General features: G+C 44.1%; 1 protein-coding gene across 4 annotated transcripts; it reads left to right on the forward strand.

Annotated features, from left to right (window-relative positions):
• Window positions 1-109,654: 109,654 nt before the first annotated feature.
• On the forward strand, window positions 109,655-234,699 carry OSGIN2 (oxidative stress induced growth inhibitor family member 2). Of its 4 annotated transcripts, XM_029591628.1 has the most exons (7): window positions 109,655-109,696; window positions 114,901-115,071; window positions 178,686-178,840; window positions 184,591-184,727; window positions 209,771-209,962; window positions 215,291-215,382; window positions 224,928-234,699. In XM_029591628.1, exons 3-7 carry the CDS (start codon window positions 178,774-178,776, stop codon window positions 225,967-225,969), a joined length of 1,530 nt encoding a protein of 509 aa, XP_029447488.1. In that variant the 5' UTR covers window positions 109,655-109,696; window positions 114,901-115,071; window positions 178,686-178,773; the 3' UTR covers window positions 225,970-234,699. The 4 variants fall into 4 exon arrangements, with proteins under 4 accessions (XP_029447488.1, XP_029447487.1, XP_029447484.1 ...); XM_029591627.1 differs by lacking the exons at window positions 109,655-109,696; window positions 114,901-115,071 and adding an exon at window positions 168,445-168,568; XM_029591624.1 differs by lacking the exons at window positions 109,655-109,696; window positions 114,901-115,071 and adding an exon at window positions 168,656-168,784.
• Window positions 234,700-243,793: the final 9,094 nt, after the last annotated feature.

Here is a 243,793-nt window from a genome sequence, read left to right on the forward strand (position 1 = left end):
GTTTACTGTTTTCATCTTTACCACCTCTTCAGACGAGGAATTCCAGGCATCCATCACCCTCTCCATGAAGAAATATGTCCTGATGTTAGTTCTGAGTTGTCCCTGCTGGGGTTTCATATCGTGACCCCCCCCCCCACCCTCCCCCCACCCCACCCTTGTTCTACTGTTTGCTTTCCAATGGAAAAGGTTTGAGGATCTTGCATTATTTAAACATTTCAGGAATCTGAAGGTCTATATCATGTCTTCCCTGCACCTCCTCTCTTCCAGGGTAATCATATTCATATCCTTCACCCTCTTCTCATAAGTCTTCGAATACAGACACCCCCCACAGACACCATTTTAGTTGCCCTCCTCTGAACTGCCTCTGTCCTTTCACTATCCTTTTTGAGATTTGGTCTGCAGAACTGAACACAGCACTCCAGGTGAAGCCTCACCAAGGATCTGTACAAAAGCCATTATCACCTCCTTATACTTTCTGGATATTCCTCTCTCCATGCAGCTCAGCATTCTTCTGGCTTAAGCTATCGCCTTTTCACATTGCTTTGCTACCTTCAGATCACATTATAACCACCCCATCACATACAGTTCTTTTGGAGTATCGCACCTTAGATGCATGACTCTGCACTTCTTGTCAATTCTTTGACCACTCTTCAATCTTTCTTAAGTCACTTTTCTTTCTCTCTCCTCTTTCAGGTATGTCCACTCTGTTGCAAATCTTAGTATCATGTGCAAATAGACAAACTATACCTTCTATCCCTTCTGCAATGTTGCTCACAAAGATAATGACAGAAGTGTTCCAAAACAGATCCCTGTGGCACACCACTTAACACCATTCTCTCTTCAGAATAGGTTCCATTTACCATTGCACACTGTCTCCTATCAGTCAACCAGTTTGTAGTCCACTCCACAGTCTTTGCGCCAAGTCCCAAGCTTCTCATTTTATATATGAGCCTCCTATGCAGGACCATATCAAAAGCTTTGCTGAAATCCAAGTAAATCTTATTGAACGCTCTTCCTTGATCCAAATCTCTAGTCACCCCATTAAAAAAGTCAATTAGATTTGTCTGATAGGACCTTCTCCTGGTGAATCCATGCTGCTTCAGGTCCAGCAACTAACCAGTTTGTAAATAGGTCACTATCCTTTCCTTCAGTAGCATCTCCATTAATTTTCCCACCACCAAGGTGAGGCTAACTGACCTGTAGTTTCCAGCCTCTTCTGTGCTGCCATTCTTGTGAAGCAGGACCAGCACAGCTCTTCTCTAGTCACATGTCACCCCTCCCTTTTCCAGGGATCTATCGAACAGGTCTTTCAGTGGACCCACCAGCACATCTCTGAACTCCCTCAGTATCCTGGGATGTACCTCATCTAGCCCCATGGCTTTGTCCACTTTCAGTTTTCCAAGCTTTTCTTATACATTCTTTCTAGAAATGGAGTTTTGTCTTCCACACACACCCTGTTCTGGGTTTAGACCATGCATACTGACATTCTGCCCAGGGGCTCTGACCTGGAGGGCTAATCTCACTGAAGGTCTACACTGGAGGCTACCTGAGGGGCTTATCGACTGCATGCACACAGGACTACCTCAGGAGCTTACCCAATATAATTACTGGGATTATACTTGGGGGCTTGAACCCAGGAGCTTATTCCCTACACAAATAGCCACACACAAACTTTGATTCAGTATATCATGGTTCCAGGTACATAGGAAAATAAGTTTATTTGAGCAGTAGGAGAATAGAACAAATAAAATCAGATCATATAGAAGAAGAAATCTGAATCTGCCATTAGATATCCAGTTTCCTAGTCTCACAAGTTTCTTTTGCATTTCCTCACAATCCACTGCTCTTTTGTAATCTGTAAATTTTGTCACCTCACTCACTGTTCTCTTTTTCAGATCATTATGAATATGCTAAATAGCGCAGATATCAGTCAGACACTTGGGGCACTTCTCTTATGAACTTTCTCCATTTGGAAAATTGACCATTTAGTCCTATCCTCTATTTCCTGTTTCTTTCCCATTATCAAATATCAATAGAGGTGAGAAGGGAAAAAAAATTAGTATTCATTTTTCGATTGGTTTTTGGTAGGTTTTTTCCCCATGAATATCGGTTCATGGAATGTTGGACTCATTTTATTTGTGTAAAAAATAAAAATCAAACATTTAAAAAATCTGCCCCCTAAAAATGGCCAGAAACTAAAAAATGGAACCTCCCAAAACCTCTCACTCACCTAGAAAAATGCTGGTCCAAGATCCCCCCCAGCCCCCATTTACCTGTTCCAGTCGGGATCTGCCAGTGAGGCCTAGGCTCAGGCTGAAACCTCAGCCTTGCATAGGCCAAGGCCGTGGTAGGTCACTGCAGTTTTGGCCTTAGCCTATGCAAAGCCTTAGCCTTAGCCAGAGCACAAGTCCAGGCCAGACACTGCGGCACGGCCTGGAGGCCAGATCCTGACACTGGGGTCTCGATCCAGACCCAGGCCCAGTACCAAGGCTTGGCCCAAAGGCCAGATCCCAATGCCAGGACTTGGCCCAAAGACCAGGTCCTGACACATGGATCTTGGTCTAGGCTAGGGCCCTGGCCCGGGCCCAGATCCTACACTGCAGCCCGGCACAGAGGATGGGTCCCAACACTAGTGCCTCATCCTGGACCAAGACCCGACACCAGGACCTGGCCCAGAATCTGGGACCCAACGCCTGGACCTCAACCTAGGCCAGAGCCTGGGCCCAGGTCCGATGCTACAGCCTGGCCCAGAGACTGGGTCTGATGCTGGAGCCTCAGCCTAGATCCATGCCCAATGCCAGGGCCTGACATAGAGGCCAAGTCCCAATACCTGGACCTCAGTCTAGGGTCAGGCCCAGACCCGGATCCCAGACCTCAGAGCAGCTTCGATGCATCCAGCATCCTCTTCTTTTCTTCTTCATCTGATACTGCGCCAGAGGGTTGGACTAGGTCAAGGCACTGGTGTTGCACTCAGGCATAGGCTGCATCCCCTGCTTTGGATCTCACCCAATGCATTCTTTTAAAATGAATGCAATAAATATGGTTCATTTCATTTGGGGGGCCCCGAATGAAACGAATCAGCCTTATTTGTCACATTTTGCACATTCATTTTAAATTAATGGACATCACTAATTATCAATCCATAACAGGACACTGCCTCCTCTCCCATCACTTCACAATTTCCTGAGGAGTCTCTCATGAGGGGCTTTGTCAAATGCCTTCTGAAAACCCAAATACACTAGATCAATCAGATCACGTTTATACACACATTCATTTACACTTTAAAAAAATCTAGTAAATTAAGAACTGGAGAAAATAAGACATGGCATGCCATTGTGTTAGTGTAGATGAAAAGCAGTTAGGAAGAATATTCAGGGGCCAGTTGATGCAAGCATTTGTAAACAAATGTGTGCAAGCAGTTTTTCTAGGATAATTTTCAAAGTAAAAGTATAAAATTGGTGTAAAGTCTGCATGTAATTGACATTTATTCTATATGGGCAGTTACAAAATTACTTCTATGCAAGACTCCAGCACCCTTTCTATAAATCTATATTGGAAAGCATTCCCAAAGTCCTGCCTCTGCATGCTTTAACTTGTTAGTAAATATGTGAATAATAAACATTCCCACATGAAATGTTAGATATCCTTTAAAAATAAATCCTGCTGTTGAGTACTACATTAGAGGCAGAAGGTATCTAAATACTCTTCAGGCCTATATGTCTGTATTTTATTGCATTGCTCTGATGTTACAATAAGGGGTAGGACAGTCTACAAATATTTTAATAATCAAATAAATTAAATATATTCTACAAATACAATACAATAAACCACTGATACTGTTGAATAGTGATTTACATTGAACAAAATATTTTTATCATCCAGAAGATGGTGTACATGAGTCAATGCTCAGTAGACTTAGAAACATGCTAAGAAAACAGAAGAGCTAAGTTTAAATCATCAACAGTATCAGAATTCAAGAAAACGTGGAAGAAGCACAGAGGATCTCTGAGGGAGAGGAAGGGACTGTAAAGCTTATTAGGAAATGTGGATACATAGTCTGGATGGACTGTATGGCCTTTTTCTGTCTTCATGTTTTATGTTTTTCTGTCTTCATGTTTTATGTTTCTGTGTTTGAACACCAGCTTGGGAATGCAGCAATGATAATTCATACAGACTGGGTAAATGTATCATCGCTACATGCTAGAGATATAAAGTTCCTGGATGGAATAAATTACACTTTTATGGAGCAATTGGTTCAGGAACTGACAACACAGGGAGCAATTTTAGATCTAATTCTCAGTGGAGCACAGGATTTGGTGAGAGAGGTAATGGTGGTGGGGCCGCTTGGCAATAGTGATCATAATATGATCAAATTTGAATTAATGACTGGAAGGGGGACAGTAAGCAAATCCATGGCTCTTGTGCTAAACTTTCAAAAGGGAAACTTTGATAAAATGAGAAAAATTGTTAGAAAAAAACTGAAAGGAGCTGTTGCGATCCCCCCTGCTGCTGCGCTGCAGGAGGTCTCTTACCTTCCTCCAGAGGCTGCTCTGAAGCCAGGGCCTCGCCTGCGCATCATCCAGGACTTGCTCCAGGGCCTGAGAGGCCTAGCTGCTCCTGAGGCATGCCGGTGGCTTGCAGCCTCAGTGTTTGGACTTCCTGTTGGGCGACGCCCTTCCCTAGGGGCTGGCCCGCAGCTCTCTACCCTAGTTATAGGACCAGCGGTGGGCGGTCCTGGCAAGCTCCTCCCAGGGAGTTGCCTTCTTCCTCCAGTATTTAAGGACTTTCTGTTCACTGTGTCTTTGCCTTCGGATCAGGTCCTACAGTCGTCTGTATACTTGCTGATCCAGGTCTTCCGTGATCACTTATGCTTTGATGGATCCCTGTCCAGTGTCTCTGCCTAGATGTTTGTTCCTGTGCCTGCCAGCCGAAAGGGCTTCGGATGTGAGTATCCCAGCATCGGAGTTCCTGTTCGCCTGGGTCTTCCCCGCGCCCTCCTTCTCAGCGTGGTCCGCGACCAGCCTTCCTAGGCTGTGTAGGGCGCGTCTGGGACAGGGTGGTCCGCGACTCAGTCCCACAGGCGGGCTGAGTAGGGCGCCCTGATGGACAGTGCAATGTTCCCGTCCAGCCTTGTCTTCAGTGTCTGCTTCAGCCCTTGTCCGGTTGTCTACCTGTCTCTGCCTTGACCTGGTTCCTGAGCCTTCTGTCCTGTTGGGCCCTGGAGTGGCCAACAGGAGGGATTCGTCCCACGGGCTCTTGAGCTTCTGCCAGCCGAGGGGGCTTCGGATGTGAGTATCCCAGCATCGGAGTTCCTGCTCGCCTGGGCCTTTCCTGTGTCTCGCTTCAGCCCTTGACCTGATGTCTCCGTCTTGCTTCAGCCTGCTTCTGCCCCGTTTGATGTCTTCTGTTTAAGGACTCTGTCTGCCCTCGCCTCTGTCCGGCCTGCTGCCCATTGCCGTTCCCTGCGGCAGGTCCGAAAGGGCCGGGAACAGTCGGAGGACCGTTCATTAGTCAACTTCCCCGTGTTGGCTACCATGGGCATGCAGGTCCGGCTGAGGGTCGGACTTCCTGCTTCTGTTCCTGCCTGCCTGGCTCACCATGCCTGCTCAGCTCACCTCCCACGGTGTGGCCTTGGGCTCCTCCTGGGGTCCTGCCGTGGCCCAAGGGCTCACCTCCCGCCCGAGACGACCGCGCCCGCACGCGCTCGCATCAAGGAGCAGCTACAAAGGTAAAAAGTGTGCAAGAGGCATGGTCATTGTTAAAAAATACCATCCTAGAAGCACAGTCCAGATGTATTCCACACATTAAAAAAGGTGGAAAGAAGGCAAAATGATTACAGGCATGGTTAAAAGGGAAGGTGAAAGAAGCTATTTTAGCCAAAAGATCTTCATTCAAAAATTGGAAGAAGGATCCAACAGAAGAAAATAGGATAATGCATAAGCATTGGCAAGTTAAATATAAGACATTGATAAGACAGGCTAAGAGAGAATTTGAAAAGAAGTTGGCTGTAGAGGCAAAAACTCACAGGTCAAAACATTTTTAAATATATCCGAAGCAGAAAGCCTGTGAGGGAGTCAGTTGGACCATTAGATGATCGAGGGGTTAAAGGGGCACTTAGGGAAAATAAGGTCATCACGGAAAGATTAAATTATTTCTTTGCTTCGGTGTTTACTGAAGAGGATGTTGGGGAGGTACTCGTACCGGAGAAGGTTTTCTTGAGTAATGATTCAGATGGACTGAACCAGATCACGGTGAACCTAGAAGATGTGGTAGGCTTGATTGAAAAACTGAAGAGTAGTAAATTACCTGGACCAGATGGTATACACCCCAGGGTTCTGAAGGAACTAAAAAATGAAATTTCAGACCTATTAGTAAAAATTTGTAACCTATCATTAAAATCATCAATTGTACCTGAAGACTGGAGGATAGCTAATGTAACCCCAATATTTAAAAAGGGCTCCAGGGGCGATCTGGGAAACTACAGACCGGTTAGCCTGACTTCAGTGCCAGGAAAAATAGTGGAAAGTGTTCTAAACATCAAAATTATAGAACATATAGAAAGACATGGTTTAATGGAACAAAGTCAGCATGGCTTTACCCAAGCCAAGTCTTGCCTCACAAATCTGCTTCACTTTTTTGAAGGAATTAATAAACATGTGGATAAAGGTGAACTGGTAGATGTACTGTACTTGGATTTTCAGAAGGCATTTGACAAAGTTCCTCATGAGAGGCTTCTAGGAAAAGTAAAAAGTCAAGGGATAGGTGGTGATGCCCTTTCATGGATTGCAAACTGGCTAAAAGACAGGAAACAGAGAGTAGGATTAAATGGACAATTTTCTCAGTGGAAGGGAGTGGGCAGTGGAGTGCCTCAGGGATCTGTATTGGGCCCCTTACTTTTCAATATATTTATAAATGATCTGGAAAGAAATACGACGAGTGAGGTAATCAAATTTGCAGATGATACAAAATTATTCAGAGTAGTTAAATCACAAGCAGATTGTGATAAATTGCAGGAAGACCTTGTGAGACTGGAAAATTGGGCATCAAAATGGCAGATGAAATTTAATGTGGATAAGTGCAAGGTGATGCATATAGGGAAAAATAGCCCATTCTATATTTACACAATGTTAGGTTCCATATTAGGTGCTACAACCCAAGAAAGAGATCTAGAAGTAATAGTGGATAACACATTGAAATCATCGGTTCAGTGTGATGCGGCAGTCAAAAAAGCAAACAGAATGTTGGGAACTATTAGAAAGGGAATGGTGAATAAAACAGAAAATGTCATAATGCCTCTATAGCTCCATGGTGAGACCGCACCTTGAACACTGTGTAAATTCTGGTCGCCACATCTCAAAAAAGATATAATTGCAATGGAGAAGGTACAGAGAAGGGTGACCAAAATGATAAGGGGAATGGAACAGTTCCCTATGAGGAAAGACTAAAGAGGTTAGGACTTTTCAGCTTGGAGAAGAGATGGCTGAGGGGGGATATGATAGAGGTGTTTAAAATCATGAGAGGTCTAGAATGGATAGATGTGAATCGGTTATTTACTGTTGTGTCTGTCGCTTCTCAATGCCCTCTCTCCGCCCTCCTTACCTCTTTGGTGATTCCCTCTTCGCCCGTGGGAAGTTTGGCTGCCGCAGTGTCCTCCTGCTGAAGTCCTCCGGTGTCCCCAGACCGGCTAGACGCTGCAACCCGCCATATTTCCTGGAGGCCTAGGGGCGTGCACGTGGCGTGGCCTCGACTGAAGTACTGGCATTGGTGTGAACCTCAGGGGTGTTCCCCTGAGATGACGTCATCTGCTACGGATATATAAGGTCTTAGAATTTGCTAACAGATCGAATTAGCAAGGGTTCGGGTTACTCTACCTAAGCTACTCTGCCTCCTTGGACTTACCAGAGGTACCCGCTCCTCGGGGGCATCGCTCTCTCTCTTTATTTTCAGTTTGCAGTTTGGAAACGGTATTCGCTCCTCGAGGGCCCACGTTCGCAAACTTGTTCCTGTATTGCTTCTGTCTGGAAGTCATCACTGCCTGCTACATCTGTGAATTACCATCGCTCTCTCAGAGCTTTCCCTGGAACCAGGTACTCACTCCTCGAGGGCCTATTCATTCCAACTCCTGGGCTCCTATGAGACCACTGTGTGAGTGTTCTATCAAGGTTCCTTATCTGAAATCTGCATACCCTGCCTACTCACTATATTCAGTTTCTCAACAGCTCAGCCATCCATGGATCACTGTTCCAGTACCTGAGGGACTACAGCCCTGCCGGGTACACCAGCTCACTACTGCCACCTCTGGTGGTTCAACATATTGTTTAATAAAAGAACTAGTGTGTGTCTGTCTCTATACTCAAGCCTGACCAGTGGTCCCTCTTGGGATCTTCCCCCGAGGGCGTGGTCATCTGCCACCGGTCCAAGGATCCACCCACTCTCTAGCATATCTGATGGCTAACTTCCTAACAAATTGCTTCTCCAGTAGCTCCGTTAATAACATATTGCTACTCCCAGCTTTATCAACAGAGCTCTAATAACATTTACTCTTTCAGATAATAGAAAGACTAGGGAGCACTCCATGAAATTAGCATGTGGCACATTTAAAATTAATCGGAGAAAGTTCTTTTTCACTCAACGCACAATTAAACTCTGGAATTTGTTGCCAGAGGATGTGGTTAGTGCCGTTAGTATAGCTATGTTTCAAAAAGGATTGGATAAGTTCTTGGAGGAGAAGTCCATTACCTGCTATTAATTAAGTTGACTTAGAAAATAGCCACTGTTATTACTAGCAGTAGTAACATGGAATAGACTTAGTTTTTGGGTACTTGCCAGGTTCTTATGGCCTGGATTGGCCACTGTTGGAAACAGGATACTGGGCTTGATGACCATTGGTCTGACCCAGTATGGCATGTTCTTTAGATAATAAATGTATACAATATCATGGAGCTTCCTAAAGTTATATGAGCTTTTGTGGGATACTGTAAATATTTTACAGATACTATAGTGTGTATCCATTGATTTGGAATAGGAAGGAATAGAAGTGAGATTTTGCACCTCTTTCATGGTTCCCAAATCTTCCCTCTCCCCACTAACTTGAACATTTTCACCAACAGACATAACATAGTTTATAGTTTATTACTTTTTATATACTGACATATCAGAAAATCCATCACATCGGTTTACAATGAGTAAACATAAAACAGTGAATATAAGACACTCAATAAATATTATTAAACAGTTAAGAGAACAATTCATAATTCTAAAATGGTACTAAAATTATCAAAGTAATATAAAATAAATGCTAATGTCAATACAATACATTATTTTAAGCAAAGAACAATAAAATAGTAGACATAATCGGTTATCTTAAAAATTATATTAAAAAATATATTTTTATATTTTAAATATATTTTAAAAATATATTAAAAATTAACATAAAACATAAAATGTGCCATACTGGGTCAGACCAAGGGTCCATCAAGCCCAGTATCCTGTTTCCAAAAGTAGCCAATCTGTCACAAGTACCTGGCAAGTACCCAAACATTAAATAAATTCCATTCTACTAATGCTAGCAACAAGCAGTGGCTATTCCATATTGATTAATAGTTTATGGACTCCTTCTCCAAGAACTTTTCCAAATCTTTTTTAAACCCAGCTACATTAGCTCCCTTAACCACATCCTCTGGTCTAGCATTTAATTGTGCATTGAGTGAAAAATAATTTTCTCCTATTTGTTTTAAATGTGTTACTTGCCAAATTCATGGCATGAACTTAGTCATTCTATTATCTGAAAGAGCAAATAACTGATTCACATTTACCCATTCTAGTCCTCTCATGATTTTATAGATCTCTTATCATAGCCCCCCTCAGTCATCTCTTCTCCAAACTGAATATCTTTAACCTCTTTAACCTTTCCTCATAGTCTTAGTTTCTTTCTTCTATCATCCTCTTCTATCACCCTCTTCATCCCTATTCAACATATACCTCCTCCCACTTTGCCAACTCCTTTCAAACCTTGGCCTCTCCCACTACATCTATGCCGACGATGTGCAAATCCTTATCCCCATCAAAGAATCCATCTCCATATCCCTCAAGACCTGGGAAATCTGCCTCAATGAAATAAACCACCTCCTCACCAACTTACACCTTGCCCTTAACACATTGAAGACTGAGCCCCTCCTCATCTCCACACACAACAACACAACTCACACGCATGTTATCAATCCCCTTCCCACCCTAACCCCCTTCAAGCCCAACGCATGCAACCTCGGTGTAACCATCGACAACCATATGTTTAAAAACATAAATCAACTCCACATTAAAAGACTGCTTCTTCAAGCTACATGTCCTTAAAAAACTTAAACCCCTACTCCACCTTCACGACTCCCACACAGTGCTTCAAGTCACAATCTGCTCAAAAATCGACTACTGCAACTCCTTGCTTCTAGGCCTCCCCGCATCAACCCTTAAACCACTACAAATACTCCAAAACTCCACCGCAAGAATACTAACCAACACCCAAAAATCAAAACATATTACCCCAGTTCTTAAGGAACTCCACTGGCTGCCAATACCCTTCCAAATCTCCTACAAGCTCCTGTCCATTATACATAAAACCTTACACATTCATAACACACAATGGCCTGAGAAAAATATTCGCTTTTCCACTACCATGCGTCCAACCAGAATGCATACCTAGGTACTTTACACACTCCCTCACCTAAAACATTTCACCTTAACTCCACAAAAGAGTGAGCCCTGTCAATTGCAGGACCTACCCTCTGGAATACCATGCCCACAGACCTTCATCTAGAGCCATCCACACAAAAATTTAAAAAAAAAGCTAAAGACATGGTTCTTTAAACAAGCATTCCCAGAATAACCGCTCTACATACTAGACTTACCGTAGTAACTTCATTCCTCCCCTCAGACATTCCAGCTTCCCCCTCCCTTACTCAATTCTTTACCTCCATCCCTGCTCTTCACATCTCCCTCCCCACCCAACAATTCCTACCGCTTCAATACTATATATTTGCTCAAAGAATGCTATATCATTCTGCTCCAATAAAGTAACATATATGCTCAACTATGTTATGTAATTGCTCCACTCCCTCCCCACACCCTGTCTCAATAATGTTATGTATTAGCCCAAATATCAATTTTTTGTATTTTCAATATATATTTCCAATTATATTGCTCCATTTTCTCCCTCCCCCCTTCCCCCATCATTTTATCCCAAATTATTCTCTTTATTTGTACCCCTTTTATCTACCCCCAGCACCCCATGATAAAGAATACCTCCTACCCCTGTATATAGCCTAAATCAAGTTAAATGTTTTTATGTTATGCTACCCCCTCCAAGTTTTGCTCCCCGTTCTTAGTACAACGTTCAAGTTATATGTAAACCAATATGATGTACTCACGAATACCTGTATAAAAAGCCTTTAAATAAATAATTTCCCCTTCTTTCCCTACCTTGACTCTCATTTTTCTTCTTTCCACCCCTTTTTTCTCCCTTTACTTCCTCACTTTCCCCAATCTTCTCTTGCCCTCATTTTTCTCTGTCTTCCTCTCACTTCATTCGCTTTGATATCCTTCCCATTATTCTTCCCTCCTTCTTCCTATCCCACTCCATTCCCATCCCAGCCCAATTCAGAAAAAAAACACAACACAACTAAACAAAAGAAACCTGGTATAGCAAAGAGCTAAGATTTATCACTTTTTATTCCCTAATATTACTAGTAAAAATGTCTTAAAAATTGCAAATTTACGGGGTATGAGAACAGTTTCTAACCTGGGGATCTATCATCTAGAAGATGAGTTATGCCCTAGAAACATCTTAGCTCAGGAATGGCATGCTGTGTTCCCTACAAACTCTCATTATATAAATGCTACTCATGTTTAGGTTGGAGGGTCTCAGGGTTGGGAGAGGGTCCATGTTCAAGCACTGGCGGTTTTGCTAGTTAGATGGTTACACGTAACTGGCTAACTAGGAGCTTATATTCAGCAGCACAGTCATGTCACTGAATATACCCTGCTATCTCTCATGGTCAGGCAAGCTGGATTCAGGTATTCCCCCAGCAGGAATGGTACAGGGCTTCAAGACAGAGCAGAACAAGGTCATTTACCTAGCCAGCCCCTCTCTCCCTTGGGTTGAAGCCACAGGTTCTGGGGGCTGGCAGGACTTTCCTGGCATGGTACATGAAAATGGATGAGCAGAACAGGAACTGGCGACAAGGCTGGCATTTAAAGGGAGGGCTGAAACCGGAGATTGAAAGGAACTGATAAAAGACAGGAGCTAGGGACAAGGGCTGGAACTGGAAGCATGGACTGGCACTGGAGTCAGGCAGGAGCAGGAGACAAGCAGGGGCTGGAAGCAAGGGCTGGAACAGGAGGCAAAGCCATAGTGGGAAACAAGGGCTGGAACTGAAGGCCCACAAGGAGCAGTAGGCCACAGGGAGAAGTGGGCCAGACAAACAAGGACAGGACAGAACAAGAAAAGGACTGGACAAGACAAAACTAAGACGAAATAGGATGAGACTAGGATTGAACAGGACCACAAAATCAGGGCATTAATATTCAACCACAGGAAGATCCAAACTAATACAAAGCAAGGTACATATCAGATAAGACAAGGAAGCAACAGACAAGGAGGCCTAAGCAGGCCACAAGGCAAGGCAATGCAAGACTAGAAGGCACAAAGGCTACAAGGGAGGCAGCAAAATGAGGCAAGGAGGCTGCAGGGCAAGGCAAGAGGGTCAAAAAGGTCACAGGATAAGGCAAGAGGTCTAAAGAGGCCATGGGGGGTAAATTTCTTATTACATTTTTTCCAAAAATAGATGTGGTACAATGCCACATACGAAACGCAAGGCGAAAATTAAAGATTTTACCTCTACACCGAATCAAACAACGCGTCAGCCACGGATAGAGGAACTTTTCGCTGGCCTGTTGCAGCAAACGCCGGAGGGAGGGGCCACTGGAGGAGACGACGGAGAGCAGCCGTTGAGCCTTCTGGCCACAGAAACATCGCTGAGCCCCGGCGCGCCTAAAACCCCTGAGGCACTGCTTAAGAATCTGGAGCCGGATACTAACATCTCTGCACTGCTGGAGAATAAAACAGCTCTTCAGGTGGAGGAAGCCCAGAAAGGAGGGGAAGGATTCCCTAACTCCTCGGTGAGTTTAGATTCGTCTAACTCCAGGGCCCCACAGGCTGAAAGGCCTCAGGAAATCAATGAAGGTAACCATTTTCTAAAGCCTGTAATGAGAAAAGAAAGAGAAATACGTGTATTGTGTGAATCCTCACACTCCATAACTCCCATTGTGACTTTAGAACATATATTAAAAGCTATATCTGCAATGGAAAAATCCATAGCTTCCTTAACTACTACGGTTAAGGAAAGTATTGAACTGAATCATGGTTTAGAAAAAATGCTGGAGAAAATTGAATCAACATCTCTTCTGGAAAACAAGGTAACAGAAATAGAAAAGATCCAGATGAATTTGATCAAATCCGAGAACATTCAAATGACTAAAATGGAAAATTTGGAAAATCTTATTAAAAGGAATAATATAAGAATCTTGAATTTTCCTAAGATGAGATTATTGGCACATCGAGAGCTGCTTAGATGTTATTTTATTAATATCCTAAAATTTGCTGAACAAGATATTCCAAAAATAAAAAGAATATATTATATACCCCAGCCAGCAGAAAAGAAGTCTCAACTAGATCAAAGGGAGAATATGGAGGATTCTTATGATCTAACTAATATCCTGGAAAAATCCTTTGAAATGGAAGTGAAGGAGAGAGCCACTCTTTTTGTCCAACTTGATTCATCCGTACAAAGAGACTTAATTCTGAAATTGTTCTTTCGAAACCAAGATCAAAAATTTTATTTTTTTCCGGTAAAGGTCTTCCCTGACCTCACTAAAATAACTCAGTTAAGAAGAAGAAGATTCCTGGAAATGTGGGGGGAGGTTTTGGCTAGAGGAGGGAAATTTTTGTTACGGTTCCCCTGTCAATGTTTAATTATCTATAAAGATTCCAGGTATAAATTCAAAGAACCTGAACAATTACGTATGTATCTTGATTCTCATTCCAGTTAGCCTTATGGGAAATAGGTATTTGGATATTATGCACAGGTTACACTCGGAAGCATTATGTTAAATAACGTTTTGATAAGAACATAAGAAAATGCCATACTGGGTCAAACCAAGGGTCCATCAAGCCCAGCATCCTGTTTCCAACAGTGGCCAATCCAGGCCATAAGAACCTGGCAAGTACCCAAAAACTAAGTCTATTCCATGTAACCATTGCTAATGGCAGTGGCTATTCTCTAAGTGAACTTAATAGCAGGTAATGGACTTCTCCTCCAAGAACTTATCCAATCCTTTTTTAAACACAGCTATACTAACTGCACGAACCACATTCTCTGGCAACAAATTCCAGAGTTTAATTGTGCGTTGAGTAAAAAAGAACTTTCTCCGATTAGTTTTAAATGTGCCCCATGCTAACTTCATGGAGTGTCCCCTAGTCTTTCTACTATCCGAAAGAGTAAATAACCGATTCACATCTACCCGTTCTAGACCTCTCATGATTTTAAACACCTCTATCATATCCCCCCTCAGTCGTCTCTTCTCCAAGCTAAAAAGTCCTAACCTCTTCAGTCTTTCCTCATAGGGGAGTTGTTCCATTCCCCTTATCATTTTGGTAGCCCTTCTCTGTACCTTCTACATCGCAATTATATCTTTTTTGAGATGCGGCGACCAGAATTGTACACAGTATTCAAGGTGCGGTCTCACCATGGAGCGATACAGAGGCATTATGACATTTTCAGTTTTATTCATCATTCCTTTTCTAATAATTCCCAACATTCTGTTTGCTTTTTTGACTGCCGCAGCACACTGAACCGACGATTTCAATGTGTTATCCACTATGACTCCTAGATCTCTTTCTTGGGTTGTAGCACCTAATATGGAACCCAACATCGTGTAATTATAGCATGGGTTATTTTTCCCTATATGCATCACCTTGCACTTATCCACATTAAATTTCATCTGCCATTTGGATGCCCAATTTTCCAGTCTCACAAGGTCTTCCTGCAATTTATCACAATCTGCTTGTGATTTAACTACTCTGAACAATTTTGTGTCATCTGCAAATTTGATTATCTCACTCGTCGTGTTTCTTTCCAGATCATTTATAAATATATTGAACAGTAAGGGTCCCAATACAGATCCCTGAGGCACTCTACTGTTCACTCCCTTCCACTGAGAAAATTGCCCATTTAATCCTACTCTCTGTTTCCTGTCTTTTAGCCAGTTTGCAATCCACGAAAGGACATCGCCACCTATCCCATGACTTTTTACTTTTCCTAGAAGCCTCTCATGAGGAACTTTGTCAAACGCCTTCTGAAAATCCAAGTATACTATATCTACCGGTTCACCTTTATCCACATGTTTATTAACTCCTTCAAAAAAGTGAAGCAGATTTGTGAGGCAAGACTTGCCCTGGGTAAAGCCATGCTGACTTTGTTCCATTAAACCATGTCTTTCTATATGTTCTGTGATTTTGATATTTAGAACACTTTCTACTATTTTTCCTGGCACTGAAAGGCTAACCGGTCTGTAGTTTCCCGGATCGCCCCTGGAGCCCTTTTTAAATATTGGGGTTACATTTGCTATCCTCCAGTCTTCAGGTACAATGGATGATTTTAATGATAAGTTACAAATTTTTACTAATAGGTCTGAAATTTCATTTTTTAGTTCCTTCAGAACTCTGGGGTGTATACCATCCGGTCCAGGTGATTTACTACTCTTCAGTTTGTCAATCAGGCCTACCACATCTTCTAGGTTCACCGTGATTTGATTCAGTCCATCTGAATCATTACCCATGAAAACCTTCTCCATTACGGGTACCTCCCCAACATCCTCTTCAGTAAACACCGAAGCAAAGAAATCATTTAATCTTTCCGCGATGGCCTTATCTTCTCTAAGTGCCCCTTTAACCCCTCGATCATCTAACGGTCCAACTGACTCCCTCACAGGCTTTCTGCTTCGGATATATTTAAAAAAGTTTTTACTGTGAGTTTTTGCCTCTACAGCCAACTTCTTTTCAAATTCTCTCTTAGCCTGTCTTATCAATGTCTTACATTTAACTTGCCAATGTTTATGCTTTATCCTATTTTCTTCTGTTGGATCCTTCTTCCAATTTTTGAATGAAGATCTTTTGGCTAAAATAGCTTCTTTCACCTCCCCTTTTAACCATGCCGGTAATCGTTTTGCCTTCTTTCCACCTTTCTTAATTTGTGGAATACATCTGGACTATGCTTCTAGAATGGTATTTTTTAACAATGACCACGCCTCTTGGACATTTTTTACTTTTGTAGCTGCTCCTTTCAGTTTTTTTCTAACAATTTTTCTCATTTTATCAAAGTTTCCCTTTTGAAAGTTTAGCACGAGAGCCTTGGATTTGCACACTGTTCCTTTTCCAGTCATTAAATCAAATTTGATCATATTATGATCACTATTGCCAAGCGGCCCCACCACCGTTACCTCTCTCACCAAGTCCTGTGCTCCACTGAGAATTAGATCTAAAATTGCTCCCTCTCTCGTCGGTTCCTGAACCAATTGCTCCATAAAGCTATCATTTATTCCATCCATACATATCTCTCTAGCCTGACCCGATGATACATTTACCCAGTCTATATTGGGGTAATTGAAGTCTCCCATTATTACTGCACTACCAATTTGGTTAGCTTCCCTAATTTCTCTTAGCATTTCACTGTCCATCTCACCATCTTGACCAGGTGGACGGTAGTATACCCCTATCACTGTAGTCTTCCCTGATACACAAGGGATTTCTACCCATAAAGATTCAATTTTGTATTTAGTCTCATGCAGGATGTTTATCCTGTTGGACTCTATGCCATCCCGGACATAAAGCGCCACACCTCCTCCCGACTGCTCCTCTCTGTCATTGTGATATAATTTGTACCCCGGTATAGCACTGTCCCATTGGTTATCCTCTTTCCACCATGTCTCTGAGATGCCAATTAAGTCTATGTCATCATTTACTGCTATACATTCTAATTCTCCCATCTTACTTCTTAGACTTCTGGCATTAGCATACAAACATTTCAAAGTTTGTTTTTTGTTTGTATTTTTATTCTGCTTTTTAATTGATAGGGATAAGTTAGAATTTTTTAGCTCAGGTGAGTTTTTAGTTACAGGCACTTGGACTACTTTTCTAATTATTGGAACCTCACTGTCGGGTAAGCTGAGTTTGAGGTAGCGAAGATCTTGAAAATTAGAGGCCGCGGGTATTTCGCTCTCGCAAGGTCTAGCTGGTATGCGGTGTGCTCTCTCGATTTCCAAGGGTTTATCAAATTGTATCTTAAGATAGATGGGATAAGGTGCAGAGAAATGCTATAGCATCAGATCCTTCAGCTCCTTCTGGGATGCCAAGCACACGAAGATTGTTTCCGCCTATTTCTGTTAGATAAATCTTCAATTTCAGACTGCATTTTGCAATCTCCTGGCGGATAGTTGGAATAGATGACGCAGTCAGTAATAAAGAAGAGGTCTGGGCCTCGACGTCATCCAAACGGGTTTGAAAGTGCGCCATTTGTTGAGCTACAGATTGCAGCTCATTTCTAATCGCTGTCGTTGCATCGGTATTTAACCTGAAGCATGTCCTTCAATGTTTAAGCTCGATTAAAACAAGATCCGCAGATGCCATGGTTTTACCGGCGGGTGATTGCCCTAATTCTAATGCATCATTAGTATCCTTTAAAGATACATCTCTCCGAACCATGCGCTGCTGAGTGACTGTCGGCTTTCCCCTTTGTTGATTACCTTTAATTCTGCTCTATATCTTAAATTGTCTCCCTCTATTTTCTTATAATTTTGGGCTAAATGCAAGGGAAGATTTTGTTTAATATATCTTATCTATGTAAAAATTATTGCCTTTCCCTTACTATTGTGTAATGCTAACATTCATCTGTAAAATTTGTGAAAATTCAATAAATAGATAATTAAAAAATAAATACATAAATAAAGAGGCCATGGGGCAAGGCAAGAGGGCCAAGAAGGCTACAGCACAAAGCAAGGCAAGAAGGGTACAAGGGCCATGCACAAACAAGGCAGGAAGACCAAAGCAAAGAGCCAAGTTGACTCAATGATGAGGCACTGAGGCATCTGTGAGGGAGATTCTTATAGGCTGGGCTAGATGAGTCATGCGGGCATCGAGGCACTAACTAGAGCAGATGTGAGCATAGTTCAGCGAGGACCTCTGCTGGTGGAAGGGCTGCCTAGCAGCCAGAATCATTACGCTATCTTAAAGTTAGCCGGTTATATATAACTGACTAACTTTAGAACTGCCATACAGCCCGACCAGAGTTAACCTGAATATCAGTTTGCCGGTTAACTTATCCAGCTAACTCCACTCCTCCACTTAACAACTTCTGCCCACCCCCAGAATGCCCCTGACTTATCTGGCTAAGTTCTAGCCAGGCTGAATATAGTCGAGTAAGATATTTAGGTGGATAACTATTACATTATCCGTCTAAATGACATTTCTCTGCTCTGGACATATTTTTAATAAAGGTGACTCCAATATTCACAATTAGTGATTGCAATTAGAAATCCTACTTGCAAACATGTGTATACCTATGGATGAGGCTTACTGGATTGCAATGATATAAATGCAGGAAATCAAGGTACAAATGACAAAGTTCCAAAAATAATAAGAAGTTGTGTTATTTATGAAGAGAATATTTTTTGAATCACACATGCCAACATTTTGATTAGCAGCATGTTTAATAATAAACATTTCTCAAGAATAATGTATGCATTTTACATTAAGTATTTTGTGTTTCTAAATCATACAATATTTTCCTGCTAGAGCAGAAGAAAAATAGACAGTGGGTGGCTATAGTTCAGTTGTGAAAATATGTGATTTTGTTGCCAGAAAAAAAATGGTCTTGCTCTACAGAGTCTGCCCAGCACTGACACTTGTTTAATAATAAAAGTTTGTAAATCCAGAAATTGAACTGTTTAGTTTATTCAAAAACTAAATATAGCACAGGCAACTGTGGTGAGAGTTTTCCCATGCTTTATAGCCAAAAAACCCCAAGCAATTCTGCATTTAGATCATCTTTTATAGCAGGGATAGGTTATGCTGCTCCTCTAGTGCCTCTAATAGGTCACATTTTCAGGATATCCATAGTGAATATGCATGAGATTATATTTGCATGAACTACCTCCATTGTATGCAACTATGTCTCATGCATATTCATGAAAGACATCCTGAAAATCTAATCTATTCATGGCATTCTAGAACCAGAGTTGCTGCTCCTATTTTTAGAGACTAGAGGCATCTTGATTCTCTTATCCTCTTAATCTTTGTCAGCTCTTCACAACATGCAGTACTAAACTAAATTATATACAAAATGATGAATCAGTCTGTAGCATTTAAAAAGTACATATGTCATGCCTACTTTGTCACAGTTTATGATTTTACTTTTGCATGGTCAGTTTACTGAATGCATACGCCACTCGCCTCTTTTATGCTTTTCTCCAAGCTCGTCACTATTTGCGATACTTTGCTTGGACACCTGCTGAGTTGGAGGCTGAGATTAAATTTGCAAATGCCATCTTTGATACTGCCTGCTTGGCAAACACCACTGATGGGTGGAAGAAGATGAGACAAAGGCTTTATACAGCTGGTCATTGGTTACTTTAGCTACACGATGGTCCAAGACCCTGGACTTCCCTGTAACTGTGTCACAGCTGACAGCTTCATTCACTGCTTTATATAGATTGATACCTGACCTTGGTCTCCGGGAAATACAGTTTAAAATCCTACACTGCGCATACTATGATGATGTTCGAAGACTCCAGATGCGGCTGACTTCGTCCCCTAGCTGCATCAAGTGCGGTGCAGAGGACGGCACCTTGCTCCACAGGCTATTCGCTTGTCAATCACTCCAACCTTTCTGGACAGCTGTTCTGGCAGTAATCAGTACCTGCACTGGAGTCCCCCTTCGTGCCACAGGCCGTGTGCTCCTGGAGAGTTCAACGCCTCACCTCCCTCCGGGTGGGTCGCTCGAAGGCCAAATTTGAGCGGGTGGCTATTCTGATGGCCTGCCATACTATCCTGGCAGAGTGAACTGAACCGACGGCCGTGCCTTCAATTGCTGCCTGGTTCGACAGAATGGCTTCATTGGGGCAGCTGGAACGCTTGGACTTTTTGGTTGATAACCGGAAGCCAGATAAACTTTATTGTACATTCTGGACTACATGTTTTGATGCCTTCCCTAAGGCTTTACAAGACGGACTTCGACTTAATGGTTACACGCCAACCTGGTCAGAATGTGGGGGGGGGGGAAGAGGGTGGGATGGGGGGGGGTTAAGGTGTGCATGGTGAATGTCTGCAGAATGTTTGGATTGCTCTGGCTGGTGGGAAAGGGGGTTGTCTCCCTGTTAATTAATAAAAAAATATTTTGACAAAAAAGAAAATAAAGAAAAGTCTTCCTGCAAGTCTCCTTAATCTCTGTTAGGTAGCCATGTTAAAAAGAGACGAGAAAAACAGATTATCTTGTACTCACTGGATCCAATTTAGAGCAATTGGTAGGAGAAAATACGGGTGCAGTGAACCGGAGGGAGGGGTAAAGTTGGAAAGAACAAAGGGACACTAAAGCTGGAGAGAAACAAAGGCGCAACAGGGTAGAAAAGAGAGGGAGAGAAAGATATGAAGGAGGAAAGAGAAAACTGAAAGAGCAAGGAACAGGGAAGAGGAATAAAGAACCAGGGGACCAGCAAATTGAGGGTGGAGATAGAGAATACCAGGAAGGGGGATGAGAAATTGTGAGCAGGAGGCACTGTTAAGAAAAGAGAAACGGGAGAAGCAAAAAAATGGTAGAAAGCCTGGATATATGCAAAGAAAAAAGTGCTAAAGCACTGGGATTCACTAAAGTACCCTGGTCTCCAATTCTGAAAATGTGGTAACCCTTCACAAAGAAAACTATTATGCGGGAGTCAAAACAAAATGAATACACTGCAATATCTCAAGGACATCTGCACAAAACAATATCTTCTGAAAATGTAATCTTACAACATTTGTCTGAAGAGGCTTGTTCAGAAAAAAAGACTGACAAATAAATGCCTTTTTATCAGACTAAATACATTTCTAACTAGCTTTCCAGAGCTACACTACTTTCATCAGGTCAAGGCAAAATAAGCACATTAATGCAAAGGATGATGTTGCCCACATATACAAGCAAGCTCAAGGTGAATGTTTTCAAAGCTCTACAGGCTTATTAAGAGTGGAGGAGGGTAGAAAAAGGGATGATTTGTTAGCAGAGTAGTGAGAAGACTTGCAGAGACAGCAGGAGTATATCTAGAAATGGGTGATCTTTTAATTTTGCATGTTGACATTATCAGTCTCCTGCTGATAGCAACATATCAGTTTTCAGGAGCTCTCTTTGACTAACTCTGTTTATGTATTATTTAATGTGATATAACACCAATCCTTCACCTGCAAATCAGAACGCAGGTGAAACAAGTGCAGAATTGGCCTCTCTTCTCACGTTCTTTTCCTTTTGCGCTTGTATTTCCTTGCTTCAGATGGCCAAATGACAAAGTTGCCTCCATTTGAATCTCAAAGTTCATGTCCATCCAGCTGTTGAGGTGCACCTCATAGATTTTAAGATTGTGCATAAGGATGTTCTTGAAACTAATGCATGATGTTCCCTGTGATCTGGGCCCACTTTTTATTTGGCCACAAAATGCAGCTCTAGGAATTCTGGTTTTCTCCATTTTTTAAGACATAGCCTACTCACCAAAGCTGAGCCTTTACCAACATTCCTTCCATCCTAGAGATTTGGCACCTTTCAAAAACTTTTCTGTTGGAGTTCCTGTCTTTCCACAATTATACTGCAGTTGGCTCTCAGGCAGCACTGATGGTATTGCTTGAGTTGTATGAGGTGTTTAGAGTAGAGCATCCAGGATTACTATCTTTATAGCAGTGTAGACAATATCATTGCTTGGCACACTTTAATTTTAGTGAGAATTTTTACCCCGGAGGCTGCCAAAAGAAAAACTATTCTTGGTAATGCATTGTAAACTCTCAGATGTTTGAAGAGCTACAGTGACCTATGGTGATGTCATTAGGCCAGTGATGGCCCTTTAACAGTTCGACAATATTTGGCAGTGCGTCAGTACTGGCAGATCTGAGCCCAAGGAATGGGACAAAATAGGTGCCCTATTGGGGGTCATGAGGATCTTTAAGAAATTATTCCAGACTTTTAAGGTGTTTTCAGTCTTAGTATGGTTTTGAATATTGTTTATTTTTGTCATGTTTATTGATTTCTTATATGTTTCTGTTTGCTAGTTTACATTTTTCTGTTATGCTGAATTTATGATTTTCTGTTATTTGGGATTTAATATTTTGGATGTTTAAATTTTTATGAATTGTTTTACTAATAGTATATATTCTGTAGTGCTATTAGTTTTTAAATTCCAATTTTCTAGGAAACGTGTGACCTTGGGCAAGTCACTTTACCCTCCATTGTCTCAGGTACCAACTTACAGGGTCATTTATCGAATTGCATTATGGTGTTTTTGCATGTGTTAAGGCATTTTTGCATGCAAAAAACATGCCTTAACGCATGCAATAAGCACCATATTGCATGGTGCAATACAAATGTTTTAAAGGGGAGGAATTGGGGAGGAGTCGGGGGTGGGATTTCAGAAAAAATGGGCTGGCTTCACAAAGCCATAAAGCACAATATAACACAGTTTTTAGTGATGAAAATGACTAGACCTTTTTCAATTCCATTAAGCTGTGCAATATTATGCATTGTGCCCATAATGCAATTTGTGATTTTTTCACAAATTCCATTTTGGGCAATTTTAGGCTGAGGAAGGGAAAGAAAGAGAGACAGAGAGAGAGAGTGCTTCTGGGGGTGGTACCATAGTAAGCAGCTATTTATGCTACTATAGGAGGCCCACCTAGTAACTCAAGGTGAGGTTTAGGTAATAATAGTGTAAGGGTTAGGAGCCACATTTACATGCAGAGTGAGACATACGAACAGAACAGTACACTCTTGTGAAGATCTGATGTCCTTCAGAGTGAGGAAACTCACGCACCAATGAGATTTGTACAATGTTCTCTCAACCTAGCTTGATATTACAATGTTCTCTCAACCTAGTTTGATATTGAGAGAACATTGTACAAATCTCATTGTTGTGTGAGTTTCCTCACTCCAAAGGACATCAAATCTTCACAAGAGTGTACTGTTCTGTTCGTACGTCTCACTCTGCATGTAAAAGTGGCCCCTAACCCCTACACTACTACCTAAACCTTACCTCGAGTTACTAGGTGAGCCTCCTATAGAGATATAAATAGCTAACTACTAAAAAGGCTTTGTAGATAATATCTCTCTCTCTCACTCTCTCTCCAGTAGCAAAATGAGCATTTTAGAGGTAGGAAAATGCAATTATGTAGGTATTATTGTAAAGTGCAAAACGTTAATGCACTTTGCAGTAATACCTATGCAAAGTATTATCATAGTATGTTAGTGGGCTCGGTCTCACTCACTACATTTATGCTGATGACGTGCAAATTTTAATTCCCATTAAGAATTCAATAAACGAAACACTTAAGCTGACAACAATGTATCTAGCATTAATTAAACAACTATTTACTAATATGAAATTGAGTCTAAATGTTGAAAAAATTGGTCATATTTTTAAATCGGAGAACTACCACTATTAAACCATCAACTTTGACCCTAGAAGATAACAAAACGAGTCTTGAAATCAGAAATAATGCGCAAAACCTAGGCATGATTATTGATTCTGAACTCAATTTAAATAAACATATTAATATGAAACTCAAAGAAGGTTACAATAACTACAAACACTCTAAAACCTTTACTTGATCACAATAATTTCAGAACAGTTCTTCAAGTCTTACTGTTTTCAAGCATGGACTATTGTAATGCACTATTCTTAGGACTTCCACAATCAACAATTTGACTGTTACAAGTACTTCAAAACACTGCAGCACGTATATTAACCAACACAAAAAAAATATGATCACATCACACCGGTTCTGATTTCACTATATTGGCTCCCGATACAATATTGCATTAAATATAAAGCCCTCTATATCCTACATAGAACAATCTTTAGGGAAGGAACAGAATGGCTAAATGCTTCTATAAGATTACATACCCCACAAATAAATCTCAGATCATGCAATAAGGCTCTCCTATCTATTCCGACAGTAAAATCATCACATTTAACACAGGTCAGAAACAGAGCAATCTCTCTCGCAGGACCAAAGATATGGAACCTTAGAATGCAGAAAAATGAAAAAATATTTTAAAAAGCCTGAAAATGTGGCTTTTTTGCAAAACCTACAATGAGCAGAACCAGATGGCATAGCCAGTTGATTATTTTCCTTTTTTTATTTTATTTTTTATTTGAATTTTATTTTTTATTCTTGATGCACTGTAATTTGCTGATATAGTTATTAGCCTGTTTTAATGTTTTTACCATTGATTTTATGTAGAATACAGTAGTTCATATTTGTCTTTTAAAGATTTTATTTTGTATTACTGAACTATAATTATTATCATGGATATTTGTAAACTGTTGTGATGGAACCCTTCTAAACGACGGTATATAAAATTTTATAAATAAATAAACAAATAAAAATAAATAGTACACATTGCAATAATGAGGCTATTACCATAAAACATCCCTTTTACTATCACATGCGATATTTACAGCAGATTGATAAATCTAGGCCTTAGATTGTAAACCCTCTGGGGATAGGGAAATACTGTAATGCAATCTGCTTTGAAGTGTTGAAAAAAGTGCAAAAAGCGCAATATAAAAATCTAAATAAATAAATATTAAGGAAATAAATAAAAATAGTATATGTGAAGGTCAGCAGATAGTATTTCAGGGAGGGGAGGGCAGGGTTTAGACATGGATAGAAATGATAATTGTGAAAAGATTACTGGTGTTGTTATAGGAAGAGGCACTTGGAAGTCACCCAAAAATTGAGTTGTCTCTCTTCCTTTGAGAGAAGCAAGTTATTTTAACTATCACAATAGTCTTTATTCTGATACATTAAATGATCTGAAAATATATGTTCTTAATGTTAGATCTGTAAATAAGACACATCTTATCTCTCATCAGATTATTCCCGATGCCATTGATAGTTACTGTTTTACCAAACTTTGGGGGAGTTTGATGTTACTGTCTCCCATAAATGTTCACCCAGCTAAACGAAGACAATCTGCAGCAGGGGTTTTCTCTTGCACATTGCCATTAGTTTGCCTCCTGCTTTGACAGTTATCTGGCTCTGAGCTACATTTTCTCAAGTCTGGGAATTGCTGATTAGGCACAGAGCAGGGGTTTTAAAAGTCTCCTGCCTGAGGAGCTGGTCAACCTTTTAGCTGGGAGATTTTAATATGCGTGTTGACATGCCATGGGGTAGCCCTGCAGAACATTTTTTCTCAGGTAGTGGCAGAGGCCACCTATAGTGAAAAGCATTGCTTAGATCTTGTTTTTCCTCCCAATAAAGAAAACCCTACTGAGATACTAAAATCCATGTCAGTAAAGCTGATTCCATAGATACATAATTATTTAATTGAATTAGCTTTTTTTTTTTTTTTTTAAACTCCTTGTCCATACAGCAGAAGTTAAGATGGAGGTAAAATAGACCAAATGAAATTTATGACGACTGTGCAGACCCTTACAGGTGATTTGGGGTCAGCATCTGTAGAAGCTTTACTTAATTCCTGGAATAATTGTCAGAGAAATTGCCTGGATTTAATTGCCCCTTTAAAGGGCTGGCTAATTAATAAGCAGATGTTGGCTCCATGGTTTTCTAATTAAATTCATTCTCTGAGACAGGATGGAAAATGCTTAAAATGTCACTGGTGTAAAACTAAAGCTATAGGTGATAAATTTTCTTATTTTGAGCATATGAATGGGTATAAGAAAATGATTGAACAAGCTAAGTTTTCAATCTAAGATTGTGTCAACACAACTTATTGTGTCTATTCATGAAAATGTATTAAATGACAAATGTTAATATTTCAAAATGTGAATTATTAGTGATAGGCCTAATTGAATATAATGAGGCCTGTGGTAAATAGCACATGCTTGGACATATTAATAGCAATAATCCAAGGCGAGTGTAGATTATTAAGAGAGTGGATAGTTTGTATTGTATCCAATAGGTTATTGGAAGCCAATAAAGTGATTGTAAGTCAGGAGTAATGTGTTCATGACTTAGAGTACCAGTTAATAGACATGCAGCAGAATTTTGGATGATTTGAAGAGGACATGTGGCTTATTTTGGGAGACCTGCATTTAGGAATTGCAGTAATCAATACCAGAGAAAAGGAGCACTTGCAGAACTGTGCAGAAATCATTGGCATCAAGGAATGGTTTAAGATGCTGTAGTAATCTAAATTTGTCATAGGATGTTTGTATTAGAGCTTTGATATGGTCACTCATTGTTAATGCTGGGTCAATTAATATACCCAGATTCCAAACAGATTCAGAAATTGGAATACATTGATTTCTAAAGTAGATGTTCTTTGGGGCATTGGGAACTAAAAATCTTGAGAGGAGCATGATTTCTCTTTTACTTATATTTAATGCAAGTTTATTTTGATTTAGCTAGTTTTCAGTAGTGGAAAGGCATTGTATAAGAAATTGTTCAGTTTGTACCCAAGTTGTTTTGGGGGGAAGAAAAATTGTATATTGTCAGCATAAATTTTGCAGTGTACCCCAAAGTCCGCTAGTACGCAACAAAGGGGATCATGTAAATGCTGAATAATGCTGCAGATAAGGTGGATCCCTGTGGTATACCAGAACTAACTGGATGCCAAGTTGATGTAGAGGAATCAACTTTGATTTTCAGGTATCTGTGGGAAAGGTAGGAAGTAAAACAGGATAATATGTGGCCAGATAGCCAGAGGCGAGTCAAGAGTATTTTATGATCAATCGTATTGAATGCTGCAGATATATTGAGAAGAATGAAAATATAAGTTGTTCCACATTCAAAACCTCATCTAATGGTGTCAAAGCTAGATAATAGAAAAAGTCTGGTATAGTGATATTTTCGGAAGTCGAATTGATACTGATCTAAGACATTATTAGGCTCAAGAAGTTTTGCAAGGTAGGACAAAGAGGAAATTGGATGATAATGCAGTTGGATCAGCAGTAGGACGAATATGCTACTTTAGAGATTCTGTAATAAAAGCTTTTTAACTGATGCATTAATAAACTGTGTGATAAATCTAGCAGTTTCCATTTTTTGAACATGATGATGATGAGTTCATGTTGCTAATTATATTAATTAAGAACATAAGAACATAAGAAATTGCCATGCTGGGTCAGACCAAGGGTCCATCAAGCCCAGCATCCTGTTTCCAACAGAGGCCAAAACCAGGCCACAAGAATCTGGCAATAACCCAAACACTAAGAAGAACCCATGCTACTGATGCAATTAATAGCTGTGGCTATTCCCTAAGTATAATTGATTAATAGCCATTAATGGACTTCTCCTCCAAGAACTTATCCAAACCTTTTTTGAACCCAGCTACACTAACTGCACTAACCACATCCTCTGGCAACAAATTCCAGAGCTTTATTGTGCATTGAGTGAAAAAGAATTTTCTCCGATTAGTCTTAAATGTGTTACTTGCTAACTTCATGGAATGCCTCCTAGTCCTTCTATTATTCAAAAGTGTAAATAACCGAGTCACATCTACTCGTTCAAGACCTCTCATGATCTTAAAGACCTCTATCATATCCACCCTCAGCCGTCTCTTCTCCAAGCTGAACAGCCCTAACCAGCCTTTCCTCGTAGGGGAGCTGTTCCATCCCTTTTATCATTTTGGTTGCCCTTCTCTGTACCTTCTCCATCGCAACTATATATTTTTTGAGATGCGGCGACCAGAATTGTACACAGTATTCAAGGTGCAGTCTCACCATGGAGCGATACAAAGGCATTATGACATTTTCCGTTCTATTAACCATTCCCTTCCTAATAATTCCTAACATTCTATTTGCTTTTTTGACTGCTGCAGCACACTGAGCCGACGATTTTAAAGTATTATCCACTATGATGCCTAGATCTTTTTCCTGGGTGGTATTTCAGGTTCTGTTATCATGTTGAATTTATCCCAGGTAACATTGTCTAGGGAGAATTCATCATTTATGTGGATAGCAGGCATCTGAATTGAGTTTCTAACATTGTTTATGTTTTCAATGAAAAAGGTTGCAAAAGTTTCAGCAATATTCATTCCTTAAAAATGGAATGGCATAGTCGGAGAACTGAAGATAGGTTTGATGATCTCATTGACGGAATGATAACATTCTCTAGGTTTATTGAACGAAGCAGCTCATTTAGAGTATATGTAAGCCTTCTTAGTTTTAATAATACCATCTTGGTATACTTTTAGGTATTGTTGATATTGTGATGTGCTGAGTTTATTTGACTGACGATGTCATTTATGTTCTAATTTTCTTAAGTTGCATTTTTGTTTCTGAAGAGTTAGTAAACCAGGGGGCATTCTGCTGTTGCTTCTTTCTAAATTTTTTCATTGGTGTTAGTTTATTCCGTGTGGATAGTAATACGTTGTCCTATGAGTAGGAGGTCATTTGGGGAATCCTGTATATCATTCTTTAAGAGGGGTAATCAGTTCAGTGGCAAAATCTTGCATGTTGATAAATCTTCTTTAGGAAGATAAGAAACAAAAATGGAGATAAGGGAGTGGTCACTCTATGGAATCTTTTTTGTTGAAACAATAGATTCAGTCTCTATGAAGTTAGATTTTTTTTCTTTTTTTCTATATTAATCATTTATACATAACAAAGCATATAATCGTTACTTTGTGAACACAATTATGAAGGTTAGGATCAAAAAAGGAAACAATGTAAGGACAAAATATAACATAATAGCATCACTTTGATACAAAACCATTCTAATAAAGAAACAAGATTTGAGGGAAAAAACATAAGAGAAGCATTAGCAAAATAAGAAAAAATAATATGAAGAAAGGACTATAACATGAATACACTCCCAAATACTAAACAAATCAAAACTATTGGTCTACATTAGGATTTGGAGAGGAAATTAAATTCTTCCTAGCATCAATAAACAATCTGAACTGCTCAGGAGAAATAAAATATATAATTATTAGAACAATATATAATATGGCATTTGCAAGGATAGCATAACATAAAGGAGACCCCTAATGCTAACACCTTCTGTCTTAATGCCAAAAAAGCTATTCTATGCTCCTGGGTCAATTGTGACAAATCTGGAAACATGCAAATTTTCTGAGAAATTCAGAATTAAAATTACGGAAATATGAGGACATAACTTTACTTAAATCACTATCACTATCCTCCGTGGAGGAAACGCTGCTGAACGCCGCGAGGGAGGATCAGGGATGGCTCCTCCTGCGGCGATCAGCATGGGGACCCTTGCCGGAGCAATGGGCCTAGCGTCGGGGGCTTACCCCGGAATTCCCGCAGCGGGTCGCCGTCGCGGGGGAGGTAGGGGATCGCAGCTGTGGCCTCCCACGGCTGCGGAACATAACAGTACCCCCCTCTTTAGGGTGCCTCCCCGGAGGCCTGGGTTTAGTCGGATGGTCTCTGTGGAACTGCTCCAGCAGATTCCGGTCCAGGATGTTAGCCAATGGTTCCCAGGAGTTTTCGTCGGGGCCGAAGCCCTCCCATGCTAACAGATATTCCCACTTCTTGCGATGTTTTCTCATATCTAGGACCTCCCGGACCTGATAGGTGAGGTCATCTTCAGCGGCAACATGTTGGGAAGTTGGAGGCATGCTGGAGGGCCCCGAAAATACCAGAGGCTTCAGGAGGGAGATGTGGAATGTGTTGTATATTTTAAGAGATGAAGGAAGGCGAAGTTGATATGAGACTGCACCCACCTGCCGGATGATGGGGAATGGCTCGATGAATCGTGGAGCCAGTTGCGATGATGGCAGCTTCAAGCGGATAAATTGCGTGCTTAACCAAACCTTTTGGCCAGGTCTAAGAGGCGGGTATGGTCTTCTGCGCTGGTCAGCATACCTTTTAGCTGCCTGGCTAGCCTTGATCAGGGCGCGCTGCGTGGATATCCATAGGCGGTGCAGCTCTTCAGCAGAGAGCTGAGCTACTGGAGATGCTACTGTGGTGGGGACAGGCAGTGGCGGTTGTGGCTGTCTGCCATAAACTATCTGAAACGGGGAAGATCCCGTAGCTGCGGAGGTATGGGAATTTAGCACGAATTCAGCCCAGGGTAGCAGGCTAGCCCAGTCATCTTGTTTTTCGTTGATGTACAGGCGGGGGAATTGTTTAAATGCCTGGTTTGTTCTTTCTGCGCGGCCATTGGTCTGAGGATGGTAACCAGATGTATAGTCTAAAGTGACGTCGAATTTTAGGCAAAGGGCCCTCCAGAACTTGGCAGTGAATTGCGGCCCTCAATCCGAGAGGATGCTTTTCGGGAGACCATGTAGCCTGAAGACGTGTTGAACAAACAGCGAGCCAACTGTGGAGCGGATGGCAACCCCGGCAATGGCACGAAGTGTGCCATTTTACTAAAGCAGTCAACAACTACCCAAATTACCGTGTTGCCGCTGGATAGTGGCAGGTCTACCATGAAGTCGGTTGCCACATGAGTCCATGGTTCAGAAGGTGCAGGTAGTGGCTGAAGTAGGCCTGGGTTCGGCCCGAAGATCCTCTTGTGGCGGGCGCAGGACTGACAGGATTCTAAGTACGCTCTGACATCCTTGTTGACCTTTGGCCACCAGAAATAGTGGCGCAGGGTCTGTAGTGTCCAGGATTGCCCTGGGTGACCGGAACAGTGGGAGTCATGGGCCCATGCCAAGACTTGTTTCCGCAAGCCCGGGGGAACCAAAGTTTTCCCTGGAGGGATTGTCGTGGTAGCAGACAAGAGGATACGGGACGGCTCGATGATGTATCGCAGTTCCTCAGAGCCTTCTGTTGATTCAAATACCCGTGATAGGGCATCGGTCTTGGCATTCTTCTCGGCCAGTCTGTAGCGGAGCACAAAATTAAACCAGGTAAAAAACAGAGCCCAACGTGCTTGCCATGGGTTGAGCCGTTGTGCTCGGTGCAAGTATTCGAGATTATTGTGGTCAGTGTAGATCGTGAACGGGTGCTGTGCTCCCTCCAGCCAAGGGCGCAATTCTTCGAGGGCGACTTTGATCACTAACAGCTCCTTATCTCCTATGGCGTAATTTCTCTCCATCGGGGAGAACTGGCGCGAGAGGAAAGCACACTGACGAAGTTTGTGATTATCAGACGTCTGACTCAAGACGGCGCCTATGCCTTCCGATGAGGCATCTACTTCAATGATGAACGGCTGCTGTGGGTCTGGATGCCGAAGACATGGTTGCTGCAGGAACGCCTCCTTGAGGCGATGATAAGCGGTTTCCGCTCCCGTAGGCCACTACTTGGGATCCGCGCCTTTCTGGGTCAGAGCCATCATCGGGGTGACTATGGACGCATAGTGTGGAATGAATGACCGATAATAATTCTCGAATCCCAGGAATCATTGGAGTGCCTTCAATCTGGATGGCTGGGGCCATTCCCGAATGGCTTTCAGCTTTTGAGGATCCATATGGAACCCTTCACTGGAGATGATATATCCCAGGAAGGGAAGGGACTCCTTCTCAAAGAGGCACTTTTCCAATTTTGCGTACAACTGATGTTCTCGGAGCCATTGCAATACCTGGATGACGTGCTGAAGGTACACGGTCAGGGAATCCGAGAATACTAAAATGTCATCCAGGTACACCACCATGCACTTGTACAGGAGATCACGGAATATCTCATTCATGGTGTTCTGGAACACCGCAGGAGCGTTACAGAGCCCGAACGGCATCACTAGATACTCATAGTGGCCATCTCGGGTATTGAAGGCCGTCTTCCACTCATCACCTTCCTTGATTCGGATGAGGTTGTAGGCCCCTCGGAGGTCCAATTTGGAAAAGATCCTCGTCCCTTGGAGCCGGTCAAAGAGCTCAGAGATGAACGGCAAGGGGTAACGATCCTTGACCGTCATAGCATTTAAGCCCTGGTAGTCAATACAGGGGCGAAGACTCCCGTCCTTCTTCACGACAAAGAAGAAACCAGCCCTGGCAGGGGATTTAGACTTCCGAATGAAGCCCCTCTCCAGGTTCTCTTTGATGTACTCGCTCATAGCCTGCGTCTCTGCAGGCAAGAGGGCGTAGGTGTGACCCCGAGGAGGTTCAGCGCCAGGAAGGAGATGGGTGGCACAATCAAACGATCGATGAGGTGGAAGTATTTCAGCCTTCTGCTTAGAAAACACATCTGTGTACGAGGCATATGGAGCTGGCAGGCCTGGAAGGCTGATGGAGGCGATAGGGCAGGATACTGGAACCACAGCTTGGAGGCAATTGCTGTGGCAATTCGGCCCCCAACGAGCCAGCTGCAAGGTCTTCCAATCGAACTGGGGCTCGTGCTCCTGGAGCCAGGGGAGTCCTAGGACAATTGGATGGATGGAGTACTCCAGGACATAGAACGACATCTGTTCTTGATGCAGGACCCCAGCCCTCAGCTGGACAGGAATAGTGGTATCTGTCACCCGTTCCGGAAGAGGCTTCCCTTGGATTGAGGAGATGACCAAGGGACGAGACAGCGGAACTTGAGAAATCTTTAAATGTTCTACCAGGCCTTTCATGATAAAATTCCTGCCGGCTCCGGAATTCACCAAGGCCAGTGTGTGGAACTCTCCATCCGCTGCGGTTAATGCCACTGGCAGGATTAGTGGAGGTGCAGGAGTGGTACGGCCCAGGAAGAGACCTCCTTCAAGTCCTAGGCCCGAGAGTTTCCCGCCCGCGTCAGGCAAGCAGCAATCCGATGGCCCTCTGCACTGCAGTAAAAACAGAGCCCCTCCCTCATTCGCCGTCGACACTCCTGTGGAGAGACGCTCCCGTGACCCAACTCCATAGGTTCCTCGGCGGGGGCTCGGAGGATGGTTGAAGTGCTCCTAGGGGAGAGTGAGGGCCTTCTCGCTGCCTTTACCTCTGGAAGGCGAAACCGCATACGACGGTCCACTCAGTTGGCTAATTCTATCATGCCATTGAGGTCGTCCGGTAGTTCCTTCGCAGCTAGTTTGTTTTGAAGGCGTGAGGATAGCCCTTCCAAGAAGATCCCATGGAGGCAATCTTCTCTCCAATTTAGTTCAGCAGCTAGCGTGCGGAATTCTGTTGCATATTCGGCCACAGTCCGAGTTCCCTGTTGCAAGTGAAGCAATTCCGAAATGGCAGTGGGTTTACGGATCGGCTCATCAAATATCTGTCGGAAAGCGGATAGGAACTGACTCAAGTTTTCGAAGACAGGGTCTCTTCTCTCCCACAGATGAGAGGCCCAGATCAGGGGCTTTCCGTTGAGTAGGGACATAATGTAGCTGGTTTTGACCAGGTCGCTGGGAAACTGTGCAAGCAGCAAGGAAAAACAGACCTGGCACTGGCTGAGGAATCCTCGACACAACTTCGCATCTCCGGCGTATCAAGAGAGTGCCGGGAGCTGAGTGGGAATTCCTTGCCCCAGGTCGCCCCCAGAGGCCTGGACGGCATGCAGCTGAGTAGAGCGGCCTCCTTGAGCCCCAGGCGAAGACTGCAGTGTAGGGTTCATGGGCCCTAATGCCTCGAGACGTTGGGTCAAGCCCTGCACTGCAGAGACCAAGGCATCGAGGGTCCGTTGCTGATCCTTTAGGCGCTGGGCCATTCCCGGAATGGCCTGGTGGGCGGATGCCTCTGCCGGGTCCATGGACTTGGCAATCTGTTAAGCTCGGGTTATGAACCCTTGGGTCGACGGGAGGATGGAATTCCTTAGGAGGGAGGTCCGAAGGTTCTCCCGTCGGGTGGCAAGGCTGAGCAGAAGATGTGACCAGCTGACCCTTGGCACTGGAGACTGTTGCGACGGTGGAAGCGGAGGAAGCGGAGGAAGAGTCGAGAAGAGGAGCTGTGTCTTCACCCCTGGAAGTCCACGGTTCCCCCAGGAGGAGCCTGTAGGAACCCAGACCGCTGGGACTTAGGCGAACCTTGGAGAGGTCGGTGCAAGGGCTAACTGGAGCTTCACCCTGGAAGCCCGCGGTCCCCCCGGGAGGAGCCCGTAGGGACCCGGGCTGCTGGGACTTAGGTGGCCCTTGGAGATGATGGTCAAGAGGAGGTCCAAGGTCGAGTGCCAGAGGGTCATCGCTTACCAGTCCGAAGTCAAATACTGAGGATCACCACTTGCCAGGCCAAAGTCACACACCAGAGAATCACCGCTTGCCAATCCGAAGTCAGGAACCAGAGAATCACCGTAAGCCAATCCGAAGTCAGGAACCAGGAACACCGAGACGAAACAGGAACCAGAATCCAAGCTCAAGGAACTCACCGAAGCAAGCAGACTAGACAGGGTTGGGACGTTGCCAAGTCAAGGAATGAGCAGAGGAAGCGTCCTTTTATACTTCCCCTGCTCAGGCTGATCAGGAACAGGTGAGGCTGGTTAAAGGGATCAGGGCCCTTTAAATCTAAGAAGGAGGCGCGGCCTCGAGCCCAAATATGGTGGCAGCCATCTTGAATTTCCTCCGTGGAGGAAACGCTGCTGAACGCCGTGAGGGAGGAGCAGGGACGGCTCCTCCTGCGGCGATCAGTGTGGGGACCCGTGCCGGAGCAATGGGCCTAGCGTCGGGGGCTTCCCCCGGAATTCCCGCGGCGGGTAGCCATCGTGGGCAAGGTAGGGGATCGCAGCCGTGGCCTCCCACGGCTGTGGAACATAACACCTTGGGAAGCTTGCTGGGCAGACTAGATGAACCATTTTTGGTCTTTTTCTGCCGTCATTACTATGTTACTGTGTAATACAAAATATAATTTATTACCATTACAACAGTTGCTATTCAGAATATTTCCAGAGAACAAATTTATTTTGGGTAAATCATGGCCTCACTGTGTAAGGTCCTACTTATTCCACTGAATCAAGTAACAGTGTTGTACATTGGGTTTTCTGCTAGGATTCTCTGATTTCTGAAATTTTAAATGTAATTTCCAATCAGCTTATTATCCTAAACTAATTGCACCTGTCTCTTTTCAGGAAATGTAAAGTCATTTTGAGAGCCTGAGCTCATGGTGTTAATTCATGCTTTGGTGTATGCACCTTTTAAAATATGTGTACCTATCAAGGAAAGTCTACTTCAGCACTATGACCCTTTCGCTCTCCTGCAGGTGAGATGTGTAAGCTAGTTGAGAGATGGAGTCTGAGACTACATGAAGCCCACAGCTTCATGTAGTCTCAGACTCCATGAAGAGTCCTTTCTACATGCTGTGGTTTGCCACTGCTTGTGCTTATTACATTTCATGTAGGGATGTGAATCGTTTTAGGACGATTAAATTATCGTCCGATAATTTTAATATCGTCTTAAACCGTTATGGAACACAATACAATACAGATTCTAACGATTTATCGTTATAAATCATTAGAATCGTGAGCCGGCACACTAAAACCCCCTAAAACCCACCCCCGACCCTTTAAATTAAATCCCCCACCCTCCCGAACCCCCCCCCCAATAACTTAAATAACCTGCGGGTCCAGCGGCGGTCTGGAACGGCAGCGGTCCGGAACGGGCTCCTGCTCCTGAATCTTGTCGTCTTCAGCCGGCGCCATTTTCCAAAATGGCGCCGAAAAATGGCGGCGGCCATAGACGAAAAAGATTGGACGGCAGGAGGTCCTTCCGGACCCCCGCTGGACTTTTGGCAAGTCTCGTGGGGGTCAGGAGGCCCCCCACAAGCTGGCCAAAAGTTCCTGGAGGTCCAGCGGGGGTCAAAGAGCGATTTCCCGCCGCGAATCATTTTCGTACGGAAAATGGCGCCGGCAGGAGATCGACTGCAGGAGGTCGTTCAGCGAGGGTTCCGGCGCCTCGCTGAACGACCTCCTGCAGTCGATCTCCTGCCGGCACCATTTTCTGTACGAAAACGATTCGCGGCGGGAAATCGCTCCCTGACCCCCGCTGGACCTCCAGGAACTTTTGGCCAGTTTGTGGGGGGCCTCCTGACCCCCACGAGACTTGCCAAAAGTCCAGCGGGGGTCCGGAAGGACCTCCTGCCGTCCAATCTTTTTCGTCTATGGCCGCCGCCATTTTTCGGCGCCATTTTGGAAAATGGCGCCGGCTGAAGACGACAAGATTCAGGAGCAGGAGCCTGTTCCGGACCGCTGCCGTTCCGGACCGCCGCTGGACCCCGCAGGTTATTTAAGTTATTTGGGGGGGGGGGTTCGGGAGGGTGGGGGATTTAATTTAAAGGGTCGGGGGTGGGTTTTAGGGGTTTTAATGTGCCGGTTTTTCGATTTTTCGATTTTTTAACGATTTTTAACGATTTTTCACGATATTTTACCCCCCCAAACGGCAACAATACGATTCCCTCCCCCTCCCAGCCGAAATCGATCGTTAAGACAATCGAGGACACGATTCACATCCCTAATTTCATGTAAGCTGGATATATTATTCTTTAGTTTTTGGAATCATCTGTACATGATGAATATGATAGTCATGGACATAAAGAGATATGTTAAAACAAAAATGTCTGAAACAAGGAAGGAATTTTTTTCTGTACTTGTATCACAAATGATTTTCTGCAGATCCAGGTCTAAGTGTGCAAGGTGGAGATAGGATTGACAACCGGCTCTAGATTTTCAGCACAGGGTCAGCCAGTCCTGATTTTACCCCCACTACCTGCATGGACTTATTCTGGGATCCCTATTGATCTCCCTAAGCAAGACTACAAAGCCATGCAGGCAGCAGGGCTAAAACTACAACTGGATCAGCCTGCCCTGAAAATCTGGAACCAGTTGGCTTCTGTAGGTAGAGATCAATCTTTCAATCCTTCACACCAGTATCTGGCTTTTATTCTATTGAACTCATATCTGAAATAGTCCCTCTATCTGTAAAGGGATGTAGCAAAACAGAAAACTACATTAAACAATCTTTTTACAGTATAGCAACAATAGGCTGACTGTGGGAATACACACTGGTCAAGAATATTTGAATTGGAGCCATGTCACCAGTCTTTAATACTTCTGAATAGCTTGCATATTCAGTTGTATTATATTATTCTATAGTATTATTTTTAACAAACTATGAACAAAAAGGTTTTTTCTCAGGCCAGATATTTTAGCTACTTTGAAGCCAGTAACTAATCCCCTGTTCTCTCAGTAATGTCAACAATCTGCTGAGCAAGATAATTCTCAAATAAATCCTTTTAAAGCAAGCTGTTGTATAAATTACATGTTATAGTAAGTAAGCATTTCTTTTCATTTTGGGTAATGCAGCTCTCAGCTGAAAAGACAGCCATTCACATTGTATAGTCTCTAGTCTAGATTCTTAAAAAGGCTGATTAACCACAGTGTAATTTCCACTGTCAGCTGAATGTGATTATAAGACTAAGGAGCCTGAAGCCTGGATAGTTCACAGGGACCTTTGGAGTCCTGTCCCAAGGGCCTTCTCGGTAAGGTTTGCAAATGAACCTTCCCATGCTCTTCTGTTGCAAGGGATATGGGGCCTCTGGAAGCCAGAGCTGTGGAGCCTGAAACCTGGCTTGCTCACAGTGACCACTAAAGGCCTCTCCAGGGGGCTGCTGGGTAAGATATGCAGATGAGCCTTCCGGTTCTCTTCTACTGCAAGGGGTGCCAGGCCTCGAGAAGCTAGAGCTATGGAGCCTGAAGCCTAGATTGCTCATGGTAACCTCTGAAGTCCTCTCCCGGGAGCTGCTGGGTAAGGTATGCAGATGAGCCTTCCGGTTCTCTTCTACTGCAAGCGGTGCCAGGCCTCTAGAAGCTAGAGCTATGGAGCCTGAAGCCTAGATTGCTCATGGTAACCTCTGATGTCCTCTCCCGGGAGCTGCTGGATAAGGTATGCAGATGAGCCTTTTGGTTCTCTTCTACTGCGGAAAGACCCTCATACATAGAGACTTAGCCCAGAGAGGTCAGATTAATTACAAGTGGAAGGTTTACTTGTCTGTGTACATGGTGACCAGCACGAGTACCCATCTAGTTGGTTTCTGCTGACAACCCTGGTGGGGAAAATCATTATTGCCGTGAGAATACTTCCCGAGCTCCCATATCCAATGGTTTTAGGGCATGATTGTCCTCAGTTTAAAACCTGGGGTATCAGTTTATGGACAACCAAACCAGGTCAGGTGGTTTGTCACCAAGGACTCAATGGCACTATTGCCAAAGGGAACTAGCATATCCCAGAAACCTGGTAAACAACGTAAAGGAACTTACTGTAGCAAACAAGGAACAGTGGATTTCCCACAAACCCTTGAGCAGTTTCCCAAATGAGATGGAGAGAGGAAACTTAGACTGGTTAAACAGCTAGGAATGAAGAGAGAAACAGGGGTTTTCTTAGAAGTATATTCCTAGTAAAGGCTAGTGCTCACTCAGCCTAAGACGTTTGAGCTGAGGGGGAGGATATGTGAAGGATAAAACCCTAAAACACCTTAAAGGACCAGATCCAGAGATCTAGCCCGGTCCACTTTAAGACTAAGACAGCAGAGAATTCTGATCCGGGCAGAAGTCTCTGGGAAGGTAACCAAATAGGCAGGCTCAGGAGAAAACAGGAGGCCCAGGGAGAGAAGGAAGCCTGGAGAGGAAATGCTACTGAACTGTAAATTGTATTACTATCTTTGTGCTGTTGAACTGTGAAGAACAACAGAGCTGTTTTTGTTTGGTTTTCTTGTCAATAATAAAGAAGTTTGTGCAAGATTTCTGCCAGAGCCTAAATCTATCCTCTGGTTACTTTAAGACTGCTCGTGGTGGCTGTTTGAGAGGGAGAAAGGATGAATAAAGTCATACCTGTAAGTTATCTGTACTTTGAAGTCAAGCATGGTCTATTGTATCACGTAATACGAGATATGGAGAGGGATTTGGTGAGCACAAGACTGCCCATTTTGAGAGGAAGTAATAAATAGCCTTGGCCCATACTCACCCGCTGGTGGAACATATTGGGTCCACTGGCACACATCCAACAATAATTCTTCTGGCCAGGCATAAACCAACAAGTGAGATTTTTTTTGTAAAGCTTGTCTGGTTTATCCTGGTGATGATAGATTATGCCACAAGGTTCCCTTGGGGAATACGCCTCTGAAGCATTTCCAGCAATCATGTGGGAAGTCATAAAGATTTTCTGCCAGGTGGGAATTTCCCAGGTGATACTCACAAACCAAAATACAAACTTTAAGTCATGCCTACTAAGACAAATATAGAACATGTTGCATATCAGGACCCTCTTTATGGCTGCTTATCACCCGCAAATGAATGGCCTGGTAGAGCATCTGAATCAGAACTTAAAGGCCATGATGCATAAGTTTATTACAACTGATCTGAATGACTGGGACCGATTGCTTCCCTTTATTTATTTATTTTATTTATTTAGGCGTTTTATATACTGTCTTTCCAAAAGAAGATCACAAAGGTTTACAATATCCACATTCATATTCATGGTCAATGATCACATACTGTGTGTCAACATTCATCTTCTAGTTCAACACCACATCGTATACATATTCTAGTTCATAATCATAAATGTTCTAGGATATCACACTATCTACTATATGATCTAGTTCATATTCATACATTCTTTTGGTCAACCTAGCAGTAAATACAAGTTCCAATTCTACTAACAATATACTTCATAGCATTCATTCCTTATTGCTCACTCCACTAATATTATCTCTGGTACTGATGTACCAGTTATTCACATATTGGTATTTTATGTTAAGTCATAAGCATTTCTAAAGAGCCATGTTTTCAGTTCATGCTTGAAACTCTTTCTTTCTGTTATCTGACGTATTGACTCTGGAAGTGAGTTCCACAACTTGGAACCTGCTATGGAAAACATTCAGTCACTTATATGCATTAGGTGTGTGCGCCGAGTGGAAGGTACAATTAGAAATCCTTTGTTTTGTGATCTTAGGTCTCTCTATGGTGTGAAGTGTTGAATTGTCATTCCTAATCAACATGGGTTAATATTGTTCATGATACTGAAAATTAGAGATAATACTTTATAATGAATTCTGGATTGTACAGGAAGCCAGTGCAGAGCAATCAGCGAAAGGGTGATGTGTTCGAATTTCCTTGTCCTTAGTAAGAGTCTTGCAGAGGCATTTTGAAGAAATTGTAGTGGTTTTAATAGACTTGAGGGAGGGCCTAGTAGAAGGGAGTTGCAGTAGTCTGAGTTTGAAAATATAAATGTTTGTAAGACAGTGCAAAAGTCCTGTATTGTTAATAAAGCTTTCAGTCGATGTAATATTCTCAGTTTGGAATACCCTGTTTTTATTAATTTGCTTATATGCTTTTTCATAATGAAGTTCTCGTTGATCTGAACTCCAAGGTCTCGTACTTGATCTGAGGGAGTGATATTAGTGATTCCTAGGTCTAGGCTTGGTGATTTGATTATCATGTTATCTCTCCTTAACCACACAATTTCCATTTATTTTTGGGTTTAGAGTTAGTTTCAGTTGAGAAAGTTTTTGTTGTATGGCCTTCATGTATGTTGACAGAGACTATGCAGTTTTTTCAAATGTTTTGTCGAATGGGATATAGAATTGTATATCATCTGCATTTAGGAAAAACTTGATTCCCTTTCTCCTGTTTGCTTTACAGGAGGTCCCCAGACCTCCAAAGGGTTCTTCGTATTTGAATTAGTAGATGAACACCAACCACAGGGTGTACTGGTGACAATTTGAGAGGCCAATGAGGGAATAGAGGCTAGGTCACATAGTGTCTTGGACTATGTCACACAGCTGCATAGGAGATTGAACTTTATGGCCAAATTTTCAGTGATTTCTCTTGGATGATACACATGTATACATGTGTATCATCCAAGAGAAAAGATGTTGGCCTTACTACCCACTTTTCCTAATAAGCTCTTAGCCAGAGGGACACATTTAAAATGATCAGATTAAGCAAAGTCAGAGAAAGATCGATATCCATAGCCGGTCCCAAGCTATGGAATAGTATGCCAGTAAATTTAAGATTAGAATCTGATACCAAGTATTTTAAAAAAGACCTAAAAACTTGCTTATTTGGACTTGCATTTCAGCCCCAACAGACAGGATAATAGTTAAAAATTGATGGAACCCAGCTCTTGAACTTTTTTGATTAATTTAATATGTTTTTGTTGTAGATTCGTACATTGTTTTAATTATGATTTAACCATATTATGTAATTCTTCTTTTAACTTCATTGTAAACTGCCAAGTTTGTACACCAGATTAACAGTATATAAATAAATATATTATTATTATTATCAGACAAGTGGGTCTTGTAGATAATGAAATATCCTAGGCCATGGGTAGACCAAAACCTTCCACATCAACTTGCTGAAACTGTGTGCGACGTGAGACACTTTGCTAATTGCTGCTGGGAGGATGAATTGGGGCCCCAAGTAGAAGAGATTCATCAAGACAAGGAAGATGTTGAGATAGACCCCCAGTTGTCAGAAGAACAGGCATCCCAGGTATTGGACCTGCTAAATTAGTTCCAAGCCTGGACAGACAATTTTAATAGAGCATGAAATTTGAACACTCCCTGAACAGGTGGTACAACAGAGGCCATACTGACTCCCTGGAAAATAAAAGCAAGAGGTATGCCAACAGGTTCAGAAGATGATGAATCTAGGAATCATCGAAAAGTCTAAAAGTGCTTGGTCAAGCCAAGCAGTGTTGGTGTCTAAGAAGGATTAGACTAACCAGTTCTGCATAGACTTTCAGCAGGTCAATAAATATAATAATTCAATGTCTATCCTATGCCCTGAGTTGACGACCTCCAGACCAGTTGGGAAAGGTAGAATAGATCAACGTGCTTGACTTGATGAAAGCATATTAACAGATTTCACTCTCACCTACCTCTGGGGAGAAAAAAGAATTTTGCATACCTCAAGACCTATACTAAGTCAAGATCATGCCCTTTGCCTATATGCTGTTGGCATGATGTTTCAGCACCTCATCGTCATGTTATGTTTACACCATGACTATGCTGAAGCATAGGAACATAAGAAATTGCCTTACTGGATCAGAGCAAGGGTCCATCAAGCCCAGCATCCTGTCTCCAACAGTGGCCAATCCATGCTACAAGTACCTGGCAAGTAATCAAACACTAAGTAGGTCTCATTCTACTGATGCAAGTAATAGTAGTGGCTATTCTCTAGGTCAGCTTGATTAATAGCAGTTAAACCTAGCCACACTAACTGAACTAACCATATCCTCTGGCAACAAATTCCAGAGCTTAATTATGCGTTGAGTGAAAAAGAACTTTCTCCAATTAGTTTTAAATGTGCTACATGATAACTTCAAAGAGTGCCCTGTAGCCCTTCTATTATCCGAAAGAGTAAATAACCAATTCACATATACTCGTTCTAGATCTCTCATGATTTTAAAGACCTCTATCATATCCCACCTCAGCCTTCTTCTCCAAGCTTAACAGCCCTAACCTCTTTAGCCTTTCCTCATAGGGGAGCTGTTCCATCCCCTTTATCATTTTGGTTGCACTTCCCTGTACCTTCTCCATTGCAACTATTTCTTTTTTGAGATACAGCAACCAGAAATGTACACAGTACTCAAGGTGTGGTCTCACCAAGGAGCGATACAGAGGCAGTATGACATTTTCTGTTTTATTCACCAATCCCTTCTTAATAATTCCCAACATTCTGTTAGCTTTTTTGACTGTCACAGCACACTGAGCCAACAATTTCAATGTATTATCCATTATGATGCCTAGATCTTTTTCCTGGGTGGTAGCTCCTAATATGGAAACTGACATTGTGTAACTACAGCATGAATTATTTTTCCCTATATGCATCACCTTGCACTTGTCCACATTAAATTTCATCTGCAATCTGGTTGCCTAATCTTCCAGTCTTGTGAGGTCCTCCTGCAATTTATCACAATCTGCTTGTGATTTAACTACTCTGAATAATTTTGTATCATCTACAAATTTGATTACCTCACACATCGTATTCCTTTCCAGATCATTTATAAATATATTGAAAAGCACCGGTCCAAGTATAGATCCCTGAGGCACTCCACTTTGTTGTTATTATGTGTGTTTGTGGATCCTTGGGTGCTGTGGAGGTGACCACACCCACAGGGAGGAGCCCCGTGAGGAGCCATAGCACTGGGCTAGAGTTGTACTACACAAACACAAGAGTTCTTTTATTAAACAGCTTGGGTAGGACCACCAGAGGTGGCAGTAGTGAGGCAGTCTAGTAGTTGCAGTCTCATGGACCTCGGCAGAGGGAGCCCTTCTCTCCTAGATGACGTCAGGAGGTTCCGCAGCAGGTCTTTCAGTGAGGAGATACTGTGGATGATAGACTGAGGGTTAGAGTACTCACTAAGGTGTTTGCTGTTGATATGTGATTCCACCAGATCGTTGTAGAGGTACAGGCACCAAAGCAGGGACACCAGGCCCTCGAGGACCGAGTACCCAGGTTAGCATATACCCCGAAGGGCAGAGAGAAAGAGCTTCCTGCGGCAGCAAGGAAGCGGCAGAGTAGCGTAGACAAGAATGAATTTGAGTCCTTGCTAACTCGGGGAGCTAGCAAATGAGTAAAGATAATATAGGGAATGCCCTCGAGGTTCACGCCAAGGGTGGTACAAAGACTTGGGTTGCGAGTGCGCACACACCCTAGTAGGTACCTGGGAGGAGCAATGGCAGAGGGCTGCACTATAGCCGTTCCGGGGACCCCAGAGAGGTCGGTTTATAGACGCGGCAATAGCCATCTTGCCCAGGTAAGCGGGAGGAGTCGTGAATAAGGTGAGGCAAACGGGGCAAAGCCATCGAGGACCGATGGACACAACACACTGTTTACCCTATTCCACTGAGAAAATTGACCATTTAATCCTGTCTTTTAATTAGTTTGTAATCCACAAAAGGATACCACCCCCTATCCCATGACCTTTTAGTTTTCCTAGAAGCCTCTCATGAGGGACTTTGTCAAACCCCTTCTGAAAATCCAAATACACTACATCTACTGGTTCACCTTTATCCACGTTTATCAACCCCTTAAAAAAAATGAAGCAGATTTGTGGGGCAAGACTTGCTTTGGGTAAATCCATGCTGATTGTGTTCCATTAAACCATGTCTTTCTATATGCTCTATGTTTTTGATCTTCAAAATAGTTTCTACTATTTTTTCCAGCATTGAAGTAAGATTTACTGGTCTATCATTTCCCAGATTGCGTCTGGAACCCTTTTTAAATAAAGGGGGTTACATTGGCCACCCTTGTCTTCAGGAACAATGGATGATTTTAATGATAGGTTACAAATTTTAACTAACAGATCTGAAATTTCATTGTTTAGTTCCTTCAGAACTCTGGGATGCATACCATCTGGTCCAGGTGATTTGCTACTCTTTAGTTTGTCAATCTGGCCTACTACATCTTCCAGGTTCACAGTGATTTGGTTCAGTTCATCTGACTCATCACCCTTGAAAACTATCTCCAGAACTGGTATCTCGCCAACATCATCATTAGTAAACACAGAAGCAAAGAATTCATTTAGTCTTTCTGCAATGGTCTTATCTTCCCTAAGAACCCCTTAACCCCTCGATCAACTAACGGTCCCTCACAGGTTTCTTGCTTCGGACATATTTTTTAAAGTTTTTATAATGAGTTTTTGCCTGTACGGCCAACTTAATTTCAAATTCTCTCTTAGCCTGCTTTATTAATGTTTTACACTTAACTTGACAATGTTTATTCTTTTTCCTATTTTCTTCAGATGGATCCTTCTTCCAGGTTTTGAAGGATGAATTTTTGGCTAAAATAGCCTCTTTCACCTCACCTTTCAACCATGCCGGTAATCATTTTGCCTTCTTCCCACCTTTCTTAATATGTGGAATACATCTGGACTGCGCTTCTAAGATTGTATTTTTAAACAATGTCCACACCTATTGTACACTTTTAACCTTTGCAGCTGCACCTTTCATTTTTTTTCTATTTTCCTCATTTTATCAAGTTTCCCTTTTGAAAATGTAGTGTTAGAGCTGTAGATTTACATATTGCCCCCTTCCAGTCATTAGTTCAAATTTGAACATGGTATGATCACTATTACCAAGTGGCCCCACCACTGTTACTTCTCTCACCAAATCATGTGTTCCACTAAGAATTAAATCTAAAATAGCTCCCTCTCTCATTGGTTCCTAAACCAAGTGCTCCATGAAGCAGTCATTTATTCCATCCAGGAATTTTATGTCTCTAGCATGTCTTGATATTACATTTACCAAGTCAATACTGGTGTAATTGAAATCTCCCATTATTACTGCACTGCCAAATTGGTTAGCTTCCCTGACTTTTCTTAGCATTTCATCATCTATCTGATCATTTTGGCCAGGTGGATGGGAGTATACTCCTATCACTACGATTTTGGGCCAAGGAGGCCTCAGGTCAGGACCTCCTACCTTCCAACGCTGGGCCTCGAGCTTGGTCCTTCCTGCTCTCGCGGCGGTGGGCAACCCTCTTTGCAACTGTGCTGCTGCCACGTGTCCCAGTCCCTTTGGCATGGCGAGGGTTCCCCTCCTTCGGCCCGCATCTTCTCTCCTCCAGCGGAGCCTGCTGCCACATGGCCCACACCGCCACTGCCTTCCTCGGCATCCTGCTCCTAGGCGCAAGTGGGTGCCATGTCTTAAAGAGGCTATGGCGGGAAAAGCATTCGTGGCCCTCTCTGATGAAATTAGCAGCTCAGAGTTTTTAAGGCAAGCTCTTCTAGTCAGAGCTTGCTTTGGCAACAGGTCGCCTCACTTGTCCTGAGCATAGTTCCTGAGTGATATAGCACTGAGTTGCAGTGTTCTTGATCCTGAGTTCCAGTCTTCGTTCCTGATCCTGAGTTCTAGTCTTCGTTCCTGCTTGTTCCTGATCCTGAGTTCCAGTCTTTGTTTCTCGCTTGTTCCTGATGTTGAATTTCATTCTCTGTTTCCTGCCCTGCCTTTGTTCCTTTGCCTTGCTCTTTGGACTGACTTTGGCTTGACCCCTTGGATCGGACATGACCACGAGTTTGCCCCCTGTCTCTGAGCCCTGGACCAGACCTAACTTCTCTTGTTGCCTGCTGTGGCCCCTATACTGGATCCTCACTGTTCCTTGTCTCGCTCCATGTCTGGCCATCCCTGGGATCATCCATGCAGAGGCCCACCTAAGACCAGCTGGCCTTGGCACCCAAGGGCTCAACCTGTGGGGAACGAGGGCTGGAATTGGTGCAGTTCCTGTTTGCCTCTGCTTCCCGTCCGGCCTCGCCTTCCGACGGCGGAGACCTGTGGGGGCCTTCCTTCACAGGTAGCGCTAACTCCACCTCAGGACAAGGGTCTACCTCTGCAACAATACTCTTTCCCAACACACATGGGGTTTCTACCCATATAGATTCTACTGAGAATTTAGCTTTTTGTATGATCTTTATCCTGTTGGACTCTATACCCTCCCAGACATAAATTGCTACACCCCCACCAAGTTGATCCTCCCTGTTATTGTGATATAATTTGTACCCTGATATAGCACTGTCCCATTGGTTATCCTCCTTCTACCAGGTCTCTGAGATGTCAAGTATATCTATCTCATCATTTACTGCTATACATTCTAACTCACCCATCTTACTTCTTAGACTTCTGGCAAACATTGATGATGTTGTTATATTATCCCCTGATTGAAAGATGCATTTTCCGCCAAGTCAATGCAGAAAGTGGGACTTACTGCCAATCCTAGTAAGTATGCCATAGGGTGGAAAGAGACTCTGTACCTCAGGTATATGGTGGGAAATGGAGTCATACAGCCAGTATGATCAAAAGTAGAGGCAATTGAAAAGTGTGGAAACCCCAAACAAAATACAAGTGTTGGCTTTCCTAGATTTGGCTGGGTATTACTGGAAATTTATCCCCAGCTTTGCAGACCAGGCTGTGCTGCTCACTGAGCTGCATAAGAAGATCAAACCAAATAGGGTGACGTAGACAGTGGCTTGCCAGGATAGTTTGTGTCAAAACCTAGTGTTGTGCAGTACAGATTACTACAGGAAGTTCATTGTGCAGACTGCAGGATCAGCAACAAGTTTGGGTGCTATACTGTCACAAATAGGGGATAATCAGGACGAACATCCATTATTATATTTAAGATGGAAGCTCCTGCCCAATGAAAAGAACTATGCCATAACTGGCAATTAAAAGAGTTGTTGAGGCCTTATGGTATTATTTAACAGACCAGCTGTTCACCCATGTAACTGACCATGTCCCACTCAATGATTATTTGTCATGAAAGAAACAAATGCATGCTTAACCCAATGGTATTTCGTCTTGCAAGCATTCAAATTAAAAATGGTTCATAGAACAGAGAGAGAACATTGAAATGCTGACTTCCCATCCAGGAAATGGCAGATAGGAGAGGAACAGTGTATGTTCCTTCTGAAAAAAAAAAAAAGGGAGAGGTATGTGATGGAGTCTACATCCTATTTTCCCCTGTTAAAAGAGAGAAATAGAGAACAGGCACACATATACAGGGAGTGGGGAGAAAGGGGATTTTGCATTTGGGAATCCATTGTTTACCTCTAGGGTAGAAAAAGGGAAGTGTTTTCAACTTGTGCTATCTGTATTCCCCTGTGCAGCAGAGAGTGGCTGCAAATAAAAAAAGAGTTTTGTGTTGGGAATCTTGTGTTATTTCTGAGAAGGGGAAGGAAGAAGAAGACTCCAACCCTCTCATCTGTTGCTCCGTGGAACACGGCAGGGGCAAGCAGAGACCGCTTGACATAGTGCACAGGTCCCAGCAGTCATCACCTGGATTGCCATGTGAGCTAGGGCAGGGATCACAGTAGCACTGCCACATGCACTCTTTTCAGTTACTAAACATATTCTGGATTAGAAGAGTTGCTTACAATTGTGCCCATCAGTCTACCAGGACGAACTTAGCCAGATATAATTTATCCGGCTAAGTAGTGCCAAACATGGAGACATTCAGCAGCATAGCTCTGCTTATCTGGCTAACTTGCAACGGATTGCTTTCAATACTGAGGCCAGAATGTTTTAATTTTATTTTTGGTCCAGAGTTTCGAGAACGTTGGTTTCTGAAGAAGGAAGTTTTTCTTTCCACCCTTCCTTTCTCTTATTTGTTTCCCCATTTCATTAAGAGTTTTTGTCTGTGTCTTTATTGATTGAGAACCCTAGGGCTCAGGGACTCATATTTTTTTTTCTTTACGCTGAAGGAGAGGTGGCTTTCACCTGTAAAGGACCAGAGGAGAACCTGGATCATCACTGAGGAATGGATTCACATCCATTGCCAGAGAGAAGGCGTTATTAAGGAATCACTTCTACCGACATTCATCTCAATTGAGATATCACACCAGTTTACATTCAGGTACTGTAGGTATGTTTCTATCCCCAGAGGGCTTACAATCTAAGTTTTTGTACCTGAGGCAATGACTTGCCTAAGGTCACAAGGAGTGACAGCGGGACTTGAACCTTGGTCTCCTTGTTCATAGTCCACTGCTCTAACCACTAGGCTATTCCTCCTCCCTACGCTCTGGACTGATTACTGGCCTTGACCTTTGCTCCGCTGTACCTTGCCTAGCTCTGTTGCCTGTCCAGACTCCACCCTGTCCCTGACCTCGCCTCAGTTATCCCTCTGGACTTGGCCTTGTCAGGCTTCGGCCTTCTGCTGCCCGGGCATCACCTATTCTTGTTTCTGGCCCGTCCTTGCCACCCGGGCCTCTGGATCCCTGCCTCATCCGGACCTGCCTCAGTCCTTCCGATACCTCTGCTGGTCCCTGGCTACCTGCTACAACATCCACTGGGAGTATTCTGACGGAGGCCCGCCTAAGACCAGCCGGCCCCGGCACCCAAGGGCTCAACCTGCGGGGAACAAGGGCTGGTATTTGTGAAGCTCTAATCGGCCTCCGTCTCCTGGTCTGCTCCACCTCCCAACGATGGGGACCCGTGGGGCTTGCCCTGTGGGTAGCGTCAACCCCACCTCGGGCCAAGGGTCCACCACCAACATAACAAGGGGTTACATATCAAAACAAAGTTTACCATATATTTCATGATTCCAGCTGGGCACAGGTCTAAACAGCATATTTGGAGGTTTTACACAACTTCACTGAGAAACCCAGGTTTTGAGTTACATTTTTGTAACATAGGATGAGATTATTTTTATTTGCCAAAATTGTTGACTAACTATAGCTGAGTAAAATTTTGTAAATCCTGGATGTACTGATTCTAGACCTTTATGCATATCTTCAGAAATTATTTTGTGAGTGCAATATATTAGAGCACACTGTTACAAGAGACACCATATTTTATGAGTAGTTACCAGGAGTCTATTTATGGAAGGGCAGAGACTATGTTTTCATATTTCCCACTGGATCTTATGTAATTTATTTTGACATGGGCACAGCTGGTGCTCTGAGATCTAGCAGGTAAACCAGGTGTTATAGGAACATTAGTACTGTTTCAAAATGTATATCAACTCACTAGCACAGTAACATACATTTCTGTTTAATCACTGTATTACCTAGAAAAATACGGGTTTATTCAAATTGCTATTAGTGATGAGCACTTTGTTTAAAAAATATCCAAACCCCTTTAATTGATGGGGTTTAGATTTTTGCAATCTAGAAAGAACTTGGACATTCCTGCCAGTGGCATAGCCAGAAATCATATTTTAGCATAGCCTGAAGTATTATATATTTGTCCACAAACTAAATCCCGCCGACCCCCAACAGACAGTTTGTCTCTTACTCTCTCTCATTGCCCCTCCTCCCTATGATGTGAGAGACTGGTGGAGGAGGGGGCACTGAGAGACAGCAAGACTGCTGGGGACAGGATGGATAAGGGGGAATGGGTCTCTCTCTCAAGTCTACCTCCACACCTCTCCTGATAGTAATAGAAAAAGTCCTGGGAAGGCACATGATATCTAGCACATACATCAGAGAAGGACATCACAGATCCAGTAGTATCAAACAGCTGGGACAAATATACCAAGCCCATCAGTTCCTATTTCTGAAAATGTGATAGCCCCATACCTGGAAGAAAATTCTCATTACCCTGTATAGGCAAAAAAGGAGAAAGGCGAGTAGTTAAGGAGACTTTTGAGGTCAGCCAAATCCGGCAAAGAAGAGAAAGGAATAACATAGAGCGTATATGGCAAGGTACGTCAGAATACAGGGCCTGAAGTACAAACCTCAAGGAGAAAGGGAAGACTAACTGTAACTCTAAGTTAGTGTCAGAGTAAACTGCGGTGTTCAGGAGCCAATCTCTAATATGTCTTAAATTTATGACATGATTATAGATCCTTAAGTCAGGTACCCCCAATCCCCCCTTAGAAATAGGTTTCATTAACACCTGGAGAGCCATCCGAGGCGTCTTGCCCCTCCATAGAAAGTGAGTAAGTACCCCGTGAAATCTTTTGAGAGTGGAATCGTGGAGACATAAAGGGAGAACTCCCTTTATGTCTCCACTACCAAACCACTGCAGATGTTACAAAATGCGGCTGCGAGATTGCTGACCAGTACCAGCCGCAGCGAACACATCTCTCCCATCCTCAGGAACCTACACTGGTTACCAGTTAATTTCAGAATTCTATACAAATCAATCACCGTAATTCATAAAACTATCCATCATCATCTTCAACTCGACCTGGAAATCCCATTCAAACTCCACTCCTCTAACAGACCAACTAGAGATACTCAAAGGCACCCTGAAATTTCCCCCTACTAAAGCTTCACGCCTCTCGATGACCAAAGACAGAGCTTTTTCGATAGCTGGCCCATCTATCTGGAATAGCATCCCTTCAAGTCTCAGAGTGGAGCCTTGCCTGTTAACTTTTAGAAAAAGACTTAAAACCTGGCTCTTTCACCAAGCCTTCACCGACCCACCAGACAATCACTAGTTGTCCTTCACGCTTACCCGTTATGATGATTATACTCACGAATGGACTCTCCCAGGTTAAAGCACCATTAAGCTTTAACCCGTACGCCCTATGGCATCACTTCATATTTATTTCCTGCCTTATCTTTTTTCCAGCTTGTTGCAAGCTTCCAAGTTCTCTTCCCTGTTGATTGTAACTTTGACTCATTCCTACTTACTGTTTATCTTTCGTTTACTTGAATAGTTACCCCAGTTTTTTATTCTTGTTAATTGTAAACCGATCCGATATGGTTATTTACTATGAAGGTCGGTATATAAAACTGTTAAATAAATAAAATAAATAAATAAATTATATATAGCAGTATAGTCATTTTTTACTAGATGTACTCGCCCCGTCTCCAACATTATAGTTGCACTCGGCAGGAGTGAATTTGCATGAAAAGAAGGAGCAGGGGTGAAGGGTCCCAGTATCAGAATGTTGACTCAGGACAGCCCCAACACCAGAATCAGAGGTATCAAGTTCAAGGATAAAGGGACAAGATGGATCGGGGTGATGCAAACAAGATTTCTGAAGGAAGGCATCCTTCAGGTCGAGAAAAGCCTTAACTACTTCTGGCAGCCAGGCCTTTGTGTTGGCTCCCTTCCTGGTAAGAGCCATGAGAGGAGCTGCAATCCTGGAGAAGTGTGGTATAAAATGTCTGCCTGCCTGTTCGCCTTGACCCGACGCTGCCTCCTCGCAGGTACCAGGCCCACCTCCGGCCGCTGAAAGCGATGCCCCTGGCAACAACAGACTCCTCCCTGGAGCGACCAGGCCCATTAAAAAGGTCAGTCGCAGGTGCCCCGCACCTGGTGTCACTCGCCGAAGGAGTGCGACAAAGTGGCCTGCTCCTTTGTGCGCCCCTTCGTGCCGACCCTTCTGCTACCCCATTCCACTCACTACCCCTATCATCACTAACCCCCCCCTCTCAACAGACAATCTCTCTACACAATCACCATCTACCACCCACCATCTCAGCTATACACATACAGTAATATCTACCTTATCCTTCAACTCCAACTCACATACTACCATGACAGTATACCCTATCCCGATTATTAAACGTAGAATGCCCAAAAACACTCCATTTCTCATCAACACCACCTTGGCACATCGGAAATCCCTCATCCCCATCACAACCTCCCCTCTCACACAGTTCCTAAGCCTCACGACCCTCTCCATTATCCTTTGCAACACTCAATCTCTAGGCAAAAAAGCCCCCATTCTTAATGACTGTAAACCAGACCTGTGTGCCATCACGGAAACCTGGTTAAAACACTCAGACACAGTCAAACTCAACCAGCTTCCTACTCACTCCTATGACATCTACTCAATTCCAAGGCCAAAAGAGAAAGGTGGGGGTCTACTCCTTCCTGCAAAAAAACACCTTAACCTAAAACTCATACATATTGATCCCCCGCACAGGCTAGAAATCGGCCTTTTCAAAACCAGAGAATTTCAAATCTGCCTAGTATACGCCCCACCGAACATACTCGAGCAAAATCCCTCACCTCTCATCGAATACATCATGGCCAACCTGAACTTAGATTCCCCCACCATCATCCTAGGTGACTTTAACTTACATATCGACGACCCCAACTCCTCCTCATCCTGTGAAACACTACTTAACTCTTTGAATGCAATAGGATTCCAGCAGCCCATTAACACCCCTACACATAAAGCAGGTCATTCCCTCGACCTGTTATTTATTAACTCCCCCTTCCATGCATCCCAATCCCCCTCATGTACACCAGTCCCCTGGTCTGATCACTCCCTCATAAAAACCCACCTACACATAAACATGCCCACCACAACCCCCCCCCCCCCCCCCCCCACACACACACACACACACCAAAAGCTTCCAATTTGGAAAACCCTGCAACAAAGAGGACTTCGCAGCAGCCCTCATCGATTCCCTCCACAACATAGATCTCTCCAACCCTGACCTAGCCCTTGCATCCTGGACCAACCTTACAACAAACATTGCTAATAATCTTTGCCCACTTACTTCCAAGGAAATTAACCATACACATCATGCAAAAAACCCCTGGTAAAAAGCCTTAAACGTGAGCTTAGACTACTTGAAAGAAAATAGTGCAAGAACCCCTCCCCCACCTTACTTGCCCGATACAGATCCGCCGTACAAACCTACAGTACAACTATCCTCAAAACAAAACGTGACCACTATGCAGCAAAAATGCACGACTACTAATACAACCAAAAGGCTCTATTCACCCTTGTAACCAAACTCACCAAAACCATACCCTCCCCCATCCCGGACATTGATGCCAAAGACAAATGCGAAGAACTCACACAATTCTTTCACAATAAGGTAAAGAATCTCCTGCTATGATTCCCCACCCCCTCCCCTGCAGCATTCCCTATACGTAGTAACAACTACCCTCCCTTGGACATTCTAGACACAACCTCGGCGCTAGAAATTGAAACTGTATTAAAAAAGCTCAAACCCTCCTCACACCCCTATGACACATTACCCTCCAAAGCCTTATTAGACATCCCAAACATAATCGCCAAGCCCTTAGCACAAATAATCAATTGTTCGCTCACCTCCGGAACAGTTCCCAACTCACTAAAACTTGATGTGGTAAAGCCCATCATAAAAAACCCAACCTCGACACCTCAGACCTTGCCAACTACCATCCCATCTCCAACCTCCCTTTCCTGGCAAAAGTCATGGAAAAAATCATCAATGCCCAACTCTCAGCCTACCTTGAAACACACGATACACTTGCTAACAGCCAATTCGGATTCCGGAAATTCCTTAACACTGAAACCCTTCAGCTCTCCCTTACAGACACCATACTAAAAGGAATTGACCAAGGTCACTCCTATGTCCTGGCATTACTTGACATCTCAGCAGCCTTTGACACAGTCAACCATGACATCCTAATCAGTCTCCTCTTCAAAATCGGTGTCACTGGTGCAGCCCTCCTCTGGTTAACCTCTTACCTTAAGAATAGGTGCTATGTGGTCAAAATCGGAAACTCTGAATCATCACCCACCCAACTCACACAAGGGGTTCCCCAAGGCTCTTCCCTCTCATCCACATTGTTTAACATCTACCTCCTCCCTCTCTGCCAACTTTTTAGAGACCTAGGCCTTCCTCTTTTCTTATATGCGGACGATGTCCAAATTCTCATCCCCATCCAAGAATCGTTAGCCAAAGCCATCAAAACATGGGAGAACTGCTCAATAAACCACCTATTTACCAACCTTCACCTCGTTCTGAACACAATGAAAACAGAACTCATCCTCATCTCACAACAAAACTCCCCCAAGCACATGACAGACAATAACCAACACACAACCACCATCCCCTTCCAACCACATGCACGTAGCCTGGGAATCACCATCAATAGCCAACTCAACTTTAAAAAATTCATTAACACCATGATAAAGGAATCGTTCTTCAAGCTTCACATCCTTAAGAAAATTAAACCCCTCCTACACTTCAACAACTTCTGCACCATCCTACAGGCTACCATCCTGACAAAAATTGACTATTGCAATTCTATCCTCCTAGACCTCCCCACCTCCTACATCAAACCCCTGCAAATCTTCAAAACGCTACAGCCAGAATATTAACCAACACACGTAAAAACAAACACATCACACCAATCCTTAAGGAGTTACACTGGCTCCCAGTTGCATCCCGCATCCTCTACAAAAACCTATCCATTATACATAAATCCATTCACAAGTAACATTAAGTGGACCAACAACAAAATTTGCCTACATGCCTCTAAGCGCCCTACCAGATCAGTATACAAAGGCACTCTTCACATCCCCCCACTCAAGACCTATCGATTAACATCCACTAAAGTGCGTGCATTCTCTATAGCAGGTCCCACTCACTGGAACGCCATGCCACCAGACATTCGACTAGAAATAAGCACTCAACAATTCAAAAAACAACTGAAAACTTGGCTTTTCAAACAAATCACCCAGGAAAATGGTCTAGGCATCGTAGTGGATAATACTTTGAAATCGTTGGCTCAGTGTGCTGCAGCAGTCAAAAAAAGCAAACAATTGGGCCAATACTGTTGTAAGCAATGGACTAGTGGCCCCTTGGGCCAGCCTACAGGAGACTTGGGAAGGACTTCACTGGTCTCGACTGAACAGGCCGGGAGGCAGACCTATGGCGGACAGGCAGGAGCCCGGCTTGGGCTGTAGACCGGCAGGAACCCGGCTTGGGCTGTAGACAGGCAGGAACCCGTACCAGAGAGCAAGACGAGTACCAGCACGACAGGCAGGCAGGCAGGCAGGAATGGAGTGGCTAGAATGCTAGGGGACTCCGGGGCTCGAGGCAATGGGGGACTGAGGGAACCCTGTTGCAAGGCGCTGATCAGGTGTTCGCGGTGACCCTAAATAGGCCGTGGCGTCTGACGTCAGACCAGGAGCGGAGCCACCCTCGGGCGGGAAACTGCCTAGAAAAGTGCGGGGCAGCTGCGCGCGCGCACCTAGAGGCAGGCCAGCAATGGCGTCTCCCCCGCGGGGACGCCCAGGACCCACTCCACTTCGTTCCCAGCTGGAAAAGACCCTCGAGGTAAGGGCTGGGACGCGAGCTTTGCGAACCGGACCACAACAGTACTCCCTCCCTTTATGCCCCCTCTTAGCAGGTCCGGGTTTACCTGGGTGGTCCTGGTGAAAGGTTTTAATCAGATCCTTGTCCAAGATGTTGCGGGCAGGTTCCCAGGTATTCTCCTCGGGGCCGCAGTTCTCCCAGGAGATCAAATATTCCCATCGACGCTGATTAAACCAGACGTCAAGGATCTCTCGGACTTGGTAGATCATATCTCCTGGCACTGAGGGATCTGATGTATCAGGTGCTTTCGGGTGGTATCTAGAGAGGACAAGAGGCTTTAAGAGGGAAACGTGAAAAACATTATGGATATGCATAGAAGAGGACAGGCGCAGCCTGTAGGAGTCGGCTCCGATGCGCTCGGCCACTCAGAAGGGTCCACAGAACCGCGGGGCAAGTCTGCGAGACGAGGCCCGGAGCTGCAGGTTTTTGGTACTCAACCATACCCGGTCCCCAGGTAAGAAGACAGGAGCTGGCTGGCGGTGTTTATTGACCCAAACTTGGGCAGCATGGGCGGCTTTCTTCAATTTCTTCTGGGTCAAAATCCATAAAGAACGTAGCTGGCGAGCAGAGAGTTGTATGGCGGGCAAGGAGCTAGGGTCCGGCGAGGGCAGAGGAGGCCGGAGTTGCTTCCCATAAACTAACAGGAAAGGGGAACTTCTTGTGTCAGAGTGAATATGGTTGTTGTAGGAGAATTCTGCCCATGGGAGCAGTTCAGCCCAGTTATCTTGTCTCTCATTCACGAATGAGCATAAGAAGGTCTTGAGGGTACGATTCGTGCGCTCTGTTTGCCCGTTGCTCTGTGGGTGAAATATGGTGGACTAGCTAAGCTGAACGTGGAAGTGTTTACATAGGGCTCTCCAGTAGCGGGCAGTAAATTGCGGGCCTCAATCAGCTACAATATCTTGAGGGAGGCCATGAAGCCTGAATATGTGTTGGAAGAAAAGCTTAACAAGTTCCAGAGCAGCTGGCAGAGGAACAAAATGAGCCATTTTAGAAAAACGGTCGACAGTGACCCATACGACCGAGTTCCCCATAGACGTAGGAAGATCTGTGATGAAATCAGTGGAAATGTGCATCCACGGCTCCACCGGGATGGGCAATGGCTGGAGGAGCCCTCGGGGTTTACCCGTTGGTGGTTTCTGCAGCGAGCAAACAGGGCAAGAGTCCACAAAAAGGCGCATGTCCCGTCTGACTGTAGGCCACCAATAGAATCTATTGACAAGGTCCAGGGTGGCTGCTCGACCAGCGTGACCCCTGGTGAGGGACTCGTGAGCCCAAAACAAGACTGCCCGGTGGAAATGCAGAGGGACCACTATCTTCTGTTCAGGGTGTGGCATCGTGGAAGCTAGGCCGACCTTCCAGGGATCCAAGATAGATCGGAGGGCTCCCAAAGATTCTTCAGGCTCTGAAGGTCGGGACAGGACATCGACGTGAGCGTTCTGGGCTGGGTTCTCGACTATGCACTCCGACGTAGTGCTGATTCCAGGCAAAGACAAGGGGTACACACGACCCCGAGAGGGGGTAGTGTCTGGCCGAAGGTTACTAGGACGATACTGCAGTGGCCTCTCTGCTTCTGTCTTGAAGAAGGCATCTGTGACCTCCTCACAAGCAACGGGTGGAGCAGGCGTAGCATGCGACAGCCGACGGGCGGGCAGCCTAGGGAGTTTCATGCAGTGTTTAATACAGAAGGGACTCCAGTCAGTGATCTGCATAGAAGACCACTGGATGGTAGGCGAGTGTCGCCGAAGCCAGGGTAGTCCAAGCACCAGGGGGTGGATAGCCTTCTCCAGCACTAAGAAGGCTATCTCCTCCACATGGATCGCCCCTGTGCGGACTGTCAGCGGGACCGTGGAGGTCAGAATTCGCCCAGGTAGACATGTACCTTGAATGGAAGTGATCCGTAAGGGAACCTCTCGTTCCACGGTAGGAATCCCCAGCTGAGTAATTAGTTGTTCCTGAATAATGTTGCCCTCCGCGCCAGAGTCCAGGAAGGCCGAAGTCTCCAAAGTCCCCCCTGGGTATTCTAGGACAAGCGGCAAGGTGCAATGGGGAGCAGTAGTACAGCCTAGGAGGAGCTCCCCCCGACCTCCTAGGCCTTGGTGTATTCCGCCCGTTCTTGGCAACGTGCCAAAAAGTGACCCTTTTGACCACAGTACAGGCATAAGCCTAGCGAGCGTCGACGCTGTCTCTCCTCCTAGGAGAGCGGAGCACGGCCCAATTGCATGGGCTCGGAAGCAGGAACCTCAGGACGAGGAACCCTCTGTGGCAGAGACAGTTGTGATGAAGTGCATGGCGGGCTGGGTCTCCTCTGGCGGTTCTCCTGTGCCTTTTGTTGTAAACGACGGTTGATCCGGGCGGCCATCTCTATCAGGGCACTGAGATCTTTGGGGAGCTCTCGGGCTGCGATCTCGTCCTTAATCCGTCCAGAGAGACCTTCCAGGAAGATTGCCCGGAGGCTACCGTCCTGCCACCCCACCTCTTGGGCGAGGGTTCTAAATTCCATAACATATTCAGCCAGGGGATGAGTCCCTTGATGCAGCTGCAGGAGGTCAGAGGTGGCAGTAGCCCGGCGGGCAGGTTCATTGAAGGCCTGCTTAAAGACGAGGATGAACCGCTGTAGGTCATTCAGTGCGGGGTCATGATTCTCCCAAAGGGGAGAGGCCCAAACCAGGGCCCTCCCATCAAGTAGAGATATATGCAACCTTGACTGAATCATCAGGGAACTGTCGAGGCAATAGAGAGAAGCGGATGAAACATTGGTTTAAAAATCCTCGACAGGTCCTGTTATCTCCGGCATAGTGTGAGGGTGTCGGCAGTTGGGTCATCAAGGTGGCGGCCAAGGAAGGGCCCAAGTCCACCACCGGCCGGGATGGGGCATCCAAAGCATCCATTCTGGCAACCAGTTGCCCCAGGGAGCCAGCAAGTACGTCCAGGTACTGCTGTTATTGGCATAGCCCAGGACGATCCTGCGACTCTAGGGCATCTGCCAAGTCCATGGCCTTGCAATCTGTTGTGAGCAATGGACTAGTGGACTCTTGGGCCAGCCTACAGGAGACTTGGGAAGGACTTCACTGGTCTCGACTGAACAGGCCAGGAGGCAGACCTCTGGCGGACAGGTGGAGATGGTTTCACCCTGGAAGCTGGTACTCCCCCGGGAGGAGCCCTTGGGAGTCCAGCCGCTGGGACTTAGGAGATTCACCCTAGAAGTCGGAGCCCCCTCCGGGAGGATCCCGTAGGGGCCTGACCGCTGGGACTTAGGTGAGGCTCGGAGCTGGACCTAGGATAGGTACGACAGCCAATGGAGTAGAAGCAGGCGAGTACCAGGCTTGGACGAGGCAGGCAGGAACCCGGCTTGGGCTTTAGACAGGTAGGAACCCGGCTTGAGCTGTTGACAGGCAGGAACCCGGCTTGAGCTGTAGGCAGGCAGAAGCCCGGCCTGGGCTGTAGGCAGGCAGGAGCCCGGCTTGGGCTGTAGACCGGCAGGAACCCGTACCAGAGAGCAAGACGAGTACCAGCACGACAGGCAGGCAGGTAGGCAGGCAGGAACGGAGTGGCTAGAACGCTAACGGACTCCGGGGCTCAAGGCAACGGGGGGACCGTTTCCCTCAGGCGGGAAACTGCCTAGAAAAGCGCGGGGCAGCCACGCACGCGCGCCTAGAGGCAGGCCAGCAATGGCGTCACCCCGCGGGGAAGCCCTGGACCCAACTCTGCTTCGTTCCCAGCTGGAAAAGACCCTCGAGGTAAGGGCCGGGACGCGAGCTTTGCGGACCGGACCGCAACAGATACAGTAAAAGTCGCAGGAGAGCGGGCGAGGGCCCACTCTCCCAGCATGCACACAGATCACTCTCCTGTGTGCGTGATTCAGGAGGGAAGAATATGCTAATGAGGGCCCGCGGTAAAAAGAGGCATTAGTGACACTAGCGCGTCCCTAGCACCTCTTTTTTGACAGGAGTGGCGCTGTCAGCGAGTTTGACAGCTGACGCTCAATTTTGCCGGCGTCGGTTCTCAAACCCGCTGACAGCCACGGGTTTGAAAAACGGACGCCGGCATAATTGAGCGTCCATCTTCCGACCCGCGGGCCACAGGCTGATTTTACATTTTTTTTTGGGGTGGGGGCTTCAGACTTAATATCGCTATGATTTTAAGTCGGAGGGTGTACAGAAAAGCAGCTTTGCTGCACATTTTGCTTTCTGGATCGCGCGGGAATAACTAATAGGGCCATCAACATGCATTTGCATGTTGCGGGCGCCAGTAGTTTTGAGGGGGTTGGACGCACGTTTTCGACGTGCTATTACCCCTTACTGAACAAGGGGTAAAGCTAGCGCGTCGAAAACGCACGTCCAAACGTGGGGTGGAGCGCACTGTACTTTATCGGCCCGAATGTTAGGAATTATTAGGAAAGGAATGGTTAATAAAATGGAAAATGTCATAATGCCTCTATATTGCTCCATGGTGAGACCGCACCTTGAATACTGTGTACAATTCTGGTCGCCGCATCTCAAAAAAGATATAGTTGCAATGGAGAAAGTACAGAGAAGGGCTACCAAAATGATAAATGGAATGGAACAGCTCCTCTATGAAGAAAGGCTGAAGAAGTTGGGGCTGTTCAGCTTAAAGAAGAGACGGCTGAGTGGGGATATGATAGAGGTCTTTAAGATCATGAGAGGTCTTGAACGAGTAGATGTGAATCAGTTATTTACACTTTCAGAAAATAGAAGGGCCAGGGGGCATTCCATGAAATTAGCAAGTAGCACATTTAAGACTAATCAGAGAAAATTCTTTTTCACTCAATACACAATTAAGCTCTGGAATTTGTTGCCAGAGGACATGGTTAGTGCAGTTAGTGTAGCTTGGTTCAAAAAAGATTTGGATAAGTTCTTGGAGAAGTCCATTAACTGCTATTAATCAAGTGTACTTAGCCAGTAGCCACTGCTATTAATTGCATCAGTTGCATGGGATCTTCTTGGTGTTTGGGTACTTGCCAGGTTCTTGTGACCTGGTTTGGCCTCTGGTTTGGCCTCTGTTGGAAACAGGATGCTAGGCTTGATGGACCCTTGGTCTGACCCAGCATTGTAATTTCTTATGTTCTTTCTCAGCGCTTCCCGCTCCTCGGGGCCAGGCTCATTGCCATTCTACTTGTGAGTTCCAACCACAGTTTCCACTGCTCTTGGGAATCCCCACAGTCCTTGAGGAATTTTGCTACAGTGCCTTCTCTCTTCGGGAGTTGTCTCAGCGCAATACATCTCCAGATTGGGCCTCGGTGCCCCACTCCTCGGGGCATCCCTTGGTGCTGCCACTACAGAGGGCCCCGTCATCGGCTTGCCATGTCCCGGGCAGTACTCCTGTGCTGCTACCCTCCAGGCACCTGCTTCAGCGGGTTCCCCACTCTAGCCTTGATCCAGCGGACTACAGTTTGTGTCTCTTCATCTGCATCTCCTCACCTCGAGGCCACTCCCATGTGGTCCTGCTCTACACTCCCTTCAGAGCTGCAGGGGTCTTGAACTCCTTGAGACTCTTTCTGCTCCCGCCTCCTGGAGTGCTCCTGTCTTGCTGTGCCTAATCTCTTTGACTCTCTCTGCACGCACTCACCTACCCTCTGGGACCAGCCACACAGGGGCGCTCCTAAGTCCTGTCGGCCTGGCACCCAAGGGCTCAACCTGTGGGAACGAGGGTCGCCACAGGTGAAGTTCCAGCTTGCCTCTGTTCCAGGCCAGTCTCGCTTCCTGACAGTTGGGACCTGTGGGGCCCAACCACTCAGGTAGCAACAACCCCACCTCGGGCCAAGGGTTCACAATTCCTAACAATCTGTTGCACTTGTAAACTCTTGTGCCGAGGTGAGGTTGTTACTACCCGCAAGGAAAGCCCTTGCTGGTCCTTACCGTCGGCTGCCAGTGCTGGACGCAGGGAAGGCCTTCCAGGATCCTTAAGACCAGGTTTCGCAGAAGCAGGCAGGAGGCAGTCCACAGTCGGAGTAGGTGGTCAGCAATGAAAACCAGTAAGGGGTACAAGATCAGGGCAGGCAACAACCACAAGTCCAAAGCACAATCAGAGGTCAGGGCAGGCAGCAAGCAGCAAGTCCAGAGAGTAGTCCAACATCAGGAAAGGCAGCAAGCAGCAAGGCCAGTAGGCTATCTGAGATCCTGGCAGGCAGCAGACAACAAGTCCAGAAGGCAATACGAGGCTATCTGAGGTCAGGGCAGGCAGTAAGCAGCGAGTCCAGTAGAAAATCCGAGGTCTGGGCAGGCAGCTAGCAGCGAGTCCAGTAGACAAACAAGGAGGACCTATTGCTGAGGCATCAAGGTGAAGAAGACATGGGCCTAATATAGGGCCTGCCTCCTGATGTCACTAGGAGATGTCTGGGCCATTTTCCCACCGCGGGCCCTTTAAGGAGCGCCGAGCCGCATGCATGCGTGCCTAAGCTCGCCTGCTTGCACAGCAACTTGGCACAACACGGGAAGGCTTCACAGTGGTCGGCCACTTCTCCGGGGAAGGTGAGGGCAGTCAGCTGCGGGATGGGGATGCAGCTGGCGGGACGCAACACTTCAACAGCCGGCAGCGGGGAGAGGGGGGGGTGGGAAGAGAGGGTGGCACATACATGTGTTCCCAGGATTCTTCCCGCTACTGCCACCCCATGTAAATATACACCACCAATCAGACACCGCAGTTGGGTGGTCCTGGCTTCAAAATGGGTGGTCCTTAGGCAATTATCCATGCCATATTATCTTTTATTTTCAACAATTTGTTACCTCCAATTTTTTACAAATACTTTACTACATACATGGACCAACGAGTGTTGCGTCATCGGTCTCAGATGGCTTCGACCTGTGCCTCACCTTTCATTCTGCTCTCCCCGCTAGCCTTGAGAAGATGGGCACCGCCGTGTCTGCATGACGCTCTCTCCAGCGTCCCTGGAACGGCAATGGCAAGGCAATCCGCCATGTTTCTCCTAAGGGCCTCCTAGAGTGAGCGCACTCACGCCACCCATGTCTTTATCCACGTCATGGCGGGAACCTCGGGGGCAGCCCCCTTGAGTGACATCCCGCCATCTGGGTATTTAGCCTGCCCTTCATTTGCTAACAAATTGAGTTAGCAAGGATTGGACTTGTCCGGCCTAAGCTACTCTGCCGCTTCCCTGCTGCCGCTGGACGCTCTCTCTGCCCTTCAGAGTAATTCTCTAACCTGGGTACCCGCTCCTCGGGGGCCCTTTGCTTTCTTTCAGGTGCCTATCAGGGATCAGGTACTCGCTCCTCGAGGGCCTGCTCTCCCTGCCTCGGTGCCTGTATTCAACTACTTCTGCCTGCTGGGATCTCCATCTATACATCTACCAACTTAGTGAGTAATCTAACATTGTCAGTCTGTCTCATCTACAGATCAGCACTGGGAACCTGCATCCTGCACTCCCTATACTATCATTGCGAGACGGGTCTCCTCTGCCAAGGGCCCCTGGACTGCTACCTCTGGACCACCTCACTACTGCCACCTCTGGCGGTATCAGTCTGCTGTATAATAAAAGACAAATCTCTGTGTTTGTGTGTCTAGAGCCTAGCCTAGTACTGTGGATCCTCACGGGGCTCCTCCCCGTGGGAGTGGTCATCACCACAGTACCCATGAATCCACTCCAACACCTCAAAACCATAACAGATTGCTAACTCCTTGGATTTGGCTCAGCTCATCGCATTGCAGGCCATTCCAGGCCTGGCCCAGCGAATCTCCGAACAACAGAACTCGCTGGATGACTTGACTGCTGACTTTAACCAGTTGCATGCACAGATGAATACACCGACCACCACAGGTAAAGAAGTTACACCGCCAGAAGTGATGGTCAAAACAACTGTACGCCTATCTGCTCCAACACACTTCTCAGGGGAAGTTTGGAAATGTAGAGGATTTATCAATCAATGTTGCATGCACTTTTCTCTGCAACCTAATCATTTCCCTACAGCTTATGACAAGACCACCTATATCTTGTCTTATCTGGACGGAAGAGCATTGGCTTGGGCATCTCCGCTGTAGGAGCACGATGACCCTATCCTGCATGATCTTGCCGGGTTCCTTGAACTGTTCAGATCAGTATTTGATGACCTTGCCCGGTACACAACAGCAGGATCTACGTTGGTTCTTCTGAAACAAGGTAATAAACCTTTGCCAGATTTCGCCATAGAATTCAAGACTTTGGCATCAGAATTACATTGGGACCCTAAATGCCTGCAGACCCTCTTCTTTGAAGGACTGAACTCCCAGTTGAAAGATGAGCTGGCGGCTTCAGAGATGCCTGAGACCTTAGCAGAACTAATGAAGTTGGCAACAAGAATTGATCGCCGACTTCGTGACAAGGTTCAAGAGGCCAAGAGTCCCAGAAGACCACTTCAGGAAGAGACTCAAGTTAAGTCTATGCCCAGGCCTATTCCCTCAGTTCCAGTTGCTGGCGAAGAAGAACCAATGCAATTAGGCCGCAGTTACTTGACTTCAAAAGAGAGAAGAACACGAAAGAGGTTGGGACTATGCATATATTGTGGACAAGCTGGTCATGCTGTACAATCATGCCCTATATGTCCGGGAAGCTGGCAGACCTAAGTCCTGTGGGAGGACTCTTCTTAGGTCTAACTGCACCCTCTCCTCCACTCTCTCTTCCTGTATCCTTAATCTGCGGACCTCTAGAATACCAGACCCTTGCCTTAGTGGACTCAAGGGCAGGAGGTAATTTCATATTGAGACGTCTAGTGGAACATTTGTGGATCCCCACCACTACCATGACGACTCCACTACTCCTATCTTCTATCCATGGGGAGCCCTTAACGGGTGAAGTAACCCTGCTCACCGAACCAGTGACCTTATGTACCAGAGCTCTTCATACAGAGACTATTTCCTTCTTTGTGCTAGAGAAGGCCATGCACCCTTTAGTACTGGGGCTACCGTGGCTGCAGCAACATATGCCTCAATTCAACTGGGCCACTTTAGAGCTTTCATGTTGGGATCCAGATTGCCATGGCAAGTGCCTGATGGAAGTTTCTCCAATACCCTGCATGCCAACTACCTCATTGTTGCCAGGGTTGCCACCTCAATATGCATCCTTTCAAGATGTATTTTCCAAAGAAGCTGCAGACGGGCTGCCTCCACACAGATCCTATGACTGTGCCATCAATTTGAAGCCTAACACAGAACCACCCAAAGGAAGGGTTTACCCTGTCTCCGTAGTAGAAAATAAAGCTATGTCTGAGTACATACAGGAGAACCTTCAGAAAGGCTTCATAAGGGAGGAAGTGACGTCAGCGAGCTATATGGCTGCCTGAAAAGGGAGCTCCTCGGCAAGCCGCTCTTATTTGCGAATTTTTGGGCATCCCCGCGAGCTGAAACACAGATTTTTCGCTGCAAGAGGACGCTAAACAGGTCAGGATGACCTCTAAAAAGAAAGGGATTGATCTACAGTCTTTCTCTTACCGCAAAGGCGAAGTGTCCGGTACGGCCCACGAGGCGGGGGAACAAAATGGCGCTGACGCGGTAGAGCTGGCCGGCACGCTAGATGAAGATTCAGCTCCCCTGAGCGCTGATGAAGTCCCGACTAGGAGGGAATTTCGGGAGTGGTTTGGGGAGATTAGAACGGACTTGAAATCATATAAAAAGGAAATTGCGACGATCATTAACGATTTTCAAGAAGAGCTCTCTTCCGTGGGTCGACGGGTCGATGATATTGACACACGTCTTGATTACCAGGAAGAATCCTCTAAAAATCACACCGAGCAGTTAGCGGAACTGCAAGAGGAAAATGTGGCCATGAAATCTAAGTTAGCTGATCTCGAAAATCGGGCTCGCAGGGGAAACCTTAGGTTCAGGGGATTTCTGGAAACCCCTGAAAATGCTGACTGTACTGCCCTCATTCAGCGCTTCAGCTTATATCTGCTGCACTCCACGGTGGAATTTAAGGATGCTGGCCTGGACAGCATTAAATTAGATCGTGCTCATAGAGTGCTTCGAGCACCGGGCACCAATCAGACACGAGATGTCATTGTTTGCTACCACGACTTCGCCATGAAAGAAAAGATAGCTAATATAGCCAGGAAACAAACCCGATGGGCCTGGGAGGAACAAGAAATATCGGTCTACGCAGACTTGTCACAAGCCACGCTATCGAATCGGCAGGAGTTGAGAGAAGCCACAGCCTTCCTCAGAAAGGAAAATGTAAAATACAGGTGGCTGCACCCGTTTGGCCTTCAGTATACTTGGGAGGGTAAATCCTCTCGTATTCTTACAGCAGGGGAGGCAGCTTCCCAACTGAAAGGTCGAGGCTTCTCCCCAACTGGATCACAAGTAGCGGGGCCTGGCAGGATGTCATCTAAACAGCAACCCCCCCGATGGCAACGGGTGGGGGCCAGAAACAGCCGTCTGAAAAGAAACTCAGATCATCGGAGGTCCCCGGAGTTGACTACTTGACATTAAGCCCACGACAAATGGGTTTGATATCTGTTTGAAGGCCTTAAACTGGTGACCCGGTTTACCTGAGCAAGTTCTCTTGTTAATGTTTTCTTCAGTCGTTTTGTTATTATGCTGGCAACCTTTATTGCTTTTGCAGCACACTAGCCCACCCAGATTCTCTATTTGGCTGGTGGCCTGAGGGAGCATGCAGCTCCTGATTGATATATTCCTCCTAAAAAAGGGTTTCAGATGAGCCTGCGTGGAGATATTAGCAGGCTAAGAAGGGGGGGTAGGGAGGGGCGGGGAGGGATGTTCGGGACTTTCTGTTCTATTATTAGCTTGTTTGAGGGGGAGCATCAACTCCTGTCTCATGAAATGCAACCCATGTCTATCCTTGTTGAGAATTCTGACTACACTACGATGCTGGCGAGCTGTATGTACTGCTTACTTGCGCTGCATAGTTTGCTGGGGGAGGAGGTGAGAATGGGACTTACTGTATCTTGTATGCTATGTGGGATGCATGGTGGAGGACTTTGGCTTATCTTAATCTTTGACTCCAGGTCATGGCCTCATTCCGTGTAGTATCCCTTAATGTTAAGGGATTGAATACCCCATATAAACGCCATAGCCTGTTTAAAGAATTAAATATGCTGAAAGCAGATGTGGTATTTATACAAGAATCTCATCTAAAACGCAAGTATGAGGGTCTGCTTAAACATCCGCAGTTCCCTTATCAGTTTTTCACTCCATGCAAAACCTCCACCAAATATGCAGGGGTCTGTATTTTGATTGCGCAACACCTGGTGTTTGAGGAAAGAACCTGTATAATTGATCCGAAGGGACGTTACTTATTATTGAGGATTGTGATAGATGGTCAAGATTATACTCTGGTAAACTTATATGCCCCTAATCAGGACCAGGGGTCCTTTTTCAAAGAAATCAACAATTTGCTTCTGCTTCAGGGAAGGGGGCATCTAATCCTGGGGGGAGATCTCAATGTGGCTAGGCAGCCAGGGCTAGATACCTCAAGGGGGAGTGCGTCCTTGGCACCTATCCACAGGCAACAGCTACAGAAGCTGATGGATGATTGTCAATTAGTGGATGTGTGGAGAATGCATTTTCCAAAATCCCGTTCCTATACATACTACTCAGCCACTCATACCACATACTCCAGAATTGATTATTTACTGGTAGACAAGGCCATACTGTCCTGCATCTCCAAACCTGATATCCATCCAGTTGCTTGGACAGACCATGCCGCGGTTCTGATGGATATCAGTATACCACATTACACCAAGGGGGCGAGATTCTGGCGCTTAAATGACTCCCTATTGTCAGATGAGGCTTTTACTAAATCCCTTATTCAACAGATTCAGGAATTTTTCAAAATCAATGACACTGGGGAGGTGAACTCATCAGTAGTTTGGGATTCGTTTAAGGCCTACATTAGGGGTTTATTAATCTCCAGGGCGTCTTTTCTCAAGAAAAGGGACACCCAGACAGTATGCGAGTTGCGCCAAAGCTTAGACCAACTTACCCAAGCCCATCAACGCACAGGGGCCAAGAGACTCTGGCGGCAAATATTAAAGGTTAGAGAGGAACTATCAAGGTTGGGGGCAGAGTCTTTGGCGCACTCTTTGAACGTAGTCAAGCAGGCCTATTTTGAAGGGGGAAATAAGGCAGGTCGGACCTTGGCCCGTAAGCTTAAACAAGTCACGTATCAGAATACTATTTCCAAGATAAAAAATGGACGGGGGGAGTTACTTACCACCAATACTGATATTCGTGCCCGATTCCTGGAATTTTATGGTCAATTATATGCTTCGGAGGGTAATATTAGTAACTCTGATATAGACTCATACTTGGATGGGGTACATCTACCCACTTTAACACCCGAAGCACAGGCGCGGTTAGATGCTGAGATATCACCCGCTGAAATTTTACATGCGATTAAGACATTAAAGAATGGAAAATCACCGGGCCCCGACGGGCTTACGGCTAAGTTTTACAAATCATTTGCCCCTTATATAGTTGCTCACCTCCAAAAAGTATATAACTATCTGAGAGAGGGAGGGTCCCTGGCTCACAATTCTAATCTTGCTGGGATTACCATTTTACTGAAACCGGGCAGGGATCCCACCGTATGCGGTTCGTATAGACCCATATCATTAATAAATCTTGATTTGAAGATCTTAGCGAAAATAATTGCAGCTCGCATGAACTGCTTTATCACATTATTAGTACATCAAGACCAGGCGGGCTTCATGCCAGGTCGTTTGGCGGGGGATAATCTACGTAAATTGATTGACTTAATGTGGTGGGCTCATCACCACCGCCAGGAGTCCATATTTCTCTCTATAGACGCGGAGAAAGCGTTTGATATGGTCCATTGGCCTTATCTCTTCAGGGTCCTGCAAAAGATGGGGTTTGGCCCACATTTTCATGCCTGGATAACCAGTCTCTATAGTAATCCTAGGGCATGCCTAAAAATTAATGGGGGCTATTCTGATACTTTCCAAGTAGCCAGAGGGACGAGACAGGGATGCCCCTTATCGCCCCTATTGTTTGCCCTATTTCTCGAACCTCTGGCCATTACCATCAGAGATAATGCCAAGATAACAGGATTTACATTTGACCAACAAGCCTTCAAAATAACGTTGTTTGCTGATGATATTATGTTTACCCTGACCAATCCCCATGACTCCCTTACGGCTATAGAGGACGATCTTCGATGTTTCAGTCATGTTTCCGGTTTCAAAGTAAACTGGGACAAATCTGAAATTCTCAATGTCACCTGTAGCCCTAGCACTGTTCAAGCGACTCAACCATGCCACCCATTTCGATGGGCAAAACAAACCATAAAATACTTGGGGGTTCAGCTTGCGTCCCACCCCAGGGATTTATATAGCCTCAACTATGTGCCCCTACTTCAGAAATTGATGTTGGATATGGACAAATGGGGTAGTCTCCCAATATCATGGTTGGGACGAGTGGCCATATCAAAGATGAATATTCTCCCGCGGTTACTATATCTATTCCAATCCCTGCCAGTCCCGATTCCGCCTGAGCTCTTAAAGCAATGGCAGCGTAAATTAATGAGGTTTGTGTGGAAAAGGAAGCCTCCTCGGGTAGCCCGCAGGGTGCTGTACCAAACTAAGATGGAAGGAGGTCTTGGTGTACCGAATCTCAGTTGGTACTATGTAGCAGCACAACTGCGTCCTCTGATCCTCTGGCACCAGTCCCGTGATCCTAAACATTGGGCGATAATAGAACAATCACAAACTCCCTTGATGCCTTTAGCCGCCTTGGCGTGGCAGGACCCCAAGTCCTGGCGGCCTACGGGACACATGCTACCTACCACCAGACACACGTTAAACATCTGGAAAAGATGGAAAAGTAAACTTGTGGGTGACAAATCATGTTACCATCTTACCCACTTGTTTTGTACCACTAAGTTCCAGCCAGGAATACCACAATCAGCTTTCACCCTGTGGAAAGCTCATAATCTCCATAGGTTCGAGGATGTCTGGGGTGGGGTAGACATTCTTTCCTTTGCATCTTTTCAAGAAAAGTACAATATGCCTCCTATTGAGTTCCTGGCATATTCCCAACTCCGTCACTTTTGTCAGGGGGAGCGGGTTAAGGTGTGCTTAGCGAAGGGAAAATCGCTGTTTGAAGGTTATTGTTCTGTTCCCAGTCAATATAAAGGTCTTATTGCCAAGGTGTATAAACTATTGAATGCAAAAATATTGGACGATACCTCACATATCCGGGCATGGAAGAAAGACTTAACCAGAGAATATTTGGACTCGGATTGGGAAGCCCTTTTTGACTCTCTGCGTAAAGCCTCTGTATCATCGGCATTGGTCGAAAACGGATATAAACAATTGTACCGCTGGTACCTCACGCCTGAGCGCCTGGCCAAAATCTCCCCGAATAACTCTCCTTTGTGTTGGCGAGGGTGTGCATCCGTCGGAACCTATATTCATATGTGGTGGTCGGGGGCTTGCATAAGGCCGTTGTGGAAGCAGGTTGAAGACCATTTAACTAGGATATTGCATACACCGCTCCGAATACAGCTAGACACAGCACTTCTGAATGCGCCAGATAGTGGCCACCAACCTGCTCATCGTGCATTGGTGGTACAGACCTGTATTGCAGTAAGGCTGGAAATAGCAAAGGACTGGAAGGCACAACGAGGCCCAACCTTGGCGGCGGTGCTGGCACGACTTGATCATGTATGTACCCTGAGTAGATTAACAGCAGCAAAGCACCATACCATTCAACGTTTTCAGAAAACTTGGCAACCTCATCTGACTTGGCTCACTCACCTGAAGGCGTGAGCATCCACTTTTCAGTATATAATACTCCAACCCACAGCTCTGTTGGCATGCACGCATTGATTTCGACTCACAAGGACACGCCTATGAATCATCACCGTCCTGAATCTATTTTTTGGGCTCAAGTAGCCAAGAAGGGACATTTACGGTTTTTAGTTAATAATCAGTCATATCTGATGGGGGCGAGAATGACTCATGCTCTCTAGCTGAACATCCAGTTTGGGGGAGGGGGGGGGAGGGGGAAACAGGGGGGAAAATGTCAAGAGTATCAAAATTGTTTACACAGTTTGTCTTTGTATCTAACTTCTTGTTAATAAAACTTTAAATGGGAAAAAAAAGAAAGGCTTCATAAGACCCTCCAAGTCTCCTGCCGGCGCAGGCTTCTTCTTTGTGGGGAAGAAGGATGGAGCTTCTTCTTTGTGGGGAAGAAGGATGGAGCATTGACTACAGAGGTCTAAACGAGATCACTATAAAAGACCGCTATCCCTTACCACTCATCTCGGAGCTATTCGATAGGCTACAGGGTGCAAAGATATTCTCCAAGCTTGATGTCAAAGGAGCCTATAACTTCGTTTGCATCCGCTCTGGCGATGAATGGAAGACAGCTTTTAATACCCGGGATGTGCACTTTGAATACCTGGTGATGCCCTTCGGCCTGTGCAACGCCCCGGCTGTCTTCCAAAACATGATGAACGACATTCTGTGTGTTCTACTCTACCAATGTGTTGTTGTGTACTTGGACATCTTGAATTTCTTTCTTTCTTATGTCTTGTATTCAGGTATCTCACTGTATACTCAGCTGCCTTCTCACATTATGTCTCTCACTGTGTGAAAACACCACTTCAACACCACTTGTATCTGTTACGCTTGGGCTCCGGTCAGGAGGCGTGAACACCACCCAGCAGGGTGGCTCCAGGTGGAGAGAGACAGGAAGCTAGAAGCAGTGTCTGGTTCCAGGCTGGGTCAAGGCAGGCAGCAATAAGCAGTGTCTAGTTCAGGCTGGGTCAGAGCAGGCGGCAAGGAGCAGAGTCTAAGTTCAGGCTGGGTCAGGGCAGGCGGCAATGAGCAGAGTCTAAGTTCAGGCTGGGTCAGGGCAGGCGGCAATGAGCAGAGTCTAAGTTCAGGCTGGGTCAGGGCAGGCGGCAATGAGCAGAGTCTAAGTTCAGGCTGGGTCAGGGCAGGCGGCAATGAGCAGAGTCTAAGTTCAGGCTGGGTCAGGGCACAGTAAGCAGGGCAAGGCAGGTCAGAAGGCCCGTAGGCCACACACACACAGAAGGCCCGTAGGCCACACACCATAAGCGGGGCAAGGCAGGTCAGAAGGCCCGTAGGCCACACACACACAGAAGGCCCGTAGGCCACACACCATAAGCAGGGCAAGGCAGGTCAGAAGGCCCGTAGGCTCCACACACAGAGACAGAAGGCCCGTAGGCCACACACCATAAGCAGAGCAGGGCAGGTCAGAAGGCCCGTAGGCCACACACACACACAGAAGGCCCGTAGGCCACACACCATAAGCAGAGCAAGGCAGGTCAGAAGGCCCGTAGGCCACACACACACACAGAAGGCCCGTAGGCCACACACCATAAGCAGAGCAGGGCAGGTCAGAAGGCCCGTAGGCCACACACACACACACAGAAGGCCCGTAGGCCACACACCATAAGCAGAGCAGGGCAGGTCAGAAGGCCCGTAGGCCACACACACACACAGAAGGCCCGTAGGCCACACACCATAAGCAGAGCAGGGCAGGTCAGAAGGCCCGTAGGCCACACACACACAGAAGGCCCGTAGGCCACACACCGTAAGCAGAGCAAGCAGGTCAGAAGGCCCTTAGGCCAGGTGAGAACAACGAGGAAGGAGGCCCGAAGGCCGCGCAAGGCAAGGCAAGGAAAGGCCCGAAGGCCGCGCAGGGCAAGGCAAGGAAAGGCCCGAAGGCCGCGCAAGGCTAGAGCAGGGAGCCCAGGTGAGCTCGATGCCGAAGCGCGGCCTTCGGGCCTTTCCTTGCCTTGCCCTGCGCGGCCTTCGGGCCTTTCCTTGCCTTGCCTTGCCTTGCGCGGCCTTCGGGCCTCCTTCCTCGTTGTTCTCACCTGGCCTACGGGCCTTCTGACCTGCTTGCTCTGCTTACGGTGTGTGGCCTACGGGCCTTCTGTGTGTGTGTGGCCTACGGGCCTTCTGTCCTGCCCTGCTCTGCTTATGGTGTGTGGCCTACGGGCCTTCTGTGTGTGTGTGAGGCCTACGGGCCTTCTGACCTGCCCTGCTCTGCTTATGGTGTGTGGCCTACGGGCCTTCTGTGTGTGTGTGTGGCCTACGGGCCTTCTGACCTGCCCTGCTCTGCTTATGGTGTGTGGCCTACGGGCCTTCTGTCTCTGTGTGTGGAGCCTACGGGCCTTCTGACCTGCCTTGCCCCGCTTATGGTGTGTGGCCTACGGGCCTTCTGTGTGTGTGTGGCCTACGGGCCTTCTGACCTGCCTTGCCCCGCTTATGGTGTGTGGCCTACGGGCCTTCTGTGTGTGTGTGGCCTACGGGCCTTCTGACCTGCCTTGCCCTGCTTACTGTGCCCTGACCCAGCCTGAACTTAGACTCTGCTCATTGCCGCCTGCCCTGACCCAGCCTGAACTTAGACTCTGCTCATTGCCGCCTGCCCTGACCCAGCCTGAACTTAGACTCTGCTCATTGCCGCCTGCCCTGACCCAGCCTGAACTTAGACTCTGCTCATTGCCGCCTGCCCTGACCCAGCCTGAACTTAGACTCTGCTCCTTGCCGCCTGCTCTGACCCAGCCTGAACTAGACACTGCTTATTGCTGCCTGCCTTGACCCAGCCTGGAACCAGACACTGCTTCTAGCTTCCTGTCTCTCTCCACCTGGAGCCACCCTGCTGGGTGGTGTTCACGCCTCCTGACCGGAGCCCAAGCGTAACAGTATGCCGAAGCCATCAAATTTCCAGGGGAAGAGATGGTCTGTGTCCTGCCGGTGAGTCAACACTAGAGGGACCCCTGGTGGTGAGGCGGTTGCACTGCAGCCAAAACTCCACGATTTTTTTGGCAAATTTTTCTTTTTGATTTTCAACGGTCTTTTCTGGCATCTTCTTAGCTGGGCCATAGCCCCTCATTGGTGAGAAGGCAGATGAGTATACAGTGAAATACCTGAATACAAGACACAAGAAAGAAATATGATTAACTGGAAGCATTAAACATATAAGACATCAGAGGAATGCAGTTAAGCCGATAATGAAATGAGACAACGTCATGCAGTGGACCAATTGTGTATGAACACATGTGCTAGATTCTATAAGTGAAGCAATAAAACAGGAAGTTTAAAAGAAAGATGTCCCTGAAGAAGCCCTAAGTGTTAGGGTGAAACGAGGCTCTCGTTGGTTCATGTATGTAGTAAAGTATTTGTAAAAATTGGAGGTAACAAATTGTTGAAAATAAAAGATAATATGGCATGGATAAATGCCTAAGGACCTCTGATTTTGGGTATAGTGTTTACTGAGTTTTCAGAGGACATGCAGCTTTGTGTTTACCATTCAAAATGGGTGGGCCGTGACCTACCCAGGCCCACCCATGACTACACCTCTGCTTCCTGCTCATACAGAATAGGAGCCACAAATCACTTTGGTGGATTTGTTCACATTCCTGGGACTTGAAAAAATCCATTCCTTCTCTGATTAGGAGCGACACCTTTCTAAACTGATCTATATTCCAATGCTCATGAGTCCTCCTTTCTCCCAGAGGGAGGGAAGGAAGCAGGGGCAGATTGGCCTATCGGGGGATCGGGCTTCCCCCGGTGGGCCAGTCGCTCCCATCACGTGATTTTTTTTTTTAAACTACCCGGCCAAAGACAAGAAGAGGGTCTGCTGGCGCTGTGGCCCGAAGAGAAACCTGCGGGAATGGCCGGTGGAAGCACTAGGCCTGGGCCTGGGGCACCGCGAGCAGTGGTATCCCGAGGGGAGCCAATGCCCCTGGGCACAGGGAGGCTCATGCGGCGCAGCGACAGGCAGATCGACAGGGCCGTGGTGAGGCTCACGTCACCACGGCCCGACGAAAAAGATCGCGTTTAAACACGCTGATGCTCCTCCTCCTTCCTGCCTGTGCGCCCCAGAAGTAAACGTTGCCGGAGCCGCGTGGGCAGGAAGGAGGAGGAGCATCAGCGCGTGCAGAAGAGGAGCAGCGCTTACGGGCCGCTGCGAATCCCAAGTTGCAGCGGCCCGAGAAGAGGAAGAGGCCCGGTAGCAGGGCCACCGCAGCCCGAGAAGATCAGGGTCGCTGCAGAGCCCATCCTGCGGCGACCCGCGAAGAGGAGGCCCAGAGGTGAGAGAGAGGCTGAGGGTCTGTAGAGTGTGTTAGTGTGCGTGTATGAGATGAGTTGAGAGACTGTGTGAGGGAGTGAGGACCTGAATTTTTGCAGAGACAGCATGTGGGAGTGAGAGAGAGCCTGTGTGTGTGAGAGTCAGACAGCATGTGCCAGTGAGAGACTGTGTGTATGAATGATTGTGTGAGAGAGAGCATGTGACAGTGAGAGCTTGTGTTTGAGCAAGACAGCATGTGGGAGTGAGAGAGAGCCTGTGTATGTGAGAGTCAGACAGCATGTGCCAGTGAGAGACTGTGTGTATGAATGATTGTGTGAGAGAGAGCATGTGACAGTGAAAGCCTGTGTGTGTGAGAGAGAGAAATGCATGTGAGAATGAGAACCTGACTATGTGTTTGAGGGAAGAAGATGGAGAGAAAAGAAACAGCAAAAAAGACAATATAAAAGGAATTGGCAAAAAAATAAGAAAGGGAAGGTGGAAAAAAAAAAGCCTGTGACCAACCAATTAGAAAACTAAGATGAGACAGCAAAGGTAAAAAAAAAAAATTACTTTTTAGTGATTGGCACATGTAATCTTTGGGAATGTGCAAGAATAGTACTTTCTCTATGCGGATCTCACAATGTACGAGATCACATGGAGGAAGTGGAAGCCCACAGGGCCTGCACAGAGGAGGCAGCAGAATGGCCTTCAGTGTCAGTAGCAGCCATCGGCACCTCTCCAATAGCCATGTGGCAGCAGTCACAGTGGCAGCAGAGGAATGAGAGAGGTTCCGAGGTTGCTGGCAAAAGAGAGGGGAGTCTGCCTTTAGTGTGTGCATGTGTATGAATGGGACTCTGCCTGGGGGTGTATGTGTGTGAATGCATGGGTGCCTGCCTGGGGGTCTGTGTGTATGAGAATGAATGTGTGCAAATGAATGGGAGCCTGCCTGGCGGTCAGTGTGTGTGTGTGAGAATGACTGGGAGCTTGCCTGGGTGTGTGTGTTTGTGTGTATGTGAGAGAGCCAGTGAGTGTGAGAGCATGAGTGTGTATGAGAAAATCCAAGGAGTAAGAGTTTGTGTGTGGGAGTGTGGAGGGGGAGAGAGTGTCTTAGAGCCTGAGAGTGTGTCAGTGTCAGTGAGAGCGAGAGGTTATGGTGGATATAAGAGCATGAATGTGTATGTATGAGACAGTGTATGTGTGAGAGAGAATGGACATGTGAGTATGTGTGAGAGAGAGAGGATAACCTCCTAATCCTCGACAATATCAGGGTGACTGGAAATCAAGAGCTCCCACAGAAGGGGACAGCAGGGGCTTTTTAAAATCCTTATTAGTTTTAATTATTGAATATTATTTGAATTCTGCTCTTTTTGAAATATTTTATTGGTGTTATATACAAATTTTTGAAAATTTCCCTGAGTTAAATTACTGGAGGTTCTATTCATCAGCAGTTTTGAAATATATATTTTTAGTATGATTTTCCTATTGTGATGTTTTATAGTTCTTGATTTTATTGTTTGATGTTTTATGAGGAATGATGGAATTTTCTGTTTTTTTATTGCTGTATTACATACAGTCTAACTTGTTGTGATTTCCAGTTCAGTGCATTTCTGCATTTCTGTGTATATTTTATGGTCCCTTTATTCTGATTTGGTGACTCACCAAATTGTAAGTGTAATTGGGTACCCATGGGCCAGTTTGGAGAAAAATCCCCAGGGCCACTATCTTCCCACAATCCGCCCCTGGAAGGAAGGGTTTTCTCTGAGACTGCACAATCTTGAAAGGAGATGCAAGGAAGTCTATTAGATAAATTCTATGATCTGCAGATTGTAATCACTGTTAATTTTTAGTGTTAACCCACTTTAGAAAACAATCCCTGATCCTCTTTCCAAGTGGATTGTGTTTCACAATCCATGGATCATCAAATCTGGATCAGCACATCACTAACTGCATTGTGAATCCACAGAGGCTGATAAGAGACATATCCAATCCATATATAGGAAATTTAGAATAGAAAAATAAACAAGCAACCTGAACTCAGGAATGAAAAATGGAACAAAGAGGGAAATAGGTAAAAACTCTAATGCTAACTCACAAATGCAAAGAACTCAGCATTTCAGAATGAACCAAAACATTTGTCAAGCCACTCAAATACACATAAAGGATCATGTCAAGTTATTTTTTTCTCTTGTTCAATAGGTATGTGATTTGACCTTTGAGTATTACCCCAGAACAAGGGTGTATATGAATACCCTTTACATATTTAAGTGTCTAAATTAAGTAGAGACCTGTTTCATTCTATTCTGATTTGCTAAGTGCTTTGTACTTTTTTGAATTAGCATTAGAATTTAACCTGCTTTCTTATTCATTGCTCCTTCACAGGAAATTCACATAAATGCTGCCCTCTCCTCCCTATTACTGTTAGGAGGCTTGTCTAAATATTGTGGAGTGGGTTATGCTCATTAAAATAACAGCATTAGATCTTTTTCCACATCAAGGGAAGCAGATCACTGTTTCAGTAAAGTCTGACACTGTAATTATGGATTACAGTGTGCTATGTTATTCTTGCCCAGTGAGCTGCTGTTTTAGCAGTCCTGTAGTGGGGCTTCCAGGCTGGGGAAATGTGATATCTCTCAAAAATCTAGCAGTTCCTAAGCATGGACAGAGGCAGCACGCTTACGCCTTGCAGTGAAAATTATGCTTCTCAGAGTGACTTAGCATTTTGTGCTTGTGTCGACAGCTCTGCTTCTCAGAGTGATTCAACATTCTGTCATCGTGTTCAGACTTATGCCAGTCAGAGTGACTCAGCAGTCTGTTATGGTTTAGAACCCATAATAAAACAGTATTGTAAATGTATTAATGTTAGAGCAAACCCTGGCCTGTGACACCAGGGATATTTCTGGACTACAGGAGACACATTTTGAAAATCACTGAACTGAACTCAGTATAAATTGCAGCACCCCCAGTAGGAAAGAAAAAAAAATTCATAGTGGGTTTTGGGTGTGACTGACCAGCCTGTATTTAAATGTGCAGAGAGAGGCAGGTAAGATGGACATGGAAAAGACTCAGGTGGTCAAAACAAAAGCTAGGGAAGCTTTTGCCCCCTCCATGCTCTCTCAAGCTCCACCCCCCACCCCCCTTTTCCCTCACATTGTTCTAATCTTTCCATCCTCTTCTCCCCATCTTCTCCTCTTTTCCCACTCCCCTCCTTACTCCCTCTACACATTTTAAATTCTCCTTCTCCTATATGGGCATACTCTGATTTATATTTTGGGTCAGAGGGTTTAACCCCTTTGCTTACTTCATTCTCTACTCCCCCTTGGCTTGCTCTACTCCCCATTTCTCATCGATCCATTCTTCTCTGTTCCGCTCCCAATTCCTTTTCCCATCCCTCCGCTCCCAACAGGTTTCTTCTCATCCTGCCTTAGCCAGATACCTTGCTCTGCAGGCTTAGTTCACTCGTTCCTTCACTACTTCCCACCTCTCACCCTTCCTGAGCATGTTAGACTTCCCTTGATAGGTTGAGGTTCAGTTCATCTCTCAATTTGTGATGTCCCCTCCTCCATAGGCTTGGATCAGTTTCTTGCTCTGCCCTCCGAGTCCAGGTACAGCTCTTTTTTAATGGAACTGCTTCTGCTTCCCCATCCTTTGCAGCACTTTTCCTGGTACACACAGACTCCAGGCCAGAGCCAGTCCCATGCCTGCAGAGTCCACATAAGGAGCTCCAGCACCTGAATATCCTCAGCCCTGGCAGGTCAGTAGTCAGCATCTCCCCAAATCTAGGGCTATACCTGCATGGAAATCCCATACATAACTGCTATACCTCCTTTGGAAACCCCAGAGATAACTGCTATATCCTGTGGGATATGACAAGGGAATTTATTTATTTTATTTTTGTCAAACCATGAGCAAAGCCTCTCTCAGTTTGGAGCTGCCAAGGGGAAGCAATTTTTAATAGAGTTTTTCAGGGCCTGGCATTGCATGTCACCACAATCTCCTCCCCCTTTCCCATCCTTCCAGTAAAATATAGTATTTATCCCAGTGACTCCAGCACGGGAAGAAATGGGCAAATACCACTGTCCCACATCCTGGACCCATCCCAGCTAGCACAGTAATATTCACCAAACTTAAAATAATTTTCTAACCTTTGTGTCTGAAGTTTAAATTTGGCAACTGTCTCTGCTTGCTCTTACCTTTCTCTTGGTTTCCTCTCTACCTCCTCAATTCTTTTCTGGTTGTTACATGTTTCTGCTCATGGGATGGCCCTGTGAGCGGCTGCACTTGCCATCAGGCCAGTGGGCCTTGCCACAGTGGAACACGCGGCAGGACGCCACCAGTATCTCTGACTCCAAACCTTCCTCTAGGTGTGTGCATGCCTGAAGTCAACTTCTTTAAAGAGCCCATGGTGGGAAAAGTCCGTGGAATCATTGGATGGTGATATGACTCTTCTCCTTATAAAAGGGCTCTCACGACATTTTTTCCTTGTCTTCAGCCTCAGCTACAGCTTTCTGTCTGTCTTTGTCTTCAGCCTCAGCTTCAGCCACAGCCTTCAGTATGTCTCTGCTTCAGCCTCAGCCACAGTCCTCACCTGCCTTTATCCAAGCCTGTCTTCAGCCTTGTTTCATCTTCACCTTAGCCTGCCCTTCAGCTCTGATCTGAGTTATAGATTTCAGAACTTTCTTTTAGTCTGATCCATGCAAATACTCATTCGCCCGCTGGCAGCGCAGACCTTAAGGCCCTGCCCTCAAGATTGCTTCAATTGCATCATGGAAAGAGGGACTCACACTTATGTTGCTCACAACAGGTTGCGGAGGTCATGAGCTCGGTGAATGTGTCTCTGTGACAGGCCATCACTTCCTTGGCCACCCAGATGCAGGAGTACAAAAACGAATTGAATGGTCTCCTGAACAGGTTCATGCAACAGGCCCAGAAGCAACTTGATCAAGTAAATGGCTTACTAAAGACCTGGTCTCAGCACTTAGATGTGATACAAACCCAACGACCGGGCCCTGTCCTAGTACCAGCTTTGGTGAACCCTGTGCTTGCACCCATCAAGACCACGGAATCCAAGATTCAGCTCCCACCACCTCCTAGGTATAGTGCTAACTCTAAGGGATGCAGAGGGCTCCTCAATGTTTGTAAGATGCATTTCGAGTTACAGACAACTCCTTTTTTTCTGATCATGTCAAGATTACGTCTACCTTTCCTTGTTGGATGGTCCCACTCTTGCATGAGCCTCCCCCTTGTGGGAACAAAATGACCTATGTCTCAGGAATTTGGATAATTTCACACAACAGTTTCTCCTTATCTTTGACCAATCCAAGTGCGTCTCATCCGCTGCCACAGAACTTCTTCATATTCATCTAGGCACCCACTCAGTTGGCAAGTATGCAGTGGAATTTCATACCTTGGCTTCTGAACTTAGTTGGGGAAAACCACCATTTTTTGGCAAGTATTATCTAATAGAATAAAAGATGAACTACTAGCTCAGAACCTTCCCCTGTCCCTAGAAGCATTTATCGTCTCATTTATTCGAGCAGATCTGAGATTTCAGGACTGGCTTGAGAGAGGAAAGCCTCCCATCAGACCATTCCTATGGTTCCTAAGCCTCTGAACCCCCTTGGAGTCTGCTCCAGAGCCAGCAAAGGTAATTGCCATCGAAGACCCCATGAAATTGGGTAGTACACGATTCTCAGTAAATGAAAAACAGAGGCGAAGACTGCATAATCTCTGCCTCTACTGTGCAGCACAGAAACACTTTGTTAGCCATTGTCCCAAGAGACCAGAAACCTCTATAAGGATAAGTCTCGTTGGGAGGGCAGTTTTCTACTATCCTATGTCCTCCCCACAATTAATGATACTGGGGTCCCTCACCTTCAGAAAACATTCAGTTCAAACAAAACCCTTAGTAGATTCCAGAGCCAGGGGCAACTTTATTCAGGAATCGCTGTAACATCAGTATGGGTGCCCTACTACCAGTTTGATCACTCCTTGTGTCATTTCTTCTGTCTATGAAGAACCTTTACCCAGTCGCGTGACTAAGACCACTTTACCTATCACTATGCAGATTGGGTCCCATCAAGAAACCCTCCAGTTCTATGTGCTACCTAAGGCATCCAGCCCTCTTGTACTTGGATTACCCTGGCTCAGACTACACCAACCATCCACCTAACAGATCACCCAGTGGGGTCCATCCTGCAGCCTCATTCTTATCTACAGGTGCTCCGCTCTGGACCACCTCGCCTGAAGTACCAGATATACAGCTCTAGTATATATCCTGTTCCAGCTTATGTTCTGAGTCACACCCATAGACCATAGCATTTTGCAATTGTGCTGACCGCTCAAAACCTATGAAGTCCATCGTCGTGGAGGTAGGTGGCACTGCTAAGACTTCAGGGGCAATCCTCATTCAACACGATGATCTTGAAACCCTCAAGTCACATTTTTGTCCCTTCAAAGGATCCTTTTCTGTAGAACAGGATCAATCAGCGGATGCTTCTTCAGATTAATCCAGAGACCAAAGAATTCCTAGATGTTATGCTAAACCCCCAAGTTCCCAGATGGTAAAGATGTACCTTCGATGTCTCCCCAGAAGCTGAAGATAAGAGGATTGGTGAGGGAGCTTAGATGAGGGGAGGTACTGTTATGTGTTGCCGCTCGTGGGATGGACCCACTAGCAGCTGCACTTATCCTTAGGCCGGACGGCCTTGCCACAGTGTGATGCTGCTGAACTGTACACGTGGCAAGATGCTGCCAGAATCGCCTCCCCCCGACATGCCCGGTCAACTTCTTTAAAGGGCCCATGGCGGGAAAAGCCTGTGATGCCCTTGGATGACATTATGACTCTTTGCCCTATAAAAGGGTTCTCCCAGTATTCCTTGTTGCCTCAGCAAAGGTCATCTGTCTTGCCTTCAGCTTCAGCCACAGCCTTCAGTCTGACTCTGACTTCAGCTTCAGCCACAGTCTCCAATCTGTCTTTGTCTTCAGTCTTAGTCACAATCCTCAGCCTGCCTTCGTCCAAGCCTGTCTTAAGCCTTGTTTCATCTTCAGCCTAGCCTGCCCTTCAGCTCTTTCTGTAGTTACAGATTTCTGGACCTTCTCTTAGTCTGGCCCAGACAAATATTCATTTGCCTGCTGTCGACATAGACCTAAGGTCCCTGCCCCCAAGGTTGTATCAATTATGCCATGGCAAGCGGGGCTCTTGCTTACATCGCTCGCAATACTAGTCTTCCTCTCATTTCCGTATCATTTTTGTTATTTTTCTTCCATGTATATATCATTTTCTATCTGCCAGCTGTCTCTCCACAGCTCATTTTTGTATCTCTCCTCCTCGTAGTCTCACCCCTTCTGCCACTCTTATCCCTTTTCTCATCTCTTGATGCCTCTTCCCTCCATCATGGTTCCCTCTCTTCTCATAACCCCTTTCTTAGTTTATCTCCCCTAACAGACCCTCTCCTCTCTGTGCCACACAGCAACTTTCCCAGTCTTCTGCACCTTTCTCACCCTCTAAAGATCTCTTCGCTTAACCTCTCATTCCAACTCTTCTAATCACAACTGATATCCTCTCCCCCAGCTTCCATCCCCTTCTCCCTTCTCTCAGCTCATAGCCCATGTCCCCTCTCTCATCCTCTCTTTTAGCCCTCTCAGCTCCTCTCCCAGCCCCTGTCTACTATTCTGTCTCTCCCACAGCTCTAGTGTCAGCCCCTCTTCCCCTCACTGTTCCTCTTCTACCCAACAGTTCTGTCAGTCCCTCTCTCCTCCCCATCATAGTTTCTCTGTCCCTCTTTCTCTTTCCCAGATCCTCTTTCAGCAACCCTTTCCATCTCTACTGCACCTCCGAAAACCAAACTATCCTACACTGATGTTTCTCTCTAGTCTTCTGTAGCTTATTGATCATACATTTCACAGCCAGCCAATAGGTTACAGGGGGAGGCAGGAGCAGAAGCAGGGAGAGAGAAGCACTTCCTTCCTGTTTCTCCTGCAGCTCTGCAGCATGGATCTTTCAGTTTCCGATTCACAAGAGTACTGGAGATAATATTTAGCGTGCTCAAGCACAGAGCTAATGCTAGAATCAGTATTTGGGTGGGGCGGCAGAAGGGAGCAAGCAAAAGTAGTATTTCCACACATAATGTCCATCCACACAGTATGGCTCCCTGCCTTTAAATTTAAATTGACTATAAAAGACACAATAAGAAAAAGTCATAAGGTCCTTCTAATCAAAATCCTGCCTACATAAGAACAAAAGATATGCCATACTGGGTCAAACCAAGGGTTCATCAAGCCCAGAATCCTGTGTCCAACAGTGGCCAACCAAGTCACAAGTACCTGGCAAGTATCCAAACATTAAAGGGCAGATTTTTAAAGCCCTGCACGCGTAAATCCCGGCCTTTATGCCCGTGGCCAGGCCTTACACACCCCAGGCGAATCTTCCAAGAGGCGCGGCCATGCACGTAAAGGCCAGGACGCAGTCAAGTGCCAGCCTCTTGGAAGTGGCAGGCCAGAGGGAGTGTTTTGGGTGGGGAGGGGCGGGGTGGAGGGCGGGCCGGGACAGCGCCATTGTTCGCTGTCCCGGAGCTTCGCGCATTGCACAGCTGCCGGCACGTGCAAGTTACTTCAGGTCGGGCCCTGAAGTAACTTGTTAAAAAAAAAAGGTAAAAAGATTTAAAATGGATTTTTAGAGGATGGGGAGGAGAGGGGAAGGGGAAGGAAGCTTAGAGTAGGGGGTAGGAAAATTCCTTCCCAGTCCGCACCTAAATTGGAGCGGACTGAGAGAAAACTGGGGAAGGACCCGATGCATCGTCAAAGGGAAAATAGCAAAAATGTACCCCCCCTTGAACCCGCCGCCCCCAATTTTGTAACATGCGAGCACCAACGCGCGCATGTTATAACATTGCGCATCCATGTGTGTGCACTGGGTAGGCTGCGCATATGGACGCACTCGCATATTTTTTAAAAATCTACCCCTAAATGAATAGATCCCAAGCTACTAATGCTTATTGATTAATAGCAGTTTATGGACTTCTGCTCTAGGAACATATCCAAACCTTTTTTTAACACAGCTATACTAACTGCCGTAACCACATCCACTGGCAATGTATTCCAGAACTTAATTATGTGTTGAGTGAAAAAGAGTTTTCTCCGATTTGTTTTAAATGAGCTACTTGCTAACTTCATGGAGTGCCCCCCTAGTCCTTGTATTATCCGAAATAGTAAATAACCGATTCACATTTCCCCATTCAAATCTATTCATGATTTTGTAGATCTCTATCATATCCCTCCTCAGCCGTCTCTTCTCCAAGTTGAACAGCCCTAACCTCTTTAGCCTTTCCTCATAGGGGAGCCGTTTCATCCCCTTTATCATTTAGTTGCCCTTCTCTGTACTTTCTCCAGTGAAACTATATCTTTTCTGAGAAGCGGCGACCAGAATTGTACACAGTATTCAAGGTGCAGTCTCACCATGGAGCGATACAGAGGCATTATGACATCCACCATTTTATTTGCCATTCCTTTCCTAATAGTTCATAACATTCTCTTTGTTTTTTTGACTGCCATAGCACACTGAGCCAACAATTTCAATATATTATCCATAATGACACCTAGATCTCTTTCCTGAGTGGTAACTCCTAAAGTGGAACCTACATCGTGTAACCATAGCAAGGGTTATTTTTCACTATATGGATCACCTTGCACTTGTCCACATTAAATTTCATCTGCATTTGGACACCCAATCTTCCGGTCTCACAAAGTCCTTCTCCAATTTATCACAATATGTTTCAACCTTCCAGTAAAATCATTAAAATTATTTGACAGCCTCATTCAAACAATTCTTATATATGGACATGAGAGTGAATTCTGGATTCTATATAGGAAGGGACAGAATCTCAATCTAGATCCTGCACCTCTATTTCAGTAACACACACCGCATCCCCAGAAATTCCATAAACATACCTAGGATATTCACCCTTACAACTCGCTATACAAAAAAAAAATATATTCAAATTCTGTTGTTACCTTGGTCATGAATACGAAAGATTATGTGGCAGAGATGTATAGACAATTGTAGGGGGTAAAATATTATGCCAAATTGTTGGAAGATCAGATACCTAACTTACACAAAGAGATTTCATCTGTCCTTCAAGGAGCTAAAGAGCTGGGTTTCCTTACCTCTAAAGAACTGTCTTTCCTTCAAGTAGAATTTTCATGCATATCGGTTATTTACGGGGTTCCTGAAGTTACGCAAGGCAATAATCAACCTACCATGCCAAACTATCATTTCGGCCAATGGATCTGGTTAAGAGCTATTAGCACAATTTCTTGATCTGTTCTTACAGCCACATGTTCAACAATCAACTTCCTATATACAAGTCTCTGAGTATATATTGTGCAGGATAGCATAGGTGTCAGACCTATCCTTGGAAGCATTTCTGATATGTATGGCATTATATATAATATTACATAAATATCCTCTTGCAATCCGTGTTACAAGTGGTCAAAATTATTCTAGACCAGCATGAGTGTCCATAGAGAATTCCTTCTACATTTTTGATTAGTCTAGCTGAATTGATTCTTTGTAACAACTTCTTTAAATTCCAATCTGATTTTTTTAAAGTACACAATAGCCCCAGATGTGGCCAATATTTACATGACAGAATTCAAAGAGAAGTATATGTATTTGGCCCTCAGTTCCAGAAGGTTCATCTATAAAGTAGATACATCGACAATGTATTCTTTATTTGGACAGATACTGAAGCAATTTGGACAGATGCTAAAGACAATTTCCATCAATGGTTAAATCAATTGAATAGAAAATTGCGCTTCACCCTCACCTATCATCGTGAACAGATGGCATTTCTTGACATAACCATTCAGTGTTACAGCTCAAGAATAGCTACTAGATTGCACCATAAGCAAGTGGAATGTAACAACTTGCTTTGCTTCAAAAGTTCAAATGTGGCCTTCCAGTAGATCAATTTTTTAGGTTATGTCACCTCTTTTCTACCATGTCAGAATTTGATCACCAATCTATAGAACTAACTCAGAGATTTGTAACAAGAGGATACCCCAAGCATTCCATTAGACATGCCCACTTTTGTGCCCATTACTCAGATAGAGATCAAGTGCTTCAATACAGAACCAAATTACATGGTGATGAAACAACGTGATACTTCCATTTAACACACAAGATCACTGCAGCAATCAAACAATATTGGCTTATATTGAGTTACCATCAAATGTTTCAGAATTCCCCCTTCATATGTTATTAGTGCAGTTAATGTAGCTGGGTTCAAAAAAGGTTTGGATACATTCTTGAAGGAGAAGTCCATTAACGGCTATTAATCAAGTTTACTTAAGGAATAGCCACTGCTATTAATTGCATCAGTAGCATGGGATCTTCTTAGTGTTTGGGTAATTGCCAGGTTCGGCCTCTGTTGGAAACAGGATGCTGGACTTGATGGACCCTTGGTCTGACCCAGCATGGCAATTTCTTATCTTCTTATCATAAACCTGGGGTAAAAATATTAAAGATCATGTGATACAGACTACACTACAACAAACAGCAGATTTATTTTATTTATTTATTTAAAGACTTTTCTATACCGATATTAGTGGGGTACATCATATCAGTTTACAGCAAAACTACAGGATGGAAATTACAATGAACAGGTATCGGGGAGAGGATCACATAAGAACAAATAAGTAGCAAAGAAATAAAGGACTAAAGGAATACAAGGAAATAAAAAACAAACGCATGTGGCTGCTCAGAGTACCATTGAGAGCCAAGAAACAGTAACATAGTAATGTAACAATTGTGTCTAAAAAACTTTGTACAAGCGTTCTCAGCAGATCTGCAGTCATACAAGCGTGCAGTCGTACAAGCGTTCTCAACAGATCTGCAGTCGCCCTGGGTTGGCAATTATCCATGTGCCAGTGTGGATCATGTGTGGGTACATTTCAGGGAACTGAGTGGGTACATCACCCAACAGGATGCAAGGTATGCCAGAGGACTTTGTAATTCATATAATGTTATCTCCTGCAGTGTCCTTGCCAAAAGATCTATGTAGGTCATACGACATGGAAGTTCAACATTGAAGCTGATTGAACACCCAAGATTACCATGATCCCATTGTCTTTCACTGTTTAACGATGGGCATAGTTTTACTGACTTACACTGGACAGTTTTGGAGCAAGTGATCCAACCCTCACATGCTGGTGGTACCACCGTCATGTTAAACAAACGAGAACATTACTGGATATTTGCCTTGCAGTCTGTGGCTCCTCATGGCCTCAAAGATAGGATAGACTGATATACAATGTACCTTAGTGGCAACAAATCTAAGCTTTATCTTAGATGGTCTTTTACCCCAGGGTGGATCTTTGTAAGTGTGTGACTGAGAGCTCACAATATAACATATACACGACAATTATGTACTTTCTATTCAAGGCCTGTTACACAATGTTAAGTTGCCGCACTGCTCATGTTCTTTGGCAAATTTCATTGTGATTTATTATTTTTTGTAATTTGGTGCTTTGATTTACACTTCAAGTTCCTTTGCTCAGTCCTTTTAAAAATGGCCACATTCTTACAGCAGCATTCACTCTGTCACTGTGAATCTGGAGAGCTGCCAGCCCCAATGAGTCAGCATTGAGACTTAACACTTTGTAAGCATATTTCTCAGCAAGTTGGTGAACAACTAAACATCAAAAGCAATTATTGTTGTTTGAGGATATACCGTTATTATATATAATGATGCTGTTCAGGTTTCCAAAGTGAACAGGTCATGGCACGCAAATAACTTTCTTATCTCTCACTATCAGGTCCACTTCAGGAACCACAGTACACAAACAAACATTCCTGAAGAAGGATGTAGTTTGAAATACTGCAGCATCGGATTCTCAGTAGAATATCAGTACATTGGAGCACAAGAATATCAAAAAGGCACTAGATATTTGGACTCCCAAACGGTGTGAAGAAGACGCATGAGATAAGTGCAATTAATATATATTTTACCTGAAACAGAAAAATTCTCCAAAAATACTGGCAACAAAAAATCAGTGAAAAAAAAAGTTTTTTGTAACCCTAATGACGGACGTTTCTGTGTAAGGCTACGCCACACAACTGATGATTAAAAATCACATGCACTAAGAAATGGACTATCAGGCATGACAGTTGCTATGAAGTCTCAGTGCCAGGATACGATGGTCATTGAACATTAACTGATGCAGTTCTAATTGTTATGTTTGAATTGAAAACGCCAATACTTGTTATACAAGTGAGATGTTGTTGATATGTTACCTTGGTAACAGCAACAGAAATAACTTCCACTGCCAGACACGTTGTGAAGTAATAGAAAACTCTGCAAAAAAAGACAGGCAGGACCAGGGATGGTGCTAGCTTTTCTGCTGCCCTGTGCAAACAATTATTGTGCACACACACACACACACACACACCCCTCCCTTTCCTTCAGTCTTTGTCTTGGGACTGCCAAAAAGAACCCAGCTCCTTCCAGCAACTTAAACTTTAAAAATGTCACCCGCCGGGCCTGCAGCCTCTCCCCTGGAACCCATGGCTAGTGCAAGAGTATTAGGTGCCCTAGGCAAATCTTATACCCTTGCACTTCCTCCTACCCTCTCCATGCACACAGGTAAGAATAATGGGGTAGATTTTTAAACGTGCACGTGCTACCCGGCGTGTGCACATGAATGCGCAATTTTATAACATGCGCGTGCCGGCACACACATGAAATAAAACCTGGGGCAGCGCGCAGGCAGGGGTTGAATAATGCAATTTTCACGCGGCAACACATCATGGCCTTCTCCAGTTCCCTCCCAGTCTACTTCAATTAAGAAGTAGACTGGGAGGGAACTTCCCTATCCTCCTGCCCATACTCCCTCCCTCTTCCCGTGTTCTTCCTGACCCCTTAAAAGGCCCTACCTTTTTTTTTTCTTTGTTTTAGAACTTACACCAGCTCCTGAGCTGTACTGGCCACCTCCAGCTCTGCCCCGACCCCTGGACACCTCTCCCCACCCCCGGACCGTCCCTTTTCTTCAGCCTGGCTCTTGTGCACGTAACAAGGGTTACGCATGCGGCTGGCCCCTTCTAAAATGCTCGCAGCATGCGCAAGGCCCAGCCACACGCGTAACTCCTGTATTTTACGTGTTCAGGGTATTTAAAATTCACCCGTATGCATTTATAATAACAGATTTTACATGAAAAAGAATATTCAAAGTTCAGTCTTCTGAGGTAAAAAATATCATAAAATGAATATTATATTTACATGCATTGCTTTGGTGCCAACCAGAAAACCCTGCAAAAAAAGATACTTGGAACCCATGTAACATTAGAGATACAGTAATGCATGTTGGGTGTGGGTTTAAAATATAATAAACTTTCCACACCAAAACAGCATTAATTGTGAGCACTTAAAAAGTGACAACCATACCTATGAAAAGTCAACACTGCAAATATTACACCAGGCCCTAAAACACCAATACACCTCATATTAGGAAAACAGAACAAGCCAAGCTGCTATAGATCCCTACATGCTAGCAGAATACCTCTCCTCAGTCACAGATACAGAACACAGGCAGACCCTCATAAATACAGAAAGAAAGGACCATAAAGTATAAATAGAAACATGTATGCAAAAACTGAACTAGAAACTGCCACAGGTTAGACTCTGAATGCAGTGCAACAATGGAAAAAGAGGAACATCACCAATACTCGGATATTAAACAATAATAATAATAATAATAATAATATAAACAAACCAAGAAAAAGAATGTTTCAGGAGTCACTTGATGTGGTGATCCCGGTGGCTCTGGGTGCTGTCCCCGTCCATCTACACAAATCGGAGACAATGAGAATTAAAAAACATCTCAATTTAACAACTGAACAAAGCCTTATGTCCATTGATCAATATATCAGCAATCACCAGGTGGAATGCCAGGGAAAACTGGCAAGAAAGAAAAAGAAAAACCAAGTCTGATTGGAGACAAAATGGCCACTGGAATAGAAAAGCTCCTGACGAGCTCGCCAGAGGACTCGGCAATACAAGAAATCACGATGGTGCTGTCCATTGCAATAACTGGTAAACTTTACATGATATAAAATCAAATTAATGAGTTGAAAGACTCGTTATCGGAATATGGGTCCCACATAGAAGCAGTGGAAGACCGTGTGTCATTAATCGAAGATGACGTCTTAGTGGTGCCGGGAAAAATGCAAAAGTTAGAAAAACGGGTGACGGAGCAAGAGAATAAAACAGATGAATCTGAAAATTATTCCAGCTGTAATAATTTGCACTTTGTGGGGGTTCGATGAAGATATTGATGGCTTCTAAACTTGCAGGCCTGCTAACCACATGGCTTCCTGAGGTGTTGAGCCTCACTGAGCAACTAAGCCTCCTGGTAATTGAACAAGTACACCGCATTGGAGCTAAGAAGGTAGGTGATAGGAGACCTAGGATAGTGGCAGCGATGCTATTAAATTATGCTTAAACATTAAACAATTGATTTTGCAAACATACAGGAAAAAATTGCAGATTTAATATCATCAGAACAACATCAAAATATTTCAGGATTACTCTTTTAAAGTGTCATGTCAGCGGAAGCTGTTTGTTCCTATTTGCTCAGAGCTAGTAGGAAAGCAGATTCGATTCGCACTGATGTTTCTTTCTGGTCTGAAAGTATGGCATGAAGGAAAAATACAGATCTATGACTCCATGTCGTCTGCAAAAGCATATGTCGACTCGCTCACCAAATAAATGTGGACATCATTGATATATCATTTTAATTAATGGCTGGAGAAGATCAAATGAGATGTTGGCTATAGAGAGCGTGAACTTTATGGTGCAATACATAAATTACTTCCTTTACAAGCTTAAGTGAAAGTGCTTCAGCGGATCGACCAGCATCATGATAGGAAGGAAAGGAAGTGATATCGCTGAAGTAAATGATTTGCGATCTTCCAAAATAAAGACAGAATGTCTCAATTAAGCCGTGATGTGCTGAAAAGTTAGAGACTATATGCCTTAAAACTATAACAGCAACAAGTTAAACGGTGCAAATGTAATAAGGGCTTAATCCAAATTGTATTTATATCTTATGATAATAGGCTTGATGTTTGTATTATGTTTTTTGCCACTTGAATATAGCTGTTCTGAGTGGTGGGCAGAGATTGGGGATGGGTGCGGGATGACACCGAAATGCACACATATGTGATTCCTGCTCGCTCATGGAAAGAGATTGGCTTTTGTAAGCAGATAATTGGGTGCTAAATGAAAAGGTTTTAATGGAGAAATGGGAGGGGGAGGGAGTAAGAGGTGGGATAGGGTTGGGGGAAGGGAGGTAAGCAATAAATGATATGCAAATAATGAGAAAGACATATTATAATTGTGGGGTAATTGATCCTATTGAAAGTCTACATAAATTTGTGGCAAGAATTGGACAACACATTTCCTATGAGGCAGTAGATGAAGGTGCTGAACAGTAGCTTGGTCTAGAAACAGAAAATACTTAGGTGACAAATGGGGATGCAAGTAAAATGCATAACATGGAATCAAACGTGAGAAAGGGCTCTCTTATTTAAATAAATTGAGAGGCAATATTGTATTCATCCAGGAGACTCACATGACCACGTCTGAACACTTGAAGTCAAAGAAGAAGTGGAGTAGGTAAAGTGTTTACAGCTCAGGGCAATACAAAAAGCCAGGGGGGTAGCAATTTTTATACTTAGATCTGTCCCAATCCAAGAGAAAAAATCCATTTGTGATCCTGCTGGTCACTATATAATAATCTCAGGGGTACAATATGGTAAAAAAATTTTCACAGCTTTGGGTGCAGCACCACTCATGAATTATGTAAGTAACCCTCAGCTAGATAAGCAACCTCTAAGTAAAGTAATAACTCGGGGGATAAATAAAGGAATACAATTCTTACTTAGTGCCCTTTGAACATTAGATATATGGAGAATTGTAAATCCTACCACCAAAGATTATATGTCACGCATTCATTATCTCCTTATTTTGAAATCTCTATTTCCCATTTGTCAGTCTTCTCATATTGAGTCACTACTAATATCCGATCATTGCCCAGTTACTTGTATACTAGATGAACTGAGATCACATCCTACTTTTAATAATTGGAAAATGCCAGCTTGGTTGGTACAGGATAAAGAATTTGGGCCATACTTGAAGTATAAACAATCAACACAAAACAAATCCGATACTAAGATCATAAGAAATTGTCATACTGGGTCAGATCAAGGGTCCATCAAGCCCAGCATCTTGTTTCCAACAGTGTCCAATCCAGACTAAAAGTACCTGGCAAGCACCCAAAAACTAAGTATATCCCATGCTACTGGTGCTAGTAATAGCAGTGGCTATTTTCTAAGTCAACTTGATTAATAGCATGTAATATAGACTTCTCCTCCAATAACTTATCCAAACCTTTTTTAAACCCAGCTACACTAACTGCACTAACCACATCCCCTGGCAACAAATTCCAGGGTTTAATTATGCGTTGAGTAAAAAATAATTTTCTCCAATTAGTTTTAAATGTGCTATACGCTAACTTCATGGAGTCCCCCCTAGTCCTTCTATTATCTGAAAGAGTAAATAACTGATTCACATCTACTCGTTCAAGACCTCTCATGATCTTAAAGACCTCTATCATACCCCCCCTCAGCCGTCTCTTCTCCAAGCTGAACATCCCTAACCTCTTTACTTTCCTCATAGGGGAGCTGTTCCATCCCTTTTATCATTTTGGTCGCCCTTCTCTGTACCTTCTCCATCACAACTATATCTTTTTTGAGGAGCGGTGACCAGAATTGTACACAGTATTCAAGGTGCGGTCTCACCATGGAGCGATACAGAGGCATTATGACATCCTCTGTCTTATTCACCATTCTCTTCCTAATAATTCCCAAAATTCTGTTTGCTTTTTTGACTGCCGCAGCACACTGAACCGACGATTTCAATGTGTTATCCACTATGACGCCTATATCTCTTTCCTGGGCAGTAGCCAACGTGAGAAACAGCTAAAGCTGTGTTAAGAGGAGAAATAAACAGTTTTATATTACGAAAGCAGAAAAGTTTAAACAAATAAAATATGGATTTAACTCAGAATCTAGAACAAGCAAAAAGCAATAGAATTTGATAAATTCAGAGGAAGCCAAACAATTCTTGCAGACTTACTAAAGGGGAAATAGGCAACATTTTTAGAACTTACTATAACTCTTTTTACCCTGCTGATTTAGAAGATGGTAAAAAGAGAGAGAGAAATTTCTGGTAGGGATGACATTACTATTGTTGACAAATCAACAACTGGACAAATTAAATAGACCTATAGCTACTATGGAAATTGCAGGAGGGATAGCTAAATTAAAGCATTTCGAAGCACCAGGACAGGATGGACTGACTGCATGTTTTCTTTTATAAAATATTAAGCACATCAATATTGGGACACTTTAAGGAAGCTCTTCTTACAAATGGCATCCAGGAGTATAATGCCTGACTCTATGAAACTGGCAAATATTATAGTTCCCCCAAAAGTGGGTAGAGATCCTTATTTAACTACATATTCAGGCTGATGCAATATCGGTGCTCATTAAGCGGATCCTTGTGGTTGAGCGCCCGCTCTCTAAATGCGCGCTGATCCACCTTTCCCGGTTGCCCGGGAGAGGTGGATCAGCGCCACAAAACACAAAAAAGCACTCCAGCTTTTAATCTGTTAAAATCTCTCTCTTTTGGAGTTAGCTGGCACAAATAATCTGTTCAAATCTTTATACTGGGGCATAAAGTCTGTTTTAAAGCAATTGATCAAAAAGGAAAGACAAACTTCCAGAAGTGACCTGATCTAACTGGATTGGGTGTGTCTCAGACCTTGGGGGAGGTAAAGTTAGTAAGAAGGAGAGCCATTGTGGTCAGTGCACAGGCTGGAGTATATTTTTGGTCTGGTTCTTTGCTAATTCGTTTGCTTTAAGATTCAGTATACCTGCATTTCTCTTATTGTAGAGCTATCTTTATAATCTGTTTAACATTGGCACATAAGTACTGAGAGATCATTTAATAGATAGAGGACTATTAATGTTCCAGGAAGTGCCCTGCTTTACCCAGCTTGTCCCAGGTTAAACTGTTTGACTCCCTCCCACGCTACCCCTCTACCCACCCACCCCTGGGGCTTGTTTTCTAATAAAGACTGCCTAACTTAACATTAGCAGCAAGATAAATTAGTACATTGATAACAGTCAAGAAAATACAAATCAAATATTACCAAATATTACCAAAATGAGGACTATCCAATGTAACTGCTGTGGAGCCTTTATTCTGAGGGATAGCATCTGGAAACTTAGAGCTTGCCCAATTTGTGCACAACTCTCTTCCTTGAAAAAGGAGCTGACTGAGGTTAAAGCTCAATTAGCTTCAATTACAAGTATTACACCCACATTGCATTACTCAGAAAATAATTCCCCAATATCACAGAAAAACCAGGAGTCAAGAAAAGGAGATTCATTAGGCTCAGGTAGGACCCACAGTCACCCATTCTTGACAGATGGGCAGCCAACAGGTACACCCCCCCACTCAAACAGGTCATTAAGAAATTCTTTAAAATTCAGGATTACAGTGGGCTCTGGTAGAATTAGACCTGTGATGAGGAGACACACAATGTACCAAATGCAAAAAGAACAAAAAGCCTTCTCTATATTAAAAACTGAAGAAGTTCTTGAGAAAAACATTGAAGTGTTACCAGAAAAGAGAAAAAAAACACAATGCATGCAGAATTTCAAGATCCATAACCAAAAGAAAAATCTAATTGAGATGGATAACTCTGTCAACAGTGGCACAACTGCAAAAGGAAAGAGTGAAGTGAATAACAAATCTCAACTAAAGTCTCATAAGGAGTCCAGGAAAAGCAATAACCTTAAAGAGAGTACCTGGAAGGCTATGACCACAAATGCTCATAGTTTGGGAAATAAAATCCCAGATCTGCAGGCCCTAATGACTGAGGCAGAATTGGACATTGTTGCTATCACAGAAACATGGTTCACAGAATCTCATGAATGGGATACAACAATACCAGGCTATAACTTGTTAAGGAAGGACAGAGAGGATAGAAAAGGGGGAGGTGTGGCTCTTTATGTCAGAAACAAATCCAAGCATCTGAGCTGCAAGGAAGTTGGGGTAAGGAAGAAGCTCTATGGGTCGACCTAAAAAAAGATGACGGAGCGTCCATTTATATTGGAGTGGTTTACAGGCCTCCAAACCAAAAGGAAGAGCTGGACAGAGATCTGGTTGAAGACATCCATAAGATAGGTAAGAAGGGAGAAGTGGTGATCGTTGGTGACTTTAATATGCCAGATGTAGACTGGAAAATCCCATCTGCAGAAACTAAAAATAGTAGAGCGATAGTGGATGCCATGCAAGTATCTTTGTTCAAACAAATGGTATTGGAACCCACGAGAGAAGGAACTATACTCGACTTAGTGCTCACTAATGCAGATAATGTCTCTGATGTCCAGGTGGGTGCCCACCTCAGCACCAGTGATCATCAAACGGTATGGTTTAATATCACTAAAAGAATATGGAAAAGAACCACAAAGACCCGAGTTTTACAGTTCAAAAACACAGACTTTGAGGAAATGGGGAAGGACCTGGAGGAAGAACTAAAAGGATGGGAGAATGAGAGAGATGTGGATCAGCAGTGGACCAATCTAAAAGGAGCAATCACCAAGGCAACTGCTCTATATGTTAGAAATGTAAAGAAAAGCAAAACAAAATTGAAACCAATCTGGTTCTCAAAGGAGGTGGCTGACAAAATTAAAGCTAAAAGAACAGCATTCAAGAAATATAAAAGATCCCAAAGGGAGGAGCACAAAGAAAAATATTTGTTTCAACTGAGGGAGACAAAGAAATTAATCAAGTTGGCTAAAAGTCAGGCGGAAGAGAGGATTGCCAAGGAGATAAAAAATGGTGACAAAACATTTTTCAGATACATCAGCGAAAAGAGAAAGGTCCAAAGTGATATAGTGAAATTGAAAGGTGGTAATGATCAATGTGTGGAAAGAGACGAAGAAATGGCAGAAATATTAAACGAATACTTCAGCTCTGTGTTCACTAAAGAAGACCCTGGAGAAGGACCATCTCTACACAACAAGAAACTGGAGGGAAGTGGAATAGATGAAAATCCTTTTACAGTAGAAAATGTATGGGAAGAGCTAAAGAATCTGAAAGTGGACAAAGCCATGGGGCCTGATGGGATTCATCCAAGGATACTGAGGGAGCTCAGAGATGTTCTGGCGGGTCCGCTGTGTGACCTGTTCAATAGATCCCTAGAAACAGGAGTGGTACCAAGAGATTGGAGAAGAGCGGTGGTGGTCCTGCTTCACAAGAGTGGGAACAGGGAGGAGGCTGGCAACTACAGACCAGTTAGCCTCACTTCGGTGGTGGGAAAAGTAATGGAGTCACTGCTGAAAGAGAGAATAGTGAACTATCTACAGTCAGGAGAATTGATGGACCAGAGGCAACATGGATTCACCAGGGGAAGATCCTGTCAGACAAATCTGATTGACTTTTTTGACTGGGTAACCAAGGAATTGGATCAAGGAAGAGCACTCGATGTCATCTACTTGGATTTCAGCAAAGCTTTTGATACGGTTCCGCACAGGAGACTGGTGAATAAAACGAGAAGCTTAGGAGTGAGTGCCGAGGTGGTGACCTGGATTGCAAATTGGTTGACGGACAGAAGACAATGTGTGATGGTAAACGGAACTTTCTCTGAAGAGAGAGCGGTTTTAAGTGGTGTACCGCAAGGATCGGTTTTGGGACCGGACCTGTTCAATATCTTTTTGAGCGACATTGCGGATGGGATAGAAGGTAAGGTTTGTCTTTTTGCGGATGACACTAAGATCTGCAACAGAGTGGACACGCCGGAAGGAGTGGAGAGAATGAGACGGGATTTAAGGAAACTGGAAGAGTGGTCGAAGATATGGCAGCTGAGATTCAATGCCAAGAAGTGCAAAGTCATGCATATGGGGAGTGGAAATCCGAATGAACTGTATTCGATGGGGGGGGGGGGGGGAAGGCTGATGTGCACGGAGCAGGAGAGGGACCTTGGGGTGATAGTGTCTAATGATATGAAGTCTGCGAAACAATGCGACAAGGCGATAGCAAAAGCCAGAAGAATGCTGGGCTGCATAGAGAGATGAATATCGAGTAAGAAAAGGGAAGTGATTATTCCCTTGTACAGGTCCTTGGTGAGGCCTCACCTGGAGTACTGTGTTCAGTTCTGGAGACCGTATCTACAAAGAGACAAGGACAAGATGGAAGCGGTTCAGAGAAGGGCGACCAGGAAGGTGGAGGGTCTTCACAGGATGACATACGAGGAGAGATTGAAGAATCTAAATATGTACTCCCTGGAGGAAAGGAGGAGCAGGGGTGATATGATTCAGACTTTCAGATACTTGAAAAACTTTAATGATCCAAAGACAACGACAAACCTTTTCCGTCGGAAAAAAATCAGCAGAACCAGAGGTCACGAGCTGAGGCTCCAGGGAGGAAGACTAAGAACCAATGTCAGGAAGTATTTCTTCATGGAAAGGGTGGTGGATGCCTGGAATGCCCTTCCGGAGGAAGTGGTGAAGTCTAAAACTGTGGAAGACTTCAAAGGGGCATGGGATAAACACTGTGGATCCATCAAGTCTAGTGGGCGTAAATATAGAGGAGGCGGTAAAACATTGCACGGAGCGGCAGTAGCCACAGAGGCATTCACGGAGCGGGATGCCAGTGGCCAGTAGTTGGTGTTCCACCTTCAGGCAGCAAAACACTGCACGGAGCGGCAGTAGCCACAGAGGCATTCACGGAGCGGGATGCCAGTGGCCAGTGGTTTGTGTTCCACCTTCACGGAGCGGAAGGATGGAGGGCTGCCATCTCAAAAAAAAAAAAAAAACAACAACAAAAAACAAAAAACAAACATAACAGAGGTGGGTAAGAGTATGGGGCAGGGGTGTGGCCGCTTGTTGCAGCGGTTGCTACCCCTGATTGAGCTGGATGTTCACTGGGATGGGGATATGGCGCTGCTCTCTGCATTGGTGGAGGGGTGGAAGGGAATTGGGGCCAGAGGGTGCTGGAAGCCAATAGTGATGGGTGGGAGGGAGAAAAAGGGGGAGGGGGGAAGATTTAAAAAAAAAAAAAAAAAAAGGATAAACTGCGTAGCTTGCTGGGCAGACTGGATGGGCCGTTTGGTCTTCTTCTGCCGTCATTTCTATGTTTCTATGTTTCTATGTATGTTGCCCGATTTGATATTTAAATGGGCTGCTGCAGTAAAAAGGAGGCGCTAAGGAAAATTGTGCGTCCCCAGCCCTTCCTTGGCATCGGGCATCCAGGAGAGGTGGCTCTCAGCGGGTTAGGAAAACGGACGCTCAATTTTAATAGCGTCCGTTTTCCTAATCTGTGCACAGCCACGGGTTAGAAAAATGGACGCTAATTAATTGAGCGTCTGTTTTCCTAACCTGACTGCTGGCGACATTTTATTTCATTTTATTTTATTTTTGCCAGTCCTCCTTTTTTTCGGTTCCTCCGACTTATTATTGCCACGATATTAAGTCAGAGGAAGTACAGAAAAGCAGTATTTTCTGCACGCAATTAGCTATGCACTGGTTTGGTCAGGCGTTTTGGATGTGCTAATCCCCTTATTGCATCAGGGGTTTTGGGCGTGAGTCCACAACGCGTGTCCAAACATGTGCATAGCTGTGTGCTCAGCTGAGTGCACTATGTTGCATCAACCTGCTTAACCTGGACATAAAATGTTATGCAAAAACTTTAACTAACATTCTGAAACAAATTTTACCATCACTAATTTCAAAAGGGCAGGCAGGGTTTGTTACAGGATGGAAATCAAGAATAAATGTACGTAGAATTGCAGTTGGACATATGTGGACATATGTGACAAGCTTCATATTAAACATCCTATGCTGATAGGGTTTGAAGCAGAAAATTCATTTGTTAGAATGTCTTGGTCATTTCTGCAAAAAAACAAAACAAAACTAGAAATATTTGGGTTTTCTAGTTTTATAAAAGGATGCTATACAAATGTTATTCACATAAATCCCATGGCAAGTATTATACTTACTGAACGGAGGTTCTTCTACACCATTTTCTCTTGCTAGGGGGACTAGATAAGGCTGCCAGCTCTGTCCTTCGCTATGAATTCTCACTTTAGAACCCCTGATAGCACCCCTGGAAAAATGCATACAACAGAAAGAGTGCATTCAAAAAACCACTTGCCTACAACATTTTTATTTGCAGATGATATCTTACTGTTTGTTCCTGAGGCAAGAGAGCATACTAGGAAGATTCTGGATATTTTTGTGGATTATGGTAGCTTCTCAGTATTTAAATTAAATATAGATAAATCAGAAGCCTTGGGCATATTAGGTTCAACTGAAGGACATTGACCTGATTTTCCTCTGCATATTCATAAGAACATAAGAAAATGCCATACTGGGTCAGACCAAGGGTCCATCAAGCCCAGCATCATGTTTCCAACAGTGGCCAATCCAGGCCAAAAGAACCTGGCAAGTACCCAAAAACTAAGTCTATTCCATGTTACCATTGCTAATGGCAGTGGCTATTCTCTAAGGGGTGGATTTTAAAAGCCCTGCTCGCGTAAATCCGCCCGGATTTACGCGAGCAAGGCCTTACGCGCCGGCGCGCCTATTTTCCATAGGCCTGCCAGCGCGCGCAGAGCCCCGGGACTCGCGTAAGTCCCGGGGTTTTTTGTCGGGGGCGTGTCGGGGGCGGGGCCGATCGACGCAGCGTTTTGGGGGCGGGATGCGGCGTTTCAGGGGCGGGCCCTGGGGCATGGTTTCGGCCCGGGGTGGTCCGGAGGCGTGCCCGCGCCCTCCAGAACCGCCCCCGGGTCGCGTCTCGGCGCACCAGTGGCCCGCTGGCGCGCGTGGATTTACGTCTCCCTCCGGGAGGCGTAAATCCCTGGACAAAGGTAGGGGGGGGGTTTAGATAGGACCGTGGGGGTGGGTTAGGTAGAGGAAGGGAGGGGAAGGTGAGGGGAGGGCGAAAGAGAGTTCCCTCCGAGGCCGCTCCGATTTCGGAGCGGCCTCAGAGGGAATGGAGGCAGGCTGTGCGGCTCGGCGCGCGCCAGCTGCCCAAAATCGGCAGCCTTGCGCGCGCCGATCCTGGATTTTAGCAGATACACGCGGCTACGCACGTATCTACTAAAATCCAGCGTACTTTTGTTTGCGACTGGTGCGCCAACAAAAGTACGCGAACGGGCATTTTTTAAAAATCTACCCCTAAGTGAACTTAATAGCAGGTAATGGACTTCTCCTCCAAGAACTTATCCAGTCCTTTTTTAAACACAGCTATACTAACTGCACTAACCACATCCTCTGGCAACAAATTCCAGAGTTTAATTGTGCGTTGAGTAAAAAAGAACTTTCTCCGATTAGTTTTAAATGTGCCACATGCTAACTTCATGGAGTGCCCCCTAGTCTTTCTACTATCCGAGAAAGTAAATAACCGATTCACATCTACCCGTTCTAGACCTCTCATGATTTTAAACACCTCTATCATATCCCCCCTCAGTCATCTCTTCTCCAACCTGAAAAGTCCTAACCTCTTTAGTCTTTCCTCATAGGGGAGTTGTTCCATTCCCCTTATCATTTTGGTAGCCCTTCTCTGTACCTTCTCCATCGCAATTATATCTTTTTTGAGATGCGGCGACCAGAATTGTACACAGTATTCAAGGTGCGGTCTCACCATGGAGCGATACAGAGGCATTATGACATTTTCCGTTTTATTCACCATTCCCTTTCTAATAATTCCCAACATTCTGTTTGCTTTTTTGACTGCCGCAGCACACTGAACCAACGATTTCAATGTGTTATCCACTATGACACCTAGATCTCTTTCTTGGGTTGTAGCACCTAATATTGAACCCAACATTGTGTAATTATAGCATGGGTTATTTTTCCCTACATGCATCACCTTGCACTTATCCACATTAAATTTCATCTGCCATTTGGATGCCCAATTTTCCAGTCTCACAAGGTCTTCCTGCAATTTATCACAATCTGCTTGTGATTTAACTACTCTGAACAATTTTGTGTCATCTGCAAATTTGATTATCTCACTTGTCGTATTTCTTTCCAGATCATTTATAAATATATTGAAAAGTAAGGGTCCCAATACAGATCCCTGAGTCACTCCACTGCCCACTCCCTTCCACTGAGAAAATTGTCCATTTAATCCAACTCTCTGTTTCCTGTCTTTTAGCCAGTTTGCAATCCACGAAAGGACATCGCCACCTATCCCATGACTTTTTACTTTTCCTAGAAGCCTCTCATGAGGAACTTTGTCAAACGCCTTTTGAAAATCCAAGTATACTATATCTACCGGTTCACCTTTATCCACATGTTTATTAACTCCTTCAAAAAAGTGAAGCAGATTTGTGAGGCAAGACTTGCCCTGGGTAAAGCCATGCAGACTTTGTTCCATTAAACCATGTCTTTCTATATGTTCTTTGATTTTGATGTTTAGAACACTTTCCACTATTTTTCTTGGCACTGAAGTCAGGCTAACTGGTCTGTAGTTTCCCGGATCGCCACTGGAGCCCTTTTTAAATATTGGGGTTACATTTGCTATCCTCCAGTCTTCAGGTACAATGGATGATTTTAATGATAAGTTACAAATTTTTACTAATAGGTCTGAAATTTCATTTTTTAGTTCCTTCAGAACTCTGGGGTGTATACCATCCGGTCCAGGTGATTTACTACTCTTCATTTTGTCAATCAGGCCTACCACATCTTCTAGGTTCACCGTGATTTGATTCAGTCCATCTGAATCATTACCCATGAAACCTTCTCCATTACGGGTACCTCCCCAACATCCTCTTCAGTAAACACTGAAGCAAAGAAATCATTTAATCTTTCCACGATGGCCTTATCTTCTCTAAGTGCCCCTTTAACCCCTCGATCATCTAACGGTCCAATTGACTCCCTCACAGGCTTTCTGCTTCGGATATATTTAAAAATGTTTTACTGTGAGTTTTTGCCTCTACAGCCAACTTCTTTTCAAATTCTCTCTTAGCCTGTCTTATCAATGTCTTACATTTAACTTGCCAATGTTTATGCTTTATCCTATTTTCTTCTGTTGGATCCTTCGTCCAATTTTTGAATGAAGATCTTTTGGCTAAAATAGCTTCTTTCACCTCCCCTTTTAACCATGCTGGTAATTGTTTTGCCTTTTTTCCACCTTTCTTAATGTGTGGAATACATCTGGACTGTGCTTCTAAAATGGTATTTTTGAACAATGACGACGCCTCTTGGACATTTTTTACTTTTGTAGCTGCTCCTTTCAGTTTTTTTCTAACAATTTTTCTCATTTTATCAAAGTTTCCCTTTTGAAAGTTTAGCACGAGAGCCTTGGATTTGCACATTTCCTCTTCCAGTCATTAAATCAAATTTGATCATATAATGATCACTTTTGCCAAGCGGCCCCACCACCGTTACCTCTCTCACCAAGTCCTGTGCTCCACTGAGAATTAGATTTAAAATTGCTCCCTCTCTGGTCAGTTCCTGAACCAATTGCTTCATAAAGCTATCATTTATTCCATCCAGGAACGTTATCTCTCTAGCGTGACCCGATGATACATTTACCCAGTCAATATTGGGGTAATTGAAGTCTCCCATTATTACCGCACTACCAGTTTTGGTTAGCTTCCCTAATTTCTCTTAGCATTTCACTGTCCGTCTCACCATCTTGCCAGGTGGACGGTAGTATACCCCTATCACTATAGTTTTCCCTGACACACAAGGGATTTCTACCCATAAAGATTCAATTTTGTATTTGGTCTCATGCTGTTGCGGTCCCGGTCGCTAAGCTAGCGACCGGGTCCTTACCTTGCCTGCTGCCCTCCGTGCCACGCCAGGAACCGCAAGACTCTGGGCCTGCCTGGCCGCGTGGCAGCGGTGTCTCTATGAGGGAGACGCCGCCGAGGCCTGATTCCAGCTCCTCCCCCGTTTGGCAACGCTTGCGCGCGAAGCCCGGGGTTTTAAAGGTCCAGCACCCAGAAGTGCTGGACCGCCCCTCAGATGACGTCAGAGGCCGGCAGGATACTTAAGCCAGTGTCTGCCCACCGTTCAGTGCCTTGCAACGAGGTCTCTCCCTTGCGGAAGTTCTAGTTGCTGTTCCTGCTTCGGTGACTCCTGTTCCGGTTCCTGCTGTCTGCGTGGTTCCAGTCCTGTTCCAGTTCCTGCTGTCTTCGTGGTTCCAGTCCTGTTCCAGTTCCTGCTGTCTTCATGTTTCCAGTCCTGGTCTTGTTCCTGCTGTCTCTGAGGTCCCTGTCCAGTCCAGTTCCTGTTGTTCCTGGTCCTGCTCCCTCGGCTGTCTTACTGGCTCCTGACCTTGGCTCGCTCCGACTCTTCTTGCTTGCTGCCAGCCTCGACCACTGGACCATCCAGACGTCTCGTCTCCACCACGTACTCTAGTCCCGGGGTTCGGATCCCTACGGGCTCCTCCTGGGGGGATTCCGTTTCCTCCAGGTGAAACTCGCTACGTTTCAGCAGCTGTGTGCTGTCTCCCGACGTCCAGTTCATCTCGGAGCGGCTGCTCCGCCTGGCCGGCCCAAGGGTCCACTTTCTAGTCCTGAGCCGTAACACATGCAGGATGTTTATCCTGTTGGACTCTATGCCATCCCGGACATAAAGCGCCACACCTCCTCCCGAGTGCTCCTCTCTGTCATTGTGATATAATTTGTACCCCGGTATAGCACTGTCCCATTGGTTATCCTCCTTCCACCATGTCTCTGAGATGCCAATTAAGTCTATGTCATCATTCACTGTTGATCCACCCTCCTGGGTGGATCAACATCGTCAGATAAGTCGGGACTTTGAAATTACATTGAAGGAGGCATTAGAATCTTATAAATAATATTTAAGAAAAATTGGTTTTAAGGGATAAAAAAATTGTGTTGCAGTTTTCACTAGGGTTTGCACAGAATTTTAAAAAAACCCATAGGTGGAGGAGGCTTGGTTGATGATTATACTTGAAAATCTAACAGACCTTATGCTGGGCTGAGAAACCTATATATGAAACCCTTCCTCTACCTTTTCAAAAATTTTGTTGTTGAAGTATTGGGTAATGTGCAAGGGTCTCACGACACTTTGCAGTTTACCTTTTAAAATAACACGTAAATCAAGACTTGATCGTGAGCAAAGAATTATTTTTGATATTTGGTAAAAAATTAAAATACACTGGGGGTTGGTTTATATATTAGATTATCATTCACTGCTATACATTCTAATTCTCCCATCTTACTTCTTAGACTTCTGGCATTAGCATACAAACATTTCAAAGTTTGTTTTTTGTTTGTATTTTCATTCTGCTTTTTAATTGATAGTAATAAGTTAGAATTTTTTAGCTCAGGTGAGTTTTTAGTTACAGTCACTTGGACTACTTTTCTAATTTTTTTTTTTTTTTTGAATTCTCTGTTTATTGTTTTCATAAAGTTTTTTGAAAACATATTAACATACAACTGAAAATAAAGTCTTAAGAGTCAGATATAATACAATAATTTGCACAGGTAAAAAATGTTTTGTTATTCAACACAAAAGGAAAACTATTTACCCGACATTCATAAGACTAATATTAAAGGTAATAGAAGTGTCTTTCTTTTCAATCGAACGGTCTTAAGGAAACAAACAAAAACAAAATGAAATTTATGCATTCAAACCCCTCACATTTCTCTATACCGGACTTTACATTGCAAGAAGATCCCTTAAGCCCTCTGGATCTGTAAAAGAATAGTTATTACCGTTCAGTTTTACGATACATCTGCATGGATATTTCAAATTGAAATAACCGCCTTTCTCCAAAACTTTCCCCCTATATTGTAAAAAGTTTTTCCTCCGTATCTGAGTGATCTTTATTAAATCTGGAAATATCCAAATTTTTTCACCATAAAAGGTACCTAACCTGTTTTGGAAAAATGATCTCATTACGAGGTCTTTATCTGAGGAAAAAGCCAGCTGTACTAATAGTATCCCCCTAGATTTTACTACTATCTCATCCTGGGATTTTTGTAAAAGATCTGTCAAATCTATAGAATTATTAACAACTTCTCGTTCATTATCTACTTCTAATTTCTGATTTTGATCTGCTTTATTCATTTTTTTCATTTTCCCACCTAGATAATATGCCTTTATGATGACAGGAAGGCATTTCTCTGGGATTTTTAGAACCTGTATCAAGTAAGCCCTAAATAGTTCAACTGGATTCATTTTTCTTATTATAGGGAAGTTAAAATGTCACTGATTAACCCTATACTCTCTTTTGCTCTGCAGATGCAAGCAGGGGAGAGATCTGCTCTGCTGGGACAGTCCGCTTGGGGGGACTTTACTTTGGGAGGGGTTGCTCAGAGGGGGTTTTGCTTGAGGGTTGTTATTTCAGGCTGTGGGCAGCCATTTTAGGAGAATGGGAAGGCAATGGCAAGCATGTGAGCTTCCTAGTGCTCTTGGTCAAAATTAATTATAACCTCTGGATAACTCTTACAGGCTTAACACAAATCAAGTGGTTTAATGCAATTTGCATTAATCCATTTTGATATTAATTTGCTGACTTGCAGGCATTTGACTATGATGCAGTTCATTGATATTTTATTTGCGTTAATAGGATTTTACTTTGTAATTTGGTAGCACTTAAGCAGGTATTGCCAATAATAATGTGTTCATGTGGTTTTAACACTCGTTAAGTGCCCAGTTTGGCTACATTTTGCTGGTCAGTGGGGTCAAATTTTCACCCCATACACAGGATGTAACTTGCTAGCTCTTTAGTTAGCAGACTGGATTCCACAGACTGGATTCCACTGAAAACTAGCCCCTAAGCAACAACAAAGGATAGAAATGAAGGCAATTTCTTTGTTACAAATAAATTGTACTAGAGCTGATCTCCAAAACTCTGCAGATGCTTTGTATCAATGAGAACCATATTTTAAAGTTGTTGAAGTCTATGAACCACACATTACACAATCTTGGTTCAGAGGTCAATTATTTCAACATATAATAATACATTGGGAAACAATTGAAAATATGTCGACAAAGTAATTATATTGGAACAACTTGCATCCAAAATAAAGCTAATAAAACACATCTGCAGCTTCATGAGCTTGGCACACAAACTATTTCATCCAGTTTTTCTAAAGGAATTAGCAAGTGAGCAGCACTTAGTATATGTTTCAGTTTAATGAAAGTTCAAAATCACACAGGTTACCTGTGGTCAGGTAGCTTTACCATAACATTGGACAGAGAGAAATCATCTGATGACTTCTAAAGCATTAAAAGTGAATTTCCAGAGCTCTGTTCTGTTCATAAGCACTACTTGAACAAGGAAGGAAGTGAAAATCATGCTTAGACATAAATTTTTTAGTGCTTTTCAACTTTGACCATACTGAAAATTACCTCACTCTTATCAGATCAAGGTCATATTCAACAGGATAGTGCCAGGCCTGTGCTCATTCTTATCTACAAGTTTAGACCTGATCAGTGGTATTTTACAGAAGTCACTGTGGTTCCAGACAGGCAAATATATTGAATCACTACTATAGCAATTTCAACCCTGGTTGAAAAGCACTAAAAAGTGCATGCACTGTTATAATGTCCCTAGTAAATGAATATGAATTTTTATTGGAATATTGAAACTTAGGAAAAATTGCTCAAGTGTATATTTTTTTGATTTAATTAAACTTGAGTTCCATGTCATAGAAAAACAGATCAAATCTTGATTTAAAGTTTTGTTTCAGATTTTACTTTCTTTGCACTTATAACTTATGCCCCATTGCATTCTGGTAGTTATAACCCTGAATCCTTGGGCTACTATATGCAAAGATTTTAGCATTAACTGAAAAGAACCAGATTGGTGGGGCCAGCCCAGCGACTTAGTGGCTGTGTTGCACACTGCCATGCAGAAGGACATGGGTTTGATTCCTGGATAAGATGTTCTGCTCACCATGCCAACCATTGCTAGGAATGCAGACAGCGTTCACAGACTTTGGGGTAAGAGAGTCCCAGTTATCATGCAATGGTGACACCTAATGGCCAGACTTAAGGCCCTTGATTCCAGGGTTATGGAGGGAATCCTGATGCCTGGCTCCTGAGTAATGTCACTGCAATGACTGCACTAAATGAGTTAGGAGAGTATACAAAATAGGTGAAAATTCCCAGGTAGTTGTGAATGAAGGCTCATTCTGCTAGATCACAATCAGCTTGCCCCTGCATGATCTGATGCCGCCTGGTATCCTACCATAAGCTTGTTTTGTTTTATTTGGTACAGGGTGCAGCAATCTCTTCCGTTTCCTGTCATAAATCATGACCATTCAGATTAGTGAACTAAATTGAACAATATTAGAGTAACAATTGCTGGATTGTACTCTGAAACCCAGCTTCTAGGTCATGGAAGTACACTGTGCAATCCCATTGTTTTCAATGAAAATGCTGTGTCTAAGTGGCCATGCCTGAGAGCTTGCCAGATCTGACCCAGAGTTTCTGGACTTGGAGACCAGAGCACAGTTTCAGCAGACTCTCAATCAGAGTGTAGGTCCAAAAAATACCAGAGTCCTCAACCTGGGAGAATGTTGAAAGACCACCTAGATGTGAGACCAGGGAATAGAGGGAAGCAGCACAAGAAATACGACTCTCCCCGTTAGGACATTTGTGGACAGCTGTAGGATTTCCATCAGAGACTGCAACAGGAACAACCCAAAAAGGGCAGGTCTTGAGGTTTGACTGTTCAGCCATCGAGAAGGGGTGTTGGAAGACCGATAACAAAACATCATCCTCCAGAGCAGAAAGCAAAGGGTTAACATTCTTCTAGCTGGTATTATCGAACCCTGGAGGAGAAGGATGGGTCTGCATGGGCTTCTAGATAAGATGTAAGCTATATTAGTGAGTTAAGTTTCCATCTTCCTCCCTGCCTATTATGCAGCACAATCACCTGTACAGAACAATGTAACTGTATATGGAATGCTTATTAATTTTTTTATTCCAGTTTCCAAGTAAATCCTTGTATGCTGCCACAGAAGAGTTCTGAGTCATTTCTGCTTCACAGTGAGCATTTCTCTAGGAGACGTGAGGGTCCCTGCTTCACACACACCCATTCTGACCCTGAACAGGCAGATTGGGCAGAACCATTACTGGAGAAAGGAGAAAACTTTTACAATAAAACTACAGTTTTCACAATGAGACAAAATGGAATGCCCCTACAGACCCTCTGATAATAGGAGACTTATAAAAGAGATGTAACATTTCTTTATAGAAAGGATGGTGAATGTATGGAACTGCATCTGGAGTGAAGAGGTATAAACCAGTACCAGAAGTCAAGAATCCATGGAGTATTTGTGGAGAAGCAAAAATAAAGTAAAAAATCAAGTAGGGCCTGTAGCATTGCAGTAGATAAGGGAAATGGGTAGACTGGATGGCTTTTCCTATTTTTTTCTGAGCCAGACCAAATAACATATTGACAAGCTATTCAAAAACATGCTAAATAGAAACTGCAAATGTTTTCAGTCTGCTATTGGAGCTTTCTCCTCGCTTTACCTCTCCTGAGGTGAACATCTTGGGTAGTCAGTCTAGGATGCCTTCTGCAGGAGGGGGAGGAGTGTAGTTATGGTTTTTTGCATTAATGTGTTTGTGTTCTCTTTTGTACTCTATAACATTTTTCTCTGTTACTAGGTACTGATGTTTTGCATCTCAATACCTATTATAGGTTTTCGTATTAAAACTCTTGCAAGCTCAATAATGCACATTAATGAGCTAATTTTCAATTGTGTGCATCCCTTAGTGCATACACGCAAAAGACGGTGTGCTTAAAGATATGCTTGTAGTTTCAATACTGTGCAGCAGGAGGCATACTGTTTATAAAATACCACGCATCATCACCCCAAAAACATGTGTGTATGTATCAGTAGTGGACAAGTTTGTAATGCAGTAGTGCGCATAATTTCTGCAAATATTTTATGAAGTCTGCACATAAAATGTACATGACAAATGACTGTATCATGTGCGCATAATAACCATCAGTTTATATTGGAAGGTAGGTATTTTATGAAGCTGATTGATCATGCTTATAAAATACTTAATTGTGTGCATACTTCAAAGCACCAGTTTGCCAACACCTACACCAGTTGACCCAGACCTTCACTAATTCAGCTGCACCCTCCACCACTTGCTCCAGGCCCTCTACCCAAAAACGTCAGACAAAAGAAACGTCAGATTTAATTTCTTGGACTTGATTAGGAGATGTAAAAGCATGCATGCATGTTTGATGATATATATATATATACATGTACTGCGATTATAAAGTATGAAAATATGCACATACTTCCAAGCCCCTTCCTAGAATGCTCTCAAGATGCCCTCTTTGTACATGCATACTTTTCCACATGGCAGCACCTTCTCTCGTCCTTCTGAAAATTTGCTTATTGCCCGCAGGGGTAACCTACGGGTGCATATGCTGATTTTACATGTGCAACCCCTGCCTTTATCTTTGAATATTCACCATAAAAGCACTGTTAATGCATGTAAACTAAATTGTGTGTGCTAACGGCGCTTTATTATAATTAACACCTGCAAAAGCATTAGTGCAGTTTCATACACTGGCCTCTTTATCTGCTATACTGCAGAAACTCTCTGACTCTGTATTCGTACGTTTTGTCTTTTCGCATTCATTTGCAAATAACACAACAATACTGCAAACAGATACAAGTATTTAAGACAGCATAAAGCCAGTGTTCCATATTGTGAAATTCTTATATTTTTGAAACAATCATAACAGGAGTACAGTCTGGTCATAACCAATCATGCTATATAAAAAGGTTCATTCACATCCAAATCTATCTATATATAAAAAGGCAGAGGGCTTTGTGTGGCTGACACTTGAGGTGCTGGCTGGGTGCCTATATGGGATCCTGGTTGGAGGCTTTGTGATGTCATAAAGTCTCACTGATCAATCAGCACAAGCACTGGATGGCCACTCATGTTGACTGATCAGTGAAACACCAGTGGGGCAGGTAAGGTTGCTAACTTTTAACAATGGCTAGGATGAGCACATATTCCACATGGATCTTTTCTCTCCTTTTCCCAGCTTCTGGCACACACATACATGTACACAAACACACACACATACAAATCCTCAAATACAAGCACAGACACACATACAAAGACAAAAACAGTCACCAGCTAATAAAGAATACATATACACACACACACACACACACAAAACAAAAGACATACAAATACACAAACAGAAACACAAATATAAACCATATCCACATACATACAAAATCAATATACACACAAATATTCAACACAATGCCTTCATGAACAATGTGCAATTTTTCATTAGTCCAAATGTTCTGTACATGATTTTATCAAGTGGAATAATGGCTAATATTGCATATCAATAATTCTGCTCGTCTCTTTGATAGCATTTCAACCAGTATCAATGATTCATGAAAACTTTTTCATATATAAATTGTGATACCAACATTCTGAACATCTTATCAATGATATGGTTACTCTAACTGTAATTTTGTAATATTGTACATCCTGCAAAGATGTTATGTTTGAGTGTTATCTCTGTATTTAAATGAAGTCAAGTTCTGAGTCCCTGTTCTTTAAGTCTTTTAATGAATTTATTTCTCAAAATATCCTTAGAGTTCAGTCACGCTTGTCCAAACCTTAACGTTACCATGGAAATTTAGAGACGAACATACAGTATAATTAGCTGAAATGCAACACGCTACCCAGAATTCTTGCTGTCATGCCTTCATTGTTCATTTAGTTTAAACTGTTGAAGCATGAGATATTCATGAGATAAGAATTTCCACAGTAGAACATTGCCCTTAGGGAAATTCTCCAATTGAACTATTTCTGTCTGGTATGGCACTTCTTTCATTATTAGACTTTGTCTGTGACCCAGTGGCATCCACTGATATTGTTTTAATGCTTTGTACAGAGGGAGGCAATTTCAAAAGCCATTTCTGAAAGTAAAACATGTCCTACCTACAGAAATGGGCTATTTGAAATTTGTGCATCCACGATATAGGTAAAATTAGGCATGTTCTTCAACGAAGCATGTAATTGTGCATCCACATTGTTTGGAGGCTTTCTGGAGGGTGGGTTTAGGTCATTGCACATAGTTTGTGATTTTTCAAAATTACATGCATTGTTTTGGCTGGGAAATGTACCTGCAGAAAAAGCAGATGCTAATCTCTACTGATACTTTTTCCAGAGGCAATAATGAAATCAAATTATCCGCACAGTTCTGTTTTGTTATTGGTGCAAACCCCACAGATAAAAAGTGCCCATAAGGTTTGCACCAATGCGGACCATTTAATCATTGTGCCCATTAGGCCTACTCCCTACTTTGTCATTACTAGTCAATAATAAAGAACTGAATTCACCCATATTCATTATCTATGTTCAATTCACTTCACCCATTTCATATTTATGATTGTATTTTATGTTTTAAGATTGTTTAATGTTACAAACTGTTCTCCATTTTGAGCTAATCTTGGTAAAATGGAATATAAAAGTGAATATATGAATAAATAATAAATAAATGTTAAGGACAGAGAAAAACTGGGGACAAAAATGTATGTGTTGGTTTGAACAAACAAAAGTAATCATGTGTTGTGGTCTCCACCGCTTCCCCTTCTCTGAGCAGGGCTCACCTCCACTACTGGAAACGCCGCGTTCCGTATGCCCGGGACCCCTGCGGCTCTACTGGTTCCTCATGGCGTCCGCCATTGCTTGCCCGTCTCCCCGCTGCCTCGCGCGCGCGGGAGGACGCACACTATGTGCGCACAGCTCCCGGAAGTCGGACCCCGCCTGTGCTAACGACGCCACGCCCAGAATCTGATTTAACCGGCGTCCGGACGCCTTCTCCTTGCCTTGCAACGAGGTTCACTACTGCCTAGTAGTTCTGAGTTGCGCTTTCGTCTGTTCCTCGCTCCTGACTTGACCTTTGGATTGCCTGACTACGCTTCAGCTTGCCGCCTGCCTCCGACCTTGGTCCGTTCCTGACTTCGCTTCAGCTTGCCGCCTGTCTCCGACCTTGGTCCGCTCCTGACTTTGCTTCAGCTTGCCGCCTGCCTCCGACCTTGGTCCGATCCTGGCTCCGCTTCAGCCTGCACCGGTTCACAGCCAGCTACAGCCTCCGTTCCAGTCTACAGCCTGCTCTGGCTCACAGCCAGCTACAGCCTCCGTTCCAGTCTACAGCCTGCTCTGGTTCACAGCCAGCTACAGACTCCGGTCCAGGTTGCAGCCTGCTCCGGTCCACAGCCTGACTTCAACTCCTGCCTCACGGTCCAGCTTGCCACAGGTGTTGTTACTGCCTGCTGTCCTACCTTCAGCTGGTCCTCAACCTGCATTGCTGGCTTATAGACTCTTGTGTTCTCTTTGGACTTTCCATTGCTACACCCTCTGCCCAGGCTTCCTCTGTCTATAGACTCTGAGCGTTCTCCTAAGTCCCAAGGTTCCAGGACCCTACGGGCTCCTCCTGGGGGGTTTCTGGTTCCCGGGTGAACACCGCTAGCCTGTGGCTCCGCCTCCCGGCCTACCCTGCCTCCCTGGGTAGTCCGGCCCAAGAGTCCACTAACCTGACTGCAGCACCCAACTGCAACATCATGTTCCTATTCTGAAAAATACTGGCAAGAGATTGCCATGCAATCCAGAAACCCAGATAAAGCTCCCCTTACATGTAAATTTAGGCCTGTCCCATTCTTTGGCACATACTACATTATTGACTTCATTATAATATGCATGAGACTCATCCCTAACTGGACATGCAATGTTGCTGTCCTGATTCCATCAACATCTGGAACTAGGTAGAGGAATTGCATTCAGCATACTCACTGTGTAATGTTAATATGATCTAAGCACAAGAAGTAAAAATGCTTGCCACACTTCTGTCAGCTCCTGGCATCATTTAAATATGCCCTCAAACAAATATGTAACCTGTCTACAACCCTGTCTACAACAAATATGTAACCTGGCTACAACCCAAGAAAGAGATCTAGGTGTCATAGTGGATAACACATTGAAATCGTCGGTTCAGTGTGCTGCGGCAGTCAAAAAAGCAAACAGAATGTTGGGAATTATTAGAAAAGGAATGATGAATAAAACGGAAAATGTCATAATGCCTCTGTATCGCTCCATGGTGAGACCGCACCTTGAATACTGTGTACAATTCTGGTCGCCGCATCTCAAAAAAGATATAATTGCGATGGAGAAGGTACAGAGAAGGGCTACCAAAATGATAAGGGGAATGGAACAACTCCCCTATGAGGAAAGACTAAAGAGGTTAGGACTTTTCAGCTTGGAGAAGAGACGACTGAGGGGGGATATGATAGAGGTGTTTAAAATCATGAGAGGTCTAGAATGGATAGATGTGAATCGGTTATTTACTCTTTCGGATAGTAGAAAGACTAGGGGACACTCCATGAAGTTAGCATGGGGCACATTTAAAACTAATCGGAGAAAGTTCTTTTTTACTCAATGCACAATTAAACTCTGGAATTTGTTGCCAGAGAATGTGGTTCGTGCAGTTAGTATAGCTGTGTTTAAAAAAGGATTGGATAAGTTCTTGGAGGAGAAGTCCATTACCTGCTATTAAGTTCACTTAGAGAATAGCCACTGCCATTAGCAATGGTTACATGGAATAGACTTAGTTTTTGGGTACTTGCCAGGTTCTTATGGCCTGGATTGGCCACTGTTGGAAACAGGATGCTGGGCTTGATGGACCCTTGGTCTGACCCAGTATGGCATTTTCTTATGTTCTTATGTTCTTATGTCTTCATAGGAAACAAAACCTTATTTTAAAAAATTAAAAAGGCAATATATTAGAAAGATACAACGCATCAACAACTGCCAGCCTCTATCCCATGGCAATTCTTGTATTGAATTGCATTATTTTGAATGATTGTTACTAGCTTTGAGCTATCATTTGACTGGAATGGCAGGGTATAAAACCAAATAGAAAAAGAACGCCACCTCTCTTCCCCTTCCTCCCTGCTCACACATACATAAACTTTGCCCGTATGTGCATTCTTCATTATCCTTAATTGATTATCTACTCTTGTGACTGTAAAGGTGGAGGCTCAGAGGATAAAGCACACCTTTCTTTTACTCAGAACATACCGGTCAACTCTTGTAATGGTTTCAAGATCTCACAGTTCATAACAGTATTCAGTGCATCAAAGGTAGGGGCTGTGGTAAATCGAGCCTCATCTGCCCCTTATAAGGCTCCATCTCTGCAACACCTACCATGCAGAATTCCACAAAGTGCATGCCTGACACATCTACGTTCATACAGGGGATTCTCAGGATCCACTCATGGCAGGCACCTACATTGGGAAAATATAGTATATGACAGAAAGCCCTTCAGCTTTCTACAGGGATACTGCATGTCATCAGATATGTATGTACTGACCCTTGCCAAGCACAAAGCACTTGACACATTTTAAGCCAGAAGAATGACTACTGCCAATCTCTATTCCTGGCTCTATTGTAAAGGCAACAGTTCATTGTGAGAAAACAGCACACCATGTCTTTCAACTGTGCAAAATTAGCACAATCAAATGCTGCATTACCCTTGCAGTAGCACTGCACAGAATAAAGCAGCAGGAATCACATGCTGCTACTCATTTCCTGACTGTAAGCTATGGGTTTGATTCAGCATTTTCCCATAGACATAGAATGGGAGAAAAGCCTTAGTGAATCAGGCCCTAAGGTTGCCTATTAGCTCCATGTCATAAGGAATATGATAATATAGTCCTGGTTTTACCCTATTGCGTGCATGGACTTGTAGTTCTGATTTTATTAATTTTTCATAAGAAAAACATAACTACAGGTCCATGCATGCATTGGGTTAAAGTCAGGACTTGATTAGCCCAAATCAGATGGTAACCCTAATGCATGCAAAGATGGCTTCTGCTACTACAGCATATACCAGCAGAATGCCTTCCATCCTTCAGTCTATCCTCTTGGACCAATCCATTTGAGATCCAAAAAGTAGCCTAAATAGATACTCCTGCCAGCTTCTCTAAGTGTGCATGGTACTTTGAAATATTGTTTTACATGTGTTCTCACACATTGTTGATGGGCTTGCATGCTGCAATTGTGAGATTGAGTAGCAACAATGGATGTGTAGTTTATTATGGCTTTGCCTAGCCCATGAACTAAATAATATTTTCTCTTTGGTATTTTTCAGACTGCTCCAGACCTGACTACCAGCTTCCTAATGGTCTGGAGGTTAGAATGACAGTCCCTCATTCTAAAATACCAGGAGGGGAAGTTTGTGGACTCCCAGATGGCTAACTGTTTCCGGAAGAGCCCAGAAAGGTCAGGTGATCAATTGTACCGGGTCCTCAATTCCCACCTTGTGAGTATTCTCTGTATTTTCCTTTATATATCTATTGCTATCCATATTGGTGGTTTGCACCTGGGTTTTCAAGTCTACTTCTGCATGGTCTATCTGGCCTGCTGGTGTGGCGGGTTCTGTGTAACTTTTTATTTATTTATTTTTTTTGCAAGTACATTACAAGGACAATTTTCCAAGGTGTTTACACCATGGTAAATGAATATCCTGGCTGAAAACTGTCCATCACAGCAGCTAAAATAATCTGCACACTTTCACACCATGTGTACTTTCGACTGAATTAAAGAGGCATTCCCAGAGATGTCTTTAGATAAGGGAAGTTTGCCTTTGAAAATGTGCTAAAGCTGCACAAATATAATAGTGTGTACATATCTTACAACAATGCCAGCTATTGAAAATTGCTATCTGTATCTCTATCCTTTGTGCCATTCTGTGCTACAGACATGGGTCAAAGTTGCTTGTGTAGGAAAAGCCTGTGATGCTTGTACGTAGCGTTAAGGGTTGATATACTGCTATAGCTACAACCTGTCTTCTCTGATTTTTACCTTTCAATTTTCAGTCTATGGAATATGTGTAACTGTTTCAACCTTTTTTTTTTTGTTCATTCTAATTTTCCTCTTGATTTGTAATGTCTTTGTGCAATGTAAAGAAACTATTAAGCTGGTACTGTAAATGGCTAGAGACCTTCAGTCCAGGGACTCCACCAGTAGCTGCATTCAAGCATGCACTTGGATTTGCCTGGGGCAAAAAAATCAAGGTGTTTCTGGACATGGAACTATATGTGCTGCATAACGTTTTGCTTTGCATTTCCTGGGTGCTCTATTTTGCTTCTACCATAGATCACTGATTCTCCAAATGTCAGTCTACTGAACAGCAGCAGTAGTGGTGACTGCTCAGACCAGAGGAGCCAGCAAGCAAAGAGAAAAAAAAATAAATATGGTTGATGGGGAGCACAGACATTACCAGCCAAAAACAGGAAAAAAGTATTGTACAAATGCCCCTTCAGTTGCTGCTCTCTGCCCTAACAACTATCCTCTGCCTAAGCACTGTCTGCAGTGCTGGTAGAAGTGCAGAGGTAAGCAGGATGGGAGAGAGGAGAGAGTATGTTATAGCAAGAGTGTGAGGCATCATTTTAAATCCAAACTAATCAATTTAAGTTCCAGGTGCACATTGAATGATCAAAGATTTCAATTTCTTCCTTTTATTGAAATTTCAACATATGAATTTCCAATGATTTTATCACTGTATCATGTCCAAACTTCAAACGCTGTGGTCCCTCCAGAAGACGCCGACAGACGAAACATGGCCATGTCAGGGGACCACAGTGTTTGCATTTTTGACGTGATACAGTGATAATATCATTGGAAATTCATATGTTGAAATTTCAGTAAAAAGAAGTAATCGAAATCTTTGATCATTACAAGTGCACCTGGAACTTAAATTGGTTAGTTCGGATTTAAAACGATGTTTCACCCTCTTGCTATGACAGTTTGGATATCCATGTGAGGTTCTGATATCCACCTGGTGATTCTACTACATAGAGACGAGAGTATGCCAGGGAGGGTGAGAGAGGAGGGAGAAAGTGCCAAGGAGGGGGGAGGAGAAATAGTGCCCAGATGGGCAGAAGAGAGAGAACGGTGGAGAAGTGTGGAGAGAGAAATGTGTGGGGCATGCATACCCTACGCCACTAATATGCTGAATTGGGAGGGGAGAGAACCAAGGATTTATTTTAAAAGAAAAGAAATTGTGGCTGGCTAAGCCCATCGGGTTACTGGCTTTGCAGCCACCAAGACTGCTGAAGGTTCTGGGCTCCAGGCTCCTTTAAGTGGCAGCATTTACCTCCACTGCTACCAATGTAAGCAGTTTTAGCCTCTAGCCACACCATCCTTCCCAGGGGATGAAACTGGGAAGCCTCCAGAAACACACAGATGAACTCCCTCCCAGCTCTTCAGGTATCTCCCTCAGCTGTACCAGCCAGACGGTCCACATCAGTTTAGGAGGGCCCTTGGCACCAAAAAGATTGAGAATTATTTCTCTAGAGCATCCTTTCTCATTTGCATTTTTTATCTTTCAACCTCACTCCATGTTGGTTTTCTGGCAGGAAAACACACTGGAGGAGGAGGAAGAGACCTTTGGGGTGAGGAAGACGGTCCCTCACCTGCCCAGAAAAGACAGAGAGGGATCAAATGAGTTTTACAGCCTTGGAGAGGGCAGCTGAAAGTAGAACATTTAGTTTTTGATTTTTAAAAATGTATTTTCAATAAAGACTTTAAATTTGCCAGTATTGTGTGTACTGTCATTTCCTGAAGATATGAATGATGGATATAAGTACAAGAGTATGTATGAATGTCCAGTATGAATAGGCTGTCAATGTATATATTTGAGAGTGTGTAGTAGTAACATGCATAAAAAGTCAACAAATACACACTTAAATTATGCCAATTTTCAAAGTGAAATTATGAGATAAATCCTCTTTGAAATTTATCCTGCCATATCGGCTATTTCTGGTTCATTTGCCTTTGTACACCGCTCTGATCAGATCTGGTATCTGCATGTGTGGTATATATATATATATCTATATATATAGATATATATATAAATCTGAAAATAAATAAATAGATTGTAACCATTTATTTCTTCTCAGCATCAAGCTGATGTTGTTTCTTTTCTTCCATAGTAGAGGTCTTTGTTGCTGGGTTCTGTACTTGATCTGGATAGGAAGCTGGTTGTTTTTCCCATTGCTTTCTCTAAAGAGGGGCTAGAAGCTGCCTTTAAGGTAGGTAAGTATCCTCAACACCTAGCCAAGACTCATTATCTCACCTTTTTTGATATTAATTATTTTCGAGCTGTCGATGGAATTATGGAGGCTCTGGTTCTTTAGGCTTAGGCTAGGTGGGTAAATGGTGCAGGGCAAGGCATTATCACTGATCTACCTAAAAGCTACCTCTCTGCAATACTTCTCAAGATACTAAAGAAGCAAGTCCATTTTCAGTTACACTAAGCAATATGGGGCGGATTTTAAGAGCCCTGCTCGCATAAATCCGCCCGGATTTACGCGCGCCGGCGCACCTATTTTCCATAGGCCTGCCAGCACGCGCAGAGACCCAGGACTCACATAAGTCCCAGGGTTTTTCGAGGGGGACGTGTCGGGGGCGTGTCGGGGGCGGGGCCGATCGGCGCGGCGTTTTGGGGGCGGGACGCGGCGGGCCCGGGGGCGTGGTTTAGGCCCGGGGCGGTCCGGGGGCGTGGCCACGCCCTCCGGAACCGCCCCCAGGTCGCATCTCGGCGCGCTAGCGGCCCGCTGGCGCGTGGGGATTTACTTCTCTCTCCGGGAGGCGTAAATCCCCCGACAAAGGTAGGGGGGGTTTAGATAGGGCCGGGGGGGTGGGTTAGATAGAGGAAGGGAGGGGAAGGTGAGGGGAGGGCGAAAGCGAGTTCCCTCCGAGGCCACTCCGAAATCGGAGCGGCCTTGGAGGGAATGGAGGCAGGCTGCGCGGCTCGGCGCACATCGGCTGCACAAAATCGGCAGCCTTGCGCGCGCCGATCCTGGATTTTAGCGGCTACGCGCGTATCTACTAAAATCCAGCGTACTTTTGTTTGCGCCTGGTGCGCCAACAAAAGTACGCAAAGGCGCACTTTTTTAAAATCTACCCCTATGTACAGATGATGTCAGTCACAATTTGTACTTTCAGCGTGGCCACACCCCTGTTGCCCTATGCAGCAAGGCTAGAATTAACTTCCTAAAGACGAACTCAGGTTTCTCAAACACATACATTATAAATTATAAAAGTCAGTTTTACAAAGTATACTTATTGAACCAGCAGAAGGAATGCTAATTCATTACAATGAACTTTACAACATATACTTCTCCTTTATCAATTCACACATGACTTTTTAAATCTTTTCCTGGCTTTCTACTGCATAGCTCCCTTTTTTGTCTCTTATTCATTGCTCTAGTGCAGTGTTTCTCAAGTTGGTCCTGGAATACACCCTACCCAGTCTAGTTTTCAGAATATCCACAATGGATATGCATGAGACAGATTTCCATATCATGGAGGCAGTGTATACAAATCTATCTCATACACAGTCATTGTGAATATCCTAATAACCAGACTGGCTAGGGGCTACCCTGGGATCAGCTTGAGAAACACTGTTTTCTAGTGAACCAACAGCAGGTCTGAAGGGGTCATTTTCATCAGCTAGTAAAAGGCTCTGTGGTACAAATGTTTCTTAGCTATCAAAAATTGATATTCAATCCTCTTCTGCAGGAAGTGACTCTCAAGCTATAAAGAGGACTAGCATAAGGGCCTGTCAAATCTGACAGGTAAAAAAGACATTTACATACATAGAGTCACTCCTTACTTTCCCCCTTCCCCTGGGTATGCTCCTTTTCTCACCTGCAGATTGACAGCAGGTGTCACATTGCATGTTGTACTTTTCCCTACAGAGAAGCCAATGTTTAGAGCACATTTTATGTGTGTAAATGCATGTGCACCTTCAGGAAACACATACAAAATTGCAGACATCATATGCCTTTTGAAATTTTACTAGGGCTGAGTGTTTAAATTTATGATTCTAATTTCATTAGGCTTCTAAATTTAGGAGCTTAAAAAGTGGGTGGTTTCAGGTGGTGGAGTTAGGGCATTGAAACAAAGTTAAGCACTTAGCACAGATTTTCAGAACTAGGCATTTAATTTAGGAGCTTAAATCTAGGTTCCTAAATTTGTCTGAATTTTCGGTTGAAAATTTGGAGGCTGATATTCAAGAAAGGCAAATTTACTAAATTAGGCTCCTAAGTTAGGAGTCTATTTTCAGCCAAAAATTCACTTACAATTTAGGGACCTAAAAGTTAGGCCCTTTATTTAGGTCTTTTATTCATTTGCCTACATTTAGGAACCCAAGTTAGATTCCTAGTTTTGAAAGTCAGTACCAAGTTCCTAATTGTATTTCCCTGCTCTAAATCCATCCCTTTTAGGTACCTTAATTTAAGATCCTAATATAACTAGGAGCAGATATTAAAAAAAAGCTGACCTCCTAAATTTAGGCCTCTAAATTAAGTGCCTAATTTGGGAACTTATTTTCAGCCGAACAGATTCCTTAAGTTTTCAGCTGAAAGTTCACAGAAATTTAGGTACCTAAAAGTTATCCCCTAAATTTAGGACTGCTATTTATTTACCTAGACTTAGGCCCTAAATGAGGTACCTAGTTCTAAAAATCAGTGCTAAGCTCCTAACTTTGTTTCCCTGCCCTAACTCTGCCCTGATGCCACCCACTTTTTAGGCCCCTAAATTTAGGTGCCTAATTAAATTAGGAGCTTATATTTAGGAATTCAGCCCTTGTAAATTTTCAAAATGGCTTATTTAGGAGCCTAAACTCTTTAAAAATTGAACTCTTAGGGCCTCATTTTCTAAAGTATCGCAGGCCTGCGATACTTTAGAAAATTGTGCTACTCTGGGGCAGGGGGTTGGGCGGGGGCGCGGTCCTGCGCTAGCCGGCAGCGATCGCACCGCCGCGGTGCGATTGCTGCCGGCATCGCGCCCAATAACTACACCATAGAAGGTGTAGTTATTGGGCCTTACCTTTCCGCTCGGCGCGCCATCCTCACAGAGTCGGCCCCGGTGACGCCCCTGACTCCTCCTCTTCCGGGGCTATCGCAGGCTTGCGCTAACAGCGCAAGCCTGCGATAGCTTTGGAAAATGAGGACCTTAGTCTCCTAATTTTAGCTGTCATTAGGATCCTAACTTAGGGCCTCATTTACTAAGCATTTTTCCCATAGAAACAGAATGGGAGAAAAGCAGGATAACATGACTAGCCCTGAACTGGACTGTCAAAGGGCCTTGCAGTGCTGTGTCATTTCCATATTTGACAATGGCTTCTTGTGACGTCAGGCTAGGTAAACAGCTCTTAACACAGCTTTGCCTTAGGTTCAATGAGGTGAACCTTTTGTTAGGAAACATGTAGGTGCTATTGTAGTCATCACTAAATATACTCTGACCTATACATTTCAGAAGTGACTTTAAACTACAAGTGAAGGCATGACACCCTCCTATTCCCAATCCAGCCTTCAGTCAGACCAGCATCCTTGTCTAGCCTCCCCCAGCAACTAACATAAACAAAATGACATCCCACGTGCCAAGGCCATCATCATCTGTACATGAGAGTTGACAGTTTGCTTAGCTAGGTGTAGCAAGGTCCAGCTATGTATGGTCACGTACAACTCCAAAGAGAAATGCTAGCTTGCAATGATCTGTGAGATGTTTGGGATTGCCATGATCTTTGACATGCACTTTACTAAAGGCTGTAAGTGAAGGCCTGCTAGGTGAGCACTCTGATGTCAGCACTGCCTCAGAAACAGCTGAGGCAGTGCTGTCACCTGTGTCTTTGCAGGCCCATATGTACATCGGATGCATAGGCCCATGTGACACTGTATATCCGATGTACATATGGATATCTTCAGATGCATGCAGATCTCAGCTGGGGAATCTAGATGTAACATGTTGAGTCTGCGATTGATGCTTTTAACTGTCAACTTGTAGCTTCAGGCTGTGTCTTTAAGCAGCTGAGCAACTTGTGATTTGTATGATTTCTAGTGCAGTTGGGCTCCATGTCCTAGACCCTTTTTGAGTTCCATCATACCTATGCCACTATCTCGCCAACACGTGAGGGCTAGGACAGGCTCCAAGGCGTAACCCGGGAAAGCAAGAAGGTGCAAGCTAGGGCAAGCTATGTACACTGTGTCAGCAGTCCTACATGAACACTATTGTGAAACATGGCTCTTTTAGACTGACAATCACTCAGGATACATTAGGCCAGCCATGTCTTTGGTGTAATTTTTATTTTGTGTCTACTTTATCTACTACAGTCTATTGCTCCATTATCAAGATATAGCCTAACTAGGCCTAAATAGTTTCTGTTTCACTCTTATCCAGACAGAGGACCTGTGAGTGAAAGAAAAATAGAGAGGAGACCAGCTGGAAACACTCTATTGTGCTCTCTTTCACGGAAGGGGAAGGAGTAGTTGAGGATTAACAGGCAAACTAATGCTGCATGACATTTTGCCAAAGCCTGCTGCCAGTCCTTGTAGTGTCCCCAACTTCTGCAGGAGGACATGGGGGATCCACGGGTAGATCTGGAACTATGTCTATTGGGATACCATGGCATAGAGCGAGATTATGGAATACACAGCAAAGCAGCACTATCTCCACAACTCTGGGTGGGGAATACATTTACTCCCCCCCCCCCCATTTTGTCCAAACAGCAAAATTACTTTTGACAAATCTGAAGGTGCGGTCTATGACACACTGGGTAGAACATAAAGTCTCAATGAACCTCATCTCCGCTAGTGTGTTGGGAATAGCAACAAGTGTGAGAAGTCAGGTCCTGCAACCATATCCCGAATTTCCTGTGGCAAAAAGAGACTGGTTGCATCAAACCCCCCCCCCCCCCCCCGTGACTTTGTGATCTTGCTGCCAACCCACAGCGGATTGTGATACATTACAGGAGGACCTTGCAAGACTGGAAGATTGGGCATCCAAATGGCAGATGAAATTTAATGTGGACAAGTGCAAGGTGTTGCATATAACCCTTGCTGTAATTACACAGTTAGGTTCCATATTAGGAGCTACAATCCAGGAAAAAGATCTTGGCATCATAGATCTAGACATCATGGATAATACTTTGAAATTGTCAGCTCAGTGTGCTGCAGCAGTCAAAAAAGCAAACAGAATGTTAGGAATTATTAGGAAGGGAATGGTTAATAAAACGGAAAATGTCATAATGCCTCTGTATCTCTCCATGGTGAGACTGCACCTTGAATACTGTGTACAATTTTGGTCGCTGCATCTGAAAAAAGATATAGTTGTGGAGAAGGTACAGAGAAGGGCAACCAAACTGATAAAGAGGATGGAACAACTCCCCTATGAGGAAAGGCTGAAGAGGTTAGGGTTGTTCAGCTTGGAGAAGAGATGGCTGAGGGGGAATATGATAGAAGTGTTTAAAATCATGAGAGGTCTAGAATGGGTAGATGTGAATCGGTTATTTACACTTTCGGATAATAGAAGGACTAGTGGGCACTCCATGAAGTTAGCAAGTAGCACATTTAAGACTAGTCGGAGAGAATTCTTTTTCATTCAACACACAATTCAGCTCTGGAATTTGTTGCCAGAGGATGTGGTTAGTGCAGTTAGTGTAGCTGGGTTCAAAAAAGGTTTAGATAAGTTTTTGAAGAAGTCCATTAACTGCTATTAATCAAGTTTACTTAGGGAATAGCCACTGCTATTAATTGCATCAGAAGCATGGGATCTTCTTGGTGTTTGGGTACTTGCCAGGTTCTTGTGGCCTAGTTTGGCCTCTGTTGGAAACAGGATGCTGGGCTTGATGGACCCTTGGTCTGACCCAGCATGGCAATTTCTTATGTTCTTATGCTATAAGACAGTAAAAGCTACGCTGTAGCCTAGCATGAGACTTAAAGCTCCTTCCAAACCCCAAATCCATGCCACCTTTGACTGTAACACTATATGTACACTAAAGCACGTGCTTATGCTGTGTCAGATCTTTCTGAATGGAAAATTGCAACTGGGGTTTATTTGCATAAACCTATATTCCGTTACTTCTACAACAAGAGTTCAGTGCGGATCACAATAAAACATTCATAAAACATAAGACAAATCATATAAAACATTACATTCCTACCAGGTGTGTCCTTGTCACTCACAACCAAGCTATCACTACCCATTTCTAGCACTCCTATAACACTGAAGCAGCACATCACAGCTGCCATACGTCATAGCAGAAAAACCATCAACATCGTAAAGTTAGCATGGGGCACATTTAAAACTAATCGGAGAAAGTTCTTTTTTACCCAACGCACAATTAAACTCTGGAATTTGTTGCCAGAGGATGTGGTTAGTGCAGTTAGTATAACTGTGTTTAAAAAAGGATTGGATAAGTCCATTACCTACTATTAAGTTCACTTAGAGAATAGCCACTGCCATTAGCAATGGTAACATGGAATAGACTTAGTTTTTGGGTACTTGCCAGGTTCTTATGGCCTGGATTGGCCACTGTTGAAAACAGGATGCTCGGCTTGATGGACCCTTGGTCTGACCCAGTATGGCATTTTCTTATGTTCTTATGTTCTTATCGTGGCATGATAGTGCATGTCCCTGGCTGTTCTGTAATAGGTCCTCCAGAGATACACATTTGTCTGACCTGACACAGTGATTATATTAGGGCCTAAATGCACAGCCCTCAGCTTCTATTGAACCCATGTGATGGTCAAGACAAACTGTGGCTGACAAACTATGGGCTGGCCACATTAACATTAACAGGCCTCTCCAGCATGGAGAGAGAAAGACAGCACCTGGCTCAAAGGCTGGTAGCTCTAACTGTACAAGCCACTTGTCATGTAACCAATGCTGTCACATCCCCAACAGATCCCCATGTCAGTGCCATTTGCTAGAAACATCTAGCCGGAGAGGGACTAGAGAAAAAAGCATCACTCTTACCTATGAATCAGCCATCACCCTAGAGGTCATCCTCAAATTTTTCAAACAGGGCCCAAGTATAAAAGAATCGTGCACAGCTCCTGTGTACCTGGCGATCATGTCAAACATGAGCATTTGAGCATCACGGACCACTTGCACATTGAGAGAGTGGAAGAGCTTTCTATTATGCTAGATTTCACTCCGTGAGTACAGTCGATAGCTCTCAGAACATTAGGAAAGTTGGCAATGGCATAAAACCCTCTCTACAATTCCATCAAGTCCTACCTTTCACAAGGGAATGCTATATACCGATTAATGTGGACACGAACAGCAGCTATGACCTAGGCTAGGCAGCATGAAAAAAAGGTTTGAGACATTCCTCCAATGATCCTGACTGTCGTTTGGAAGGAGTCAGATGCCATGAAATGCAGGGTGCACAACAGTTTGGTGAGGCCCTGTACAGCGTGGGACCTTTCCGTGACCGAATCCAGATCCCCTCTGAGTTTTTTATATAATTCCATGATAGCCTGAGAACTGAAGCGATACCTGGTAACCATGTGTTTCTCCAGCATGCCTAGCAATGTGGTTCATGGATGAAAGATGCGTTCCCTCTATTGCCGCCTTGCCCTCCTGCATGGCAATCCCTGCTGTGGGTCAGGATGCTCTACCGGCAGGGCTAGTGGCTCTGACTCCAATGCAGGGATTTTCCTAGGAGGGTTTGAACTTCACGTGCCTGTTGTTGTGGTTCTTGTAGTTCTTTTTATTCTTGTTGTTTTCGTCACCGAGCAGCCTGAAAAAGCCAGTATCTCATTACTAGTAAACTTCCCCCTAATACTGTAGCTTAAAGAAAACAGGGCAGATAAGAAAAGGTGTTTTTATTGATCCAGGAGGGCTTTGTAGGTGTGTCTGAGAGAAGGCCTCACTTTATCATTCGTGATAATAACCGCAATCCACGATAGCGGCCACTGTCACACAATAAAAACTTTTTTTCTCCTCTACCGCTAAAAAACGGTGTTGTTATTTAGCATGTTAAAACCTGCATTACTGCATGTTATTTCACTGCAAAATGAGGTAGGAACACTTAATTTGCATAATTTATAGCTTTCACATACTCACTATCATATTTACATGCCAGCACAGGACACGATAAATATTGCGCAGATATCACGTGTTCGATTCCATAAAGTGCACCATAAGGCTCTAATGTGATTTGATGAATGACTCCTAAATTTAGGAGCTTAGCTTTGTTTGAATATCAACCTCAGAGTTACTAATACGCAAATGAATTAAATTATATGGGGTGATAAATCATTTGTTATGGGGATCCTGCCAGGATTCAATTATGATCTTTTATAGGACTTTTTAAAAATAATTCACCTTAAATATATAAACAGGGTTCAGACCCCTTCAAGGAAGTTCCTGCAATATAAACAGGATTAAATCTCCTATTTTAAAAGAACTCCTTTAAATCCTTTTTTAAACATCGAAAAGACCGTATGTCGTATCTACTCTGCCCATCTGCCCAAATAATTTAGCTTTATTATTCCATCAATCCTTCAGAGATCCCCTGAGTTTATCCCATGCTTTCTTGAATTTAGATACCATTTTTGACTGGCATTGGTTCCACATTTTTCACACACACAAACTCTAAGTTTTCTCCTACCTTTTGGCTAGCTTTTTATAACAAATACACAAGCCCTAACCTTTTTCCTACCTTTGGCTAGCTTTTTTATAAGAAATGTATAAGCTCTAAGCTTATTCTTACATTTAGCTAGCTTTTTATAACTAATACACAAGCTCTAAGTGTTGTGGCTCTAAGTGATGTGGCCGTACGGGACCCTCTTTTAGAGGCAGCCGATCGCGCAGGCCGCGGCATGAATTCTCCGGCGCCTCCTCAAGCAGCATTGAGGAGTGTGCGGCAGGCTCCGCCCCTTAAAGGGGCCACAGCGGGAAGACTCGGTCAGCCCTGGAAGATGACGTCATCACCCGGGGAGATTTACACCTCTCCCCGGGAACGAGCAGATGCCTTGCAACAAGGTTTGTTAGTGGCTGCTTGTGCTTGTGTTTTGACCCTGCCTGGACTCCGACTTTGCTTGCCTGCCGTCTGCCTTGATCCTGCCTGGACTCCGACTTTGCTTGCCTGCCACCTGCCTTGACCCTGCCTGGACTCCGACTTTGCTTGCCTGCTGCCTGCCTTGACCCTGCCTGGACTCTGACTTGCTTTGCCTGCCGCCAGCCGTGACCATTGCCTAGACTCGGACTTCACCTAACCACCTGCTTTGGAGCTCTAGTGGTACTTGTTCCTTGGGGACTTTTTGACGCCTAGGTACCACCTCCCGGAGAAGAGTTCATCAGGACTGTTCCTCAGTGAGTACTCTCCGGACCAAGGGTCCACATCAGTACAGATTGCAAGGCCATGGACCCAGTGGACTTGACAGGCCTCCAGGCATTCCAGGCCTGGCTCAACAACTTATGCAACAGCGGCAACAGCAACAACAACAACAACAACAGTGCCTAGAGACTCTGACTGCCACCGTTGAAAGTTTGGCAAACCGGCTTGATTCGGTCCGAGGAGCAGAATCTGCCGTTCCAACTCCTACGAGTCCAAGTTCATGACTGCTGTGACCCACTTGCCTGCTCCACCCCGCTACACCGGAGAAGCTAAACAATGTCGAGGATTCCTGAACCATTGCTTCATTCGGTTCTCCTTGCAGGAACAACAATTTCCCACAGATCGGGTTAAGACTTCTTTCATCATTTCCTTGTTGGACGGGAAGACTCTGGCGTGGGCATCCCCGATATGGGAACGTGGAGACTCCATTTTGGGTGACTTGCTGTGGTTTGTCCGGACCTTCCGCCAAGTATTCGATGAACCAGGACGTCTGTCTACCGCCTCCTCGGAACTTCTCAACCTCCATCAAGGCACTCGTACTTTGGCTGATTTCGCAGTGGAGTTCCGCACCTTGGCATCCGAGCTGGGATGGCAGACTGATTGCTTAAGAGGGATCTCCCTGGAAGGACTGTCCCCTCGTATCAAAGATGAGTTGGCTGCACGGGAGATTCCAGATGATCTTGAGGCATTGATTGACCTCGCGGGCCGCATTGATCGATGACTACAACAACGAGCCAAGGAGTCAAGACCATACTGCCGCACAGTTCCGTTAGCCCCTACCTTCTCCCGCCCCATGGTTCATCCGACCACTTCTGAAGCATCTTCCGAGGGCAGGGAGGAGCCCATGCAGTTGGGAAGGAGCCATCTGACTACCGAAGAGAAGCAGCGTCGAAGAAGGATGGGACTTTGTCTCTATTGTGGTAACAAGGGATATCTTCTGGTTCAGTGCCCCGAACATCCGGGAAACTATCGAACCTAGGTGTCTTAGAGGGGCTGACCCTAGGGAGCAATCTCGCTCCTCACTGTACTGTCCCAGTCACACTACATTACCTCCATGGATCCCTCACTACTTTGGCCCTCATCGATTCAGGATCGGGGGGAAATTTCATCTTAGCGGAATTGGTTCACCAACTACAATTACCAGTACTTCATCACAAGTCACCTCTATATATCTCGTCGATCCAGGGGGAGAATCTTCCGGGTCAAGTCACTGCCTATACCGCCCCGATAACACTCCATACAGGGATCCTCCACAAGGAGGAGATATCCTTCTTCATTTTGGAAAAGGCGGTCCACCTGGTGGTCCTGGGCCTCCCCTGGCTACAGAAACACGCACCCATCATTGACTGGAGGACTCTTCAGATTACGGCTTGGGGATCAGAATGTTTCAATACCTGTTTGAATCAGAGATCGCAACCTAAGATTCAACTAGCTGCTACTAAACTCCAACCACCCCCGCAGTACGCAGATTTTGCTGATGTCTTCTCCAAGGAAAAGGCAGAGATCCTCCCAGCACACCGTACCTTTGACTGTGCCATAGATCTGATTCCCAATACCAGTCCACCTAGAGGGAGGGTGTATCCATTATCTGGACTAGAATCCCTTGCCATGTTCCAATACATTAAAGAGAATCCTGAATGAGGTTTTATCCGACCTTCGTCATCTCCGGCGAGAGCAGGGTTCTTTTATTGTCCCCAAGAAAGACGGGTCGTTGAGACCATGCACTGACTACCGAGGACTTAATGCAATAACTCACAAGGATCGATATCCTCTCCCACTGATTCCGGAATTACTAGACCGCCTTCATGGAGCTAAAGTATTTTCTAAATTGGACTTCTGCGTTGCATACAACCTGGTCCGGATAAAACCGGGAGATGAATGGAAGACCGCGTTTAACACTTGTGACGGTCATTACGAATATCTGGTAATGCCGTTTGGACTTTGTAACACTCCGGCGGTGTTCCAAAATTTAATGAATGAGGTATTTCGGGACATGTTGCATCAAGGAGTTTAAATCTTCCGCTCTCCAGGCGCCGCTCTCTTCTTCCTGCTGCAGCTGCCATTGTTGGGGAGGGCCTGCGCGATCGGCGCCGAGCCCCGTCGGGGGAAGGTCAGTTCTCCCACTCTCCCCACCCGAGCAGGCTCAACGCTGATAGCGGGGCCTAGCTGGATCAAAAAAGAAACCGGAAAATAAAACCAATACCGCGCCAAGACCGGCCGAACCCCGCCCACACACCAGCTCCACCTATCATCTCCTCGCAGGGCTGGGGTTTAAATCTTCCGCTCTCCTAGGCGCCGCGCGGCGAAGGTGCGCGACAAAGGGGCTGGCCCCTTTGTGCGCCCCTTCGTGCAGCCCCGAATGAAGCCCCATTACGGAGCCCTTAAGCTCACAGTCCTTATCCTCATTGCTATAGTCCTCCTCAGCAATATCTCCTTACTTCAACCTCTCACTACTTCGGCCTCTCTAACATCGTGGCCTTCCGTTACATCCTAGTTGACGGAACCCCTTGAAAGATACACAGCCGCGCCGACCAGTTTGTGATCTCTATCACCTCCCGCCATCTTACGGATCACATTCGTCCTTGCGCACAACAAAACCAATTTGAAGCCAGTAGTCTAAAGAATCTAAAGAAGCTCCATATTCAAACCAAAAGAAGCTTCACCACGTATCTACATCAAACAACTAGGTAAGAGCCCGAAATTTTACAAAGCATCTAATATCAAGCATCTAATAGACCCCTTCATTCACGCTCTTTCACGCCTCACCTCGCTCCTCCTATCGCATTTTATTGTTTGCCCTCAACAAATATGAGAATCAATACAATTCCTATTATACATAAAAGCAGGAGATACTTACAAAACAAACAAGCCGTTCCACTGGACCTACAAACTAGACAAAAAAGGCTTTAACCTATCATGATCTCTCTGCTAAACCAACTCCTTGGTCTTACTCTATTTTCAGTTACCCTTTTGAACGCTCAATCCCTTTAAAAAAAAAACTCACCTACTATGCGACTACCTTGAGGAAGAAAAACCAGATCTATGTGCCATCACTGAATCTTGGCTAAAACCTGAGGATACAGCCCTGATCAATCAACTTCCTCTCCAAACATTCGACATTTTTTCCATCCCTAGACCTAAAAAAAGAGGAGGTGGTCTGTTATTAGCTTCAAAAAAAATTCTTGGATTATCCCTTCTTACAACTAACTCCTCTCCAAATCTTGAATTTGCAGTCTTCAAATCACCTCACCTTCAACTAGGCCTCATCTATGCTCCTCCAGGGCGTCTTGACTCTGATCCTTCTCCTTTAATAGAATATATAGCCACTCACATCAACACGGACTCACCAGCCATATTGCTTGGAGATTTCAACCTACACGTAGATGCTAAACCCCGTTCCTCCAACTTTGAAATTTTCATCAACACTCTCAACTCCATGGGCTTTTATCAAATAATAAATGAACCTACCCATAAAGCTGGTCATACCTTAGATCTAATCTTTATTAATCAAGGTTTATCCCTCTCGGCTCCAGCAGTCTGCCTACCAATCCCATGGTCGGATCATAAGTTAATACACACTTCTTTAGCAATTCACCTCCCATGCACTTCCACCTCACTAAAAACATCGGTTCAATTCAGAAAACTTTGCAACCAGGAAACCCTCATTACTCATCTATCGGAGGAACTAAAACATATTAACACATCTGACGCTGACTCAGCCCTCACATCCTGGTCCTCTATAACTAAAAAAGTTGCAGATCAGACTTGCCCTCTTATCTCCAAATCCATCAACGCTAATAAAGATAAGAAAAAAACATGGTTTACCCATGAACTTAGTCATTTAAAACGGGAACTGAGAAAAAAAGAACACAGCTGGAGAAAAAATCCCACTTCAGAAAACAACTCAGCCTTCAAAACCAGCATGCACCAATACCGGATCGCCATCCTACAGAAAAAAAAAGATTTCTACTCTCAAAAAATCCACCACTTCTTCTATGATCCAAAAGCCCTTTTCTCCCTGGTCTCATCCCTCACTAAATCACCCACGACCACCATTCCAGATGAGAAATCCGCAAATAAAGCAGAGGAACTTGCAATCTTCTTCAAGGAGAAAATATCCAACCTTCTGAAACCACTCCTGAACCATAAAAAATCTTCCCCCCAAACACCTCTCGCAACATCAACTCATCCTCAGACCTCAAGCCTGGAATCCTTCGATCCAGCATCCTCTTTTGAGATCGAAAATATTCTAAAAAAACTTAAACCTGCATCCCACCCGCTTGATTCGATTCCTGCTAATCTGCTCATAGCTAGTGCCAAAGCTATTGCAAAGCCTATTGCGCAAATCATCAATGCCTCCCTTACACAGGGTTCAGTTCCATCTCCACTCAAAGTCGCTATACTAAAACCCCTTCTAAAAAAGCCAAATCTCTCTCCGGAAAATCCAGCCAACTTTCGGCCAATAGCCAACCTCTCTTTTATAGCTAAAATCCTAGAAAGATTAGTCAACCATCAACTCTGCAAATTCTTAGACGATAATAACATTCTCGCCACAGCACAATTTGGCTTCCGCAAATCCCGAAGCACTGAATCCCTTCTCATTTCGCTAACCGACAACATTCTTTTCAACCTAGAGAAAAAACAACCTTGCCTTTTGATCCTCCTTGATCTATCAGCGGCATTTGATACTGTAAACCACAAGATCCTCTTAGACCGACTAGCAGAGATTGGAATCAAAAACACCGCATTCAATTGGTTTAAATCCTTTTTACAAGACAGGTCCTACAAAGTTAAGATCAACAACTATGAATCTCAACCAATCATTTCGGACCTTGGCATCCCTCAAGGATCCTCATTGTCTCCGACCTTATTTAACATTTATTTGCTCCCTCTCTGTAACCTACTTTCTAAGCTAAACCTAATCCATTACCTTTACGCCGACGATGTCCAAATTCTCATCCTCATCACCAAATCCTTGCAAGAAACTCTTCACTTTTGGAATTCATGCTTCCTCTCCATTTCAAATATCCTTGCTGATCTCTGCCTAATTCTCAATACCAACAAAACTGAATTCCTCCTAATCACCCAAGAAGGAAACTACCAACTCGCTAACACTCTTCCTTTGGCATCACCTACTCTATCTCCCCAGGTCAGAAACCTAGGAGTCACTATGGATAACCATCTGAATTTCAAAGGCATTATCAGTAATACAGTAAAAGAATGCTTCTTCGGAAACAAGATGGCGGCGAGAGTGGACGTTCAGTAAAACGCTCCTGAAGAGTTGTTCCCTCAGAAAAGATGCCTGCTAAAAGAAAAGGCAAAATGCGGGTTTTTCCTACCGTCCAGCTGCAGCCTGATCCACAGAAGCGAATTACTGAATACACGGCCGCATTGATGGTGAAAACGGGGAACGGGATCCCTGCTGCGGTTGCCAAGGAGGGAGCTTTGGCGCTGCCTGGGGAGGTCAGCTTGAGTCCCCCGGATTACCGACCCCCTCCGGCGCCTGGGCAACAGGCAGCTCTCCGACAACAGGCACCTTGTGATGACATCACCCCCTCATCGGGGGGAGGACGCCGAGAGGGAGTTGAGACGCCTAGCCCGAGGTTCTCCTCGAGTTTGCTGGGAACAGCAACAAAACCGGGGCAAGAAGATCGGGAGATATCGGTATCTCCAGTATACCTGAGCGAGGAGGCAAGGAGTTTGTCGGGGATTGAAACCGGAGGGATTTCCATACAACCGAGGGAACAGGGAAGGGGTGAGTTGATTATCCCTCCCAAACCACCCACGGTAACATTGGACATATTGTGGGAATTAATGGCTGGAATTGGTCAATTTGTTAAGGAAGCTGATTTGAGATACAAGAAAATGGATATTGATATGCAAAACCTGAAGCTTGAAACGGAGGATCAAATAAGAAATATCGGAAATAGGATGAAAGTGGTTGAGGAAAAAACTTTACAAGTTCAAATGGTGGATGTCCAAATGATAAAAGATCTGGCATACCAGTCCAAAAGACTGGAAGCATTGGAAAACCATAATAGACACCTGAACTTAAGATTCTTAAATTTTCTGTCTGCTTTAGGAGAAGAGGTTCAAAGTACTTTGAAAAGATATTTCCTAGAAATATTGAAAATTGAAGAATCTAAAATGCCTATCATAAATAAGGCCTATTTCCTTACTAAAATCGAAAGGAAAAATGAGGGAGATCAATTGGCTATTTTTGCAAATTTAACTGAATATATTGAAAGTTCTGCTTTAGAGATATTGGGGTAGATTTTAAGAGGCGCGCGAACAGCCTACTTTTGCTTGCGCATCAGACTCAAGCAAAAGTACGCTGGATTTTAGTAGATACGCGCGGAGCCGCGCGTATCCACTAAAATCCTGGATCGGCGCGCGCAAGGCTATCGATTTTGTATAGCCTGCGCGCGCCGAGCCGCGCTGCCTCCCCCCGTTCCCTCCAAGGCCGCTCCGAAATCGGAGCGGCCTCGGAGGGAACTTTCCTTTGCCCTCCCCTCACCTTACCCTCCCTTCCCCTACCTAACCCACCCACCCGGCCCTGTCTACACCCCCCCCCTTACCGTTGTCGGGGGATTTACGCCTCCCGGAGGGAGACGTAAATCCCCGCGCACCAGCGGGCCTGCTGCGCGCCGGGCCGCGACCTGGGGGCGGGTACGGAGGGCGTGGCCACGCCCCGTACCCGCCCCCGACCCGCCCCCGACACGCCCCCCTCCGAAAACCCCGGGACGTACGCGAGTCCCGGGGTCTGCGCGCGCCGGTAGGCCTATGTAAAATAGGCTTACCGGCGCGCAGGGCCCTGCTCGCCTAAATCCGCCCGGTTTTGGGCGGATTTAGGCGAGCAGGGCGCTGAAAATCCGCCCCATTAGGCAGAGGTACATTACTTGTATCGTTTGTCGTAGAGAAAGATGTTAGCAACGTTATGAAAGCATACTTTCAAAATTCTTCAGAAATGTTTTTTGGCCAATTGGTCAAGATTTTTCCTGACTTTGCTAGACCCACCCAATTAAGGCGACAGGAATTTCTAAAACTGAGATCTCAGGCAGTAGCCTTGGGCTACACTTTTCTACTTAGATATCCTTGTAGATGTCTAATAAAGGGTAAGGGAGAAAGTTTTGCATTTACGGTTATTGAACAGCTGAAATCTTTTTTGAATGCTAGATTGGTGGCCACAATCCCACAATAAAGTTGGTAATCGATAACTATGAGGTAGCCATCAATCGTTAAAGCCAATTACTTTAAAGTGTTTCTTTAATATCTCCCCTGTGATTTAACAGGTTCCATTCCTAAAAGTTTCCTAAGAGAACATATAATATTTTTGCCTTAAGTGTAATTTTTTTTGATGTTATCTTCATGTTTTGTATGTATCTCTTTTTTTTTCTTCCTGAGAGTATAATTATGTATACTTCTTGAAAATCATAATAAAGTGCAATTTAAAAAAAAAAAAAAGAATGCTTCTTCAAACTCCAGGTTTTAAAAAGAATCAGACCTTTATTACACCCCCAGGATTTCAGATCTGTCTTGCAAGCTATCATATTCTCCAAAATTGATTACTGCAACTCTCTGTTACTTGGGCTCCCAGCTATCTCCCTAAAACCCCTGCAAATGCTCCAAAATGCCACTGCCAGGATCTTAACCAAAGCAAGAAAAAGGGACCACATAACTCCAATCTTGAAGAATCTTCACTGGCTCCCTATAAAATATAGGATCCTCTACAAAACCATCTCATCCATCCATAAATCCATTTACAAAGACTCACACCTCGACCTCAAGATCCCATTCCAGCTACATTCGTCTTCTCGCCCATTGAGATCAGCGCAAAAAGGCTCTCTAAAAACCCCTCCACTCAAAATCTCATCTAACAAAAGAGCCCCATCTACAGCAGGCCCTATCCACTGGAACTCTCTACCATCAGATCTTAGACTTGAACAATGCCCCATCACTTTCAAAAAAAGACTTAAAACTTGGCTTTTCACTCAAGCATACGCCTGAGCTGATCTTCTCAATTCCCCCCTTTTCAGGGTCAATTTCATTTCATACCACATGATTCAATAATACAATAGCCAGCGGCTGTGGTGTTGTTCAATATTCAACAATACTATCTTACTATGCCTGTGGTGTTGTTCAAGATTCAATAATACTATAGCCAATGGCTTATCCATCTAGGCAAGTTACAAATACTAGATACTCGATTGATTCATTCTAATTGCCTGCCTATAAGAAGATTGTTGTTATTTATTTGTTGTTTTATTATGCCTTATTTGTTGTATTATTATGCCTTATTTTTAATTCAATTTTTTCCAAGTTCACGCTCCTGTTCTATGTAAGACTCATATGTTTAGTCATCCTAATGTTATATGTAAACCGAAGTGATTGGTAACATTGTTACCAAAACCTCGGTATATAAAAAATGTTAAAATAAAAAATAAATAAATAAAATGATATACTAATCTATTCCAAGAGTCTGGCTGCTCACCGCACAGATGTCCGAAGAGTTCTTCAACGCCTGAGAGAGAACCGGTTATTTGTAAAACTGGAGAAATTTATTTATTTATTTATTTAAGGGTTTTTTATATACCGAGGCACGTTTGCAAAACATCACCTCGGTTCACAATGTAACATAACCTAGCAACAAGCTTTACAATAATATAAATTTTTAACAAGGAGTCGGTAAACAGGGGGTGGTGGAGATAATACGTGGATTATATACATATGTACATTTTTTTTTTTTTTTTTTTTTTAACAATAGAGTTAATCAAAGCAGTTAGGTAGTTGAAGGGGGGTGGGTGGGGTATTAGGAGTAAGAGGGAGGAGGAGAGGGAGATCCACAAGAAGTGGGGAGGAGGGAGAATAGATATAATTGGGCGTAAATCAGTCGGGTGGTCATATCGTAGCTTTGGCGGGGAGTCCGTTGGTTAGTCGGGGTACGCTAGTTTGAACAGCCAGGTTTTGAGATTGTGTTTGAATTTTTTGTGGCAGGGTTCCTGGCGTAACTGGGGAGGCATTTTATTCCAGTGGGAGGTTCCTGCTATAATGAATGAGCGCTCTCTAAACGTGACATGCTTCATGAGTTTAGGAGAGGGTGTTTGGAGTTTGGCCTGGTGTTGTATTCTTGTTGGTCTAGTCGGAATGTGGAGTGAGAAATATTCTGGGAACCATTGCATGTTTTGGTTGTGAATGGCTTTGTGTATGAGTGTGAGTGATTTATATATTATCCTGGAGGATACGGGGAGCCAGTGTAGTGACTGAAGAACTGGAGTAATATGTTCATGACGGTGAGTATTGGTGAGGATGCGGGCAGCAGCGTTTTGTAGTAACTGTAGCGGTTGTAAGGTACTTTTTGGTAAGCCTAGTAGGATGGCATTGCAGTAGTCAAGTTTGGACAGAATCATGGCTTGCAGCACTGTGCGGAAGTCGGAGGTGTGGAGAAGAGGTTTGATTCTCTTCAGGGTGTGGAGCTTAAAGAATCCGCTTTTTATAGTGGCAGAGATGAATTTTTTGAGGTTGAATTGGTTGTCTATCATTATGCCAAGGTTGCGGACTTGTTGTGTAGGAGGGTGGCCGGGTAGAGAGAGGGTGGGGGGAAGATTGTGCAAGGGGTTGTTAGGGGGAGAAAGAATGAGAAGCTCTGTTTTGTTGGTGTTGAGTGCTAGGAAATTGTTAGTGAGTACTTTGTTTATTTCAGACAGAGCAGAGTTCCAGATCTTCATTGCGTTTGTGATGGAGTCAGATATAGGGATGAGTATCTGTACGTCGTCAGCATATATGAAATGCTGGATACCCAGTTTAGAAAGAAGTTGGCAGAGGGGAAGGAGGTATATATTAAAAAGGGTTGAAGAAAGGGATGAGCCTTGTGGTACTCCTTGTGATAGTTTGACAGGTTTGGATTTGTTACAGCCAATTTTTACACTGTAACTCCTGTCATTAAGGTATGATTGGAACCAAAGTAGGGCGGTGCCAGAGATGCCAATTTCCATGAGTCGTTTGATAAGTGTGAGATGGTTGACCGTGTCGAATGCTGCAGAGATATCCAGCAGTGCAAGTATGTGGGATTGTCCCTTGTCCATAGCTTTAAGTATAGTTTCCGAGAGGGTGATGAGTAGCGTTTCTGTGCTATGGTGTTTACGGAAGCCATATTGGGATGAGGAGAGTATGTTGTTTTCTTCAATGTAATCTGTGAGTTGTCTGTTGATGATCTTTTCAAGTATTTTAGAGAGGAAAGGGAGGTTAGATACGGGGCGGTAGTTGGCTGGTTCATTGGGATCTAAATTCGGTTTTTTGAGGGTAGGTTTAATAATGGCCTGCTTAAGTTGCTTTGGGACCTGGCCTAGTGTTATGGATTTATTTAGGATGTTGGCAATGTATTTGGCTATAGTGGCGGGGCTTGTGAGAAGCATTTTGGTGGGAAGATTGTCTGAGGGGTGGAAGGCAGATTTGATTTTTTTGAGTGTAGATTCTAAAGACAATCGTTACCTTTTTGGGCTTCATCATCTCCACCACTGGCTTTCAAATGGACCCTGATAAGTTGGCTAGCATCCGGGAGTGGCCGCAACCTGTGGGACTTCGTGCCTTGCAACGCTTTCTTGGGTTTACAAATTTTTACAGAACTTTCATCCCTCGATTTTCACACATTGTGGCACCCCTCACGGCTCTGACCAAGAAGGGGGCAGATCCTAGGAATTGGCCTAGCAAGGCTGCACAGGCCTTTGAGAATCTCAAGACCGCATTTCTACAAGAACCTTGTCTCTGTCACCCAGATCCCACGCGACCATTTATTGTGGAGGTGGATGCTTCGGACATTGCCATAGGGTCAGTACTTAGCCAACATTCCAGCCAAGGAACATTACTCCCCTGCTCCTACTTTTCCCGCAAATTTTCCCAGGGTGAGAGAAACTACGGGATTGGAGACAAGGAGTTGTTGGCGATAAAAATGGCCTTCGAGGAATGGAGGCAATGGCTGGAGGGAGCGCAACACACAATTACGGTCTACACAGACCATAAAAACTTGGAATACCTTAGTAAAGCTTGATGGTCACTATTCTTCAGTCGCTTTGATTTTGTATTACGCTATCACCCCACAACCATTCGTGCAGATGCCCTTTCCCGGTTGCACGAAACTGAAGACACACATGACACCCCCAGCTATATTATTGATCCAGCCAAGATGATTTTGGCCACTGCACCACCAGGGAAGACAATGGTTCCTCTCCGCCTTCGTCCCAAGGTACTTTCATGGGCACACGATTCCCTTATGGCTGGCCATCCCGGGAGGGCAGGTACCTTGGAAATATTATCCCACTACTACTGGTGACCCTATTTGCGTCGGGATGGACATGCATACTTTGATTCCTGGCCAAAGTGTGCTCAACAGAAGCCATTACGTGGCCGGCCATGGGGCCTCCTCCAACCCCTACCACCGCCTCAGGAACCCTGGACCCATGTTTCCACTGATTTTGTAGTGGATCTCCCTCTTCTTCCGGCAATCAGGTCATTTGGGTTGTGGTCGACTGATTTTCTAAGCTGGCACACTTTGTTCCTCTACCCAAGTTACCATCCACCCTTGAATTGGCAGGGCTATTCTCCCTCCATGTGTTCCGCCTTCACGGTCTCCCACTCCACATCACATCGGACAGGGGGCCACAAATTACCGCTAAACATTGGGGTGTGTTGTGCAATAAATTTGGTGTACATTTGGATTTTACCACAGCTTTTCACCCCCAAGGGAATGGGCAGGCTGAACGAATCAATAGAGGATTGAAAATGTTTCTCCGCCTTTTTGTAAACGATTGCCAAGACGACTGGTCCACACTTTTACCCTTGGCCGAGTTCTCGCATAATTCCCACACGCACTCTGCCACTGGAAGTTCTCCATTCCAGATTGTCTACGGCAAGCAGCCCCAGCCTCCCCTTCCTCTGCCCCTTTCGGTTGCCTCCCCAGCAGCTCACCATTCCGCTCTACAACTGCATGACCTCTGGAAGGTTACCAATGCCAAGCTTTCACGTGCCGCTGCAACCACCAAGCAGATGGCGGACAAACATTGTCCGCCACTATTTAATACGGGAGACCGAGTTTGGCTCAGTACACGCCACAAACATCTCCGGGTTCCATCCATGAGACTCGCTCCCAAGTACATTGGACCTTTCGTCATCAGTAAATGCCTGGGACCAGTAACTTATTGCTTGCGGCTGCCTACCAGTCTCCATATTCATAATTCTTTCCACGTCTCCTTGCTCAAACCAGTGATCTCTTCGTTCCATGCTGCTTCATTTCGACCAAAGGCTGTTGCATCAGAGGAAGATCCGATCTATCAAGTACGTGAGATTCTTGATGTCCGTCGTAACCACAGACAGTGGGAATATCTGATTGCATGGGAAGGTTTTGGTCTGGAAGAAAACTCGTGGGAACCATCGGTGAACATCTTGGATAAGACCTTACTCCAGCACTTTCATCTTTCACATCCTGGTAAGCCCGGTCCTTCCAGGTGGGGTCGTAAGAGGGGGGGTACTGTTGTGATTCCTGGCCATGGTAGCCCCCGGCCACGACCCCTACTGGTGCGATGTGGCCGTACGGGACCCTCTTTTAGAGGCAGCCAATCGTGCGGGCGGCAGCACAAATTCTCCGGCGCCTCCTCAAGCAGCATCGAGGAGTGTGCGGCAGGCTCCGCCCCTTAAAGGGCCTGCGGCGGGAAGACTCGGTCGGCCCCAGAAGATGATGTCATCACCTGGGGAGATTTAAACCTCTCCCCGGGAACGAGCAGATGCCTTGCAACAAGGTTTGTTAGTGGCTGCTTGTGCTTGTGACCCTGCCTGGACTCCGACTGCTTGCCTGTTGCCTGCCTTGACCCTGCCTGGACTCCCGACTTTGCTTGCCTGCCACCTGCCTTAACCCTGCCTGGACTCCGACTTTGCTTGCCTGCCGCCTGCCTTGACCCTGCCTGGACTCCGACTTTGCTTGCCTGCCGCCTGCCTTGACCCTGCCTGGACTCCGACTTGCTTTGCCTGCCGCCGGCCGTGACTGTTGCCTGGACTCGGACTTCACCTAACCACCTGCTTCGGAGCTCTAGTGGTACTCGTTCCTCGGGGACTTTTCGATGCCTAGGTATCACCTCCTGGAGAAGAGTTCATCATGACTGTTCCTCGGTGAGTACTCTCCGGACCAAGGGTCCACATCAGTACACTAAGATTTTACCTACCTTTTGGCTTTTTTTTTTTAATGAACACACACACACACTATAAAGAATATACCCAATAGTTTACCTCTCGCCAAAATATTTTTAATTCTAAAATTTCCCAAATCAATACTTTCCAATAGGGATGTGAATCGTGTCCTCGATCGTCTTAACGATCGATTTCGGCTGGGAGGGGGAGGGAATCGTATTGTTGCCGTTTGGGGGGGTAAAATATCGTGAAAAATCGTGAAAATCGTTAAAAAATCGAAAAATCGAAAAATCGAAAAACCGGCACATTAAAACCCCCTAAAACCCACCCCCGACCCTTTAAATTAAATCCCCCACCCCCAAATAACTTAAATAACCTGCGGGTCCAGCGGCGGTCCGGAACGGCAGCGGTCCGGAACGGGCTCCTGCTCCTGCATCTTGTCGTCTTCGGCCGGCGCCATTTTCCAAAATGGCGCCGAAAAATGGCGGCGGCCATAGACGAAAAAGATTGGACGGCAGGAGGTCCTTCCGGACCCCCGCTGGACTTTTGGCAAGTCTCGTGGGGGTCAGGAGGCCCCCCACAAGCTGGCCAAAAGTTCCTGGAGGTCCAGCGGGGGTCAGGGAGCGATTTCCCGCCGCGAATCGTTTTCATACGGAAAATGGCGCCGGCAGGACATCGACTGCAGGAGGTCGTTCAGCGAGGGTTCCGGCGCCTCGCTGAACGACCTCCTGCAGTCGATCTCCTGCCGGCGCCATTTTCCGTACGAAAACGATTCGCGGCGGGAAATCGCTCCCTGACCCCCGCTGGACCTCCAGGAACTTTTGGCCAGCTTGTGGGGGGCCTCCTGACCCCCACGAGACTTGCCAAAAGTCCAGCGGGGGTCCGGAAGGACCTCCTGCCGTCCAATCTTTTTCGTCTATGGCCGCCGCCATTTTTCGGCGCCATTTTGGAAAATGGCGCCGGCCGAAGACGACAAGATGCAGGAGCAGGAGCCCGTTCCGGACCGCTGCCGTTCCGGACCGCCGCTGGACCCGCAGGTTATTTAAGTTATTTGGGGGGGGTTCGGGAGGGTGGGGGATTTAATTTAAAGGGTCGGGGGTGGGTTTTAGGGGGTTTTAGTGTGCCGGCTCACGATTCTAACGATTTATAACGATAAATCGTTAGAATCTGTATTGTATTGTGTTCCATAACGGTTTAAGACGATATTAAAATTATCGGACGATAATTTTAATCGTCCTAAAACGATTCACATCCCTACTTTCCAATCCTCTTCAGCCACCAGCAAGATGATGCTCTCCTCTCAATGCTCTCACTGGATTTCCTTCCATATCATCTCACCAGACCAGTCCAGCCTGTCTGGGACATACCCAAGCTATTATTACTCTGGGAGAGTACTGTACAATTCTACCTTCATGACTCCCACCCCATAGGCTGCCCATTCTCTAGCCTCCACATCCAAATGATAATGTTTAGAAAAAGGGCATGGACGCCCACATGGCTGCCCTGCAAGTCTCCTCAGGTGAAACTGATCACTTCTCTGCATATGAAGTTGAAAACCTTTGTGTGGAATGTGCTCAAAGTCTTTCTGAAACCAACCATCCTCATGAAATGTAAGCCAACCGAATCACCTATTTAATCCATCTAGCAATAGTTGCTATGGAAGCCACCTTCCCTCTGTTCCTTTCCGCATACAGAACAAATAAATGATCAGACCTTCTAAAAGAATTGGTCTCCTTCAAATATCTAAAAACTGTTTTACATCCAAGTAAGGCAATTTCTTGTATTTTTTCCCCAAATCACACTTGTTAAATGCTGGGAGATGGACTGATTGATTCAAGTGGAATGAGAAACTTTAAGCAAAATGAAAGGGATCATGCAATGTTTACAGCTGCTTCTGAAATCTGTTGATACAGGTCTCTACATGATAATTCCTGAAGCTCAGACATATGTCTAGCAGAATAGACAGCCACCAGAAACACCGTCTCAGTGTCTTTATTAGAAATCATGTAAAAAGGCAAATATCACAGAAATGGAAGCCTCAAAGGGAGAAATGCCCATCTTATCACACCAAATTTTAAAAATGCTTCAAATCCAACTGTATGCCGAGGACATTGATTTCTTTCTCACCTGCAACAAAGTGGCTACCACCTCTGCTGAATAACTTTTCTTCATCAATTTCCTCCTTTCAATAGCCAAGCCACAAGACAGAAGGAAACTGGAATCTCCAATACCATCAGACTCTGATGAAGCAGATCCAGAAGATGATTCGATTTGAGACAATGCATCTACCCCCGCTGACATCACTTCCCTTCGACTGAAGAAGTGTGCTGCCTTAGAGTTTTTCCTTGTGGCCATGAGATCCCATTCTGGTGTTCTCCAATGGGAAACCAATAACTGAAAGGCCATATCTGCTAGTTCCCATTCCCCTGGATTTAGTGTATGATGACTCAAGTAATCTGCCTGAATATCTTCCACTCCCCAATATGCAAGGCTGAAAATTCTTGAAGATGCAACTCTACTCACTGGAATAGTAGTTAAGCTTCTAACACTACTGGAGGACACTCTGTGCCCCCTGACAATTTACATATACCATTGCTGTTTCATTGATAGAGAATACTCTCACCAATTTTCGCTCTGAGGCCCAAATGTCTGCAGTACTCTCGTTTGGCTTTTTTCTTGAGGCACTTGATAGACCATGATGCCTCTGTCTGAGACCAGAGATGCTGAATCAACTTGCCTTAACAATGAGCACTCCACCCACTTATACTGGCATCCATTGTCATTACTACCCATTCAGGAAACTCCAAATGCATTCCCTTATTCAAATTCTGAACTAACAGCCACCACTGCAGACAGAACCTGATTTTTAGCAGTATTTAAAACCTCCATAATCTGGAGACTGAGTCTCCCACCATGACAGGAGAAAGTTCTGGAGTGGACGCATATGAACTCTTGCCCATGGAAACAAATCCAGAATTTCTGACATGGTGCCGAGTACCTGTTTGTAATCCCAGGCCCTAGGTTATCTCCATTTTAGCAGATTGTGAACCTGGGAAATGATCTTTAAGACTCTGTCCATTGTTAGAAAATCTTTTGCCAAGTGAGTATCGAAGCGAGCCCCAAATACTCTATGACTCTTTGGAAAGTTTATGACCAATCCCAGGTTCTGCAACAATTGCACCACTCTGGCAATTGTCCTTTGGGCTTCTTCTTCCAACTTTGATTGAATCAACCAGACGTCCAAGTAAAAATGCATCTTACTTCTTTGCACAAGGCCGCTGCTACTGATACCATTATCTTGGAAAAAGGTTTTGGAGCTGTAGCCAAACCGAAGGGAAATACCCAAAATTGATAATGCTCACCCACCATGGAAAATCTAAAATACTTTTGGTGTGACAGACATATTGGAATGTGAAGATTTCTCTCTGAGAGATCTAATGAGCAAAGGTTCTGACAATGAATGCATCCCTATAGGTGATATTGGGACTCCAGTATGTGGCATTGCCATATGTGAGAGGGGAGAAGAAAGGCTGGAAAGATCCTTTCTTGGTCAGAGAGGTTAAGAAACTCTGCACCAAGTCTGCAATTTGGTTGAGTGACTGATGTGTCCTCTGACCTGGCACAGGTGGTGGAATATCCTCCTCAGAGACCAGAATAGACTACTGCATGTGGACATGGCCTGTTAGAAATGAGTGGAACAAATGAGTGGAACATTTGAGCCAAGCACAACGTCTCAATGCCCGACAAGCTCGATGGGCCTTGTTTTTCTCCAGATTCAATTTCGAACTCCGCTATCGCCCAGCCAACAAAAATCTCCGGCAGATGCCCTATCACAATCCTTCGAGCCCAAAGACACTCTGGAAGAACCAACTCATATAATCGACCCAGCCTGTATTTGTTTATCTGCCACTCATCCAGTTCCTGCTGGAAAGACGGTCATGCCCCGACAACTCCAAGAAAGAGTTCTCCGCTGGGTGCACGATTCCAAATTCACTGGTCACCAAGGACAAGCACGAACCGTGGCACTGCTCCAGCAGTTCTTCTGGTGGCCTACCATGGTCTCCAACGCGAAAGTGTATGTCGAATCCTGTAACGTATGTGCAAGCAAAAACCCCCGGTCAGGCGACCTAGGGGTCTTTTACAACCACTTCCAGCACCCGAAGAACCGTGGACTCACTTGTCTACGGATTTAATCGTGGATCTGCTGCCTTCAAAGGGCCACACCGTACTATGGGTCACCATAGATCAATTTTCAAAATGGCCCATTTTGTATCTCTATTGGGTCTACCATCTGTTCCAGAGATAGCACGATTATTCTTCCACCATATCTTCAGACTGCATTGCTTACCCATGGACATTGTTTCAGAACGAGGTCCTCAATTTGTTGCCAGGTACTGGTGCTCCCTCTGCTGAAAATTCGGTATTAAAATCAGCCTTATGACCGCCTATCATCCCCAAGACAACGGGCAAGCTGAGCGGATGAATCGCTCCTTAAAGGCCTTCCTGCGCGCTTACATCAATGACCGACAAGATAATTGGACAGACCTCTTATCCTGGACAGAGTTTTCTCACAACTCTCACATCGCCACTGCTACTGGAACATCTCCATTTTCAGTCGTCTATGGGAAGCAATCATGACCACCACTACCCATACCTTTATCAGTGCCATCCCCTGCAGCACAGGCTACTGTGGATGCCCTTAAAACATTATGGGAACAGACAAATCTCCGCTTGCATCAAGCCGCCTCCCAGGCCAAGAAACTGCTGACAGTCTGCGTCGCTTGGCTCCTGAATTTCTCCCTAGCCAGAAAGTCTGGATAAGTACTTGATATATCCGACTTTGAATTCTGACTCAGAGATTCGCTCCTAGATACATTTGTCCCTTCACTGTTACCCGACGCATCGGACCTGTTACATATCAGCTGCCTACACTGGGAATACATAATACATTCCATGTATCGCTCTTAAAACCTGTGATCTTTTCTTGGCCTGCCTGGAAAGCCCCTGAGCCACCTTCTTTGGTGGCAGAAACAAATACAACGTACAAGGTCCACGAAGTCCTAGACGTCTGCCGTAGGGGCCACCGGTGGGAATACCTCCTTTCCTGGGAGGGATATGGACCCGAAGAGAATTCGTGGGAACCAGCTCAAAACATCCTGGAAGACTTTCCTTTTGATTTACCATCAGGGCAAACCCCAACCTCCAAGAGAGGGGCGTAAAGGGGGGGGGGTACTGTTACGCGTGCCGCCCATGGCAGACCCACGGTGTGGCCCTCTCACCTTCTTTCACGGACTCCAGCTCCTGGTTCCTCTTCAGTGGCGGTGGTGGCCTGCCAGCTATGACCTTGGGTCACCTCCAGTACCTCCGGCTCTGCCATGGTCCCCAGTGTTGCCAGCCAAGATGCCCTTGCTCATCGGGCCTCTACGCATGGCCCGCGGAGACGCCGCGCCCCTACCTAAATGCGCACACACATCGCTAATCCTTTTAAAGAGCCCGCGGTGGGAACCTGGCCACGGCCCTGGTGTTGACATCAGACTCTTCAGTGTATATAAGCTCAGGTCTCACTCCATAGCGTTACCTTTGCAACAGGTCTCCTCTTATTCCGAGTACTCGTTGCTGATAGAGAATCCTCTCTACTTCATGTTCCTGACTCCTGTGGTTCCCGGTTCCTGTCTTCCTCGTTCCTGCTCTGTCTAGTTGTTGGATTGACTCTCTGGATTTTGACTCTGCTTTGTTTGACTACTCTTCAGCCTATCTCCAGCCCCGGACCTCGACTATGCCTGACTACTCTTCAGCTTATCTCCAGCCCCGGACGTCTGCTACGCTTGACTACCCCTGCCTTCTCCGAACCCTGACCATTGCCTTGAATGACTATGCCTGCCTTCTCCGTGCCCCAACCATTGCCTTGATTGACTATGCCTGCCTTCTCCGTGCCCCGACCATTGCCTTGATTGACTACGCCTGCCTTCTCCGTGCCCTGGTCATTGTCTTGATTGACTATGCTACAGATTTCTCCGTGTCCAGAATTCTACATTGCTTGCCATGACCTCCACTTGCCGGCGGCCCTGATCCCAGCCTGTCAGTGATGCCTCCTCTAGCCTAATCCCTGGATTTACAAGGCTCCGGCTTTTCTTTGCTTAAGCACCTCCAGTTACTTTCTGTTCCATTGGCACCTGAGTTCCTGTACCGAACCCAGTCCAGGGTAAGACTACGCCACCTATCGACTGCTGTCTCTGGGCTGAACCACCTTTCTTCACAAATCAACTTCGAGGCCCACCTAAGTCCTGCCGGCCCTGGTATCGAAAGGCTCAACCCGCGGGGAACGAGGGCTGGTACAGGTGAAGCTCCAGCTGCCTCTACTTTCAGCCCACTCCACCTGCCAATGGTGGGGACCCTACCTACGGGTTGCATCAACCCCACCTCGGCCCAAGGGTCCACCTCCGACACAACACCGGCTGAAGAGCTTTTGAATCTTCTTTGGGATGGGAAAAGCACTAGGCGGACCCCGGAGACCGTGCAGGACTGGGTTCACTCCCTCGCTGTCGGAATCTTCCAGCGAGGGTCTCACCCCCAATTCCTCAAGTACCTGGGGAATAAGGAGGCGCAATTCCTCCCTCTTAAACAGCCGGAATACACAGGGGTCGTCCCCCTCCGCACTTGGTTCTACTGGATCATGATCATCATTGCCCGTACTATGTCTGGAGGGACCTTACCCTGATCTGCAGTGGTGTCCCTCAGGGGCAGAATGGAGTTGTTCCCCTGCTGGTCGACTGCACCTGCTAGATTCTCCTGAGCCAAAGTTGCCCGGGACGGACGACCGTAAGTTCGCAGATGGGGAACTCCACACGCTCCCATCCTGGGCTCTGCGCTTCGCGAGCTTCCGAGCCAGAAATGCTTCATGCATAAGAGCACAAATTCCAGTGAAAATCCCCCTGGTCCTGTCTCGTCACTGCTAGAATCAGTGCCCGTGTCTCTCGATTCCTCCGGTCTCAGAGTCCGTGCAGTGGGGGACAGCGGAGGAGAGTCATCCTGGGAGACCTTTTCCATAGGGTGCACAGTGGGGGTTGGGTTCCTTCCGTTAGACCAAGCTGCCAAGTCTGACCTGAATGCAGACATTTTAGGTTTGGCCCTCTTGTCTGCGGCCCCTTCCCCACCCAGTGCAGAGTCCGTGCACAGTGACAGGGGGTCTAAATAAGCTGACCATACCCGCAAGCCTTACAGGGTTCCACCAGAGAAGTTTCTGCCATGTTCCTCCTGAAAAAAGGGGCATATAACTCCCCCCCCCCCCGGAAGAAAACAGGTGCTGCCACCCAGCCCTGGTGACTCCCACCAAAAATGCCGCAAAAATCGACCCCAGGAACGCTGGGGAACCATGTGGGAGGTCAAAAAAGAAAAAACAAAATGGCTGCCATGGTAAAAATAGCTCCAGAGCCGGCGGTAAAAATGAGGGAAGGATCCTAAAAACATCCTCAGAGGTTCTTACCAGGGCTGAAACACTGTCCCCTCCACTTCAGGGGTCTGCCTGGCTCTGCACCACTGGACAGACTGACTTACCCTGGGAGCTGTGATGAACAGGGAACTTGGAGCTGGTTTTTTGTTTTTGTTTTTTTACAGAAAAACTTTAACTTCTAGTAACAGAAAAAAATAAAGCCTAAGCTAAGAATAAAAGAAAAAAAAAATCCCCAAAAGGGCTACTTCCCTGTACCGCAGACACTGAGGGGGAGCCTTCGGGTCGCTGAGGGAGCCAGTCCCCTGGCTATCAGGGGACCCTGAACCACACGGGCTAGCACTGCCAGGGGTAACCAACCCCCCGTTCGCCCGGCTCTACCTGAGGGATGGCCCAGACACTGAACCTAGCACCTCAGGGAGCAATCAAAATCCGTCTCACACAGAGCTGCAGGTATACACGACCACCATCTGCTGGAGAAGCAAATTTGCTTATCGTAAATGGTGTTTCCGTAAATAGCAGGATGAATTAGTCATGCTGCATTGGGAACTGTCTATCAAGGCCCAGGAGGCGGAGCTTCCAAAGAGGAAGTCAGAAGTCAGCTCTGTGCGGCTGCGCAAGTGTTCCCACACAGGAAACAGAATCTCCTGTCTGTGATTAAGCAGTATATGAATCTAACACGTTAGGTCAACTATCCAGGGAGGCAGGAGGGTCAGCATGGCTAATTCATCCTGCTATCTACGGAAACACCGTTTACGGTAATCAAACTTGCTTTTTCCCGTTGATAGCAGGGTTGAATTGGCCATGCTGTCATGGGAGTCCTAAGCTCCCAATCCCGCTGTGGTTTGAACAATCATTGCGTGTGATCAAATTGTAGTGGAGAGTTGACTTCCCTGTTAAGTAGTTAATGAGTGAAGAATCTCTCGTCCCATCTTGGCGTCATCAGATGTCTGTTGATCTAAGCAGTAGTGGGACATGAAGGTATGCAAGGAGGATCAGGTGGCCGCCTTACATGTCGCAGTTGTACATGTCGCAGATGAGCTATTGAAGCTGACACTGCTCTCACTTGATGAGCTTTCGGGTGGGAAGATAGGATCAGCTTTTGCTTGTGATAACAAAACTGAATACATTGCGCAATCCAGCTGGATATGGTCCGTTTAGCAACTGGGATTCCCGGTACATTTGGATTGAAGGAGACAAATAACTGCGATGCTCTTGAATCGGTATGTGTTCATTTCTTATAATAGGCTAACACACATTTACAGTCCGAGGTGTGCAGTAATCGCTCCCTGTGATTCTACTGAGTTTTGGGAAGAATGTTGGTAGTTCTATTGATTGATTCAAATGGAATTGCAAAACAATTTTTGGAAGGAATGATGGATATGTTCGGAGAACGGCTTTATGATGATAAAATTGGAGATAGGGACTGTAATGAACCAAAGCTTGTAGTTCGCTAACTCTACGTGCTGATGTTACCACTACAAGAAATACCACTTTCCATGTGAGGTATTTCATGTGGACTGAGTCCATAGGTTCAAAGGGTGATAGCATGAGCTGCTCCAAGACGAGGTTGCAGTTCCACGGTATTGGAGGCTTGGAGATAGGTGGCCTAAGGCGAAATAGGCCTTTTATAAATCGAGATACCAATGGGTGCAATGAGATGGGCTGGCCACAATGTGGTCGATGATAGGCCGCTATGGCACTGAGATGTACTCTGATGGAAGAAATTGCTAGACCTCCCTTGTATAAAGTGATAAGGTAGTCTAGCAGTGATTCAGGTGAACAGTCTAAGGGGTGTAGTCCTTTGGATGCGCACCAGGTCGAGTATCGGTTCAACTTGAACCCGTAGTTTCATCTCGTGGATGGTTTTCTAGATTCCACAATGTTTTCCTGGGCCTCTACGACGATGCCCTGCTCTTTCAGGAGGACCCGCTCAACCTCCATGCTGTTAAGTGAAGGGAGGAATGCATCGGGTGAAGAAGGGTTCCCCTGTCCTGTGTTAAGAGATCCTGTCGATCTGGTAATCTGATCGGATCTTCAATGGAGAGATGTAGCAGATAGGTGTACTACAATTGTTGGGGCCAAGCCGGCACTATTAATATTAATTGTGCTGCATTCTGCATGCATTTTTGCATGGTCTTCGTGATGAGAGGAATTGGAGGAGAAGCATACATTAGATTTTCTGTCCAAGGAAGAAGGAAGGTATCTTGCACCGTCCAACGATGACTGGGCCAAATCGAACAGAAACAAGGGACTTTTGCGTTCTGTTCCATGGCGAAGAGATCTACTGTTGGTACCCCCCACTGAGCAAATATTTGTTGAGTCACCTGTTGGTTGAGCGACCATTCGTGGGGGTACAATATCTGGTTCAGTCTGTCTGTGTTATTGTTTGTAAGGTTTTGGGTGGACCCTTGGACACTGTGGCAGCTGACCACGCCCATGGGGGGGGGGGGGAGGAAGTCCCGTGAGGGGCCACAGGTCAGGCTCAGCTTTGGGGCACACAATACAGTGTTATATCTTTTATTAGACAGAGTTGATAAGCCACCAGAGATGGCAGTAGTAAGTAGAGATGAAGCCCGGATGGGCTAGGGTTCCTCAGGATACTGGAACAGCGATTCCCTCTATGGCTGTGCTGTAGTGGAGAAAACTGAGATAGTGAGTACAGTGGAGCATACACAGAGTTCTGGTATAGAGTCTCGTTGGTAAAGTTACTCACACGCGGTTTCTCCCGGAAGGTGACACAGAGCTGGAATAGAGGCAGGCCCTTGAGGAGCAATTACCTGGTTCCAGGGAACAGCTCTGAGGAAATAAAGTTGGTAACTCACTGATGATGTAGGCAGTGGCTTCTTCCAAGCAGAAGAAACAGGTTCAGGCAGCGAGTCAGGGAACATGATAGTGACCTGCAAGAAATGAGAGAGGCCCCCGAGGAGCAGGTACCCCGTTAGGATAAAGTCCAAAAGTTGGAGAGGCAGAGTAGCTAGGTACGGAGAGCAAATCCCATCCGTAAGGAGATCCCTTGCTAACTCGATTAGGTATCCGGGATGCATGACGTCATCACAGGGGGACGCCCCTGAGGTTCGCGCCAAAGAGAGAATAAGAAGCAGGGCCGCACGGCACCGTATGGTACCTGGACAACATGGCGGGATGCAGTGCCCAAGCTGGACTGGGGATGCTGGAAAGGACGGCAGGCAGATGCCGTGGCAGCCAAACATCCATCAACCGCGGGAGGAGTCGCAAAAAAGGTAGGTGGGCGGAGTGGAGATGTCGGGCAGCAACAGTTGTAACAGTACCCCCCTTCAAAGGGAGGTCTCCTCTGTGGGTACCAGGTTTTGGCTTCAAAGGAAGCACGAGATGAAATTGATGGAGCATTTCTTTATCAAGGATATTAGCCTGAGGCTCCCAAGAGTTTTCTTTGGGGCCGAAACCTTCCCAAGAAAGAAGGTATTCAAATGTTTTGCCTCGTCTTAGGACATCAAGGATAGCTTCTACCTTATATTCTAGGTCATCTTCTGCATTGATGGCAGGTGGTTCCTGAGTCTTGGAAGAGAATTCATTGAGTATGAGAGGTTTCAAGAGTGAAACGTGAAAAGTGTTGTAGATGTTTAGTCCGGGTGGTAGCTTCAGACTGAAAGTGATGTTGCCAAGACGTCGGAGGATTGGAAATAGTCCAATGTAGCGAGGAGCAAATCGAGTGGAGGGTAACTTCAGTCTGAGATGTTAGGTGGATAACCAGACTTTGTCACCAGGTTTGAAAACAGGCACTTGAGAATGGTGAGCATCATAAAACTTCTTAGCTCAGTCACTCGCTTTAATTAGCATGTTTTTCGTCTGAGTCCACAGATTATGGATTTCATCAGCAGTAGATTGAGCTGCTGGGGATGTCACTGAGAGCTTCAGTGGAAATGGCGGTGTTGGTGAATGTCCATATACCAGTTCAAAAGGTGTTGATCCAGTTGATGTTGCAGGTTGAGAATAGATGGCGAATTCAGCCCAAGGTAACAGTTCAGCCCAATTATTCTGACGGCAACTCACACAGGCTCAAATGAACTGTTTTAAGGTTCTATTCATCCGTTCTGTTTGGCCATTTGATTGCGGATGATAGGCTGAAGTGTAGTCTAAAGAGATGTCGAACAGCTTGCACAAGGCCCTCCAGAATCTTGCCGTGAATTGGGATCCTCGGTCTGAGACTATTTGTTTTGGTTGGCCGTGAAGGCGAAAAATGTGCGATATGAAGAGCTTCGCAAGCTCCAAGGCTGAAGGTAAGCCAGGCAGTGCCACAAAATAGGCCATCTTGCTGAAGCGATCGACTGTTACCCAGATGGTATTCATTCCTCCAGAAAGGGGTAAATTGACTACAAAGTCAGTAGCGATGTGTGACCAGGGCTGTTCTGGAGCTGGCAGTGGTTGTAGCAATCCCCACGGTTGGCCAGAAGCGGGTTTGTGTTTGGCACAGTTGGTACAAGATGCCATGTAGGATAGTGTATCTTTTTTGATAGTAGGCCACCAATAGAACTTCTGGATCTTGAGCAGGGTGCGGCGTTGACCAGGATGACCAGCCAGCTTGGAATTGTGCGCCCAAAAGAGCACTTTCATCCTGAGGTGTTTAGGCATGATGGTTTTACCAGCGGGCACAGAATGTGTAGTCGCCAAAGATGACTTTCTTCAGGTCAATTATGTGCTGAGGTTCTTCAGGCACATCATCCAAGAGAAAGGAGCGTGACAAGGCATCGGCTCTGGTATTCCTGTCTCCGGGACGATATTTAAGCACAAAGTCAAAGCGATTGAAGAATAAGGACCATCTAGCTTGTCTGTGGTTAAGACGCTGCGCATGGTGGAGATACTCTAGATTTTTATGGTCCGTGAATACGGTTATTTGATGTTGAGCGCCTTCGAGCCAAGGCCGCCATTCCTCGAATGCTAGCTTAATAGCCAAGAGCTCTTTATCTCCGATCCCATAGTTCTTGTCTGCCGGGGAGAAACGTCGTGAGAAGAAAGCGCAGGGAAGAAAGGATTTGGAGTCTCCAGATTGGCTCAATACAGCCCCCACACCGACATCCGAAGCATCAACTACTACGATGAATGACTTGTTGAGGTCAGGATGACACAAGCATGGTTCCGTGGAAAAGGCAGTCTTTAAATTCTCAAAAGCGAGGGGCCGGTGCGCGTGCCGGGAGAGCAGGCATTCGTCCGCTCTCCCGCGGACTTTACTGAATCGGCCTGTCGATTAGCTAGCAAAAAGTGTAGGCTTTTGTATCCAGGATGCGTGACGTCATCACAGGGGACACCCCTGAAGTTTGTGCCAAAGAGAGAATAAGAAGCAGGGCCGCGCGGCACGCGCACACTATGGTACCTGGACAATATGGCGGGATGCAGCGCCCAAGCCGGACTGGGGACGCCAGAGAGGACGGCAGGCAGATGCCACGGCAGCCAGACGTTCATCAATCGCAGGAGGAGTCACAAAAAAGGTAAGGTGAGCGGAGTGGAGACGTCGGACAGCGACAGTTGTAATAGTTTGCACAAGTATTGATTACTCCCAGCAGGTAGGTCACCTGAAGGTGGATGGAGTGGCAGTGTGCATGTTCAAAAATGAGCAGTGTCTCTTTGCAGAGAGACCCTGAGCCTGACACTCCTTGTTTGTTGATGTAGAACATTGCTACCTGATTGTCGGTGTACACCATTACCCGGCGACCTTGAAGCTGAGCGAGGAAAGCGTGTAAGGCATTTCGGATTGCTCTGAGTTCTAGGAGATTTATCTGTAGATTTTGTTCCTGATGAGACCATTATCCTTGTGTTTGCAGCTCATCTAAATGTGCCCCCCAACTCCTGCGAGAGGCATCAGTTGTGAGGACTGTGTTGTAAGGGGGAGTGCTGAAAGCTGCACCCTTTGATAGCGTAGTCTTGTTTAGCCACCAGTCTATGTCCTTCGACATCTCCTGAGTCAGGACCAGCTTTTGATGTGGTTATGAGTGTTGTTTCCATTGACGTTTTAACCCTCACTATAGGTGACGCATATGCAATCTAGTGTTGGGCACAGTATAGATGGCTGCTGCCATAGTAGACGTTGCATCTCCAACTGTCTGTCTTCTGGCAGGAAGGTTCTGTTCCAAGTTGTATCTAAACGCGCTCCTATAAACTGCAGAATTTGAGTTGGGGTTAACATGGACTTCTGGTAGTTGATGACTAGTCCTAGCTGGTCCAAGAAGTCTATTAATTGATGTACCTGAGTCAATAGCATTGTGGGATCTGATGCTACCAGTAGCCAATCGTCAAGGTATGGGAAAATTTGCATGCCCCGCTGTTGAAGGGACGCCACCACCACTGCCATGCATTTCGTGAACACTCTGGGGGCCGCTGAGAGGCCGAATAGAAGGACTATATACTGGTAGTGACTGTCCCTGAATTGGAAAGATAGGTAATGCCACGAAGATGAGTGGATAGGAATGTGGGTATAAGCATCCTTCAAATCTATTGCACACATCCAATCATTGGGTTGAAGAAGGGGTAGAATGGTTTTTAAGGATACCATCTTGAATTTCTCCTTCACCAGATATTTGTTCAACTCCCGGAGGTCTAGGATCGGGCGAAGGCCACCGGACTTCTTGGGAATTAGGAAGTATGGTGAACAGAACCCCGTGTTGCGGGCATAAAGTGGGATTTTACGAATGGCCCGTTGGTTTTGTAGTGATGCTATTTCTGATGCCAACTGGGGTTGGTGTAATCTGGGCTCCCGTGTCGTTAGATGAGGGAGCGGAGGTGTGGTGAGGATGTGGAGTTGATAGCCCTTATGTACAATTTCTAGTACCCAACAACTGGATGTTATGGCTTCCCATGCTAGAAAACGCACTGTTATTCTTCCCGGTGGCGTGGGTTGTGGCGGTGGCAACTGAAACCTTAAAAAGACTGAGACGGCTTGGCAGGGGCTGATGGCTGTTGGCTATGGGTCCGCTGGGACCTAGGGTGTCCCCTCCTGTTCTGCGCCTGTGATTGCTGTGGCCTTTGCTGTGGCTGGTACGATGGAGGCTGATATGACGAGTAGGGTCGGTAAGGTCAACGTGAAAAAGGTTGTCGGCGATTCGCCATGAAGTAGCGACGTGGCACAGTGAACGTAGACAGTGCAGCCAGGGACTGAATTGCCACTGACTGTTCCCTCAAACTGGCAACTGTCTCTTGAAAATGATCACCAAATAGGTTGTCACCTTTACAAGGCAGATTTGCCAATATTTCATGCACATCTTCCCGGATCGTGCTAGCCCAGAGCCACGCCATCCGGCGAGCCGCAATGGCTGATGCTGATGACCTGGATAATGTCTCAAAGGCTTCATAGATGGTCCTGAGAAGGTGCCTGATCCCTTCCTCAATATCTTGGATTGGTTGAAGTGTGGTCATCGCGGGTAATTCTGCTGTGAACAGCATCCCTTTCATTACCTGCACACATTCATACAAGTATTGTACAATGTAGAACTGGTGTTGGTGTATATGTGCCGACAACATAGCTGCTTGGAATGTTCTTTTCGCAAAGTCATCCTAAAGTGCGCCTCTAGGGCATTTAAAACCCCCTAAAGCACGCCTCTGGACTCTCTTGTGCGGCTCCCTTCGACTGCTGCTGACCCCCGTCCGGACACCCATCCCCTGGACCCGCAGGACAGAGACCCACTGATCCGAGCCCTACAGGCCTTGACCCGACCCTACCTCCACGGTAGGACCAGGAACCACAGGCCGGAAAACCTCGCAGCCCACACCCCGGACAACCCACAAGCTCCGGACGTGGCCTACCTCCATGGCAGGCCGCAGAACGCTGATGCCTGGACCCACCTCCAAGGTGAGCCATTAGCGACCGCAACTCCATGCCCGTGCACCAGATCCAGGCCCCCTCCTGCTCCGACCCCGACTAGACTCCGCCCACCGACGCTCCCTAGGTGGTGACGTGGGACCTGATTGGGGCATTTAAAACCCCCTAAAGTGCGCCTCTGGACCCTCTTGTGTGGCTCCCTTCGACCGGCGCTGACCCCCATCCGGACACCCATCCCCCGGACCCGCAGGACAGAGACCCGCCGACCAGAGCCCTACAGACCTCGACCCAGCCCTACCTCCACAGTAGGACCAGGAACCACAGGCCGGCAAACCTCGCAGCCCACACCCCAGACCGAACCCCGGACAACCCACAAGCTCCGGACGTGGCCTACCTCCACGGCAGGCTGCAGAACCCCGACACCTGGACTCACCTCCAAGGTGAGCCATTAGTGACCGCGACTCCATGCCCATGCACCGGATCCAGGCCCCCTCCTGCTCCGACCTGACTAGACTCCGCCCACCAATGCTCCCTAGGCGGCAACGTGGGACCTGATTGGGGCATTTAAAACCCCCTAAAGTGCGCCTCTGGCGCCGCACGACAAAGGGGCCTGCCCCTTGTCGTGCCCCTTAGCGTGCCCCCTCCACCACATCCCCGACTAAGACCCACGAATCTTGAAAATCCCCGACTTGAACTCACTATCCTCCAACAACCAATCTAACGAACTCTGTCGACCCTCACCATCACCGCCAGACCCAGCGAACATCACAACCCGGAAACCAACCACCTGCCTCAAAATCACAATGCCTCATTCACCAACAGTCTGAGAACACACCATTACACAGAACCTCATGCAAACCAAGATCCACCAAACCAGCAACCCCAATCCAGGCTCAGAACCACCATCCAATCCCCCCTCCCATACCTCCCACTCTCCCCACAAACTTCACCACTGCTGCTAGCTGATAACACCCAAGCTCTAGTATCCACCCCCAATCCGATACCCCCATAACAACAAATATCACCCCCTCACTAATCTCATTCAGTAGCCCAAGATGCATTCCACATCCACAAATACACCAAAAGAAAGGCAACGACATCTAGTAAAGATTCTACTCACTGAGCCTATAAAAAGCTTGTTCTACTTAACCTTCCTTCTCATAAACGCACAAGCTCTCACGAAAAAATTCATACTTATCTCAGACATCCTTCAGGATCAAAACCCAGACTTCATCGCAGTGACCGAAACATGGTTCAAAAATACTGATCACGTAATAACGAACCAAATAACTAACAACACATACGATCTATTCTCAATCCCGAGGAAATCCCGAAAAGGAGGTGGATTATTACTAATCATCAAAAAACACTTCATCATGAAACAAATCCCTCACTCACTCCCCCAGCAATTCGAATTAGCCCTCTTCGACTCAGACAACCTGCAGATATGCCTAGTTTACTGCCCCCCCCCCCCCCCCCCCCCCCCCCAAACTTCTGGACAAAGACATATCACCTCTTATTGAATTCCTCATAAAAAATATCAACAACAAAAAACCTATAATCATCCTAGGAGACTTTAACCTCCACGCCAATGTCACCCCACTTTCCTAACCGTGCCAAACCCTGATGGGTGTCCTAACCACCCTCCAATTCACTCAACTCGTTAACAACCCAACACACAAAGCAGGGCACACCCTGGACCTGATTTTCACAAATGACAACTTCTTTTCAAATTCAACCATATCCTACTCTCAAGTCCCATGGTTGGACTACTTTCTCCTACAGTGCAAGACCCACACCAATGCTATTAACAAGAATGAAGCCAACAAAAATGCTCATTCAAGTACAGACCACCTTTCACATCCGATCTACTCCAACACGAACTGGAAAAACAACTGTCGAACATAGATCTCTCCAATATGAACAATGCCACCCAATCCTGGCACCAAATCACAACTGAAACGGCCAACACCATAAACCCTGAAAGAATGAAACTAATCAAATCAAAAAGACAAAATTGCAACCCTTGGTTCAATTCACAACTAAAGGAGACCAAATCCACCCTAAGATGAAAAGAAAAAGACTGGCGAAAAAACAAATGTCCACTAACACTTGAAAAATATTGTACTCACCTTGCCTACTATAAAAGCTTGATAAACAAATCAAAGAAAGAATACTACAGAAAAAAAATCCTAAATTCCACAAATAACCTGAAATCCCTCTTCAACATAGTAAACAACCTAATTGCAGCGAGCAACAACAACACTCTCCCAAACAAAAACCTGAGCCAAGATCTCACAATCTTCTTCAAAAATAAAATCAGCAAAATATCTGAAAAAATAATTAAGACCACAAGCAACAACTCTCACCTGAATCGCAAAGACATCACACCTTGGGCCAACTTTGAACCTATATCTACTGAAACGGAGAAACTAATCAAATCATTAAACCCAGCCCATCACGAACTTGACACCATACCAACATGTTCACTAAAAGAAATCTCCCAAACCATCACGCCAACCATCACGGCAATTATAAACAAATCGTTAGAAGAAGAACTACCAGACAAACTAAAATCGCCACCATAAAACCCATCTTAAAAAAAAAAAACCTCGACCCTAATGACCTAAGCAACTATATCAAACCTTTCGTTCCTTGCCAAGCTAACCAAAAAGGCCGCTCTTAAACAACTGAACTATCATCTAGATACAAACAACATCTTATACCCCACCCAACACGGCTTCAGAAAAAATCACAGCACCAAAAGGACTCATCAATCTATCAAATACTATCTTAAGAGGATTTGACAACGGTCAATGATACATCCTCATCCTACTCGATCTATCAGCCGCCTTTGACACAGTCGAACACAAAAGCCTAATCTCCAATCTATCTGAAATCGGTCTAACAGGGAAAACTCTAGACTGGTTCACATCTTTCCTCCAAAACAGAATTTACAAGGTAAACTTCAACAACCACACCTCCAAAGCCATCCCACTCAAAACCGGAGTTCCCCAAGGCTCCTCTCTATCGGTAATCCTCTTCAACATTTACCTATTACCACTTTGCCAACTTCTTTCAAGTCTCAGCATCACCTACTTCCTGTACGCCGACGACATACAGCTAATCATCCCGGTAACAAGCACCATAGAGAACGCACTGAAAATTGCAGCCACGACCATCAACAAAATTAAACTCCTATTAAATCAACTGAAACTGCATCAATACAGACAAAACTGAATGTATGCTGATAGAAAGAAACAACTCTGGAGATTACCAGAATCACTCCATTTTCATCGACAACAACCCCATCAAGCTAAAAGAATACATTAAAGATCTGGGAATCTGGATCGACCCACAGCTCAACCTTAAAAAACACATCACCATGAAAATAAAAGAAGGTTTCCACAAGCTAGCAATTCTCAAACACCTCAAACCTTTACTAAACCAAACAGACTTCAGAACCATTCTTCAATCCTTGATTTTCTCAAGCATCGACTTCTGCAACTCACCCATGATAGGACTTCCCAAATCAACCCTACACCCTCTACAAATACTACAAAATGCCACCGCACGAATTCTCACTGGACACAAAAGAACAGACCATATCTCTCCTGTCTTAAAAGATCTACACTGGCTCAACGTAGAAAAAAAGAATAGAGTACAAAACACTATCAATCATCCACAACTCAATTCACCACAATGATTACGACTGCCTCAACACCCTAATCCAAATACACCACAATCAACGCAACACCAGATCAACTAACAAAGCACGTCTAGAGATCCCATCAGTCACCACAGCCAAACTTACCACAACCAGAAAAAGAGCTTTCTCAATAGCTGGACCGCATCTCTGGAATACCCTACCAGTCAGTCTACGACTTCAAAGCAATACCAAAATTTTCAAAAAACTGCTCAAAATATGGCTCTTCAAACAAGCATAAAGGATGGGATAAGCTAAACCAACCAAAGGACAGTACCCACCAGACTCACACTACCCCATCACCTCTCCCTTACCTATCACCATAACCCTCCTCCCTCACTCTTTAAGCTCCCACGACTATATCCATTGATCAACCCTAAACTCTGTATAAGCACTCTCAACTATACCCATCGATTATCCTATAACTCTACTTAATGCCCTCATACTAACAATGTGTTTCAAGCTGCTACCATTGTCATTCTATATTAACTGTTTTTTCTATTGTTATCCCGAAGTTCTAATGTTAATCGCTGTTATAGTTGCTCCTCTGATTTTTAATGTATATCGTTGTTATAAATGTAAACCGGAGTGAAGGCCAACACCAATACTTCGGTATATAAAAACTTACAAATAAATAAATAAATAATTAAGAGGAATGAGATGGGACCCTAACCCAGTCATCCTCTGATGTAGATTGATCTCATTGCCTCAGGTACAAAACTTAGATTGTAAGCCCTCTGGGGACAGAGAAATACCTACAGTACCTGAATGTAAACCGATGTGATATCTCAGAACGATTGTTGATATATAAAATAATAATAATAATAATAATAATCTCCAGGAGTCTGCTGTCCAAAGGACGAGGTAGATGGCCTCGAATGTTGGGGGCTCGACATGGGTGAGTGAACACGTCGACAGCCTTGTCTGGGTTTTTCAGGAAGATCATACCTTGACGATGGCTTGGTTACCACAAGTCCTGAATCGGTTCTCTTACTTTTTTGAGGGAGTCTGTTCCTAGTCTCCTTTGATGTTGCCTCTGTTAAATGGCTGGATGTACAATGAGTCGAATGCTTCGGCTGTTTTAAACTGTGTGCCGTGTGGGATGCTTTTTGCGTCAATGATGCCTTTTTCTGCGTCGATGGCGTCGACTTATGCGTCAGTCCAGTGCCGTGCTTCGACTTTGGTGTTGGTCTGGTGACATGCTTCGATGTCGACGCAGGGGCCGAAGCAGAATACGTTGATGTTGTGTGTGTCGGCATCGATGGATGTGTCGACATCAGCGCCAATGGATGGCACGTCGTCTTTGGCGCTGTGTCGACTTCACCGTTGTCGGTTGACTCTGCCCTTGCGTCAATTGTTTCTCGGCGTGGTGTTTTCCACTGTGCGTCGTCTGCTCCAGGTGCGAGCGACGCATTGATTGCAATTGGTCGCGACAACCCTTCAATTTAGTTTTATGGGGTTCTCGACCCCTATGTACCTTCTTGGTATCCCCTTGACCTCCAGGACTGGAGGTTCATGGGTCCACAGATGAGGCTCTCCTTAACAGTAGGCCCTGTGGTTTTGACGGGCCTGGCAAGGAGTGGGATTCGGATGGAGGGGCATAAGAGCCCCTGGCGCAGATCCTCAAGTCCTTGATTTTCTGCGTCTGACTTCGGGCTCGAGGCAAGATGCAGCCACAATGTTCGCTCTCAGCCTGGATGTGCTCAGCCCCTAAGCAGCGGTAGCAGCGATCATGTCCATCGGTGATGGACATGATCTTACTGCAGTGGCACAGTTTAAAACCCGACGGCCTCGGGTCAGATTTCTGGGACATCACTGTCTTCAAGTTTTTAGAAGCTGAGGAGAGTGAAGCTCCACGTGTGATCCCACGCGCGGAAAGAAACAAACTGAGGAAATTCTGTTTCCTGCACAGGAACACACACACAGCCGCACAGAGCAAAGCTCTGACTTCCTCTGATAGACAGTTCCCATGACAGCATGGCTAATTCAGCCCTGCTATCAACGGGAAATCAGAGAAATACTGATGAGCTGCAGGTGGCACACTTGGGATACCAGTGCCTTGAAGCTTTGCTCTCTGACTCCATCTGCTGGTGGGAGTGCATAACCCACTGGTCTGGACTGATCTGGGTATGTACAGGAAATGAAATTATAGACATACTATTAGTAATTTGTAAACTATCTTTAGAATAATCTACAGAACTTGAAGATAGGGGGCTGTTAACATAATGCCAATTTAAAAAAAAAAGCTAATAATGTCCTGTATGAGTATGAAATAAACTTTTTCTTTGGGTCCTTATCATGTATTGCAAGTAGACAGCGGCTTTGAAGAGCTCTCCTTCCATCAAAGTACCTTTTGAGTTGCAAGTAGAGGAAATGAGAATGTGACGCTAAGTTATAGGTTTGGCGAAGCTCTGTGAAGAATCGATATGTTAAGCCTTCCCATAATTGATTATTAAAGTAAAGGCCTGTGCACCACGAGTGCGCATCTGGAGACAGTGTGGCAGGAGAAAGGTGGGGATTTTCATAATGAAGAAATAGCCAGCAATTGCCCAGGTTCCACCTTTATATCTTGCATAGTATGCCCCATATACAATGTGGGCAAGTATGAGATGTGACCAAAGTACTTTATGTACTCCAGGATTCACATTAGGAGAAACTAATAATGCAGCTAAGCTATAACCATGTGAAACTTATTTTTCCATATGTAAGCATGATAAACAAGCAGAGCCCAGAGACGAGGAACTTTTTGATGAGCTCCTGCTCAGCTCCTTTCCCAGCAAGGCAAAAGAGGCTGCACTGCAAGCCGTGGACCTACTGCAAATCTGCAGACATTTATGCAGTTCCTTGATTTTAAGAGCCAAGGTCCACTGAGAGCATAGGGACATCTGTCCCAAGATTAGGAGTTCTTCTGGTCATGATCTGTACCGGGGCATCAATAATATAATTTGTGGCCATTAATGAGGGACATCATTTTTCCACAGGTTCAGCTCTTAAAACCATACACCGTGGTTGAGTTTTTCTTTTGCTGAGACTTCACTTCGTTGTTATGAAGTTCTTTATTTTCTGGGGCTAACACTGAAAAGTGTTTGGGGCTGTTGCTCATCCTGACTGCGTCTGCAACACCTCGCTCTCCCATCTACTAGCTCCAGGCTCTGTTCCTCCGCAGCCGCAGCCAGTTCGCAGCATCTCTGCCTCCCCCTCTCTCCATCTTCCATGCAGGCCTCACAGTGGAGCTCCCGTCGAGGATCCGCGTCCTCGGCCCTGTCCCTAGGTGTGCGCGCGGCCAGCCTGCACACCTTTAAAGACCCAAGCACGGACAACCCCAGAGAGATGCTTACTGATGACATCACAAGACCTCCATATTTAAGGCAGGGTTCAAACCCCTGATCCCTGCCTTGGCAATCGGGTCGTACACCTCGGAGTCTCTAGTTTGTCTATTCCAGTGTCTCTTTTTCCAGCGTCTCCTGTTCCAGCGTCTCCTGTTCCTGCGTCTGCTGCTCCTTCGTCTCTCCATTCCTGGTAGTACCCTTCGGACTGATCTCACAGTACTGACCTCTGCCTGTTCACTGACCATGTCTGATCACTGCCTGGAACCTGACCTCTGCTTGTACACTGACTTCATCTGACTGCTGCCTGAAACTTGACCTCTGCCTGACCTGACTACTCCCAGATTGACTAAAGGTATTGACCCCTGCTTCGGCTGACCATTCCGGACTGAGACTCTGGCCTTGATCCTCGCTATCCACTCAGACACTCTATTTTGGCCTCCTGTAACCTCTGAACATTCTCACCTTGTCATTGACCGCGCACCCTTGTTCGTGATGGGCATGCCCCTGCGCTTTCTCTCTAGGAGACCCTGCAAGGCCCACCTAAGACCAGGCGGCCCGGGTAACCAAAGGCTCAACCTGAGGGAACCCCGGGTTGCTATTGGCAAAGCTCCAGCTAGCCTCTGTCTCCTCCTGTGCTCTGCCTCCTGGTGGCAGGCGCTCTCCGGGTCCGACCGGAGGGCCGTACCAATCTTGCACCAGGCCAAGGGTCCACCTCCAGCGCAACAGGGGCTGCAGAAGCAGCAAGGTAACTTTAGAAGAAAATGAAGTAAAGATATATTCATAAAGGAGTTTTTAGGATTTCTAGAGAAAAAAATGTAGGTGCGACAGAAGTCACATCCATTAGGAGATTCACGAGGCAACGCCCACACAGGAACTCCTGCACTTGCTCAGTAGAGCTCAGAGCTCTAATAATTGGAGAGAAAAGTCCATTCAGTGCAACCGGATGACATCACCCATATATAATGGCTAATTCAGCCTGCTTATCAACGGAAAAATTAATGAAGACTTTACTGATGGAAAGGATAATGAAGCATCTTGGTTCCAGTAGGCTGAAAGATCTGAGGTAGCATGGTTTTATCAGAGGGAGACTGTATCAAATAAAGCTGATCAAGTCCTTTGATTGGATTGCCATAGAATTAGATTTGGGGGCAGGTGCTGGATTTCAGCAAAACCTTTGATACTGTCCCACAAAGGATACTAAAAAATAATCTGAGTAATCTAGTGGTGGAACCTAAACTGGCAGACTGGATTGGAAACTGGTTGAGAGACAGCGAACAGAAAGGCCGATGCAATAAATGAGCTTGGAAAGCGGGCGCTCAGTGTTGAGCGCCTGCTTTTCTAACACACACCCAGGCATCTCTCCTGGGTGCACGATGCAATATGTAAATGAGGGGTTGTGCTGCCAAGGAGGCGCTAGAGTCAATTGTGCACCCCTAGCGCTTCCTTGGCAGCGGGCGCCCAGGAAAGGTTGGCTGTCTGTGGCTTAGGAAAGTGAATGCTCAATTTTACCAGCGTCCATTTTCCTAACTGGTGCACAGCCACGGGTTAGGAAAATGCACACTCGTTAACTGAGCGTCCATTTCCTTATCCTGACCACCGGCACTTTATTTTCTTTTTCATTTTTTTTAAACCTTTTAAAGCTTTGGTTCCCCTGACTGAATAACGCCACGATATTAAGTCCGAGGATTTACAGAAAAGCAGTATTTTCTGCTTTTCTGTACAACTTTTTGGGGGGCTCAGAAATTAACACCTGCTCTGGGTAGGCGTTAATTTCTGAGCATATACATGTGCAGGTTGGGCACACATTTTTTCTTTTACATTTGGGGTGAATAACTAATAGCCTCATCAACATGCATTTGCACGTTTTGGATGTGCTAATCCTCTTATAGCATAAGGGGCTGTGGACGCCTATCCAAATTGCGTGTCCAACCGCGGGTTAAACAGTGCGCTCAGCTGAGCGCACTGTTTTGCATCGGCCACAGAGTGCAGTGGCAAATGGAATTTGCTCTGAAGAAAGAAAGGTGATGAATAGAGTGTCTCAGGGATTGGTCCTGGGAACAGTTCTGTTCAATATGTTTGTGACAAAAACTGTGGAGGAGTTTAGGAGGAAAAATTTGTCTTATGCAGATGACAATAATATCTGTAATGAAATGGATATGCCTGAGGAATTAAATGATATGAGAAGTGATCTAAGAAGAACTCAAGGAGTGGTTGTTGTGCCGGGAGGTGGACCCTTGGCCTAGTGCAGGATTGGTAGGCTCCCTGGTCGGACCCAGAGAGCGCCTGCCACCAGGAGGCGGAGCACAAGAGGAGACAGAGGCTAGCTAGAGCTTCGCCACTAGCAACCTGGGGTTCCCTCGGGTAGAGCTCTCGGTTACCCGGGCCGCCTGGTCTTAGGTGGGCCTTGCAGGGTCTCCTTGAGAGAAAGTTCAGAGGTGTGCCCACCAGGATCAAGGGTGCGCGGTCAATGTTCAAACTAGAAGTCCGGGGTGCCAGAGAAGGCCAGAAGAGAGTCTCTGTGTAACGAATCAGAAGGTGGACCCCTGTTCCGAGGTAGAGTTGGCGCTACCCAAACGGACAGATAACCCTTTAGGTCTCTACCGTCGGAGGGCAAGGCTTGATGAGGTAAGTGTTGAATGAAGACTTCACCCTGGAAGCTCGTGATCCCCCCCAGGAGGAGCCTGTAGGGATCTGGCCGCTGGGACTTAAGAAACTCCCTGAAGACTAATGAAGGTCTGGATGCAGGCGCCTCCTGCAGGTCGTGGATTCCAGATGGCTGGCGCCTCCAGCTGGTCATAGATAGTCCGGGAGTAGAAGTCGAAGGATAGTCCAAAGCCGGTCCAAGGGTCGAAGTCCAGAGAGAGGTCGAGAGCCGGTCCGGGAATAGACGGGAGAGTGGTCCGAAGCCAGTCCAGGAGCAACACAGGAGAAGGCTCCAAAGCCTTTCTGAAGTCAACGCCAGAGAATCACCACAGCCGGTCCGAAGGTCAGAAGCCAAAGAATCAATCCAACGGAGAGGAGGAGCAGAAGCGGGACGACGAACAGAGCAAATCCAGGAACATGGAGCACAGGTAACCAAGCACAGAGCCTCAATACCAAGGCAAGGTCTGGGGGGCAGACCTTGCCTTAAATACCCGAATTGAGGGAGGAGTTTGCTGGAGGAAGCCACAACTTCCTGTCGTGACTCCTTTAAATCAAACCTTCAGCCGCGCGCGCGGCTCTACAGCATGCAGGAGGGGACGGAGACATTCCAGCACAGCAGGACCAAGCGGCTAGATCTCAGCGGCGGCCAAAGCCGAGAAAAGGATTTCAAGAGGGGCTGCCTGCCCCCACAGGAGCCCCTGGGAGGAGCCGGCGCAGCGGGTGAGCCTTGGGTCCCGGCTGCGGACTGCCGCGACCATGACAGTCGGCCCCGGTCACGGACCGCCGTGACCGGCGGCCATAACACTCTGAATGTATGCGAAGGATCAAGGCCAGAGTCAAGGTAACATGGTCAGCCAAAGCAGAGGTCAAATACCAGTAGTCAGTCCATGGATGGTCAGCCAAAGCAGGGGTCAATACCAGTGATCGGTCTGAGAGTAGTCAGCCAAAGCAGGGATCAGGTTCCAGGCAGCAGTCAGACGTGGTCAGTAATCAGGCAGAGCGACCGTCGGTTCCAGGCAGCGTTCAGACATGGTCAGTAAACAGGCAGAGGTCAAATCCAGGAGGCGATCAACATAGTCAGGAACAGGCAGAGGTCAGTACCGAGAAGACAGTCCGAAAAGTACCACCTGGGGAGACAAAGGAACAGGAAAACACTGGAACAGAAGGACGCTGGAACAAGACTGGAATGAGACTGGAACAGGACTCGAACAACACTGGATCAAAGACTGGAAACGCAACCCGATTGCCAAGGCAAGGAAGTGATGGCAGGGACTTCCTTTAGTACAGCATTCAATCAGGGCACGCCGTGGAGCTGGGACCCGCCCCTGGCCCTTTAAGGGACCGGGCGGTCCGCGTGTGCATGCCTAGAGGTGGGGCCGACTCCACGGAGGACGCCGAGCCCCGCCGTGAGGCCTGGCCAGAGGTGGAAGGCCCGGTGACCACTGCCACTGGATGCTGAGGCCTGGCTGTACTCACTGCAGCAGCTGGAGAGGATGGCCCGGGACCCGTGGAGGAGTTAGTGAGGTGAGAAGGCCTGGGCGCGGGCCGAGCACAGACGGGTCGCGCAACAGTGGTCATCTGCTTCCTAGGTAAGTTTCAATACTAGACAATGCAGTTATGAATTTGGAGTGTAGAAATCTAAGAGAGCAGTACAGATGGAAAATGAGATATTGATGGCCAGAGAGCAATAAACAGACTTCGGGGTGATTATATCTGATGATTTCAAGATGGCAAAACAATGCAATAAGGCGTTGGTGTTGTAAAGTGCATAGGGAGAGGTATAATTAGTAGAAAAAAGGAAGTGATTATGCCATTGTACAGATCCTTGGTGAGGAGGTATTGTGTCCATTTCTGGAGGCCATAGACAGACTGGAGATGTCCAGAGAACTACCAAAATGGTGAGGGATCTGCACCAAAAACCCTGTGAAATGAGACTTAAGGACCTACAAATGTATAGCCTAGAGGAAAGGAGAAACAGGGGAGATAACATAGAAATATTCAAATATCTGATAGGTATTAGTGATGCACAGGGAGTAACCTTTTTCAATGAAAGAGTTATTTTATAATAAAGGGGTAGAATCAGGAAAAATGTCAGAAAATGTGTTTTCATGGAAAGAGTGGTGGATGCATGGAGCACTATCCCAGAGTGGGTGACAGAAATTTAAAAGTGGCATATTTTAAGAAGGCATGGGATAAGCATAGAGTTGGTTTCAAAAATAGAAGAGATAGCAAGCAGAATCACAATCTAGCCATATTCGAACAATTCAACAAGTGTTGGGGCTGTCAGAATGAATGGCCAAGTGAGAAAAATGAAATGTTAGAAGTCCTAATGGAAACACAAGCAACTGCGTGGCTGGATCTGTCTAGTTGGTTGTGATGGCAGAACTAACTAGCACTAGATGTGTGTCAGTAATAACAAAAAATCCTCACAGAAATACAGTTGATCACATAGTTGAGCATGTCTGGAAGGCTATGCAGCAAACATAGAAGACTGCATGTTTGGGCAACTGCCATGATGGTATTAGTTATTTAGGTTAGGCTGCATTGAAAGAATTAAACTAGCGGCTGAATCTGTTCGGCAGGCTACGCAGAGAATGTAGACCGGTTTTAGACACTGAATGGAGGGGTGCTAGGTGTGAACTAATTGAGGGATTCCATATGCTCATTTGTCCAAGACAACAGTACTGTATAAGGAGAGGTACCTGAAAAGCTGTCATGATCATTGAATGATAGCTGGGATATATGCTTGCAGTGTGCACAAGAGAAATAAAAACTGGGCTGAATGGATGAGAAAACTGGGCCTTTTCTTCCACTTCTATTATGCTACGAATTGGGCAGAGATCCAGCATTTCTGCATGGGGATAACTTGCAAGCAGCAGCAGTTACTACCCTTAACAGAACACATGAGGGTAACCTGCACGAGCAGCAGTTACTACTATCCTTAACAGAAGGCATGGGGTAAGCGCATGGAGCGCTATTTACCACCATAAGCAAATTGCTGGGCAGATTAGATGTCTCATTTGGTCTTTGTCGTCATTACTATGTGTGAGAGAGTGTGTGTATTTAGTGAGGGTAAGGAGAGCTACAGTATGGAAATGGCAAGTTTTAGTGGGAAGATGGAAAGTGAAAAAGAAACGACAACCCTACAATGACGTAAGTTCTGTCTAGCTTAGGTGCCTTTAAAAAGTAGTAAATTACAGAAGCACGAAATTTCCTTGTCATTCATCTCGGCAATAAAAGGGTTAACAACAAAAAGACATGATCACTACTGGAGGGGCCGGATTAGCAGTTTCCTTGTGCCCCTGGGGTCATTTACAATGACTGGCTCCAATCCAACCACCAAAGTAGCGTCCCTGCCTCTGCCAGGGAACTCCCGGCTCGCCGCTTTCCCTCTCTTCCTCCCCGCCCTGCGGTGGTCTGCCTCACTCCCTCCTCCTCCGCCTCACGCGGCTCCCGGCCCCGCCCCCTCGCCGGCCTCGAATTTAGATGCCGCTCGTGCTCCCTCCGCTTGCCGTACGCTGCTGGAGACGGACAAGGTTGGTTGCCTCGGTGACGGTGGGAGTGGGCGCATACACGTGTGGCGCGAGGGTGGGAGCGTGTCCCTTCCACTGCCCGGGCCTGCATCGGGGAGTGAGTGACTGAACGAGCGAATGAATGAATGGCAGGCGCAACGAGCGCGGGGTAGCGTTTTGTGTCATGCCCGGGGAAGGTATCTCAGGGCAGGTGTCCGTCCCCCGCTCGCTCGTCTTTCGGTAAGGGTGGGGAGCTGGGGAAAATGTGATGGGAGGGAAGGCAGAGCGCGGTTGACGTTACGGAGGCAGCAAGGCTGATGCAAGCGTGCCCAGCGGCCGCTCTCCGTCGGATGTCTTTCCCGTGACGCGATCCCCTCCCCCCCCCTCCATGGATGGCGCGCGCTGGTGGAAGGCAGTGACGTTGCGGGTGCCGCACATCTGCAGCAGCAGGTGTCATGGGCTGTGTGTGCGTGATGTCCGGGAGGACCTGCTTTCGCTTTCCTGGCCGGAGCGGGGGCGAGCCGCTCTGTCCGCTGTAAGATTGCGCAGCCTGTAGCTGAAGCTTGCATTAGCAACGTCGACTGCTTAGCTTGCATTTTATTTGGTCTGTTGATTTAATTATCTTAGGCCATCCTAAAAATCGATGCTTGGGGGTGCAGAGGATAATATAGATAACATAGCCACCACCTTTTGAGGATCGTTTTTGCTTTAGAATAAGGGTGGTGAAAATCCAGCTTCGCATTTTTGGCTGACAGAATGAAAGGGGATTGTGTGTGTACATGGTTTTGGAAACTTTTTTTTTTCTATAAAGAATGACTTTCTAGCTTGATGCTTTTATTGACTTGAGATTTCCTTACTGAAAAGTTTTTGGGTTTTTTTTTTTTATCATTTAGATGTATTGTTATGTAATAATTCTTTGAAATTAGAAACATGCTTTCTGCTCTTTCTCTATTGTTTAAAAATAGATATGACTTTTTTTTTTTTTAGAAAACCCCATATTCATCTAAAATAACTGACTTGCTTTTTGGTTTTATACATGTATTACATAGGATAAATTATCTTTTTTAGAGTACCTGTGATAATTCTGATAATTATTGAGCATGTTTTAAGTTATTTCAAGGATTAATATGATATGCAGCATGATCTTTAAAATCTAGAATGGTAGAAATTTACAGGAGGATTATATTCTAGTTGTAGGAAAACTAAAAAGAAAATCCAGAGAAAATATGCTTACATAACTGGACCATTACTTGCCTTGTTTTCATGCAAATTGTATGTACTTTGGCATATGAGAAGCTAATGGGAATTTTATATTAAAAAGCAGAAGCAGTATATAGAATATTGAAATTGGAGAATGAAAGCAGATAAATTCTTCAAGGTGTACCCAGTCTGTCTATTCAGAGTAGCATAGTAGATGATGGCAGAAAAAGACCAGTTGGCTCATCCAGCCTACCCAGTTAGAACATAAATTGTCATGCTGGGTCAGACCAAGGGTCCATCAAACCCAGCATCCTGTTTCCAACATAGGCCAACCCAGGCCACAAAAACCTGGCAAGTACCCAAACACCAAGAAGATCCCATGCTACTGATGCTAGTAATAGCAGAGGCCATTCCCTAAGTCAACTTGATTAAAGCAGTTAATGGGCTTCTCCTCCAAGAACTTATCCAAACCTTTTTTAAACCCAGCTACACTAATTGCACTAACCACATCCTCTGGCAACAAATTCCAGAGCTTAATTGTGCATTGAATGAAAAAACATTTTCTCCGATTAGTCTTAAATGTGCTCCTAGTCCTTTTATTATCCGAAAGTGTAAATAACAGATTCACATCTACTCATTCAAGACCTCTGTCATATCCCTCCTCAGCCGTCTCTTCTCCAAGCTGAACAGCCCTAACCTCTTCAGCCTTTCCTCATAGGGGAGCGGTTCCATCCCCTTTATCATTTTGGTTACTCTTCTGTACTTTCTCCATCACAACTATATCTTTTTTGAGATGCGGCGACCAGAATTGTACACAGTTTTCAAGGTGCAGTCTCACCATGGAGCGATAGAGAGGCATTATGACATTTTCCATTTTATTAACCATTCCCTTCCTAATAATTCCCACGATTCTGTTTGCTTCTTTGACTGCTGCAGCACACTGAGCCGACAATTTCAAAGTATTATCCAAAATGATGCCTAAATCTTTTTCTTCTAATATGGAACCTAATTATTATTTTCCGTATATGAAACACCTTGCACTTGTCCACATTAAATTTCATCTGCCATTTGGATGCCCAATCTTCCAGTCTAGCAAGGTGCTCCTGTAATGTATCGCAATCCGCTTGTGATTTAACTACTCCGAATAATTTTGTATCATCCGCAAATTTGATAACCTCACTCGTCGTATTCCTTTCCAGATCATTTATAAATATATTGAAAAGCATCGGTCCAAGTACAGATCCCTGTGGCACACCACGGTTTACCCTTTTCCACTGAGAAAATTGACCATTTAATCCTACTCTGTCTTTTAACCAGTTTGTAATCCATGAAGGGACATCGCCTCCTATCCCATGACTTTTAAGTTTTCTTAGAAGCCTTTCATGAGGGACTTTGTCAAATGCCTTCTGAAAATCTAAATACACTACATCCGTTTCACCTTTATCCACATGGTTATTAACTCCTTCAAAAAAAAAAATGAAGCAGATTTGTTAGGCAAGACTTCACTTGGGAAAATCCATGTTGACTGTGTTCCATTAAACCATTTCTTTCTATATGCTCTATGATTTTGATTAGAATAGTTTCCACTATTTTTTCTGACACTGAAGTCAGACTCGCTGGTCTATAGTTTCCTGATCATCCCTGGAGCCCTTTTTAAATATTGGGGTTACATTGGCCACCTTCCAGTCTTCGGGTACAATGGATGATTTTAATGATAGGTTACAGATTTTAACTAATAGATCAGAAATTTCATCTTTTAGTTCCTTCAGTAGCCTAGGATGCATGCCATCTGGTCTAGGTGATTTGCTACTCTTTAGTTTGTCAATCTGGCCTACTACATCTTCCAGGTTTACAGTGATTTTGTTCAGTTCATCTGACTCATCACTCTTGAAAACCATCTCCGGAACTGGTATCTCCCCAAGATCCTCATTAGTAAACACAGAAGCAAAGAATTAATTAATTTAGTCTTTCTGCAATGACTTTATCTTCCCTAAAAGCCCTTTTAACCCCTTGGTCATTTAACGGTCCAACCGACTCTCTCACAGTTTTCTTGCTTCAGATATATTTTTTAAAGTTTTTTATTATGAATTTTTGCCTCTACGGCCAACTTCATTTCAAATTTTCTCTTCACCTCTCCCGGCGCACGCACAGGCCACTCGCCTGTGCACGCGATTCAGTATTTAAATTAGGTCCGGCGGTAGAAACGGGCAAAAGGAGACGCTAGGGACACTAGCACGTCCCTAGCGCCTCCTTTCCCAGTGCCCGAAGATGTGCGGGTCAGGGTCAGCACGCACAAGGGGGTGCACAATTGTGCACCTTGCGCGCGCCGAGCCGCACTGGCTTCCTCCGTTACATCCCCCGATCTTTATTTTACCTTTTGTGCCTGCCTCCAAGCAGGCGCAAGTTGTGCGCGCCGGCCAATTGCCGGCACACGATCTCTGACACAGCAGCAAATGGCCGCTCTCCCAGCCCCGGGGCTTTACGCGCGCCGCCAGGCCTTTTGAAAATAGGCCCGGCGTGCGTAACCCCCCTACACGCGTAAATCCTCAAATCTGCTCCACTGTGCTTATTTTGAGCCTGCACCAATTCAGTCGAAGTTCAGACACAAATAATTTGCATATATTGTGTTTTGAATTTCAGTTTGTAATGCTCCTAAAAGTACATGTGTATGCTTACATCAGTGGTGTGAAGTACGGTCATCCGGAGGACATATATTTATTTATTTAACATGTTTTGTATACCTTCATTCGGTTTTGCCATCACAACGGTTCACAGTAATCATAATAGGTAGACAAAGTTACATATATTTTTGGAACTTTAGCCTACATGTGTAAGTTTTCCCTGCTACTTAAATGAGTGCATTGTGAAAGTTCATGCATGCTTTTTAAAAAAGCTGAAATGAAAATCCAGCTAGGAAGATGCAACCATTCTACTAGCAGCAGCCCCATCTTTACCCACAGAGTTACTGACTAGGTCTTTCAGAATTGACCCCATTTTTTTTGCATGTTCTAATAATGTTTTTGGACACAGTGGCTTAGTTGATTCCATTGAAGGGTTTTGTTCCTCATTTATTTCATCATTAAAAGTTGCAATTGCCTTTTTCTTTGTTCAGTGTGGAGCACTCAATTATTTAGTTATTTTTATTTATGAACATTTTGATATTCTGCTTTTTATTTATTTATTTAGGGCTTTTTTATACCGACACTCATGATACCAATCATATCGTATTGGTTTACAATAAACAGCGGTGCAATAACATTAACATCGATGTGAACAGTAGGCGAAGAGAGAAAAAGTGAATGAAAGTTACAATAAACAGGGGCACTTGAACTGGGAGGAGGAAAGCCAGAGGTATGGCTAACATAGAGATAAATAATACTTAGTCTCAGAAATAAATAATATCAAGACATCTACTTAGGACTATAATAATCACTTGTACTCAGGATTGAATATTATCAAATATATACATGATATCCTATACCTAGGGCTGTGGAATATCATATGATTCCTGACTAAATAGTATTTGTTCATAAAACTCAGAACTGATTAATATAACATGTTATATTAATCATGTTATATTTAACATGTGTTATATATATATATATATATGAAAATATAACATGTTAATTATAACGTGTGTGTGTATATATATATATATATATATATACACACGTTATAATTAACATGTTATATTTTCCCAAGGTTGGCCTCAAAGTGGATTACAATAAATTTAAATAAGACCATACATAAAGAGGACATATACAATATAATAGACTAACCAACTAAAAGCAAATAAGAACATGCCATACTGGGTCAGACCAAGGATCCATCAAGCCCAGCATCCTGTTTCCAACAGTGGCCAATCAGGCCATAAGAACCTGGCAAGTACCCAAAAACTAAGTCTATTCCATGTTACTGTTAGTATTAGCAGTGGCTATTTTCTAAGTCAACTTAATTAATAGCAGGTAATGGACTTCTCCTCCAAGAACTTATTCAATCCTTTTTTAAACACAGCTACACTAACTGCACTAACCACATCCTCTGGCAACAAATTCCAGAGTTTAATTGTGCGTTGAGTGAAAAAGAACTTTCTCCGATTAGTTTTAAATGTGCCCCATGCTAACTTTATGGAATGCCCCTAGTCTTTCTATTATCCGAAAGAGTAAATAACCGATTCACATTTACCCGTTCAAGACCTCTCATAATCTTAAAGACCTCTATCATATCCCCCCTCAGCCTTCTCTTCTCCAAGCTGAACAACCCTAACCTCTTTACCCTTTCCTCATAGGGGAGCTGTTCCATTCCCTTTATCATTTTGGTCGCCCTTCTCTGTACCTTCTCCATCGCAATTATATCTTTTTTTATATATTCTAAAATCAAGATCCATTTGTGAACCACAGACACTTGGAATAAACTATTTTCAGGAACCAGAAAACAAAATAATCGGCTACAGCATAGTTCAGACAGATGAGAAATGCTTGAAAATCCACTGCTGCATGCTACACTTCTTTTTGTTTTAGATACCTACAGGGATCACTGGATTATCATCATTTTTGTTTCCTTTTTATTTGTTGCTTGACAAATGCAGGAGAGGGGATGTGAAATAAATACTCAAAAGAAATTATTTAAATAATTTACTAGAAATGTACCATATTAAAAGCTGAAACGCATGTACATACCAAATGACAAAAACATTCTCCTTGGTCAAAGTGAATCATAGCACTTCAGAGGGATTTTCAAGCGTGAGCTTATCTGTCTCTGCATTTTAAGATTTTATGATGCTATTGCCATTCCTCTTATCTTTGAAACAGGTTTTTGATCAAAATATCTCAAATTTCTTGATTTTTGGAGCAAATTTGTGCCTATAATTGGATATTAACAGGAACTGGTCTCCTGATTTTTGGATTATACCTAGTTGTGAAATGTGTGTGTAGGTTTTTGTTTTGTTTTGTTCTTGTTTTTTATTATGCTATTAAACTGTCAAACTGTACGTATTAGTCTATTTTAAAAGGCACGCACATCCATGTGCACATGGTGTCCAGCACGTGCACAAGGGTGTACCAAGTTTACAGCATGCACGCATCGGCGTTTGCATGTTTTAAAATGCATTTCCCGCGTACACATGCGCACTGGAGTTTCATGTCGACGCGCACATGTGCGGGTGGGTGGCATGTTCTGTACATGGGGGGGGGGGGGTGGAATTTTTGAATAATACTCGCAGCGATGCGAGTAAGGCTTCCCCAGGTCCTTCCCAGTCTGCTCCCCTAAACTAACCCTGCCTATCACTGTCCTCTGGAGCAGAAGTAAACTCCGTGCTCCTGCCACCTGCCGGCGCGGGCTTCCCCAGGACAGCATCAGTAGGCTCGACACTTGTGCAAGTATTGGGGGTTACGCGTGTGGCTGGGCCCGTTCTGAAATGCATGAGGCACGTGCAAGGCCCAGCCCCGCATGTAACCCCCAATTTTTACGTACGTGGGCCTTTTAAAATTTAGGCAATTGTGTTTCTCAGTGCCGTGACTCAATTTGACCATGGGGACTGTTTGCCTCTTGGAATGTTCCTATAGTCCTGCTGTTATGATGAATTTCTAATAAGCTGATTCAACACTTTTGCACTTAAAAATGGTGTTTTATGCATATATGCAATGTTTTGAAAATCAGTTGGGGCTCAGTATGTGTAAAGGTCCGCACCTAAGTCTGTTTCACAGATACTTTAATGAGCACTGAGGCAAGGTGTTCCAGGGTGGGAAAGGGGTGGTGTCAGCACTTACGTGCATGTTTGACTTAAAAAAAAAAAAAAAGTGCTTTAAGTGCAAGTTACACCCTCCGAAGAGGAGGTGTAATATTATGTGGATGAACTCTATCAATTACCTGAGTATTTTCAAATCCAACTTAGCCGTGTGTGTTTGCTTTGAAATAGCCCCGTAGAATCTGCGTGTACAACGTGCACACAGTCTGTCACTCTGCGGGCAGTTTGAAAATCACCCTCCCCGTGTAATTGTTGCATAACAACAAATCAAAGTACCTTGGAGCAAGCACTATGCAAATAATACAAAAAGCAGACCCTAAATATATTGATTTTTATGGGCAGGGATTGTGGAGGAAGAGTTTGGGATCCTTTGTGAAAATACCACTCAACCTTTTTTCTGGCTGATGGCAGCAAGAATAATGATGGGTTCGCAGCCACTGTGAAATTGAAGTATTTCATCTCTGTTTTGTAGCCAGGAGGGGGAAAATAATGCTAAAGGGTTAAGCTGCTGAAAGGATCCAGAGACAAAATGTTTGTCTGGGCAAATAACTTGCATGCAAAAGCAGAAGGGAGGAGAAAATTGTAATCCTCCTTAGGTGGTTACAAACCAAGCTTGTTCTCCACTCCCCTCCACTTTGCTGGTGCTAACATGACTGGATTGGTTTGAAGTGCGATGAGATTAGTGAGATGAACAGAAATCAATGGGTGATGAGAGATATTCAAGCAGAAAAAAAAACAGCTTGTGCTGGTTATAAATGACAACATCCAGAGAGGTACAAAACTAGTAATAATTGTGGGGAAAAGACTGTTAAAGGTTCAATAAATGCAACCAAGGAAATAAGGAGAAATGCATAAAACATAATTAGGATTACTTGCTGTATTCAGAACTCTCCAAGACAAGGTTCACACGTAAGGAATCACCACTCAGGAAAAGGATCCAGGTACCATCATTGAAAATAGGTTGAAATCAGTAGCCAAGAAAGCAAATAGAATGCTAGGGATTGTTAGGAAAGGAATGGAGATTAGAACAGAGAAGATCATGATGCCTCTTATTGCTCCATCTTGAGTATTGTGTGTAGTTTTGGTCACCACATTTCACAAAAGATACAGCATAATTAGGAGGGGGACAGAGAAGGGCTACCAAGATGATAAAGGGGGTGGAACAATTCCCCTATGAGGAAAGGCTAAAGAGGTTAGGACTTCTCAGCCTGGAGAAGAGACGGCTGAGGAGAGATATGATAGACGTCTATAAAATGAGTGGAATAGAACGAGTCAACAATAAATCTCTTTCAAAAAGTACAAAGACCAGGGACGCACAATGAAGTTACTAGGTAATACATTTAAAACTAAGAAGAGAAAAAATATATTTTTACTCAACGCATAATTAAGCTCTGGAATTCATTGCCAGAGGAAATGGTGAAAGCTATTAGTGTACCTGCATTTAAAAATGGTTTGGACAGGTTCCTGGAGGAAATGTGCATAAATCAATATTAAGGTAGAGTTGCAGATATCCTTTGCTTTTATAGGGATAAGAGGCTTGGAATCTGTCTACCCCCTGAGATCTTGCCAGGTACTCGTGACCTAGCTTAGCCACAGTTGGAAACAGGATACCGAGCTTGGTGGACCCTTGGTCTGACCCAGTATGGCAAGCTTTATGTTTTTATGTACATAGGGAGGTGTTTGCTCCTTCAGTAGACTCATTTTTTTTTCTTCTTACCATACGATGCTGCTTACCAAAATGTTTCCATAGATGGGATGCAGTTCCCTTTATATGACATCAAGATGTCTTGGAATGAAAGCATGTGTAGTTTCTAAAGCTCATGTCTTTGAATAAATCTTATGTTGGTCCAATAAAAAAAAGTATTGCTGCCTGAAGAGAATCCCATCTTCTCTAGGACCGTCTGTGTAGAATACTTTCACTAGTATAGGTGATCAGTGGAGTATGTTTATTCCATGTGACTTTTTTTTTTTTTGTCCATTGTAATAATTATAATATTGGCCCTTCTTGCTTCTCCATTTTGGAAGCTGTCATACAGATCAAGTATCAGGCTAGATTAAGTAGTAAGATTTTTCATCTCGACCTTGTGCACAATTTGAAGTGTGTTGGATTCCTCCTTGGAAACTGATTTCTTTGTGGCTTCTTTTTAATCTCTGAACCCGATTCATCCTGCTCATATAATAGAGTTCTCAATTTGAGGTCTGTATTGGGGAGTACTTCTCTTATTTCTTAGAACTGGGGCTCATACATGTTCCACACCTATGTCGCATATTATAAAACAGACTGATTAGCAGCAACTTATGTAACCAGAGTTTTTTTTTTTTTCTTTGAAACATTTCTAGGCCCCCAAATATCATATCTGATTATTCTCTTAAAAATGTCCCCTCCGCAGTTTAATCCCACCTGTTTACAATCTTCTTTGGCCTTGCTGTTTTACCCAAGGCCTCCTATTTGGTTTTTGTTGTGTGTCCTGTCTGCCTTGACTAGATTGCCAGCTCCATTATGTGTCACTGCGTACATCTGATATGCACTATACAAATCATGATGAAAATGAAAGCTGCTACTATGTATCGGAGGGACTGATATCCTCAAATTGAGACATCTTCCAAGCACAATAGTCATTTAATTTTCCCCTCAGAAAAAATTCTGGGGACTTCAGTTTTAATTCAGTTGCTGATGTGGTTGTATAATCATAAACACTAGGAAATAGAATTCAGATAGTATGAGGCTCTAATCTTGACTACTACCATTGGTGCATGGATCAGGAAATACTCAGGTCCTGTTGTGCGGCACTGGGGAGTGTAAATCTGGATTAGCTCTCTCTGAGTCAGAGAAGGTGGATACTTGAGTGCAATGGCTCCCAAATGTAGCCCACAAGTTATCCATAATGAACTAGATATGCATGTATGCATTTGATGTAATAACTTGTTTACATTGCCTAGCTTAAGTTGTACTAAAAGCTAGGCCCATTGGGAATTTTTGAAGACTGCTTGCAATCGGCCACTCCTTTACTGCCAGCATAGATTAAGGCACATAGGAGACTGTGTAAATAACATCTGTTCTCTTCATTTGTGTATGTGTCAAGAGGGTATGTTTAAAGCAAAATCAGGATAAAATGAATGATACTATCATGTGGAGAATATATTACAGGGCTAAATATAAGCAGAAGCATTCTAACATTATTTTCTTTTTATTAGAAATTCTAGTGGCCCTGAAAGTGAAGGACAGCTTTTGAGTTTATTTGCACAGTATCTTGACAACAGCCTTGGGTGGAAAGCAGAAACAATGCCCTTAGTAGAAGAAACCACCCTACCAGGGGAGCCACCACTGACTGTGCCTGTGGTAATAATAGGTGAGTTATTTCCAGCTTTGATGGCCTTTCCTTTGGGAACTGTAGTAATCTTTTGCAGGACAAGATACGCATACACTTCTTTGCTATGCACTATTTCATTAAATACATGTCCACTTGTTTTTTGTATGATTTTTTTTTTTTTAATTGGGATTCAGTACAGATGTATTTACCAAAATTAAATGTCATATTTCCTAGCATGTAGACAGATGGACTCAGGACCAGTGGGTTTATGCTTCCCTGCCAGCAGATTGAGACAGCGCAAGCTGATGTCACAGTATATATAACCCTGCAGTGACCCCAGTCTGCCAGTATTCTCCATCTCCAGCAGATGATGGACGTGCATCTCCCTATGGGGGATTGCTTTGAGCTTTCTGAAAGGAGAAATGTTAAATTCAGGAAAAAAAAGCCCTGCTCTCCTGCAGTGATACCTAAAGGTTCCTCCCCCCCCCAGTTGAGAATTCCTGAGGAGACTTCCATCGTTCCTCAGAGGTGTGCCTTGGTTTGGTAGCTGGGTTTCCCAGTGTGTATTTAGCTGCTAGTTTAGCTGAAAGGCAGTGGATGCAGGAGGCCGAGTGTGGCGGTGATGGCAGATGCCCTCTGCCCCCGCAGCCGGAGACCGTCTCTGTGCTGCGGGGAGGTTTAAGGTTTAAAAAAAATAGTTTACCTGAATCAGAGAAGTTAGAGGGGTTTCAGGACTTCCTCCAGTCTCCATTCTTGGTGTGTCATGCTGATGTTCGTTCCTGCTCCCGTTGGGGTTGGGGAACTGGGCAGCCTGGCGGGTTGACTGGCCTCTGGTGAGTTAGGTCCTGTACTTAGGCTTTTTTCTTGTATGCCGTGTCGTAGGCTGCGGTGACCATTTTTGCTCGCACTTTTGTGTGTTCTGCTGCCCTGTCGATGTGCGCAGTGTGTCAAGTCTGTGCACGCATTGTGTGCTCTGTTTTTGGGTGCTCTCTTTACATGTACAAACTTTTTTACATGCTTAATTTGGCGCAAAGGTTGTATGTGTGCATGCAGCACTTTCTTCTAGGCGCTTAGTTTTTGGGCGCATTTCATTTTTGAGCACAAGCCGTTCCGATGCATGTTTACCTCACCGATAGGCAAGAAGCCTAAGCATTTTCCTATTTGTGTTGCCTGTCATATTAGGGCTTCTCACGCTGACCTGGCTTCTAACCTGTGTCAGCGGTGCTCATATGCTCAGGAAGAGTTGTTTTCCTCCGATTTTGCTAAGCCTGGCCTTGACTGGGGGGACGCCAAATCCTGGTTTTCCCTTGACTGGCTCCTCCACTGGCGAGGGGCAGTTCTGTCGGACCAGCTCCAGTTCCTTCTGGGCTTGGTCTGGACCCGGCTGCTTTTTCTTTGGTGGAATTTTTTTTTCAAGGCTTACAAGCTTTTCTTCAGGTGCAGTCCTCTGTTTCCCCTATTTTTGTCCAGCCAGACCCACAGCCGGTGGCTCCTCCCTCTTCCAGTCCTATGCTTACGCGCAGGGGCTTGCCTCTGCTTCCTGCGGGTGTTCCTGATAGGAATCTAGATGGCACTGATGAGGTTGATCCTGATTCCCTGGAAGATGGGGAAATTCCTCCAGGGCTGGAACTGTATCGAACCATGTTCTGGTTCTTTAATACGGATGAACTGCTGACCCTGCTTTCCCAGACCTTGAAACAGCTGGGAATTCCTGGTTCAGAAGCTATGTCAGAGCTGAGGAAGAATCCCTTTTTGGTTTCCTTATGTAAAGCCTCTTGTTTTTTCCCGGTGATGGATACCACAGCTTCCAAAGCAAATCTTACCCAGATGCCCTTTAAAGGCTCACTTTTGTTTGGGAGTGAGTTGGAGAAACTAGCCAGTAAGTGGGGCAAGTCTCTGGTGCCGCGGTTGCTAGAGGATAAGAAACGGTTACAGTGCCCCTTTGGTATGAGGGGTCATTTCCGGGGTTCCAGGTGTTTTTGGCCCTACAGAGGGACAATTTTGCCCTGTCGGTAGGTCTCAGTCCTTTCATTCCTCTGCACCACCATGGTCAGGAGCGCTGCTTCTTCATCACCAAGAAATCTGGAGGACTAAGACTCATTCTGTAAATAAGGAGCCTGAACAAGAATATACTTTGGAGGAATCAAATATGAACCCCCCCCCCCAAAGAATTCTTCTCTTCATTCAGAAGGGGGAGAAGATGTGTGCTCTAGATGTAAATGATTCTTATTCTCATCTTTCCATCCAAATTTCTCCCACTAGAATTACCAGCACTTTATGGTAGATTCAACCCATTGGGTTGTAATGATGAATTCCTAGGAAGGTGTGCCAACCTTCCTGAAAGAACTGATACATCTACTGGAGTTGTTACAGTTCCTGGTGAACTTCAAGAAATTGACTCTAATTGCTTCACAGGAAATCATATTCATTAGAGCTTGAATAGATTCTTTTCAAGAGGAAGCTTGCCCTCAGATAGTTCAAGTGAACACTCTCAAATCTTTGATGTACAGACTGTTGGACATAAATCAGTCATTGGTTGACTGCTGGTTGTTCTATACCAGCAGCAATCCACATAGTTTCACTGAACCACCTTAACATACTACTCCTGCACTGAAGCCTTCCTTCCCAATCAGAACACCTCACTCAGCTGTTAACAACCAAAGTTCCAGTTTTTGAAAAAAATAAAACTGGAATTGCACTGGCTCCTAGACCCCTTCATTCTTCAGGAAGGGGCACTACTCTGTCTACTTACCAAGTAACATAGGTAACGAATACCTCAATCAAGGGTTGAGGGGCCCACACAGCCCCTTTCAAACTCAAAGAATAGGATCCTTCATTGAAAAGACAATTTAAAATCAATCTCCTAGAATGAAGAGCAATCAGGTACATTCTAACAACTTTCACTTGCCTCCTCCAGGGAAAGAGCATTCTCATTAACACAAACAACCAGTTAGCCATGTTCTGTGTGAACAAGCAAAAGGGCACAGGGTCACTGACTTTTTGCCAAGAAGTGATTAAAAATATGGTAACAGGTATGCAAACAACCAACCTTTCCTGGATGTTCAACACGTTAGGTCATCTCGGTAGAGTTTTGCAAAACAGGAATGGTCTCTGGAGCAGAGACCATTCCTATGGTTAAAACAGTTTTCTGTTTTGCTCTGACACATATGTTGATTGCTGGAAGTCCCCTAGAAGAGTTTAGGTCCATTCATCCAACTCAGAATGCATTTCTTCTCTGTTGGAATGCAAGTCTTATATATGTTTTTCCACTGACACCATTGATAGAACCATGCAAAAAGTGCTCAAAGTCTGGGCCTGTCTGATCTTAGCTCCAGCACAGCCCAGACAATTTTGGTTCATGTATCTGGTACAGCTGTCCAGCGGTCCTCTGATCCCTCTTGGATCAAACCCATCATTAACTCGAAAAGGGATGCTTGTTTTCATCCAAACCTTCCCTCCTCGATGTAACCGCTTGCGTGTTGAGCACTCAGTAATAGTAGAACTGTCTTTTATCCAACAAGGTTAAGGTTGTGTTAGTGTCTGCTGGAAAACCATCAACTAGAAGAGCCTACAGTTTAAAATTAAAAAGGTTCTTTGCATGATGTTAACACAACACTTTGGATCCATTCGCTTGTGAACTCAAAATATTACTGACCTATTTACTCACTTTTTCTGCTTCCATTCTCATAGAAATTTAGAAATGATGGCAGAAAAGGACCAAATGGTTTATCCAGTCTGCCCAGCAAGCTTCTTAAGGTAGCAACTACCACTCCATGCAGTTATCCTCAAGCCTTATGATAACCCACAAAAATTTTCATCCAGCAATATTTTTATCTGGATGATGAACTTTCTTGAAAATTCAGTCAATGCTGCTTGATGTGCTTTGCTCATGGACTTGGCCTTGAAGCAGTCCTATGCTTTTTCCCTTATGTCTGCGTATCAGTACCTCATCAGTTGGAGTACATCTTCATGGCATACCTGCTTATGCTTGAATCAATAGGAAACTTATCTCAATTCACCAGTTAGCATCCAAATTCCTGAAAGACTTGTGATATGCAAATCCTCTTGTTATGAAAGCAGGTCTTCCGTGGGATTTAAACGTGCTTCTTGCAGAACTGATGGAACCACTGGAGTCCGCTTCTCTCAAGTTTCTAAAATGGAAAGTAATATTCCTTGTAGCAGTAACCTCGGCCAGAAAAGTCAACAAACTTCATGCTTTACTTCATTATCCACCCACTCAAAATTTCTTCTGCCAAGGGTAGATTCAGCTTTTCATTTTAATAAAACCAATGTGTTACCTGCGTTCTACCCAAGGCCACACACACATGACAATAAAAAAGCCTTTCATGCCTTGTACTGTAAATGGGCCTTGGCTGACTATGAGAAATGAACTTTGCTGGCTCATTGTCAAGCTTTACAACTGTTGGTCACTTACTATCCTAACAGACTGGATATAGCAGTGGCCAAACATACAATATCCAACTGGCTAGCAGACTGCATTGTGCACTGCTATTCAGACATACAAATTACAGAAACCATCAAAGCTCATCAAATTAGAAACATGGCTTCATCAGTGACTCATCTACAAGCTGTGCATTTCAAACACATCCACAAAACTGCATCATGGTTGTTGGTACACACCTTTGCATCTTTTCACTTTCTGGGCAATCGCTCAAAAAAATGACAGTACATGTGGACAAGCAGTTTTGCATCGCCTGTTCACCCTGTAGTCTACTCTCCACGATGGGGTCTGGGTTGTTTTATTAGGTAACACTCTGCTGTAACCTTCAGCTTGGGACTCCCCCTGTGGCATGATTAATTCAGCACTGCTCATCAATGGAAAAAGCTAGTTTGCTCACCATAAAAAGTGCTTTCTGTAGTTAAGATGAATTAGCCTTGCGAAATACCCAGCTACCACCCTGCAGAGTTGACTGAAAGGCAGCACCCACATGGAAATTTCTGCACGTGCTCAGTAGAACAAAAAGCTGTACTAGTTAAAAGAAAGGGTCTGTTCAGTACCACTGGATGACGTTACCCACATGTCATGTCTAATTCATCCTGCTATCCCTCCCCTACATAGAAGGTTGCATGTTTACATTCTTGATGCAGAAAACAACGTAGGGTGATGGATGACAAACAGAAGGTAAATGTTTGTTCAATAAAATTATTGCAGCCTGCAAGAATCCAGTTTTATGCAAGACTAATAGTTATTAGAACTCTGCAGGGCCCCAGACACAACAGGAGCCTTCTTTCTGAAATGGTAAATACAGTTTTTCTATATTGAAACTCTCAGCTCTGTTACCCCGTAGTTGCAGTATTGTATTGTCTGTCTCGTAAGATGTGGAGGGCAGGGAAAAAGGCTGGAAGAGTCTGAATGCTTGCTTATTTTATTTAAAAGAAAAAAGATGAAAGCAGGATTACACAAAATTGGCAAATTCGAAAGCTCCTCCTGTTTGGGTACAGCTGTGGTAAAGTTTGAGGCAACCCAAAGCACCAGAATTGGCTCATCTCTTCTGAGCCAGTTCATGCTGAGCCGCAGCCAAGTCCATGCTGATTCTGTTCACGTGTCTTTACTGCTGCACACCATAGTTGTAATGATGTCAGCAATTTTCAGGTTCTTGTTTTGCCAACTATGATATTGGGCTGCCCAGCAACTTAAGAACTTATGTAACTGCTCATATTATCCAGTAATTAATTTAGGCCCGAAGCAGCTTTTCCCTTTAATGACTTGCATTTTAACCTGTACTGTCATGTGCATTTACACAATGTTTTTTTTTTTCTTTGCTTAGGAAATGGGCCATCAGGAATTTGCCTTTCTTACATGTTGTCTGGATATAGGCCCTATTTATCTCCAGAAGCTGTTCATCCAAATCCTATCCTCCACAGCAAATTAGAAGAAGCAAGACATCTTTCTATTCTTGATCAGGTGCGCAACCATTCAACTAGCATTTTTCTTTTCTGATTGCATCAAATTAAGCAAAGCTTTTCAGCATCCTTTGCTAATTGACTTGAAACTACCCTGTTTGACAGCATATCAAGTGGTGCAGTAGTGAAATTGTCAGTCAAGATAGACTGACAATTTCTTAACATCTTTGAGCAGAGCAAGCTGGATCTGTGCGCTGGGTTTCCTCTGTGGTTGCTGATACATCATCTCCAATATCTTTCCTTTGTGCCTCAGTGACACTTTGTAGGCCGACTCACCAGTGGGTTGGGGAGGAGGGAGTGACATTGGTCACACCCAAAGATCCTGACCTTTCGAAAACCTTAACATATATAATATTGAGGAGAGGAGGTGGACTAGTAGTTAAAGGAATGAGTCTAAAACTCAAGTTGTTGTTTTGCCTCCAACACTTCCTGTAGCTCTGAATAAATCGTTCTGGGGCCAGTGTACTAATGCATGGAATTTTCTGTGGGCTAGCAGCCCATTTCCACAAAGGTTTGTCGTAGATACAAATGAGTTCTTAGTAAACTTTTGAAATACATTTTTTGTATTTTCCCAGCCATGGCAGTTGACCCTGGTGACTCATGATTTCAAGGCTGTAGTCATTTTAAAGGGGCTGCAAGTCCTGGTAAAATTTCCTGCCCCCTCGTATACCAAATCCCTGGTGGTCTATTGGGCAAACACTAACCTCCCCCCCTACCCCTACACTCCCTTCTATGGAGCAAAGGAACAGTTGGGATCAGCGGATGCCGTTTTCCAAGATGGCACCAACAGGGCAGGAGCGAGTAGTGATTGTTCCTGTCCCCTGAAGAATCCCAAAACTTATGAGATAAGCTTGAGGATGCAAGCGGTAGGCCCACACAAGGAGTTTGGGGAGTTTCTTTTTCAAAAGAGGGGGAGGGACCTAGATTTGAGGGGCCTTGCAACTGGGCTAACGTTTTTACACATAGATCTCATGGGGAAGTTGGTACTTGCCCTATGGCCCATCAGGGATTTTTCGCACAGAGGTGGGGGAGGGCTTTTCCCAGGCTTTGTACCTCTTTTTAAACAATGTTGGCTACCAGTTAGTAGAAAACTTGTGCGTACTGAGGTGAATGTTGCAAAAACTGGCATGCAAAGATGACTTCTGAATTTAATTTTAATTTTTGATTTATATGTTGCCTTTCACTATTGGTCAGCTACTTAAAAGCAGTTTAAAGTGAGGTACCGCAGATACTGAATGAATGAGCTGCTTTACATGGCCTAGCATCGCATTAGCTTATTACCTCAGAATTTTATTAAACTTTCACGTGTATCAGACTTTGCACAAAACTTGACTACTTGAGAGGGGCAGTTTTGCAAACGTTTTTGCAAAAGAGGAAAGGGCGAAAATGCCAAAATTTTGGTTTTGTTGTATATTTTGGCCCATTTTGCACATTTTTTCACAGATTGGCTCCTTTTGCAAAACAAAAAACAAACCCAAAAACTAATGGGTACCACATAAGTACCTAAATATATAAACCGAACTCTATCACAAAAATGCTTTTAATTTAAAAATAAATGAAATGGAATACTATGAAAAGGGAGGGGAGGCTCATTTAGATTTTTGTTGTACTGCTGCCTTAAATTTTAAAAGCAATTTATTGAAATATCCTTTGTTTACAATTATTTTAAAGAAAAAACTGAATGGAAGAAATTGGATATCCTTGCTTATTAGAAATCCAGTTTAATCAAAGTTTACATTACATGACAGGAGCAATTCAGTTTCTTCAGCAGCTAAGACATACCTTTCATGTGATGAAAACTTTTTTTTTTTTTGTATTTAAAACTTTTATTGGCAAGATAACAAAGTCAACAATGCACAAATACAATAAACGATTGCCAGGTTTTCTTTTTTTTTTTCTCCAGCATACGGGTACATTCAATAATATAAAGCGGCAAGTTTAGATAATAGTCAAACCCACCCATTACTCCCCACCTCCCAGTACCAAGCATTGCAATGAAAACTCATATATTCCCAAACAAAAGGAAAAAGGTGTTGCTTTCCACTTCATGATTCAACCCAAAGAGGATACCTGTGATGCACCATTTCTGGATCAGATGGGAAACATCCACTCGCGTCTATACTGATCTATTTAATGGGGCAAGTGACGCGGAACGGGCAAACCAAATAGAGAGTAATTGCTATTGTTGATTATGAGTTTTGCACCAGGATATCAGTGGTCCCCCATACTTTCTGATAATCAGATAAGTCTGTTATAGTGTAGAGCTATGATGCTCTAATTCTCATATCTTATGAAGACGACACAAGTAATGAAAACTTTTTGATTTTATATATGTACAAAACTAATTTCTCTACCCCGTCTGTGACCTCAGGACTACGCGTTCTCCTTCATGGCTCGCTCTTTGAGGTCTAAAGCACCGTTTTGTATACAGGAGCTTATATTTTCAATTAAGGGGAAGGAACTTAATATAACTGAGAGACATGACTAGTTCTTACATTTGTTTTCTGGATGTAGGATGTTTGAAATCTATTGCTGGGTAAAGAGAATTGTTTGTATCGGTGGTATGCAGTAAGTAAGTTAATCTTAGAAACAAGCCTGTATAAGAACAGAGACCAAACTTTTTTTATCATTGTTATTACTGTGCATGTTTCTTAAATGGAACATTTGTAAGTGGTTTACAGTTTTTAATTATATAAGCTGATTTGGTAATATGTAAATATCCTTAAGATTTTTTTTTTTTTTTTTTAATAAAACCAACAGATTGCTATCTGAGAACAAGGAAATTAAGCAACAAAAATGACCTTGAAATAACAGATGAGATAATGAGCGGATATAAACAGGCGTTGGCTAATTAAAACAAATACACTTTTAAAAATAGTATATTGCCTTGCTGAAACTTAAAGTGACTCCATGATATGGCTTTGTGAAACATATATGTCTAAAGAAATAATACTGTTTGTTTATTTGCAGGGGGAAGGGGTTGCCCCAACACTTTCTACCTGTTCTTTATAGGCTTCCAGATCAGTCTAGACTTTGGTGCGAAGACTTGCTACCTAGGGTTTTTCTTCTTTTTGTAGATTAGTGCACTTTAAAGATCTAGTGTAGATAGATAGATGAAAAGAGCTGTTGCCCCACGACAGATCCTTGGGGAGTCCCTAAAGAGAGTGGGGATCCAGCTAATTTGCGGTTAACCAGCATTCTAAAGAAGTGGTCTGAGAACAGAGGCAAGTCTGTCACGAGTCACTCCACTGACACTATGAGAAGACAGGATATTAGAATTTGAACATGCTTGTCAAAAGGTTCTGGAAGATCTGGTAAAGTAAGAATAATGGATTGATGAGAAATCTTAGGTGTATAAATGGTCACTGTAGGTAAAGAACAACAGTTTGGCAGAGTGGGAAGCTTGGATCTCTGATTAAAAGTGTCATCAGTGAAAAGTAGAAAGTTCAGAGTCTAACGCTACATGTTGCAAAGTTTTTTTTTTTTTAGAGAGAGAAGATTTGCAGTTTTAAATAGTCTGACCTATTCATCTTTACCCTTTTGGAGACATAAAGGTCCATTTTCAGGCAGCTGGCATGCAGGTAGGTCAATCCAGGTAAATGTATCCAGAGAACTTGGATATTCAGTGGAAATCAGTAGGTTATGTGTCCTACTGAATATCCCTGGAAAAAGTCCAAATTATCTGGTTAGCATTACGACTGTTCTCCGGCACGAAAAAACTTACCTGAATAATGATGGATATCTGCATTATCCAGGTAAACTAGCCCTGCCTCAGAATGCATCCAGTTTATCTAGATAAGCTTCTTTTTTTTTTTTTTTTTTTTTTTTAAATCTGGATAAAAACTCTAGAATGAAGGCAATCAGTGTAGTAAGAAATCAAACCCCATGGTTTGTTTGGCTGAGTCCTGACCTTAGCTGGACAAACCAGCAAATAAAATGGTGGATGCTATAATGCCTCTGAATCACTCCATGGTGAGACCGCATCTTGTATACTGTGTGCAATTCTGGTCGCCACATCTCAAAAAAGAGATAGTTGCACTGGAGAACATGCGGAGAAGGGTGACCAAAATAAGGGTCATGAAACGACTGCCCTATGAGGAAAGGCTAAAGAAGTTAGGGCTGTTCAGTTTTGAGAAGAGACAACTGAGGGGGGAATATGATAGAGGTCTACAGACTCAACAAAGGATGAACAGGTTAATGTAAATCGGTTATTTACTCTCTCAGATAATAGGACTAGGGAGCACTCCATGAAGTTAGCAAGTAGTTCATTTAAAACAAATTTAAAAAAATTATTGGAATTCATTGCCAGAGGATGTGGTTACGGTAGTTAGTGTAACTGGTTTATTTTATTTATTTAAAAATTCTTATATACTGCCTATACAATTTTATAGTGGATCTAAGCGGTTTACAAATAAGCATAAGTAATAGTTAAAACATAATTATAAACAATATTGACAATACTTAAAAACAAAACTTGATCAAAAAGGAATAAAACTTTGGTAAACGTTTAAAAAAAAAAAAAAAAAAGTTAGTGTTAAGAAACTTTAGGTATGTTGTATGCAAGCGTGCAAAGGTGAGTCTTAAGAGCTCTTTTGAAATCTTTGGAATTAGGAATAAGGCAGATATGGTCAGGGAAAGAGTTCATAATATCGGACCAACTATTGAGAGAGCACGCTTATGAGTTAGGTCTAATCTGGCTGTTTTAATTGTAGGGACCTCGAGAATACATTTATCCATCGATCTTAGTTGAGGTGGTTGGTAGAGTCTTAGAACAGAGCATAACCAAATGGTTGACGGATTGTAGATTAGGTCGTGGATGATAGAAAGCACCTTGTATTGAAGGTTTGGATAAGTTCCTAGAGGAAAAATCCATAAACTGCTATTCATCAGTAAGGAATAGTAGCTTGAGATCTGTTTAATGTTAGGGAACTTGCCAGGTTCATCCTTATCCGCTACCCTGTTTAACATCTACTTACTCCCCATTTGTCATTTACCTACAGGTCTCGGCTTGATCCACTATCTCTACGCCAACGACATACAGATATTAATTCCAACTGGCCATGTATCTCTCTATAATCAAGCAATTACTAACCCACATGAAACTTATACTAAATATTGACAAAACAAAAATCATACTCCTAGAAAGAAAATCTGGCCCAAAGCCTCTACCTCTTCTAAAACCTGAGAACCAAAAGTCTGCAATCTCCCCCGTCACCCACTCACATGATCTTAGAATCATCATAGTCAATGAATTATGTTTCAAAGCACACATTGTGGCAAAAGTGAAAGATGGATATCATAAATTACTAACATTAAGATGACTAAAGCCATTTCTAATCCCAGATGATTTCCGAACTGTATTACAACTTCTCATTTTTGCTAATCTCGACTATTGTAACTCGCTCTTACTTGGTCTACCGCTTTCCACCATTCGTCCTCTACAAATTCTCCAAAATGCAGCTGCCAGAATTTTAACAGGCACCAAAAAGTACAAACACATTACCCCAATTCTAACATCATTACATTGGCTTCCAATAAGATCCCAAATTGAATACAAGATACTTACCATTTTACATAAAATTATATATTAAGAACAGACAAACTGGTTAAATGCAGCAATTAAACTTCACGTTCCCCAACGAAACTTATGATCAGCCAACAAAGGCCTTTTTAACAACTCCCTCAGTAAGTTCTGCACAACTCGCGCAAGTTCGCGAACGTGCAATATCACTTGCCAGTCCAAACTTATGGAACGCACCTCCCACCGAATTACGACTACAATCGAGTCTAAAAACATTTAAGAAGGAGCTGAAGACCTGGCTTTTCACCAAGACATACCAAGATTCGTAATAATCTTCGCACCCTCCTACCTACCCTTCTCTAACATCCTAAGATGTTATTCTTTTTCTGTGTTCTTAATATTTATTTTTTTCTTTTAGTGTTTAACTGTAACCTATCATGAATGTTATCGTATTTTATTTTTACCATGCAGCTTTTTTTAATTTGTACTAGAAATTGCATGTCTCATGCTTTTTTACCGTTGTGATGGCTACACCGAATGACAGTATACAAAAACCAATAAATAATATAAAAATTGGCCACTGTTTGGAAACAGGATGCTGGGCTTGATGGACCCTTGGTCTGACTCAGTATGGCAACTTATGTTCTTATGTTCTTATATGAATATTGACTTCAACAAGTGAGAAGACAGGGAAGCATAGGCTTAGAGTGGAGAATTTTAAAGAGAGAGTGACATTTAATGACTCCAATAGAAGAAAGGCTGTTGTATGAATTGGTAGAATCCAGGAAGGTGAAGGGGAGATTTTCACAGCATAGTAGTTTTGTGAACATAGGAATAAGAGAAAATGGAATAGATGTAGGCAAAATAGGAAGACAATAGTCTGCTTTGGCCTTGTTTTGCCCAGTGTGCAATTAATTTTATGCTTTTATTATAAGACACTTAAATATTTGTTTTATGTTTGAGGCAATTTGATTGCACATATTTTTCACTGCTTTGCATAGGCATACACCAGGGAAAGCAGTATATAAAATATTTTTTTTATTTATATTTTTATTGGCAAAACAAACAATCATAACATGAAAGTCACATTAACCATATACCAACAATACAAAGCAGTAGAGAAACTGCTAATAAACAATTTATCCCCTTTTTTGTTCCCTCCCCCATCCCCACCCATTCCTCCTCCTGTGATATCACACATCTGGGTTGTCCTCTTCGTGTCATACCATAGGACAGCTAAAAAATAAAAAAGTACATAAAATAAAGATAAAGGAAATTTCCCTTTCCGATTGTCCAGATCATCCGCTGCTGTCAAGTCTCGTCCATCCGTCGCCACAACTGCCAATTTGCAGAGCCTAGGTCGATGGTTTCAAAAGTCTTTATACCAGCATAGGAATGGTTCCCAAAGTCTAATGTGAGATGACATTTTGTCAGTCTGCCCTGTGTGCAAATAATACCAATAGTGCACTGACCATAGTCTTTTTATAACAGTCAGCTGTGGGAGGAAGTTCCAACCGCCAGTGTGAAGCCAACTCCTGACGAGCTGCACAAAGTATATGGTTTATCAGAATCCTAATTCGAGACGGCTACTCTGTAGGGTAGGCTGATAATAGATATATTTCAGGGACAAAAGGTACATCCTCTCCCAGCATCTGTAAAATTATAGTCGCGACCCATTTCCAAAAGGATACCACCTTAGGACATGTCCACCAAATGTGTATAAAGGAACCCTCCAATGTGCAATTCCGCCAGCTTGTAGCTGTTCTGCTCGCATACATTTTGCTTAATTTAAGTGGAGTAAGGTACCAGCGATATGGCAACTTATAGTTCGTTTCCACCGTATTAGCGGATTTAGAGCTTTTGGCAATATTCAAATAACACTGTTTCCATTGTTTAGCAGTCCACAAGTAGCCCCAGTCCCGTTCCCATTGTGTTTTGATAAGGACTAGGAACAGAAGAATGTTGTCCCAGCCATGTGTAGATCTTCGAAATCACCTTTTTAGGTGTCCCTAAATTAAAGCACATATCCTCAAATTCTGTCTTTGGGCGACTGACATGTTCCTTCAGATAAGCATCCTGCGCACAGTGGTGAAGTTGAAGATAATGGAAGTATTCAGTATCAGGAATCGGGAACTGTCGTTGCAGATCAGCAAAGGGAAGCACATTCATGTTATCTATTAATTGACTATAGCACCATACTCACCACTGATTCCATTTACGAAAAGCACGACCCACATTGGAGACTAGGTGGCCCGCATCATAAATACCCAGAGGCAAGAGTGGTGACACCTGTCTGTAGCCAGATAGTACCAACTGCCCTTTATTCCATAACTTGATAGTCATGTTGGTAAAGGGATTAGGAATTCCCCAGGCTAAATTATATAAAGTGTCCCCATTAAGTCCCAACTGTTCGATACTTGTCCACTCCGGTATCACCCGAAGCTGAGCCACATAATAGTATTTAAAAAAATTTGGGACTGCCAGTCCCCCGCATTCTTTAGGACGATGACGAGTTGTCCATGCAATGCTGGGGGGGGCCGTTTTCGCCAGATAAAGTGAAACACCTTGGTGTGTAAGGATTTCAAGAACTTAGTGGGTATTTCTATGGGTAGCGTCTGAAACAGGTATAACCACCTAGGGAGCACAGTCGTTTTGATGACTGCCACCCTCCCCAGCTATGAGAGCCGGTACGAGTCCCAGATCTCTAGGTCTTTTGCAGTTTTAGCCAGCAAGGGTACATAATTATAAGCCAATAATTGCCTCCAGTCTGCTCCCAACTGTATGCCCAGATAATTAATACACGAAGAAATCCATTTAAACGGAAAATGAGCCTGGATATTGGATGCCTGGTCGGTCGTCAGATAAACATTTAATATTTCCGTTTTAGTCATATTGACCTTAAATCCCGATATAGCACTAAATTTATCCAGCTCTTGGACCAGTATGGGTAAGGTGAGCTGTGGATGGGCTATAGAAAAAAGAATATCGTCAGCGAATAATGAAATCTTATATTGGGTAGTACCAACTGTAATCCCTTTAATATCATCATTTTGATGGACCATTGATGCCAAAGGCTCCATTAAAAGGGCAAAATGGAGAGGAGAAAGGGGACAACCCTGCCGCGTTCCCCTTCCCAGGTCAAAGATCGGGGAATAGGATCCATTCACCTTAATATAGGCCTTGGGAGATGAATACATTGCTGATAACCAAGTTCTAAAATTATTCCCAAGGCCTACTTTGAGTACTTGAAAGAAAAAGCCCCAATGAACCCTATCAAAGGCCTTTTCCGTATCCACTGCCATTAACACTGATGGAATCTGGCGACACCGGGCGGTCCACATTAAGTTGGTGATTTGTAAAGCTGTATTCAAAAAGTAGCATAATGAGAAGAAATTAAGACTGTTCTGTGTCAAGTGTGCACATGTAAGCTTCACGCTCTCCCCTGGTATCAGACTGCTGCATCTTCTTCTGGGGCTTTAGTATCAGGGTTCCTTCTAAGTCTTTTACCACCCTTGCCTGCTCTCTGCCACCGTGGTGCAGCTATACGCTCCGGGGGTATAGTTCCTTCTGTACGCGATTTCACCTAGATACCCTTTTGCCTTAAGAATTTTTCAGCCATCTCTGGGTGCCGTGCCGTGCATGAGTGACCACTAATGTTGAAAAGTAACCCGAAGGGGTAGAGCCACTTATATCGGATATTTTACGCTCGCAGGGTATCAGTGACATATTTCATGGCCCTTACGCTTCTGAAGCGTGATAGCCGAGATATCATTATATAATTGCACTGTGGCCCCCTTCCATAATATATTGCCCATTGTTCTGGCTTTATTCATAATCTGGTCTTTAATAGAAAAATGATGGAGACATGCAATTATATCTCTGGGCTGATTGTTGTTAGAGCCACCCAGCGACCGATGAGCTCGGTCTATAGCAATGTCCTTGTCATAAGGGTGAGCGGCATCTGAGCTTAAGATGGCCTTACAGATAGCCTGAACCAGAGCAGTGTGATCGGTCGTCCCTTCAGCTTCAGGGACACCCCTGATCCTAATATTATTGTGTCTATTTCTGTTTTCTAAGTCCTCCATTTTAGTAAGCAGCTCCTCCGTAGATGTTTTAGGAGAGCCATGTCCTTCGCCTGCTGCGTCAGCGTGGTAGTATGTTCATCAGTGGCCTGCTCTACCTCATGGATCTTTGCGGATGTCACCCAAAGTAGTTTGTATTTCCTCCCGGAATGCCTGGATAATTTCACTTTTTACCTCCTGCAGCCAGGTTTTAAGTTCCTGTCTGGATGGGCAGGAGTCAGAGTCGGCTCCCGTTTCAGCCAGCAGGGCGCTCGTTGGCGCTAACTCTGGCGCCATTGCTTCTTCCTCCCCAGCGGGTGTGAGTTTCAGGAGCGCGGAGTTACCTCCGTATGAGAAGTCCGCCAAATCCACTGTCCGCCGCCGGGTCGCCATTATCTGGGCCGAACCAAAACAGCTAAAATCGGGAGGTTAGGGGCCGGTTAATCGCTGCTGACAGTGCTAATAATCCTCAGCTTCTCAGAGCCGAAGACTCAGGTGGCCATTCAGTGGGGCTGACGTCACTTCCTCCACAGTTTATAAAATATTTTAAAGAGAGATGAATTGCTAAGGGTGTTAACCAGAGAACCAAATAAGACATTTGTCGTACTGTAACACTGTAAGTAGATTTGGCATCATTTTGAAATAAGAGACTAGAAAGATAAGTGAGGGTTTTATGATCCTGTAAAGAATTCATTATTTTATGTTTTTTTATTTGTGTATATTAACAGTTGTAAACCGTTTTGACCAACATGTGTTGTAAAGGTGGTGTATAAATACTTTTAAATAAATAAAAATTCAGCATCTTCACTGAGATTTGAGTTTACGAAGTTAGAACTATTCCTTTGAAATTGTTATCTAACAGTTTTTTTTTTAACATGCTGGTACAGATTTGGGAGCTGATTTACAAAAGATTTTTTTTCAAATTTGCGCTTATCCAAAAAACATTTTTATAAATTGTCCATTGAGACTGCACACCTATACATTCATTTTAAAATGCTAGAATCTATTTGTGACATAAGAAATTGCCATACTGGGTCAGACCTGAGGGTCCATCAAGCCCAGCATTCTGTTTCCAACAGTGTCCAATCCAGGTTACAAGTACCTGGCAATTACCCAAACAGTAAATGAATCCCATGCTAATAATAAGTAATGGCTATTCCCTACGTCAGCTTGGTTAATAGCAGTTTATGGACATGTCCAAACCTTTTTTTTAAACCCAGATTTGTTAACTGATCTAACCACATCCTCCAGCAATGAATTCCAGAGCTTAATTATGCGTTGAATGTAAAATAATTTTCTCTGGTTTGTTTTAAATGTGCTATTTGCAGACTTCATGGAGTATTGCTTGTGCTGTGATGTAGCGGTAGCTGATCAATGCTTCTTTTCAATGATATTTTTAGTTCTGCTTGCAGATCTGACATTCTATCCAGTGCTGAATCTCCATAGTGAAAGGTAATAGGAATTGGGTTCATGCCCATGATCTTTCTGACTTGTATTATTAAAACAATTTATGAAGCCAATTCACATGCCTTAGTGTGTAGTCTTAGATTTGGCTGCTTTACAGATATGGTATCCAAATAAAAAATATACTAAGGCATCTTCCAAAGAGAGAGTATTTAGACAAGAAATAGAAAAAGTATTGAATTTTCTAGGTTTTTGTTTTTTTGTTAAGACCCCAAGTATGGGGATTTTAGTTTTTTGTTTGTTCAGGAGTAATTTTTTAAATTTAGTTAAATTATTTTTCTTTGTAAACTTGCTGCAAAAATGCATTATACCAAAACAGTAAGATTAACATATTGGATGTGCAGTATGTTATCAAATATTTTCTCATTTTTCCTGAATTGCACCATTACTAAATCTTGCATAATCTTGTGTTCTTGAAAAATTCAGGAAATGAAGATCAAACCAAAAAATATGTATCTGATAATACATCTATTTTATTTTTTGGCCTAACAATACATTTCTTGACTGGCTTGTGGGAGCTAACAATCTTTTCCTCAGGTCAAAACAAAATAATTTACCTTTCAGTGAATTTACTCACTTTTTTAATGTCATTTATAGATTTATACTGTACACTGCTCATTTTAATCTGTTAATGGAATTTACCCTCTTTTTATAAAAAAAAAAAAAAAAAAGAGCTGTTTCTGGCGTAAGCTGGCTAACATAAGAACAAAACTTAATTTTTCTTTAAATATTTGCATAGCAAAATTATTTATAATCTATACATTAGTAGCAGCAAGAACTTTTATTTGAGGACTATAGAACAAGTTGCAGTGGGATTATATTGGTCTTGAATAATGTAGTATATTGCTCTATGGCAAGGCATGGAGTTGCATTTTCTATTGGTACTGATATTCTTGTTCTGTATTCATCACCCAGAGCAGAGTGTCTGAATTTAATTCGACTTCCATCCTTGAGACCGCAGCACAGTAACTTGGTTTACTTCCACTTAAGGTCTTGCATCTACTAAAATACCAAAATAGTATTGAGAATTAACAATGGATGGGGGAGGAGGGGTAGAACTTTTTTTTATTTTGCAGTGACCTGATGAAGGGGACATGGCTTCAAGAGTTATGTCACAGATGTATTAAGTTATTCCATTAAGAAAAAAAGGTATAGCCTTCAGTTTAACTTTCATTTCTACATACTCACAGGCCGAATCAATAATCTTTGCATTAAGAACCTGTGTGGTGGATTTCAATGCAGAGATTTTTCCTTATTTATTTTTTTTAAACTCCAGTGCAGTAAGCTAATGTTTGCTAATGCATTGGGAGTTTAAAGAAGCGTGTTAACTTAGGAGCAGGAGCTTTTAGTAGGCAGACTTTCTCCCGTGGCTGGGGCTCTGAGCCAGCAGTAGCTGAGCTCCCATGGAATCTCTGCAAATAATTGCTGGCTTATTTGACTATAGCTGTGGCTTTGGGGCTGCTAATGGGAATCACTTTTGGCAGTAATATTTTCTCAAGTCTGGGAAATTAACAAGTTAGCTTCTGTGGTCTCCCTCTTAATGCCAGACACGTGTACTGGAAGCTTTACTCCACTTCTGACCTGGCGTAAATTTTCCAATGTTAAGGAAATTTGAGTTCAGCCAGTGCACGTCTTTGATTTCCATGCAAGTGCGCTAAACAGTACTCACTTTTTTTTTTTAATATACATCTTGTGAGTGTAAAAACTCCTTAGCTGCATGGGCAGTAAGATTTGTGCTCACAAAAAGTGCATTTAAATGAGGGCAAAGCTGTGCATTTGACAGAACACAGATTTCTGCCATCGGCCTGTGGAAGAAAATCTGGCATCCTCATGATTTTGAAAAGGTTCCTACATGAGGGTGCAGCAAGGAAAAGAAAGGGGAATTTGAAAATCCTTACTTCTGTTGAATTTATATACAGCGAGCGGGTAATTTTGAAAGCCACTGGGTTTATGTGCATAAGTGGCTGTTTGTACTTTCCTGTGCATAGTGGATGGGGCTATCTTCATACAAACTTTTACGCACACTTTACGTGTGTAAATGCCTTTTGAAAATTGCTATGATAGATGTAATATACTATGTGTGTGCACCTGCTTCAGGTTTTTGATTTCCCATGCCTGAAAACCTGGCTCAGATCTGGCCAATCTCTTCAGGAAGCTCCAATTATCCATTCTGTTTACAATGAACACGCTTTAGTCCCTAAGATATCTAATGAAATATGAAGCCATCTCATGTAATAGACTTTCTGGAGGAAGCTGGACACTGTTCAGGGGAAAACATTTCTTCCTCAGCAGAATAAGTGTCAAAACTAATCCTAGAGATTAGGGACCAAAGGCCTGTCTCTGCCTCCTTTTTTTATGAAGATGTTGGGTCACTCCTTTCTCCCATCCTCACATGAGACCGTTCAAAGGAATCAACCTCTCCGACTGTTGTCAAAGTGAGACTATCCAGTATTCTTATCAAATCTCTGACATGGCACTTTGTGCACATCTTTTAAAAGGTCGGTTCTTTAGTTAATCCCGGATTCAAGAAATTCTGACCATTAATGTTGGGGAGCTCATCTGAGAAATGTCGTCTTTCAAGGAATGTGGCCATTAGAAGAAAAGTCCATTTATATTAACCACCTAGAATTGGAGAGCAGTCTTCAGTGTTAGGAAAGTGTTTATTCCATGGTTGAAGAAAAGGTGGTGTTTGATCCAGACAGACAACCAGGTGGCAATGTTTTATTTAGATGGGAGAACATCTGCTTACAAAACCTTGCCTGGAAACCTCCAACACTTAGAATTGGCAATTTCCACCAAAAAATATCTCCTAGCTGTCTCTCTTCAGGCAACCAGAATCAGATGGCAGTCAGATTGTCATCAGCTACAACTTCACAAACTGTTATATTTCATCTTCAGGGCATTCCTCAATTAGACTTTGCAGTGTCCCTCAACAAGGTACCCACATAGTGCAGCAGTGGATGCTTCCTCAGTTTGGTGGAACTTCAGGCTTCTCTCGGTTTCCCCCAATACCTCTAATTTCAAGAAGTGTCAAAAAATGCAGAAAAGAGGGAAGCCCCTCTTAGGCCTAATCATCTGTTTCTCTGGCTCCAAGAACTAGCAATGTAATCACTGATTAAGTTAGTGAATATCCTTCCCCCCCATCCTCCATCATGCAGTGCAGTGGGAATCTTCTATATCCCACCCTCCAGACTGCAGCTCTGGCGGGTTGGATGCTGAAAGTAACTAATTTAACCCATGCAGTTTACCTACTAGAGTAAATGAAATTCTCCTTGTTTCAAGGAAGTACTCTTTGAAGAAGGTCTTACAACTTTTAAGTGGAAGAGATTTACTATCTGGTGTTCAGAATTCAAACCAGACACCTTTTGGTGTCCTTTTCCTCTCTTAGATGAACTCCAGTTTGCCAACTTATCTCCAGAGTTCACCTTTTGGTGCACTAACAGCATGACAAGAGAATTTTCCAGAAATCCATAGTTGCCAAATTTTATGAATGGTCTCTCACATCGGAAATTTTCTGTAAACCAAGGGATCTGTGTGTAGTCCTTGCTTAGCACGCAAAACTATTCAAACCTTCAGCAATGGCAGAACTAAAATTGCTTTCTCAGTTTTATTTTTGAAAGTTACTTCTGCTCAAAGAATATGTGAATTACAAGCTCTAGTCTGATATTCCTCCTTATATTCAGTCGTTTCACAACAGATTGGTTTTGAAAACCCTTCCTGTATTTCTCCTAAAGGTTTCATTTGAATCACTTTCCAAGACTGCATACCTATAAGGGTGAGTAGGCTCTTCATACATTGGACTGCAGAACAGATTCACTTTTTTTATTTGTAAAAGATGCAGTCTCACAAAGTCCTCAACAGTTTCTCTTTCTTTTAATCCAATAACATTTTTCAGTTACACAGAGAAGTCTTTCAGCTTTGGATCTCTGACTACATCACTTACTGTTGCAATCAAGTAAGACTGCATATTAGGTAAAGGCCCATTAAGTCAGGGCTTTTGCAACTTCTTAGTGCCTCTGCATTCTGCATCCATGCAAGATATCTGCAAAGCTGCCAAATTGTTTTCTGTTTATACTTTCATTGCTTTTTACCACTGCTTCATATCAAAACCGCAGCTTTGAATAGGCAGATTGCTGAAGCTTTTTTAATTCCTTCAACTGTACACTTCATCCTTGGGCAATGTGGATGGGTGGCAATGAACTGACATGCAAAAGTAACAAGATAATGGTATGCAACTCTCAGTTTGGGAGTCCAGCTTGTGTGGCTGAGTTTATTCTGCTTGTCCATGGAGAAAGCTAAGTTGTTTAACTGTAGTAAGCGGCTGTATGGGAAGGCCTACACATGCTTAGAAAGACTTGAGGTTTCTGAGCTCAAGTTTTTCTCTGTGCTGTCAGATGATATCACCCACTTGGGTGGCTGAGTTTTATCCTGCTGTCTAAGGAGAATACCTGTTACAAGAAACCAGCTTAGCTTTACTAATAATGCTGATTTAAAACTAGAGATGAAGGGGTAGATTTTAAAAAATAGCGCGATCGCGTACTTTTGTTGGCACACCAGGCGCAAACAAAAGTATGCTGGATTTTATAAGATACGCGCGCATCTTATAAAATCCGGGATCGGTGCGCGCAAGGCTGCCGATTTTGGGCAGCCTGCGCGCGCCGAGCCGCATAGCCTGCCTCCGTTCCCTCCGAGGCCGCTCCGAAATCGGAGCGGCCTCGGAGGGAACTTTCTTTCACCCTCCCCTCACCTTCCCCTCCCTTCCCCTACCTAACCGCCCCCCCCCCCCCCCACCTTTATCCATGGATTTACGCCTGCCAGCAGCTGCTGGCGCGCCAAGACCCAACCCGGGGGCTGTTCCGGAGGGCGCGGCCACGCCCCCGGGCCCGCCTCTGAAACGCGGTGTCATTTGGCGACTCCCCCAACACGCCCCCTTAAAGCCCCGGGACTTAAGGCGTGTCCCGGGGCTCTGCGAGCCCGGCGGCCTATGCAAAATAGGTGCGCCGGCACGCGTAAATCCGGCCGGATTTACACGAGCAGGGCATTTAAAATCCGCCCGGAACTGAATAAGGGAATAGATGCCTTGAAACTTCAGGGGATTAGCAGAATAGCAGACTTTTGACCTAGGTTACCATGTCAAATCAATAGCGAATAAATCCTTGCCCTCAGAAAGCTGTTTTAGCCTATGCAGATTGAATAGATTGTTCATTTCCAAGTGGAAATGTGTCCACATTATTGAACACCATCACAGTTTTGCACTGCTCGACAATATTGGCAGATGCCAAAGATCTCAGGGATGGACACTGAATGGTTCCTCCAGATTAAGGTTGGACTATACTGACAGGGCATGCAGCAGTGAAATTGTGTTCCTCCTTTGATGATATGCAGACACATTATATTATTTAACTTAATATACTGTTTGTAATGTGAAGAATCCAAGTAGTTCCTATGCAAAAAATACATAATTGTTGGGCGGGGGAGGGAAGGTAAACATTTGGAAACATTTGTAGGAATGCTGTATTGTTATAGAGGTTTTATGTTTGGATTGTATGCTTTTTTGTTTTTCAATATATCTTTATTGAGGAATACAACAAAAATAAATATGCAGAATGACATTCCAAGATGGCCACCAGATGAAAGGCACGGGATAGAGGAGCTCGTAGTTTCTTCAAAACATTTTCCACTATGCCGTACACCAAGAGGAAGGCAAAGATCAGGGAAACGGGGGCTACTACCCCTATCCCAGACCCATTGCAACAGACTATTCAGGGTTTTCTCTACCCGGCCACTAACGTGAGTACTCTGGAGGCATCCTTGGCAGCAGCCCACAAGGAGCAGATGGACCCAGTCGCTGGACATTCAGACCACGCTTAACCCCAGAGCACCACTGACCCCTCCTTTACCTACAATTCCACTGAATTTGGACTTCTCCTTACCACCATGTGTGGACTGTCAAGTCCTAGATTGGAGGCTCCGGAGGAAAATGCTAACGCAGAGAGAGTGACTGTGTTAATGCCGGCCCCTTCTGCTGGCTTTGAGGCCTCGGCGATTTTGAAGAGCTCTACGCCAGGGACCGGTCCTCCCACCAGTGAAAATTTCAACTTCAAAAGGTAAAAGTAAAGATTCTGGGGAGTCGAAGCTTGGACAAGAAGATTGAGGTATGGAATTTAAATTAATACACCCGGCCTTACCGAAGCCATCAGTTATTACTATGGGCTCTCTGTGGTCTGCCTTAATGGTTTTAGAAAGGTCTCTTTCTTCTCTAGTTGAAGTAACCTCTGCTTTTGCTGGAAGATTTCAAGTTTTGGAACTGGAAACCGATTCTCATAAAAAGAAAATTTCGGCTTTGGAACTTAAAGTTACCTCTTTACCGCAAACTCAAGACCAGTTAATCAAGTCAGATTTTTCACATTTGCAAACATTGGAAAATATTGAAAATTCTATCCGCTATCGAAATCTATCTCCCATGGACTTGATTAAGAAATATCTTACTGAGATACTAGAAATTCTTTAAGAAAATATGCCTACATTTGCTAAAATCTATATCACAAAATCCATAAGATCAGATACATCGAAACAGGTTTTAGACGCAGAACCTGATTTAACACAACTTTTGGAAACTTCAACTGATATTGCAATAACCAGACAAGGGACCCCCCCCCCCCCCTTTATTTTTTCTTTCATGTGTTTTTTTCTCAGGACAGAGATTTGATATTAAGGTCTTTCTTTCGCCATAGGCAATCTTTATTTCTTGGGTATCCTGTCTGGGTTTTTACAGATATTACCCGTTCCACTCAGGAACGTAGGAAAAAGTTACTTCAAATGCATGCAGAAGCTTTGGCAGTGGGGGCTAAATTTAATCTTAGATTCCCTTGCCAATGCATCTTAATTCATCAAAATGTTAAACGAATATATTTCGATCCGGAACATCTACGTATAGATTTAGATTCTTGTACTTTGATTGGCACTGTCTAAAATGAATAAGCTCGACTGCTGTAATTATAGGTAAATGCATAGTGGCAGCCTTTCTGTTTCATATATTTCCACCGTATAATTCTGCTCCTGTTCGTTTTACATTTTGGAACTCCCTTCTATTTCTTTAATCTTACAAGAGAGATATGCTCTGTTTCTGAAATAAGATAATCACCAAGGGGCAGATTTTCAAAGGGTTACGTGCGTAACTTACGCGCATAACCCTGAGAAAGTGCCCCTGCACGCGCCGAGCCTATTCTGCATAGGCTCAGTGAGGCGCGCATGTCCTGGGGGTGTGGACAGGGCGCTGGTCCGGGGGTAGGACCAAGGCCTCCGGCACAGCGGCCATGGCAGAGGATCGCGCACCAGCAGCCGGCCAGTGTGCGCAAGTTACGCCTGCCAGAGGCAGGCGTAACTAAGACGACAAAGGTAGGGGGGGGGATTTAGGTAGGGTTGGGGGGCGGGTTAGATAGGGGAAGGTGGGAGGGAGCGGAAGGAAAGTTTTGGAGCGGCCTCGGAGGGAACAGGGAAAGCCATCTGGGCTCCCCTAGGGCTCGGCACGCGAAAGGTGCACAAGTGTGCACCCCCTTACGTGTGCCAACCCCAGATTTTATAACATGTGCGCGCAGCTGCGCGCACATGTTATAAAATCATGCGTAGATTTGTGTGCGCCGGGTTGCACGCACAAATCTACGCCCGCACGCATGTTATAAAATCTGGCCCCAAGTGTACCTCTTTTCTTGTAAACTCTCTCCTGTGTTTTTTCTATAAGCTGTAATGCTTGTTAATTTGCGAAAATGCAATAAAAAAAATATATGCAGAATGACAAACACTGTATACTTTGAATTGTTGCTGTTAATCCTCACTCAAATACAACTATCCCAAAATGGAGGTTTCTTAACATGAAGAAAAATGGAGTTTCACAAAGATGGACCTTAAAATTGGCACAAGGGGGGGGCGCTCTCGCCGCGGAGCAAGATGGCCACCTAATCTAGAGCTCCCGCGCGTTCCGGGCCGAAATCCGCCGGCACCCCCGTGAAACTTGCAGTAAAAGCTGGTAAACCACCTGATTCCTCAGTCGGAAACAATCGCAATGGCACAGCGCAAAAAAGGTACTGACTTAAAGCAGTTTGCGTTCTCAAAACTTCCCGATTTAGAAGAGGGGCCTGAGAGCACACCGGAAGCCTCGGTCTCGAGTGAAATGGCATCCAAGGGGGAGAGTATGTTGAGTGGCACACAGACGGCAGCTTCGGAGCTCCCCACAAAAGATGATTTTCGCCGCTGGTTTGGGGACCTTCGTAAGGAAATGAAGGACAATAAAAAAGACCTCATGGCAACCATTCAGCAACTAAGGGAGGAAATGACTGAAATAGGCAGGCGAGTGGATGATTGTGATCTGCGTCTGGATGTGCACTCTGAGAAAATGGAGGCACTCACTAAAATGGTGACCAGGGTCACACAAGACTCAGATGCTTTTTCAGCTAAAATGGAAGATTTAGAAAACAGGAGCCGACGAAATAACTTGAGATTCAGGGGCATTCCTGAAACGGATATGTATGTTGACTGTGAAGCCACGATACAAAGGCTATGTACTTATCTCCTGCAACAAGCATCCATGGGCACGGCAGAACAGGACTCAGCTATAAGGGTTGATTTGGAAAGGGCACACAGGACCTTGGGCCCTAGAATTGCTGGAAAACCTCGAGATATAATAGTCTGCTTCACCAGATTCCCTGTGAAGGATAAAATTGTTCAAATCGCAAGGAAAAAGGCAACCTGGGACTGGGAATCCCACAACATACAAATCTTCACAGATCTGTCTCCCCTGACATTGAAGAAACGCATGGAGTTTAAAGAAATCACGACATTGCTACGTAAAGAGAATATCCGATACCGCTGGTTATTCCCCTTTGGTATCGCTATCACCATCGACGGCGCCACGACCACAGCTAAGAATCTGCAGGAAGCGGCCGCCATTTTGAAATCAGCAGGCCATCATGTGAACGCTACTGTCCCAACGGGGAGTTCATCTTCATCTTCTTCTACTGCTCCCCTGGAGACCCCACGATGGCAGAGGGTCCGAAATGGGGGAAAGAGGCTGCGACGTCATTCGGAAGACAGCTCATCGGACCTGGATAAGGGGAAGGGATGACCCTGTCATGCTTAAACTGGTGATGTTATAATCTGTTGGACTCAGGTTCCTGGTCACTGCGATGTTGTTTCATGTTACCTTTACCTGTTTGGTTATGGTTTATATAGTGGCTTACACTGTGGTTTACTTACAAAGTACTAGGGGGAGGCCGGTGGAGGGGGGGCCGGAATTGGGGGAGCGGGCTTCGCTGGTGACTGATACCCCCGTACCTTTACGGAATGTTATTTGTACAGTTCCGTGAGGCTTACTGGTGGAAGGGGGGTGGGGGGGAGGGGGGGGAAGGGTTTGTAAATTCAATGCACAACGGAAATAATGCACAATACCTTCTTACAATGGGGGTCACAAGTTTTGACATGCAGCAGGGATTGTTTACTGGTCTGCGAGGGGGGTTGTATAGAGGGCGAAGGGTGGGGCTGATGCAGTGTCTAGGGTGGAGATTAATGCGAAGGGAGGGTGGAGAGGGGGAGTACCATGATGTCATTTAAAATATGGTCCTTGAATGTGAAGGGCCTCAACAGTCCTCAAAAGAGGCAGCACTTTAGACGAGAAGCCCAGATGTCACAGGCAGATATCTTGCTTTTACAAGAAACACACTTGCAGCAAAAATATGTCCATTTGCTTCAGTGGCATCTCTACCCCCACCAATACCATGCTGCAGCCCCTAAGGAAGGCAAGTACACTGGCGTTAGTATTTTAATTCGGAAGGATTTCCCTGGCACAGTCCTTCAACATATTGCTGACCCAAAAGGTCGGTTTTTACTGCTCCAAGTAGCGGTAGCTAAGGAAATATACACTATTGTCAATGTATATGCTCCAAATACCTCTCACTCGGCATATATAGATCAGATTGATAACATTCTCAAAACAGTAGAGGATAATCATTTACTTCTTGCGGGGGATTTCAATATCACCATACAGCCGAGAGTGGATAATTCTTCTGGGGGTGGATTGGGTTCAGCGGACGGTCGCAAGCGTCTCAAAAAATTTATACAGACCAGGGAAGTGCTAGATATCTGGCGTCATAGGAATACTGCTACCAGAGACTACACATTTTATTCCCACCCCCATCATTCTTATTCCCGCATTGATTATTTCCTACTGGACAAAACACTTAACTTTCGGGTGAAAGATATTGGTATTGGTCCCATAACTTGGTCGGATCATGGTGCGATTTGGTTGTCCTTGAGGACACAGGTCACTCAGACTGGGTTACGTTATTGGAAACTTAATGATTCTTTACTGGAGAATGATGTATTTTGTCAATCCATACGATTAGCGATAAAGGAATATCAACAATTTAATGGCTCCGATGCACACTCTAGGCCTACTCTGTGGGAATGTTTAAAGGTGGTTCTCCGGGGTAAATTTATATCTCAGGCTTCTCACCAAAAGAAGGTCACTCAAGCACAGGAGGCAGAATTACTGTCCACTATCTCAGGCTTGGAAAAACAACATAAGGTATCCTTGTCTACCAAGGTTTATGGCCAACTACAGAGAGCTCGCATGGCTTTGAAAGATCTTCAAGCGAAAGATATTGCCCATAAATTACAACTTATTCGGCAAGAACACTTTGAGTGGGGTAACAAAACTGGTAGGCTTTTAGCCCGCAAATTGAAAAAATTGTTCACCCAAAATCAGATTACCAAGGTTAAAGCAGCGGATGGTACCATATTGGACTCTGCAGAGCAGATCCAGAGTCGATTCCAGCAATTTTATGGGGTCTTATATACGGCAGACTCTGGTATTTCTACCGAGAACATAGATGATTACTTAGCTACTATCAATTTACCCCAATTAACAGATGTTGAGCAGCAGTATTTTGAGAAACTTATTACGCCAGCTGAACTTTCGCTTGCTATTAAGGCCCTCAAACCTCATAAGGCGCCAGGTCTCGATGGCTATACTGGCCTTTTTTACAAAAAATTCACGGACCAGGTGTCTCCTTATCTGCTTGAGACTTTTAATGCTTTGCGAGACGGTGAGTCCCTGCCCGCTGAAGCTAATGTAGCCGGCATTACGATTCTGGCAAAACCAGGACGCGACCCCATGGAGTGTGGGTCTTACCGCCCAATCTCCTTGATCAACATTGACTTAAAATTATTGGCCAAGATTTTGGCTACACGACTGAATAGGGTGATGGCGAAATTGACTCATCCTGATCAAGCCGGATTTATTCCGGGGCGAAAGGCAGCGGACAATGTCAGAAAAATTTTAGATTTACTATGGAATGCCAAAAGGGATCAAACCCCGGCCATATTGTTCGCTATCGACGCTGAAAAAGCGTTCGATATGGTCCACTGGCAATTTCTCTTTCGTACGCTGGAGAAAATGAACTTTGGTCCCAAATTTTTAACCTGGCTCTACAAACTTTATGATAATCCCCGAGCGAGAGTAAAAGTTAATGGGACTTACTCGAATCCTTTTCCAATCACTCGGGGCACAAGACAGGGGTGCCCCTTGTCTCCTCTGTTATTCGCTCTATTTCTAGAGCCCCTCACTACGGTCATACGGGGCGACCAGACAATATCTGGCATAGGGGTGGGGGTGGACGATTATAAAATGTCGCTTTTTGCGGATGACGTGCTGTTCACCCTTACAAACCCCCAACAATCTCTGAAGGGGGTAATAGACCGACTATCTGAGTTTAGCTCGGTGTCGGGCTTTCGCCTTAACCTTGATAAATCAGAGGTTTTGAATATATCTTTGCCCCCTGCGCAAACATTGGGCCTGCAACAACTCTTTCCATTGAAATGGGCTGGGTCAAAACTTAAATATTTGGGGATACAAATTGGCCAGAACTTGGATGATCTGTTTAAATTGAATTACCTACCCCTAGTGTCTAAGATTTTCCAGGATCTGGATACTTGGACTAGTTTGCCTATATCCTGGACTGGGAGGGTAGCTGTAGTCAAAATGTCCATACTTCCCAAATTCAACTACCTATTCCAATCTTTACCGATCTCGATCCCCACGGCTATGTTAAAAAATTGGCAGAAACGTCTGTTCGCTTTTATTTGGAAGCGGAGACCTCCTCGCGTAGCACAAGCTACTCTTTATCGCCATAAGTTACGAGGGGGCTTGGGGGTTCCAAGACTCCAATGGTACTATGCTGTGGCCCAATTAGCTGCCATTCTGACATGGCATAAGTGTGGTGAGCAACCTAGATGGGTAGACATAGAACAGGCCAACTTAGGCTCCATCCCGATGCGCGCCCTTATATGGCAACCTAAGAAATCTTTGAAAATTGAAGGTTGTATTTCTTTACCTTTACGTACTACCCTACAATCCTGGGATCGGTGGAAAGCTCTATTGGTGGGCACGAGAAGATACTTTATGAACACCCATTTATTCCATCATGCATCCTTTCCTCCAGGGTGGGAATCTGCATTATTACATGAGTGGAAGCGCAAGGGAATAACGACTATAGCCAAGCTTAGAGATAGAACTGATTTTATGACATTTCCACAATTGCAGGAAGTGTATAACCTCCCGTCTACTGCCTATTTCTCGTATTATCAACTACAACAATTCCTTAAACAAGAAAACATAAAGGCAGAAATAGCTAAAGGTCGCTCGCAATTTGAAGGCTGGTGTGATTTGGCAGATCGCATAAAGGGCGGTCTATCGAAAATATATACACTATTACAAAACTCGTTGTCATCACGGCCCAAATATGTTTCTAAATGGGAAAGTGATCTGGGAATGATACTATCAGAGGAGGAGTGGGATCAGATCTTTTTCCATACTAAGGGATGTTCAGTCTCCTCCTCCCTCACTGAGAATGGGTATAAAGTCCTGTTCAGATGGCATCTCACGCCGAGTAGATTGTACAAAGCTCAACTGTGTGCATCTGACCAATGTTGGAAGGGGTGTGGCTATAGTGGCACGTTCTTGCATATGTGGTGGGACTGTGTTCAAGTCAAGAGATTATGGTCGGATGTGCAGGATATTATATGTAGTACATTAAAGAAACGTGTTGTCCTATCACCGATGCAAGGTCTGTTAAATGCACCGGTTGACGGCTCCAAATTTGAAAGTACATTGGTTGGTCAGTTCTGTCTAGGGGCACGATGCATTTTAGCGCTTTCCTGGAAACACCTTACTGTACCCACTAAATCTTGCTTAATACAAAAGTTAGACAATATGTGTGTAATGTACAAGATCACAGCCCAAAAGCACAGACAACTCCCCAAATTTGACAGGACGTGGGCACCCTATCTTCAGTGGAGAGGGGAAGAGGGTTCTCTTGATGAGGACGCCACTACCTCCCCTACACAATAGGCATGGATCCCAAGAATTCAATCAGACTCAGATGATTATGGTACTGATCTCCTTTATTCACTTGTTTTGTTATAACACGTCATAGTTTTACCTCACATTTATTGCTGACAGCAGTATCCAATCCCATGAGACGAGCAGATGTTTCCTTAGTGGCCACGGGAAAACTTTTATTCTTCACATTTGTTTATCATATTTGTGCATTCTTATACATATTTTTCTTTTTGAAATGGTTGTACGATAGACCTTTGTATGTCTTTTATCTTTTGATTCTGTGTTTTACTTGGTTCTTGATTGCGTAATTTTGTAAATTTATGCATCTTATTGTACAACGCTTCATAATCAGTGCATTTTTGAATAAACATTATATTGAAAAAAAAAAAAAAAATTGGCACAAAAATAATAGTGCTTATACTATTTTACTGTTAAATATTTGCTTAAGTTGTTGAATTTTTTTCTTGTTAGGGAATTCTGAAATGCACATATTGATATTTGTGTCATTGTCAATTTAGGATTTTTTATATTGATTGGTTGATGTGATGGTACAGGAAATGAGAGAGATGCTTTCATTTAGCAAATCTACTTTCTCACTACCTTAGGATTTAGAATATTTGTCGGAAGGTCTTGAAGGTCGATCATCTAATCCAGTTGCTGTATTGTTTGATACGTTGCTACATCCAGATGTTGACTTTGGATACAAATACCCTTCGGTTCTACAGTGGAAGCTGGAACAGCAGCATTATATTCCTCACGTAGTACTTGGTAAAGGACCACCTGGTGGAGCCTGGCATGTGAGTAGTCTTTATGTACTGTAGATACAAAATACTTAACGTAACTCTTTCCCTTAAAGGGAAAATACACACTAGAAGAAACCAAACTGGTTTTTATGATAAATCTGAATCACACCTCATCTGACTATGAATCAACAAAATATATATCTATATGCATGTATGCATTTTTATATATATATATATATATATATATTTATTTATTTATTTGTTTAAAAAAGAAAAAAATAAGGATATATATATATATAATATATGTGTGTGTGTGTGTGTATTTGCCAGCAAATTTACACAGACGTTTACAAAATTACCCCCAAATATCTAGAAATACCTGAGAAATTTGTTTAAAAAAGAAAAAAATATTTTTTTCTTTTTTAAACAAATTTCTCAGGTATTTCTAGATATTTGGGGGTAATTTTGTAAACGTCTGTGTAAATTTGCTGGCAAATACACACACAAATTTCACCAATTTTCAGAGTGAACTTATGCGTGTTAGATCGCTTTGAAATTAACCTACCAAGTTTACCTGCACACAGTTAGACCTGCTATTGTGTGTGTGTGTGTGTGTGTTCAGAAATTTTTGAAAATACAGAAATGAGTGCAAGTTCAAACCCAGCCCCGGGAATATCTCCACTGAGTTTGTAATATCCATTTAAGTTTACCTGCAAATCAGGTGCGTAAGTTTATAACAGTTCATATCCATGGGTAAAGCACTGAATTACCCGTGGAAATGCCTTTTGAAAATCACAGTCTCTAATTTTGTTTCTGTATTTTGTGTTAATAATGTAAATTAATTCACTAGTTTTTGAATGGCATATGCTAACACTTTTATGATTTGCTGCTTTTATATGCCACATCTGAAGAAGGGACCTAGGTCTTTTGGGCTCAAGTTGGTCTAATGAAAGTTAGCTTAACCTACAAAAATGTCCATTTCTTTAGCACTAGTATGGCTACTAGAAATCTGCTTTATTTCTGGTTATTTTTTTCATTTTTCTTGGGTGGACATATGCATTTGGCATTTTTGAAAACCACTTCTGCTGATATCACATAGAAATGACGGCAGAAAAAGACCAATCGGCCCATCCAGTCTGCCCAGCAAGCTCCCACACTTATTTTCCCATACTTATCTGATCTGTTTCATCTACCACCAAGTTCAGGGCCCTTGTTGGTAACTGTTTGATTTAAATTTCCTGCCATCCCCTGTCATTGATGCAGAGAGTAATGTTGGAGTTGCATCAATGATGAGCATAAGGCTTAATGGTTAAGGGTAGTAACCGTCGCATCAAGCAAGTTACCCCAATGCTTGATTACCCAGACTGCACAGATCAATGCCTTGTTGGAGGTTGTCTGAATGTAAATCCTGTTTTCCACATTTCCCCCTGCTGTAGAAGCAGAGAGCTACACTGTATATGTATTCAATGTGATGTATCAGGCTTGATTGGTTTAGGGTAGTAACCGCTGCAATAAGCAAGCTACCCCCATGCTTCTTTGTTTACCCAGATTGTAAAGTTCAATTATCAGTTATGAATCTTAGGAAACTGTGGTGTGCTGCATGGATCTTTTTTTTTTAATTATACATTTCTTATAATGTTGTTGTAAGCTAATAGTGCCTACAACATCATAAGAAACGTAAAACAATTTTTTAAGTCTGAAAGTGGATTGATAGGTTCAAAACTGATTTGGATCAATAGTGATAAAAAGTCATTACCATCTGAAAGCCATTTAGTAGCTGAATAGAGTGATTAATGTTTCTAGGAAGCTGACAAACCTGCCACACTCCCAGAAATCCTTCAATCTCTCTTCCATCTGTGATCTGGGTAAATGGTGGAGGTATGTGTGTGGCAGACTTTCTCAGGGCAAGGGTATTGGGCACCTAGGAATTTACATAAAAAAAAGGATATTCAAAGTATAGTCTTCTGAGGTAAAAATATCTCTTACAACATGTATATTATATTTAGATGCACTGCTTTGGTGCCAGTCAGAAAACCCTGCAAAAAAGAACTCATATGGTATTGGGCTTACTGCAGCAAGGTGTGTGTGTGCGTGTGTGTGTGTGCTTGACCCTCCAGAAAGCCATGAGTAAACGGAACTATAGTTATAATATAGTAACCCTCCCATACCAAAACAGTACTAACTGCCAGCATTCAAACAGAAATATCTCTTCATATAAAAAGGTAATACTGCGACTTACACCAGGCCCTAAAATGTCAATACCCCTCCTATTGGGAAAACAGGATTAGCCAGGCTGCTGTAAACTCTTACACATTCACATCAGTCACATATGCAGAACATAAACAGACCATAAAGTAGAAATGGAAACAGCAACAGGCCAAACACTGGTATGCAGTGCAGCAATGGAGAAACAGAACAAAATCAGGAAATATAAAACTTTAATCATAAGAGTAAAACCATGCAAAAAAAGATATATTTTAAAATTGGTGATTAATAAATTACCCATTAATTAAATATTTAACATTTCCCAAACAGCAGATAGATCCAATAATTAACTAATGAGGAAAAAAAATTCCTTATTCTCCATACCTGGGAACTTTTGGTTTTTAGTCGCCCCGAGATTGTCGTGGACTTGGGGGGGGGGGGACAAACACATTCATTCATTCTCTCTCTCATACACATGCTCTGTCCCTCACCATGCTCCCTCCCATTCTGTCCTCTCCACTCGGCCCTCATTCCAATTTCCTTCCCTCACTAACTTGTCTCTTTTGGCTGCTGGGTCATCTTTCACTGGCAGGTCGCTGCCTTTCTGATGGGGCCCAGCCTGCCTGGCCATTAGGTCGTCTTTTGCTGGTGGGGCCTGTCCTCCCCAGTTGCACATAGGAATTTGGGAAACTGTATATCTTATATGCCTATAGCAAGAAATTTAGACCTTAAATTTAGGATTCAAAAATCTCTGATTTGGAATAGTTCAATTACCTTATCAATACATAGTTATTGAATCAGCCCTGAAGAAGGCAAAGAAAATGAAAATTTATTCAAATTCTCCCACAAGAAAAGATCAGACTACTGCATACATTTGGGAGAAAGTCTTTCAGAGCACAATGCTAATAGCTTGCATCTCTGTTCATGAATTCTATATGGTATGGTATTTGCATGACATAAGACACGTCATACAGGATCAGATCAAGGGTCCATCAAGCCCAGTATCCTGTCTCCAGCAATGGCCAATCCAAGTCACAAATACCTGATAAATACCCAAACATGCTACTAATGCCGGCAACAAGCAGTGGCTATTCCCTATTGATTAATAGCAGTCTATGGACTTCTCCTCCAGGAACCTATTTACACTAACTGCCTTAACCACATCCTTTGGCAATGAATTCCAGAGCTTAATTATGCATTGAGTAAGAGTTTTTCTCACACACTCTCGCTCTGTGTGTCTATGAGAGAAGATCTGAGAAAGTATGTGTCAATGTGTAAAGCTCAATAAAATTTCTGCAATCAAAAAATCTGTTTGTGTGAGTGAGCGCGCGCGTGGGTGTATGTGATCCTGGCTGGCAGCATGGTTGTCTCATGATGTGTACCTGGTTCAAGAACTGATTGTTTGTTTGACCAGACTAGGGATGAATATCTGTCTATCTATCACATTACCTATAAAAGATATATGCAGACTTGCATGGATGAAACAGTGCTCTGTTTGCTCACCCTTGCTCTAGATTGTACTCTACTTAGTTATTTAGGACAATGTGAAGTTTATTTTAGAGAGATTTTGGGTCAGTTCCAGCGTCATGCTTGTGGGACTTGTTGATGCATATGCTGCAAGGAAAGTGCACAAGGGAGTCAGATATCCTAGGGGCTGGTTTTGAAAAAATTCCCTGGGCTATTTTCCTGCAATCTGCCCCTGTAAGGAAAACACTGTTTACTGTAAGTAAAATTCTATCCCTGCTAATGTCTAACCCAGTGCTTCCCAACCAGTGTGCTTTCAGGCCTGATCAAATGTGCCACGGAAAAATCACCACTGCCTGATGCTCAAATACAGACCAGCACCTGAGCTCTGCTCTCAGCAGTGGCTCTTAAACATATAGAAGTTCCTATCTGAGAATATGTGTAATCATGAATGCTGCTTCTTCCTAGCTTCTGTCATGAGCTCTGGTGTATAATAATTAATGGGCAGCATGCAAGGCTACTTTGGTGCTCACAGTGCGCACAGCATCTCCTCATCACCCCCACCTCCCAAGCCGCCTCCTTTTGAATCTATGCATGAGTGAGACAGGGAGAACATGCACTGAGCACTGACTCATTTGCAGTGTTCAGAGCAGCAGCAGTGGAGGAGCTCTGGGAGGCACATGCAGCAGCCAGGGTAACTAACTGAGCTGGCTGCCCGCACCAAAGCAACGTCTCCCTTCTCCTGCACTTGTATATAGATGGAATTGGCCCACTGTGGCAAGTTTGTGTTTCTCTAGTCCCTCTCGCCCTTTTGTTTCAAAATTTGAAAGAGACTGGTAGGGCATTCAGTGCTTCCCTAGCTCTTCTTTTGACGACGTGAGATCTCTCATGTTTGCCTTGCCTGCTCTGTGAAGGCTGGTGTACCACATAATATCTTTGTTAATGTGCATTGCCTTGGGCTTGAAAAGGTTGAGAAACACTGGTCTAACCTGAATTTTGCTCACTGCAGTTTAATCCTATTAACTATTTTTCCTTGCTTCATTGAAAACGGAGAACAACCAATTGTCCCTTGTTATGTATTGGAAGACTGTTTTTCTGGCTAAAGAAACAGATTCTTTAGCGTATCCTTTTAGGTATGTTATCTAGGCCTTGAGGTATTTTTGTTGCTGTCTTTGGAACTTTCTCCGTTTTTATTGCAGTTTTTTTTGGAATGTGAGGTCCAATTCTGAATATGATACTCTAATGATGACCTCACCAATGTCAGAAGAATGGCTTGGTGTCTGTTTACATTCCAAATAATAGTGTTTTGTTTTTGGTAACAGTATAACACTACTGACTTGCATTGTTTACGGTCTACTAGAACTTCCACATCCTTATATGCGGTACTACTCCCATTTCTACATGTCAGTTTTCTTCCAAAGTGTTGAACCTTGCATTTTTCTGTATTATATTCATTCTGTTCAGGAAAACTCAGATTTTTAGCTCAGAGCAACTTGAGTGAAAATGTGTCTACAAAGAGCCCAAGACTAGTGTGGCATTCTTCCTATTCAACACGAAAATGTCTGTGCAGGAGAATTTTGTCTTCTCTGTGTATATCGATATTTCTCTAAATTGACTTTTTATGTTAACCTTTATTTTGTTACAGAGACGTTTGCTCTTTGAGGTAGCATACAAATCGGTACCAATATTTTTTTTTCTGCCTCCCCTTTGCAGGCTATAGAAGGGTCCATGCTGACAATCAGTTTAGGAGATTGGATGGAGCTACCTGGGTTCAAGTTCAAGGACTGGATAGCCAGTAAACGAAGGTAAGGCTTCCGAAAGCAAAGCTATGTTGAATGTGAAAGATACGTACAATAGAACACCATTGAAAATGGCTGGTTGTAGACAGCAGCAGTACTCATCATGGCTGCCTAGGTCATGTGCCCCAAATCTTATTTGCCACAAACTTCCATACAAAACTCTGTTCTTTCCTTGTTTCCACCACTTCCATGGGGAGGTTGTTCCATGCATACACTAATCTCTCTGTAAAGAAATAGTTTCCTTAAATTACTCCTGAGTCTCTCACCCTGTGATCCCTAATTCTAGAGCCTCTTCTGTTGAAAGAGGTCTGCCTCCTGTGCATGGAGACCTTTGAGGTATTTAAATGTCTCTATCATATTTCCCCTATTCCATCTTTCCTCTACATGTTTAGATCTTTAAGTCTGTCTCCATATGCTTTTGAATGGAGGCCACTGACCATTTTAGTAGCCATCCTCTGGACTGAGTTCATCAGTTGTGTTTTGTTTGTTTTTTGTATTACTTTTTTGAAAATGCAAATGAGGTGTCACAGGGGCAATATCACTTCCCTATTTTCTGCTGACCATTCTTCTCCCTATGCACCCAAGCATCTTTCAGTCTCTTGCTGTTGCCTTATCTAGCTGTTTGGCCACTATAAGATCATCTGAAACGATGTCCCAAATTCCACTTTTCTTTTGTGCTTAGAAGAATTTCTCCCCCTCTACTGGGATTTTGCAGCCAAATGCATGACAGCAAATTTTTTTTTTTTTTTTTTAGCATTAAATTATATCTTAGCTGCCAGACTGTATAGCATTCCTTAAGCTTCACTAGATCTCACTTCATGCTTTCCATATCTTCCTGGCTGTCTACCCTGTTGCAGATTTTTGTATCTGCAAAAAGACAAACCTTTCCCAACAATCCTTCTATGCTGTCACTCACAAAACTGTTGAAAAGAACCAGTCCAAAGACTGATCCTACAGGATAAAGCAAGTAATGCCCCTCTCCTCAGAGTGAACTCCATTTACGACTACCCTTTATTACCTTCCACTCAACCAGTTTCTAACCCAGTCAGTCAGTTTAGGGCACGTAACAAGGGCACTCATTTTATTTATGAGCCACCTATGTAGAACCGTATCGAAGGCCTTAATGAAAACTGAAATCTAAAACACAACTTCTAGCACTGTTGCCTAATCCAACTCCCTGATCACCAGGTCAAAGAAATTGATCAGATTTGTCTGACAAGATCTACTTCTGGTAAAACCATGCTATATCAGATCTTGTAATCCATTGGATTCCAGAAACTGCACTAGCTTTGTTTTAACAGCAATTCCATTAATTTGCTCATTACAGAGGTCAGCATTATCCAGATAACTTTAGGACTGCCTTAGAGCAATCCTAAAGTTATCCAGATATATGTACTCACATAGGGGCAGATTTTCAAAGGGTTACACGTGTAAGATACGCATGTAACCCCCGAAAAGCTGCCCCTGCGTGCGCCGAGCCTATGCCGCTGTGCCGAGCCTATGCTCGGCACAGCGGCAAAATGGCACAGTGGCCATTTTGCCGCTGTGCCCGGGATCACAGGCCGGCTGTCGGCCGGCACGCGTAACTTCTTCAACAAAGGTAAGGAGGGGTTTTAGGTAGGGCTGTGGCGGCGGGTTAGGGAGGGGAAGGTGCGGGGGGGGGGGCTGAAGGAAAGTTCACTCCGAGGCCGCTCCGATTTCGGAGCGGCCTCGGAGGAAACGGAGGCAGGCTGCGTGGCTCGGTGCGCACAAGTTGCACAATTGTGCACCCCTTTGCATGCACCGACCCTGGATTTTATAACATGCACGCATGTTATAAAATTGGGCATAGATTTGTTCACGCCGGGTTGCGCAAACAAATCTGCGCCCGCGCGCAGGTTTTAAAATCTGCCCCATAACTTTTAACCTTAACTGGCTATACTCACATTGCTGGTTAAGTCCTCCCACCCAAAAAAAAAAAATCCTTCTGGACCAGTGGCCTTGATTTTTATCCATCCCAATATATTGAGCAATAACACTTGACAGCATTCCCCTTCTCCCAAAAGAATGAAAATATCAGGGCCAAGGCAGCTGGGAGCATGGTATATTTGAAAGACGGGATGCTGCTGGGAATGTTACAAATGTACTGTGCTCCCAGTGACCTTTGGGAGGGATTTGATGAGGAGGGTGGAGTTATAGGTGGGTGGAGAGGGGGTTAGGAAGGGATCTAGGATTTTATCTGAGGTGGGTCTCCATCTACTATGACCTGCACCTTTTCATTTGTTGGAGCGGTCATCAAGTACAATGCTTTCATAATATTTAACTTATCTTGGGGGTGAAGGATCAAGTTTGTTGGCCTAGGGATTTTTTTGTTAGTACTTAAGTGACTGCATATTAACTATAACAGGTTAGGTTTATAGTTCTCTGGTTATACTTACCTGGTTAATTGTAATAGTATATTCTGTGGGTAGTAAAGCAATGTCTCAAGGTGTTGGCTAAGGCCAGAGGACTGCTGGGCTGCATAGAGGCATAATAGGTAAAAAGAGGTGATAATGCCCGTAGGTCTTGGAGGCCTCACTTGGAGTACTGTTTGGTTCTGAGACTGGATCTCAAAAAGGATAGCAACAGGATGGAAGCAGTCCATAGAAATGCAACCAAAATTATTTGGGGTTCACAACGAAAGGCTTATGAAGAGACTTGAGGACCTAGAAACAGGTGATATATGATATGGAATTTTAAATACATGAAAGATGGTGTTAATGCACAAGAATCAAATCTTTTCTGATGGTAAAGAAGCTGTAAAACTAGGGGTCATGATATGAAACTCCAGGGGGCTAGACACAGGAATATTGGGGAAAAGTATTTACATAGAAAGAGTGTAGAAGCCTAGAATGTCCTCCTGGAAGAGATGGTGAAGACAGGAATGGTAAGGGAATTCAAAAGGGTGTGAGAAACACAGAGAATCCCTAAGTCTAAAGGATGATAATGGAAGAAATAGGGTAACCTGTGGCAGTTACTATCCTTAACAGTAGGCATGAAGGGTAACCTGCACAGAGCGGCAGTTACTACCCTTAACAGAAAGCATGAGGGTAATTTTGCATGGAGTGGCAGTTACTACCAAAAGCAACTTGCTGAGCTGACTAGGTGGCCCATTTGGGTCTTTATCTGCCATCATTTACTATGCTACTATGGGAGATTAGTTCCACTGAATATTCTTCACAAATTATCCAACGGATTTCAGTTGGATAACGCGGTGGTTCTCAACTGTTTTTCTGTTATGGTACACCCGATGAGCACTGCACTACAATCTGCTGCTTTTACTAAAAAAAACCCAATGCTATTGTTAAAAATGACTTAAGAGAAAGGTAAAGTACTTTTAACAGCATTTTTTACAAGCTGTTGAAAATAGTTACTCTTCTTCACAGTTTTAATTTTTGCTTATTTAATTGGCTATAAAAAGCACTATAAGAAAGTCCCAAGGGTCTTCAGTGCAAAGAAACCTCTGGTCAGCTTCAACCACTTGTTAAACTACCATTAACATTATTTGATAGCATCATTTAACCAGTTCTTCTGTATGGGCATGAAGACTAGAGTCTATACAGAGCAGAGCTAGGACATTTCCCCTCACAATTCACCATCAAAAATATATATTAAAATTCTGGTGTCAAGCTCCCTCCATTGCCAGGCACGTTTCGAAATACAAAACACTGGGAAAAATCACTCGGCACATATATGGGTAGATTTTATAAACTTACAAGCGCGCGTATCTTATAAAATCCGGGGTCCTCACGCGCAAGGGGGTGCACATTTGTGCAACTTGCTCGCACCGAGCCCTGCGCACGCTACCCGTTCCCTCTGAGGCCGCTCCAATTTCGGAGCGGCCTCAGAGGGAACTTTCCTTCTACCTTCCCCCTACCTTTGTTAGCAAAGTTATGCCGGCCGGAGGCAGACGTAACTTTGCGCGCGCCAGCGGGTTGCTGGCGCGCCATCACCCGACCCAGGGCTGGTCCAAAGGCCTCGACCATGCCTTCGGGCCGGTGTCACGCCCCGGGACTTACATGCGTCCCGGGGCTTGCGCGCACCGCCGAGCCTATGCAAAATAGGCTCGGCGCGTGCAAGAGGCTTTTTTAAGGGTTACGCGCATAACTTATGCGCGTAACCCTTTTAAAATCCGGCCGATGTAGTAATCCTGCCATACCAAACCAACCCTAACGTCCCAGGACTCACACTTCAACAGCCCCAGCTATGAAAAGGCAGCAGCGCACATATTGCTTTGGGCTTAGAATGCCACTATGCCTCCTGTGAGGAAAACAGAACAAGCTGGACTGCTATAGATCCCTACACAGAAACTACAGGCTAGCAGACTCCCTCTTCTCTGTCACATCCACAGAACAGACAAACTCACTGAATGCAGAATAAGTGACCACAAAATATGAAACGAGAACTCTCAGAAGCTAAACTGTAATGCAGTACAGTGCTGGAGAAACACAAACAAAAATGCATTTCCTCCTGTGCTGGGCAAAGTACAGTTCCTCTTCATCCGGGCAAGCCAGTCTGCACCAGTGGGTTGTGCACGCCAACCAGCAGACTCACTGAGGTCACCCTCGTATAGCTCAGTTCAGCCAGCCAGTATTTCTCAGCCTCCAGCCAGTGGTGGACATGCATCCTTTCTTGTGGATTTTGGCCTGCCAGGGTTAAACAGGCCTACTGTGGTTAAAGCATTAGCTCCCTCCCTCAGTTGAGTGTCTGGTGAATTCAGGACAGGAGTGAGGTGAAGGCTGTTGCCCTAGCCCTCCTCCTGACAGGGGAAGAGCTCTGGTAGGATAAGGAGGCCTTGGGCTCAGCCCTACTGCAGAGTTCTCTTCTCTGTCTGATCCTTCTCTCTTCCCTCTGCTCCCTGCCTTTCTTGCTGCTGTGGGGTTCTCAGTGCGGCTGGCCAGGAGAGTTTAAAAAAAAAAAACAAAAAACATGCGTCAGGCAGTGCTGAGCTCAGGTGCTGACTCGCTGTTTGCAGGGCCAATCATGAGTGAGAGAGGCAGTTGTGATGGAGGCCATGTGGTCAGAAAGTGTTACGGGACGGAGCCGGTCAGGTGATTAGCATGGCAGTGCAGAGGCCACGCGGCAGGTGCCATTTTGAGTGTTTGCAGGGGCTACTAAGGCATGCGATCAGAGACATTTGCTCATCTGTATCTGGGGAGAGAGAGATGGCGTCAGGGGTGCAGCGCGGGAAGAAGCTCCTCATCTGCTCTGTCTGCCATATGAGGGTCCTTAGTCCCAGGAGGTCACTCAATGTTTACCAGACGCGTGTGGAGGCCCATGGAGATGTCTCCTCAGGGGAATTTGTCCCTGCAGGCACCTCACGGGCTCCTACTTCACAGGAGGAAGGTATGGCAGCTGCATCTACCAGGAGAGGGTGAGGAGTCTTCTTCACCGCCTCTCCTACCGATTCCCTCGGGGGTGAGCTCGGAGAGGGTTTTGCCTACCCTGGCGATGGATCTTTCTGCCATTTCGTGGGTGGATTATTTTTTTAAGGGCCTTCGGGCTTTCTGTCAGGGGCACACAGGGCCCCAAGAGGAAGCTAGGTATTGCCTGCTTCAGAGGTCTTCTTCCTCGGATCCTAGAAGCATTGCAGGGAGTCCTTGTCCTCTCAAAAGGGGGAAGAAGAGAAGGGGACAGAGTGAAGGAGGAGAAGGTGAAGACTGGTCTCCTTTAGGAGACTCAGGTGTAGAGTTGGCGTCCTCGGTGGGGGATCCTGACAAGCCATTCTTGGAAGAGAGGGAGATTCCCCCAGATACTGAGTCCCATAGGACAATGCTTCAGCTTTTTCACAGGGGCAAGATGTATTTAATTTTGCAGACTTTGAAGCCCCTTGATTGTGAGGAGGCCTTGCCAGCAGCGGCTAAGGATCCTGGTTTTTCCTCTGCACAAGGCCATCCAGGAGCTGATAGATTTAGAATGGAGCGCACCTGAGGCTAATTTTAAAGGCGGTTGCTCTTTAGCAAATTGTATCCTATGGATCCTAAAGCTAGGGAGCAGCTCTGGTTTCCCAAAGTGGATGCCCTGGTCTGCGCAGTGATGAAGCAGACCACCATTTAGGTAGAAGGAAGTGCAGCTTTAAAGGCTGCCCAAGATCAGGAGACTGAGGCAATTTTGAAGCAGGCCTTTGAAGTGGTGGCCATGAATCTCCAAATCTCCGCTTTCTGTTGTATGATGGCAAGGGTCAGGTTACAGTTGGCCCAGGAAGCTCTGGGAGAGAAGAAGCCAGGAGTTGCATTCCTAGTGGATGCAAGCTATGATTTGGCACGTACAGCAGCTCCTGGGGTGGCTTCGGTGATTGCAGTCCGAAGACTCTCTTGATTGCAGAACTGGTCTGCGGATACTATTTCGAAGTCAAACCTTCAAGAGGCACTTGTTGTTTGGGGAGGAGTTAGAGAAGATGGCGGATCGGTGGGAGCAGTCAATTTTCCTCTGATACCAGAGGGTACTGGTTGGCTGGTATCTGAGCTGAGCTATATGAGGGTAACATAAGGTAGTTCTTATCAGTCTCCATCTGATGGTTGACATGCACAGCCCACTGGTGTGAACTGGCTAGCCCTACTGCAAGTAAAGGAAATCATCAGGTAAGAAGTAATTTCAACATATATAAGATATATTTATTGCCATAGCTGACATGTTCCAATCACTAAAGAGAAAATTTTAAAAGTTTTTTTTTTTTTTTCCTACCTGTTTTATCTAGACATTTTTTTTCAGTCAGGTTGGTCCCAGTCTCATGTTCTTATCTTTCCTCTTGGGTATCTAATGTCTCCTTTCCATTTTCTGTTTCTTCTTTCCTGCTGACTTACTTATCTCCCTCTGACATTGATTTTCTCTCAGCCCAGCATTGCCTCCTCACTTTCCCACCCCACCCCACACCAGACTAGCATCTCCCCACACCCAGTGTCTTCACATCATGGTCCCATCCCAGGTCCTTATCCCTCAATTGACTGGACTAGATTGATGCTGGAGAACCCAGATTCTACAGGGGAAAGAGGTCCATTGTCAAAATGTGCTTGCAGGAAAGCCAAGGTGCCTAAGAAACAAAAAGAAAAAAATATGGAAGTAAACACGTGGCCTATCTGCAGCCAACAGTGCTTTGGCCTTGAAGCAACCCTGCCGCCTCCTGCTGCTGCATGAACTTCTTGTTTAGGAAATCCATGCAAGGGACAGGATTGCTTCAGGGCCTGAGCACTGTCTGCTGCAGATGGGCTCTACACTTTACTTTCTATTTTTTTGTGTGGGTTTTTTTTTTCATGGGCCGCACCACAATTTTTCTGCTAACGCAATTTTGACACCCTCCCCCATCCCATAGTCTTGGCACTGTCACTTGGTACAGGGAAACAAGATGGCAATACCACCGTGAAGAAGGAATTGGCCATGTCCTGCCAGGTCCTGGTAGAGCAGAAGAATGGTGCAGTATCTTGTTGGGCCCAGCAGAGGTTGGCAGCACACTGGTGTCGCTACACACACATTGAGGACCACCAGAATGCATTATCTGCTTACAAGTTTATTGAATATGATCCTATTAGTTTTCAAAATGCAATTCCCTCCCCTTTCCCTTGTGTTCTACCTGATGTCTCAACCATGCCCAAACTCTGATAGTGATGGCCTACATCCAGCATTGCTCTGAATCTTTTGCACATCTGCTATTCAGGGTTGTAACTGCCACTCTTTGCAGACAACGTCCAATGCTATCATACTACTGTGGTTGCTCTTTTCAGCCTTGCAGAACCTTGTGATGATTCTTTGGATTGTTAAACTATTTTTAATAAATAAATTACCACATATATGTACATTGTAAAACCAATAGTAGTAGCTAGAATCTTAATACAGCCTGAGGAGGTCAGATGAAGGGCATGCAATAGTTTGAGACTGCATTTTTAGTTCCTGAATTTGATTGCCTTGAGCGTCTCACAGTCTGAGGCAGACATATCTCAGACCGCAGAAGCCATAACCTGGAATGCCCAAGCTGATCAATGCAGTTACCTGACGTGGAGCTTATGCCACATGATGTACCTAGATAGCCCACTAGTTCTGTCTGGATTAGGTCCACATAATATGACCATGAACCCAATAAGCTATTTTGCATTTATGACTATGCAGTGTATATTTTTTAGCCTAGTAAAATACTCATGTTGGTCCATTTCTATCGTACGTGAGAAGTGTTGATCGCAGACTACTGCTAAGAGAGGTTTTAGATGTACAGAAGATAATTTACCCACGTCTGAAAATTTCCCTCCATTTTAGCCACATTTAGTGGAGGCATTCCTGGCAATGTGTTATGGGCGGGATCAGAAAATAACATGTAAATTAGATTTTCAAGTCTATGGGGTGAATTTTCAAAGAGTTATGCAAAGAAAAATTAGCATGTCCTCGGTACACGTTTTATAAGCTTCAAATATATGCATTTATTTTCACTTTCACATGCACTTCTGCATGCGTTTAAAAAAAAAAAAAAAAGATATTCAGGGGCCAAGATTTACGAGCATTGTTATCTTATAAGCGAGAGGAGTAAGGTGAGAATATGTGGTAACTTATTAGTGCAATTTTACACCTGATAATTATCTTGTGCAATTGATATCAGACAGGTCTGTTGTCCATTATTGTTTGGGTGGCCTGGGGGGGGGGGGACTTGAGGCTGAAGAACTAGGAGGGTCTCCATGACCTGGAGATGTATTGGATGAACTAGTAGAGGAATTGGAAATTTTGTAAGTTAAATTATGCGCGCATGTATTAAAATATACCGGCCATCGCGCATAAATCAGGGCTTTATGCAAAGAAGTTTGTTTTGATTTTTGTGGGTTTTTTTTTAAATGTGTAAAATATGCCTACATATGCTTAGAAAACAGGTAGGAAACATATGCACGTTAATACATTGAAATACGCTCTTTCAGTGCATTTCAGGTATTCACGCGTAAGCTTATGTATGCGCATCTGTTGGGGGATGGACATGCACCTATTTTATAATCTGCACATTATAAAATACTACAGTAGTTCTCCATGCGGCCATAGATGTGCATATATGGGGCCGTGCAGAGTTGTCTGAAAGTTCTTCTGTGTGTATTTATTTCCTTACTTAAAAGCAGGTGCAAAAGTCCACAGGTACAAGTTTCAAAAGAAAAGTACACTCGTACTTAAGTCATTAGTAAAAAGTACCCACAGAATTCACCATAACATGGATGGTCTGAAAATCGTCCCCACAGTATGGGAGTAAGGGATACAACATTTTGGGTTGGAAAATAAGTGTGCACACAACTGTACAATAAAAAGGAAATTGCTAACACAGGGTTGAAAGATTTTATATTTTAGAGGTTCAACATTGATCTGCAGTAATGTTTGCATATTGCAGTTTCTGACTTTTTTTTTTTTTTTTTTTTATTAGGTATGCAGTAATTACAGATATTTTCTGTTTTATAGTAAGGATAAAGGTGGAAGTTAAAATAACTCATCAAATTGAACAGAATGAGTGGTTAGCTTTTCTTCATAAGCTGTTTTATTCATAACAAATGGATAATTTTTGTTTGGTTTTTTTCCAGAAACATAAAATGTGATAGAGCAACCCCAAAGGAAATAGCTTCCTACTATAAACAGTATGTTAAAGTAATGGGTCTCCAGAGGAACTTCATAGAAAACACTTACATTACATCTGTATCAAGACTTTATCGAGACCAGGAGGAAAATGAACACCAGGAAAATGAAGTTGTTTCAGCACAGGAGCTGCAAATCGATAAAGAAAGTGACTGGGCAGCTTTGACCAAGAAAAACTGGGAAGTCCGTGGTTATCGCAAAGCAGCTGATGGCTCTCATTTGCCATTCTGTCTTTTTGCGGAGAATGTAGCTCTTGCAACAGGAACCTTTGATTCCCCTGCACGCCTGGGAGCCGAAGGAGAAGACCTGCCTTTTGTCCATCACTCTGTGCGTGACTTTGAAGCTGCTATTATTAAAGGAAGGTTGAGTGGCAAAGTAGACCCTGTACTGATTGTAGGGGCTGGACTTACTGCAGCCGATGCAGTACTGTGTGCTTACAACAATAATATACCTGTAATTCATGTATTTCGCAGACGGGCCAATGATCCAAACTTAATTTTCAAGCAACTTCCTAAAACACTGTACCCTGAATACCACAAGATCTATCACATGATGTGTACTCAGTCACACGCGGCAATCTCTAACCTACATCCTGCTTACATCAGCTTTCCGGAGCACTGTGTACTGTCTTTTAAACCAGACATGAAGTGTGTTCTGCAGAGTGCCTCTGGACTGAAGATGGTTCTCAAAATCTCCATGGCCTTGGTGTTAATAGGCTCTCACCCTAATCTGTTCTTTTTGAAGGAGCAAGGACAAAATATAGGTCAGGACCCCAATCGGCCAATTACATGTAAGGGTAATCCAGTTGAGATTAATCCTTATACACATGAGGCCACACAAGAACCTAACCTTTTTGCACTTGGTCCTCTAGTGGGAGACAATTTTATACGGTTCCTAAAAGGTGGAGCACTGGCCATCACACGATGTTTGGAGGTGAGACAAAAGACAAAAACCCATCTCATTGTGGAAAGAGGAGGTGGAGATGGCTAGCCTGAGAAGAACAATCAGATAACATCACCTGCTGCAACTGTTCCTTGTAACCACAGCAGGCTCCTCAGACAGCTTGAAGTCCATTTTAGACACCTTTTTATTAGTCAAACACTACCTCCTGGTGGGTAGGAGTTGTTGTTTTTACCTGAGTTGCCTAGGACAGGGGTGCTGTACAAACACAATTGCAGTTCACCGATTCACCTTGGATGGCATGTGGGACTTGGGCTGCTGCTCTGTCTGCGATTGCTGCCAGATTGTGAAGAAGACCAGCTGGTACTGGCCTGCCTTATTTTGTATTGCTCTCCTGCTCCAGTGACACAGCATACAGTCTTTTGACAGTATGACAATAAGTGTGTATGTCTATGTACATTTTACATCTTTACATTTTGTCAGTTCTCAAACAAGTGAAATTTGTTTTCTAAGTGGAAATTTAAGCCAAATTAGATATTCTGAAATGTCTCAGCAGGACAATGCCAGTATTTAAATCACATTCCTTCTAACAGCAACAGTGGTGAGGTGTCATCATTTTAATTTCCTCCTTCATTTTAGATTAAGCTTTTGCCACAGAAATTGGCCTTTTAAACAATGATATATTTATATGCAGCAGCCGCGTATGAGTAACAGTTGTATACAAAGCTATTTGTATAACAGAGGCAAGAAACATTCCTTTCATTTTTAGCTTTCTTGCTGTTCCCTTCTGACAGGCCCCCGAATATCTGTCACATGAACTCTTGCACTTCTGACTACTTTTACATATTGTATAGGGGGTCTATGTTGTCATAAACTTGCTCTTTAATTTTGCCCTACAAAATTTGTTTACAGTCAGATACCAGTCTAATAAAAATGTTTTAAGTGCTCTTACTCAGTTGTAATCCAAAATATTTTAGACAGGCTTAATGAGTTTTGGTAAAAGTAAACAAATAATAAAGTAAAAAGGAGCAAGGGTAAGAAAAGGCAGTGAATGTATTCAGTCCAGCAACTGGGGGCTGTGTATGTTTTGAGTTTGTCTTGTGTTTTGTTTTCTTTTTTTAAAGAGCATTCCTGCCCTTTGAGAACTTGTGCTTTGAAATCTGTTGATTTCATGTAATCTTTGTGTACAAGCTCAAGCATGCATTAAGGGGGAAACCATGTGCATTTGTCTGGTGCCGGGGTGCAGATCGGTGTCTGTGAAACAAGTTTGCCAGCAGCCCAAACATGGCACCCATAGCTGGACTTGTGCACGGAAATCTGCTGGCAGAGTGGAGGAAGCAGAACGGTGGGCTTTTCTATCTGCAAACTATGCATTGGAAATTTCTCAGTACTCCAAAGAGGAGTATCTGTTTCCAAGCCTTTTTTTTTCCCCCCCTTTGCTGCTATTCTGCTGCTTAAATAAGTTCATAACAATTTTATTTCCTTTTTGCCCCAGCAATTGAAGTCAACTTGCTAAGACTTGAACATGTGTCTTGATTCAGTCATGCAATAGGCAGTTCAAATAAATTGACATCAACCAAATTAGTCCAGTTTTAGGGAAGATAAAGGTAATATTATAGCAATATCAATCTGTCCCTGTATTTGTTTATCAAAAGTGTTCACCTTCATGGTGAAAGCTCTTATAGAATGTTGTACAGCATTGTGTAAACTTTTTATGTTATATGAAAAAATTCTGAAAAATATTATTTGAAAGCTTTTGGACCCCTGATTATAATTAGAGACCAGTAACAGCACAGACAGCACAATTATTATTGGTTCCATGTGTGATGGTCCTTTTATTGTACATTTCACTTGTTTGGCAAAAGTTTTCTTGAAGGCGGCGGCGGATATTATTTTGATAAATAAATAAATGGAAAACACCTTATGTCTTACAGATAAACAGCATTTGACCATTGTTCATAACATCATGTCTAGAGAGATTGAATAATCTGAACTCTAACCTGGTGTTTTCACCCTGTTTTGAAATAATTGTCTTTTTTTAAAATGTTTCGTTTGCAACAAAAATCTTATGGATTGTTTTCATGTATATTTGATTAAGATCTTCCTAAATGTGGTGTTTGAAACATTTCCCAAAGAGAGGCCCCCATTATCCATCTACCACGCACTATAAAGTTCCTTGCCGCCTTGAGAATGTAAATGAGTGTCTAGCCCTGTCCAGTGCAGAAGGAAAGTTAGTCCTGGCTTTGACTGCTACTCTGCGAAGTGCTGTTGTCACTTGCCTACCTGTTGGAGTGGAAATGTTACAGAATGCATTAGTCAGGCCTGCCTCACTAATCTGTTGGGCCAGTGTGAACACGCTTCACATAATTGTGTAGACACCCTGCTATTGAAGTATGTGGATTGAAGTGAGTTGTGTGTCTCAACATACTGTCATGTTCACAGATAGAATCCAAATGCATTTTCTTTGACTTCTCGTTACCAGCAAAACAGTGAGTGACCTTCCTTTAAACCATGAGTCCCCAAACCTAGTTCTGTCAGGTTTTCAGCATTGCCACAATGAAAATACATGAGATCTATTTGCATTTACTTCCTCTGTTGTATGCAAAATGCCCCTTATGAATATTTGTGGAAATCCTGAAAACCTGACTGGATTGTGGCTTATGGGGACCTCTGCCTTAAGTTTGACATAGGCTCAGTGTCCGTATAAATGATACTTTGAACAGCTAGGCCAGGAATAGGAAACTCTGGTCCTGGAGTGCTATCAACAGATCTGATTTTTAGGACATTTAAAATGAATATGCATGATAGATATAGATAGATATATACATAAAATGGAGGCAGTGCATGAGGATGTACCTCATGCATATTAATTGGAGTATCTAAAAGCCAGACCTGTTGGTGGCACTCAAGGACTGGAGCTAGGCAGTAACTAAGCAGCTGATGATGGTGAGATTAATCATTAGAGACAAAAACCATTGGTCATTGATACAATTGCCACTCTAAGAAATGTTAATGCCATCATTGATGAGGGCCCAAATAAGCCAGCATACCACACAGTTATGGGCCAGGCTTTTTTTCGGGGGGGGAGGGCAGGCAAGAGTTAATGTCTTTAAAATCTTGGTTAATTGCTCTTGTAGGACATATCACATAGGAGGACCCATTATGTTCAACATGGCTCACTTTTTTGTGCTTGCTTTTATTGCATTTTTTTGTGCTTGCTTGGCTGACAATTGTTCTGATATATATTCAGTCAAGCAAGCACAAGAAAATGCAATAAAAGTAAAAATAAAAATGTTAAGACCAGATTAGATTGCAAGCCCTGATTTCTGCTGCATTTAGTCATGTATAAATGGTGACTAGGTACCACTTGCAATGTAGCATAAAGATTATATGTGCCTGCTTAAAACTAGTGGCATTACTAAGATTGGCAGACAGTGCAGTGTATTTGATGGAATATGTCTAACAGAGGTGGAGGTATTTGCACTGACAAGTATTAAGACAGTATATTGTAGTATATAGTTAACACATGTACAACACTTATATTGTTAGGACATACATGATGGCAGACAGTGCAATGTACTTGGAGGTACAGCTGTAGTGCTGGAGAAGTATTCCTTTCATAAGTCAGTGTAAATAATACACTACTACAAGCTCTGTCATGCCTGCAAGCACGTAAATTTTCAGGGTTGGGGGTACAGAAGTGGAGCCCTCTTACGGTAGTCATTTTGATTGGCGTATAGACACGTATCAGATCAGTTCTTAAATCAGAACCCAACTCATTCCAGCTCACTACCTATTTGCACACCATGCATCACAGCCATTGCTAATCTCTCCATGGGGGCAGTGTCTCCGAATAGGTTTGTTTTATGCATACCTTGACAGAAATTAACCTCATTCTGAATCTTTCAAATGTATTGCTAATGTTCTTAATACTTACAATGTGCCAAAGAGGATCTGCTCCTGGAGTTCATAGAGATGTAATATGTATAGACACATATCAAGGTGCTCTTGGAAATACTTTTTAAATCAGGCCAGTGCACCCAATACAATTGAATTTATTTCTGTATCTTTCTCTCACATTTTCTTAGTCTCTCATTGCATCTTCTTGGATCTTGTCTCACACAATGTATGCAATATTCACTTGCTACTAACACGTCTATCAGTAATGCTGTTCTTGTGTATTTTTGCTTTACCACAATGTCTGCTTTTTTTAGTATCGAGCATTGTACCAGTTGGAATGGAAATGTTCCAGGTAACATAATATAGTAATGATGGCAAAAAAAGACCAAAATGGTCCATCTAGTCTGCCCAGCAAGCTTCCCAAGGTGGTAATTGCCGCTCCGTGCAATTTACCCCCATGTTTCTCTTAAGGGTAGTAATTGCCGCGCCGTGCAGGTTACCCCATGTTTCTCTTAAGGGTAGTAACTGGTGATTACTTCATTTTCTGTAATTGTTAGGATTCCTGTGTGCTTGTGGTACAGCGAGGTTAGTGTTTACAGTAAATGAGCTGTGCCACTTTGTACTTTTCTGTTTACAGGCCTTCTGCCATTATGCCACATTCATGACAATGTATAACTATTTACAGTTCTGTTTTACAGAATCTGAATTTCTGTTACACTTTTTTTTTTTTCCTATACTGGTTACGAATGATTTTGTCCACAATCCTATATTGAAATTATCAAGCTCTCATCGTTTAGATTTAAATTAATCTCTCCATAACTACTGTTGTCAAGTTTGGGGGTTACTGAAGTGATGCTTTTATACTTCCCATTGTAACTGGCTCTCAAGGCCGGGAATTGCCCACCCCTCGTGCAGACCATGTGATATGGCAATACTGCTGATAGAGTGGAACTGTGCCATTGTTAGAAAGAGCTTTACTACAGGCACCCTTTGAAAGATATGGCGCCTGCTTAGTAGGACGCTTCCTCCTGTAGGGGAGAAGGAGAAATGATTCAAAGCAGGAGACCTACAGCCCCTGGCAGATGGCAGTGTCACTCTGCAGTGTTTACCAATGTTAGGCTGGTAATACTGCCATCAGCTGAAAAATTAAATTGAACCCAGTCTCATTATCTCAAGGCAGGAATTAGTGGCATGCTGCTGGCATGAGCCTGTCACCTTCTTTTCTTTCTCCTCATCACTCTCCAACTGCTGCTGGATCACCAGCCATTGATTGGACTAACTACTAGGCCTAGCCTCCTCTTCCTCAAAAATAGCAGAAGCCATGTCAGGCACTGCTAATGGTGGACTGGATGTAGTTTGCCTAGTGGTGGATGTGCCACTGCAATTCATGCAGCATCATACATGCTTCTTCTCCGCATTACTTGCACTCCTCCCTTCCCTAATATTCAAGAACAGAAACAAAAATACAAATTTGAAAAAAAAACCACCCACAACAGATAAAAATTAAAAAGTCTTTATTATCCCATCTGTCTCCTTCCTCATTAGAATCTTCACTAGACCCCACAAACATGTACTAGAGGTAGATCCTTTTATATGTTTTTTATTGTGATTTGGGAACATCATCTGTCAACAATTACTGGATTATAATGGCCAGTCTAGTTAGGTCTGTTTTTCTTTTTCAGGACAGGCTGATCCAGGTTTTACCCTACTGCATCCATTGATTTAGAGTCCTGCAGTTTGTTTTTTTTGGCCTTGAACCTTTCCTGAATTTAAAAATTATATTGAAACTTCAAGTGAATTTTTCATCAGCAATCTTTTTGTTTTTAATTTGCAGAGCTGTAATCATGGCTTTTCATATACTTCCTACAGGGAAACGCTTAAACAAGATGAATAGTCGGTTCACAGTTAATTAAGTTCTAAATTATCTTTTTTATCATAAACTGGATGTATCTTTCTAATAAAGAGCATTAATTCTGTTCCCTTTAGAATCAGTGTTTACAAGTTACCCATATGAATGATCTACCTCAACTTCCCTAAAGTTGCAGGAAATTTTAAACAAAAAAATGATAAACAAAATAAAGCAATTATTTTCTACTACTTTTTTTTTTTTCAGTAGTTCATATGAAAAAAAGGTTACCTTCTTGTAATGATTATAGGGAAGAACATTTTCAAAGTGTTTCATGCAGGTGAACGTGTTTACCCATGCAAAATGAGTGAAATGTTCCCAGCCTCTATATGTAGAAATGAGCGCATACTTTACCCAAAGAGAAAAGGGGCATTCTTGAGTGTGCTAGGGGCTGGAGGGAGTGAAAGAACATGTGAAGGTGAGATTTTAAAGTCTGGATAGGTACTTTCCCTCATGGACCACGCCAGCACAAGTATGCAGGGTGGATTTTGAAAGGGAAAATTTGTAGGGAGTTTCTCTTTAAGCATGCAGGCCCACAGGTATAAAGTATGTACTGGCCTGCAAGCTGCATGGGAAAAGTGAAAATTGCACCCTATATTGGGTAGATTGCGTAGTGGGGGAGGGAGCAGATACAGTAGTACACACCAACATGCATGAATTCATTAATACCCTAACTAGATAGGAAATAGATGTAGAGATGACTTCTGCAACACGGTGGATACTTTTAGGGAGAAAGTGTGTGTGTGTGTCTGCCTATACACATCAATGCAGTAGTGGAACTATAGGACTCTGGTGTCCAAAAATAAAAGTATGCACAAAACTTATCACTACAGGAGTGATATTCACTTCCGGGTCCTTGAGGGCTGCAGAGTGGTTAGGTTTACAGGCTTTTCCTATTGAATATGTATGAGAGATGTTTGCATAGAATTGAGGCAGTGTGCATGCAAACCTTTTCATGCATATTTATTAGGAATAGCCTGAAAACCCAACCAGTCTGTGGCCCTCAAGAACTAGACATGAATAACACTGTACCAGAAGCTACTTTTTGCAATCTAGGTGGTTAGTTTTATGCTTTAAATCCAAAATCTCAAGCTCAGACCTATGAAACCCTTAGGAGACAAAGGATGACATTTCTATCAGCTACCTCTGTGCAATTACTGTACTGCAAATATTTTCCTTTTGACATTTTGAAGATCTTGCATTCTTAACTATACCCTATGGGGCAGATATTCAACCGCCCGCGCGATTAAATTCCGGGCTTCATGCACATGGCCGGGCCTTGCACACGCCGAGCCAATTTTTGAAGGGGCCCAGCCTTGCGCAGAAAGCCCGGTACGCGCACAAGTGCTGGGCTTCCTCGAAGGGGCGGGCCAGGAGGCGTGTTCTCGGGAGCTGAAGTAAGTTGCAAAACGGAGATATCTATAAAAAGGTAGGATTTAGGGGGTGAGGGGAAGAGAGAGGGAGTATGGGGAGGGGGAGGAGAGAACTGGGGAAGGTTGGAATGCATTGCCGGGCGGAAATTGCAAACCCTGCCCCCCCTTGCTGGCGCTGCCACACATACGTGTGCAGAGTATAAAATCTGACACGCATGTGTGTGCGGCCCACAGATTTTCCACTGTGGTAGAAAATCGATGCATCCATGTGTGCATGCCAGGAAGTGAGCTCAGATGGACACGACCTGCACAAGTGGAAAATCTACCCCTTTTGCTTTTACTCTTCAAAATACTGCAATTTTGTATCATTTATACAGTATTTTAATGTACTTGCACCAAAGTTACAAACTTCAGAGTGCTTACTAAAACTGCCCTTTTCCCATAAAAACTGGATTGGGTATTAGTCTTGAAGGTTATTAGCTTAGAGACAGGAAAACAATGGCACTGTCTTTTAACCCACAGCAAGATTTTGGGGCTGGAGGAAATGAATGCTAAAATGTCTTAGAAGGTTAAAAATAAGTTTGGAAACCGAAGCAGAATGCAGTATATTTTGGATTATACAATTTTAAAATTGAGAATGGGAAGGCACAGAATATGATATAATGTTTGAAAGCTGTATTTTTGATTATGCTGTAATTCTAATAAATATATAAATTTAACACTAAAGATTTAGAACTTGAGCTACGGTGGGAAAATACAGGCTTGGAATTTACAATCCAAAGGTTTGCAGTCTTATGTTTTGAATTTTGTACATCGCTTAGGGCAGTCTTTTTGATTGAAGAGGTGAATAAATGTTTTAAATACCATCTTTAGAGTTTTGCTGTATACGTTTTATCAGGTGATATCTAAGAATTCTCTGGACCATTGTTTTTTCATTCACTTGTTTTTGGTCTCTTAGCTTATTGGTCACTTCTGATCATGTGATTTCTTCATTCACAAACATTTTTCAGCATCTTTTTCTGATGCCTTTCAGCTGATTGGTGGTTACTAATCATGTGATTTTTTATTTTTTTCATTCTTAAGTCTTGCTGAATCACCTTGATTGTTTTTTTTAGTGGTGTAATTGCACAGCGGACCAAGGTATTTTATTTTGACTGGGTGTTTTTTTTAGAATTGTTAGGTTTTGATCCTGTATTCTCACTCTCCTGCTTCCTTATGCCTTCCAATTGGTGGCTTCTCATGATGTTGCTTTTCACTATTTTCATTGGATGTTCCAAAGCCTTTTATCTGATTGGTTCTTATGTGGCTGTGGGGTTTGGCAGCAGGAGATTGGTTACAGCATGTTTTAACATGCTTTTGAATGTTTGAATATGTAAATGATGATAGCCTCGGTGTTCCTGTGAGAATCATGTATAAATGTGTGACCTGATTGAATCTGAAATTGTCGTTCTGATCTGTTTTCTAGATTTGTTGTCTATGTCCTCCTATTAATTGTATCTATTTCTTTGATTTACAGAAGGTTTTGTCTTGTGTCCCTCCCAAGGCAGCCTTCAGGCAACACACAGACCTTGTCGGAGGACATACTCTTTCCTGTAAAATGTTTAAATGAATTTCTTTGAATAAATCTTCTTACTCTATTAATTTCCTGCACATTTTGGTTTTGGAGAACTTTTTTGAGCTTTTACCACACACTTTTGTATTAAATAAAATCATGAAATATATACATAATACGATGCTTATGCAGTAGGGGTGGGGCGGCAATTTGCAGATTTTCTGCTTTAGAACAAAGTCCATCCATACTTTGAAAATTGTACTTTTGGACTTCTACATCCACTTTCATATTGTCTATGAAAAATAACATGCCTAGACAAATACAATCCATATGGGGTTTTTTTCTCCAATCACACCTAAAATGTGCCCCAGGAACATCTCCCTAAATGCAGTTGAAAATAGTACTTTTATCCGTATTAAGGTAGGGCAGATTTTTTAGGCAGCCAATTTTAAAAATGTCCTTTAAATGTTTTATTCTCAATGAGCATGAGTAAAAGGAGAGAATTCTATTGCGGTAAATTTTCAATCAGTTCCTAACTGGTATTTTATGCATCTACATTTTAGCTCCTGTAAATCAGACTCATTTTCAAACAAAAAATCCTGAAGTTCATTATGTTTAGATACCAGTGCTGTTAGCCAGTTACATGTTCACGCACATGCTTGCACCATCTGAAAAAAGCAAGTGTGTACACCAGTAGCCTGTAAATTAATCTACCCATGTACATTTTTTAGTATCTGTATGCGCATAGAGGCCAATTTTAAAAGGCCGCCGCGAGCAAATCCCTGCAGATATGCGCATCGCTGGGCTGAATGCATTTTCCAAGTGGCACAGTATGCACAGAAGTGCCGGACTTTTAAAATGGGGAGGGTCTGGGCAGGGGCCAGCCGGGACAGCACGTGCAACTTTTCGGAGCAGGTAAGTTGTAAAACAAATTTAGGGAGGGTAGGTGGGTTTTAAGGAACGGGGAGGAAAAGGGAGGCAGGAGAGGTAGGAGGTTAAGAACATGCCATACTGGGTCAAACCAAGGGTCCATCAAGCCCAGCATCCTGTTTCCAACAGTGGCCAATCCAGGCCATAAGAACCTGGCAAGTACCCAAAAACTAAGTCTATTCCATGTTACTGTTGCTAGTAATAGCAGTGGCTATTTTCTAAGTCAACTTAATTAATAGCAGGTAATGGACCTCCAAGAACTTATCCAATCCTTGTTTAAACCCAGCTACACTCACTGCACTAACCACATCCCCTGGCAACAAATTCCAGAGTTTAATTGTGCATTGAGTGAAAAAGAACTTTCTCCGATTAGTTTTAAATGTGCCACTTGCTAACTTCATGGAGGTGCCCCCTACTCCTCCTTTTATCCAAAAAAGTAAATAACCAATAGAGATGTGAATCGTTTTCCATATCGTCTTAACGATAGAAATCGTGTGGCAGGAGAAGAAAATCGTGTTTGGCACGATTATTTCGTTGAAAAATCGTTAAAAATCGTTTTTTCCGATTAGTGCGCACTAACTCGAGTTAGTGCGCACTAACTCAAAATGATACAAATAGACACTTTCCAGGTCACTGAAGGTCAGTTAGGAATGAATATGTGTTCCTATTGGCTGGCAGCCCTCTTATCTATTGATGTTACCAAGGTTACCACTGAGGTAATGGTTGGGGGGATGTGAAATGGAAACAGTTGGAAGCTTGACATGTGATGATCAGCACTCACGTGACTAGAACTTCTTTGTTTATTATTTTTGTTAGCAGACACGTGCATGTTGAATTTGCCAATCACTGTGCATTTTAGAAAGGTGGTCCTGGCTGGAACTGTACACAGTTCAAATATATGTAATTGATTGTTGGTAAGTGTATTTTTTAAGTAGCCACACTGGCACAAGTATGTTTACTTTTCCTCCTACTTAACTCACTAGCTCAGCTTTGTAAGAAGGGCTTCTCTGCTTGAGTGAGGGTCAGGCAGCTCCCCTCTGTCTGTGAAGCCAGCCTCTCACTAGTAATGCAGGGAGGGAGCTGTCTCAGACTTCACCATCCTCCCCCCCCCCCCCCTCACCCACACACCATTCACTAGCTGGGACATGGGGGAAGTCAGGAGTGAGGGTCAGGCAGCTCCCCCCTGTCTGTGAAGCCAGCCTCTCACTAGTAATGCAGGGAGGGAGCTGTCTCAGACTTCACCATCCTCCCCCCCCCCCCTCACCCACACACCATTCACTAGCTGGGACATGGGGGAAGTCAGGAGTGAGGGTCAGGCAGCTCCCCCCTGTCTGTGAAGCCAGCCTCTCACTAGTAATGCAGGGAGGGAGCTGTCTCAGACTTCACCATCCTCCCCCCCCCCCTCACCCACACACCATTCACTAGCTGGGACATGGGGGAAGTCAGGAGTGAGGGTCAGGCAGCTCCCCCCTGTCTGTGAAGCCAGCCTCTCACTAGTAATGCAGGGAGGGAGCTGTCTCAGACTTCACCATCTTCCCCCCCCCCCCCTTCACCCACACACCATTCACTAGCTGGGACATGGGGGAAGTCAGGAGTGAGGGTCAGGCAGCTCCCCCCTGTCTGTGAAGCCAGCCTCTCACTAGTAATGCAGGGAGGGAGCTGTCTCAGACTTCACCATCCTCCCCCCCCTCACCCACACACCATTCACTAGCTGGGACATGGGGGAAGTCAGGAGTGAGGGTCAGGCAGCTCCCCCCTGTCTGTGAAGCCAGCCTCTCACTAGTAATGCAGGGAGGGAGCTGTCTCAGACTTCACCATCCTCCCCCCCCCCCCCCCTCACCCACACACCATTCACTAGCTGGGACATGGGGGAAGTCAGGAGTGAGGGTCAGGCAGCTCCCCCCTGTCTGTGAAGCCAGCCTCTCACTAGTAATGCAGGGAGGGAGCTGTCTCAGACTGGTATCAGGGTTAGGGCACTGTGTACAGGAAGATCACAACACTCCTGGTATTAATAGGGATAGGGCACTGTAAGAGATGACTGTAGTAGATTGAATAAAGATCTGATGTTTCTGCTCTCCTCACACCAAACAAAAACAACACACAAGCAGAGAAGCCCTTCTTACAAAGCTGAGCTAGTGAGTTAAGTAGGAGGAAAAGTAAACATACTTGTGCCAGTGTGGCTACTTAAAAAATACACTTACCAACAATCAATTACATATATTTGAACTGTGTACAGTTCCAGCCAGGACCACCTTTCTAAAATGCACAGTGATTGGCAAATTCAACATGCACTAGCATCTCAGGTGCCTGCTAACAAAAATAATAAACAAACAAGTTCTAGTCACGTGAGTGCTGATCATTACATTACTTTTTTTGTCAAGCTTCCAACTGTTTCCATTTCACATCCCCCCAACCATTACCTCAGTGTTAGCCTTGGTAACATCAATAGATAAGAGCACAGCCAGCCAATAGGAATACAATTACATACATGCATATTCATTCCTAAGTGACCTTTACTGACCTGGGAAGTGTGAACACTTTGTTTCATTTTCTGTTGGTGTTCGTTAGTTTCCAGTTCCATTTCCCATCCCCCCCAACCATCACCTCAGTGGTAACCTTGGTAACATCAATAGATAAGAGGGCAGCCAGCCAATAGGAACACATATTCATTCCTAACTGACCTTCAGTGACCTGGAAAGTGTTTATTTGTATCATTTTCAGTTAGTGCGCACTAACGGGGAGTTAGTGCGCACTAACACGATTTAATGATTTTTAATGATAAATCGTTAGAATTTCTATTGTATCGTGTTCTATAACGATATTAGACGATATTAACATTATCGGACGATAATTTTAATCGTTGAAAAACGATTCACATCCCTAATAACCAATTCACATTTACCCATTCTAGACCTCTCATGATCTTAAAGACCTCTATCATATCTCCCCTCAGTCTTCTCTTCTCCAAGCTGAGCACACCTAACCTCTTTAGCCTTTCCTCATAGGGGAGCTCTTCCATCCCCTTTATCAATTTGGTTGCCCTTCTCTGTACCTTCTCCATCGCAATTATATCTTTTTTTTAGATGTGGCAACCAGAATTGTACACAGTATTCAAGGTGCAGTCTCACCATGGAGTGATACAGAGGCATTATGACATTTTCTGTTTTATTAACCATTCCCTTTCTAATAATTCTCAACATTCTGTTAGGGAAGTTCCCTCCCCGTCCACTCCTTTATTGGAATGGAGTGGGAGGGACCTGGGGAAAGGGCCAATCATGGCACCATGTGTATATGACAAAATATTCCCCCTTGTGCACAAGTTGACACCCATGCAGCTGCAGATATAAAAGCGGGCACGCATGTGCGCGGCGATGCGCATGTTATAAAATTGGCACATCCTTTTAAAAATTTACCTTATGGTTCCAACCATGCTGCTGTAGCCACCTCTTTTCTGGGTAGCTAAAATTAAGTATAGTTTTGAAAATGTATACATATTCTGTTAAATCAGCCCTATCTGCTTTAAGAATTTACCCCATAATTTGCAAGTGTGAAAAACCATCAGTCATAAAAATCTTTCCTCAATGAAGATTTTCAGGATCAATCCCTTACATAATGGGCTATGATGCATTTTCCTGAAGAGGTGTTACATTAAATCAATAGGAATGATACAGGCTAAGTATGATGAAATGTCAAGAATGCCTTTGACATCATTGACAACTATAAAATAGCTAATCCTGTAATATAATTAATATCCAGAGTGTTCCTGTTCCAGAACACTACTTAAAGCAGTGGTTTTCAGCCCGTTCCTTGGGTCACACTCTTCTATAGTCAGGTTTTCAGGATGTGGATAATGAATATGCATGGGAGAGAGCTGCATGTATTGCTTTGATTGTATACAGATCTATCATGCATATTCATTGTGGATATCTTGAAAACCCAACTGGCTGGATGTGTCCCGGTAACTTAAACTTCTTTACTTATATTTAGAACTTTATATAATGAGGCCTAGAAATTAGAACTGTGCATTCAGATGATTCAAAACAGAAAAACCCCAACGAATGAGTCTATTTTCAGTCAAAAAGGCTCGGCACCTGGAAAAATACTTTTTTGGCTTATTCCAGGGGTGGTCAACTCCAATCCTGAAGAGCCACCAACAGGACTGATTTTCAGGATATCTACAATGAATATGCACGAGATTTGCACAGAGCCAGCATGCCCGTTAGGCAAGGACTGGGTCACCTAGGGCAGTATCAGTGGGCAGGGTGCTGCCAGTCTGCGCGAGGGTGCCATTTTCAAAATGTGAAAGCAGTCGCGGCGCACTAGGTTTGTGCAGTGAGAGAACTGTAAGAGGGTGACCATAACTCTATATATCTACCACTGTCAGAGGGTACATTCAACTCAGAGTGAGTTTGGAAGGGAAGGGCCGCTGTTCCATTGGTCTGTCTAAGGGCCCTTACTCATGCACAGTCATTGTAGATATCCTGAAAATCAGCTCTGCTTGTGGCTCTTGAGGACTGGAGTTGGTGACCTCTGGCTTATGGCAAGACTGATATTTTTTCTTGTAGAGTGGCCAGTATCTGCCCATGGCAGAGGACAGCTTGTTTTCTGTAAGTAAGAGTCACTCTGACATTGAGCAAATTCTACTCTGTATGACATTTGCAATAAATTCTATGTGTACATAGCAAGCATTAGCAGTTCACTGTGCTCTGAAACTAAAGTGACTGTTAGCCTGCTGTCTCTGTGTGCCAACAGTAGTGTGTACACATTGATTGATTGTAACATTAAAGGCCCCTACCCACTTCTGATCTGCTAAAATTAATTCTGTCATGTCACTGGCATCAACAAGTAAATGTGACAATCAGCAAGGCAGAGAGAAGGGTATTCCTCTAGACAGACCTGAGCAAATACAAATAGCAATGGCAATAATGAGACGCTTATACATGAGCATAAGTCCTACCAAATTCAAAAGACTTTTTTTTAAAGACCGAGAAACAAACTAGAGACGCAAAGAAGGCTGAGAAGGTAGAACAGCTGTCATCTGCTCCCATCTCCACTGTTAATGTAAACATAATAATAAAAAAAATAAAAAACCATAAAATAAACACTTAACAATCTGAATGTAAGTTATTATTGGTAATATCAAATCTAGTCTTCCTCATCACATTTGAATTATAACAATCTGCAATGTTTATTCTAAGGCATGAGTAGATAGTTATAGCTTGAGCTGCCTGTAAAATTTTAAGCAATTCTGTTCTTCCTTGATCTCCATAGGCAATTAGTTCCACATAAAAATGGGAATTTTAATACCCGCACGCACCAATTTTTTATAACAACGGACATAAAATCAATGCCTGGGGTACACCACAATTAATTGTGATATCCTCTGATTCTATCCCTTCCAATGCATCTTCAGCGACCTACCTTCTAAATAAGATTTATACCGATGTAGTACTATTCCTGACAGTTCACATGTTATTAATTGATCTAATAATAGATTATGGTCAGGCAGATCAAGGAGGATAAGAATGGAATCCCTCTCCATTCCCAGCCCCTCCCCCACCACTATTAGTGTGCCTCATCTCACCATTGCTCAAGCTCACTAATACAGTCTCTAATGCCCGACTTGCTTGAAATCCTGATTGTTTATCATGTAACAAATTTTGGTCTCCACAAATTGTAAAATGTGATTATAACAAGCCTTTTTTTTTATTTTACTCAAACATTAAATATTTGACACTCTCACTATTTCACCTATAGATGGTGTAGGGGCAGAAAAAGACAGATTTAATGCAGGGTAGCAGTTGCAATGGGGGTGCACCAGGTGGGCATCAGCAAAAACCAGCACAGTGTTTCCTGTTCTGTGGCAGATCATTGCAGAAAATACTGATTTAGAAAAATCATGGCAGGGATTTGAAGAGGAAGGGGATAATAGAAAGCTAGTAGCTAAGGAGGGTTTCAGAACCTGGTTACTAGCATCATATCCAGTAAGCAGCAATGGGTGCATAGCATGCCACAGAGGCAGTAAGTGATCCTGCAAGAGTAAAGATCACCCCTAAGAATTGAAGACTGTCAAGAGCATAAGAGTCACTCCAGCAGTATCACTGAAGGATCCAGAGAGGTGATCCCGCAAGAAAACAGAGCTGTAGAAGCACTTTACAGCTATGGAGTATCACCATTATGCAGAATGAAATAACTGTCAAAAGGCTATCAGTAGACAGAAGGTAGTGGGCCATTTTTCATATTAGTACGTTCAATTATTTGCAGAACTAATACCAATTCCCTGTAGGAACCCCGATCAGTCCAGATTCCTGGGTTTTGCCTCCCAGCAGATGGAGACAGAGAAAGTTTTGCAAGCACCACCTCTTAACCTGGTGTGCCACCTGCAGCTCCTCAGTATTTCTCTGTCTCCAGAAGATGTAGGAGGTGCAAAACCTGCAGTTCTGTACCTAAGGAAAAAAAAAAAAAAAGAAGAAAGATAATAGAAATAATGATAATATTGGAGGAATTCCCTCTCAGCAGGTTGACAGGTCCTGGTGGGCCCATCCCTCCTAGTTTTAGAGAAGGATGAGCAGAGGTTAGGGACAATTGAGTGCTCGCTGATCCACACCATGAGTGAAAGTTGGTGGTCCAGTTCCTTCACCTTCAGGACTCTGGAGAGAAGCCTCTGCCACCCTTCAGATAAGCTTGCTGTCTGTCTGTTTTGTAAAGTTATTTAAAAAAAAAAAAAAGTACAGGAAGGAAAAGGGAAGTCTGGAAGTGTGTTTTTCTCTGGTTGTTGGTGTTCCCCGTTGGTGGCAGAAGGGCTCTAGTCAGGCATCGATCCCCTCATGTGGCTCCCAGAATGTTTTCCTGTGCCGACATTTGCCGCACAGTCAGTCATGCCGGGCCATACTGTGTGCTGGCTGATGCACTGCACACCTCTCTCAAACTGGCCGCTAACATTGATGCCTCCCTGGTGGGCAGGGCATGTCGGGTGGGAGGGGGGACTGTGGCGGCTTCTTCATCACAGCAGGTTCTGTGGCACGCCTGGAGCTGCGATGTGTGAGGCCATTGATCCGTTCCCGCTGATTGAGGGAACGGTGGCCATTTTGGGGACCTTTATAGCAAAGGCACAAAATTCAGCAGGGGGAAGGGATCTCCTACCTGCTCTTTCTCTGACTGATTTCTCCACGGTGGAGGCCCAGTTCCTCCCCTTTTTTGCCGGAATTTGTTTTGTCGATGCACAAAACCTTTTTGGTCTGCCAGGCCACTGTGTGGCCCATCTCTAAGTGGAGGAGGGCAGACACCCCCCCCCCCCCCCCCAAGAAAGAAGTCCAGATTTTCCAAGGCCACTAGGATTATGAGAGTTCTTGGTCCTTCTGAGAGTCCTTGGTCCCTCCGAGGTGGGTTCCTCAGAGGAGTCTGATCGGGTTTACCATCTGGGGATGGTTCTCCTGATGCTGATCCATCTCTCTTACCACAGGATCCAGAAGGGGATGCAGGATAGGTCCTAATGATGGAAGGCAATTATCCCAAGGTGGTCTGCCCATTTCAATGGGAGGGACTTGGGCCCCTGATACCACTAGTCCTGGCAGAAATAGGAAAAACCATTCTGCAGGAGCAGACTGAGCTGGAGGAAGTGGATACGGTCATGACCGGCTTGAAAGGTTCAGCCAAGACTTTACTTTCACAGGTCAGTTAAGAGCTGGTGATCAGGGAGTGGGATACTCTGGAGACTGGCCTTAAGGTTAGCAGGGCCTTGGATACGCTTTATCCTCTACCCAAAATACTCTGGAGCTTTTGAAGGTGCCAAAGGTGGGTGCCTGGGTCTCAGTGGTTATGAACAGGACCACCATTCTGGTAGCTGGCGCAGCAACTTTGAAGGATCTGCAGGCCAAGAAACTTAAGGTGCATCTTAACAAGATCTTCAAGGTGTCAGCCCTGGGCATCCGGGCAGTGGTCTGCAGCATCTTTATGCTCTGGGCTAGTTTGCACTGGGTTAGCAGTTGCAAGATGACAGGAATATGATACCCCAGGAGTCTAAACAGGCGGAGCGATTGGAAGCGGCGGTCATGTATAGGGCAGGTACATGACCTCATTCACGAATAATGATGTTGGCAGTCTCGGCTAGGAGACTACTTTGGTTGCGGAATTGGTCAACAGACATCTCATCTAAAGCTCAGCTGGGAGCATTGCCTTTTAAGGGCAAACTTCTGTTCGGAGAGGACTTGGAGCAGATGATAAAGCATCTGGGAGATAAGGTCCACAAGCTAC

Source organism: Rhinatrema bivittatum, chromosome 2 (genome assembly GCF_901001135.1).
Source record: "Rhinatrema bivittatum chromosome 2, aRhiBiv1.1, whole genome shotgun sequence".
In the NCBI taxonomy this organism is placed as follows: Eukaryota; Metazoa; Chordata; class Amphibia; order Gymnophiona; family Rhinatrematidae; genus Rhinatrema; species Rhinatrema bivittatum.

Excerpts from the sequence above, each read along its gene's own strand:
- OSGIN2 (XM_029591624.1), top strand. The coding sequence starts at position 168,687 with ATGAATGGCAGGCGCAACGAGCGCGGGGTAGCGTTTTGTGTCATGCCC. Across the intron at positions 178,841-184,590 it reads TGTGCCTGTGGTAATAATAG|GAAATGGGCCATCAGGAATT; the intron begins GTGAGTTATTTC and ends TTCTTTGCTTAG. Across the intron at positions 215,383-224,927 it reads TGGATAGCCAGTAAACGAAG|AAACATAAAATGTGATAGAG; the intron begins GTAAGGCTTCCG and ends GTTTTTTTCCAG.